Below are 247004 nucleotides of genomic sequence, written 5' to 3'. Positions count from 1 at the left end.
TTACACAGGAGCGCTTGAGAGAGAAAAGTCAAACATTACCCATTCTTCAAGGGTCTTTCTGTCTCTTCCCAACTACCCCACCACCCAGCCTGCATCTCTGAGGTCTCAAAGCTTGGCTCTGCACTCATCTGCTCCAAAAACTGCAATGATAACAGGCTTCAGAGGGACAAGGTGGCATAAGATGACACATTTGATAGCTGTCTTCCTCCTATCTAGTTTCTGGCTAGACTGGACACACAAGAAGGAAACAGCATTCAGCATATTCTGTGTCACCTAGATATCCTCAAACTGTGTCCCTGTCACTGCTTAGTTTGCTAGTACAGAAGTAGTGTGGTCCTATTACAGACATCCCCAGAAGAACAGCACTAGCAAACAAAGCTTTCAGTTTTGGCTGGACATTGTGCTTCTCCTCCACAGAGATGCAGCCACCTCCACAGTCCTGCCTGCTTGCTCTGGAGGAGGGAAAAATACTTTCCAGGCCATTTAGAAATGCATGCAGCCTGCCAGAGCTGGCAATGTGGAACGGCACCATCTCTGACAGAAAACAAACTTGGCTCTCCCATGTCTGAGATTAAAAAGTCTTCATGGGTTTCTCCTGGAAGAATACCAGAGGATGGTTTTGGCAGGGGGGCTGTGCCTTCAAACAGACTATGAGCTCCTTCTGCACTGAGGGTGAAAACCAGAAACAGGCCTTGAGGTGCTGCAGGGAGCATGGTGAACTTGTTCTGTCCTTAGGGCTTTCTCACCATAGTTGTGTGTTGTTCTAACCACATTAACTGGCTGAGCTGCTCGGACTGAATGGCTCAAAGGCAAAATACACATTTATTTTAGGAGTTTTCTGAGAAAGGTATACCCAGGAAAGTTTCATCTGATGTTGTGAAGCTTTTCAGACCTGTGTCAGTCAAAGCCAACCATCCAATTCCAGATTTCTGAGTTTTCTATGGTGGTCTGAGAGCAGGAGTCCTCATGTTAAGCTGCTTTGGGAATACTACAGGGAGCGCAGGACTGACATTCTTTGGGTGCTGGTTGCAAGGGTCTAAATTTGCCCAAGGTCTTTGTGAGGAAAATGAAAATTATTTGTCCTGGGTATGAGCAATGGGAACTGGCTTTTGTTGGGTAGCAAACATTTTGTTTCAGATTGGTTGGACTGCCCAAAGTATTGCCTTCTCCTGACTTCACCTATGTCAGCCAAAGAGATGCACCCTATACTCTCCTGCAGCTCTTCTGAATCTGGAGCAACCAAAAGGAGGGGGTCATGCAGGCATTCTGACAAAAGCCAGAGACTCAGGGAAGCACATGGCTCATTGTGGGATAAGGTGAGGTGGAAGAAAGGTCCTATCCCATGGCATGTTTGCATGGATGTGCTGGTACACATTAAAATTGGGCAGCTGGTAATAAAGTTCTGCATAAAAAGAGGTAACAAAAAGGAAGTTGTTTCTTATTTCTTTGCAATTTTCAAAAAAATACATTTAAATATTTTAGGACTTTTGTGGCATTTTTTTGTTTCTTCCTGTGATATTTCATACTTCAGATCTACTTCTGGTCAGGAGAAGAGAACAACTGCATGGAGACAGTTGTGTGTCTGTTTAGGAAAGTGTCTGTGTCTGACTATGTAAGAATATGACCAACTCATGCTTTTGATTGCATTCTCTGGCTAGCATAGAAATGCATCTATGTAATCAGAAAAATCTGCTTATAATAGAAATGAAAAGGTTAATTATTCTGGTCCCTATGCAGATGTTATTGATAATGCCTTTCATGTGAAACATGAACAAAACAGACCTCTGACCTTCAAAGAGACAAAAGAAAGGAAAAAGCCTAATACTGTGCCAAATTTTAAAAAGAGAAATGCTTCAGGGAAAGAAAAATAAAAAGTTTGAGAGTATAGAGTAAAAAAAGCAAATATTAAAAACTATGAAAGCAATCTTGTCATTACCACATTCATTAGAGAAAAAATCTATTCTGAGTATCCTTTGAAAAATATCAAATCTTCAAATCCCAGCAGAAAACAGGGCAGATAAATTACATCAGGAGGGTTGACTTACATTATATATTACTTCAGTTAAGTGTTCAGATACTTGCATTGTCAGCCTGTACCTACAGGGACTCTCGAAGATCTCTTTTATAGGATCAGAGGAGTAGAAACGTTTAAACCAGATCGTGGCTAAACCCAGTAATAAATATCTTGGGTTTGAAAAGTCATCATCCTGTTTGACATCTTACCTTCTGACTCCTCCATGGTTGTTCTGGTTTGCTTGTGGTGCTGCTTGGGGCAGCAACTTGAAGAAGGTTTTGTGTGAGGAGTGAATGAAGGAAGATATGGGCTTAATGATTGGTTGAAGGAAAGTTGCGGAAGGGCAGGGAGGGAGGCGGGAGGGAGGAGAAGGATGAAGGCCTGAAGTGCGGCCGGAAGGTAAGTGTCGGAAGACGATGAAGAAGGAAGGAAGGACATCCGTCTTCATGCCTGCGTCAAGGATGACGGAAGGACGGAAGGAAGGACATGGCAAGGGCAAGACGGAAGTACTGCAGACGTACGATGAAGGACCGGTGAAGATTGATGTCGTACCTGCCGGCAGCCGTCCTTACCTGCTGGCCTGCGGCAGGCCGAAGGCCGGCCTGCCGGCCTGCAGGCTCTGCCGTGCCGGCCGCCGTGCGGCCGCCGGAAGTGGCGGCCGGACTGCAGTGTGCGGAGGTAATGCTGAAGGAAGGAAGTTGGCGGCATGCAGGAATGAAGGAAGTGGCGGAAGGAAAGGACCATGCGGCCAGCAGCATGACTGCCTGCCGGAAGGAAGGAAGTAAGTGGAAATTAAGGAAGACGGACTTAGGAAGGAAGGAAGGAAGACGGAATTAATAAGGATGCGGAAGGACGTGGGCGGAAGACGGAAAGGCAGAAGTGGCGTATGAAGTTGCGGAAGGTGCGGAAGGAAGTGGCGGATGAAGGAAGGAAGTAATTGGGCGAAGGCATTAACGAAGGAAGGAGGCAGGAAGGCGTGATGTGAAAAGGAAGGAAGGAAGTAAGGAAGGACATGACGGCAGAAGTAAGGAAGGAAGAATTAAGGAAGGAAGGAAGGAAGGAAGAAGGAGGAAGGAAACTGCATTACGTTGCAAGGACAAGGAAGGAAAGAATGAGGAAATGAAGTCCGAATGAAGGAAAGGAAGGAAAGACGGAATAAGTAAGGAGGAAGATGCATGCCGTACTGTCCGTCTTCCTGCCTTACCTTCCTGACGGAAAAGAGAAGAGAAAATTCTTCATTGGTGGTTTCTTAACATACAAGGCAAAATGTCCAGTAATTTTTAATTAAAAAAATAGGAATTCTGGCAAGACAATTCATTTTAGGGTAACAGAATTCTGTAAAAAAATCCAAATTGACAATAACAGCAAAAGACAAATAGAAGAATATTAAATTTTTCTGTAAAAAAAAAAGGGTTTGATTCTTCAATCTGAAATCACTTGTTCAGTCTAGAATTTCTTTTAAGATTAAAAATGTAAAGAGTTCAGATTTACAGGCTTAATAAAAAGCTTTCTTCAACCTGAAATTACCTCTTCTATGAAATTACCATCAAATAATAATAAAAAAGTATCATTCACATACGTTCATCCATCCATCCATCCATCCATCCATCTAACTGCCAAAAGCACATCCTTTTTTTTCCACTTCCCTTACTGCTTTGACTCTCTATCATCTGATATTTATTATTATTTAATTGTGCTGCCATTCATCCAAGTCAGGGCTGAACTGTGCTAGTTGCTGCATGATTAGGTAGCAAAACCTTTAAAATAACAGTTTCACTAAAGAAATCTTTTAGATTAGAAACATAAATAAAAAGGTTTTAATCGAATACTTATCCAGTGCAGTCAACCAGGAAAAAATGGTTGCCATGGCAGCTAGTATTTCCCTGTATAAATGTTAGGAGCTGTGATTCACTGGTCAAGCAACAAAGTTAGGAACCACTGTTTCTTCCTTGGCTGTAGAAATGTATCATCAGCCTCTCTCTCTGACTTCTTTATTTGATCAGCTGCCAACAAATTTAGGTGTGAGTTTTTTGTGTTGCTAAAGTCTACTACGGAATATAAACTTTTTGTCCCTCTGTATCGATCCCTTGTTGTCATTTATACAAATTATATCCATCCTAAATGTATTTTGCAAATGATGCTTTTAGCAACCTGTCCCATTAGGGAGCTAAGGATGTGCTTAGCATAAGCATTTGGCTTTATGGCTGTCACAGGTCTCAGCCAGAAGCAAAACTTTAAGCTTCTCTACTGATTGATTACTGTAAGGAAGCAGAGACCAATATGCAGATTTGTCTCACCTTGGCGTTTGTGGCATTAGACTATATTATATCACCACTACATTACTGTGTGATTTCTTCCCTTGTGGCAAAGACAATGAGAATTACAGTTCCATGTTTCTTTTGTAAGGTTGCCACACCTTAGAGAGAAGTATGTTATCTCAAGTGGTGCCTAATTCACATAGAATGTAACCTATTTCACACAAAAGAGACAACATCACTTTATATCTCTGTACTCCCAGCAGCTTATTTCTTTCTGAATAATTCAGGGCTGCAGGGGTATTTGGGGATGTATGTCATATCTGGACTTACCTGAGGGGTTGTACAATGAATGGGAACAGACTTTGAAGCCCACTTGGGGGTCAGTAGGATGCTAGATGCATTTTGATTTCCAAAAGTCCTATTTACTCCTATTTACTTGTTTGGACGCTGTCAATCTAATTTATGTGCAGATATGTCCAAGGAAACAGCCAGTTTTACTGAGTCACTCCTGCTGTATAGAAACTCTGCAGGAGGAAGTGGAGAGCACTTACCCAGTCACCTACCTACAAATGTTCCAAAGCAGAACTTACTAATGCCATGGTTGTCTTACACTGGGTGGGCCTCCTTCCTTCAAACAATGACCTTCCTATAAGGAAATATCATTCTTACAAAATTACTTAAGGAAAATATTTTTTAAAATTTGGCAGGCTAAATGACTCATTCAAAAGGGTCATTATTTAAAGCTTAGAACAAAAGCTGGCAAAATTACTCTTATTCTTTTTCTGTGATAATGTAACTCCTGGGAATCCAGGTCCTGAAGCAGAAGCTCTATGCCAGTGCTGGACAATTAAATAATGAAAGTGATTGTCAATCCCCAAAGGAGCTCAGTTCTAATACATGAAAACAGTGCTTTATTTAATCCTCTTGAAACTCTGTATTATAAAGGTTACCAGGTAGGAAGATGAGGAAAATGACAGAGTTCACTGAGGTTTTTTTACTCTTCATTTTCTTCTGTTGAGAAGATCAGGCAGGAAAAGCCATCAGCACAGGTGACATTATTAGCAACATGGCAGGATTGTGGAAAACTGATTCTTGTTGTGAAAGGATAATCATGGTGCTGCCTGCACTGAGGAGGTGAAAAGCTTTTGAACATCCAGAGAGAGAGGGATGATACTTTTTTGCAACCCTTGGGCGGCTGGTCATCTCCTTTGAAGATGATCTGGAGAAGAAAGGAGCACACACAGTGGCACCAACTTTCTCTGGCAGGAGGGATGATGGTGTAATTTTGCTGCTTTGAAGTGTATTTTGAAGGGTAAGAAATGCATTTATTTACAGAAACAGAATTACAGCTATGACTTCTGATACATCCTAAAGCCATTCCGTGCATAGAGATATCACTTCATATGCACACAAATTTATTCCACCTATTCCTGCCTGCCCCTGGTCACAACTGGGGAGATTTGTAAAGAAGTTTTCTCTCACTTTGGTTTGTTGTCAGGTGTGAGGAATACATTTGGCTTGTTGGACAAAGCAGCCATTCCACACTTAACCATCTGCTGGTCATCTTAGTACCTCCTACAATCATCCTCCCTCCCTGACCCCCTTTCATGGTTAACCTCACCTCTCTCTTTTTTCTATTATGCTCAGTTTTCCATCCTTCTACCTAATTTTCCTTCCTTCTTGCTTTGGCCCCATCTTGGATAATACCTTCCTTCAGTACCTTCTCAATCTCTATGGTTCATGTAGCAGTCCTTACTGCCACAGCACTTCTTACACTGCCTTTTCTAACTTTGTGGTTGTTTCTCCTCCCTGTGCTATTGTCTGGAACCACCCTCTTCTGAAAACATCTGCAGCCTTTTTATAACTCTCTGACAGAGAGTATAAAGGTTGAAAGACCATCAGAGTGAATTTGCAGGCCAGAGATTTAATGAGGAAGCAGGTAGGTGCTAACAAAGAAAAAGATTAAAATGTAACAAATGCAAATATGGCCACAGGATTCCCAGGAATGCTTTGCAGCTTCAAAGCAAGAGGAAGGAGTGGGTATGTATTGGTTTACATCTGGCCAGTACAAGTCATGGCATGGAAGTGCTCCTGAATTTTTCACCAATGCTCAAAGTTTTGTGTATTTGTGCAAATGTAAGTAGCCCTTTCTCTTATCTCCCACAGAACAGGCAACTGTGTCTTAGTTTGGTGGTTCATGTATCTGAGGCCATGATATTTTTTTTTTCCCTTTTTACACTTACACACCTGCCTGTTCCCTCAGGACTTTACACACTCTTTGCACTTAGACATGAAGCCTGCAGCCCACAGGAAATACAATGAATTGCAGAATACAGAGTGCACATCCCTGAGGTAACACGGAGTACTGTAAACACATCTGCTTTTTATTCTCTTCCATGTCTTCCATAAACTATTGTTGAATGCAAGATCTCAGTTCTTGCCCTCCAAGTGCACTGTTGCATCTTCTCAGAGATCTAAATAAATGCCACAGCAACCAATGTAAACATCTTCCCACGACAGAGGAAATAGAGTGTCCCTCTGTAAGAGTTAGCCTCCTTCTGTGGGACACAAAATTTTCCACCTTGGTTTGTCTGAGGCTGAGAAACAATCATGGAATGGGAGCACTAAGGAAGACTTCACTGCCTTCTCCCCTAACAGCAATATACATTACACCAACCTTTTTTCTCTAACATAAACACAGCTGTGAGCATATTAGCCTGAAGCAGAACAAACCAAAACAGATTAAGAGCAAGAATAAACATGACATTTAACATGTTGCTAGAAGATACCTAGATGCAACAGTGATTAAGGTGTTGTAAGACTCTACATGCAGGAAAACATATACATGGTGCCTGTGAGTCAGTATTTATAAGCATTTGAGTCACAGGAGCATTGAATTGCTGAGGTTGGCAAAGACCTTTAAGATCACTGAGTCCAGCTACTACCCAACCCTGCCAAGGCCATCACTAACCATGTCCCCAGGTGCCACGTCTACATGACTTTTAAATACCTCCAGGCATCATGACTCAACCACACCCCTGGTTCCAGTGTTTGACAACTCTTTTGGTAAAGAATTTTTTTCCTAATATCCAAAATAAACCTCTCCTGGTGCAACATGGGGTCATTTCCTCTTGTCCTATCCCTTGGGAGGAGAGACTGACCTCCACCTTGCTGCAGCCTTCTGTCAGGTAGCAGTGGAGAGCTATAAGGTCTCCCCTAAGCCTTCTTTTCTTCAGAGAAAGCACTTCATAGTGTTTGGGCTTAAATTTACCAGATAAAGGAAGATTTTAGCATCAATTATTATATAAGAAATCTTGTAAAACTCTGACTCACAAAATGCATTCCTGGTACCTAGCCCACCTATGCTTGAAACACCCCAGAGAAGTGTCAGGCTGCCAAGAAATAATTAAGGAATAAGGGCCACGCCCAGTGGTGTGTGGATAGGATTGAGGAGGCCAAGGATATGTGGACAAAAAAATTGCCTTTTGGGAGTTCTGTGCTGGCAGGTAATTGGTGTTCTGCTGACAGCTGCGCCCAGAAGTGTCAGAGAAACTTTTGTTACTTTTCAAACTGTGGTTGCCCCAGGAAAAGTGGGAACTCTGTGTGACCCAGCCAAAAAGTCACACCTTGGACCTATGTGTGCTAGTCCCTGGTGAAACAGCCAAGAGCTAAGGAAGGCCAAGTGATAACAGTGTTGACAGACTGCTGGTCAGAGCTGAGAGTAACTATGTTTGAAGTAATTTTACACGGTTTGTGTTCTGATTCCATGGTCTACATTTGCTGGTAAGCACCTCACACCCCGGTGTGAGGTGCTTACCAGCTTTCCAGGAAAGTATTGAAAATTGAGTAAACTATCTTCTCCTTTGTCAGCAGAAAAATAAAGAAAAAATTGCAAATTTTTGAAATTATAATTTTTTAAAAATTTTTCTTTTTTTTCACACTTTCCTGTCCTTAGCATCCTGTTAGAATGTCTGGTCACTTTCTATGCCTTCTGTTTCCAAAGCTAATGGTGTACATACATACAGACTTGCATTTCACTTTGCCTTGTAAGGATCCTATCAAAGTTAGAAATCAAGTGTGCAGTGTGTTTCATTTCCTATTGAAACTTATGTGATTTTATGATCTCTAAATATTACTCAATTAGCAGTATTCTAGCTTTTTTCCATCTTCATCCAGGATGCTGGATGACATCAGGCTTTCATTTAGTCCATTGGTGGCAGCAAATACTCCCAAGGCACCTCAGAAAAGGTGAAAAAACAGTTATCATATATTTTAGGTTCATTCATATTTGAAGACAGTGTATAGACTGAGGATCTCTACTGACAGCATATACAGTTTCTATTGTGAGGTCAGAAGACTTACCTTATAACAAGAGAAGATACTTTAGTCATGTCCAAAATCCCATCATAGTTGGTAACCCCCAACAGGGAAAAAGCCACTGAATTTAAGAGGAAGCCACTCAATTTACTAGGGAAAATTGCCACTCAATTTAAGTAAGGTTTTCTGTGGCTCTGTATTACAGAAAGAAAAAAGGTCTATGTAGTAATTTATGATGTTTTTCTGTGTTGTCTTCTGTCCCCTTGCTATCGCCAAAACTAATTTTATTAAACTTCAGTCTGGCAGTGACAAATGAAATACAATCAGGATCCAGATTATCTTGACAGTGATGTTTCATTCTGAAAAGTGATCTACATGTCTCTCCCTCTGGAGCTTGTTGCTTACCCATGCTATTGCTAGGAGGGAAAAGAATTCTTCTGAAAAGACACTTTTGTTTTGTTTGACCATCTGTACAATGTCTTTTTTTCTGATTTTAGCATGTAAGTAGAGTGGCTTCAAGAAAAAACAGAAATATCTGGGCTGTAATGGTGGAGCTGCTGATTGGTTTGCTCTGTAGCTTATAAATTTGTGAGTGCTCACTATTTGCCTTTTCCTTCTTAAGATAAAGGAGAACACACATGCTTCCACTTCTGACGTCTCTCCTTTCTCTTTTGCCCATTTAGGTTAACAACAAATGAAAGAGAACATGCAATGGAAAATGCATTTATATAAATAAACAAGGAAAATGCAAAAGGACATTGTAATCGAGAAAAACATTGAGAGAAGCACAGATGTTACTAACTCAAGTCAAAGAATGTTATTTGCTAGTAGTTTCTCACATGTCTTCATAGTCACTTCTGAAAATAGAGTTTTCTTATCAAAGCATTTGAATTCTATGTTTTACAAGTGTTCTGTGTCCCAAATTTTTCTTTAGAAAATCAAGACAAAACTCTTAGGCATAAGATCCTCATCCATAGAGCAAGAGCACAGTATTGCTGGAATCAGATCTACATGAACTGAAATAAACCATTCACCTCCAGGCTGAGATGTGGTTTTAAAAAGGAGCTTTCCCCTCCATTTTCTGGACATCATGGTAACACCCTGGCAATCTTGCCCAGTCAAGAGGGTCCACAGACAATGGCATTCACAGAAAGCACAGAAGTCAGACGGTCAGCCAATCCACTCCCTACTCTCTGACTAGGTTGCCGAGGCTGAGCAAACATCATGACAGAGATTATAGAATCCCTGAATCATAGAATATCTCAAGCTGGAAGGAACCCACAAGATAATTGAGGGTCCCTGCTCCTTGCAGAAGCAATCTTGTTTTTAAAAGTCAGGGATGGGAAGTCTTCATTTCCCTAGGCCATCAGTCACAGTCTGCACAATAATTGCAGCAGGTTGGTTTTTGTTTGCTGACTCACCTTTGCCCTGGAACTACTTGAATTTTTTTTTTTTTTTTTTTGTTACTGTAATTCACTGTTGCTTGGGGATTATCCCTGTCTGTGTGCATTATTATTAAGCCAGAAAACGGAGAGATCAGGATAGGAAGGAGGCAAATAAAGGGCAAGATTTGCTGTAACATATAATAGAGAATGTAAAGAAAGACTTTGGTCTTCAGAAACTGTATTATCAATATTATAAATGTGGTTCAAAAAACAGAAGACTTGCAAATGTAATGAATAGAAGCAGGAAGATTAATGTCTGTTACCTGGTGAGAGCAGAAGAGTGAAATGAGCTTTTAGCTGCTAACAGAGAAGAGAGGGCTGTGTAGCTCAGGACAGCAATATTGTAAATACCTAAGTCTGTGTTTTCACTAATAGCACAGGGAGCTGCTGCTGCTGAAGGCTGCTGCAACCTCATCCAAGTCATCCTACAAAAATATCAGTCTCTAAGTGCATGAAGTACAAGAGATGAAATTGTTAGGGGAAACTGAACAGCTGGTAGGTGAGTCAAGTTTAGTTTCAGATACTTTTCTACAGCATCAAATATTCAATTTAATTGAAAGTAACTGGTCTGAATCTTATCTTGGCAGATAATCAACAGAAACTATTTGCTATAGAGAAATGATTTTAACTCAGTTTTGTGTAAGGGAAATAAGTATATCTGCAACTACAGTCAACTATAAGGCATCAGAGACATCACCATGGGATTGGCAGGTAAAGCACCATTAAAGGAATGCTGAACACTTCTGCAGTGGTAACTTGTGGCTGCATGGAATATCCTACTGTGTCTAAAATGTAAGTGGGCACCTACGTGTAGGCACCTGATTTGCACCATAATTTAAGGAGAATGAATTAGCACAATTAGCACAAATTGGCATGTAGAAGATGGATATGAGGATTTAGAAAAAGATATAGGGAAAATAGAAATGGCTAGTGTGGTAACAAGAAGAAATAGGAAAGGCATCCAAGGAAGACTGTTGACATTACAGGCTGATGATGAGGCTGAAATAGCAGAATTACAGCTTGGTTCTGCTGCACTGCCATTTCCACTCTGCAGCTGAAGGAGAACAGGCCAATATGTCTGTACTGCAGAAGCACAAACACCATTCCCCAGTGGATACATCAGCCAGATGATGAGTCAGGCCACTGGGTAGTGACAAGCTGGGCTGGCAGCCAGTGGGACAGCCTGCTTCCCTGCCAGCAGCGTGGTGGGATACAACGCTGCCTGTTTGGGCTGTCAGGCAGGCATATGGTCTTGCCCTTCTGCCTGGCTTCAGTCAAAAACATTAAACTCAAACTATGCAAAGCCTTCTCATTCTGCTATCATAGCTTGCCTTTGGAACATGAATCCCTCCAACATCTTTCAAACAGCTTTGAATTTGATTCTGTCCCTAATACTGCCTCAGAAATACCATGTAGTGCTCAGCAAATCTTTTATATAGACTTCAAACACACTCATCCACAACTTCTTGGTTTTAGCACAACTAAGTGCTCATCTCAAGGCACTGGGATATGATTCTCAAGGCACTGGGATATGATAAGGAAAAATTCTTCAGCCCAGAAATCAATGGTTGCTTGCTTGAAAGAGAAAGGTTATAGTGCTACATCCCCCAAAAGACAAAGCTTTAGGTTCCTTTTGCATAACAGGCATCAGTGCCTACATTTCACCTCAAGATCCATGTTTTATTTGCCATCTGGATATCAGTGGAAAGTAGTGCCCAGTAATCTTCTAAGGGTTTTGAGAGAAGTGGATGTCTATGAACTCCCTGATGGTAAGTGCCCTAAAAATGCAGATGGAGAAACTTATTAATCTGATTGTTTTCAAAGTGAAAAGACAGTAAAGAAGGCGTAAGGCCACACATGATAAAAAGCTTACTTAGTGATTACTGTCTTTCTTGTGCACTGAATGAAGAGTGATACTCATGTGTTTGCACATTTGTGACATCCCCTGTGATCTGAATTTATCTCCCCAGAACAATGTATATGCATAACAAGTTTAACTCAGTTGTCACTGCTTTAATTTGGCTATTGCCCTTTTTGAATAGTTGGCTTTGCTAGATCATTTTCCATATGGCTACGATAATTTAGATTTACTAAGTCACACTTTCATTAGTTTGCTACATATCTTGTTCTCTCCACATGAAAATAGTGTTGCCATAGCAAAATGTTCAATGCATAAATTGGCAGTTGCTTTTTCTGACTCCTAAAATAGAAAAAGGATTATTAAATTCATTACTGCGCTATTTTCCCTTCCCTTTCCTCTCCATGGGCAGTCTCAGGTTTTTGTGGGCACTTCTTTGCCCAATTTTTTCACACTTTTTTATTACTACATTAGCTTCTAATTGCACACTTGGCAGTTAGAATTACCAATTAATCTGGCTTTCAGGGTTTATTTTATTTAATGTTATTTTCCCTTTCCATTTTAGTTTTTTCTTCTCCAAAACTTCTTTGGAAGTGTTTTGTTTTGGATTTAGGAGTAAGCACTAATATGTATTTCAAAATTAAGTGGTGTCAGCATTCATCAGTCATAATGATGGCAACTGAACAATTTATTTCTTGAGGATTGTTTTTTGTCCTTTTCCCATCATCACAATAATACCGGAAAAAAGTTATTTTAATATTTTGCTTTAATACTTTTACCTGCATTCTGAAAATTAATTACTTGTTCATGAATAGTCTACTACTTCCTTCCCCAAACTAAGAAGTGTTTGGGTAATCTTTCATTGCACAACTACTTCACAAAGCTGAAGTCAGCTCTAAGATTTACATTTTCCTTTCTCCCTCTCCCTGACCCAATCTTTATTGACATTTTGGGATTTGCACTATGCTTTCCTACTTTTTAATTCACTCATGAGTATCGAGTTAGACAAATTTTTCTCACAGAAACCTAAACCTGTCAAATTTTGCTGATGGGCAGAACTTTTCTTCACAAATTTTGTGAAGTTCTTTAAATTTATTATCCAGGTTCTAGAATATATAGGGACAATTTTGCTAAAGCCTGCCCTTTCAAACCACTGCACCCTTTCCACAAGTTTTTCCCCTTGTTTTTATCTGGGAGGATCTAGAGAAAGCTGTTGACAGGTGAACTACTTACTGTTCATGAAATTCTGTGGCACACCATCTATGCACAAGCAGTGCAGGCCGTTTCCAGCTCCATCAGTGCTCACTGACAGCAAGCTCAAGCTGGATTTGTCTGACACATGGTTATGACATTCCTTCAAGCATGAACTGATGCTATTTATTCAATAATGTAGTATTTATTCAGTAACCCTCTTTTATCTCAGCATGTCAACTCTGATGTGTATAATTAAAGTCAGATGCCACGCCTGTCAATAGTTTCACTGTCAATACATTTAAGCAGGAAGAGATAGGGTTGGTTGCTCCTGGGGACAAGAAATGAATACACAGACCATAAGAATCGTGTTTGTTTTGTGGCTGGCTCAGAGTGGGCAGGAGTCTAGGAGATCAGGGTTGTGATTAGTTGTCAAAATCGAGTTGGAAGTCAGTAACTAGTGGTGTACATCAGCTGTTAACATTAGGTCCAAAACTATCTGACACCTTCATAAATGATCTGTATGAAGCAGAGGGCTGCCTCAGCAAGCTTACTGATGATCACAGAATCACAGATCCATTAAGCTGGAAAAGATCTTTGAGATAACTGAGTCCAACCTATGGCCTAACACTACTTTGTCAACTAGGAGTGGCATCAAGTGCCACATCCAGTCTTTCCTTAAAGACCACCAGGGACGGTGACACATTACTGGGAGGAGTGGCTGATCAGTGACAGATAACACTCCACAGACTTGTGCTGCCATCCAGAGGGACCTCAACAGGCTGGAGAAATGGGCTGACAGGAACCTCATGAAGTTCGAAAAACTAAGTGCCAAGTCCTGCACCCAAGGAGAAACAATCCCAGGCATCAGTATGGGCTGGGGGCCACCCCAGCTTGGGGTCCTGGTGGACACCAAGCTGAACATAAGCCAGCAATGTGTCCTTGTGGCAAAGAAGACTAATGATATGCTAGGATGCATTAGAATGAGTATTTACCAGCAGGTCGAGGGAGGTGATCTTTCCTCTCTACTCAGAAGTGAGGCCACCCCTGGAGACCTGGATTCAGTTCTGGGCTCCTGAGTCCAAGAGGGACATGGACATACTGGAGAGACTGAAAGGTCTCAAGGATGATGAAGGGACTCTAGTTACCTTTCCTATGAGGAAAGGCTGAGACAGCTGTTCAGGCTGAGAGGGAGAAGACCAGGCTGTTCAGCCTGGAGAAGAAAAGGCTCAGAGGGGTCTCATTAGTGTGTACACTGATGAAAAGAGGACAGAGCCAGGTTTTGCTCTGTAGTGCCCAGCGACAGGACCAGAAGCAATAGGCACAAGCTGAAACACAGCAGGTTCCATCTGAACACCAGGAAACACTTCTACATTGTGGGGGTGACTGAGCACTAGCAGAGGTTGCCAAGACAGGCTGCAGAGTCTCCGTCCTTGGAGATGCTCAGAAGCTGCCTGGGCATGGCACTTAAGAAGCAGGGGTTGGACCAGCTGACCTCCAGAGGTCTCTTGCAACCTCAGCCATCCTGGATTTTAGAGACTGCAGAGAAATAACAGCATGGCAGGGAATCATTCTCCCACAGAGATTAACAGTTCTTTGGTTACTTCAGGCACATGTCCTGTACTTTCTGTTTTCGTTGCAGTTTTCACTACTCCTTTTCATCACGGTCCCTTTGGCAGGTCATTGCTGACATGACTGGAGAGGAGTTTGGTGATCACTTGCTGAACCTTTGAGAACTGCCAATTTCATTGCAGTGCATCACCACGTCCTGAAATGTATTAGCTCCTTTATTATGTATCGCCAACCCCTCCTAAACATTGTTCTTTTGGTTTGATTTTTCGATTTCTAATAGAAGAATATGCAACATCTGGGAAGAAGCGCTGACAGCAAGCGTTCTGACGGCGTTTGGTCCCGCTAAGCCTGACTTGACTCTGACTCGCGACCGATTTTTCTGCCCAAAAAAGCCGGGTGGGCACCTCGCTTGGGGCTGCACCGAGGAGATGATTTCCATCAGCAAGGGGCACACACAGGCGCGAAACGGGGCCGAGCGGAGCAGAGCGCTCCGGCGGAGGCTCGGCCCGCGCTGAGCCAGCCCCAGCGCAGCGGCTCCCGGCGCTGCCCGGCACCTCTCAGACTCCGCGGGGAAGCCGGGCCGGCAGGAGGCGTCTTGCGGCGGCCGGCAGGAGGAGGAGGAAGAGGAGGAGGAGGAGGGCCGAGGCGGGGGTGCCGGCTTTCCCGGAAACAGCGCCGGCCGGCGGCAGAGCGGCGGTGTCTGCCAGCCGTGGAAGTCGCTCGTGGTCCTGCTCCCTCGCCGCACGCCGGGCGGGTCGGGGCGGCATGGCGGGCGGCATGGAGCCGGTGCCCCGCGAGGAGAAGCCTAACCCGCTGCAGGATGCCAACCTGTGCTCCCGGCTCTTTTTCTGGTGAGCGCCCGGGGGAGGGCAGGGGGAAGGGCAGCGCCGGAGGCACGGCGCCGGGCTGCCCGCCGGCGAGGAAGGCGCCGGGCACAGCGCCGCTGGCTTCACATCGCACGGCCGCTCAGGAGTGCCGAGCCCCGGCTCGCACTTGAAGCGCGGCTCCCGGAGCGTCCGGGTGCGCCGGCGGCGGGCGGGAGGGAGGCAGCGAGCGAGGAAGGGAAGCGGCGGCCGGCGCTGCCCCGCTGCGCCGTCGGCTACCGGCAGTGACTGTGCAGGCGCGGGTCGGGCGCGACCTGCCGCCCGGCCCCGGCTGTCAGCGCTGCCGGCCGGGGCTGCCCCGGCTCGCAGGAGGGCTGAGGTCTCCTGGGGTGAACCCGACAGCCCGCGATAATCCCCGGCGGCGGTCTGGGCACGGCGCAGCCGGGGGCCTGCCTTTCTCGGGCACGGCAGCGCTCAGCCGAGCGGGCGGCGCCGAGCGCGGCCCCGTCGCCCCCCCGAGCACGTGTTCGGTTCCCTCGGTAGCTGCGGGCAGGACGGGAGCGTGTTCTGCTTCCTGGCCCGGGTAGCCGTGCCCGGGACTGGGTGCAGGGCTGCAATGCTCTCAGGCATTGTTCTGCTTCCCCGTTTGAATAACGGGTCGCGGGCAGGGATTGCTCATCCCGGCGAGGCGTGAGGCTTTGCCCTGCAGCAGTGAGGTGGTTTGTGACCCGCATGGCTGCCTGGGAACTCCCCGGCGTAAGGGATGGCTGGGCAGCATCCTGGCTGTTCTCCCGCGCACATCTGCTGCCGCCGCTCCGCAGGGGTTGGGGTCTCACGGAGCGAAGGCTGGCGGTGTTGCCACAAAACTTTACGGCTACCAGTCCAGAGTTAGAGCTTGGTCTCTTACTAGTGGGGACCTCGGCGTGGGTATATATCTGTACGCAGAGGTGGGGAATTGCAGCTCAGCATTTTAGTTGCTTTGAGCTGTAGTAGGAAAATATGTGCAAAGTAAAACGAGAGAGCGCCGAGCCTGTTTGTCCTAGCAGATCCCATTTGGAAGAGCACTTCCAGAGAAAACTCTTATCCTGCTTCACCTGCTGCAGCCTGAACCAGGGTGCACATGTTGTGTGGTGGAGGAGGGGGAAGGAAGGGAGGGCATGGCAGGTGAAGCTCTTTTTTTGGAAGCCTCTGAAATACAAATAAAAAACTCTCTGATTCTATAAGCAGCTCTGAGCAGGTGCAGAAGTCCCCTTTGGAAGGTAGGGGGATTTTAAAAACCCTGACAAATTTTAATGAAACATGTTTTTCAGTCAAGGATGTGTCCTCAGAGGTACTATGTGCAAGAAGAAAGAAAATAAATAAGTAATAATAAAAAGGAAGCTTGTATGCTTGTGCAGAACTCCCTGTGTTCAGCATTTTGACTTTTACTTTAATGCCAGGGATGCCTATGTTGGAAACAGCTTTGTTGTGAAATCCAAGCAGAATGGGATGAACCTAAGTTGGCCATGTAGCATTCCAGGACTGCTTTTGGTCTGTTCCCTTTCCCTTGCTGGAATCTTGTGGTGTTACTGGTAGTTCTGCCAAAACCAACCCAGCAAGATGTGAAAAAGAAGTGTGCAGTGCTCATAGCCAGCTTTCTGAACTGCTTGTACCATTGTTTTTTTAGGCCTTCTGTATCACTCTGCATGTATTGCAGAGAAGCGTTCAACAGCAACAGTGAAGTGCCTTAAATTTCCCTAGTTTTAGGCAGGCACCTGAAAGGCTCCTTTTACCCCAGAGGTGCTTTTAGGTTCTTACTTTGCAAATGGAAAAGTAGGTGGAAGGCTGTGCTTGGGGATGACAGGTCTGCCCAAAGTCCAGACATCGTCTGGGACTTGAGACTTCACAGTTAGATGGTGGTGTACAGCCACAGGGCTTCTGATTTGGAAAAGGGTTTAGTGGAGCATGTAAAGCTTTAGAATTTGCCCAGTGTCCTGTTTCTCAGGCTTTTCTGGCAGTGTAATTCACAGCTGTGAAAATAGCCTTCTGAAGTCTCGTCTCTTACCTGTTGTGCATGTGATCACAACTAACATCGGTAAATTAGTCAACAAGCATTAGTGTTTTCTAGGTGTAAATTTCAGCTGAAATGATAACTTCACTGTTCTCCACTGTTCAGCCTGGAAAAGACAAGGCTCAAAGTTGAGCCTTGTGGGTAAAATTGAATAAGCAGGGGCTGTCAGTTTTTTGCAAGTTAATACAGTTCTGCATAAAATCCAGGAAGTGTTCAAACACCCTCTCATTTAGCTATAAAACTAAGGGTAACTCTAAGAATTACTCTCCCTTTCTACAATGACCGTAGCATCTCTCAGCTGTGTGAGCCCTTCTTCATTTTAGCTGATGTCTCACACAGGACATTGTGAGATGTTTTCACCTGGAGAGCTGGGGGAGCAGTGCCTGAGGAAGGCCATCCTGTGAGTAGTAGCAGCCCCCTCCCTGTGGTTGTGTGCCTGCTCTGCTCTCCACATTTCAGGTATTGGCTGCTTGTTGTCAATAAGGGTAAAAATACAGCATTGCAAGCAGCTGGGCAAAGGTCCTTCTTATTTTTATTTATTTTGTATTTTTCTCCAGAAGTTCAGTTTTGCCATTGTGAGGAACCACCCTCCCGTTTGTTGCCAGTGGTACAAAATAAAAGCCTACATGATTGCCTGGTGCAAACAGGATCAAACTCATGGGAAAAAAAAAGTCATGTTTTCATTGAGTTATAAATCTCAGGTAATGAGTGTGTAGGCTGAACAGACATTCTTCTTCCATTGTTTGAAGCTTGTCTTCTTGATTTTGGGTTGTGACTTCAGCAAGTATGAGCTTGATGAACGTTAAATGCTCCAGCAGTACATTCATGGGAAAGAGGAGCATCTGGATTCTGTGTTAATATTGTTACTTTTATAATGCATCCCTTGTGCAATGTTACAAGAATGAAAACTATTCATGACAGAAGTGTGAAGATCGGGGCAGTTGCAAAATATTCTTGTTTTCTGTGTCTATCACTGAATTAGCTATATTAACAGAGGTTTATCAAAGCCCAAATTTGCCCTCTGGATGTTTCAGGTATTATTGTACTCCTGACTTTCAAGAGTCACAATTTCCATGCCCACCAAACTTTTTAAAGCCCTGGCTGGTATTTCATTTATAGTTTGAAATGCTTGTATTTCTGATTTACTTCATCTGTGTTGTTAGGTTGTTGGTTTTTTTACTGCTGGCTCAGTTTGCTGGTGAGAGTGAGGACTCTGAAGGGTAGATAGGAGGGTGTGCTTTCTTTTTAAGGTTTGTCCAAGGAAGAGAGAATTCAGCTGTGTTTTTCATGTTTAAACAGCTATTCAGTTGTAGAAAGCTTAGGAATTGAAAAAGCCTTATAGGCCCCCATGCAGTTGAGAATAGCACTTTTTGCATCTTTTTTTTTCTGATGTGAGTGGTGGAGATTATTAAATTAATAATTTAAGAGAGTAAGAATATTTCTAATTTCTGGCTATTAACCCATCCTTGATCTTGCATGTTCATTAAGTAGGAAGCATATCTTTATTTGCTCAGAGCACTTGTTCCCTTGAGTTACTAAATATGTTTTTTCTATATAGCAGTTGAATTTTTATGCTGTTTGGACATCAAATCCACTTCAGTGGAAAGTTACCAAACACAGGGTATGATTAAATTTTTGAGAGACTCAATAACTTTTATGCTGTTAACAATATGAGAAGGAGGGCAAGCTGAAACACCCTGGAAAGAGTATCCAGCATTTTTTGTGCAGAGAAGTAAAAGAAGTTAAAGTTCTTTTAGATTTCATACAAAATTTTAACTTCATTTTAATAATAACAGTAATTACTTATCTGTCACAGACTCACCATGACTTTGACTAGTCTTTGAGTGTTTTGGAGCACCGAACACTGTCATCATCCTCAGGCTAGATGCCTTTTCACATCATGACTTGACATGTGGCAATTGTCATTATAACAGCATTAAAATGTAATCTGAAGACTTGCAGCAAGGCATCTACAGCATTGTTACTCCAAGGAATAAGTCAGTGACTGGTTTAGCATTACCTGTTAGTGTCTGGCAGCACTGTTTTTACTTACTACATGTATACTTTGGGGAGGAGAATGACAAAACCACTAAGTCTTCTTCATGGGTGTGATGTGAAGTGCAGTGGGTGAGAAGAGTAAAAAAGCAATCCTAATTTTTGGGTTTAAGTGTGAATTGAATGGGGTAAGACATGTGAGTCCCAGGATTTTGAGTGAGGACTGTGCAGTATGTAGCTGCTTGCCTGACTAAATGTAGTCATGTCACAGATTTCTCTTGTAGAAGTGTAAATAGCTACAGACCTTATTTAACTTCCTCCTCCTCCTCTCCCCCTGTGGTTTAGAATTGGAAAGGCCACTGACTGATTTCACTAGATTTCTGAGGCAGCCTAAGTATTGCCTGCTTATCTGTCTTCAAGTGTTTCTTGCCTCACATTGAAAGAAGTTATGGAAAGAATTCATCTTTGTTCTTGGATATTTCAATTGGACTCCAGCGGGGCCACAAATAAAATTGGTTCGTGTCCTTTACTGTGTCAGTGAACAGATTTGGCTGTGAGGATTTTACATTTACTTAACATGAAAATATCAGGCTTTGTGACTTGCCTGGGATCTTGCCTGATATTTAGTGAATTCCCATGGTCAATGCCTGAAATTGTATGGTAATGCCACTTTATAAAGACCTCTGAGGTAGCTAAGTTCATTTATTTACCTGCTGGTGCAGGACTGTTGTGGTACTGTAAGAAACTTTGAAGAAATATGTAAGCATTTTCAGTTTAAATAAACAGAAACCACATTTTCTGTACCCTGAGATGGAAATCACATTTGCTTCTCTTTCTTCTGGATGAAGAAAGACTGAGGATCATACATACAACTTTTTTTGAAAGATAATGTCTTGTTTGTTAATTTATCAGTTATTTAGTGTCCTGCTGTCAAATTTGAATCATTTGTTCTCCTGAGCTACTGCATTAATTTTTAAGTTTTGCTTGTTTATTTGTGAGATGTCTGTATTATGCAAAAGAAAATACTTGAAAATTATTGTTTATGAACTAGTAAAGTTAAAATATGTGGATAAAGAGTGCTAAATAGATTATATGGATTACAACAAGTGTGTATAAACTGTTGAAGTGTTAGCATTTGCTGTCTAGTGTAAATATCTGTGCTTAGATATGCAGTTAGATGAACTGTTATAGTATAATGAAATACAGACTATTTGCCTTTGGAATGCTTCTGTAAAGCCTGCTGTATCATTTATGAGAGAAAACGTCTTCTAATTCCTGCAAAACTTCAAAATTAAGATTATGTCATGGTGGTTTTTTTTGTCTTCTTTTCCAAAAATAATTTCCCTATCCTGCTTCTAGAAAACTAGGCCATATATAAAGTGGAGGAGGGAGATAACCCAGTTAGATATTGGGAGTGGAAGGTTTTCCACTCCCAAAAAAAGACCAGTCATCTATTTTATGTTATTTGTTTTGTATCCGTGGCGCCGTACCACTTCTAATAACAGTGGGAACTCACTGGGCATTTTAATTCTCCCTATTTCCATTGCTTGTCAGAAAGGATGTTAATACAGAAATTCCCACCATTAGCTCCTTCTTTAATGAGTAACTGAAAAATAAACTGAAGTTTATTTTTATAAGTCACAATCTTCAGACCTTTACATCAAATCTTTCGTACTTTGGTATTTTTCTCCACAGTGGTTGCTGGGTTTGGAATTGCTATTTTAATTATAGTCTTTGAAATGCCACAGGTACAGGTGATGCCACTCCTCTCTTCCCTGCTTCTAGGCCTGCAGAAAATGTTTGTTTGCAGTATGCTCCCCCATTCTTCTTGCTATGTCTGTGCTTCTTCTTGCTGTCTGAAATTCTGGGAAGTGTGTTAGATTAATAAGGTAATGCCGTACCTGGCTGATAAACAGTATGAAAAGAGCCTGCAATAAATGTAGTCAAATACCAGTTGTGTTACTGTCACCATCAGAGGGTGTTTAGCAGCTCAGCTGCTCACACTGTGCTGTGGAAAAAGCAGCAGCTTGGAAGATGAGATGGAGCTGGGTATCAGAGGTTAATACAGTTGGTATTGAAGCTGGAAGCCTGAAGGGCGTTTTTGACTTAATATGGCTTTGAAGTAATTTAATTGTATTCCTGTTTTTTCCTTCTGTAAGCAATGAGAAAAGCTGCTCTTTAATCCACTTTAAACTGGGGAGGGAAGTTGCAACCAAAACACAGTTGAAAAGCATCTGAAGAAATACCAGACTTTACTCTGTTTACTTTGTTACTTGTGGATGACTGCCTTTGTAATGGGAAGTGGGAGAAGGCAGCTTACTAATGAGAATGGATGAACATATGAAATGGAGAGGTTAAAAAAAAAAAATCACATGATGACTACAAACTGTTGCTAGGGTATCTATGAGTTCTTGTAGAATAACTCTGGAGACTCTCAGTGTGTGTGTCCTTCTTTCTGTATATCCAGAAAGCCAGCAGTGATCCTCTGGACTGAGGAAACCCCAGATAAAACAAATGGGGTTTCCTCTGTGAAGAAACTCCATTTGTTTTATCAAAAAAAGCCATCACCAAAGTAGGTGATTAAAGAAAAAACAAAAAAAGTGTTACTTTGCAGCTTAGTTGTTGAAGTAGTGCTTCCAAGCTGCTCAAGGGAGACAAAATCCTAGTGTTACAGAAGAATTTCAGTAAACAAAGACTCTCCTGTGCAACTGTTGAAAAATAACTGGACAGAGTGTAAACAGGTGATGCTTGTAATGTAATGTACAGTAAGCTTAAGAGGAATGGGGAGAATGCAATTTGTAAACCACCTCTTAAAGGAATTAGTTGATGAGAGCCTACTGAATGTGGCTTTGACTGGGTACTGTAAAATTATCCAGAAATTACACTCCTGCTTATTATTACAAATAAAGAAAACATTTTCCTAATCAGGCAAGCAGTTCGTGTAGTCTGATTTTTCTGACTTCTCCTGTGATAAAGCAGAAGCTCTTGTGAAACTGATGAGGAAGAAATCTCGCACTTCTGCAGAGGAAGGTACTGTAATATGCAAGTGATTGACTGTGGGGTGATTGTTGTGGGGCTGGTCAAGGCAGTTGAGACTTGTGGGTGCACCCAGGGCCCTTACAGACACATCCTTTGATCTTAGGACATTTTTTATTTGTCTCAGCTTTGTAATGTAATTGCAAATGCTTCTTGGCTGATGTTTTTTGACAGATTTTATCAGTTAATGAAGAACTTGCATGCTTGGGTTTCTAGGAAGCTCTGCAAGCCTGCTCTGCAGTGTGAGAATGGTACTTTTTGAGTATTTACAAGCAGGACATGATACAACCCCAGAGGTACAGCAGGTCCCATCCCTGTGTTAATGAACCATTTGAGCTGGATGCTGCTATTAGTTTCATATACCTATCTGTAATGTATTTCTTCTGTGGCTGATAGGAAATTATTTTGGGATGATAGGAAATTGATTTACAAGCTTTCTTGTTTAGGAAATTTTATTTCATGTATGAAGCAGAATAGCATGACTAGCCTTAATGATGCTGCCTTTTGGATAGCAGGGCCTGTTTCTCTTTCATGCTGTCTTTGAAGAAGGGGCTGACTTCTCTTAGGAGGGTAAGCAAACACTGTCTTAGCTTTTTCTGCAATCTTAAAGGCTTTCCAATATCTTGGTGGAGTTGCTCTCATAACAGTTGGTAAAAATTGGGCTTTTCCTAAGCAACCAAGTAAATTGTGGCTGGTTGACTGTGTTGTAATCTTAAAGGGTGTGTAATGTCAGGGCCCAAGAGTAGGGAAATGCAGGAAGTGAATGTTTATATTGTGGTCTTTGTGTATCTGCTGGTTCAGAAATGAATCACTTTCTTTTTTTATCAGAGCCCAAGGTACTGCTGCCGAGGTGAAAAGCCTTTTGGGGTCAGAACTGTGATTTACTGTTTTGCAGCGGGCTGTCTCTGGGTTTGCACCAGGTTATAGGCTGATTTTTTAATTTATTTTTTTAATCTTTATTCCAAGTGACATCAGTATTCTGGCAGTACCAGGGACTTACTCTGGGCATGGTTCCAGACTGATGTCTTTGATCAGCTAATCGTTTTGATAGAACAGAGGCATTCCCAGCAGAACACAAGGTACTCAGGATTCTTACAGATACTCACATTTTTATGCGTAGGTCACGCTAGGAAGAATTTGGGCTAAGCTCTTTGAAAGGCATCATGTGAACTTTGTGTTCTGAAAGAGTAACTAAAATGAAGCAATATGTAGGGAAAAAAAAATTTCAAAATTCCTAGCGAATTTTGAAATAAAGACATTTACTAAGGAGTCCTGTTTTTATTTAAGTTGAATAGCTTCTTCTGAAAGATATACAGAAAGACACTGTGAGTCTTACTTCCTCTTTTTCTTCCAGTAAAATAGATTGATATTGAGCCCATCAATGAGGTGAGAGGAGGGGTTCGCATGACTGCCTATATATTTCCTCCATTTCTTTAATTTAGGTTATTATTTTAGCTTTCTTATTAAAGAATAATGTAATTTGCACAGGTTCTGTTTTCATAACAAATGCTGATTTTTTTGTGAGCTGTTTTTAATACTCTTTGAAGAGATCTGTGTTAGCTGATCTCTGTTCTGACAAAAGACATACCTCTCTAATGAGTAGTTTTCCTTTTTGGCTGTGTTGGGGTTTCAGGGATGTTCTTTATGTAGGCTTTTGCTTTATTTGTCAGCCTCCTCTAGCAGCCCTGTGACAGCATTCTAATTTAACTGAGCCTTCAGGCAAGAGAAGGGCTTGGTTGGTTTTTGTGTGTTACAAATGTGTGACTTGACTAACAGCGGGCTGTGTGAAATAGGTTGGTCTCAGTTCTGCTGTGAGTGCAGAGAATTCCACAGGGCATAATCTGCATGTGGCATTCAGGTGGAAACTTTTACTTTAATGACTCAATAGGAGCATGTGCTAAGTTGTCTGTCTGGAAGTAAACCTTCCAGCATGAAGTTCAGGATACATCAGTGAAATGGTGATGCTCAAACTCTTCTTGGTGTACTTAGGGTTTGCAGAAGACCTCATTCTTGGGATAAAAGCCCTTCAAGGACTCACCATCATTTGAAAAGAAAAATGTTTAACCTTCTTCTAAAGGTCTTTAACTATATTCTGCTAATACAGCATACTGTTAAAAGGTTTTTTACTCCTGAGATCTTCATAGCAGTAGCTCTTGAAGATAGGTGTTGTGGGGGACACTAGTCAGAAAGTTCAACAATTGGTGATTTTTAAATTTTTTTTGAGTTTTTGTACAATTTTTTTCTCTAACCTTACAGAAATGTGGGCTTGTGCTGAGTCTTTGCCATGTGTCCATTGTAATAAATTAGTCACAAAATGAATTACTGCAGTTTTCTGCTTACTCTGGATTGGTTTTCCTTGCATTCTTTCATGTTAACATAGGTTGTAGTGCAATATATTACTCTTTTCAGTGTTATGGTTTTAACTGATGGAAAAAAGGGAGAAGCCCTCAAGTTGCACTAGGTCTCACTGGAGCTCATAGCCTTGAGACTTCTGGCAGTTTTTACCCTGCACTACCATCTCTCTGCTCCTTAAATCTTTTTCAAATTCACTCACACTGTAGGTACAGTGTGGAGATGGGCGGGACAAGGGATTTACTGCACGCTGTAAGAATTCCTCAGTGGAGATGGGCATATCATCAGTAAGTTGTTTTGGGTGTTTAAGGATCAAGGACAAACTGGATGGCTCTTACAGTCCTGTACACTTGAGAGTGTTGTCTTTCAGTGGGTTACTTTGCACTGGACTGCACATCTGTGCTCGGCACGTGCTGCTCTTGGCTGTAGTGTGGAATCAAATGCCATCAGGATTGAGCAATTGCCTTCAGCAGGAGGCATTATTCTTCCTGTTGCCTGCCTGTGGTTTTTTGAACAGTGTAAGTAGAGGAATGGTGTTCTACTGAGTAAAATTAAAAGCGTTGTTTTTGTTTTTTAAGACTATATATTTGAGTCTGTTTCTAAAGTCTCTTTTGTTTTCCTCTGTGTGCTCTGCTGCATGCAGACAGTATTCTATTCAGCACTGCTGGGGCCACAGTTGGACCCTAAATCCAGTTCTGGGGTCCCCAGTGCAAGAGAGACATGGACACGCTGGAAAGAACACAGCAAAGGGTCACAACAATGATTAAGGGTTCGGAACATCTCTTCTGGGAGGAAAGGCTGAGGGAGCTGGAACTGTTCATCCTGGAGAGGAGAAGATATGGGGAGTATCATCAGTGTGAATAAAAATTTGAGGGGAGGGTAGAAGGTGGGCAGAGCCAGGCTCTTCTCAGTGGTGTCCAGGAGTAGGTTCAGAGGCAGTGGGGCCACAAACTGAGTAACAGGATGTTCCCCTTGAGCATCAGGAAACACTTCTTTGCTATGAGAAATGTCAGAGGCATTTCTCTGACTGAGAACTGTCGTAGGCTGCTTGAAGAGGTTATGAGGTCTTCGTGCAGATCTTCAGAGCTCTCGGGACATTGTCCTGGACAACCAGCTCTAGGTGGCCCTGCTTGAGCAGAAGGATTTGGACCAGCTGACCTCCAGATGTCCCTTCTGACACAACCCCAGCCTTTCTGTGATTCTGTAATAAATATCCTATTTATGTTCCGTGTTAAATGTCAGAACCGGTTTTCTTTTCACCACCTTGGCAGCAGTAGCCAGTGAAATCTCAAAACCATTTCCGTAGGTGGGAGGAGGATTTAGCCTTTGTATTTTCCTCAAAAGGGCTGCCTCATCCTGATTCTCATGTTAGGGGAAAGGTAACTTTAGCCTGTGTCTGAAAGGAGACCTGTGACTTGTTCGTGGATGCATCCTAGGCCAATACTGATGTTTCAAGAGAAGGAACACTGGGTATTGACCTCAGGAGTCAGCTGAAGTCTGCAGATCTTTCCCTGCTTGTCCTGGAGCAAACAGAGGCTATCTTCTCCAGCAGGCAGAAATTATTTGAATGGCTTTGAGGTTATTTGCCTCTTACCTGCTTTCCACCTGTGGTCTGCAAGAACTGAGGCCAAAGAAGAAATGTTTCAATGGAGCAGGTTCCTTGTGTCAAACCAGGCAGAACACAGGCAGAAGTTCTGCCGCTGGTTGGAGCAGTTGGTGTTTGAGACCTTTTGTTAGGACCTTTTGTGGGGAAGCTGTGGTAGTGATTTGGGCCCTGATGCTATTTAGCCATAAAGTCCCAGCAACAGACTTGTCTGACAAGTCCTTTCTGTTTCTAATTGTACCTGTAACATACATTTAGGAATTAACAGCTCACATGAACAGATCTTCAGTACTTGCTCCAAGGGTTTGAAAAGGGCTGTTAGGCATCAAAGGTGCTACTCTAAGGATAGAGACTTAATTTTTTTAATGAGTCACGAAAACACTGTGCTAACATGCTAAGTAGTTTAGGAACAACACTATATAATCCCATTTGTTACTTGCAGTTGTGCCATGGAGCCTGGGAAAAAGGTTTTTACAACAGTGCTATCTTTGAAGAAACTCTGAGCCTCCTCTCTAGGGTTCTGCCTGCCCATCCACCCTCTCTAAAACTAGCCAACAACCTTCTTGTAAGCCAGTGTAGACAAAGTTTAGTTAGAACATGCCTGAGCAAGAAATGTAGAGCAAGTTGATGAGTATTCATAAGCACTCTTGTGGTTGTGAATAAATAAATACCCTCACTGTAAACCACCCCAGTTTTGAAATCTCACATGTAGGTCTTGCAGAAAATAACACGCTTCACCTAGCACACCACACGTTCTTTTAAGAGCTGTGTTGGTGAAGCTGGGGAGTAAATAAGTATCATAAACTAAGCAGCAGTTAAAGAACTTTCCCAGGCAGTTGAGATCAGACAGACAGCTTCCCTTGAGTGCAAGGGTATTTTTTCCAAAACAGATCCATGACTTCTTGATTTTGATGGTGTTAACCAGTTGAGAAGGTACTTGTAGGAAAAGCCTTACAGCCAAGTTACATGTCTCCTGGAAACAAAATATCACAAATTCAGCAGGGAGACAAACTAAATGGAAAACTGCAAGTTCCCTAACTCCATTGTTCCTGCTAAGCCATGCCTGTTTTGCATGTGTCATTCCTTTTCTCTCCATCTCATGGACAACTTGGTCACTTTTGTGCTTTGTGCCATACAATCCTTGCTCTGTGGAGGACAGCTGAAACTGTTTGTAGTTCCCTGATGTGGGAACTACAAACAGTTTCAGGCTGAAGGATCCAGGTGCATAAAAAATCTAGTCTTGCTTTTCCCTGAGAGTTGACCTATTTGATCTAACAAAATACTGTGTTTTTCAACAAATCTACAGTACTGCTGTTAAAATTTATCTTCAAAGTGTTCTCGTAAAATAGTGAGCTTTTAATAATCTTTCCACTAAGGAAACTGAGCTGTTAGGCATTATTTTCCTTTTTTGAACCTACACACTGTGTCAGTGTGCTTCTGTTTGTATTTCCATGCATGAGTAAGGTACATAATAATCCATTGTTTTCCCATTTTGAGATTTCAGTGATTGTCTTTAAATTACTGACCTTTAATACTTGTCAAGATGTCAATTGAACAGCAGCTACTTTTCTCCTCAAGTAAATGTTACAAAAAATGTCTTTTAGTGTGCATTCCAATTTTATTTACAGCTCTCAATATTTTAATGGTTGGATTAAGTTCTGGCTTTTCCCTTCATATTTAAAGGAATGCTATTTTTCCTTGAGTGTAAGGAAGCACTGTGAGAAAACAATTCCCTTAGGGCCAAGAAGGGTTGTTATGCTGGCTGTCTGGATGCCTGGGAGGAAGGTGTTATGGGCATAAAGAGATTTAGGAAGTGGGAAGTACTTTCCCATTTGCAAGATAGGGGTTGACTTAATTCTTAGATAAAAGTGCAGTGAAATGTGTAGATGTTGAATGATTCAGGAGGGGGAAAGAAGGTGATAAAAAAATTACTATGTAAAGAAATTACTCTTTTTGGTCTGCTGGCCAGTTCACTAATAATTTGTATTTAACTAGGTGGTTGAATCCCTTATTTATTATCGGCCATAAACGGAAGCTTGAAGAAGATGATATGTATAAAGTGATGCCAGAAGATTCCTCAGAGAAGCTTGGAGAGGAATTGCAGTGGTAAGGAGAAAAATAGTAGAATACTTTGGGTTCGAAGGCACAGTTCTCTTTTCTTGTATTAATGCTGGAGAAGGTAAAAATCTTATTTCTATTCTAAAATTAAAAGATGTTATTGTAAAGTTTAACAAGGTTTAAAATGCTGAAGAATTTAGAGCAATAAGAACTAAGAAAACTTATTTACCATAGAGACTTTTTAGATTTTTTAAAGTTATACATAATGGAATTGCATTAGAGTAATTCCATTATGTCATTTATAATTAATTTGACACTTTGCAGAATTGCTTGCAAAAGACAACTTTTCATCAACTGTAATGGTAGTAATCCTTAATAAATATGTGAGTCTTCTGGCCTGTGGTAAAACAGCTGTGGAAGCTTCAAATTGCTCTGCATAAAAGTGGAGAAAAAAGTTTTCTATTTTATTTCTTTTTGTTTCTTTGTTTGTTTGTTTAGAGTGAAAACTGAATTAAGTGACCCTTTAAATATATGTGTATATATAAATATATGCATGTTGAAAATCTGCCACTCACTGGTAGAGTGGGCAAGATGCCTTGGACAGCTAAAAGCATGTGTCTAGGAAGTGTTTTTATTTGGATTTAAGTACTTTTTCATGGACTGTGTTACGGACTCAGGTGGATCTATATTTTAGTAGGAAAATCTCTTCAGATAACTACTATTTATATAAATTGTCATGAACCTTCCAACAGAGAGAATTTTTGTCTTCAAATAATCTGCTAAATGTAGTTAGAGGAGAAGATGCCTCCTAGTGAAAGGTGGCTTCTGTATTAAGAAAGTGTGTCCTTGCTGTTTCTTGCCGTTACACCGAAGGCAGAGCCCATGGACTTTCCTGATAGTTTGGTTGGGATGAGAGACTCCTCAAGAAGCAAAAAGAATCCAGAAACTAAAGGTTATGACCAGGTCTGACATCATCCTGCTCTGGATAAGTTAATTGAGGAAAGAGGGCTGGTGATAAGCTCGTAGGAGTTGCTGCTTTTAATGTCTTTGTAGCTGGAGAGCTTTGCCAAATTCCATGGTTGTGTCTTCAAGCAGTTCAGGGGTTTGGCTGTAGGGAAGATGGATTTTTTTCCAATTATTTTTTATAGTAAAAGAACACACTTGCATGAGTCAGGAAATGGTAGAAGAAAAAAAAAAGAGTGGTTTTTATTCTTCAGTGTTCTTGACCAAGAAGCAGAGAATATAATTCATAAATAGCTGCCTACGGAAGTCTTCTTTTCTCTTGAGCCAAGAAACCCCACAGAACCTACATAGTTTCTGTTTTCAAAACATGTAGACAATAACTCTGTAATTCTTGTAACAAAAAAAGAGGGTAAAAATAATTTTTAAAAAAAGTGTTCTTATCTGTATGCTTTGAACTTTCGTGCTTTGTTGCAAAATAATTGGCTTTCATGCCTAATACTCATTTCACCCTTCAAACTATCAAGGTCAGAGGTTTGGCAGAAAAACACTTAGTCTTCAGAAAAAAGGGGGAGGTTTCTCTGTGACAGCAGTGTGTTTTAAGAAGTCTGCTTAAGTTGTGATACTTTCTTGTTAAAATCGTGCTTGCTATTGCTGTCTTTGGTTTTTATGTGAACAGATTGTGTCCTGCTTGTGGGCAGACACGTGGTGATGGTAAGGTCTTTGCCACTCTGCTGGTGAATCCTCGCTTTCAGAGAGATGTGTGAAGTTGCTGGGTGACAGAATCCTCAGCAAAGCATGTGGCAGAAAAAAGACAGGGCCAGACATGAGAAAGGGTTGGATGTCACAACCTCTCTGGGCAAGCACGGGGCATATGGATAGATAAAGACACTGTGCTGCCTCAGTTTAGTCCATGGTCAGGACATCATAGAATAGGAGGCCCTTAATTAAGGTGAGTGGTGACTGCCTGAACTGAGAGGAGAAGAGATACAGGAAGGGTTCCTCATCAGCAAATATGATAATATTGTGATAATAGTCAATAGTGGTGAATTGTTTGTGATTAACCAGGAGCAAATAGGCCTGTAATATTAAGTACCAAGTGTTTATGTGACTGAGAAGACATGATTAATTCCTTTTGTTTGATTGGATTTTATTAAGGTGATCAGGGCAATCTGGCTGTTAGTCTGAAAGTATTTTTTCTAGGTAATTGCCTTGTGATTTTACTTCTGTCCTCCAATATATTTGCACTTTGTTTGTCAGGTACTGGGATAAAGAGGTGCAAAAAGCGAAAAAGAGAGGGAAAACACCACATTTAACAAAAGCCATTATTCTGTGTTACTGGAAATCCTATTTAGTTTTTGGAATTTTCACAATGATTGAGGTAAGTGCTGTAAAATGTCCCAGGACCTACTTCTTGGCTAACAGCAAGGTGAAACTTGTCCACTTAGACTGCATGACATGTACTGGTGACTTTGTCCTCTACTGCTCAGAGAGCCTGGTAATGTTCTCAGAAAGGTAAAACAGAGCTGTAGCCCTGCAGAGACTGAAAAACTGAGTCATAACTGCAGGATTATGGAAGTGGAGCAGAGAGCTCATTTCAGTGCATTATTTTTGAGACATTGCAAACCGCTGCCTTGCTTTCTAAGGCTCATCTTATTTTATGTATCTGAGCCTCATCTGTATTTTATGTATCTGAGTGGGGTGCCCAGTAGAAAGGGATCTTTTTGCTCTAAGTGACTCCAGAGGACACATGGCATTTAAAAAATGGAAGTGTAATACATACGCATGCAATTTTTACAACATCAGAGCGAGTTTTTTGGTAATTGAGAGAGTTCTCCTTGAAGTTCCTGCTAAATTTTAATGTGGAACATGTTTCTTTTGGATTTTGTGTTGATAAAAATCGGCTTGACATTTTAGAGCACAATAAAGACAAAATAATAAAGGATATGGCTTGCAGCAGTACTTGGCTTCTGTTTGCCTGTGTACAGACTTGGTTAGCACGGGGTGATAGGAAATGACTAATACTTCTAATACTTTCCCCCCTTCTTTCTCTTTCAGGAAACCCTCAAAATAATTCAACCAATTTTTTTGGGAAAAATTATTAATTATTTTGAAGAATACGATGCCTCAGATGAGGTAGCTTTGAATTTTGCATATTGCTACGCTGGTGCTCTGTCTGTGTGCACCCTTATTCTGGCTATCATGCACCACCTATACTTCTACCATGTGCAGAGGGCTGGCATGAAGCTGAGGGTGGCCATGTGTCACATGATTTATCGGAAGGTAAGCAAACCTGTTCACAGCTGTGTTTTGTATTTGACAGCTGTTCTGTTAGAGGAGTTTAAAAATGCAGTATGGAGGGGCTTGCCAGCTGGCCTGCAAGCAAAGCTGAGTTTATAGAAGAAATAACAATTGATGATTTTCCAGTGTGTCCATAGCAAAGAAGAAGACAAGGCTGTCAGCATAGAAACAGATTAGAGGGGATACATGAAAATTTTTGTAAGCCAGACTACATGCATAAGTACATGTGTATATGTACCTTATTAAATTTCTGTAAAACTTTTGCCAGTTATATTAACTCTAATTGCTTTGCACCAATGAATATAATAAGCTATTGTGATGTAGTTAATGACTTAAGATCATGCTTTGTTAAGAGTATATAAGCTAGAAAACATGCAGAATAAAAACTTTTTTCTTCTTAAACCCTAATCACGTGTGTGTATGTCACATCCCACCTGGTGGTGACAATGCAGTTATTTGTTATGCCCATGATTGTAATTCCATTGAAGTGACTCATTAGCAGAGACCTAGTGCATGGGGAGTGTGTCAAGCCTTAGATGTGTGCATGTGGCTTTGCTTTCTCTTTGGTGCTGAGGTTTCTGAATGACAGCTTCAGGCTTGCTTAGTGAAGGTGGTGAGTTAAATAGCCCTAAAGTCTTGGAAGAGCTGCTTTTTTTGACTCCTGCTGCTGTTGGAGAGGAGCCCCCTCCCCATTGCTCTTGGAAGTGTTGTGTGCTCGATCTGTAAGAAGTGTCAGCATAGAGCAGGAGAGGGACAGAGCTCCCAGGGAATGCTGGCAGCTACTCAGCCTTGCAGCTTGATCCCAGGGGCTGACATGGTGTTTGGATGTCACCATCTGCTGCAGCACGCTCAGTCTCCTGGGAATTGCTTTGCTGTCTAGGTTTCCCCCCACCCCTGTTGTAGTTAATGGTGGGATTTTCAGTGATGTAGATAGAACTAGCAGGTTGTCTCCTTTGCAGATCAGAGGCTGCTCCCCTCCCTTGGGGCATCCATCTGGTTTCCTTGGGGAGTGGCAGCAGTTCTGTGGAACTGCTCCTTCCCCCTCCAGGCAGGCAGGGATGCTTGGCATCTTCTCCTTTATCCCTTCTGTTTAAGGGGCAAGAGAGAGAGGAGTAGGCAGAGGAGACACAGTTCAGAACCAAGTGGAATCCTGAAGGGAAGGAGTTATTACCATTTACTGGTTTTATTGTGGGAATACTGCAGCCCTCCACTAAAACCAGTGAAATGTGAGAAGGGATGTGGTTCAGGGAGCTGTGGTTTCTTTTGCTGTCTCTGTGTCCTGATCAAGAAATAGCTGTCATGAACTACAGATGGAGATGAGGCTGCAGTCAGAGGAAAAGTGGAGCAAGAGAAGTTGAGTTTTACTTACAGGAAGGAGCTGAGCAACATCCAGGACAAAATGCTGTTTCCCAGTTGAAAATGTCTGCTTCACTCTTCTGAAGCTGTTGGCAATACCCAAACTGTGAGCCTGTCTGCTTGCTAGCAGGAAATCTCTGCTGAGAATGCTGGAAGGGAAAATGCCCCATCTTTCTATCTTCAGTGCTGCTGGAATAGTGACCTGCAACTTCAGACCTCAGCAAAGAAGTTTAACTGAAAAATCAGGACTGCAAAGTTTCTTTGGAATGCAAAGAAATGCACATAATTTTAACCATTAAACATAGGTACCATTAACGTAACACAAATGGTGTAGGTCATGTGAAGTTTTTGGACAAGGCAGTAAAGTGAGGAGAGTAAAAATGTCCCCATTTGAAGTGGTGATGACTTTTCATGTACACATTTATTCTCTTCCTCTTTTGATACCTTGGAAAGGATCCTCTGGGAACTTGGCTCTAGCATGGCACAATGCTTTCTTGTACATAAACATCTCTGTAAGGTATTAATTTACCAAACTGATTATCAAAATGGAATTAATGGAAAATGTATATAGTGGTGGTGTTTGTTGCTGAGTTGATAGTGGCTTAGAAGCTTGGAAAAGCAATATTTGTAATATGCACCCTCATTTCTACAGATGGGATTAAATAGAAAATTATTCAGCCCTCATTTTTACTTCTGTGGTGGAGGGTTGAGGTAACAGCAGAACATTGACAAACCTTTCTATAATTTGTCTTCATTATGTGCTGCTTATAAATAGGTCATAGTTTCTCTTTAACCTCATATAGGCTTTTGAAAGAAACTGGGGTGTTTATTTACCAGCACTTTAGCAGAGTTTGTTAATTGCTGTAGGAAATAAAATCTTGGATTTCTAAGGATAAATAGATTGGATAAGAGAGCATTCTTAATAGAGAACCTCAAATGTTCATAATTCTTAAGTTTTAGACCATTTTTCATTTCGTGGAAAGTTCAAATCTAATTTATAAAACCCCTGTATTCAAACACTTAAGAAGGTTTGTTACCAGTAAGAAGTATTAGTGATACACATAGAAAACTCCTAACAGAAATGAAAGTGAAATCCTTCTCATGATGACTCAGAATCTTATGTTTTGAAATCAAAGGCTACTTTTGGGAAACTGGTTTTTGTTGGTTTTATTTTTTAAGACTTAGCTTTTAGAAGTTCTTTGAGGTCAGTGTACTGACTTTAGCTGGGATGGAATTCGTTTTCCTCAGCTCATATGGGGCTATGTATCAGATGTAGTAAAAAGAGGAAGGTACCAAAACAGGACTTTTAGATAAAAAATTGGTTATGGAAGTAAAACTTTGCAGTCGAGACATATCCATTCAGCCAGGAAAATGCAAGGCTTATTTCACTTAAAAAAAAAAATTAAAAAAATCAAAACCAAGGGGGAATTGAGGAAATACTGGAACTGCATTGCCACACGATGGGAATGGCTGCCTCTTCCCTGAGCAGACAAATCAGTCACAGATGAGCACCCTCCTTTTGATGCTTGTGTGGTTCCTTCTGAGACTGTCTTGGTCAAAGTGAACTGGACTCATAGAATGATTTTAAAACTGGTTTTGTTGCTTGTGTGGAAGTAGCTTGGAAGAAGTCAGGAAGGTGACTGTGTGGCAGATCTGAGACAGACCCAGGCCATGGGCCACTAGCAAGACACCACCGTGGTCTTCTGATGGATCAGGTGAACCTCAGGCAGCAAATACCCTGTAAACATCCTGATGGGAAACTTCCCCAAACATGCATCCTGTGAACTCCTATTGCTATGATCTGTGGGTTTCTAACAGCTTTTCTCAGAGCTTACCAGCCTTAGTGTGTGGTGTGGAGCAAACGTGGTAGCAGCAGGCAGCTACCTGGGGGATTTCAGGGGCATGAGAGACAGGTGGCTTAAGACAGGGAATGAAGCAATAATTTTCTCAAATAACTAAATCTGATCTTTCATATACTCAGTATCCTAGATTTATTTTTTGGAATGTCAGAGGAATTTCATAGTGGAGTTTTAAAAGCTTCTGCCTTTCAGTGTTTGTTCTGGTTTCAATGAAGTTAGGGTTGGGATTCTCTCTGTGATTGTGTCTTTCTAATACAAACGTGAGGTGCAAGAAATGTAAGGAGCCTTGTTTGAAATTATGCTTTGAGTAGTACTTTGATGGCTGATGTTCTTCTACTTGTTTCAAAATACTAGAACAGTATCTTTGAAACAATCAGTGCTTTTCATGTTTGGTTATTGGTCAAAAAGGAGCCGTAATAGTGTTTGGAGAGGGAGAAGTAGATATGCACTGCCTAAAAATGTGAAGTGTTTTTGAGGAGTGAACTATTTCTGTGCAGAAAAACATGCAACATGCTTTGTATGTTTTTTAAACTTGTGCTACAAACCTGTCTTTTCTCTCTAGCAGGAAGAAGCAGGATGTGTTATTGGTATTCATGAGCAATTTCAGTTTGGACCTTTGCAGTAAGGTTCAGACTGCATATTTCCAGATGGGATTTTTTGGAGAGGGGCGTATTTTATAAACACATTTTATTTTCTATTGACTAAATTTTTTACTAATGTGTAAAAATACTTGATATTTACTCTTCTTGTTTTTCATAGTATGTGCTAAACTGCATTTTACATAATTTAGAAATGTTACAATTTTTCTAGAGTAGGTGATTTGTAAATGGATACTCTGATTAGCAAAGACAGTCTGAGATTAATAATTTGTGGGGTTTTTGCCTTCTGTCTGATAACATGTTCAAAACAGAATTGTTTCAATTGTACTGTTCTGACTTTAATCTAGCCTTCAGGTGGAGTTTTCTGTTCCTGTTTTGTACAGAGGCTCATAGTAAGGAGGAGAACAATGCACATGGAAAGTTACAGCTCTTTTGCTTGGTGGCTCGCTGTGTTGGTATTTTCCTATTTTTAATCACTTCAGACATGAAGATATGCCATTTTTATTCTCACAGTCCTTCCCTTGACCTTTTTTTTTTAATACTTTTTTCTTTGCGACTTTATTTAGGATATTTAGTCTAGTCCTCATTTTATTTAAGGCTCCAATACTCTCAGGCAAAGATAAGTGCCTTCAGCTTTAGCCATGGTACTGTTTTTATGTATCTTGTGTGTATAGCTGTACTGTGCTCTGCAAGCTGTGATAGTTTGAACTGTTCTGACTTTTTTAGGCTCTTCGTCTCAGTAACGTAGCTATGGCGAAAACTACCACTGGTCAGATAGTAAACCTGCTGTCAAACGATGTGAACAAATTTGATCAAGTAAGGAGTATTTCACAGATCTTTCCAAGGGGCTGAAGAAATTGTGGGGTTGGAGTTAAGAAAGTTTTGTTTAAAACTGCTGATTAAATGATTCTAATCAACATTTCTTCTAGTTGTTTCTTAAACATTGAATGTTTTGTGTTGGAAGGGACCTTAAAGACCGTCTTGTTCCAGCTCCCTGCCATGGGCAGGGGCACCTTCTGCTAGCAGCTTGCTCATAGCCCCATCCAACCTGGCCTTGCCACAGGCAGAAGTACTTCCTAAATGTTACTAGGGGTTGGATTTGTTAGCTAAGAGCAAAAGTTTATTTTTGATTCTTAACTATTTGTTTAGGTAACAATTTTCTTGCACTTCTTGTGGGCTGGACCACTTCAAGCCATAGCAGTAACAGTACTTCTCTGGATGGAAATAGGCCCGTCATGTCTGGCAGGAATGGCAGTTCTGATTATTCTTCTTCCTGTGCAGACCTGCATTGGGAGGCTTTTTTCTTCCCTCAGGTAAGGCTGCATGTTTTGGGGTTGTAGCTATTTTCTGTGCTGGGTTTTAAAATGTGCATATTGGGTGGAGGCAGAGTATCAGCTTGTGTCTGGTGATATTTTTTGCAGTGTCTCTTGTCTTTGCTAATGTTTATTACAGCTGCTAATGTGAGAGATCTGGATTCCAGATTATGAACTTGAAGTGGTCTGTCATCCAAACATGTTGAAAATGTTATCCAGTGCATTAGAAGAGTCTGACTGTTTCTGTAGCTATCTTGCTGTGGATGGTGGCATAGAATTGTGGAACTTGAGCTTTGCCTTCCTGCAGTAATTCTTGGTAGTGGTTACTCCACAGGGGATGTAGTCAGCCCTTCTCTGTGTGACTTACTGGGGTAACACAGGCGTTGCAGCAGAAGGCTCTGGAAGTTTCTTGTTCAAAGATCTTGCACTCTCTCCTCAGTGACTAAGATGCAGAGAGAAAAAAGGGGAAGGAACTGAGAGAGAAGGGAAGAAATATTTATCATGGTGGTTTTGATACCAGCTATGAGGTTTCCAGCTGCAAGGTTCTAGGCTGTGGAGATAAGAATGAGGAGTAATTTTCCACTGTCAGACAAATTTAATTTGTTTTTCTGTAACTTTATCCTAAAAACCCCAAGCACCACTTGCCTCTGTTGGGATTGTTGAGGCAAGTTCTTGCATCCAGGTTTTGCGTTTCTTGTGTAATTAGCCATGCGAGGCTTACATTATGAATTTATAAAAGGCTTTTACACCTAACTGGAAATATTTTTGTGTTCCTTTGCTCTGTACACGTATGCTTAGGTGTGTTAGGCATCTTTCTTTACATCTTTTTGTTGAATGGGTTCCTTTTAGCTCTTTGGGTAAGTAAAATTTCTGTAAGTGAGTTACTGGGTTTTTTTTCAAGTTGTATTTCAAGACAAATATTCTAGGCAAACTTAGCCTGGCATTACCATTGCATGGCCAGGTATGAAGAGAGGGATGAGAACTAAAAAATGAAAACAAGTTGTGGACCTCTTCATTTGTAACCAGTGTGGTAGACTTCAGTCATTACATTCACGTGCTGTTTCTCAAATAATGTTCAAGATCTATTTCTCAAATAATGATCCATTCCCTGTCAAATTCAAAGGGCTTTTCTTTTTATGATAAAGCCTGGTTGTAGAACACTTACCATATGTTCTTAAATGTGTATTTTCACTGCGTGTGCTATATGCATGCAGAAGTATCAAGCTGCTTCATTGCTGTTTTTTATTAGTTCTAAGTTTTTGAGGCTTGAGTCAATAATTGAAATACCTAGTGCTTATCTAGTGCTTTACCTGTGGTGGCAGGCTTTAATATCCCCATTTTACAGATGGGAAACTGAGGCATAAAGAGATAAATTTAATTTTCCAGGGTCAGAAAATAGGGTGACAAAAATCTCTTCCTTGAAGGTATGTATTTCAAAAATGAATCAGTAGCAATGTAACAGTGGGGTTTTTTACCCATTCAGTAACAGCCACTTGTTTGGATGCAGTGCAAGGGAAAGAATTGGTTAACCAGGAAAGCTGCTTGTCTCCATGTGCACAGATCTTTTTCTTTGTGAACAGAAATGTGCAATGAACAGAAGGAGTTAATGGTAAAACTGGAATAGATTTTAGCTCTGTGTGAGCTGATGAGTGTGTTCACATGGCATTTGCTGGGAATCTGCATGGATTTTAGGAAGGCAGCCTATGAAGAAGTAATTTAAGGATTAAAGCTTTTGCTAAAATCCAGGCATGCTCGGTGTGGCTGTTAATTTGTGCTATTATTCAGCATTGTTCCTGTGACTCAGTTGTGTCAACATGCATGAACACCAGTTCATGGTGCAGCCTCTGGCCTCAGTGCTCTGGGAGTTTGCAGATATGGATTTGGTATCCTGTGGAATGGTATCCATCTGCAGGCTTGCTTTTACTTGCACAAGTACGAGAAGTTGTGCAAAATACACATGACCCAATATATTATTTGAGAAGCTGTTCAATTGTTGGACTGAAGACCATTTTATATGTATTTTATTCACAACAGCTGGACGCTTTCACTGCTTAGTCATGCAACTGTAGTATTGTTATTTAAAGTCCTTCTTCTTGAAGATAAAAACTGTGTCTAACTGCTGTGTTAATTAAAACCCCCCAAATATGCCTTGTGAAAGCAAAAAGGAATTTTGTAGCTAGCTTAATTTAGAATGGTTTTTAGTATCATAGAGGGGTCGTCTCAGACAAATTTTCAGGTCCTTTCTTACTGCACTTTCTTATTGACATGCTATGTGAGCATGTATTGGACTGGTCTGTTTGTACTCTAAACTTAATATTTTTGAAACCAGGGACATGTCTTTCTCTGCTGTAATTTACCATCAGTGCAGTGGATGTCTGTATGCTTAGTAAGCCATTATACAACATCACTGAGCCTGTGGCTTCTGGTATGTATGTACAAAATATGCTTATTGCAAAGTAGGGGAGTCTAACTTTAAAATGTTTTTAAAAAGACTACTCCCCCAACCTCCTGAGCATTTTAAGGCAATTTGAAACAGGATGGTTACTATGATGACATTTCAGCAGGAAAACTGAAAAATTGGTTTATGAGAACTACAGTCACACCATTTAAAAAAAATAAACCTCTGTTAACTTTATGATTTATTCTATCACCTACAACTTTCTGTTATGTGGAGACCAAGCCTGGAAGTTGGGTGACTTTCAGGGTTGTAGGTGAGAGTTGTTTGCTGCTGCAGAGCCATGAACAACACTTGCTAATTTTGTATTTTCCAGTGGTGGTGTGTGTATGGGGAAGAAATGAGGAGCTGTTACGTTATTTTAGCAATTGTTTTTCTGTTACTGTTTCTTTTTGAAAAAGGGGAAGGATGAAGTAGCAAAGACAATCTCATTCCATGCTGATGTGGTTGGTTTAGTCTAAGATGTTTTACTCAGTGTTATTAAGAATCCATGATTGCACTAGGGCTAAGTTTCTAAATGCCTTTTGTTAGTTCCCTTGTATAAATATTTTTTAATACCCTGCTTCAGCCATCCTAACATTTATGGAATGCTGGTGCTGAGAAGTTTTTTAAAATGAAGAGTAGGTGCTTGAAATTCTTTCAACTTGCCTTCTTTAATTATGGTGATTTCTTCCAGTATATCAGAGAAATCTTTCAGGGGACAGGTTAAGCTGAGAAAACCCAGTCATGCCTTCTAAAAAGGCATTAATTTGAATTTTTTTTAATGATCTCTGAATCTTAAATTTCATTGTTATATGTAAAAATAAGTAATTTAGCAGGTAAAGGTATGTTTTATCAAAATAAGGTCTACCATAGCTCTCTGTGTGCAGAGTGTTTGTCTACATGAATGAATTCAGAATTGTAATAGGATCTATTAGCATGATTTATGCATTTATTATGTGGCTTCTAGCTTTCAATGGTTTTTTCCTAATTAAAACTGTGACTTTATTATTTAATTATATATATTTTTCTTCTTTTTCTATCAGTGCAAACATAATGTGGGACTAAAAAGGGATACAGTTAAATTAGTGTTAATTACAATTAATGCTTAAATAATATTTTTTTTAAAGAAACCATATCTAGATTATCAATTAATTATGGTTCATGTACTAAGTAATCTCTGCTTCAACTACAGTTAATCCTAAAAAGTCACAAATGAGGCCAGCTTCTTTAGCAACAACAGAAGAACTTTATGACAAGGGTGGTTGTTTTGGCATTTTGAAATCTTTTTAAAGTAATTTTCTGATTTTTGCTTAGTTCTAAATGCAATAAACAACGATATGCTGTTTAATGAATACTGCATGTTTGCACAAACTGACATATAATCCTGAGCATTGAATCAGCTCTCAGTTCCCTGAGAAATAGGAGTACAAGCATACCAAGTGTGTCTGCTGCGTGTCAGCTTTAAGACACTGGTCTTCAGGAAAACCCTTTAATGCAATTACGGTTTTATGAATCGTCTTTACAAATAAAAGCAGAAACTTCATCCATATGTTATGTGCTCATAAATAGTCTTCTTTAGGGAATCTGAGGATTTTTCCTTTGTCCTATTTTCAGAAGCAAGACAGCTGCCTTAACAGATGTCAGGATTAGGACCATGAATGAAGTGATCAGTGGTATGAAGATAATAAAGATGTACGCTTGGGAAAAATCATTTGCGGAACTTGTGAATGGTTTAAGAAGGTAATCCTGGAAAGATACAGCTTGATGTATGATCAATGTCACTTTCCATTCTTTACATGTCAATAAGTGCTTTATTTTGTGCTTTAAAATGCAGTTTTCATCCACTTTTTGAGCTTTTTTTTTTAATTTTCATATAGCAACAGTGGAGGAATGAAGATACATTCTAAGGGAATAAAAAATTTAAAAATCCTCCAGACTTCAATAATCAGGATTTTTTAAGCTTCCTCTAACAGTTGTGTTCAAAATGAGCAACTATTAAGCTGTAGCAGTTGTAATGCAGCAATTTCACCCTCCTTTTATGCATTTTATTACTCGAGCCACCTGGGAAAGGTAGAAGGGAGAAAGACAGCAGATCAGAAATTCCATTGTTACTCAGCTGGCAAGGCCAGCTGAGTTTGGTGTCTTAAGACATTTCATTTTAGAGGTTCTTTGACATCAGATTAAAACATATCAATACATTTGATTTTCAGTCAGTATTTGCCCTTTTACTTGACACTGTAACAGCATTCTGTACTAAAGGTTAACTGTAGGAGTTTGGGTGCATATTTCTTATAAACTGATTTTCATGTCATGTACCCCTCCAGCATATGAATAGAAGGTTGGTATCCTGCTGCAGATTATCTGACTTTTTTAGTTTTAAATGTTTAAGTTTGGAAATCCTTTTCTTGAAAGGAATTTTTTTTCCTTTACATCCATGTGCAGGCTTGCAGACTTGCAAATGTTCTCTGAGACGTTCCTTCGCATGCACATAATTGTTTCCTCTGTTGAATTATAGGATCTTGTGCTGATTGAATGTTCATGACTGATGGAAACCTTTACTGTCTTGCATGGAGCCAGAGAGAATATTTCTTTATTGAAAGCTTCCTCAGTGGGTTGTATTCGCATCACTAAATTTTAGATTTGCAAGTTCAACACCTCATTAGGATTAGAGGCTTCCTTTTTAATGTTGGAAAGAAATGAGATCTTCCAGAACACACCTTGAGCCTTCTTTCTTTTCTTGAGCTGTGTTGTGGAAAACTGTAACTAAAACTCTTAAATTTAGTCAGATGCTTTATTGTCCAGTATTTCCACATTGGCCCTTGACAGTGGCTGAGATGCCATCTGAACTCCTCCATTGCTCTTTTTTTCTTGTGTCTGTCTGTGTTAGTTTCCTTTTATGTAAGTTTGTGCCTCAAGACAGTGTGATACATTTTATGCAGCTTGCAGGTAGGCTGCAATTTATCTGGTATTTATGGAGAGTAGCACAAAAAACTTGCCGGTTATTCACAGATAATGAGAGGATTATTAAGGATTATTAAAGGGTGGGAAAAGAGTTTCATCCAGGGTTTTAAAAGTAATTTAATTAGACCCAATTCAAATAGTTTACATACAAATGTTCCTTCTCCGTACTCTGGAGGAGATTAGAGATGGTGAACCCTTAAGCTGAAAAAAGAAGTCTTTGAAACTCTTTAAAAGACTGTCAGTTCAGCCAATTTGGCAAATATAGTGGGAAAGTTGTTTAACTATTTTTCCAGTAGTGCATACTGCATCCTTTTCTTCTTTAAGTGGTTACTTAATTTACTTCAAATTGTATTATCACACCTTGAGTTTCTAATCTGAATGTATAGTTCCAAGTGGAAGGCAATCAAAATTATTAAGATTTTCCCTAAGAATTGACAGAATATGTGGAAAGAGAAATTAGGACTTGTTTGGGGAGTTTATATTTGATCATATTAAGTAGACAAAAAGTAGAATATATGAGGAAAGAGTAGGTTGTTTTGGCTGTCTTGATAAAGGAAAATGATTATGTAAATAAGGAGGTAAGTGATAGCATCCACATTGTAGTAGATGATAGTGCAGTAACATTTTGAAGATTGGACTTGTTGAGTCATTTAGAAGTGGAAACTGCAATTAAATGAAATGGAAATTGAGAACAAATGCATCAACAGCTTTTGAGTTGCTGGAGGGAGACTTATGTGTCTGTGTAATGGTTCAGTCACTATTTAGCTTGGGCAATGACTGGCAGAACAGTTGGCCTCATAGGTCAGTGTTTTCTCAATTTATGAACCAGAATTCCTAGAGCAAAAGAAGCCAAGAGCAGGGTCCAAATTGGGAAGGATCTAGACTGAGATGAGAGGAAGTACTCTTAAGTCCTGTGATATAGCTTGAGGAGCAGCAGCTTAATAATGGCAGATACTTGGGCCATGGGCAAACTCTTGATCTTCTGGAAATTGCCCTGTTTTTTTTGATTGCAGAGTGTGTGTTGGTCTTGTCATGAGTTTTGTGACTGAACTCCAGTGGATTTTGATATTGGAAGGGTAGGGAGTTTATGAGTGCTTGTCCTTTATACAGGCTTTTTCTCCTCTTTGCTATTGCATGCAGCCCAAAAATATTTGAAGCAGATTAGTATCTGAATTAAAATACTAGTTTGACTAGAGAAGAAAAAAAATGGTACGTTAGTTTTCTGACTTGGAAAAATAATTGATTTCTATAGCTATTAAGATATTAAATATAATGAATTTCTCCTTTGAATTTCCAAGCCCTTAAATTCTGGTTGATTTTTTTTTGGTTTTTTTGTGGTTTTTTTTTAGGTTTGTTTGGTTGATTTTGTTTTGTTATTTACCAAATAATATGTTTTCTTCACCGTTGTTTGCATATGAGTTGGGGCAGTGCAAGGGGAGGAGAAATGATGTGAAAGTAGAATCCTGATGGGGGTTTCCCTCATGTGTTGTTGAGGGTAGCAGTAATGGGAGAGATTGATGTGATTTGTTTATGTTTTGCATTTTTAGGAAGGAGATTGCCATGGTTATGAAAAGCTCTTACCTTCGAGGACTGAACTTAGCCTCGTTCTTTGTGGCAAGCAAAATTACAGTGTTCATGACTTTCATGGCTTATGTACTGCTTGGGAATGCCATCTCTGCCAGCAGGGTGTTTGTGGCAGTGTCCCTCTATGGAGCAGTGAGACTCACAGTGACCCTGTTCTTCCCTTCGGCCGTGGAGAGAGTGTCCGAGTCAGTGATCAGCATCCGGCGGATCAAGGTAGCATTACTGACTGGGAGGGGTCTGCATCCCTGCTCTTACTCTACCTTTGTTCCTTCTCTTACTCTGCCTTTGTCTCTTACTCTGCATTTGTCACTGACAAATGCAGCCTTATTATGGTTTTGCAGTTTGGGATCTGTGATGAAATAACCTGTTTTGGAAACGGAATGTGTCTCTGGGTAGGGAGGATGTTGAGGTGCTTGAGCACATCCAGAGGAGGGCAGCAAGGCTGGTGAGGGGCTTGGAACACAAGCCCTGTGAGGAATTGCTGAGGGAGTTAGGGTTGTTTAATCTGGAGAAAAGGAGACTCAGAGGTGACCTTGTCACTCTCTGCAGCTTCCTGAAAGGTGGCTGTAGTCATGTGGGGTTGGTCTGTTTAGCAGGCAGCAACTGACAGAACCAGCGCACACAGACTCAATCTGCTTTAAGGGAAATATAGGCTGGATATTAGGAAAAAGTTTTTTACAGAAAGAGTGATAAAGTTCTGAAATGGTCTGCCTGTGGAGGTGATGGAGTCACCATCCCGGGATATGTTTCAAAAAGACTGGATGTGGCACTCAGTGCCGTGGTTTAGTTGAGGAGTTGGGGCATGGGATTGACTCGATGATCTTGAAGGTCTCTTCCAACCCAGTGATTCTGTGAATTCTGTGAATTCTGTATGCAGATACAAAAAACATGATACGTGCTGTAGGGTGGGCTGAGATGTAGGAGAAAAGTGTGCATGGCGAAGAGGTGTTGTAGACATTTCTGAAGTGAGAGGAACGTGTGTACAGATATGCAGGCATGCTGGGATTGGGGTTTGAAGAACAAAGCAGGCAGATGGGAGCTCTAGGATTCGTATTTCACGCAGCAGTACCCTGTCATCTGTGGAGGACAGGCGTGAACCCCAGCTTCTCTCTTGTGGCTGCTTTCAGTGCTGGAGTGAAGAATCAAATTCAGTTAGAATGAGCATTGGTAGTGCTGATGCTGGTCTAACAGAACCAGCACCGTGTTCTGATGCTCTTTGGTGTTGACAGGAGTGTGTTGTACACCATGGACTGCTGTGTTAAAATGTTTGGCTTCTCACTGGAGTCTAAACCTCTGTGCCTGGAAAGCCTAGCAGTAATCTCTGCCCTCCAATGGTTCCTGACAACCTCTTCCTGCTTCCTCTTAGTTACTGCTTTCTGCAAGTCTTCAGCAGCTATCTCACATCTGCAAGCTCTTACCTGAGGACTGGTTAACTAGTCTTGGCTGCTACGATCAAGATGTTTCTTCTCTTCCCAAAATATTGTCTGCTGCTGCCTATTTAAGGTCCTTAGACTCTGTGAGTCAAAGGATAAAAGAATTTGTTTTTAGGTTTTGTTATAAAACTGTGGCAGCTGTTAACCTTAAAAGTTATCTGTGGAAGTAGCCCCTTTCCTTTCTAGATGTGTTTGGGCTATTGAAAACCTAGCATCAGGCAAGGTGTGGCAGAAGTGTGGCTATGGTACATGCTAATGCAGATTGAAGGAAGAGTTTGCTGGCTGGGATGTAGTGTAGAATAGAAGTGCAGTAGTGAAAGCGAAATGAGCCAGCTTTGCAGATGTAAGCAAGTTTCTTTTTTGGTTCATGTCCTGGACTTGAAAATGAGGAAATGTTCAGAGAGTGTTCTGTCTTCTGTTGACCACTTGAAGAATGCTTAATAGAGACAGTGGACGGCTGCTTATTGTGTCCTCATTATTCTTCCAATTAAATAACATAAACCTTTGCCAGCAGTGGAATGAGAAGGTGTTGCAGTGAGGGTTTCAGCCCTTCTCCATGGAAAGAGGGAGTTAAACAATTTTAAAAGTTGTTAGTAATTCAAGGGAAAGACAGGACAGGTTCTTAAGATCCATTTGCTTCTGGAATTCTTTATTGAGCAGGTGGTTGTTAGAGTCTTCTCCTATTAAGTCTGCAGGTTTTTGGGAGGGAGAGCTGGCTAGTTACAGGTACACTGCTATAGTTGTGCATTGCCGTGGAAATGAAATTCTTTGATCAGTTTGTGGTTGTTTTTTCCAGCCCTTAATTAATGTTGTGTATGCTGCCTTCAAAAAATGTGTTCCTTTCCCATTCTCACTTTAGGCAATATCCTCTGCTTTTCTTTTATTGCAGAACTTTCTGATGCTTGATGAGGTCTCACACTTCAAGCCACAACTGCATGGCAGTAATGAAAATATCATTCTTCATGTTCAGGATTTGACTTGCTTTTGGGATAAGGTAAATTTACTTTCGTATTGAGTATATTGATGTTGCCGGCATTTAAAGTCTAAAATGCAGTGTGTGTGTGTATGGATGTGTGGTGTGCTGATACCTTGTATTCCATCCTTTGTGTTTGAGAATCCTTTCAGTATGTTGAGCTAACTCTGTAGAATTGTACTGAAGACACTATCAAGTGCATCTTAAAAGCAGCTATTTCTCAATACAATACTAAATGAAAAACTTTGTGTTTCTTGGGGAAAACATCTCTTTTTATTAAGCAGCACTACATTGTGGCTGAGGTACTTCCATTGGAATTAAGGACAGACAGCACAGCAAGGTCAGCCTTGTAGTGTGAGGTTTTTTTTCTGTGAACTGAATGCTTGATCAGTCCATTAGCCTAGAACCAGTACAATATTATACTTAGCACAACAGGTTTGAGAGCTTTAGAAATGAGTCAGCACATATTTATTGCTCTGTATTTTGAGACTGATCAGCTGCACATTTTTTCTGCTTAAAATGCACCAAACTCACCAAATGGCTAGAAAAAGGGACAATAAACATGTGATTAATTTATTATATATCTCTCTTATGTAATAAAGGCAAGGGTTGACTGTTTGTTTTAAAACTTTAATTGCTATGATAAGCAGCAATTTGTGAGGAATTGTTGGTGCTATTGCAGCCTGGCAGTATCCTCACACAGGAGAGACTTTACAAGTGCTGGAAGCTCTAAAAATGACTTTTGCATATAAATGTAATGCAAATAAGACATCCCATATTTCCCTTTCTAAGCCCTGTTCCCCTACCTGTGTTGTGTCCCAAGGAAGATCAGGTGTGAAAACATATGAAGTGAGGATCTGCCTACTTGTAGCTATGTAGCTGCCAAAGAAAATTGCTATTTTATTCTGCTTTACTTTCTCAGACTTCTCTGTGGCATCAGTATTTCTGAGGCATTGACCAAGCTTTTAAAAATTAATAGATATGAAAGAGTTGATTGTGAATACATTCTAATGCAAAATGCAGTGTATTGCTTAATCTTTGTTTTCTTCTGAAACTGACTTTGGTACCACCATTAACAATTTACAGGAAATGGTTGCATAAAGTACCCATAAAACACTTTTTTTTCATTAGTTGTTTATATTGCATAAAGCAGGGTAGCATGACTGGAATTACTGGTTTTCTTTCAGTTAAAACCAAACCCCAAACCAAGCCATCGACAAAACTGTTAATATAACTTCCATTTTGATATTTAATTGCAGTGTGCATGGGAGGAGAACATTTCTCTCAGAACTGTTAAGATCTGCTTAGAAAGTTTCTACTATATGCTCTTAAAATGATGCAAAATGATTTTATAGACTTGCTCACTGGAAAAACATGGTTAGTTCTGATAGAGACAGGTTATGAAAGGAGTACTATAAACATGTATCCTTTGTCAAGCAGTGGGCTTTGCTTGCTACCCTGAGTTTCTCAAGACACTTTGGATGTCTGTAGAGACACTCTACAGCAGGAGAATAATTGTTTTTTATTTTTTAGAGATTGTGTGCCAAAAGCGATACTAAAAACACCAACCAAGAAGCAACCCATGAATCCAAAATCACTTGATGTAAAAAATGGATTATTATCTACACTTCTAGGAAAACAGCCTAACATGGTGTATTACAGTTTCTCAAAAGATAAACAAAACCAATTAATTCCTGGTCACACTCTTGTTTTCCTTAGACAAGTGTTATCTGAGTACCACAGGCTAGTCTGATACCAGCGTGGAACTAGGGATTCTTCACTACAGCTTTTTACTGATGTTCCTTGAATTTACAGAACAGTCTGTCTGCTCAACTGAGCAACTTCAGATTTAAAGTCTCAGCATTTGAGCAGAGGCCAAATTTATCCCTTGTGATTTTAGTCCTTACATGAGAAGCCTAAGTAGTGTAGTACTTTCATGCACTATTTGATCTCTGTGTCCCTTAGGTGGGCAGAATTATTTCATTTTCTTGTGTGTAGGATGTGTAAGGTCTGCCCAAGCTCACCTAAGGAGTTGTGCCCCCAAAGGGATCATTCTTGTGTCCTCTTGTCCTTCCTTGCATTCTCTGTCTGTTGCCTCCCTTATGCTGGTTGTTAATGCTGGTTTGTGTGACCTTGTGGTGAAGCAGCTCAGAGGGATAAAGCAATAGAAAAGGAATCACTTTTAATGTGATCAGTTTGCTGATAGCTGAGTCCCATAAACCACACATGCAAGGTTAGGCAGAAGGAGGAAAGTTAGAGACACAGCAAGCTGACAGGGCACAGGTGAGCTGGCACATTTCTGGTAATGTGCTGTCAGGTGTACTTAGCTGCAATATTAGTCTGTGCTCTAATTTAAGTGCCTCGGTTTAGTGCCTCAAAATAGGTGTGGTGAATTCAGGACAAATTGTCTTTAATTATAAGGAATGCTATTTTGGAAAAATATTGTGTTTCTTAGGTGTGCATGTGTGGCTGTGCTGTTTGCTTGAATTACTACTTTTGTGTAGGCTCTATGATAACTTCCAGTATTGCTTTAAAGTATATTATGGCAATAATAGTTTAAAAACTTTTAAAACATCTTTCTGTATTGTTTTTTGGTTCTTACATTATATTTTTTTAAAGTTTTTGATGTGGGCAGAAATGTCTTTGCCCTTCTGTGAATACAGAAGAAGGGCCTGTGTGTCTGAAAGCTTATTTATTTTTTCCATATAGTCATTGATTTAGGAAGAGATACGTTCTATTCCTACAAACTCTGTGTTAAAAAAAGAAAATCTTTGGCAGTCATAAATTTGCTTGCTACCCTAAGGTTAGTTCTCCTGACCTTAGCACTCAGGTGAGCACCTGAGCTGCACCTGAGCTGCGTGCTCTGGGCAGAGGAATCAACTTGGAGGTCGGTCAGGAGCTGCTGCTTGGGGCCGGTGGTGGGGTTGTGCAGAGGAAAGGAAAGAAATCCCGTTGGTGCCACCTTGTGGAAATGTATAATGGCAGCAGAAGTGGCTCAGCAGAGCTGCACAAGGAGCCCGAGTTCAGCTCCTGGCAGCCTGAGGATCTCCTGCGAGCCCTGCAGTGTGTCCCACAGCTCTGGCAGCGGGGCTGCCTGCCAGCCTTTCTCCTGGCACGAGTGAGCACATGTGTGCCATCCCAGCCATCCCAGATGTGGATGGATACTGGATTTCTGTTTCTTCCCAAGTAATTGGAAATGAATTGCAGGCTTCCTCCTTTGCAGTCCCTGAACGTTTTTGGGCTTGTGCCATCTTTTGTATGGAGCTATGGTGGTGGCCTTTTCAGCCCCTTGAACTTCAAAAGGTGGCTGGAGATTTTAAGGTATTCTTAACCTTGCTCTTCTGTTTTTGGAGCTTAAGGCTGAGTTTTTGTTTAGTCCTTTAATCAAAGTACTTTTGGGGGTTTTTAATGCATACATTTTACTGTTTGTATTTTAGTGTCAGTCATGCTTAGTGTGGGTGAAGATGCAAGTGAAGGAAGATTGTATTACAAAGGTGTTTTACTTTAATGAGAGGGAGCTGCACCAGGTCCTCAGAAATTGCTGTTTAGCATAGCTGTTAAAGATGTGAGCATCCTTTCTTTCCACAGCTAGACATTTTTGGAACCTTGAGAGGAGAGGTACAACATACGTTGGGACATAAGCTCATCCATAACTTAAAGGATAGGCATACTAGAAAGGAATATTAAACAGACACTCCTAGGATAGTAAGAAAGAATATCCAGTATATAAGATGAAGTTGTGTAAAATCAAATGGCATTTCTATGGTTTTACTTTGGGTAGAGGCTTGGCTAGAGCAAACACAGCCCTGGCTTTTCTGAGCCTCAGCTCTCCATTTATCTGTGTGCTCAGAGTGGCTGAGTGTGTTGTGCTGGGGCTGGGAATGCTGGTGTGGTGGCCATGCTTGTGTTCCTGAGGCTGCCACCCAGATATGTGGGCTCTGAGGAAGCCCTGCTTCTGCTGCCTTTGGCCTCCTTATTCCTTGAATGCTGATTTAGCTGGGTTGTGTGTTCGTGGTGAAGGATGAGGGTCTTTCAAAAGTATTTGTGAATTACTGAAGAGGCAAAAATCATATGCCTGAAAATATGGTGGGCATAGGGACTGGTAGGTTATAGTGATGTATGCACATTGTTTTCTGTTTCTAAGTACTTATTTTGATGGTTTATATTTCATTGCTGAGAGATCCTGACTTTTTTCTCAAATCCCCAGAGTTTAGAAACCCCAACACTTCAACAGATATCCTTTACTGTCAGACGAGGGGAGTTACTGGCTGTGATTGGTCCTGTAGGAGCTGGAAAAGTAAGTCTTAATATTTACACCATCTCATGAGGTTTTTGAGTCTATTAAATGTGAAAACTAGAAACCTGAAAATATACAATTCCTGTGTATAATGTGTATAATCACACATTCTGCATCAGGACACTGGCATTCAAGATAAGCCCATGTCCTTCTGGGTGGGCAGAAGGTCATGTGGAGCCTAACAGTATTTTGTGTGTTGCTTCGTGGCTGCATGAAAAGGGTACTAGTGCTTTTCTACTGTTAGCAGTAGTTTGAGACATGAGGTGAAATAGGCCATCATGGTAATAAACACTGCCCAGTCTCTGTGACGTCTTTAGTGCAACCAAACTCTTAAATTTTTACTTTATTTTTTTTTTTTTTAATATTTTCCAGTCTTCTCTCTTAAGTGCCATACTTGGTGAGCTGCCTAAAGACAAGGGTTCGATAAATGTCACTGGAAGAATTGCCTATGTTTCACAGCAGCCTTGGGTGTTTTCTGGCACTGTAAGAAGTAATATACTGTTTGACAAGGAATATGAGAAAGAAAAATACGAAAATGTTTTAAAAGTCTGTGCTCTTAAAAAGGTGAGGCTTTCTCTTTGTGTATTTTCTTTCCACTGTTATTTTCATTGTAGTGTTCTTTCAGGCCTGTGGTACAGGCTGCAATGTACAATATATGGAATTGTTATAAGTAGCAAACTCCCATTGCTCATCAGAAATGTGTAATTATTTTTGCTATCCTTGTGTAAGGGATCCTCTTCTAATTCCCAAAACTTACACTAGGGGGAGGTATAGCATGTGTGAAACTGACAAATTTGGGAAAAGCTGTTCCCTATTATTTTGTTTCATAATTACATTTTAGCCATTTTTAACGTGTATTATGGTAGGGGTGTGTGCAAATGCAGAGGCAGAAAACAAATGATCAAGCTAGCACTCTTTGTGACTTTTGTTTCATAAATATCCTATATGCTTTCCTTTGAAAGAAATGTTGTGTTTGCTGTATATTATGCATTGCAAACAGCTATCAGAAGAACCTTAGGGCTACGTGCTGGAGAACTTGCTGAACCCAAGTAGTTTTAAGAAAAAATATATTTGAAAGGTTTGTGTGCAAAGGAGTTTATGACATGAGATACAGAAGAGGATTAAGCCAGATTTGTCAAGAAACAGACATTTTGCTTGGCAGCTAAAAAGGTTTTGTGCAGCATGTTATGATATTTCTGTCAGCAGCGACACAGGTGAAAAGCAGATGGTTACTGTAGTGAACATTTTCTGCAAGATTTTTACACTTAGCAGATAGACTTTAGTGTCTCCTGCTGATATTCAGTCATGCTGTTGTCTAAACTTAAGGCTTTAATGACTTTAAAAGACAGCAAACAGCATTTAAAAAATCCCCACTTCATATTGATGGTAGATTTGCTTTCATAGTTTTCTTGCAAATTTATGTGTCTTATAAAAGCTCTGAATAAGCTTTCAGACTATATTTGGTAGCTTAATGTAAAACTTCTGTATTTCCTGAATAGGAAATATGATAATGTGACATAGAACACTGTGTAATTTTGTTGTCTTATCCACAGTCCTGAAGTCCCAAATTAACCAAATCTGTGTGATGAATGATGTAGTTATTTTTCCTGAATACATTGCAGTAAGAATAAAAACAATGCAATTTTTAGGGATAGTGGCAAGATAATTTACTGATAATAGTCAGTGCAGTTTTTATTTTTTGTGACAGCTAATTTTGTTAAGATTAAAAAGTAATAAATTTACTGTTAGACTTTTTAGTATTTTATTTGATTTTCTGAACCACCAATAAATACTCCTTGTAAGACTAGTGATAGCAGTGCACTTTCCTCTGGCACAGCTGTAGAAAAAGTGAACTTTAGGATCTCATCTATTTTTTCTTCTTTCTTAATTACCTTGTGCTGAAAGTATAGAGTCAAAAAGTAACTGCAGATATTACATTTAGTATGAACTCTTATATTTTAATGTGTTACATTGATACTTTTCAAATAAGAAATGTTACATTGAAACAGCTTTGTCAGTGTTTGAAGTTAAAATGATGTAAAAAATATTTTTATCTGTTCTTTCACCTTTGCAGGACTTGGAATTACTGACGAATGGTGACCTAACAGTGATAGGAGATCGTGGAGCTACTCTGAGTGGGGGACAGAAGGCCCGTGTAAATCTGGCCAGGCTAGTGGTTTTTGCTGTTTCTAAAATTTATAAACTGTCAGATTCCAGTGACTAAAGTAAACTAATGTGAGACTTTGCTGTATTGGCATTTCTTTAACCCTTTTAGAGCCGTGTATCAAGATGCGGACATCTACCTTTTGGATGACCCACTGAGTGCAGTAGATGCTGAAGTTGGAAGACATTTGTTTGAAAAGTATGTTACTGCTTTATTTTAATAGAAAATGCAACTTATATATTGTAATTCCTTATCAAAAAACTTGAGAAGGCATTTCTGAGGAGATGGATTTCTTCACAAAACTTTGTACATTCACTTTCTGATTTGTTTTTTCTCCTATTTTATGTAATTGGAAGATATTTTTCTTCTCCTCTGTGTTTTGTTGATTTTGTTCTTTATTTTTGAAAGCCCTGTAAAAATCTGTTTTGAAGATATTATAAATAGAAATATTCTTAAAGGCATATGTGCCATTTTCTTAAGGAAAATGTCATGTTTCATACATGAGTCCTGTAATCTCATGGGGTTTATGAATAATGGAGTTTATAAATATTAGTACTGAGTGAAGAATAAAATGGGGTGGAATCTTAAACCTCTTCTTAGTTTGCTACAACTTTACTTGCTAATAAGTAATAAGCACTTAATTCAGCTGACTAAAGGAGAGGACAGAACTGTCTTAAACTGTTGAATAATTCTTAATTTTAACTCTTGAAATTTCTCTTGGGTAGGTGAAACAGGGCATGTGGCCTGCAGAGTAGACAGCAGAGAGCAGAAATAGAGGGAAAGAGAATGTACAAGTTTACTATGTAAGAGAGGGATACTGGACCTTCCCCCATTTCCAAAGAAACAGGAGAGTGTTCATTAAAAGTCAGGTTCCCTTTTCAGTGACTATCTTCTCCTCCATCCCTCTAAAACTGTGTAATCTAAGGCACATAGGTGAGTGTCAGAATAATTTTGTTAGTCCCAACCAGTGTTTTGTCCTTACTTCTTCACAGCTTGCAGCTCTATGTTAAAAGGCATAATCTGGAATTTACTAGAAGGAAGAGGTTCTGTTGATGAAATTCAGTGGTCTTTGGTTGAGGCCTTTAGTAAATGTGTTTTGTTTAGCATACTTGCATCCTTTGAATTCCATGCTCCAAATACATGAATTAATTTGGTTTTACTATTGTTATCTCCTGTTTGCCCCTAGATAATAATAAAAACTAGCAGAAATGGTCATAGAAATTGCACTGAGTAGCAGTTGCCTGAATGGGTTTTTTTTCCCCATACGGGGAAGATTTTAGGATCTAAATTTGAAAGTTGCACATCCTGTTGATGTTTGCAGTTTCAATCTGGACCCTCTGAAACCCCTTTAACATGTGGCTTTATTTTACTGATGTTTTCAAAAGGCCATTGTTTGTTCCTGTCTGCTAGTATGGAGTAAGAGTTTTAGGATGCGTGGGCTTTACTTTCATTTTTCAGCTGCCACGACTGATAGATGGAGTTCATCACCTCTGTACTTCATGTGTGCTGTCAAATTCCTTTAATGCCTGTTGAAGCTTTCTGGGCTTCAGCTGCTGCTTTTCTGTTTCTGCACAAGATCTCTCTGCACCTCCAGCATCTGACTGTATCAGTGCCTGGGTTCTGAAAGTGCACCCACCTGAGCTGTTAACCTGTCTCTCCCTGAAGTCTTAAGGTCTCTTCATGAAGAGGGAGATGAGAAAGTACCACGGTGCCTTCTGAAGGAGGTCAGGCTGCCTCTTCAGCTTGCTCTGCTTTTCATGTGAGCTGTGACACTGGCAGCATCTACATTCTACTGCAGACCTGGAAGGGTGGATTTTTGCATGTGCAAAACCATAAAGGAGATAGAAGCCATTGCACAGTGTTTTGCTGATAAGCGTGTGAAGATGAGGAGGAATTAGGAGGTTATCTCAGAGAATTTGAAACTCAGACAAGTAGCTGGGGTTCTTTCTGTACTTTCATTTTTTTCTCCACAACTCCAGATCAGGTTGAGCAAAACACAAAGAAGTAGAATGAAAGCATTTTTTAGAAAATGGGCTGGTGGAGTAGTACTGGGAAGGAAAACCAAGCAATGACTCCCTACACATTTTTTAGGGGGGGTTTTTACAAACAGAAGTTGTCTTCTGAGGCTTTCAAGGAACCTGTAAAGGTACTGGGGGTAGTGAGGAGAGTGTTATGTTCAGTGAGTTGCTTTGAGAAACAAGGCAAGGCATGTACTTTAGTGCTTCCTGAATAGTGCTAGAAATGTGGAGAAGACAGAGAGCACTTGGGCAAGAATGAGTTCTTAGAACATGGTGCTGAGGAATGTCCAAAACACCACTTCAGGCAGGCTGCTCCCCCAGGAGTCCAAACCACGAGGCTTAAAACAATGGATGAGATGGAAGAAACAGGGGATTTTTTAATGAGAATCTGAAGTGGATATTGTTCAGTTCACTAGTTCTTTTTTTTTTTTTTTTTTCCTTGCAGTTTTGTGTTAAAGTTGTTTATTTTTTTTTTACAAGTGTCTAGTCTAGGTGTTTGTTTACAAAGATAGGTATGTTCCTAGTAATTCCCCAAAGCTATGGCTGGTTCATTGCATTTGCTGCTTTTCTGTGTTCTATTCAGCTACTGCAGTAAGTAGTTTAAAATATATAACTACTTTCAAATGAGAAAGAATGCAAGTAGCACAGCTCCAATGGGAAAACAGACCATGATTTTATTAATAAAGGACTTTGGCTCTTAAGAATTTCTTTGTGATTCAGACAAGTTGTTCTGTGGATGATGGAGTAGATAAAGGCAGTTTTTCAATTAATTCCTCTTTCCTGGTCAGATTCCTTGGAAGATATTTTCTGAAGATTTTCTGTTTTTGTGTTCTTTGTTGCCTTTTTTCCTGTGAGTTCTCAATAGTTAATAGTAGGCATGCTTCAGCCTTTTTCCAGTGGGGGATAACCAGTAGAGTTATATGTTTTTTTACATATTTGTATTTGGATATGAAAAGATGCCTTTGTTTTATATTTATTTAAATAAATAAAGTTTTTAATTCACTTTTAAGAAAGCTGATATTTTGAGACCTCTGGTTTCAAAATGAGGGACAGCCATCACAGATCCCATAGCACATTTCTTTGTATGGTGAAGTTTGGAGCAGATGGGGATTTCTAAGAAAATCCTTCAATTGCACTTGGATCTCAAGGAATTTCCTACTCTCCCTTTTTATCTAGAGATTATATAGTTTCAGATCACCTTTAGATAGAGATAAAATTGTGTCCCACCAGTCATGTTTTTAAGAGTGAGATTTATATTTCATCAGTCTATTGGGGCATGCCTTTCTCTAGGTATTGTTACTTCCCATGTATCTTTTTCGGTGAGAGGAGCTGTGTGCCAGTCTCGGTAGATGATAAGCCTGGTTTCTTTCTCTTTCTCCTCTGTGCTTGTGAGAGTAGACAGAGTTGCAGGACAGTTTAGGAATCTTTTTAAGTAAGACCTAAAGGACCTAAAGTTGTGATGGTTCCTGGGAGTGGTATGTGCATAATTCCTAGTGTCGGACAGAATTCACATAAAAAAAGTTCACAGACACCGGGATCTCTGGCTCAGAAAGTTCCTTAGATATGGACTCTGGAAGCTGGAAATGGGTGCCATAGGAAGCATCTCCCTGTGTACTTTATCCAGCCATCCAGTGCTACCTGGTGCCTGGAATAGGTCAGTGGTTTCTGTGGACCAGTTGTATTTATGCATGACTGGGACTTGTCGTGGGATGGAGATAAATGATTGTCAAGGTAGGCATAGAAGCAGAATAAGCGGAGTAGAAAAATAGACAGCAGAGTAGAATGTGTAGGGTGTGTGGGTTTTTTGTCTCTGTCAATCATAACACACTTCTTTTTTAAATTTTGTAAATTTTGAAATGTACAAAACTAACTGGGGGATCATTCTCTCTAAACTGCTTAAATTTAAACAGAAGGAAGACGAAAACAAATATAGGAAGTAAGTTAATGTAACAAAGGGTTTATGCCTGTGAGCACATCTGCATGTGCTTTAATTTCATTTCAGTGGTTATTTTCATTGAAACAAATATAAGTATTAACTAGAGTAAAGTTAAACTTGCATGTGAACTTCCTAAAAGGAGAGGGAGAAAGAGTGGTAAGGAAGAAAGTAGAATCATTAAAGAAGAGACATTTTGCAGAGGTGAAAGAAAGCTGGTTCTTGGAGATAAAAAAAGATTGAAGAAAAACTTGTCTCAAAGAACTGATAGGGAAGGAAGAACAAATGAGGATTTGTATGCACGGGGTGCAAAGACTCTGCCTTTGTACAGGGGAGCACTGTGTTATTGTAGGCCCCTTTCTCAGAGTCTCCTGCTTCATGCTCTGCACTATCAAAGCTCAAGCTAATTATTTTTTAATTCTGTAGCAGTTTGCTGTCAAAGTGCAGTGGGTTTTTCAAATGGATTATAGTATCCTGTTATTTAAGTTTGTTAACTTAAAATACTCTTTGCTTTTTTTTGTTGAATCAGAAGGGTGTAATTTCTAGAGAGGTCTGTCCTGATTCTGGTATTTCTGATGATGTATGAAGGTCATTGATGGTACATTTTTAGGTGATGGAAAACCAGGCAACACTAAAGGCAGTTCTGGAAACAGATATTTGTGAAGTTTTGGCTATGGGATGTGAATTATTAGGTGCATGCAGCTGGGTAAAGTGCCAGGTGTTGAGTCCATGAAGGTACAATGAGCAGGGATCAGCAGTGTGGAAAAGGAGGTGTAGAGTGTTGTAGATGACAAACCCAGTATGACTCAGTAATGTCATGCTCTTGTTAAGGAAATGGCACCTTGGGATTTATGACTAGTACTATATGTGGCAGTACAAGTAAAATAATACTCCTGTTATGGTTTGTTACATGTAAGGTCTCAGCTGAAATAATGCTTCAATTTTGTGCCTTCAAAAAATGTGTAGACCAGCTTCATACTCCAGTATAGGTAGTCAGGAACATTCAGGTGTCCAGGGCAGGGAGGCAAAATAGAAAGCTATCTGCAACTTGAAAGAAAAGTTTATTTGGGAGACTTCTTTATTACTTTTATTTATTTTTCTTTCATGTCTGGAGGACTTTAGGTATGAAGGGACCTTGTACACAGGAATGAACTGGTCTAGGGGCCCTTGGGGATGTAATGGATTGAAATTGCACCAAAGGACATAAACTTGAACTTCAGAGAAAAAATATTATAATGGCAAGGGTAGCTTGTCCCTGGAATACATTTTCAAGGGTGTTGAAATTTCTGTTTAGCTTAAACATGGAGAAGAACCCATTTAACTTTTGCCAGGAACATTTTACGTTTAAATTGATTCTCAATTGGGGAAGAGGATAAAACTTTCACAGTCCCTTCATCTTGCTTTTTCTTGTACTCAAGAGAGGCTGAAGAACCTTTGGGTGTTCTCTCTTGGGATCTGGTGTGACTGTGTGCACAGGTGTGTGTGTGCTTGTGCATGTGATAAATGGGACAGTGGTGACTGGAGTTGGTGCAGCAGTTTGTCCTGTTGTCATGCATGAAGTGTGCCCACAGTCTAACAAAGTGTGCCCCTGAAGAGTAGTGGACAGTCCCAGGGAAGGTGAACTATCTGGGTTTGAAAAGGCAGGTAAAAAGGCAGGTAAAAAGGTTGTGGCAGTGCTGGGCTGGCTCCAGCAGATGTCTGAACTCTTGGACCAGTTACATGCCCTGCTGAGAAGGCTTTCCTTTGGTTCTCTGTATCATCAGTGAGAAAGGGACACACTATCAGATAGTGATTCACTTAGAACTGGGCTTTTCACCTTGTTGTTGTTCTTCAGTTATACAGAGCAGTGCTTCTAAAAGTAGATGGATGATGAAACTAAGCCTTAGTGAAGCAGTTGGAAAAAGAAACACTCAGGGACTATTTTGGAATGTTTTGGGGTTTTTTTTCTTAAATCAGTAGTACTGTGTAATTCTCCAGAAGAGTCTCTGTGGCTCAGTGTTACAGCTGGTCTGAAAGCTTCTTTCAAAGAAGAGATAATTTTATTGGCTGTATTTCTCCATAATTTTCTACATTATCTTGCCCTCCTTTCTCTTTCCTTTAGAATATCTTTTTAAATACTCTCTTTGCAATTCAGCTTATGACATGTACATTTGTTGCAAGAATGTTTAAGACAACTTTAATGAAATGTCTTATTGCCTCCTCTTTTTTTGCAGACCAGAAGTAATTATATCTTTTCCCTGCCTTGAAAACTTTAGAAATTTAATGAGGAGCATGTTTTGTTAAGGTTTTATATCGTTTTTGTAAATCTAGTAAGCATGGTCCTCTTATTATTTTGAAAACTGAGAAATTGAATAGAAGAGGTTTTCCAGAAATAAGTTAAGTCTTTTAGGACATTTAATTTTAATTAATCTTTCAATCTCTTTGCAGATGTATTTGTCAGGCCTTAAATCAGAAGATTTCTGTTTTGGTCACTCACCAGTTGCAATATCTCCGTGCTGCACATCAGATTCTAATTTTAAAGGATGTAAGTGATTTCAGTGTCTATACTTACACTTTTAAATTATCCTTTTTAATATAAGAATGAAAAAAAAAAAAGTCAGATTTTAATTTTTAGTTTGTAAATATATTTTCTGTTTACTTATGACTACATATGGATTTTAAGTTTTACAGTTATTAATAAGTTGGTTTTTCTTGGAGTACCTTCCCTGAAAAATCTGTTTCTGAATTATATCATGCATGTAAATAATCTTGCCTTAATAATACTTATTTCTTCAAACCTTTTGTCTGGTTTGGAAATAAAGTTTTAGCCTTCCCTTGCATCAAATTTAATATACTCTGAGACTGTGTTAATGTTTTGCTTTTGTTCTTGTTTCTTACACTTCCGTGTGAATGAAGAACTGTGTTAATTTTGCAACAAATCAATTTTTAAATTGAGGCTGAGAAACAGTCTCAGATGCTCATTTGAGAATGAGCATGCCTTCAGTACAGCTGGTCCCTTCCCATCTTCGTTGTACCAGATACCGAGAGGCAGAGGGGGAAAGCAAGGACTGCAGTTGGGGCTTTTTTTCCTGTTTTTTTTTTTAAGGCTGAGTAGTGAAATATTTGAAATTACTTTTGATGCATCACAATGGTGCAAAAAAGGGCACTGTCCTTCTTTTTCTTTCCATTCAGATTGCTTTAAAAGTTTCAGTAGCTCTTGGGAAATGAGTTTGTGGTAGAGCTGAAAGAAATGTGGACATGGTCAGTGTTGCTCCTTGTAAGGTTCTGTGAGGATCAGAAAATGGAGATGGTGTTTACCCCTGGGATGGAGCAATATAAAAAGACTGATGGTTGTGTGTGTGGTTTAACAGGTTGTCCTAAAGCTGCATGGTTTGGCATGCCCCACAGCTTCTCCAGGGAAGTGATTCTTCCCTGGCTGTAACTGGGGCTGTTCTCATCCTCTTTGTTTGTTGGCCCTGTTAGCTGCTACAGGGTGACTGGTCAGAGCTTAAAGAGCTTGTTTCTGCTCCTCTAAGTGAGGAACTCATAGAGGCTTCAGCTCAGGTACTGCAGTGGGATGTGTGCCCAGCAGCTGCAGAACCCCAGAGGTAGCGAGGACAGGTAAGAAAAATTGCCCTTTATGGAAAGTATATAATGAAGGCACTAAAAGTTTATATTGATTGTAGGGTAAAATGGTGGGGAAAGGTACCTATGCAGAGTTCCTGAGATCTGGCATCGACTTTGCTTCCCTTTTGAAAAAAGATGAGGAGGTGGTAGAACAGCTGTCAGTTCCAGGAACCCCCAACCTGAAGTCTGCTCGGAACCGAACCTTCTCGGAGTCCTCTGCCTTGTCCCAGGATTCGTCCGTCCACTCGCAGAAAGATGGAGCCGTGGAACAGCCACCTGTGAGTGCCCAGAGAGAGGTGTCTTGATTCTTGTCTGGCTGGTTTTTAACTTAAATTTTGATATGGGCTTTCCCTGCAGTGTTGGGATTTCAGGGATTACTGAATTGCATTATCAGGTGAGAGCTCGCCTGTGGAGAACCTGCCCAGCTGTGCTTGGCTGGCAGCTCACAGCTCAGCGTGGTGCTGTTCAAGCCCAGCAGAGTCAGTCTGTGCAGTTCAGCATCAGTTCTGCTGGGTGCTGGAAGCATTCCTTGTGTGAGTCCAGAGCCACCACACTGTGCTTCTCTCAGCCTGTCCTCTGACAGCAGTGCTTTAAAGGGCCAGTCCCACTGTATTGGGTGTGTTTGTGCAGTGTTGAACTGAAATGAACACTTTCCCTGAAGTCCTGAGCTCTGGGAAGTGCATGTAGGAGCTGTGGCTTTATGCAAAGTCTGTGTTTGCATAGCTGGCATCAACATACCATAAACATACCCACATGATCTTGAGCTGGCCCTGCGGGGGTGATCCTGGGACACTGCTGCCTTGCTCTCTCCAGCCCTTTTGTTGGTGAAAACAGAAGGCTTTGTATGGTGCCAGTGTGACTTCCAGGTGCCTCCTTATCTCTTGGCCTGAAGTTTCTGTCTAGAGGTTGCCTTCTGCTGGTGTGTTTGCATTTACACCAAACAGTGCAGGCTCCCTGTAACCCTGCTGGGCTTGTGCTAGCACTGCATCCATGGAACAAGCATTCCCTGTATGTCCCTGATGATTGTCACCCCTATGCTGTGGGTATATGTTATCTCTGTTTCTTCTCTATGATGAAAAGCAGTGAGATTAAAAAAAAAAAACCAGAAAAGCTACAGACTTTTTAATGCCTTTTTGAGGAATGGTTTTATGCTCCAGAGCAGTAAACTTACATTATTAATGCCCCAGTGGCAATTCCAGTCTTAAATTCTGTTAAATTTGTGGAGGTGTACCAAACTTCTTAGCAGCCTTAAGACTGTTGGATGGCAATGGGGAGAAGTGGGAAGGTGTGGTGGCTGGAGAAACAAAAAGCAAAGACAGGCTTCTCCCCTTTTATGGATTAGTAGCTTGGATCTCTCTTTTCATGTCAGGTCTCTTGATTCCACTGCTCTTGTACAGCCATGCCTTGTGGCAACAAAATCAGCTGTTACATATCTACTGAACTGACACTAGTTTTTATATTGCATATACTGTAAAAATAATAAAAAAACCCCCTGATTTTATTAGTTTGTATAGTTCTTTTAACTTCTTTATGCCTGTATCATTTTTTTCCTTCTCTGTTTTTTAGTGTTCCCCATCCATTGTTTGCTTACTATGACTTCCCATTTGTCATTTTACTTATTTTCCCTATTAACAGATGCTTTGTTTGTATTTACAAGGAGATGATTAGAACTTTATTGATAATTTGTATCTTGGGTATATATTGGTTGATTATGGTAGATACTTCTAGAAGAGTATTTAATTTAAATGCTTTTCTGGAAAGGAAAAGTTGCCCATATTTGCTTTCTGAAAACAGAGTCTTCCCTGAGTAAAGGCCTTAATTTCTGGAGCTGTTATAAGTGAATGTGGTACATAAGAAAAGAAGAACCCACACAGGGGTAAGAGTAAACATTTCTGGATATTTATGAATTTGTGGTATATTTGGTGAGCCAATGCAAATAAAATTCTTGAAGTGTTGCTTTGCAGAGTGGATTTTTCAGTATTAGTGCACTGCGACGAATTTTTTTTGGTCATAGCTATAGTTCGATATTTAAAAGTTTTTATATGCATAATCACTTTATCTCCTTGTTTAATTGTTTGCTAATTCTGAACCATGACTTTCAACCATGGCTTAGTCTGAATCTGTAACTACAAGGTTGATGGGGTTTAATCTGTGGACTTTCTTTCAGGGTGAAAATGCCCTGGCTGCAGTGCCGGAGGAGAGTCGCCATGAGGGAAAAATAAACTTTAAAGTTTACAGAAAATACTTCACTGCAGGAGCAAACTACTTTGTGATTTTTATACTCTTATTATTGAATATTTTGGCACAGGTACGTTGTTGGAGCCACAAATAATATTGAATGTATTTTGGGTTTGTGAGATCTTTTTCCCCTCTATTTTTTTTTTTAAATACAGTGCCTGCTTGGTGCTGTAATGTTTAGTCTAAAATGTTTGGGTGTTCTTTAATAATTTTGTAGCGTACCCAAGTGTCAGCATGGAATTTTTGGTACAGCATTGAGAGGTCTTGGCACTGATCCTTATTCCAACAATTTTAATACCTCACTAAAATAATTATTTTGGTGACAACATGGCATGAAAATTATAAGCCAGTGTACTCTGTTTAGAAAGAGAAGAAAATCATAAGGTAAATAAAAGTGGTGTTATAAAACAGTCAGAGTGTTTCCAGTTGAGGAGGGTAAAGAGATGTACTGTGTGTGGGAGGAAGCCTGACAGAAGTGTTCAAGGAGCAGCTCACCTGTTGGTAAGAGCAGATCATGTGAAAAGTTTAGGTGGAGGGTCACTGTTTAGCAGAGTGAGAAAGAAAGGAAGAGCATAGGCAAATATTTTGTGTGATGCAGACTGTAGCAGGTATGTAAATGATTTTTTAAACAAAGTTATTTACAAACTTACTGAAAGCAATGATGAGCTGAGGAAGCTGAGTGAGGATACCTTTCGTGAACCTTTTTCTCTGTTTTTTGCTGAGAAAGCTCAAATTCATTTCATGGAAATTATTTTTCTTGGCTGTAAAAAAATAGTCTATATATTTTAACATCTTACTTCTTGCTTGTCCTTGAATTGAGTCTGTTGGAAAGATAGCTAAGCAAGATCAGATCTCTGTAGTAGACTGCCCACAACTTCAAATTCATGTGAACAGAAGTGTATTTTGAGATAATAACCCTGTTACATGTTTATAGTCACCTTTTGTCACAGAAGGAAGGTGGCAGAAGGAGTTTTTCCCTCCCTCTCCTCTCTCATCCTCCTTCAACCCTGTTTCTGGTAATTATCTCCTGTAAACACAAATTTCTGGACTGGTAACATCAGAAAGTTTGTTAATCAAAAAGCATTTTGGAATATCTCTTGTAGCAAATTTAGGAACTGAGAAAATGAGTTCTTTAATGTTCAATTAACATACATTAGGAAGAGCTACTATATTTTGTTTGCTAAAGTGTATTGCTTTCCTTTAGTTTGCTAACATGTAAGGTAATTTAAGGTAACTTCTTTCTTTGTAGAGCACCTTCTAATGTGCTTGGCAAATTGCTGCTGGTCTTGAAAGACTGGATGGCATACTTTTCTGAATATGTGATGTTTTCCCAGAGAGCTTGAAAGAATAGCAAGGAAATTTAATTTTCCAATTTTTTTTTTTTTAATTTTGTGAGATGATTCTTGTATTTTCTTCTTTTGCTCAAGGTGGCCTATGTGCTTCAGGACTGGTGGCTTTCTTTTTGGTAAGTTGGTGATAAAAAGTGGCTGGTTGTTTCTGCCTTTTCAGTCAAGTGCTGTTTGTTTAGTTGAAAAGGAATGGAACCTGCTCTAGAAAAGTTCAGATCTTCCACTTCTTTTTTGGGGGAAAAAATTTAAACCTCATGCTAAGTGTAGACTGTAGTTGCATCTATTCATGTTGAGATGCATGACAGCATCAATACATGAGATCTTTTCAACTAAAGAGTTGACTCTAGAAACAGCTAAATGCACTTATTTGCTGATGGTTATCTTCTGTGTGCATTTCCACAGGGCAAATCATCAAGAAAAGTTGAATCTCACAACAAATGGAAATAATGGAACAAATGAGCCTGATCATCTGGACCTTAACTTTTATTTGGGAATTTATGCAGGTAATTGCACATGCACATGTGTGTGTGTGTGTGTGTGTGTGTGTGTCTAAGAACTATTTATTATCTGAAAGAGATTTTTGAGAGGTGCAAAGCAATGTGTGGAGAAATGTGATTTCTAGCAGTAACTGAGCAATGTCTTAACAGATTAAAAGCCTGAGTCTTGTTTTCTGATTAAATAGATTGCAATAAATAAAATAAATCTGACAGAAGAAATAGGTTGAATGCAGAGTCTTTAATTGCTTTGGCTGGATTTTGGAAAGTAAATCAGGAATTGAGTATCTGAAAAGTCAGTCACATTAAGGTTGTGGTTATTGTCTATATATTAGTAAGTAATTGAGCTAAGTCTTCAGTCATTATATGGATGGCAAGAGGGATTAGAAATGGATCTTTGTTCTGTGCTGTTCCAAAACTTGGCATGGCTGCATTTCTTCTGAAGTGCCATAGCAAAAGAACAAGCTTTTAAAAGGCATCCTAGATGGGTATGCAAAGCAGGTTGTTAAAAAACATTTCAATATATTTCAATAGGTAGCATTATGCTTCTGAATATTCAGAAAAGGGCGTTGATCCTTGCATTCAGGCATCCAAACATCTTGAAAAACTGCTCTGAGACGTAGTAAAAATTGCCACAGAAGAATCATGTGCATGCTCTCAGATTCTGCTATTTAACACTCCTAGTGATGTATGGTTTTGTATGGCATGGTAATTTCTTCATGGAGATGTAAATGACTGGTGTGAGAAAACAGGTGGAATGCCAGAAGAATATGCATTGAATGTATTCAGAAACATCTCCATGGGTGAGAGAATAGGTGCAGGATTTTTTGTTTAGTTTGTTTTCTGGAACCCACGTGATCTAAGTGGCTGACAGAAAACATTGTGTTTGGCCTGGAAAGCAACAATTTAGGAGCCAGATGAACTTGGCTCTTATTTTCTCTGTGTAATGTTTTATTTCCTGAACTGTTCCAGTGGACTGCACAGTGTGATTAAATGTGGCAAATTTCACTTTCTCTGACCAGGTAGCCTAAAGCACATTAGTGAAAATTTTATCCTTTAAGGAATATTTTGCTCTAGATAGCAGAACAACAAAAGCTACCTTTATATTAAAACATTTAGATGACTTAGGGAGATATTTGCACTGGTTGAACAGACAGCATTGACTTACCTACACAAAATTCTAAGTGAGGTTGACAAAATTATAAAAAGGTAGTACACTTTACATGAAATACATAATCATCCAACTTACCTTTTCTATAATCTCTTAAACAGTATAAAACAATTTATTATTTTTATTTCTGATTGTCAGTGTTTGAAAAAACAAACCTGCTGTCTGATTTCCTTCTTAGTCCTTGTTGCTTCTGTGAAATAAAGATTTTGAGGAGTAAAATTTTTGTTAATAGGGAACACTGCTGGCCAGAGCTGAGGTACCAATTCCACAGCTCTTCTGTAAGGCAAACATGCAAAGAGCTCTTGTCTCTCTCATACTGAAGTTCTGAGCTCATGGACAGGGAAGGCAAAGAGGCAGACCAGGTGAAGGACTTGGAAGCATGTCTTGTTTCTCCCTCTTGAGCCATTCGGTCTGTTCAGGTGTTTTGTTCTGGGAGGGTCATACCAACAGCTTCCAGCTGCTTCCAGGCCCAAGTAAAGTTGTGCAGAAATGTGGAGTTTCCAGGATGTGGTCCCTCTCCTCATGTTGCTCCCAGAGACTGCTGTTAGGAATGGGCTGTGCCACAGCCTCCTGCTTTGTGCCTCTCTGGCTCCCTTTTCGCATGACCCAGCTTTCCTGTTTGGATATGTGCAGTTATTGTGGGAAAGCTTGTCTTCTCCTACCTGGCCTGGAATACAGCAGCTGGGACAAGGCAAAAAAACTCTCATCCCAGCCACCATCCTTTTTCTTAAAAGCAGCACCTCACAGAATGTGAGCAATAAACTGTGAGAAGACAAATGAAATAGTGATGATAGCTTTATTTACTCCCTGGGAGGATACAGAAGGAAGCAGGATGGAATAGCTTAACCATGTCACATAATTTAAAACCTCCCTCTTACCCACTTTTACTGTAGCTGTTCCTGAATTGTGTATGATTTTAACCTGCCCTGAGAGTAGGCAAAGTTTTCTGCTGATAGTTTGAGCAGCCACATTGGAGATTATGCACAGCAAACAGAGCAGCAGCAATCTCATTATTTATTTCAGTTTTTTGCCCTGTAGTACCCTTGCCTTGTAAGCAGAGCTCTGCCCAGGGTTGTACACACCAGTTCCCTAGAAGGACTGTTTCTTCTGGTGGCATAAGGAATGCATCTTACATAGTGTGAAAGACATACAATTTAAATGATTTGGTGTGTTTTACAAGGGGAAGAATGGCATGAGGGGTTTGGGCTGATTGGGAATAACTCAAGGTTGTGATTAAATAGCCATGTATATATTACTTGTTTAATACCTGCTGGAAGTGTTGAATCTTCACAGTGACCTGTGCAAGCCACAATTATACATGGCACTGCAAAATGAATTTTTTAGTAACACTGTTATGCAGAAAGTTTCAATATGCATTTATCTCATGGGTTAACAGACATTTCCTACATTTCTATGAAGTACCAGTTCTTTCAGACAGAAAAAGAGAAATGGATTAAATTGATTCTGTGATAATAACTGAAGCTAGTGACAAATGTATCTGTGTTCTGCACTCAGTCTGAATCCCCCTAGGCTTAAGTTTGGATTCTTGCTATATGCAGAAGTCCAGAGAATTTGGTTTTAGTGCAATTTTATTTTTAACTTATTTTTCTTCTGAAAGATCCATATATTTTTGGAGGCTCTATTCATGTTTTGGGTTTTTTTCATTTCAGGTTTAACAGTGGCTACAATACTATTTGGCATAATAAGGAGTCTTCTGGTGTTTCAAGTTCTTGTCAATTCTGGTCAGAATTTGCACAACAAAATGTTTCAATCCATTTTGAAAGCCCCTGTCTTGTTTTTTGACAGAAATCCTATAGGTAAGTTTATTGTAAAAAAAGAAAAAAAAAAACCTCAGTATTTAATGTATCTCCTTGATTGCACAAATTACACCATTTCTGGACAATTACAATTTGATGGTATTTTTGCACTTCTGTTGGGTTCTTTTGCTTCTTTTACTTAGACTTTCTAAGTCTAAATTTTTACTTAAGCACTTCAAATTTAACAGTGTAGTCCTTTTCAATTTCAAACTCAGACTGCTTATTGATGGTTCACCTTACTGTCTTTAAATGCAGCTTACAGAACAATGAATTAGCTGTAGCTTTGGTGTTGTACATGGATCTGTATTTGCACTGCTGTTCAGATGAATTTCACAGAGAGTCTCCCATATGCTGAATGTGTGTGAATGCATTTTGTAAAACTGTCATCCAGATCCTTCTGTTCTTCAAAAGAAAGGAGAGAGAAGCTGGAGCAGAGTGAAGAGAGTGGGAAAGTGGGTAGTACTGATTGACTAGCTAAAGGTTTGTCTTTTACATGAGAACCAAAAACCTGATGGTCTTCACTCCCTTGGAAAAAAATGGACGTGTTCTCATTGCCCCAGGAGGGATTTAATTGTAAGGATATAAGGATGGCTTTATTGTTTCAGAGAAAGTAGTAGTATTTTCAGGAAATAGATACTTATGTGGAGAAAAGGTTCATGCCCATGATATGATGAATGAAAGGTGGACAATTTAATCTTAAGGAACACCCCTACCACTGCAGAAAGTTAGGGCCGTGTTACATAGCCTGCTTGGAAATGTAAATTCAAGGCCACTGCAAAGGTTTAGAAGGGAAGCTCAGGAAATGGGAGCTAGTGAGAGCACATGCATGAGAAGAAATCCTAGTGCTGATGAGTCTGGGGTTTTCCTCTTCTCTCTGCTGTATGTGTGTGCAGCAAACGCAGTAACTTCATTTCTGAGGGAATACATAGTGATCTTGTAAGAATGCCAATAAATCTGGTTCATAGTAACAAACCAAGAACTAGAGAGAGAACATCAGCAACAATGTAGAGTAACGCCAGTTTGCTTTGTAACACTGTGAAGCTTTAATTAGTGGTGCATTGTAAAACTGACATTCTTTAAATCTGCTTGTTGCTGGTATTTGCACAGTGTTGTGACTTGGATGTGTGTTTCTGTTAATCAACAGATATTTTATAATAGAGGATTAACTTCAGGATGCATGTGTTTCTTTCCCTTCATCTTTCTTTTGGTCAGGGTGGCATGCAAAAGTACTGCTGTTCTGATCTCTGCATTACTTGAAAAAGGAAAAAAAGAGAAGAAAAAAGATGACACGGGAGACAATGTTCTCCTTCAGAATTGCAGCATGCAGCAGTTCTGAAATCTGTTTGTAATATCTGTATTTCAATGTTTGATTTACATGGATTTTTTACTGTTTATTTATCTTTTAGAACTTCACATGCTATTTCTTGCATTGAGGTGGGATGGTTTTTTTTCCCTATCTTTTTTTTTTAATATGCCTATGAAAGACATACTAAAAAGAAATTGAAGTTACTAAATGTGCTTTTTTTCTGGCTTGTGATTGTAATAGCTAAACCAAACTATTAGTTATCATATCCCTTATTAGCAAAACTGATATTGCAATGTCAGATATGACATTTAAGCATCCAGCATGTTCTCACTGTTAGCGTGAGATCTCTAAGACCTCAGCAGAAGCAGTTGCTGAACTGAATTTTGCTGTTTTATTTATCAAAAAAGAATCAGTAATTAAGAAATGCCACAGCTAGTATTTTTAACACATGGTGATCTGTGTTCCAGAGTTGAGTTGGTAACTTAAATAAACAGACATCCCAAGCCCTTGGTAGTTCTTACTGGGGAAGCAGAGTAACGAGGAGCATCGGGGAGTCGACATTAGGAAATGGAAATGCGTGGTGAATCATGACATGTCTGTCAGCTCCCAACACTGTAGATCCAATCAGTCTTGGTGAATAAATGAGATGACTTATTTCTGAAAAAACTGTGCTTTGTGAATCAGTTTAGGCACAAGCCCAAGATCTCTCTTTACAGATTGCATTAGCAATATATGGGGAGGGGTAGGTTGTAAAGGGAATAGTAACTAGCATTTTATCCAGGTGATAGAAGAATGTCAGTGTATTTTTGGAACCTGGATTGCATAGCAGAGAGAGAAAAGGAATAAAAGGACCCCTCTCCCATCTCCCTTTCCTGCCAAAAATATTTGTATGTACACAGATTTCACCTTTCAATTCAGCATAGGTCTAAAAAGAGTTAAACATTACTGCATGTTTTGCACTGGAAGGACCTTACTAATAAATTACTGTCTCTCTCTTTCCTTCTGAAATGTTTAGCCTAACCATTCTGAGCTGATAATCCTAAGTGACCAAAGTGCATTGTTTTACCCAATGTACAGAAAAAATTGCCATTTATTTATGACTGAAATTCTAATTTATCAGCAGGTATCTCTACTGCATCACTTACACAGGTGTTGTGAAAGCCAGATGGGTAGCTGAAGTGTTAGTATTTTGGATTTTGTTGCATCTGACTTGTCTGCATTTGTTCATAGAAGTTGTTTTTTTTTTCATGTGTAGAATTTTGCTCTCTGGAAACTTCCTTTGCTCTTCTACCCATATCCCAGTAAGGGAATGACATGAATGTCAAAGTATCTGTAAAGTAGGAAGATGTGGACATTTTCTATTTCATAGTGAATGCTTTATATATTGCTCTTCACATGTCACTTGCAGGAATAAAAAAGGGGTTGATTCCTGTGCATGTCTGGCACAAGAGGGCAGCATGATCTGTTTTATCCCAGTCGAGCATTACAGAGGCTTCTTAGAAGGATAACAAAATTCATCTGTTGTGTTTTTAGAGATGATATTTGAGGAGTAAATTTTCAGCCTCTCCACTGAGCAATAGTACTGTGGTTCCATTCAGTTGTCTTAATTGTCTGCAAGAATAGTATTTTCTCCTGATCTTTTACACAATAAGCTTTTCAGCTTCATGTAGTGCTGAGTTCAGGAACTTTTTTCCTTTTGGAAAGAGTGGCAAAAAAGTCAGATAACCCTCTAGAGTCAGAAGACTCCCACCAGGGCGACCTTCTTTAGCCATTATTCCTTTTAATTTTTTTTCCAAGATGTTTGTAACACTTCAAAACAGATTTGTTATAAAGCTATGTGAAAGGGACCTGGACTTCAGCAGCAAAGACTTGATTTGGGACTTGCCTCTTTTGAAATGAGTTTCTTATTGAATAGTTCAGATGATCTTACTTTTGACAAGCTTCAGGATTTGATTCAAGATTACTTGCTTAGCTTGTAAATGAATTGTTCTTTTCTGGGATTTAGGGACAGAGATTAGAGAAGCGATGCTAATGTGTAACTGCATAATTTTCAGTTATGGTGGTTCCAGTGTAAATTCTCTGTAATTTTGAATTGCATTGAATTTAGGAAGCTGAAACCTGCTGCTGCTTTGCTGATGGGTGCTGTAAGAAGGAATGGATTATATGCATTAATTTGTTCAGATAAAATAGAAGTCTCTTCCCCTTCTAGAGAATCTGCCTGAAATTTAAATTGAACCAGAATCACTACAGAAGTGCAGCTTTTTTCTTTTTTTCTCAAATTGTATCTCCCCAAACTCTTGGCTCTGACAGTTATAGGGGGGAAAGAAATATTTTGGCAGACTTTGCAGCATTTCTGGCCTTCTTAGAAATGGGAGGCACTGAATTGTATGATGTTTGTCCTCGATGTGTTAAATTAACAGATTCCCCCCCACCCCCCAAATGCATTGTGGAAGCATTAAATAAACATTGATCCCTTTGGGTACTTTCTTAGACTTTGAGATTTGACCAGGTTGTAGAGAGAAATACTCTTTTTTGGTTTTGGCAGCCAGAAATGATATGCTGAACTGATAGCTAATAGCAGCACATGAAAGCAAACTCCAAATATAAAAAGATTAAAATGTGAAACAAAGCTGTTGTTATAATGAACTTTGTTTTTCTTTAAGGCATAAGGATTTTAATTATGGTGTTCATAAGTCAACTGCTGAAATGCTTATAATTTGACAGAGAAAGTTTCTTTATAGGATTAAAAGCATGTTCATCAATGCACAAATGCCTATCTGCTTTTATCTGACAGAAGTGTCAAATGGGCAATGTTGTTACAGTGTTTCAACCATATAATATTTGCAACGAATATGGTATTTCAGCAGTCTGAAAATTACAATGCTGATAATGAGGTTGTTAAATTATACTTTATCAGATGGATAGTGAAACTGCTCTAGTTAGTGTACATTAATGTCTGCTTGTTCACACAAGTGATTCTGCTGAACAAGTAGCATGTTTAAACAAGAAATACTGGTCTTAAACTGTGTGATTTACAGTAGGTGGTGTTTTGGCATATCATGCCGTTAACAAGGCAAAGCTTCATGTTAAGATACTTCGTTTGTATTCTCATTCGTCAGTGATATAAATATTCAGTAGCAATGCCAGGAAATGTATTGTATTCCTATTTGACTCAATGACTCAATTGCTTTCTTTATTTCTTTCTTTTTTTTAATTTGGAAACAAGATCTGTCCTATCTTTCTGATGCAGTTTTCAGATATATCCTTGTGGTCAAGATGAATTCTGCAGGGTTGTGAAAAACCGTACCAGCTCTTTTTGACAGCTTTCATGTTCTCTTAGGCTAATACAAAAAAATACATTGTCCTTAAAGCAGCAGAGGCTTTGTTTTAGACTCTCTGTGCCAAGCTCTAAAGGGCATTCACATGTGCACAGGTTTGTTAGTTTATGTTGAAAAAGAAGTCCCTATAGGACAGCCTTTTGTTGTAAAATAAAAACACAGATTCTCTCTTCCGTGTTGGTAATCACTTGCATTTGTTGTTATTAAGATGGCAACACAATGGGCTCCATCAATCATCAAGATCCTTAACAACCACACAACGTTGTAAATATTATGTTTGGGTGTTTGAGTGGAACAGCTCGTCACTGAAGTAGGTGTGGTAATTAAAACCTGTTAGGTTGCTACATGTGTTAAAGAAAAAACCCTTTAATGTTTTTTTTCATATAACAATGGCGATATGTACTTTAAATCTTATCAGGGTGTGATTATTAAATGATATTTTATGGGAGTTGCTCATTTACTGTTAGTATTATCATGGCTTTGTTAAGAGTTTAAATAGTCTTATGCTTCCATGTGTTTTATCACCATTATGATTCTGTCAAGAGCTGTACGAAGGTGATTGCTATAGGAGTAGTCTTTAAAGTCAGTAAATGGCACTCTGGAGTTATGTTTACATTTATTATCTATTGGTGTAACTCGATTCAACTCTACCCTGTTCCTTTCTGCAATAATAATTGAATGAAACTTGGCCATAAACCGATGAGACAAGCCCATTACGTTTTCAGTTCACCGAGTCAGAGCTCACCCCATTTATGCCTACTAAGGGAGATAAAATTAAAAGCTTTACGGAAAAGCTGTTTGTAGGAGGGGATGAGGCATTATTTGACAGGGAAATAGCGTGAAGCTTGCACTGACAGCCACTTCCAAGTGCAGCCTCTTGCTTCCCTGGCACAAGGTTCCGCGTCCCTTCGTAGGGATTTTCGATCTTCTTCACATTAAGATCCCCTGGTGGGGAAAACAGCCTGCTGTGAAACTCATTTCTGCCCATATGCTGACCTGCCCAGATACTGCAAAGTCCAGTGTTTTCATTTACTGAAGCAGCTACAGAGAGAGCTGCTCTCGCCCCACCTCAGCCGAGCAAAAAGGAGGCATGGAATGTCGAGCAAGACAGGGAAGCCTAATTAAAAATACTGGCTTTAGAAGACTGCACAGAAGCTGTTCAGCGACATCCCTTTCCTGCAAGTGTAGCTGGAAAATAAAAACGAAATTTTGTTTTAGTCTTGCATAGCTGGCATGCTGTTTCGGGGAGATTTGTGGCAATGGGGAACTAAATGTTGGTTGGAGACACTTGAAAACAGAGGGAGAGACTGCTGTAATATTGATGAAAAACTGCAAGGGGCTTAAAAAGAGGGCCCAACTGAGGTGATGCAGCTACAAATAAGCTTTTAGAGATAATCCAAAACAGAGATTTTTTTGTTTTTTTTTTTTAATTTTTGCTTTGATAATAACTATTTTAAATATGTAACCCTTTTTTGCTATTTTTAATCTGTTTATAAATTGTGGAATGCTACTCCGACTGCTGTGGATAGTGGGGACTGGAGGTGCCACATGGATAGAATGTCCACTCTTGCTGTTCATGGATGCCTATTTGGATGGGAAATGAACATCTCTGAGAAATGAGGAAAAACTTATCAAAACTCACTGCATTCAACCTTGGAACAAAGCATTTCCAAAAATAAATTACTTTGGAGAAGAGCTGGGCAGGGATGATGAATAGCCAGGTGGTGAGAACACCTATAGGGAATATGGAAAAGGCAGTCCAGCTCTTCTCTCCTGCTGGTTCAGTGTGAGCTTTGAAGATGTGGATCCCCCACCCCGGGTGAGCCATGCACACTGGGCTCTTGGCTATGCCATAGCCTTCCACTGCTGTCCCTTATGGACACACAGACACAGTTAGACCACTCTGGTGTAACTAGTCTGCTTTCATGGGGTGTTTTGGGTTGTTTTTTTTTTTTTTTTTTGTTTAATCTGAGTAGCTGGAAATTAAAATGAAACAAACACTATCACAGTGCAAACTCATTTCATTAGCACTGTTCTGCTTTATGCTGCACAGAATTCTTTCTCCCAGACGGTCCTAGGTAATCTGCACTGCAGCATCTGGGTGAATTAATTAGTTGAGGTTTCTTTCTTTTTTTTCTTTTTTTTCAGATTGCCAGCATCTTGCAGATTATGCAACAAGTGAAGATTAGTTTGTGCCTGTGGTGATCTTGTAGAGTGTTTGGAAACAAAAGGCACTTCTCGATCCAAAATTAAAATTTTAGTGTAGAAAAGAATGGCTGTTGTATGTGAATCTGCCTGTTTTGGCAATCCAGACTAAAGCCTGAAGAATAGAAATAGCAGCAGAAGCAGAGGTATTGAATCGAACTTGACTTCAGTGTGTTGTTCCGTTTAAAAAATACTTAAAGTAATTTAAAGTAATTTAAAAATAGCAAAATACAGCATTGCTTGCTGTCTTACACCCTGTCTAACCCAGATAATTTTTTTTTTCCTTCATCAAAACCATTAGGGACTTTGTCTGGGGCTTTTTGTTATGTATTCAGGTGAACGCATATGCAAAACCTCCTTCAGGTTTTGATTTTTGATGTCATTTTATGGAAGATAATGTTACATTTGGAGAGGGCAACATTATTCCAGGCTGTATATGTTGATAGCTACCAGCCTTAGGAGAGCTTTTCAAAGTGTTCTAATGTAGCATCAAGCATATGAAGAACATTTTTTTGTTTGTTTGTTTTATTAGTTAGTGGACAATAGTCCTGTAATTAGAGTGGTAGTAAGTAATGGACGTTAATTATTGCTTGTGGCTATACCGACCTTGAGGCAGGTAGCTTGAAACTGGAAACTGCATGTTCATTTTTGTTTGGGGTTTGTTTCAATGTTCATTTAAATTTGGGCTCTTGTTGAACATTTTCTTAGGTGATTCTTATTTGCATACTTAGTTGCCCTAGCTTTTGACTCCGGCTTGAGCAGAATATTTAGTTGTGGTGGTCCCAAAGAGAGGCTGTAGAGTGAGGAGGTTTCTGAAAAGTCTGTCTAGGCTGGGGCTGCCTTAACTATGACTCACCTAATGCTGGGTAGGAAGTTGTATTCACAGAGCCAGCAGGCAAAGCAAGCTGCTGGATGGCAGAAAGGTGGCAGAGTCTTCATTCTCAGCTGTTTGATTCAGAGTGGAGTGCCTTCTGTGCTCAGGAGATGGTTTTGGTTTTGTGTTTGTCATTGCATTGTTGTAAAAGACTTACAAATGGCTTTTGACCTGTTTGTCTTCTAGTTGTAGGATCCCCTCATCCTTTCTCATTTACCAGTTAAAAAAAGACCATAAAGGTCACTAATGTTTCTCAAACTTGAGCTTTTATCATGTGCTACTTGTGCAACATTTATGACATTTGAAAATTTGGAGGAAGTTTAGAGTTCAGCTTTTCATAAGGTCAAGGTTTCTCTGTCCACTGACATGGTTCTGGTCAGTTTTCATCCACTGTGTACTGAATTCACCCTCTGTTTTGTCCAGGAATGCTACTTTTCCTGCCCTCTTTCAAGCATAAGTCTTCACTAGCTTGATTTAGTGTTGGGTCAGAGAGTGCAGAATAATCTGAAGGTGTGTGGTTATCTGAGAAGTTGAAGATTTGGAACTTGGACATCCTTGCTAGCAGTTATAAGGAATAATAGATGGAAGAGAGATGGTCTAACTCTTCCTCAGTTCTTTTTATCAGATGTGATGAGATTTCTGTGTGTGTGTGGTAAACCTTTTTTTTCTCAATGAAGTTACTGTCTGTTTAATATGTAAATGATGTAATGCAGAATATTGCTAATTCGTGTGTAGGCAGGAAAAAACACTCTGCTTTGTGGTAAACTTCCCTTCAGTGGGAATACAAGCTTCTTTGTCCCTGTGTGTATTCATTTCTCAGCATAATTTTGTGTTCATGAGTTTGAATGTTCACAACCCAAAATAAAGAGTTTAGTCTACATTTTAGGCAAAATTCCTACATGTGTTCTTAAGATGTCATAATTAACTTCTCATACAGGAATTCTGTTCCTGCCCATCCTTTCTAGGACATGCCAGGAGGGCAGTAAGTGATTGCATGCCAGGGGCATTTGCTCAGTGTTGGGTTTTTCCCCACTCTCTCCTTTTCAATGTGGATATTTAAGCTGTAAACTTTACGCTCTCTTGTTCCTCTCTTCTTCAAGAGTACTTTTTCTTTCTTTTTTCTTTTGTTTAGAATCTGTCATGCTTATCTTTATAGAAGAGGTGGTGTCTGTCTTAACTTAAAGAGTTAAGTCCCTGTGCTTAAGGATGGGTAACTAGGATTATTTGGAAAGTGTCACTTAGAAATTAACCATATTTTTAACATATATTTTTTTAAAAATATATGTTTATGTAAAGGCCCATATGCTTTCCTTGAGGTTGGTACAATACTTCTTTCTTTTCTCCCTTCATTCCTTAATTCCCCAGTTCCCTTTTAGAAGAACAGTTCTCCTCTCTCCTGTCTGAACAACCAGCCAAAAGTAAACAATTGGCTTTCCAGAATATTTCTGGTATTCCCTGACTAAAAAATGTTGAAATGGCTTAAGGAAGAGTTGGTAGTTCTTACCTTTAGTCAGCTAATATTCCCTTACCATTGGAAAAAAAACCCCAGTTGTTTGGTGCTCCTTTGAGACAGAGGATACCTGCAGAAACCTCTGCAAATTTAAAGCCTCAGAACCATGAAATGTAGGTGGTTTTAGCTTTAGAAGTGTCATCTTTTTTTCTATTAAACTAACAATATAGACTTTTTTTTCATCAGTATTTTTGACAGAAAACTAGTTATTCTAGACTTATTCTAATATTAAGAAATCTTATCTAAGGAGCGCTTTCAAAATAAAGCCAAATTTGAGAGAAAAAAGTGCCTTGAGGTTTTTATAAAGCTGACAAGTTCTAATATTCCAAATACATAGTGACAATGATCTTCTTTTATAATTAGGCTACAAGTATGATTTAATATTGAATTCAAAGCCATTCACTGAATGCTGCTTATATTTAAACCCCCAAAAATCCCCAAGAGAAAAAATGGAAAAAACAATCCCAACATATTTTTTTTAATTCAGATAAGAAAAAATAAACTCTGCTGCGCCTCAATTTAATAACCAATGTTGCTCAGCTACTACCAAAGGCTTAAGGACAGTGTTTAGAAGTGATTGTTCAAAAATAAGTGTTTCTCTAAGATTATGAGGGCTTATACAGATGATTTTGTTCACCTGCTGAGTGTTCAAGAGTGGAAATGTCCAATCTGACTCTTTCCAGAAGTGTTTGTTTGCTTGAAAAAATAGAAACACTCCTGTGGAAAAATAGGATTTAATTAATTTTTGTCCCTTCTTAGCCACATACTAAAGCAATTTTATTATGAAATTTTAATAGAGACACAAATGTTTAGTGGAATGCAAAATCCCAGGTTTCTGAAATGAGGTGTTTTTAGCTTGAAATGTAGTGCTGTGAGCACTGCTTAATTTGTTAATACCTTCCTGCTATTCCTCTGTTGTTTGTGCTTCTCCTGGGATGCAAGATGTTAAAATGCTTGTTGAGTACCTGTTACTAATTTTAAAAAGGGCATAAAAGTGTTTTGAATAGAAATCTTACATATTGTTCAATTAAATGGGCAGAAAGAGAACAAGTTAGTACAACTGAAAGACAGTACATTTATATTAGCTATTAAGAAAAAATTCTTTGCTGTGAGGGTAGTGAGGCACTGGCACAGGTTGTCCAAACAAGCCTGTCCATGCCTTATCCTTGGAAGTGTTCAAGCCACATTGGATGGGGCTCTGAGCAGCCTGGTCTTGTGGAAGGTGTCACTGCCCACTGAAGGGGGGATGGAACTAGGTGGTCTTTAAGGTCCCTTCCAACCCAGGCCCCATTCTGTGTTTCTTTGATTTTATGGGTCTTGGAAAACCAGAAGGTTACGTTCATTCTTTGTCTCCCTGAGAAGGAGGTGCAAAGATACTCTTCCAGATAGTGACCTGCAGCACTTTGGTAGCTTTGGGTTGTATGTGAATTACCACAAAGTAAAGGTGATGGGGGAAAAAGTTTCAGCATGGAAGAAGAGGGCTTTAAAGACCTTTCATACCTCTCTCAGATTTGGTGCAAAGCAGAGATTAATACTTTCACTTCCATCTCATCTTTAAAGGGGCTGTGGTTCTTCGTAGTGGAACCTGAGCAGCAGGATGGGCAGAGAATGCTGTTGGTGTTAGGGGAGGTGTGACAGGTATAACATTTGCTCCTTAGACCAGTTTTTTCTCTTGCTGTATGCCTTTGTGCTGTGATACCAAAGCAATTCAAGAGAGGAAACAGAGCAACGAAGGCAGTTACTTTAATTAGAGAATTTTATCCTCAAAGGCTTTTCGATCTAATTTGGTCTTCTGATTTTCTGTTGATTCTTCCAAATGCTTCAGACTTAGTCAGACAAAAGCCTTTTTCTTCACAATTGTCAAATTTCATTGAATCTCGAGTCTTGGTGATAGAGCTTAATTGTCAGCAAAATAAGTCTTGGTTTCTCTAAATTGTTTGATCCTCAATTGGTTTAGAAGTGACAATATACTTCCATTTACAGGGTTCAGATACTGTTTTCATGTGGCATGTGGAGCAAAGTTGGACCAACCAAAAACATTATTTCAGTTGTTTTCTGTCAGGGAGGCTTAGACAAAGAGCTTAGTCTCAGATCCTTTAAAGTTCAAGCATCTGCCACTAGGGGCAAAAATTATTTTCCTGTAGGCATTCATCTTTTATTGTAGATTTACTGTGTGGCTTCACTTGGTTGATAATCTAATTTAAACCTCAGAGATGATTCATACCTCCTCAAGGGGATTCACAGCTAGTTTAAATTGTGTGATGTCAGAACTTTTCAGTTCTTCTAGGATCTCTTTTTTGAACATAATGGTCCTTTGGGTGTTTGAATGCACTGAGGAGTAAAGAATGTAACCCATGCAAATGGTAACACTTGAGAGATACCATTTTACGACATGCCTCGGATTTTTTTCGGATATTTATTTGGATTTTTAGTTCAGGTAACTTGTGCTGTCTTGACTTAATTTAGATCCTAATCATGCCAGGTAGTCTATTGTGGACAAACTTCTGCAGTTATGAGTGTGGTACCTGTTGAAGTAAGGAACTTTCTGGAAGGTAGAATAGACCATGTGCTGTGCTAGAGACTTTTGTTTCATAATCCCAGCATTTTGTACACCTGTAATGTGACAGTTTTCCAGAAAAACAGTGGATTATGAAAGGTTACAAAACCTTGATGTCAAGAGGCATTTTCGATTTCCATTCTCAGGAAACCAAAAGAAACAAAGAAACACAACCCCAATTGTCCAGAAGGTCCTAAAAGGTTTTACAGTCATCCAAAGACTTAAACTTGTTTGTGACCCCTTCCTGAAAGCATGACCACTGTATAGTTGACCACTAAAAAGGTTAGGAATTGAATGTTATGATTAGTTTCATATTATATTCATGTGTGAACTGGTATTTGAGAAGTTCTTCTCTAGAGTCAGGCAAGGACAAAACAGACATTCAGAAAATTGAGAGGTGTTGTGTATACCGTTCAGCTGTGATGAAAGGTTTATTGAATGCTTTTCACATGCATTCTAAAGTTAAGCTACATTTTGAAAACTATCAGAGCCAACATTAGTTCTCCAAATATTCTAATTAAATAAACTACTATGCTAAGTTGTTACTAATAATACTCTGTAATTTTAATAGTGGTTGGTTTCTTAACACAGTTTTGCCTTTTGTGGTTTTTTTGCTTGGAGGTATAGTTTTGTTTCATAGGTTTTAACGATGAACCCACAAATTGATCCCGAATCAAGTTCTGTGCTCATGCTGTTTTGCAAAGAGGGAAACAAAAACACAGGATATTTTTCTGTCATTTGCTTTCATTGTTATATGTGTATTTTTCCATTTTATTCATGCTTTACTGGCATTTGATGTCTTTTTCAATGCAGAATAATGGCAAAGCTGTTGTTTTGAAAGAACCTTTCCCAAACTGTCTGGGGTCAGATTATGATCAGTTATTATTTGCAAAAATTTTAATGCATATTACAAAATAGAACTTGTGCTTCAGGTCCATGAGAGGATTTAATAGTGGTTTATGTATTGGATGTGGATACTTGAGTGATAGATAGTTTTGTCATAGTCTTTACATTGCTCCTCTAGTTGTCCAGTTTGTTACAGTCCTGGAACTTGTTTCATCCTAATGTGTTTGATGTATTTTCAGCAGAAAAGCTGCTGGTTTGAAAAATTGACAAAACCAAATTGTGGTGAAAAAGGATGTCAGGAAAACAAAATCAATGTGTAAGTAAGAGAGCTGTTAAAATCCAATAACAGACATGTTTTGAAGAAAGAAAGAAAGCTCTTACTGATAATTCCTTTACCTGAAATCTTAATTGGCCTTGTGAAGTCTTAAGACCTTGTGTGAAAGAAATTAAGCAAACTAATCAGAGTATACTCTAAAGACTAATGAGACACAACCATCTGTTTTCCCTGCAGTTCTATAGTTAGCAGAGTGAAATACGCTCCTTTAAGAGCAGTTTAAAGCAAGAAGTAACTGAAATCCTCTGAATTGTTTTCTAAAGACATCTCTTTCAATAGAAATAAGTCTTCCCTCGTCTGTCAGAGTATAACCTTGTGAATTGTCTGTATGTGAGCAGTGCCTATGGTTATGCAGGATGTCCTGGATGTGCTTTGCTATCTTCCTTCAGGTGACACTGACACTGGCTTTTTGACTTCCACAGTTCTAGTTTGGGAACTGTTTCAGAACCTGATTTCTCCCTTGCTTGTATTTCCCCTGTTTTTCAGTGTAAAACACCATTCCTGTTGCCTTTAAGGCTTATGTGTTATTCCTCTATCTGGCTCTTTTTGTCAGTCTGCATTTCCAAAACATCAGTTCAGGCACTTTTCTGGTTTTAAGTGTTGCAATCACCTTGTGTTCACCTTCTGTTCTCAGCTGCTGTGTCCCCAACTCTTCCACACTTCCTAGCCTGTGTGTTGCTGTGTTGGGCTTTGTGCCTTGGCCGTGTGTGGGATGACATTTGTACCTAGAGCTTGTGTCGTGCCATGGTGAAGGAGAATGGAAGAACCACGGTTGAAGGAGGAGAGAGAAGAGGAAATGGGGAGTGGGTGTTCAGTGTGTGAAGCTGAGGGTGAAGCAGAGGACACATGCAAGCAAGGCAGAAATTCAAGTCAGTATGTACACAAAACTCTCTCAATATCCAAACAGCCCAGGTTTGGTGAGGTCTGGGACTGGGACTGCCAGCTTGTCTCTTGACAATTCTGTCTGGCAGCTGCTCCCTGGGGCCAGGTGGAGGGAAGATCTTTTCTTAGTCTTACAGCCCCAATATATTGTGAAGGAGTCTAACAGGAATTGTTAAGAGGAGTATGACTTGGTTTGCACATTAGCCTTCCCCCCATGCTAGGTTTTTACTATTTCTGCACCTGGTAAATGGAGCAGTTGGCACATTACAGTATTTTTAATTCCCTCCCTTATAATTTTGCTTGTTTCTCTTTCATGCTTACATCTTTGTAACTTCCTGCTCCCTGTGCACTAAAGTTCATCCACAAGCTGGCACTTTTTCATCTTGAAATCATCTCTCAAGATGCACCCGTAGCATTGTAACCGCAGCACACTGACAGCAGTTAAACGTATGGGTGGGGAAAACTCATTAATTCCGTGACCCCTTTGTGTTCCTCTACTTTAAAACACAATCTTGTCCTGCAACTTTCTGTTCCAGCTTGCTGCTCCATCTTCCCCTAGCTCCTTCTTCCTTCTGTAGTCAATTTTGCTGGTTTCTCTTAACTGGCACAACAAACTCTTCAGGGCAGGGCATGCTGCTGGCTACGTGCTGGTCCACCCTGCATTCCAGTGAGGCTCTGCCTCCTGCCTCAGGTCCACTAATCCTCTTCTGGCTGTTTCTGACATGCAAACAACAAATGGCAACGTTCTCAGGAGTCCCTTGTTGTGAGCAGCACTCCTCTCTTTTAGCCTGTTTATTTATTTAGGAATTCATACTGCTGGACAGCTGTAAATCAGAGCTTCACAGTGAAGTCTGTCTCTGATCTTAACAAAACCAAAAGGGTTTGTAATTTGTATTCACTTCTGCTTGAATGATGGTTCAGTCAAGTAATTTTTTTTCTCCTTGATGTGTGTGATTTTTTTTCTGTGTTCATAGAGACGTGAAAAAATGTTGCTGTTAATATATTTATCATTCTGAGCTTCTTATTTACAAGCCATAGAAAAGAGGAAATTATAGGATTTTTTTCTTTAATTTTAAGCAACACATGTAATGTGTAATAAGTATGTAATATTTAAGGTATATTTATACATAAACATTAAAGGTTCCTTGGTTTTGATATATGCACAATTAATGTTTTAGTGTGGTCAGCAGCTATTTCTCATTTGTAGCTGCTTATTTCTAGTATATTTTCCTTTTTTGTTTCTGAGATGAAGCTTTCTAATAGTCACCCAGTAGAGGAGCACAGTAGAGTCAAAGACAGTGCAGTATAGCTTTTCAAAATGCTTATCATTTAATAATGGAATTATTAAAATGTCTTTCTTTCAATGTAATGAATAAAATACACAGTAGAGCAGAGGTCATATTTGGGGTTTTTTCTCATTTTTTTCTCATTCTCATTGATTTCATTTAAGTTAATTATAGTTTAGTCTGTAAGGAAGTTTACTTTATAGCAAAATTTTTTTCCCCAGAAGCCAATGGCCCAAGGAAATGCATTGTCAGACTATAGGTGTATTCTCTTGGACATCACTTCTGGAATAAAACTCTTGGGTGGTGATTGCCTTCAGCTTTTCTGAGAAAAAAGACTTTTGTTTGTTTCTCAGGCAAGATTTGCAAGTGGAATTTGGTGCCAGCCACAAAACAGAAGAGTAGGTGAAGTCCCAGATTGAAGCAAAATATTTCTTTTCATGGGGCATGAGGGTGTGGGGTGTGTCTTCTTCAACACAGGGCAAATATTCCAAGGGAATGCTTTGATTATTTGCACAGCACAATAAGTGAGCTTTCTGACAGCTATACCAGAATATCTCTTGAGTTTATCTAATGACTTTCCATGTGAGGCAGGAGAAAACCCAGTGAAAATTATCTGGTGTCATCCATTGAGCATTCTGGATAGCCAAACCCATGTGGTTTTTTAATAATTTTTTTTTTTATTCCTGGTGCCTTTTTTTTAATAGTAGGAATAGTTAAAAAGGGAAATGTGTTTTAGGAATCATTACATGGGTATCTAATGAATGACCTTTAGAGAGAATCCCTCCTTTCCAAACAATCACATATTCCAGAAGAAGAGAGAAAGAAAAATAAACTGAAGCTAAAGAAAAATGAATAATCAAGCTGAAGGAAGATGCCAAGCAAAAAAGAACAGTTTACAGTCAGATGGAGATGTGAAATGCTTCTGCTATTTGGCCTGTCCAGAGGCTTTATCCTCAGAATGGGTGGGCTAGGTAGAGGCCAGAAGTCTTGGCTGTCCCAAGACAGCCTCTATAGAATTCAGTCCCTATACACTTCTAAACAGAAGAAACAGTTCCTGTAGAATTTTCTTTTATGGTTCCAAAAAAAGGAAGAAGATGAGTGGGGATCTGAATATATAAGATTGGTAAAAAATGGCACATTATTTGTTTTTGGAATGATACCATATAGCAGTGATAACCAGATAGCAGTTTCAACTAAGATTTCAGGAGTCAAATGCTTCATGTTCAGTAATGTCCTATTTCTCCACTGTTATTTTAGACTGGATTGATGATTGAGCCCCTCTAGCTTCAACACCAATTAAAAATAAGAGAGGGAGAGGAGAAAAGCATTGGAACATTAGAAATTAAGGTTCTTATTATGAGAATTATTATTAGGAGATAGAATGTGAAAAGCAACAAATATGAGCAGATTTGCAAGAGCTGTGTGAGGTCCACCTCAATATTTTCTGAAATGCAGTATTTAAAGCCTGTTCTGAATCATGTCTTAATAGTATGAATAACATAGGAGAACTCCTTTTTGTTGTTGGAAAAACCTCATCTGGAAGGTGACATGTATTTCCATTTTTATTTTAATTCTTGCATTGATGTATATTTTCATATATGTAGCTCCCAAATATAAAAATAGCTCTAATAGCATAAAGTCCTTTGGGTGTTTGAATGCACTGAGGAGGAAAGGAAAGAATGTAACCTCCTCTCATGTAAGTATTCCAGTAGCAAAATACTCTTCAGATACTTCAGTCCATCCTGTTTGTAGTATTCTGTTTAAATTTTCTAAGTCCCTTTTCCAGCAAAACAGCACTGGGGACATATTTCCAGCCCAAGTTGGGTTTGTAGCAGAAAGAAATAAGCTACACAAGTGCTCTTTTAGAAGTGGGTGCATTTGTGGTTAAATATTTTAGCCAAGAATTAAATTCATAATTATGCTAGTAGAAAGCCATTATAAGACTACATTTTGTAGGTAATGTTATGTGTTTCTGTTACACAGATGCTTTGCATTGTGGTGAGAAGTTGAAGTAGGTAACTTAATACATGAAAAAGGAGGTAGAGAAAAATCAATGGAGAACTTAGTCAGTAGTGTATAACTTGACATCTTTTTAAAAGCCAATTGATAAGAAGTTGCAAATGGTTACTTTTTTGTTTGTTTGGTTGGTTTTTTGTGGTTTGTTTTTTGTTCAGTTGGACTGTGTCTCTTAAAAATGGAACTTAAAAGTCATGCTGCTTACGTTGAAGCATACAGCAGAAATTAAGTTCTGCTGTGTTTTGGCAGTTCATTAGATGTGGTGGTGCCATTTTAGATTGTGAGGTTTTTTTGTTTCAGTATGTTTAACTTCAGAATTTTTTCATTAAACTGAGGATAACTTAAAATAGCTTCAGTGTATTAGTTTAAAAGAAAACAGAGGGGATATCCAGAGTTTAACTTCTAGAATGGTTAGAACTCTGTTCTGGCAATCTTCATCACAGAATTGCATATTAGAAGTTTGATATTACTCCAGGGATTGGGGGGGGTTGCAGGTGTCTGCTTCCATTGTCATTCTAATTATGGAGCAGAGATGTAGTTTTGTACTCATGTTCTAGCATAAGACTTTTATATGTTGCCAGGAGTTTGTACTTTTAAATGATTTTGAATCTTCCTTTCACAATCAATTACAGGGTATGATTGCAGGGATCAATAATTAGAAAATTCCTGATGGCTGTACTATCCCAACTCTAGCATACTTTTTTTAATGGGATCACTTTGTTAGCAAGTATAATACAGCACCAAAGTTAAATTCTGTTTTATAAATTCTGTTACATCTGGAATTGTAACCAACTTAGTTAATGGGTAATGAGATACAATCAGAAAGGCAGTTAGAATGCAGAAGGTATTTTGAGATTTGCCAAGAAAGCAGTTTCAGAAAGAAGGAAAGTTACACTTCCCCCTCTTCCTCCACATAATCAAGGTTTTTCCTTTGTGTGCTTCTGTTTTTAGTGGAGACTTTAGATGTAATTTATGCATTGTATCTTATGTGAGGAGGCTTTGGCTGGTGATAACAGATGTTAATACACATGCTCTTCTGAGTACACCCAGGAAAAAGGACAATTCAACTGCACCATATAAATTACCAAAGAGAGAAAAAAAATTGTATATAGCATTGACTTATTTTGGTTTGCCACAGCAGGGTAATTCCAATCAATGGTATGTATGGACTAGAAAGCTCCAGAAACAACTGTACATTTGGGATCAGTGTATTCGTACTAGGTAATGTAGATGTCTCCATCAGCAGTAAAAATAAAAATTCATTTCCAAAGAAGCCTGTTTCCCATTCTTATCTTTATCATAGTTATTCTTCTTCCCTTAAATCCTACACTTAAAAATAAGATCAAACACAGTGTTCGCGTTTTCTTCTCATTTCCTAACTGTTTTCTTGTTTGACAGCATTTGTGTAAAAAGTCCTTTTCAAGTAGTAAATTAATTTGGATAGAAGGCTTCCCACCTGAATTCATTACATGCTGGCAGTTTAGATAAATGGATATTATGGTCTCAGCATATTTCGGCCCAGCACCACTGTGCCTATTTGCAAATGTCTAAGAAAGTGATAATATTCCTATCAGTTTCAGACTGCTAAAGAAAAAAATGGGGTAGAATTTCTTATTTATATTTATAGGATGCCTGTGGGGAAGACAGCAATGCTGTATATGGCAGTTTGTGTGGACATGTGGTGCTAAACATATATTAAAAAAAGATAACAGACCTTCTGACGTTTCTTTGTAGAAATATGGAAGAAAAGCCAGAGTAGATCAGTAATTGACAATTATGCAGGAGATGCATTTCCAGATTTCTTTCTGAAGAAATATTTCACAAACTTACAATTCCTTTCAAAGTCGGTAATCCATCTTTAATTATTTTGTTGATTTCACAGTTGTATTTTACAAGGTTGATGTAATGTCTGCTTCCTGCCAACATTTGATACGGACAATCCACTTTGTCATTGCTTTGATGAAACGGCAGGCTGCTTGTAGTTGCAGCACTTTTTTTTTTCGGGGTGTGTGTGTTTGTCTCTGTGAACTGAGCATGGGTAAAGGCTTATCAGTTGCTGAGTGCCACAGCTTAGCAGTGAGATCTGTGGGGAGCTGCCAGTTTGTAGCACGGACAGAATGGGAAGCATGTTCAGTGCAGTTCAGTGGATGGGTGTTTACACCTACCCAGTTCTGTACAGCTGTTTCTTATATTTGTATTTTCTGAGTGTCCCTTTATTGCCACACATACACTTGAGAGCATTATTTTGCTACCAGGTGTCCATTTGAAAGGGCTTTGGTGTTCCAAGCTGTAATTGGGACTGCTGGAGTGCACGATTCCTCTCTTTGGGGTCAGGAAGCCCATGCTGCACCATGGCTGTTGCAGTGGTGGCACCCAGCCACCCTGGTGTCAAGGGGGTGGGGGACACGAGGGGCTTCTGCTCACTCAGCAAAGTCAGTGGTTGCACAGGATGTGCGTTGGGATTGTCTGACATGGATCCATCCAAAGGTTACCTCCTTTGCTAGCATCTCATTGGCGTGACATACCTTCAAGCAAGTATGCAATCCTAGCTGGGGTTGTTTAGGTTTAGTTACACATAAATGACTAAGTACCTTCTTGAATCTATTCTTAGCACTGCAGGCTGGCGTTAGACAGTTTCCTGTGAGTTTACAGCAAGGAGAGGAAGAGAATATAACTTCTTCTCCATGGAGGCTGGGCAGTGAGGGTGTTCTGGCTTCAGAGTAGCTTAAGAGATTTTGAATGTTTTTTTCCCCCTGGTGAATGCAGTACATGGATAGGGATATTTAGGCCAATTGCAATGGAGGAGTTTAGGTTACTATGCAAAGCAGTATTTATTAATGACATTTGCATATTGGAATAAAAAGTGTGATGCAATTAAAATTGCCTGCATTGAGGATTAGCCTGATCTCTGAGGGGAAAAACATTCCAAGACTGCGCACCCATGCACACACGTGCACACACAAGTGGCAAAATCTTTCTATCTGTAGAGGGCTCTTTTCTTAAACCCTTCTTCTTTTCCCAAGGGGCGAGTCAGTGAAGTAGAGAAGTAGTGACAAAGTATTTCTGCAATGTGTGATGAAGCAAGTGGGTATAAAGGTTTTGTAAACTCATTGCAAGGTATAGAAAATCAATGTGCCTACTCTATTGTATTACACAGAAGTATTTCAGTGAATGCCCTGGCCAGCAAAGTATACTAGAAGTGCCAAATACGTTTAGAAATAATGTACTCTTGCTCTTAGGGTCGTTGGAATTTAGGTTGCACAACATTGAATACTATCAATGGCATTTGGCTATTCCAGTGGAGGATCCTAGTTTCTTGTTTAAAAAAAAAATCCTTTTCTGGTGTTTACATCTTGAGTGTTGATTCAGTTTGGATTATATTTCTTTCATGATAAAGTATGTATAAACATTTTAAAAAGGTGTGGCACAGTCAAGTATTTTCATTATTTATATGATAGGTTTGAACATCTATTCCAAAGTATCAGTAGGCACCTGCAGAGGCAAAGTGGGTTTGTAGCACCTGAACACATTCCGATTCGTGCAATTAAAGCAGTTTACAGAGCAAGGAAGAAAAGAATATCACATACTGAGGTTTGATGTCTTTTTCACTGGGGACAAAAGAGTTTTGATTCTTTCACTTCAAGTTTAGCCTAACTATTGTGTAGGGGAGGAGGTTTAATGAATCATTGTTTAACTTTGATACTGCCAAGTATTTGACCATTAAATAGTCTGAAATGTGTACATAGCACTTTGGTGACAGACCCTTATTTAACAGTGATTAATTGGCATTGAATAGTTATTTAATTACTTCGGAAGAAATCTAGCAACAGTGTGTGTTCTGATTAAGTTATTTGATGTAAAAACAAACATAAGACTGCTGAAGAGAGCACGTCCCCTTTTGCAGCTTGCTTCTAACACTACACACTGCATGGAAGCCTGAGTGATTGAAATAGCAGATACTATTCACCAGTTTGGATGCTGTTGTAACATTGGCATACTCAATCCTTGATTTCTTAAAAGACTTTTTTTTGTTTGTGGTTTGGTGAAATTTGACTTAGAAGTTTTAGATGTAGTATTTTCTTTTTGCTTTTGTAGCCCCTTACTGGGATAAGTAAAGGATGTAGGTATTAAGGGAGCTTAAAATTTTTTGTGAATTGGACATAGTGGACTGATCTAAGAGTTGTTGTTTCTTGGCATGTATATGTATCTCAGAGATGCTTACTTCAGGAGTTTGGGGTTTTTGGAAATATGAACTATGGTGGCAAGGTTATGTTGATGGTCTAAGTTTAGTAGAGAAGGATTTAGAGGTTTTGGAGAGAAAATGTAATTTTCAGGGTGAGGGGGCAGGTAAGTTGTGCAGCTCCTGCCCTTCTTGAATAGCAGGTACAACAGTTTTCATAGTCTGAAGAAGCATTCTCAAAAGTTAGGTTTGCACATTCTGGAGAAAGCTGTAGTCATAACTCTCTAAGCATTTTGAGTCCTGACCCCAAATAGGTACTTTAAATCTGGAATGTTTTCTCTTTACTGCTTAATTATGCATAAGCAAGTCACTGATTTACTGTGCTTCCAGTAAGTGGAAATAGTAGTTTCTTCATACCTTGTGAAATAGACCTTTTGTACTTGTAGACATCCTTATAAATGAAGCAATTGCTTTGAATGCAATACTGTAATGGCTGTGGGGCATCTGGTGGGTATTTCCAAAGTATAACACTTGTGCTTGAAGGTGCATTGCTGTCCCTGCCACACGATGAAGGAGCTTGCTTTAGTGAGTTACTGTGCCTTCCTTCTGTGTAGGACATGCTGTGTAAAATGCCAGTTCAGTTACATCCATGTGAGCAGGATCTGAAATGCATCTCCAGACTTGTATTTTCTCTTCTCCTGTCTCTGAGGTAGTAGAATTGCAGAACAGCAATGACAAAAATAAAGCTTAGGCTTGTGGGTTTGTCGCTTGCCTTTAGCTGTAGAAAAGCATTAATGGTCACCAGATAAACAGTACTGGAGGGAGATACAGACCTCTTAGCAATAAGCAAAATGTTTTCCTGGTCTTAATGACTTCAGGTGTCATTTTCCAGATTTTCTATGTGCAAACACTAAATAGACTAATTTTTCGTTAATTTGAGAATTCAGAAACAGTGAAGTTCTGCTATCAGAGATTCAAATTAATGTTTATTTGGGAAGCAACTGATTCATGTTGCCACTGTTTAATTGTATTAGGTGGACTGTGAAGGGTTCCAGTTTTCAAGGTTTGTCTTTTTCATATACCATTTCTTTTGCTCACTCAAATTTTAGTCAGTGTCATTTTACAGAATCGCCGTATTTACATTTTAAAGAGGATTAGGCAGATTAAAAGATGTTTTCATGTTTATTGATAACATCAGATTAATTTCCACTTTCCTAGTGGCAGCTCACAGAACTGTCAAAACAGAGGCTGTAGAAACATTGTTATACTTAACAATTCCATAAGGCAGTTGCAAAAAAATGCAGTTTTGGCAATTAGCAGCGTGATTGCCTCTGGGAACTGGAGTGGTTGGTGGTAACATGGAAGAGACAGTGATACCAGGGATTTCTGGGGACAGCCTGGCTGAGCTGACTTTTCTGTCATGACCACGTTGCTCGGAGAACTTCCCAGGAAGAGGAGGAGAGCCACAGTCACTCTAAATGTGCAGCCTTTGCTCCGTGGCTGGAGGTGCCAGCATGGGGCTGACCTGGCTGTGGCCATGGAAGAGCAGCCAGCCTGAGTGACCCTGCTGCCTCCTGGCAGCGTCACATGGGATGGCCTTTGCGCAATGGCTTCTTGTATAACCCTGAAACCACTACAGATGAAACTTACTTGGGGTTAAAAGGCAAGGAGGTGATTCTTAGGCTGAATTAAGGTGGGGTTTGCTCGCTAGAGGAATAATCCTTTGCCCTTGTGTGCAGCTGGTCATTGGTGGTTCTCACAGCTTTTCATGGAGGGGCTTAGCACTGTCACCTCTCCTTGCTCTGCTCCTTGCTCTGTAAAATAAAGTGAAGTCACTCAAAAAACAAGTGACAAAGCTGTGAACAGATTTGTAATACCCTGAGCCCAGTCTGTTATTCCACCTAGTTTTCCTTATCTGCCCTTCCTGGACATACTGCTAATGAAACCTCTATCAACAGGAAGCATTTAACCTCTTCAAATTTTATTTTCTTTTTGCCAGTGAAATCTTGGTTAATTTGAAAATAACCTAGAATGTGATATTTAAGGATATTAAGAAGCCTTAGTGACAGTGTGTATGAAGGATGTGCTTGATCACTCTTCTGTGACCATTCTCCATGAAAGAAAGTCATGACAAAAAGCAAGTTTTTTTAAAAATTGCCTTGGACTTTCTTCTGATGTGTCTACCCTGATATAAGTAAAAGGGAACATCCCCACATGATATTCCTAGTAGAAAAAGATGAAAGAGATTTTTCTGAGTCTTGGGCTGCTGTACACCCTTCCTCTCTGTGTGCAGAGCCTAAAAACAGGATCAATTCAGCTGTTGGCTGCCTGAAGCAACTGCCTTGGGTAGTGCAGTAATGCAGAACAAACTCTTTGCCACCAGTATCTCTCTTCAGAGTCATGTCCCAGATCTGAGGAGAAGGAAGATGTTTTCTGTATCGTTTGGTGTGCAACAGAAATTCCCTTAAAAAGGAATGAATGAAAAAGAGCTGTGAGCAGAGCACTAGCATGATGGTTGCTACAGAAGTTCCTTCAGTATCTCTTATCTCTAAATTACGTCGCCAGTGCACTGTGTGGAAACTTTAAACTTGCTTTCAGTTTAATGAGTTCCTTTGAAAGGAGGAAAAAAAAGTCTTTTGTTGCCAGTGCAGTGAATATGTTTGTACCAGTTAAAAGTATAATTGAATCAAGATATATGCAGATAACAAAGCAATGTGAATGCATGTATGGGCATCACACACCTTAGAAATAGCCAGATTCCCACCCCTGGTTTCGTTTCTTTCCTGGTGAGTAGAGATACTGATTAATAGAGAAAGATACTAATCCACTTATGGGTGGCAGTGCTGTGACTTTAATTATGAAAGAAGTCTTGATGTAACTGACTTTTTTCAGTCAAGTAGAACTTGGGAAAATAGAGAAATGTAAATGCTTCACTGACAGCAGATTAAAAATCGTTTTATTAGCTTTAATAAAGATCAGTATTGTCAAGGTTTTCAATAAGTATAAAGGTAAGGCTGCATGAATGCAAATCTATCTCAGATTTTATTTTAGAAACGCCTGCAATTTAAGTCCATGTATAATGTCGAGGGGTGAGAACAGAAGTGCTAAAAAAGATCAGTTAGATCAGCTATGATCTATCTGAGACATGCATGCACTAGTGAGTTTCAGTCAAGGATAGGAGCAGATTCCAGCTGATGTTGCTTGATGAAACTTGCATTAGGTTGTCTGACCTGTAAACCTTTACCTGCCCATGTTAAGCATATAAAAGCATGTGTGTTTCACCTGCTAAATTCTGTTGAAATATTATCTTCAAAGCCCATTTAAATTTTTTCCTCTAGCTGTTTAAGTGAAGGTTTTATATTTGGGTAGAAAGCAGTTGTAAAAAAATTATTCTTCTTCAAAATATATTGCAGTGGTTGTAAGAGGCTCCCTTCATGGGGGTTTCCAGAATTTTCTTTTCAATTTTTAAAGTCCAGCTGTTTCCTTTTAATTGTTTTTGAAGTGGTAAACCATGGATCTTTTCCAGAATTATATTTACTTCCCTTTTGTTTTTCTTCTCGACACTGTTTCTATAGGAAGAATCCTAAATCGTTTCTCCAAAGATATTGGCCACTTGGATGACTTGCTTCCTTTGACGTTCTTGGACTTCGTGCAGGTAATTCAGTTGCTGCTGTCAGAGACTTCTGCACTGCATTGTGCATTTGGATTCCTGTGTGCTTTGCTGAGGATCAGCTATTTGTCACAGATGTAGCTGAGTCGAAGGAAAGTACTTGTTTGTGAAAGAAAGGTGCGGTTGAAATTTAGCGTGTCAGTAAAAAGCTAACATGAGTAATAACTGGTAGGTGGGAGTGGCTACATACAGCTTGCTATTATGTCAAGATTTCAGCTCATAGCAGCTACATGCTTGGTAAATTGCTCCTGATTTGCCTCCAAGCAATCTGGCAAGCGTATTGCTGTTATAAGAAATATGTCCATAGTAAAGAAACAATCAGCTCACATGAAAAGATAGCACAGATTAACCTAATTACATGTCTACTTCCACAAAGAATCAAATGCTTACCACACCATTTCGGATTAAAATAGGTGTGGCTATTTACAAAGAAAAGATTAGTAGTAATAGGGTGAATATAATAGCCTTAATAGGAACAAGTGAAATAAGTTGCTGCAGAAAAGAAAGATGGACAAAGCATTGAGATTTTGATAATGATGAAATGATAAAGGATTATATATGACATCAAGGTAATTTTTCTGTTGCAGTTGCTATTAATCTTTCTCGTAAAAAATTGAAGGAGGGCAAATCTGGAAAAGAGTGATCATACTGTATGAAAATAACATGAATCATAGAAGACACAGAATTGTGGAGCTAGATAAAAAAAGACTTAGTGGATTATCTGGATCCATTTAGTGGATCACACCTGTCATGCTGAGGTCAGAAATTGCTAGCTTTGTTTTGTGTCTTAAAGATAACTTATTCAGTATCTAAACCCTGTTTTGACTTATTTAAAAATTAACCAAAGACATTTCAGGTTTAACAGTTTAATCATATTGTTCTAGCTGAACTCTTGAAAATAGGAAAAAAAAAATATTCCAAGGAGTAGAAATGCCTACTAAGATAAAGTGATTTTTGTAGTTTAGTGAAGTAACTGAAATTGAAGTGTATTTTTTGTTTTTCACATTTTTACAGTGCCACTTTAAAGTGTCATTTTGGGGAAGAAAGGAACGTCGTGTGTTTTACCTGTCAATTACAGTAATTGGGTTTTTTTCCCGAGTTAGGGAGTTGCTTACAGTGAATATTAGGATTTTTAATTCATGGTCAATTTAATTTAATTAAATTTAAATTCTTCTTGAAAGTGCAATATGGCTTTTCTATAAAAACAATTTTTTGCTGTTTGCACAGATTCTAAGTCTTCTTCAGTCTCGGTAACTGTCTTATTAGACAAAATATCTTTATTTCAGCTGTCTTGAAACTATTCATATGTGCCTTTCTTTTTGACTGGAAATTCAGTTTGTCCTGCAATCCTTATCCTCTCTTAGCATACGGTTTGCCATCCACAAAGTCAAACCCATCTGTCCTGCACTGTGTGTGTGTTCACACTATGTACTGCTCATGGCCAGAGCATCCTCTGTTTCCTGTGGTCCTGAGATAAAATAATTAACCATTTTCTTTAGTTCTGTGCCTTTGCAATAGTAATGTGAGGGTTGTGTATTGCAAGACAACATGGTGGTTTTACAGCAAGAAACTGAGTGGGTGTTTTGCACGCCCTGGCATGTGGTTTAAAGGCATGTGGGGTTGTCTGAGGATGCAGAATTTGCTGGGAAAATGTTACAGAAGTCTGCAAAAGCAGAGGGAGCCACATTGGTGTGATCCTGTCCATACTTCCTTTTGGGAGCAGACCCTGAAGCAAACTGTCTTGAGAATTGCACTGTCTTACTTTTGACAGAACAAATGGATCTCTGCTTCAAAAGAAGGCTGAGTGTCTACCCTGTGTGCATGGCACAGAGAGTACAGAGAGAATCTTCTACCAGCACACTGGAAAAGCTAGTCAGTGACCAGTGTATAGATCCTTTAGGCAGTGTGTGCTTTCCAAAACTGAGCTGGTCTGGAATGAAAGATCAAGGCTGCTTCACTAGATGTGATTGTTTTCTTCTTTCAAGCTCCTACTGTAAACCACATTTAGTAAACATTTCCTTCATCTTGATTGATTTATGTGGGTTTTTTTAAATTGGCTATTGAATTATTTGTCATATTCTGGAGTTTGTTTTTTAAGTGAAAAGTTTTTGCTTTCCAAAAAAAAAGTAGATTTTACAAGTCCAGTAGAGTATTTAAAAGACACTGTGGTTCAAAGCTTGCCTTCTCTATTTGGCATCAGAAAAGAAAATTCAGGATCTTACTGTTGATTAATAATGCACTGCTATCCATAAGAAAAAAACCCTTTTTTCTTGGCATTTTTTCTAAAATTTACTCTTCTCGATCAGCAGGCTTCTTGCTTAGTGGATGCTTTTGTAATTCAAGAGCAAATATATATTTATTTTGGATGAAGCAGAGATTTTCACAAAGGATAACTGTTATCAATAATGATAGAGATCTTTTGTCACTTGTTTTGTTTGCAGGTGTCTTTTATAACACTTCTTATAATCCCTTCAGGAAGAAATATTTTCTCCTTTCTAAAAACAGTATTAGCTGGATATAAAAGCCCTGATCCCAGCCATTATTGTTGATTCTTTGAGAGACATTTCCCAACATTCATTGTTTAAATGGTTGTCAGGAGGAATCAAGTGAAACTTAATAAACAATGCAGTAACTGGTTCATCTTACTTTGTGTGTAGAAGCTTTGCTTGAGCAGATTTGCATTGAAGAAGTGGTCGTTTTTCAGAGTTATTGCTAGGATCACTGTGGAGCATTCCACCCTTTTACTGTATTGGCAAGTGAGTGTGTAATTTCAGCACAAATAAATACAATGTGATTGGACACTCAAAAGCTACAGCATGAGTCAATTTAAATGCCAATAAATAAATAATTAAATGCCACCTTCTAGTTTCAAGAATTTTGTAATTATACAAAATACAGATGTTTTAAGCAATGCTAAAAATTTATAACATTCTTTTTGGAGTGATTAATAAGATTTATACACTGCACTACAGCCATAGTGAGCATTATTAGTTTGGACAGCTAAACTGGATGAAAATTAATTCTTTGAACAGAAAGAGTTTAATTTTTTACATCTTCCGTTGAATTAAGGAAAATAAAGATTTTCAAGTCAGTGGATAGTCTCTGTACACTTTCTAGTTAATGCAAAGATGAAAGGTATGGGACAAGCACAAAAATCCATCCTGAACCTTGTGCTTTCTTTTGAAAATCTGGTTAGATTTCACAAAACCGTGGCTTTGCAATATCTCCCAAAGTAGCTACTCGCATTGCATTTAAAGTTTTATGCCATATTTTCATTCTTTGGTTTCAAGTGCACCAAAATATAGCACACCTGTCTTGAGAGGTTGAAGGGAAGAGAAGCAGTCCTCACTGGAAGGCAATAATGTTTTTCTTATGAATTTTAACAGCATATGAGGCATCTCATGTTAGTGCAGCTGACTGTGTTTTGTGGAAATTACAGCTGTATCCACAAGGTTTATGAATTAAAAATAAGTTTCTTTTATGAGAACATGTTTATGGCTATGTTTGACTACATGGCTGGAACAGAACGCTGTGGGTAGATGTGAAGAAGAAAAATTGAGAAGAAAGCAAAGATTAAGTTAGGTGCTTCAGCTAAGATATTTTTAATGTTTAGAGTCCAGATTGAAGCTCATTTAAATGAAAAAAACCCTTCAAAATCTGCAGTCTAAGCCTGAGTCTTATCTTCTGTAATGAATTCTGGCTGACCATAAGGTTCTGTACCAGTTCTCCTAAAAAAGTAAACTAGAAAGCAATGCTATGTTCAGCATGACACTTGTTATTTCTACTAAATATGGCATTAAATTTATTTGTAAAATCGAGTAGTAATCAATGTTTGTAGGTTGACTAAAATCATCAAAAAGCTGAATTAACTTGTTTGGTGATGAAGGCGGGGTTTTGGCTTTTTTTTTTTTTTTTTTTTTTTGTGAACTTACGTATTTTTAAATATTGTTAGCCTCCTTAGCCTCTGTCTGCATCTTGTTCTCTTTTTCTTGACTGGAGTTATGTGGTTTTGGCATCTGTTCTCCAGCTAAGTTACAATCTCATCAGGTAAAGGACAACTTGTGTGGAGGCCGATACAGTGCTTTAAAACTTTCTAAGAGGATTTAAACACCTACTTTATTTAGATATAAATGTCCTGCCTTGACCTCTGTGGGAGTATAAGGTCCTGAGGACGTGGACTTCACTGGTAGGTGCGGGGTCTGTTGTGTAAAATCACAGGCTCACAGGATGCTTTGGGTTGGAGAGGAGCTCAAAGTCTATTTAGTTCCAAATCCCCTGCCAGGGACAGGGACACCTTTTACTAGACCAGGCTGATCAAAGCCTCATCCAATCTAGCCTTGGACACTTCCAAGGATGGGGCATCCACAGCTTCTCTGGGCAATGTTTACTTCAATGCAGCACTAATAAAACACAATGCACTAATTGGTGAAAAGGTCAGCCAAGAAATAGAATAAAATTTCGAGAGGATACTTTGATCTCAGACTTTGCCAGATGAGTACCCAAACTGATAAACTGCTGCTTGGAAATAATGTCTGTAAACTGATTGAGTACATAGGACGGTCTGAAATATATTTCAGACTTCCTGTTGGTTTTGTAAATTACTCTGGTAAGTTTTAAAGGGGTGATTTTCTCTGTAGTTTTTTGTAATTTTTTGTATTTTTTCAGTGATCTTATTATTTGTTAATAGAGTTGATTTTCTGCTTTAGTTTCAAGTGAATTTGAGTGATTAATGTGATGGCCCCTTCATTTTGATTTCTTACCCTATGTTAGATTGAGGGGAGGAGTAAAAAAATCATGATCTGTTTTGTTTCTGGAGAACACTGAGAACATGTGAACTATCTGCAGCTGCCCTTGAAAAAGGGCAGTGATTTATTGAGGAAAACTGAATTGCAAAACCTTTTTCCTCCCCAAAATCAACAGCTTGACTGAGTTTAAATAACTGACTTTTCTTATCCTTTCATCACACACAAAGACCTAATCCTGAGACTACTTGAGCCACCAATGTAGGCTGTGGCTGAGACCACCACTGAATGTGCCATTCCCTTCTCTCTACGCACAAAACACATTGACTGCAGCTTTATGGAGTGAAAATAGTGAAGAAAAGGAAAATGTGAAGGAGGTGTCCACAGTCATTTCTTTAAAAAAAAAAAAAGAGAAAGGGGGGGAAAAAAGCTGCTGCATCTGGATATTAGGAACAAAAAGTGCCTCAGACTGGAATAATAGCTTGGGTCACTTGCTTTCGTGTGTGCACAAGGGTGGAACTGCCGTTCCTTGTTTCAGTACCACTGACCCCTGCATTTCATTGTGTGAGGATGTCAGGGAAAGTGTGTAGAAGGAATTTGAGGATCTTTTAGTTTAACAATGACGTTGTTATTTTGTGCTTTCTGTGAGAGGTGGGATTCCTGAGGCGTTTGTTGCATTGTTTTTTCCAGTTTAGCTGAGTTTAGTCTGTATGCATGTGTGAGTTTTGAGAGGTATTTTTATTCATTAAAGAAGAACTCTTTCTCTGTGTGTTTGCATGTGTGTATTCAAAATATGATCAGCAGTGTATTGTCCCCTCAGCAGTGGGATCTGTGTTAAATGTCAGTATAGTCTGTTGAGCCTGTGGCAGTCCTGTGAATACCTTGGATACTTTTAGCTTCCCTTCTGCTGAATCATGGTAGTTTTGCTGTGCTGAGGTTTAAATGAAAAATAAATAAATTATTGAAACACAAAAGAGTTGCCTGGTAACACTTGACAACTGAAACCTTACAGGACTTTTTCTTGCTGTACCTTCCCAAGATGCATATTAAGGGCATCTCGCTATTGCACAATGAAGGACTAGTTAAAACCTAAAAAAAGTAATAGGGGTGTATATTTTTTCATTGGTAACTTTTGAGCTCTAGTTTCAGAAAAGGTTAAATTATCATTGCAATAAGATCCTAATTTTTGCTGTGATCATGCAGTATTTGCATGTGCTTTCAGTTTTTGGTCTTTTTTTTTTTTAGGTAACCTCACTCACTTGTTAAAAACAAGCAAGCAAACAAAAGGGGTGGGAAGTAGTGGAGAAAGAGGAGGCTTGGGTTGCATTTGTGTCTCCAAGGCTAACATGCAGAAGCTGTGAGTTTAGCACAGACACTTGTCTAAATAATGCAGTTTTTTATTGACCTTTTTTTTCTCTGTCCTTGAATGTCTTGATTGTTAAATCTCAGTAGCCAATTAGTCTTGTTGATGGTGACCAGCAGTGGGAGATAATCTATGCCAAAGCTATTGTTGTTCTTTATTTTGTACCTGTCATCACATTCATTTGAATGGAAGGGTGAGTATCTTGCATCCTACAGACTGAATATTTACTCAGATTGGTAGTTTGTGTACAGGATAAAATGTATAAAGTCTGGAGTCACTGCTAATGGGTGAATTCCTGTTTATATATGGACCTCAGCTTTCCAGGGAAGGCTATGGTCTGTTCTCACTACAGTGGCTACGTATCCCCAGCCTAAGCCTTTGCCTCACCCCCTTTTTTTTTTTAAATTCTTTTTCTATTTATGTTAATTTGTAGAATTTTTTTAAGACTAGGTATGCATGCAATTGTCCACACATTAGTGTAAAGGCAGCAGAGATCACTACTTGTAACAAAGCTAATTTGTGTAGGAACGTAATGTAAATGCTTTAATATTTTAGGGTGTTTATTTACTTGGTGTTATTAAAATTTAAAGATGCAACACTTTATCTGAAATGGGAAAGAAGGTAAAATAATACTGAAAATGTGGTGTCATTACCTTCTTGTCCTCTTGCCTCCTTTACTGCTTTTCTTTTTTTCCTTTTAGTTTTTGCACTTCTGCATTTATGTGGTAAAAGTAGGGTGTAGGTTTGTACTGGGCTCCTTTCATTTTCTCATTGTGGAATACAGGTGGTTTGAATATAGTGCTTTGAAAAATAAAGCTAGTTTTCAATTAGTGGAATTCTGTCTTTTTCTAGAGCGTATGAGCATTGTGAGGGTCAGTCTTTATCCTAATTTCTCTAACATTTTAGCAGATTGAGGTTTAATGGTGCTGGTTCTTGCAGTATTTTGATAGGTGGATCCTGTAAATACAAAATTACAGTCAGGTGTAAATAATTTCTTCTCCGAATGGACTTTTCTGTTTTCTTTATCAGATTACTTTCAATTTATTTTAGATAATAGAAAGCAGGATAGTGGTATGGAAGTCCAGTGATGTTCCTTCCCCCTGTTCTGTGTGGTTTGGAAATTTCCCCACATTGGTTAAGGTGGAATTTGTAAAAGTTCCAGAAAGAGATTCTGTTCATTTGGGGCTGTTCATATCTGTTTGAAGGTATTTTCTCATTTGCTTTTCTTTTTGTGAAAGAACGCCAAAAAATATTCTCTAAGTGTATTTATGTATGCAAGTGAACCTGTTTTCTGTTGTTTTTTCTTTTTCTTTTTGGTCTTTGTTTGTATATATACTACTGCTGTTTTTAGAGCTAGAGTGGGAATTTTTATTATTATTTTATAGGTATTTTATAGGTTATAGGTTTTTATAGGTTCATTAGTATTTCCCTGACTTTGTAAGCATTATCACAACCTATCATATCTGTGTCTCAGAGTAGTGATAAGTTTTAAGACTTCTGAAAATCATTAACATTTCTAACACTTTACTGTAGCCAGAAATATTATAATTCTGCTGTCACTCACAGAGTGTAACAATCCTGTTCCAAATGATGATAAGTACAAATCTTCTAGATTGCCTTTAACTACTGATACACTATAGATAGGGCAATGTCTGCTTACAAACAAATTAGGATTTCACTGTTCGGCAAAAGGATTGGAGATTTCACTTTTGATTCAAAAAGGAAGGAGAAACTTGGAGATAATTTGAATTACTGAGCCATGTTGCTGCCATTTGTGTGTTTGTGTGTGTTTGTGTGTGTGTTTGTGTGTTTGTGTGTGTGTGTGTGTTAAATCATTATGGATATTTATGCCCAAAACAAACATGTGGGACAAGGAATTATCTTTAGCAAAAATAAAGACTTCATCTCACAGAAATGTTCTGCCAGGGTTGTGCCTGCATCTGCACAATAAGGGAACTTTTTTCTTGCTGAAGCTGGTACTGTGGCAATTTGGTGAACTCTGCAGCTGATTTGAAAATTCCAGATGAGTTTGTTTGTCAAAAGGTAGAGGAGGCTGCAGTGTGGGCAGTTCTGTATGACAAAATATGAGAGTTCAGCTGGTAACTGAATGTCATATGTCTTTTTATTACATCTTTTTGTTACATCTACATTAAAGGACATCTTTGTACTGTTTAAAATAAATTGATTCATTTGGATTGTACTCCTGAAATACAAAAGTCTGTGTATTTATGCATTTTCAAGGGCTTAATAATATCTGTTCCTGCCCAGTGGAAGAATAGGATGCTGAGTTATTTCATTTTCTTTCGCAATCACATCCCTAAATAATTTTCCTAATGGTTTTTGAAATCAGTCTAATGTTAAATAAGCAGAGCTCTCTTGCTATGAATGTCACTTGTATGCTAAAGTAAAGGGATTAGGTCTTCTTATAAAACTGCTGGGTTTGGTAATTGGTTCAGCTGTCCACCCTTCTGTCAAACTCAACATAACACTTTGAAAAACAGTTTTTCAGTTTTCCCACTAATAGTCTGGATTTTGGGATCAGATCAAACTTAGCTATCAGTTACTTTCGTAAGTGTGCCTTTGTTGATGGTTTGTGATAAATAAAGCTTCTGAAGAATCTTCCTGATGGTTTGCTGCAAATTTGTAACACATAAAGAATGAGCACACACTTATGACAGTAAATGATGTTTGTTCCTAACACTTTACAGTAGCCAGAAATATTATAAATCAGCTGGAATTTTCTCTTTACTCACTGGGTTCTGGACATGCACAGGGCAGCTGAGCTGGGTGAAACCTGCTGCTGGTGGAGTGAGGCTGGTGCAAATTAGTTTAAATATGCTGAAAGCATCAGACCGCTGTTCAACTCTTTGGAGGTGAGTGATCACTAGATCTCATGTAGTACTGAAAAGTTATGAGTCAGGAGTTTATTTTGAACAGGAAAGTAGTATTTTATAGCCCTATCCAAGTGGCAAAGCTTTGGGGAAGTTAAGGGGAAAATGTCAGGGACAGGTTAGAAAGCATTTTTTGCATGTATCCTGTGAACGCGTGTGACCTGAAGGAAAAAACAGGTAGTTTTATTTCTTAGGATAGCTGATGCTGTAGTCCTTAAATATTTTTCATAGTTTTCATTTAGCTGGGGCAGAGAGGCTGTTGTGGTATTTACAGAAATAGGAGCAGTTCTTCATTCCACCTAAAAATAAATACATGAGTAGTGTATTTCTAAATAGGAAGAACAACAGTAAAATGCTTAAAAGCTTGTAGTTGCTGTAAGGCACAAGAGCTGTGTTACTGAGGAATTGATACTCTTTTTAAGAGAAAAGCACACAGTTTGAATGTAGCACAAAGCTTTTAAAGTTGTTGAAAGACCCAGAATTAACTTCTGGTGAAAGTTAGACTTGGCTGAGCAGAAAAGGTCATGCAGTTGAAAATGTGAGGTATTCTTGAGGAGGGTGCACAGCTGCTCTGGCATTATGGCCATGAGGGACAAGAGACCTCAGGCAGGAAAGTACAGGGCTCAAAGACAAAGTTTGCAAAACTGTGACATGTGGGGTGGCAGTGTCTGTGGTAAGCAGAGTTTTCCTAAACATTTTAAAGAACTGGAAAAAAAAAAAAGTGCATAATGTGGGTGAAAAGGTGATAACATCATTGTTAGCTCAGAGGAATTCCTCTCAGGAAGAGGGGACAGTATTTCAGCAAGTAAGTTAATGGGCTAGACCATAAGAACATGAACTAATGCCATCAGTGGTCTGTCTGGGTCAGTGGTTTTTCTCCAGCAGTGGCAATAGGAGATGCTGTTCGTGGAGGGCATGATCTGCTTTCTGTGATCCTTTCCCTGTTTAGTACCCCAGCACTCACAGTTTGTATTCATGGTGTCAAACAGCCTAACTTTTCCCAGCCTAACTTTTCCCAGTCCTTTTACTATGCATTTTTTGCATCATTTTATATTGGCCTGTAAGATCTGCCTCCTGCATCCTAATAGCCTGAAAGCAGTGAGATTTCTGTGGGGTTTTTTGTTTTCATTCTATGTATATGTTCTCCATAATTTTCACTGAAATACCATGAGCTTTCAAAAGGGGTTTTTGAGTGGGATAAGACTAAGACAAAGATCAGTGAATCTGCCTCTGCTGGTAAAGTGCTAAACATGTGAATAAAGGACAAAATGGAAAATACACCACTTGTAGCAGTACTAAGGAGTAAAATAGCCATTGTTGAATCAGATGTTTTGATTTCATAAGGCTCTGTGCTCACTAGGGCTGTCTTGGCTTATATAGCTGGGGAAACATTGTGGAAATTACATCTAAGAGGCAGGAGGAGAGCAAAGATTGTCAAGCCATTCTTCATTTTCCTTTAAAACTGTCAATTAATCAACAGCAAGTACTGACAGAGGAGATACAAAAATGCCTTTTTCTGGGAATCCTGAAGCAAGGGCAGCAGCCAACAAAGCAGCCCCACTTGGCAAGGGGGGTGGATATTGGAGGCACAAACCCTCTAAATTAACATGATGGAAATGAGATGCTTTCTGCTACCTGAGGAGTAACTCTGGGAATGTTGGATAATGCCAGACATTTTTCTGTAGTGTTTCAGGCAGGTTCTGGCAAGAGCTGTCGAGAAAGCAAAGCATGTATGTGTGCATGTGCTGCACTCGCTGATTAATGCTGTTTCCTCAAGCTACCATGTAAAGTTGTGCTCAGCATCTGAGGTGTTCCACAGGAAGATAAAATGTGGTTTTTATGCTACAAAGACCACTGTAGTTTATGTGAATAGTTCTTGTGTGTGCACTTTTTTTCCCTTGGGAAAAGAACAATATAAGAATATAGCCAAGGCCTATTCACAGGAGAAGGGACAAACAGCACTGTTGAACAGCAGAAGCATATTAACTCTTTATATTGTTCATATGGGGAAATCACAATAAAGTTAGAACTAACTCCTGTGACTTCAGGAAGACCTCTCACTTTTCTATAGATCCTCAGTGCAGAGTTGTGACTTGCTGCCCAAATCATTGAAAACACTCCTGTGCAGATGTGCTTAGGGGGCACAAGGTGCAATAAACAAGGAGCACTTCAGAAAATCAAAGATCCTGTTCAAGATTCTGCTGCTTATAAATACAAAAATATGTTGTCCACAGCTGTTTGCAAGAATGGCTATTGGCACTGTCATTTTGTGTATGACAGTATTGGTTTCCCTGTACAGGGGGTATGAGCTGGAGCTGTGTGCCCAAGTAGAGGCTGTAGCTTTGGCTCTGATAAAAGCTTTTTTTTCCATGGAAAACCTGTATTAGCTGGAAGTAACTTGCTACCATGTCCAAAGAGCCCTGGCAAAAAAACTTCTTACATGAGTGAAGATAGTGTATTATTAGAAAGAAGATAACCTGTGTATGTTGTAGGAATATAGTGCAGAGTTTTAAGGGATGAGTGTTTCAAGGGTCTGTCAGAATCACCAAGTCCAGAGCTGGTTATGTGTCTGTTTCTAAAGCATCATATCTGGAAGTCTCAGACAACATACGGACTGTGATTTCTGAAAACTGCTGTTACAGTCAACTTCTGCAGGAGACAGTAAAGCCTCTTGGCCCAGGGTGCCCAGAGAACCTATTTCTATCTTATTTCTTGTAGGGTAAGAGATTACTGATGATAGGATACTGTTTGAATATGAGAGTGGTGGTGGTGCCAATGCATTAAAGAAAACACCCTTTTTATTATAAGGTCACTTGTTAAAGAACAATTGCACACAGTTTGCTGTGACCTCAAACAAATATTAAGGCTTCTCACTTAATGACAAAATGCATGCCAAGTCAAATGAATGAGCATGTTGGTGGCACAGAAAACATTTGCCCTGAGGAGCTGAGTATATGCTTGTTCACTTGGAACAACAGTGATCCAGAAGGACTGTCTTGTAGAGACAAAAACAAATAGGAGGTGCTAGCGTTAAGGATGTGATTGGAAATTTTGAATACATTTCTGGCAGATATATTCAGCCCATTTGCAGTGACATATTGATTTAGTTCAGTAACCCCTTGTTGACTAATTGCAAATAGGATTGAGAGGAGATGAGAGCATCTCGCAGGACCTAAGATGAACTTGCTCTTTTTGAAGCTTTAAGAGCTGGCAGTATTTAGTTCTTACTTTCTTCATTCAATTTATCTGAAATTATAATTTTCATTTCTTATCTTGCTGTGTATTTTTCCCCCTTTCAGTCCATTAGTTGTCATGGTCTTTAAATTCCATATTTTCTCGTGGATGCACATTTTCCTAAAGCTGAATTAACTCTGATTGAGAGCTGTCATTCCTGTCAAAGATTGCTGTCCTTGGTTGCTTTAGAAAAGGACATTGTCAGAGACACCACTTAAATATTGTATATCCCATGTGTTCTGTACTCATAAATCTTCATTGCATTTTTGCTGAAGACGAATGTATTCCTGACAGTTTGATGCAAGCAATAGTATAAACAACCATATATAGTTATTTTTAACCTGTTCCAAAACAAAACCCATAAATTTTATTTAAAAAGTAGTTTGAAGACAAGACTGCTCACCTCAATTCAGCTGCTATAAGTGAGTAAAATGAAATAGAATTATTTAGGTGACAGTTTCTCTTTGGATATTTCCTGTGGCTTTTTGTAATAAAGGGGAAAAATGCAGAAAATCTACACTGTGGTTCTGGGTGGAGCTGGCTTGAGTAGAGTGTTTATCACTCTGATCTTCTCATTGCAATGTCATCTTCCCAGGGAAACTTGTCTTCTGGTGTCCCAGCGTAACCAGCCACTTGTGCAGTTTTTCTTTAGTAGAGATGCAGGTCAGTCAGTCCAGACAGTCTGGTTTGAAAAAGTCTGTTTGAAGGGGAAAAAAAAAGCATTCAAGGATAAAGAAAATGTCAAAACTGGATTAAGGATTGATTGTACATGCAGTTATTTGGCAGAGTCAACAAGGAAATAATTTCTGTCAGGGGTAGGGGAGAAGGAGGAGGAAGGGTGATGCCAAGCAAGTATGAACAGAGTGGGGTTTTGTAGTTTCTTGACATGGCTTTACTTCAGACAGCACAGCCTGACTGAGAGTGCCTAAAGTTAATGCAGTGAAGGTTCAAACTGAAATCGAGGACATGTGCCTTTGCTACTATTAAATTAGTATGGCTTTGTGGCAGTTCCATGGGCTAATACAATCCTTGGGAATGTATACTGGGGCCCAGGGAATAGCATTTGAGAATTGGGGCTGAGTAGGTGTACTTGGCTTCTGCTTAAGTATTGGTAAAACCAATCCTGGAATGCTGCAGTTATTCTTACATGGGATCTGACTGTAAATTCAGTCATCAAAATTTAGCCTTGATGGGCTTTAGATGTCTCCTTTGCTGTAGTCAAAGTAAATACCAAGTAAATACAGTTAGTGGACTGTAGCAAAATACTAAAGCACAGGGTCATTAGGTATGCACTTAAAGGTTAGATGAAGTTACTACCATCCTTGGACATGTTTAAAAGATGCACAGACCATGCTTAAGGACATGGTGTAGTGGGGGACTTGGCAGTGCTGCATTAAGGGTTGGACTCTAGGATCTTAGTGTCTTTTCCAATCTAAACAAGTTTACTATTCTATTCATCACTTCTAAGCTGTTAAACTGGGACAGGAGTTTCACCATGTAAGCCACATCTGGACTCTTGAATCCCATCCCCTGGGCTCCTCACACTGATGGGAGGTCCTACCAGGTCAATGTCTGCAAGTCCAGAACAGTGTGGTTCCTGTGGTAGTAGGTCCTATACCGTGTTTTTCTGTTCTGTGATTGTGATACAGAAATACCTGTTACTCCTAGATCAAGACCTGTTTGAGACAGAAACTCCAGAATACCACTCACAGCAAGAATAATGGAGAAGTAGGTCATCAGATGGTGAAGGGAAAGCATGTTTCACAAGTGAACATGCTGATCAGAGCTTTCATTTGCCCAGAGGGTTATCACTGGGTATGCCTGCACAAGTAAAAGAGGAGATTTTTAAGGGAAAAAAAGCCACAGTAAATGGAATGACTGATCAGATCATGAGGGAAATCTCTCAGGACTCTTGTAAGCAAGAGGATAACTCCCAATAGAAGCACAACATGTGCTTCTCTGTACTCTAGGGATAGAATGTGTGCTGGCTGTGTGTGGGGGATACACCTTTCTCCAGGGAAATTGAAGCAAGTTTGAAGGTGGACATTGGTTACCATGTCTCCATTTGGAAGCCATGGTCTTTTCCTGAAACTATCCAGGTCTTTTTTTGTCTTGGTAGCCAGTGCATCTGTTGTCTTTTGCGCAAGGTGGCCTTGTTTCAAATACTGTACACATAGCTGTAAAATGTAATTCTTCAGCTACTATGTTTTTGTTTTGGTTGCTTTTCTTCTCTTTTTTTCAGTTTAACTGTTTCTTTTTAGGCAGTCATTACATTTTGAAAGGTAAAATTAAGAAATACATTGAAATGGTGCTTGGTTTGTAGACCATATTTCTTTTATGTAGGAAAATCTTGGATTTTTGATGCAACTTTCCACTGTAAGCTGATTCTTCCATGAGAAGTCTAGGTACCCAGTCCTGAGCGTTTCTTGCTGTTTGTCTCCAGAGAGGAGAGTCACCAGACACTCATGTTACCATTATTGTCACCCTGCTGATTATCTTGGGTCCTGCAGCTTGCACACAGTGAAGCTGGTAGAAGCTGGGGCGGTCTCCAGCTGCAAAGGTTGGTTGTCTCTTATGAAATTCAGGAGCTAGAACCTTTGCCTTACCTCACGCAGTGACTACATGATTACAGTCTGCAAATGGTTGTGTCTGGCTTTCAGACTACTTCATTAAGAGTTAATTTATATGCAAGTTTGGTTTTCAAAAAAAGAACACACATGACTGATCCACCCTATCATAAATTTTTATAATGATAAGGTGGTGCAGGCTCATCTAAAATTCCTTCCAAAGGCGGTGTCAGATTTTTACTTTAGTCATCCTAACCATCTTTTCCTTCCCTGTATTTCTGCCATAGCAAGGCTTTGTTTACATGAGCTGGATCTTAATAGTTTTACTCCCACTCCCACCCCCACTGGCACTTTGCAACATATTCTAGATTATCATCACCAAACTTCAGTTTGGCTTCTTTGTTTTTTTATTAAGAAGCATTTGTTTTCCTCAGAATCCTTTTCCTTGAAGCAGCTCTCCTCAACATTTGACTTGAGATTTGTGGCTGACGTTACAAGGAGACTGTGTACTTCAGAAACAGCTTTTTTGTGACTGTCTAGGAAGGGACAGAGGGAGAAGGCAGCAGATGTAGCGAGCAGATCAGGAGTGAGTTTGGAACAGGAAGGAAGGAGTGGACTTCAGTCTCTGCTGATAAGGATGGAGGTGAGGGAACCTTTAGAAACTGGCCAGCGTGTGGATGGCTGGCAGGCTTGGCAGAGATAATGGGCATTACTGAGGAAAGCAGAGATCTAGAGCGGGAGAAAATTTGTAGGAGGTCAGGAGTCTTTATGTCCTTTCTCCTCACCCCACAAGAAAAAATAAATACGTTTACAGGGCTCTAAGGAATGCCAGAGAAGTAGAAGGTAGAGAAGGGCTGATGGCAGTGCTGGTGAGGAGCCCAGGGTGCTTTGTTTTGCTTTGTGCTGACACAGCCATGTGCATAATTGATCCAGGTGACACACCGTGCACTCTCATTGCCACCTTGCCTCCTCCTGATGAAATCTAGGTAAAACGTCTGTGATCTGCTGTGTGAATCTAGAAGGTCAAACAACATGATGCTATCAACACCTTAGCCTACAGATGAGCAGTTGTAATGCAGCTTCCTCCAGAGCTCCTTTCCCATGCCTACCTTTTAGCAATTTTCTTTAATAGGCTTTTAAGCCCCTAAAATGTGCTTTCAGGATCTATGAGATGGAGGGCTGTAACACTGATAAATCTTCTTTCATGAGCTAAGACCTCTAAGCCTACAGCTGACTCATGCAGTCGTAATGTGTAAGGGGTGTGCGTTTGCTCTCTGGTCAGGTCAAATTAGGGTAAAGTCAGAGAAGCCTGAAGGGGAAAAAAAAGCAATTTTAGGGGTAAAGGTTGTACTTATTTTTGGCCTTGGACTGCTTCCAGAAATGCAGCAGGAAATGCAGTGTGTCATAGACACTTCCACTGAAAGTGTTTGAAAACCCAGGTAACTCTCTGGTACCTGCCTTAGCTGATGTGTTGCTTATAGGAGCACTGAGTTGGAAAAGTTGAAGGGATGGAAGCATTTTTGCTCCAAGACATGCATTTCTGGCACCCAGTGGTGACTAATTCATTTTTGGAATCTAAAAATCAGGCAGCCACAAAATTTAGCTGGAATCCACTTCTGTGTTATATGAGGTGATGAAGAAGGTGGCTGTTGTACAGGCCATAAAACGAAAAATCTTTAGAAAATACTGTCATTGCTAAAGAATATATTACTGAGAATAACACAGGAATTTCATGTTGAGCTAGGATTTCAGTTGTCTGGTTTTGGTACCGTATGGGTTTATTTTTGTACGGGTTGGGTTTTTCCCTCCTTTTTAAGGAACTAATGGGCACATCCTAATTATAGTATACCAGGACTCCTGCCATACATTCATTCATGTACATCTGAGTTCTGCAAGAAGTTTGTGTGCAGATGATGGTTTTGACTGTGTATTCCAACTGAAAGTTTGTTTTACTTCAGGGTCTGAAGGAAATGGAGGATTTGATTCAGAAAGTTGGGCCAGGATCCTCTGTCCTAAGCAGCAGAGCTTTCCTCATTATATCTAGTTTTCTAAGAGTAAAGTCAGGTTTACCTCACCTGTTACATTACACTCTGGTAAACCTGGTGAAACAAGCCTTTTATGATGCTTCTTGCAGTGTGTAACACTTTGTTCTTATTTGTAGCATTTCACAATGCAGTCCTTTGAGAAGAGAAAGCCCACTTTCTCCTGACCTGGTTTTTCTTTCTAAATGGGACAGTATTGTGTTTAGGAAAACACAACATTGCAAGCCTATGTTCAGAGTCTCTCTTCTGAGTGTCAAGTCTTTTAACTCAAGTTGAAAGCCAGTTTTTCACCAGTTTCTTCTTAGCAAGAGTGAAAAAACATATTCTTGATTCACCAAATAGCTAGGGTTCATTAAAGATTAGTTGTCCATTACATTGATCATTTATTACTTTATTATGGCAGTCACAAAATAGTCTATCAAGACACTAATTTTCAGTCAACCAGCTTTGTAAAGACTGATTTTAAAGAACAAATAATGTGGAAGAAAACCATAAACTGGAAAAATAGTCAGTTTAAATATTACTGTAAATTTTCCAAGTTGCTTAAAAATAGATGTTGCTCAAATGTTATACAATGCATCCAGTCTTAAATGTGGTAGTTATGTTTAAATATTTAAGTGTTTCAATAGTGTTAAATAGTTTTATACTTGTTCTAAATTAAATTCTTCTGGCAAAGAGTTTTTTATTTTGTTTCTATTGTGCTCCAGACTCTCCTACAGATTTGTGGTGTGGTGGCTGTGGCTGTGGCAGTGATTCCTTGGATGCTCATCCCCTTAATTCCACTATTTATTCTTTTCATTTTTCTTCGACGATATTTCTTAGACACTTCAAGAGATATTAAACGTCTGGAATCCACAAGTATGTAGTTTGGTGGGACTTGATGTTAGTTTGAACCCTACTTATTATTATGTGAAATGCTAGTATTTTGTAGACAATCCATCAAAGAATTTTTTTTTTCTTTTGCTATGCAAATAACTTCCTTATTGCCTTGGTTCTCAACTAGTGAATTACATGCTTAACTCCTGTTTTGCATAATGATAAACCTAGGGTATGCCAGTTAACTCTCTGTAAATAAAGCCACTTAAGAATATGCTAAGCTGCTGGTCTTTGGGACGTTGCATGCATATACTAATGGTATTTCTGACCTTATCTGACTCCTGTGCCTGACTTTAGCTTGACTATGATATGGAATATTAAGCATTATGAATAACAAACATGGGTGCCTAATGTCATTAATAAAGCCCAAAGAATTTCTACAGTGACAGCTATTGTTAAAAATGTAAGACATTTTTGTATAAATTAATCTGCCTGGTTGTCTGACTGATTCTAATTGAGTAAGAGAACATTAGTTAAAGATATTGCATATTTATTCTAAAAAGATGCAGTAGAGTAGTTTGTATGCTTAAATATAAAGTGGTAGGATTAAAGATTAGTGTGGTACAGAAAGAATTAAATGTTGTCCTTTATCTATTGTTAAGTTAACTCAACTCTCATTTCCCTTTGTAGCTCGAAGTCCAGTGTTCTCCCACTTGTCGTCATCCCTCCAGGGGCTTTGGACGATTCGGGCTTTGAAAGCTGAGGAAAGATTTCAAAAATTATTTGATGCACACCAAGACCTCCACTCAGGTTTGTGATGAATTGATGTGAAAAATCAAATACTTTGCACGGTAGGAGGGAAATATCTTATGCCCTCAGCGACATGTATATAATGTGCATTAAAATCAGTAGGAGCTGTGCATTTGTCTCTTTAGGGTAAAAATCCTGTATTAGAACAAAAACATTATCTCTCTAGATTTAGAGAGTTTACTTTGGGCTGTAATATCATTTAGAATATCCATGCATATGTTTTAACAATGTACAAGATAAACATTTGAAAGTATGCCTGATAAGAATACTTAAAGAATAATTTTTAACATTTCCTGGGTTCCATCTTTAAGAAAAGGAAAGGTAGGGGGAGGGTGGAGAGAGATGTGGAGGGAATAAGCTATTTTATGAAGCTTTTGATACTAAGTAGTGTGCTAGGAATGGGCAACTATTACTAGTATAAATAATTTTGGAAAAGTTTCATAAATCTAACTTATTTTTTACTTTGATCAGCTTTCAGGGCTTAAATCTAAAATATGGAATTAACATAATTGGTATTCTGAAAGCATAAGTAATATAATTCAGGTTTGCACTGTGATTCTTTGACTTCTGATATTTAAATGTTCTCTGTTACAATGTTCTTCAAGATATAGCAGAATGCAAGTTTTCAGTTTTGTGTTTCTTAAGTAAGATTGTGACTTTCCTCTGTTGTAAAACATAAAAGTATATTTGATTGCTGTTTTGTAATTTATAGATTTACAAGGTTTCAGGCAAGACCAGCTGATCCTTTCTGAAGTACAGCTTATCACAGGTTGTAGCATCATACACACTGACCATGTTGAGCCCAGTGACTTGTGACTGGTGTAGTGCATCTTCCAGGGAGGCACCTCTAGCTTTGTATTTCCCTTTTTTAATATTTTGTAGTTGCTAGTTATCTGACCAAATCAAAATTACCACACCTGATAGCGAAGGAAGACAAAGTTGTGGTTTAATTTTATATTAAAATAAATCTTTAGGCAATAAACTGTGTATAGAGGTTTCACTATACAAAGAGGACCAAGACATTTAAACAAAATACTTTTCTGTATTTTAAGGTCAGATTCAGGGAACATAAAAACACTTCCATTTTTCAGTCAGTTTTGTGCATCTCCCTAACAAAACTGTCAATAATACCCTTTATGGGCAGATCATGAACCTGTTTTTGAGGTCAAGCTTCAGTGCTTATAGTCACACTCTTCTGTGTACCTACACACTTCATCTTGGTGTCTTTCCCCCCCAAGCCTTTGGGGTACACCAGCTGGCTTAAAGTGTGTGTGGTGTTTGGTCCTCCCAGGGAATATGTGCCTGGACAGCAAAGGAAGCAACCTCCTCAGGCTGTATTAACAGGAGCATAGCCAGGGGAAGGAGGGAAGTGGTTGTCTCCCTCCACACTTGTTAGGCACACTGGGAGAACTGCATCCAGTTGTGGACTGCCAGCTCTGGGAAACGTTCTAACAAACTGGAATGAGATCCCTGGAGGGGCCATGAAGATAGTTAGGGTATTACCAGGAGAGACTTCCTTGTGGGGAGGGTACTGGGCTTGTTCAGTTCACAGAATACAGAGGATTTAATAGCTGCCTTCCAGTGCCTGCAAGGATGTTGCCATAAATACATGTTCCTCACCATGGTTAAGTGGTAGGAGCACTGACTTGGGTGTAAGTTGTAACAAGAGATTTTTAACCTGAATTCAAGGAGAAGCTATTTCAGTGTGAGCACAGTCAAGCAGAGGCAAGGATTGCCCAGAGGTGCAGGCTTCATCTTACAGATTTTCAAGACTCAGACTGCATAAAGCATGGAGCAACATGGTCTGACCTCTGACCTGACTGTGCTCGAGCAGAAGGATGAACTAGGGATTTCCTGAAGTTGTTTTCACCCTGGATAGTTCTTTGATAGTAAATGTGAACAAGCAGTAGCTGATGTAAGAGAATAGCAGCTCACAAAGTTGTAGTCCTGGGTTTTTAAGTCTCCTAAAGAGTTTTAAATTCTTTCCTGCATTGCAGAAGGCTCTCCCAATGGTGATGGTTTTGTTTAGCACTTTTGGCTGGAGTGGTATCTTCCTCTCTGTTTAGGTCTGAGCCTAGGACTGAGGACACGTGCTTTGAACCCCTTTGAGGGATGCCTAAAAATAAAAAAATTAAATAAATTTTAGATTAAAAAACGTCTAAAAGGCAGGCTGGCATTTGACCAAACCCAAGTTTCCTTCCTACCAGTGCCCATCTTTATAGGCAAGCCCATGAGCTGTCAGACCATGATGAGTCTTTATTAGTTCCTATGACTGTCAGATTCCTTTCTTTATGCACAGTGACCCCTGTTGCACAGAGAGGTCTCAAAATTACTCATCTCAAGCTGGCAGTGTAACACACCTCCATGGACAATTTGGATCAATGGAGCAAAAGCTCCATAATCTGGCTATTGATGATCAGGCTTAAAACCAGACTTAGCTCCTCTCAATCTTACAGAAGGAAGAGTTTTTTTAATCTGGATTTTTCCCAGCACTAGGCTAAGGAGCATTGAACAGTAGAAACTGCAGTGATCTTTAATAGGGAGTAATGGCAAGCAAGGCAGAAGGGGTTGGAATGGTAACTTTCTGCTGTGACTTAGTAGCAGCTGGAGCAATTCCTCTGAATTGCAATAAACAGTGCCACACTTTTTTATGGCCACTTTGCTTCTGGTTTTGGCCTTGGATGCAAACACTTTGCCTTCTGTATTGCTGTGTCTTTTTGTGCTGTCTCTTGCCCCTTGTACTGTAGCCTGTCTACCTGGGATGGAACTTAGCACCAAATTGTCAACACCTGAGTGTGAGTGCAGAGTGGAGATGTCCACCTGTGAACTCCCCCAAAAGTAAAAATGTGCATCTAATCATCTGAATACCTCTGTATAGCTGCCCTGGCTGTATTGAGTAGCTCCTACAGGAGCTTAACCAGCTGCAGCTGCCTTCTGAAAACTGAGCTCTGACAGTTGTGTTGTGATACGTTCTAGCTGCAAGCCTGTAGACTCTAGTCCAGCTGCAGTGAATGCAGTTGTACTTCTGCTTTTTGTGTAAGACTCTTGAGTCTGCTAGAGTTGAGAAGAGGCTTCCACTGTGAATAAGTGCACCATGCTTCGAGCCTTGACTGTTTTTCTTTCTCTTCCTATTGTGGTTGCTACTGGTGTGAAAACTAAATTAGACAATTTCAGGAAAACTGGTCAGTAGCCTGATCATGGAGACATGCACTTGAAGATGGCAACGTTGGGGTTTTTTGACAATTTGTATTATTAACATGAATAAATTTAGTAATAATTATGCAGCTTAGTTTTCTAATAATCCATTGGTTTTATGTCTTTGTTAAATACACTTTAGAGGCCTGGTTTCTCTTCTTGACAACCTCAAGGTGGTTTGCTGTGCGTCTGGATGCCATCTGTGCCATTTTTGTTGTAGTGGTTGCTTTTGGTTCCCTGCTTCTCTCCAGCAGTAAGTACAGATGTTAGAAAAAGTTCACCCAGTAATTACCATGTATAGTAATGCCTAATTCTTTTTCATAACTTGCTGTTTCTAATTGTTTAAAGGCTGTAATTAAGTTAAATATTTCTTTCTAGATCATGATCTCTTCCTTAGTCTAGGGCATTGGGGCTGTATCTGCTTTCCTGCAAATCCTGGAGGCAGTTCAGACATCTTCTGGGCTGAGGCATACATCTGTCATCCTCCCCAAGTGTACAAACAAACGTGCTCTTCTGTAGTCTTCACTTTTGTGATTCTGGCTTTCAGAGCAATAACAAGAAATAAATCTTCTTCTTTTTCCCTATCTTTGTCTTTCTCTTTTGGGCCTACAGGGCTTTGCTTTTTACATTGAAACACCCACGGAGCTGCCTCTTAACAATGTTTTTCCTTTCTGCACGTGGCACAGTAGGTCAAAAGGCAAGCTAAAGTTCCTAGGGATACTCTTCTTGTATCTTGGAGCAGTGGGATAGGCCAGTTCCAGAAAGAAAATTGCCTCATAATAATACATTTTATGTTCACTGTCACTCATGAACTGTCATTAGTGTATGCATCATCCAGGATGTAATTGGGTTAGATGTGCTAGAATGCGATAGTCATCTTAAACATGAAGGAAGAAGTAATTATCTTGGACATGAAAATTAGTGCTAATTTGCTGGTTTTGTTTCTTTTCTTTTTTCTTTGGATAAGTTTTGTACGTGCACGTGTATTTTAAAATTTGAACACTCTGTGCTGCACAACTCCACAAATTTTCAGCTAGATTTGATGTTACTAGAATGCAAAAAGACAAGCCAAAACAATGGTCCTGAATCCTTCCTTGCCTCCGAATAAAGAATAGTTCTCTGTAAGTCAATGGGACTATGTTAGGATAAAGTTAAAGTAAGTCAGAGGACAATCGTGCTTAATACTGGGGCAGGCAGAATACATTCATTTTGTGAGAGTAGACTCACTGAACACAGTAAATGCTTCTATAAACAGGGGAAGAAATATTCTGTCCTTTTACTTTATCTGATTGTTTATAAGAGTACAAAGTTGATGTAAATTTCATAACTAATTTTAAAATAATTTTACGCAAACTTTTTTGCTTAGGTTTAGGGCCTTATCTGATTTGCATTGAAAAAAAAGTGAAGCGTTAACTAATGCTCAGCCAGACAGGGATGACCCTGAAAATCTATGTAAGTTTGGTCTTGAGACTGACTCTCAGTTTTTAGATGAACACCAGGCCAAGGAGAATTTGGATTATCTTGTCAAAATGTGTCCAAACTGTACCCCAAAAATGCAGCAAGCAGCTGTTCTGCCTGGAGCTGCTCATTGCACAGATAGCAAGTAGCGCATAACCAAATAAAATTCTGGCTGTGATGGTTCCATCATGTGAGTAACCTCATGAAAGAGAACTTCACTGAGATTTTGTGTAATTACAATGTACCTATTTGAGTCTCATTTTCCTTTCTTCTGCAGCTCTGAATGCGGGGCAGGTTGGTTTGGCGCTCTCCTATGCAATCACCCTCATGGGAACCTTCCAGTGGGGTGTTAGACAAAGTGCTGAAGTTGAAAACCTGGTAATGTTTATTTCTTCCTTTTCCCCTCTTGTTTCCTTTCATGCTTGTGACATGAAGCCTTAAGGATGAGATTCTTCTTAAATAACTTAGGATATTAATACCTTAGCAAGCAATTGAGGCACCACTCTGCAGTAATAAAGAAAAATGACTTCTTTTAGGTAATGATTTGTCTGACTGGTTTTGAGTGTTTGATGAAATGAGCTGTGTCTGGGGATTGTCCTGCATTCATAGTAAGGGGGTTTTACAATCTCCCTTTACAGCAGAAAGGAGACTGTCTAGTTACAGTGTAGACAATTGCATTGCAACTTGCTAAAGTTGCAATAAATTAATCCCTTTCTATAAGGAAGATTTTAAATAATTTTTTTTTATATTTGGTATTTATAATTTATTGTTATTTATTATTGCATTTTAAAATTTTCTTTATATCCCTTATGGCATTTTTAGAGTCCTGTTATTCCTTTGCAAAAGATTATAACTTTTTAGTTCATTCTCAGTTAACACAAATGTGAAAGTATTTGTCTATATTCAGCTGACAAGGTTGTGTGTTTTTCAGAATATATCATATAAAATACCTTTGACCAATTCACAGTATTTACTGGCATGTTCTAATTTGCCTGTCTACTTTCTTAAGATAATACATAAGAAAAATAGATTGTAGAAAAAACATGCTAAACATAAACCTGGGATATTTTTTTTGTTGTGTTGACAGCTGAAGTTACTTGTAATTATAGTTTGCTGTACATAGTATAGGAAATAGGTGTAGTCCTTTCGTAGAAGTTACAAAGCCATGCTTAATTATAGTATTATAATGATAATAACAATAATGATAATAACAAAATTAGAAATTTTTTTTGCTACCACATTGCTTTTTCAGTGCATTTTTCACCCACAAGTTAACTGGTGGTGACAGATTTTCTGAGAAATGGGAAGAAGGCTTTCAGTTTATTTCATACCATTTGGGATGTTTGGAAGTGTCTGGGAGTGTCACGTGTACTCAGTGGCTTTCTTGGAGGCTCTGACTCAGAAATACCTTGGAAGAGAAAGAAAGGCCATTCACTAACCTGGCTTTGGTGTGAAATGCTGATCATTTTATGGAACTATGATTAGCATCAACTTCTTTGATAGGTGGACATCCACCAAAAATCCCTTGTTATTAAAGGGTGACTACACCTGGGGGAGGAAGGAACATTTCATCTCCATTCTGTTGCTAGCTGGTCAAGGACAGTGACTGTCACACTCTGCTCAGTGGTGGTGCCCCCTTGTTTTCAGTCCTGTGTGCAGTTTTGGGCAGCACAATACAAAATGAAGCTGCTGGAGTGTGTCCAAAGGAGGGTCATGAGGATGGTGAAGGATCTAGAGGGAAAGTCCTTATCAGGAGTGGCTGAGGTCACTTGGGCTGTTCAGCCTGGACAAGAGGAGACTGAAGGGAGACCTCATTGTGGTCTACAACTTCCTTGTAAGGGAAAGAAGAGGGGCAGACACTGATCTGTTCTCTGTGGTGACCATTGACAGGACGGAGGGAATGGCCTGAAGTTGTGTCAGGGGAGGTTTAGGTTGGATGCTAGGAAAAGATTCTTCACCCAGCGGGTGGTTGGGCAGTGGAACAGGCTCCCCAGGGAAGTGGACTTGGCATCAAGTCTGCCAGAGTTCAGAAAGCATTTGGACAATGGTCTCAGGCACATGGTATGGGGTTTTTTTGGGTTGTGCTATGCAGGGCAAGGAGTCAAACTCATTCACGTGTCTGCCTGCAGTTCATTTGGCAGTTTCATTTCTAGCTTTTTCTTTCTAACACACAATGGATTGGTGTCATCTTAGTCAAGACTGGCAGACAACCCTCTTAGCTTAATTTTCTTAAAACTTATGCACGTATTTAGGTTTGTAATTAATCCTACTGATGAGAAATGGTTATGAATGGCTTTATGTATCATGATAGATCTGGATCTGTAGTAGGACATGAGATGCATTCTTTCCACTTTTTTAGTTGCATAAATAAAGCCTAGAATGGCACCAAATACTCTTTCCTGTGTTAAAAAAAAAACATGGAGTAATTTGCATTGAATCTCTATGGTAAAAATATTTATATGCAAGCAGTATTTGCAGTGCATGCCATAGGATGAAGCTCATGTATCTATGCCTTCTTTCTTCCCCTTAGATGATTTCAGTAGAAAGAGTGATGGAGTACACAGAACTTGAAAAAGAAGCTCCTTGGGAGACCAACAAACATCCACCACCAGAATGGCCTAACCAAGGAATGATAGCATTTGAGAATGTTAACTTCACTTACAGTCTAGATGGACCATTGGTTTTAAGACATTTGTCTGTTGTGATTAAACCAAAAGAAAAGGTATGTATGTGGCTGTCCTTGGATATTCACAGAAATTAAGCAAAGATGATTAGTAGACAAGAAGCTGCGTGCTAGAAATGCATTATAAAATACGTGGATGTTAGGAAAATAGTAAGTGTTCTTTTGAAGAATAAGCTTTGGTTATATTTAATAGCCTAAACAGCCTATTTATTTCCCGTAAGTGTAGCATAAATTTGTCTGGGAACATGATATTTCAGTCTGTCAAAACAAAGGATTAAACATACCCCACAGATTCCCTTAAAAAGAGACTGAGATTTTTCAGAAAGTAGCAGACATGGAAAATACCAGCCAAGCCAAGAATGTTTGTTCAAATCCAAAGAAAATGGAGCTGCATTAGGAAATTGGGGATTCAACAGAGGGAACATAATTGGAATTGAGTATGTCAACAGACAAGGTGAGCAAAACCAATAGAAAATAAGGAATGTACATGCCCTTGCACTGAGCCCAAAATGGAAGATAGAAGAAAGAAATACAAATCAGTTGCATAATTTGGGATTTTATTTCAGTTCCTTTTGGCAACCAATGCAATTAACTGTTGTCATTAATTAGATTGGTAGCCAAAAGAAACATAGAAATAAAACTCTTGCTCCTCTGCAAATTTGACTCCTCCTCCCCAATTTTGATGCCATCCCTTTTGAAAGAGTGCTGCAGGGAAGGTCTCCCCCACAGACAAAATTAAATTAGAGCCCTGAAGTGTTAATTTTTGCTTTGCTGTATTTCAAATGCAGGTGTAATTTTTTGATTAGGAGGATGGTTCAACTCTACAATCCTTGCCTATGCCTCCTTTTTAACATGCTTTTCCACTCAATTCCAAACCCTTTCATTTCCTCAAGTGGACCTTTTAATAACATTCATGTTCCAAAAATTCAACCGGACTTTGCTGCATGGAGGTGATTTCCTGGAATTAGCTGTGAATGAGTTAAAATGGTCTCTTGAGAAGAAGAGCCATGTGAGCTGTCTCCTTAGCTGTTACAAGTCTCTCCGATATAGACAAGAAATCCTATATTTCTCAGTGAGAGACAGGAATAAAATTAAAAACGGAAGCAAGAGATACTAGCAATGCATGACTCAGTGCTTGATGGGGGGATGACTGGGGGTATTTATTTTTGCTGAGCACTTATGCTGTGGTTTCATCATCTGAATTTGCCCAGCTTGAAACTATTGCCAAGACCTTCGTGTTTCCTCTCTATGATGTTTTGCACAATACTGCAGTAAGCTGCCACTGTGTAAAATAAATCTCCCAAGCATCTCTGCTCCTCACATTGGTTTTAATTATGGAGAAGCAAGTTCTTCAGAACCAAGTTTCTAGATCTGTTGGGCATTCTGCCCATACTGTTGTCAATGGGAGCTCTTATGCCTGTTCAGACCCCTGGCTTTTAGAGACTTCTGGTGGCTGCAGTGCCACTGGCAGCAGGAATGAGTTTAAGCTTCTGCTGTGCTTGTATTTTTTCTTGTAGCCATGCCAGGGCCCAGTTTGGGAAGCTGTGGGTATGGTAAGAGTGAGGGAGGTGATTGTTGGCAAATCACTCACTCCAGGTCTCTTTTGATCTGTTTGTCTCAGCATTCAGTATTTCCCTACAGTCAAAGCAGGCTTGGAGGCACCCTGTGTTTTAAACATCTTTGCTGAAGTAGTGTGGTCTTACAGAAACAGACCAGGGAGACACAAACTGCTGTGCCAGTAGCTGGCAGGGATGAACCTCCTCTGCTACTACAGCTGCAGCAGGGGAAGGTTAGCATGTGTAGTGTTGGGCTTTACACACCATCTTTGTTTCAGGGAGCTCATGAATGCTTATTGGCTAACAAATTGTTAAATGCACCCTTTCCTGACAGCTCCTGGATCTGCGGGCTACATGAAAAAGTCAGGAAGGTGCATGTGTAGATTTATGGCATGGCAGCTGTGCTCCCATGACGAAAGGGAGGTTGCCTGAGGGATAACAAAGACATGGGCAGTCTCAGTGGAGTGGCTGACATGCTGTAAATCTCACATTTTTTGTGCAGCTCTGCTGTGAAGTACAAGTGACACTTGAGTAACGATGAGCCCAGCGCAGCAGGTGTACTCCTGTGTGTGCACTGGGCTTGTATCAGGCAGCACAGTCCTGGCCCTGTGATTCCTGATAGGTGGCACTTGCATTTGCAGGCTGGTGCTGTATTTGCACTGGCTGTGAGTGAGTGTGGGCCTGTGAAGAATAAAATGTATTCAAAAAATGGATAATGTGTATACTGAGAGCTCTTTCAAATTCCTGTCAGTTTTCAGCAGCCTGTAGTCAATTGGACCAAAGATGCAAATAGATTCTTCTAAATGTTGAAGAGCATAGTCCTTTCATTTGATGCCAAACGAAAAGTGGGATTTTGACAATATGCAGAGCAGCTGCATTTTTATTTTAAGTATCAATGTATTTTTTATGGCTTTTTTCTTTATATCTTTGATACAATACTTTATATTGACATTTGCAGAGGAACAATTGAACTTTCATTTTCACAGCTCTTATTGTCTGTGTTCTCTATTCAGCACTTTCTTTCTGAGCTGTAGTTTATCTATTCAGAACTGTTTTTCTGTTTCACTGATACAGTTTAGAGTACTAAACATTTGATCATTTATTGTAACAGATTTGCTTAAATTAGTCTGTTTAATAAAAAGCATTGTAGAAATGTAATTAGTTTATATACAGTAGTACAATAAGGAATTGTTGGATGAAATTGTTAAATCAGAATGTAGAAGGAGAAAATATCTTTTAGATTATGCAGCATAAGTTGCTCTTTGAAGTGTACTTTTTTAGTGTGTTGTGCATTTTTTATCAAATATGGGCACTCTGTTTTGTCTGAAGTTAGTGTCTCTGACTGAAAGTTTCTCCTTGCACTTTGGTGCAGTTTCCTGTGCTGAATTTCATTTCAGCAGGCATTGCTGCATACATGTGAGTCTCAGCCAGTGGCTAATTGCCCTCTGGTGTCTGTATATACACTCATGAAGGTTTTTATCTTTCTTCCTCCTTTCTGCACCCCAATCACTTCACCAAGCCTTACTATACATATTTAATCCTCATAAATCCTTCCCCATCAAATCAGGATCTCCAACCTGTGTTAATTTTGTGTTGCACTGCTCTGAACTTTTTTAAGTGTGCTGATTTATTTTTTCTTTTAATGGAGGGATTAGAACAGAATGCAGGAAATAACAAATTATGCCAGATCAGATTTGTGTAGAGGGTTACACCCATTATCTTCTTTGATACAGTTGATTACTATAAACTGTTTTTCTCTTAGAATCCTTTACCTGAATACAACATTTAAAAAATTAGAAGAAATATTTCTTGATCTTAGCCCCTTGTCATTAAAGCTATCAATCCCATATTTTCCATTGTCTCTTTTTTTCTGAGAACTATTTTTTTTTCACACTGTGTATGTCTTCCAGTTTTCCTTTGGGAGCAAAAAGAACCCTGAATCTCTGTGGTTTTATTATTTGCTGTTTCTTCTGTTTGAAAAGGAATTTCAGCTTGATGTCATGGCCTTGTAGTTGCAATGCTTGCTGAAGATGTCTGAAGTATGGATACAGTTTATAATGATGCCACTTTAAAGTACTTCACCTTAACCATAACTAACCAAAATCAGTCTCAGTTATTTAAATTGGGAGTACATTGTTCCCAGAGTGCTTTATGGGAGACCATTTTGGGGTTGAGTAGTAGATGCATGCATGAAATGATTTTCCTAACATCACCCAGCAAACCAGGTTCAATATAAAAATTAGCAGCCTTTACTCACATTACTGTATGCACTGAGCCACTTCATCCTGTTTACACAATAAGACACCACACATTAGGGGGAAATCATTCACCTTTGAATATGATCCAAGAAATTGTCATGTATACAAATGTCACCTGAATCCAAACTGATTTAAGGGGAGAGGATTTTTCCTCTTGGAAGAATGTTAATTACAAAGAAGTTTTATTTGGTGCATGTTCTACTGCAAATCCTGTGATGCTGTAAAAATGTTGCTTGACATATTAATTTCTCCTGAAAAGCTCACAGTTTAATGGTACAGGCTTGGCTTGCTCCGTAGGTTGGAATAGTGGGAAGAACCGGAGCTGGGAAAAGCTCTCTGATAGCAGCCCTCTTTCGCTTGGCAGAACCTGAAGGAAGGATTTGGATTGATAAGTACTTGACATCAGAGCTGGGACTCCACGACTTGCGGAAGAAAATTTCAATTATACCTCAAGTAAGAGAGTGACTTGGTTTGCCATGGATGTTTTGAATATAATTCCGTAGTGTTTAAAGTGCTTTGCTGGGATGTGTTCCCCCTGCACCTCTGAATGCAGTAGGTACAAGAACTGTAGCTAGGCATTATTCTTACTTGAGGAAGGTCTTGATTATTTTAAGATAAACTTTTGGGGGAATCAGTTTTGGGGACTGGAGCATTTTTTTTCCTAGTTTTGTACCCTGTCTGTTCCTTTGGAATATCTGTGTGTTAGCTGTATGCTGTCCTCCCATAGTCTGTGGAAAAACAGAGAAAATCTGGGAAGTGTATACCAGTCTTCAGCAGTCCTCTTGAAGTCCCTTGATCCTTTGGCAGCAGTTCCTGCCTGATGCTTCCTTAGTAAGGGATTTTCCAAGACCACTTTCACCTCTCTAGTCATCCCTGTACAAACTGACTGGTGCTAGATTTAGAAGGAGCAAATGTGCTGCCTAGAAGTGAGTTATCAGCTTTTGCTTTATTTGGAGAAGGTTGGACAGGAGAAGACCAGAGGAACAGACTAAAGAGTTGGTCATTATAACCTGTAATAAATAAAACTTGATGAATTTTAGAAGCTGAATGCAAGAAAGGCCACAGTACAGGGAAAAAAACCAGTGGAGCAGTGTTAGAAATAGCCTCATCTCTCATGCTGGGGTGGAAGAAAGGCTGTTCAAAGAAATCCAGTAGGTCACTCACCAGTCTTCTCTCTTAGAGTCTTACTTTCATGAGAAGTTGTATCAGAGAAGGGTGATGTGTAACCTTAAAACTTAAGAGGCAAAGTTTGTGCATGTAACAGTTTTGTGAGAGCTCTGGTCTCTTCCCTGGGCATTTGCTCTCCACTGAAGAGGGAGGAAGAGTGCAGCTCGGATGCTGCAAATGTGAAGTCATGTTTTGGAAAGTAGTTCATCTGCGCTGTTCTGGCAGGTAGAGTGAAGGGTAGACTGTAAACCAGAGGAATTTTTTTGCCATGTTTTGCATTATTTCTCAGATCTCTCTATGTTATAACAGAATCTGTATTTAGAGTTATGCCTGGATGTGTGCTAGTCTGTTGGCAGGGTGGCAATCAGAGTGTAATAATTTCTTTAAGTTAAGAATCTAATACAAATGGTAATGAGGCTTTTTTTTTTTTCTCAAAGAATAGGAGTCAAAAAGAAACAGGTATGCTATTGAAAAAAAATTTTAAAATAGGTACTTCCCCAGCAATTGGATTGTTGCCTAATGCAGGATGTCTTTTGTTTCTGCATGCTGCAGGCTTTGTTATTGCAGTACTCACTGGAACTAGTCATCTTTTGTATGTAAAGAGAAGTTTATATGGATTTAAATTCCTTTTTTTTTGTGTGTGTGTAGCGTTCCTTTCTCATGAAGGCAGATGATCATCAGTTCATTCAAGGTCTACAGCTTTTTGAAAGCCTTGCCCATAGCTGTTGTGGGTGATTTTTTAATTTTGAAGAATTCAGCCCAGTTGAACAAAATAGGATACTGAGACAGGAAAACTGAAGGTTATATACAGTTTCTACATGTGAGTGACACAGATGCTCAAAGTTCACCACATTCAATTCTACATGTGAGGCTTTTTTCATACACAGGTCTATTGACATAGTTTTAAAACTGTTTTAATCCAGTGGAACTCGGTGATTTTTGTCAAATTTATATAAGATTTCATCATAGTCACAAAAGTTTTGAGTGCCCAAAGGCTAGCAGGTAGTTTGTTTTTTTGGGGTTTTTTTGGGTTTTTTTTGTTTTTTTTTGTTTTTTTTTTTTTGGTGTGTAAGGGAAGGCTGTTTCTACTTACGAGATGCAAAACTATCGAGTGGTGGTATAAAGAAGAAGAGGAAGGAGGGTTTGGAATCAGGGTTCTGCTATGGTAAACTGTGTGATAGGCATTGTCTGGTACTGTGCTAATAGTAGTGTCAATAATAGCAGTGTAACATCAGGTAGTTATTTTGCAGCAAATATCTTCATAATTATGTGGGCAGCTGAAAAACCAGAGAGAGAGATGCTTATTAGAATTGCAACATAAAACATGCTAAACAGAACCATTCCTAGAGAGTGATGAGGCAAGGCTGAAGTTTTCTTGTGTGTTTAAATACCTACCTGGAGAAATAAAAATGTGCTTAGGCTTCTAATTGCTTGCTTGGATGGAGCTGTGTAAAGGTTGTGTTTGTAAATCTTTTCTATGCAAATGTTGTCTGCCTCTCTGACTGCAAGCATTTTTACAACAATTATTTACAGGTTAGTCTTATTGCTTTCCTCTCATAAACCAGACTGTTTTAAATAATAATCTGTGTCAGAAATGGTAATTAAAAAATATCCTTATCTTCTGTTGCAGTGCATGTCTCTTGTTAGGACTTCTATAATAGTTGTGAACACTTTATAGGTTCAGCCTCTTCGTTGCCAACCAATAAAAATGGATTGAAAAGGAAAATAAATGTAACAATACCTTCAAAATGCATCAAATGGTGTACTAAAATGTGTGTTGTTAAACAAATTAGTTTTAGGTGTTTTTGAAGAAAATTGTTTTTTGGCTTGGAAATGTTTTGTGTTAAACCCTTTTGCTCATTCAGCAAGTTTTTAATGACATTTCTATTGCAGCAGATACTTTCAAATAATTGGCATGTTGTATCAGGAAATGTATATCTTCTTTTATATCACTTATGCAGTGTTCTGTCTTTTTAAATTCTTTTATAGCACTCAGATGGTTTAGAAATTTAAAGACAATAAAAAGGTTAAGGTCTGAATTCTCTTCTGGTTTGCTGCAGCCTTTGGAGCTGAGCATCACTAGGGTTAGATGGGGAGAAAGTCATGACAGGTTAATCTCAGAGTAAGCTGAAGTTACCCAGTGTAAGTTAGATTTTATTTCCTAGGGGAGAAAGAAAAAAAAAATTCATTTTGCCTAAAATTTCCCCAATTTAAAGAGGACTGACAATGTGATGAATGGTCTCCATTTATGATTAGCACTGTTACAGCTTTTGACTTGTTTTTGTCTTTATGTGTGGTATTAAGATGAGTTTAGCCCTAAAGTCGTGTCAGTGCATGACTCTGACGTCTGGCAACTCGCATAACTGAGTACTGATCTTCTGCTTAAGGAGTTCTGAACCAAAAATCCTCTTCCCCATTCTTAAACAGTACATGTTTCAGTGTGATTTGATATGTGCCAGTTTGATGAATTATCTGTTATTGCTCTGACTGGGAACTGAAGTAGAACAAAACTTGCTTCGACCACAGGTAAACCCACATTGGTACCTGAATGGGAGAAGGTACTCATTTGACTCCCTGGTGTGTTTTGAGTGAGAGCTTTGCCCAGCAGTGCTCCAGTTCTAAGTAAGTTTGCTTTGGTGCTGTGGCAGTATAGATGTGTTTAGGTTTTAAATGGTGAAAGTTGTTCCTGCTTAGCCCTGATGGTAAAGTGGAAGGGCTTTTATGGCATGAAATGAAAAGAAAAAAAACAAACCCACAGCCAAACACAGAAGGAAAACCAGAAAGGCATTGTAAGCTCTTTGATTCCTCTCTGGTTTATGTACTTCAAAAGCAGGTTTTCAGAACTGCCCAAAAGTAATTTAGGAGTGTGAGCTCATTGACAGTGCTAGTTGTTGGTTTTCATTAACAATACCATGAGGATAGCAACGATTTCATGTAAGTGTATTTATAGCTTGTGGCATCGGAACAGTGGCATGTAAATGCCCGTTTACGTACCGACATAACTGTGTACAGCAATTTGCAAACAGACCTGTCCTGTTTGGTAAATTATCTTCTTACAGAGTAGTTCAACATTTGCCTCCCCCCCAACACGTCCCTCTTAAGCATGCAGTTGTAATGTACACCTTTGCATTTCAAAAATTATAGCTTCTTGTTGGATATGTCTGTGCTATTGTTGATATAGGTTAGCTGTGATTATCATTAAATTACCTATTGCATTATAAAACCTGTATTTATAGTGGAATGCTGATTTTACTGGGTTTCAGGAGCCTGTTTTATTCACTGGAACTATGAGGAAAAACTTAGATCCTTTCAATGAACACACTGATGAAGAGCTGTGGAACGCCTTGGAAGAGGTGACTTAATCTAATAATGTAAATCTGGTATTTAAAATTTGTGTGACAACAACATTACAGTGCTTGTGTGTGTTAGGGTTTGGATGTTTTCATCAGGTTTGATAGAGGCAGAGCTGTTGATAGAAAAAGGTACACTATCATATGTGTATTTGTGTATGTGTGTGTGCATGTGTGTGCAGGCATGTATATTGTTATATAAGTCTTTTATGAAAAAATTATCCTTTGGGATGATGCCTTGGTTTTAGTTTGATTCATATCTTGGTTTTAATGAACATTAATAGATTCTTAACAACGTGCTTTAATGTTTTTAGAATTCTAATAACTGACACACACTGTAATCCAACTTGGCACTCACTCATTTTGTGTCAGAATATAAAAGGCAAACCTTGCCTACTTATTGTTGTGTCATCAGACACACAATGCCTGATTTAAAAGAGAGTTACTCATCCTACAATATGTTGACATGTCAACAGGTGCAACTGAAGGAGGTTGTGGAAGATCTACCCAACAAAATGGAGACACAGCTGGCAGAATCTGGATCTAATTTTAGTGTTGGTCAGAGACAGCTGGTGTGTCTTGCCAGAGCAGTTCTAAAAAAAAATCGTATTCTTATCATTGATGAAGCAACAGCAAATGTGGATCCAAGGTAAAAACAAAATCTGTCTTATGAAAATGAGCTGGTTTCTCTTCTAATACGTTTGTCTCTGCTGTAGAGATGAATGTAAATGCTTTATATTTCATGTACTTTGTATTGCTGTTTTATGTTTTTGATGATACCATCATCTATTCAAAATGGGGCGATTGAGCTTTGGCTATGGAGCAGATGATATAAACTAAGCACTCCAAAAATCCCTAATTTCAGTGCATTCCATAGAGTAGGGAAATTAATATGCAAAGTTTATTTGTCCTGCAGCCATAGATTAGAAGACAAGAACGTTCTTGAAAATGCATCGCTGCATTTTCATCAGAATAGCCAGGAAACAAGTTGAGTTCTGTTGACTTATGGAAGAAATGTTTGTTGGAAATAAATAAATACAAAAGATTTAATTCATCTCACTCCCAAAACCCCCTAAAACTATAAAGGTGAAAAATGACTGTAAGCAAAACCAGATACTTCTGGTTGTGAGATGCTGTCCTTTCAGATGGCTCAGATGCTGGTGTTGTAAGGTGGAGATAAAGTAGGGGCAGGGGCAGAAGGTAAGCTGTCCTAAACACCACAGGAATTGCAGAGCAGATTTGGAGGTGTTTAAGTCTACAGGATGGACTCACTAATTCATTATTCTGTCTTGTATAACTCAGGCCAGCAGAACTTTCCTGAATTCATTTCTGTTTGAACTAGAGTGTACTTCTGGAAGAACATCCAACCTCAATAGCAAAAAAATTCAATGACAACCCCTGTTAAATTGTTCCAATAGCTAAGTACCCCCACTGCTAATTTTTGAAACATTTGAAGCACTGGTGGAAATATTTGGGAAACAATACTGCAAACGTACTGCATCAATTAGTCTGAGCTGAATATATAGTTCCAACAAACTATGGCTGGAGGGAGAACTCAAAGTCCAAAGAGGACAATAACACAGCAAGTCCCTCAAACAGATGTATTAAGGATTTTGTATGTCATCTGGGCGTGACTCATTTTTCTAACATCTTCTTAGGGGAGAAGTGGTGCCACTACTGGTGTAGCTTTACAGTTCAGCTGACAGTGTATTTCTAAAACCTGTAGAGAAGTGCATTCCCTTCCCAGAGGTTCTCTTTTTTTCTTTTTTTTTTTTTTCTTTTTTTACTCTTAGTTTATTTTTGGCTGAGCTCTGATAGATTAACTGTGATTAATCATAGGTGTAGAAATTTAATACCATCTTACTCATCCTCCCTATTTTGGCATCTCACATGTGTGTTCTCAGCTTGCACTATCCATTTAATTGATCTTGATTAATGTGTGCTGCAATATATATTATAATAAGGTAAATGTTTGTTTGTATCAACTCTAGGCATAACAATACAAATAATAACTTGGAACTTCTTCTTTGAATTCAGTTTGCATTACAGTCATTATTACCTTTTCCTTAATGTGTTGGTATAACTAGAGCCAAGTATTTTTTAGCTCTGCAATCTGATAGGATGATCATCAGGAAATGCTGATGTGGGTTGCTTAACTGAGCAGTTAGGGAGGCATTTTTGGTGTGTAAGGAAAACCTCCTGCTCCTCTGATGCACAACCCCCATACCTGGCACCCTTGTCTCTCACCTGGTGGCAAGCACACATCATATCGAGCACCTGAGATGGGAGACCATGGCGAGCTGCCTCTGCCTCTGGAGATACTTCTCTTTTTTTTGTTTGTTTTTCTGGCTCTTGATCTCTCTCTCTCGGCAGCCTCAACTGCTGCTGCCACCATGTCCCTTCTGCAGTTCAGCCTGGAAGCAGGTGTGAGAAGGCAGGAGTTAGGGGTGGCAGGAAGAGAAGGAAGGGTGAGGTGACGTGAGGCAGTGTGGTGGGCACTGTACCTTCCCCAGGGGACTGAGGGGACTCCCCACCACATTTCAGCTCAGCTAGGCCATTCTTATCTGCTGCTGGACTGAAGGGAAGGAATTTGAAGTTCATCTTCTCCCCCCTCATATGTTCTGGCTTGCCTGCGTACCCACATTTTCTCCCTTGCTCCTCACAGATGCCACCTGCTCTGCATGTGGCAGAGGTGTGAGTGCTTTTTGGGGGGAAGGAGGAGCTTGCCATAAAGAAGGTTGCCCTAAGTCAGACTACCTGCCTGATTTATGTGATGACTGACAGACATTTAATTTGATTTTATCTTCTTGGTCCATTCTCACCCTGAAGAATAGTCTGGTTTTAAAGCAGTTAAACTGTTCTGGAAAATTGTGCGAAATCTGGAGCAGAAGAGCTGAAAATCTTCATGTAGTTGCTTTGATGATACACAGAAACAAATCCATTAGTAACAGAGACTTTTTAAAAATATTGGATTTGTTTTAATTGTGTTAACTCATATTTTTGCTTATAGAGAACAAAAGATTTGGTGAGCAAACCACTGACATATTTTACATTGGTTGTTTATTAATGGAGTCTGGTAAAACCAGCCATTGCACATAGTTCAGTTCATTAGCCATCTTAAACTTGTCAGATTTAACCTTTTATTACATCTAACTACTAACTGTAACTCTTTTGGAGAAATTTTGTAAGCCTCTCAGGAATTGTGTGGTGTGAGATACGCTTTCAGGACAATCCCAGTGGGACATTAGACAGAAGATAATGACTTACCCAGTTTTCCTTTCAGCAGCTTGCTTGCTTCTCATTCAGATCATATTTATTCTTCCTCTTCAGATAGTTTTCTTTTTACACAGTCAACTAGTTCAGGTTACACCAGATCTTGGGTTGCTGGGAAACTTGGTGTGAGATCCTCAACCTGTGGTGCCTGTGGCAGAGCTACACCACCATTTTGTGCTTTCCTATTGTATGGTTCCTTGCAGTAGGGGTATGGTGGTTCCCATTTTTATGTAATCAGATTAGGACTGAGTTTTTGTCATCCAGCAGCCCAGATTTTGGTATTCAGGTTGCGTCTTTGGTTTTTAATGTGCCTGAAAGATGCTGGGTTGATCTACTGAGGCAGGTGATGAAATCACTGGGCACTGTCCTAGACACTTGCTCACTGTGGATAGACATCACTAAGAGTCCATTTATGCCCTGAAAAATGGACAGAAATTATGCTTCCTTTGGTACTTTTCTAACTCTAACTGGTATGTGATACAGTCTCTACACTCTGTCAGCACATAATTCTGCATACAGATGCTTTTCTCGGTCTTTTTAGATTGTCTTGCTTTCCCTAGCTTCTTCCTGAGGTTCTCTTGGAGGTTACTGATGGTGCTTCTGCCTGCTGTCCAAAAGCTACACTCCAAGATCTACCATGAACCTTGGAGAGGTCTAGCCAAGTGTCAGTCAGCAGACACGTTTGCATGAGATCTTGTACTGTGATATTTGAAGATGGAGCTGTTAAGTCTGTTCCTGATTACTCTGAAGTCTCATTTTAGAACATTTGTCACGCCCACAATATGGACAGCAGTTCCTTGTTAGTGATAAGCTTGTGTTCTAGAAATACCTGTTTAAGATAATAGTTTGATAGTATCTCTCTAAGAATGAGTGGCTTTTTTCTTGTAAATGTAGGAAGAGGTAGTGCTATAAAGAGGACATGTAATAAAAGAAGATAATATAAATAAATGCAGAGGACAGGGGTATTCAAGGCTGAGGCATTTTTGGAAAACAGTAGGAATAACTTGAGTTACAAATAATTTTAAGCCCTTTGTTAAGGTTTTCCCAAGTTCCCGAGCCAGCTACGATTCTCATGTTCTGTAGTAGCTTTGCAGAAAACTTGACCTTGAGCTTGACAAGAAGGAAAGAAAAAGGCTTTCTTCACACAGTTCTAGGGAATATTGAATATTGAATATTTTCTGGTTTGCTATTTCAGCCATTGCAGAGATCACATCCTGCTGTCTGTTTAAGACTCTTCCATAGTGAGCGTTTTCATGGATGTCCCTGCTTTTTTTTTCCTTTTGGAGGTAAGAGTAGTCAGGTTATTGAGGTGTTGGTGAGAAGAGAGCAAACAAATATACATGCATTAACACTGGGGTGAAAGGCCTGGCATAGCTGTGATGTGGAACATGATGAACAACTTCCTCTTCTTAAGGAGATAACAAAGAACTAAAGAGCCTGCCCCTCTCCTGACTTCTCTTCCTGTCTCTTGCCCTGATTGCCTACTGGCCTTTGTTCAAAAGGAGTTGAGGAACACCTGCTTCCCACTTTGTTTTTGAGCTTCTCTTAGGAAGTAGGAGCAGAAGGATCAAGTCTCTCAGACTGTGGTCCAGAACTCAGTTCTCTTAAGCTCATGAGAGAAATGTTTCTGTCACCAGATGAAGGTAACAGTTAGAATGCATGGAATTCTTACTTAACTGTTTATGTCTTCCTTCTCTCTGATGATTCTTCCTGTCATCAGCAAGGATCTGTCTTCTTTGTCATGCTGATTGCTTCAGCTTAGCTTGTAGCAGAAGCTATGTTCGTCCTTCAGAGCATGAACTCATACTTTCTTCTGTAGAAACATAATAGTTACCTCATTCCTTTAAGTCATCCTGTTCTTCCAAAGTTGTCTGTCCACTTTTTATTGCTGGTGCCTCCTGGCATGATGGCCTCGGAACAATTCTCTTTGCATAATTCATGAAGTGATACCAGATACTCATCATGTGCAAACAGATTCAGTGTGGAGTACTACTTCTGTCTAAAAAAATACTACTTAATCAGAGGAAGATATGTTTCATGTATTTTTATGTTTTTTATTTTATTTTCCCATTACTTCTAAAAATTTGAAGAATTTAAATTTTGCAAGCAACTGATTGCATCCAACATATCTGCCTAAATATTCTAGTTTATTCAGAAATCTCCTTTGTCTTTTTTAAACCTAATCTGCACATTTTATTATTCTCCAGTCATCATATATACAAAATAACAAATTCATGTTTTAATATAAGTCCTGGAAATGAGGCCCCTGCCTTCAAGTGCCTGACTTCTTGGCTGGAGCTTCCTTGGTTCAAGGAACGCCAGTATAACGCCAGTATATTTTGAATTCTTTACATCATCCTTCTGTCTTGGTTGAGAATTTTGGTTTGTGTTCCTTTTTCTCCATTGTCTTTTGGGCCTTTTTTGAATGCTGGTGAGCAATATGTGAGTATTCACAAGGCCTGGCTGGTGGGACCCAAGGCTGCCTGTGCAGTGTGGGCTGTCAGGTGCCTCTAGAGGGCATTCATCACCGGATGGCTGCCTAATCCAGGTCCTTGGATTCTCCTTCCAGCCGTGCCTCTTCCCTTTCAATGACTTAAGAGATCTCAACATGTAAGCCTGACTGGTGTCCTCTAAGTTAGGTGGTGTCAGTGCTTCTCTTGTACAGTTAGTTACTTCAATAAGCTCCAGTTCCATGAGTTGCCTTACTGCTTGTTTACATGGCTAAAGAACTAGTTCTAACTACCTATCAGTATAATTTTATTTCCTTTTCACAGTTCTCAGCTTTATTTGTGACAGTTTTCACTTCAGCCCTGTACTTCAGTGCTGTGCTCTGGCTTAGTTAGTTTTCATTCTTTACAAGTCTTATGTTTCCTTCTGCTGTCCTTTACTTAGGTGGCGGTTAATTCAGACCATAGGCTCACCCTTAACTTGAAATCTTCTATCTCTTTCTTTGGGTTGTACATTCCAGTTAATGCTTTTGATTTACAGGGTATGTCAAGTTTTGGGTTTTTTCAGTATTCAAGTTCCTGAGCTATTGCAGTTCTCTTTTAGTTTACCAACAATCTCGTCTTATTAATCTTCTTTTGCATTTGAAATCAAGAACCTTAGTTCTAGGCTGCCTTGTGTTTGTTCTTCAGATGATTTGCAATGAGAGATATGTGCTTTGACCAACTTTCTTCACTGCTTGCATGAACTAATTCTTGAAAGAGAACAGCAATGATTTTTTTGGTGTAGAAATCAGTAGAACTATCTGAATCTAGAATTTTCCCTTTTCTTTAATTGAAGTCTGAGAAATTAGTCTCCTGAAATGAAACCTTTTGCTCTACTCACAAGAAACCTTTTCCTCATGAGGTGTGAAAGGGTAAATTTTGGAGTATGTTTCATGATACGCCTCCAAGTCATCTGGTATAACAAGAGGAAGAAGCACTCTGATAACTTTAGAAGTGTATTTCCTTCTATCCAGTCATGTTTGATGAAGTCATAAAACCTGCCTGCCATTTGGTTATCCATGCAAACATCTTATTTTTGTCTGCATTGCTCTTGCTGTGTTTCAGAACAGATGAGTTCATTCAAAAGACGATCCGTGAGACCTTTGCTCACTGCACAGTGCTGACCATTGCACACCGCTTGAACACCATTATTGACAGTGATAGGATCATGGTAAGACAGTTAACTGCTTCACTGTTGTTTTTTTTCTTTCCTGAAGAATGGTGTTATTGACTCTTCTTCATTTTGATCCAAAAGTGGGTAGGTGTGTAAGTCATATGTTAGGCTTATCCAAGTGAACCTTATTATCCTAGCTACTGTAACTCACAGCTCATAAAATTGTAATGACCTGGAAAGAATTCGTGCTTTCTCTGGCCTTGTGCTTTCCATCCCACAAGGCACGAACCCACTGCAGGTGAGGCGCAGCAGGAGACCTGAGCAAATTAGCTCTGCCCATACTGGGAGCCTGTGAAGTCGCACCCATGAGGTTCTGGACAGTCAGCTGGGTTCAGCCAGGTGTAGTAATGCAGTCTCAGTGGGCCGAGGGAGGCAGTGACAGTCCTTGGTGTGGGGTGTGTAAGGAGGAGGTAGTGGAGGTTCGGGGGCAGCAGACACGGAGGTAAGGCGACAGCAGCTGCCCTGGGGCAAAGGTAGTGATGGGAGAAGCAGGACTAGACTGGTGAGGTGATGAACATGGTCAGCTTTCCAAAGCAAGGTTCAAACAGAGAAGATGGAGCACTACCAATGCATCAGCCTCTGCCATCTTTGCTCCCAGTAGAGGAATGTTACACCATATCTGCCACCTTCTCTGCCCCAGAGTGCGTTGTGCATGCATAGAAATTAGGAAATACTTGCTGATTATTTTCATAAAGGCAGTGGTGTTCCCTGGACTCTCAGGAAATCCACCTGGTTTGTGTCCTTGACATAATGTGCAGCCTGCAGTTTTACAATTTCATGCAATAAGAACACAAGCCCTTTGCAAACATCTTCTTCACAGCTGGTTAATGAAATAACTGGCATAGAGGGCAAACTGTGTTCATAGGTGGAACTCAAATTTTAACTGGACTTCTAGCAGAAATCAACCTTCACCTCTTGGTGGTAACCTTAAAAAATACCTCTCAATTTCTGTCTTGTGAAAATGAAGCATAATTAACATAAGTGTTGCCTTTTTTTTTTTTTCCCAACTGGATGCTCAAAACATTTTAAAATTTTTGATTGAGTTACAGTGGTTGCCTGAAGTACACAAAATTAGACAATTCCATCTGCTGAGGTGAGTGGTGTTCTGAGGAATAGGATAGATTGTGAGCTCAGTGATTATAGTTTACTTACAAGAGAGAAACCAGCAGAACTGCCATAAGTAGTCACGTAATTGCAAGCATTTAACGTATAATAAATAAATATTTTCTTCTCTGGTGAATACCTCCCCACAGGTCTAATGGATATGTTGGTGTTTTCTACAACTGAAATGAACAAAAGATTTGTGAGGAAACAACTGTGACCTAATTAATAGCTGTGTGTGTTTGTTAGCTGTCCAAAGGGATTTCTGTGGGTTTTGGTTCATTAACTACCATTAACATGTTAGGCACAGAATGCTCTCTCCACAAAGATGTTTTCCTAGCTTACCTTTAATGTCATGAAGCTGCAGTGAAAATGAAATGTTTTATTTACTTTTTATGCCAAAAATTATTGGAGCAAAGCATAAAAACCACCCTTTCCCCCAAACTTCTCAGGATAATTGCCAACTACATAGCTGCTCTATTGCATTTTAAGTGTCCATACATTATTCTTACCCTTATGTTGTTTCAGTTTAGTCACTATTAAGATTTCTAGTTTCCTAATTGTCTCATAGTCTTTAATGCTTTTGGCCTCTTTAGAGTATTAAGAAAGATTTGCAAGATGTGTCTTTGAGTCTGCAGTCAGTAGTAACCTCTAAGTATTTTTCATCTTTTTGCATTGCTCCATTTTGATCTTACAGATTTCTGTAAACTGGGGGAAAAAAAGGAGGAAACTGACATGTAGCTTCATAACAATCTTGTTTTCTGGACATCCTTACTCAGTTATTGATTCTGTTTAAGAGCAAATCAGAATCATCTTCTCATATTTAGAATGATCAGAGTTTTGGCAGGTGTGCTTCTGTAGCACTTAATTACTTGGTTTCCCCAGCCTGTAACTCCTAGTAGGAATAAAGCAGAATTTTGGAAGAAAAACATGTTAAAAATGCCAAGAATAACAATATTCCTCTAGAAGACTGACTATTCATTAATAATGGTTATTATTAAAATCAGCATTTATGGAAAATTAATTATTTACTCCAATATTACAAAAATTGAGAAGACTTAGCTAAAGAAAGCTTTTAGTGTGTTCTTTAATTTGCTTAGCCAGTGGTACATTTTGGTAATTCACAAATTTAACTTGATGCAGATTATTTTTCAAGGGGTAGAAATGCACAAAGAATGTACCTGGTATTCTTAAAAATCCTGGTTTTGTGTCTCTTTTGATTGAGACCTCTAGATGCAATAATTCCTTATTTATAAGCCATCCCAAATCTCTGTTGTTTGCTATCATGGTAAGCTTTTTAGAAAGTGAAGGAAGAAGAACAAAGATAGAACCTGGCAGTTAAAATATTAACAATTATCTTTTGACAAATAATGAGTAATTTATTTTTCAAGCAAATTTTGGGCACACTTGTTCAGCTCTCTAAAATCTCACAAATGTTCAAGCCCACTCCTGAGCAAGTGGACATCACGTAGGGCTTTCCTCCCTTCCCATTGAGTCAGATTGAAAGGAACCTCTTGCTCTAGGCAGGGGCAGCACTAATTTCACATCAGGTTGCTCAGGACTTTTTCCATTTGAGTCTTGAAAACTTTGAGAAGTGGAGATTCCACAGTCTCTGGGGTACCTGCTCCAATGCTTAATTATCTTAATTGTTAAATCTTTTTTCTTCTTATATTCCAGTGAAAGCCTTTCTTCCTTTTATGGCAATTGTTTCTTGTTTTCCCACTGTGTATCTCACTAAAGAGCCTTCTGTCTTCTCAGTAACTTCTTTGTAGATATGGGAAGGTTGCTGTTAAGTCCCCTGGAGCCATCAGTTCTCCAGGGTGAACACGCCCTGCTTCATCAGCCTCTCCTCTTAGGTGTTCCAGTTCACTGGCCACCCTGCTAACCCTATTACAAGCTTGCTCAAATTTATCTTGCTTTTTCTTGTACTGGGGGGTCAAAACTGGTCATCATGTCTTAAGTCTGTTGGCTGCAGTCTCCAGCTTGGCATTGTCTGTGAGTTTTTTATTTAATTCTGTTTGATTACTGGTTAAAGCAGAACTTTCCAAAAAGAAACTGTTCGCCTTTAGGGTTAATCCAGACATTAAAAAAAAAAAAAATTAGAACAGAAAATAATTTTGAGAAAGTCATGAGAAAATGTCAAGTTGGATGAGTATGGAAATAGGAACTGAACGTGAACTGTTGCATGTCTGCTCACACCTGTCGTAATAACCGGTTCTATTTTAGAAGAGAAGAAAAGCCTACTCAGGGAGGGAAAAAAGGAAGAACAGAATATATTTTATACAACTGTAGACAAATCTGGCCTCAGGAGTTGTTTTAAATCTCGTTTGTTCCATTCCCAAAACCATACCTCTGCTTTCATAATCCAGGTCACGCCTTAAGAGTATTTCCATTATATCTGTCTTGGTGATAAACACATTTTATCAGAACTTCAAACGCTTGAAATCATTGAGGGAAGAGCTGTATTGTGTAACGTGATACTCTCTAACCCAATCGCCTCAATGAGTAATACTACATTGCACTTGCATAGGACCTTTCATCTGGAAATTGTAACGCTCTTTATAAACATTAATTAATTAAACTTCAAACACCTGGGTGAGATAGGGAAGTATCCATACAATCTTTGGAAACAAAGTTGGAAAGACTTGTTAAGTCAGCCCATCAAATAATACTACCATAAAATTATAATCCAGCGGTTTTCAAGCTCCTTTTTTTTTTCCTTCCCTCTGTGCTGCTCCAGCATCTCATAGGGCACTTTCTCATTCCTTTTCCTTCATTACTTTGAGAAGCCAAGTTGTAACTCTTCCCATCAGGTACTAGCAGTACCCGTTTTAGCTCTCTGGCACAGGTAGGCACTCTGCTGCCTGGCAGAAGGGGAGGGTAGGATGAAAGCTGCAGTTACCCCTTCTGTAATGGCAAATGCTGGCAGAAGCTCAGCTCAGGCTTGCCTCACTGGCCTCTCATTCCTTGTAGCTTCCCCACCACCTCAATAGTTCATTCTCCTGTCCTCACCATAGAGGGCAAAGGCCCTTATGTAAACATCTGAAGTTTGTGGCAGCCAGTGGGCACCACTCCCAAGACTTCCAGGGGGATCTTATAAAATCCCTGTCCCCCATTCCTCCCCCTCGTTTCTGCTTCCTTCTCCAGGTGGAGAAATGCTTTTTAGAAACTCTCTTTTTACAGAGGGGAAACCAGAAGCATACAGAAATTGAGGCTCACCCAGGGACGTAGTGGTTCAGTAGCAAATAAAGTATATGCATCTGGCAAGAACCTGATGGAGTTGTTTGCTGTATATACTATGCTGTGGCCTCTCCAGAGGAAAGCCACAGAGTCAAACTTGTGCATTTTTCAATGACAAGGATGTTTCTCCAGAGAGTTTTCATATCAGTGCAATACTTCTTTGAAATGGAAACTCTTTATGCAAGCAGAACTTGATCTAGTAATTAAAAACTGTCATTCAAATAGGAAGTTTTTGATGAGAGAATCATGGGAAGAGATTTGATTTATTTATGGGAAAACCTGTTGTGGTTACATTCTGAAATGACTAATATGCAGGATAACAACACAATGCACTTCACAGCCAGACCTGAGTTGTTTTTTTTTTGGTCAATAGAAAATGACTTCCCACGTCTTTCCGGTACGCCTCCCTCATTCGGTTATTCTCATTTTTCTGATCTTGTGTTTGCCATGGTGGAACATCTGGGCCTCATAAATCAGGAACTGTGTTTCCTCTGCTGTAGATATCTAACTTCAGCAGAGCAATCAGTCCACCAAGAGTAAGTATAAACATCTTGGAATCAAAGAGAGAGTGAGATCCGGGCGGTGTGGTGTGTGGTGGAAAGGCCGTCACCTACAGCTATGTAGAAAATGCTGAGCAGCAGACAAGGTCTGAGCCCTTGTCTCTCTCTGGAGTTCTGATACCTGACCCAGCATTGCACATTAATATCCTTCATCCATCCAGGTGGAGATGAGACAGTGGAGATAGACATCTCAGTGAATATGGTGGTGATGGCCATGCCGCCCTCCCTTACCATGGGGATGACATCATTCTTCCAGAAAGTACAGAAATCTCTGCTCAGTCTAAAGAGGTCTGGATGCAATGCTCCCCATTCCCAGAAAAATGTCGTGTCCTCTTGTGTACCCAGGGCAGCCAGGTACACAAGAAGAATTTCATTGCCAGAAGAGCAAGAGTCATCAGAGCATAGCAAAAGGGAGTCTGAATCTGCAGCCCAGTGAGAGGCAGAGCTCTTGTAGCAGTGGGGAAGCCCCATCTGTCCTACTGATACCTTCATGTCAGCTTCCACTGCAGTGGCCCAGCTTCAGATGGAGATGTGGAGAACACAGGAAAGTAGTGGTGATACACTTAAATTAGTAATACTGAGTTAGTCAGAAAAGCTGTGGTCTGTTGACTCTTCTCAAGGTAGCTTTCTTTTCCACTTACTTAAATATCTCTGCTGGAAAATGAACGTGTTTTACAGCAAATCTCAACATTCTGTTTAGGGGGTATTATGTTAAGTCACCAGGCACAGAGCATGCAATCCTGCTTGTAGAACAGTTCTTTTTGAAAGCTGTGTCCCACCATTGGTGTTGACTTTCTGGTCCTCAGTGTGTCTTTGTCAGAGTGTTTCCTTGCTGGAGAGCTGCCCACTGTCAGACACTGGCCCTCGAGTGCTCAGGATGTCTAAGAGAGGCCAATTGATGAGACCATAAATATTCCTGGAGCCTGGGATGATAGAATGTGAAAATTTATGAAAATAAGAATTTTATGACTTCCTTCAAAATTCTAAAGCAGGACAACTGGATGGGTATAAAATGGGTATTTTTTTTTTTTCTAATTCTGAAAAAATGCAAGGTGTAAGCAGAATTGACCTTCTGTGAGCCCAGCATCTGGAGTGTGGTGAAATATTATTGGGTATTAAGCTTGTGCTATTGAAGTCTGTTCTGTTAAAGAATGTAAAAGGAGCTTAATGGATTATAGTAGATGGCTAGAATGAATGCCAAATTTTTGCAAGTAAGCGTCTAATTTTTCATAAAAGCCTTAAAGTACCTTGTGGGTCTGAATCCAGTAATCTGCAGTAAAATTGCTACATTCACACTGGTGCACCTGCTGTCATTATTCAGAAGGAACAAACACTAATAAAGCTCTTTTTTTGACTCAGCCTCTGTCTTGAAAATATGGACTAAGGAATATTAGAACTAAATTCATTCTTGTTTTTATTCAACCCAAGAAAGATTCCCACTGAGTTCTGAGTCTCTTGAGTAAGGAAATGTGAAGACAAGAATATGAAGGGTACTCATAGAAGGGGACCTGCATGGAGAGCAGAAGGCCTGGAAACCATTAGGTTTCTCCTTTCTTCGGTTAACTCAAGACTTCCAGAGTTTCTGTAAGAGCTAAGAATTTAGCAAATAATTTTTCAGAAATGGTCCATTTTGATTCTGAACAAAGGCAAATTTCCAGTGTTCCCAGATCTTCTGAAACTGGGTTGATGTTTACCAAACCAGAAGAGAAAACAAAATCCTTCCATTTTCTTTCTTGGAATTTATTGAATTCCACAAATATCAGCAGTGAAAACATTGCTTTCAAAGCTGAATAATATATGCATCTTTACCATTAAGAGAAGATTCTATATTGGTGTTTAGGCCAGGTTTTGCATGAGATACTGAGCTATGTGCCATGGTCCTGTATCAGAGCAAGTCTTGCCAGCTGAAATGGAGTGTCTGTGACAGTTGTGAATGTCACACCTGGCCTATCTGCCTCTAAAATCAAGTCAAAATCCCAAAGAGCTTGAAAATACACTAGAGTTCTCGATTCTCTTTGCCAGTTTTAAGCCACACTTCTCTAAAACATTGGTATCTTCAGTTCTTAAAAGCTGCTTCCATTTCAAGAGGGCTGCCCAACAAGATTCTTCTTTTGCCTAAATAAAACAAGTAATTATTGAGGCAGTACTTCACATTCAAACAAAGAATTTGAATTTGAATTTCTGCAGGAAGTGAAGCCAGTGTTTGATGAACTTTGATCTCTCATTCTGTCAGGCATTTGTGTGTGAATGTGTTTCCATCAGTGTAAGAACAGGATGGTCGAAACATGCTTCTTTAAAGACAATGGTGTGGAATCTAGACTGTATTAGAAATATGAACACATCTTTAGAGAATGATTTTTGCTTGCTCAGAAATACTCTATTACTGTTTAAAAGCAAATTAGCACAGGTCATGCTGGTGGCTGGTGCCCTGAGCAGAGAGTTTCTGGTAAGGTGAAACTGCATGGCAGCTGAGCCACAAGTTCATTGTCATCAGAAACTGATAAAACTAGGAGACATGCTCAGTCATCTGCAGCAATATTCCTTAACCTCTTGAAAAGTATAATATCCTTGTAGCTTATCTACCTTTCTAAGACCCTCAAACCCTTATTGAAGAGTGGGATTTTTTAAACTGAAGTATCTCTCATATCACTTCAGGGCCACATTTGAGCCATTCTGCAATCCCAGTTGAGAAGTGTGGTTTTACAGTGGTGGAAGCAGTCATTACTGACTGACCAAGGGGGAGTTTTGTCAGCATGCAGGTGTTTTTGTCAGCTGCTGGTAAGCACTGGCACGAGGCCCCTTCATACCCTCTGAAGCAAGGCTTGGACTTACACCGGTATATCAGGTGTTTGCAGGTGAGGAAGCTCTGCCATACAAGAGACGTTTGCAGTGTGTGGTTAAAAGAGTTCTTCAGTGAGACACAGAAGGAGTTATATCGAGTGATCATCACTAGAATAAGTCTCATTACTACCTATGTCATTGGTATTTTGTCCCCATGACATTCCATCCAGCTTGCAGTGGCATGCCATCAGTTGGAGGAAAAGAAGGTAGATTTTTTTAATCTCTGCAGAAAGCCTAAAGAAAACCTGTGTGAACCACTTTACCAGGCAGTACTGCATGCTCAATTTCCCCTAAGTTGCAGCCAAAGAATAATTGCAGTTTAGAGAAACCCACTTTTCCTGATTACAGAACAAGTTGCCTTTTCTGTGAAGCAGGGGATAAGGTGGTACATGTCAAATCCCAATGACCAGTGGCGAGTCTGGCATTGTTAAGGAAAAGTTAAACTCTGCTGAGGTGAGTTACTTGGAAAATCTGAAAATAATACTTCAGATTATAAAAAGGTGAATTCCCAGGTCTGCTCTGTTAATGTACATGATACATGAAAAATACATTATTTCACACCAAATTTATCTGGAGTTACTGGTAGAATAATCTGTATAGGAGCCCTGAAGGAGCATGGAGAATGCTTTGAATAAACCTGAAGGCTTAAGAAAAATCAAAACAAAAAAAACAGAAAATAACCAACCAAAGCTCCACCACCAAAAGTAAAAAAAAAAAAAAAAAGAGAGAGAGGAAACTTTCAAAAGAAAAGAAAAGAAAAAAACCCTTTAAAATGGTTTCTGAGTTGTATTTGCAATCTTCTGAATGTGCTTCGATGTTCACAAACATGTTTAGATAGGTTGATATTTATAAATGATTCCTCAGAGAAGTATGTGCATGTTTCTGATCTGTTTTGACAAACCATGATGAGACAGAAGAGACAGAACATGCTTGCATCTGAACTTAATGCCAACTGGAGTACAGGCTGTTGACTCTTTCCCACAAAGCTATGTATTGTCTTGGGTGAATATATTTCTTATAATATGATGTAACCAGAAGCATCTCCTGAATATTCTCCTCTTCCCAGGACTTTATTGAAGATCATCTTGATGTATGCTCTCTGAGGAAAACATTGTTCAAAGTTGTACTCCTAGCAGAGTTTTGAACTTTAATAATGATTTTTTTGTTTGGTGATGTCTTCTCCAAGTCTAAATTAAATCAGATGTATTCCCAAGGAGATAATTTCCTTGAATTATTTTCCTTTTGAATAGGAAATAAAAACATTTATGATCAACTCTTAAATGTCCCATTTCCCCTCTAGCTTAATGGTGAATATGAACGTGAATAAGAATACTAGTCATTCCTCAATAATAATTGAAATAAATTCCCATGCCCCCCTCCTCTGTTGCTGAACACTTCCAACCTTGGATTGTGTTTTTTCTCAGAATGTTTTATAACTATTGTTCTCTTGGTTTGTCTGCTTTTGTTGCTGAAAGTTAGAAAACACAGGATTTAGAACTTTGGTTTTTGTGTCTATGGATGCAAGTACATGGTGTTTGTTACAGCGTTTTAGAAGGCCCTTGTTCTTTCTCTCTCTGTGGCCAATGACACTTCTTTTACATATATTAATCTGCAAAGAAGATTGTAAAATTCACTTACAAAATGAGTGTTGGCTTCTGCAAGGTCGTGTGCAACAGAACAATATGGATTATTTGAGGAATCATCAAGGAGAAAATGTGTTCTCCTGGCTCTGCTGCCTAGGTGTCTGCTGGAAACTCAACTATCTTGACGTACTATCCTCATTGTCTATTGTTTTATTTTTCTCTTTTCATGGTGAAATGGATTTCCTGACTCCTTTTTCACTATTTTATGTTTTACTTTTTGTCTTCCTTCCCCTGCTTTTTTGTCTTGGTTAATACATTACATTAGGAAGCTATGGGATGGAAATTCTGCAAAGCTTGGGGGTTTAGGGTGGGACCTAGGCAAAGTGGGGATAGATCCCCTGGTAGGTTACAGCTGAGGCAAAATGTAGTGCTCAAATCTTACCCAAATTTAGTTCAGCAACATTTTTGTGGCATAGGCAAATACTCTTGTGCTAGTTAGAGTTAACATAAACACATTTAAATGGCTAATAATCTTCTGATGTTTGATATTGCAGGTCAAGATCAAACACTTCTTTTCTGTTTCTCTGTCCTTCACTGTCATATTTTAATCATCCCCTTTCTGTGTTATTCTGTGCCCCAAAATTCAAAGAAAGTGCTGTGCAAAACTATGTTGTCTTCTACCAAGATGGTTCTTAACCTTCTGGAAAGATCAGAGCTCAGATGGACAGTCACTGCCCCAGACTGTTCAACCAGGATGAAACATTAGGTAAACTAGAGAATTAGATGGCAAGTGAGGATTTTACTCAAGAGTAATACATCATTTTAGCCCTGTTTGAACTTAACATGTCTCCGTATTGCTGCTTTAGTAATGCTGATTTGGATAGCTATAAGTGAAAATGTTTTCACCATTCTCAGGGAGGTGAGCAAATTCCATTGAACAGCAATTTTCCTGCATGTTTTCTTTTGTATGATTGCCAGCAGCCAATTTTGTAAATTTTGTACTGTTGGAATTACTCTTTCATATGAGAAAATCCTGTTGAAACCATAAAGGTGGTTCTACAAAGGCAAGAACAGTGCAGGCAAGGTAAAAGAAGCTGCCAGTACAAGAGGGTGGGGAATCTGGCCCTGGTTTACATATGACCACTTTGGGTTTATATAACTCTTTTGTGTTTGTTTTTATTTCACTCTGGGCTGTCTATTTCACAGGCAGTTAGCTCCCACAGAATGATCAAATCTTTATTTCGTGTATTTTACAAAGAGTCAGAGCGAGGAGCTGAAAAGTTGAGTGATTTGCACAAAACCCCTCTCTCAATATCTGTACTGCAGTCTGTGATGAAATTCAAGTCTGATTCAGAGTCAAGTGCTCCTGTGTGTGTCCTCCACAATCTCCCTGCCGATCTGATTTCGCCAGTACGAGCTTCTCTGGCTCTTCTGTATCAAGTTCCACTGGTACAACTGCCTTGGGACGCATCTGGGTTCGATTCTCTTGTCTTGTGCAGTGATAAGCGCTGCAAGTTGATCGGAAAATATGTGGCTGGTAAACACCAGATTCCACCTTTCCTGAATGATTAGCTGGCTTTTTGAAGTCCTAATGATTTTAATTTGGCTTGGAGTCAGTGAGTAAGAGTATGCAAAGCCTTAGCCAAAGTACCTATTTATTTATGTAAATCTTATCAGCACACATTTCTTCAAAGAAGAGTACCTATCTCTTTGTCTAAGTGCTTTTTAATAAATATATAAATATATATATGTATAACTACCAAGTAAACCAGCTTAAATTTTCTCCATTGTCTCAGGGATGACAGCACTTAGTAGAAAGTGGTTTTCCATGGTGAACAGGGTTTATAGTGTTGCTGACTTGTAGGAATGATATTGTCTGTTTGGTTTCATTCTTTCTTTTTCATTTCAGGTTTTTTTTAAAAAAGTAACACAGCTTATATTTCTATGGCTGTTTTATCTATCTTTATAACACAAGTTTGGGTTTTATTCCCAAAGAAAGGCTATGAGTAGGTTAATGATTTGTTTAAAATGTGGATGGAGTTTCTCTGGACAGAATTGCTCACTCTATCCATTCATCTTCTGGACTTGACTGTTTAAAACTTGGCAAGGAAGACTCATTTTTTCCCTTTCCCCAGGTTCTCTGGAGGGGAAGGATTGTCTATGCTTGTGGTTGTTTCAGGTATTTGCAAAATGAATATTAAGATTGCAATACTGCACTAATATAATTTTTTTAAACCCTCTACTTGTCTATTGCAGTTCTTTACTAGTAAGTGACACATTTAATGAAGATGCTTTTTGTTTCCTTTCTTAAGAAGTGCTTGCATAATCTAGTGCTATGCTGAGAAAAGCTTTACTTAAAGGCGACAGAGATGCTCTATGCCGTGGCATCCTGATTTAAATGTTGAATTGTGTACGATGATTTATTGCATTTTTAAGGAAGCTGTCCTTAACTGTGACATGCAATGGCTTAAAAATGGTTGTGATAAAAATTGTATTTATAATTAATCATTAAATGTTCAGAGTAAATCAGGATTAAGTACACTGAAAAGTCAGCATGTGTGCAAGTACAGTAGGTGAAATATTGCATGTATTAAATGACTGGATGTTGTGCTGTGCAATATTACTAGTATTTAAGATTTTTCTATGAGCACTTTCTTCAGCTGCAATTCCAAACCATACTGGAAATCACTTGCAAAAGAAAATTCATAATATAGGCTGGGTTCTCTAAGTTAAGAGCTTTTGAAAATAGCAAATATCTTCTTGTAGGTTTCTGTGCATACAGTTTATAAAATTAGGTGTAATTATGCAGCTGTTTGTTGTCTGAGTTATTTTCCATTCAAATGCCATGCTCTTAATTGAACCGGAAGGGAAGGAGTGGGTCCCTTTTCCCTGGTGCTGGGTCTCTGGTGTCAAACAAGTCGACAGTGATCTTGGCACTGCAGGATTCTCACACTGGTGCAGGCAAAGGGGTCTGCTTAGCTGTGCCCCTTCCCTGTGGGCTTTGTCATTTACTGGGGTCCAGGCTGCTTGGAGATCTGCCAGGCCCTTGGCCGTGAGGATGTTTGGTTTTAAGGGGGTTCATAGGCAAAGGACACGTTTGAAAGTTTCCTTACAGGACTCTGAATTTATCTGCAGGCTTGTTGGAGATTCTTCTTTCAAACAGAAATGTGCACACTATTTTTGTTACTTTGGATGTTGTCCTCACAATACCTTTTATTAATTTCTTTCCTCAAATCAACAGCTTCATTTTTTTAGATCTTTCTTTTTTTTCTCACAAGTATGTACACCACAATTGTGGCTTGAGTTATGAGTCCTTGAAGTCCTTTTGTTGTGGCAATATCTTTGTCAATAGCACGCCTGTGCATTCAGGTTTTTTATTTATATAAGAGCAAAAATATTTTCTGAATTGTTTTCTCACATGAATTCTTACCCTTTTTTTTTAAACTCCATTACTCCTACTCATGATGTAAAGTACCAAATTTGTAGACTAAAACCCAAATCTCTTTCTTGAGTCAATACCATTAATTTATAAGCCAGTTAAGTATTTGAGTGCATTGCATTTGTCAATATTGGCTTTTCCCTGCTATTGTGTTTCTCATTCTCCTGGGTTAGTTAGGTGTATCTGAACCCCTGGTCTATTCTTATCTGCCCATTTTTGTGTCATTTGCAGGTTTGTCGCTTCTCTGACACCTCCTTTTTCTGATGATTAACATAAGTACCTACCACCTCTGCCAGAACAATATGGTTCCCACCAGTTCCTACCTGTTCAGCTTTCTACAAAGCTGCACTGTTTAATTCAAATCTCTTGTTTTCTGTCCAGGTTTTTTAAAAGCTTTGTTCTTTGTAGCATGGTTATTTAGTTACACCAGGTATCTTTCTGGAAATCCATATAAACCATTTTTCCTTTAGTTTTCTTCTGGTGCATTAAAAATTGTATCAGAGTTGTGATTGCTGAAACTGTGGAGAACGAATTCTACCTGTGATCCCTGTGTTTTCTTTCATTTTAATGACTGTTTCAATTAATTTGGTGTCTTGCATTAAAATATATATGCTAATCTAAAATTTCCTTGAATTAATCCTGTAAAGGCTTTTAAAAATGTAAGTTCAATGTTTGCTGCCATGCAGTCCTTAAATGAAGTCACTAGTCTGAGAACAGTTTCATAGAGGTTCAATCAGCTTATTCTGAATTTTTTCCTATATTTTTGATTGTGTATATTCTCCGTGGATTATTGATTTAATGCTTATTTAATTTGTTGTTCTTTCTTTCTCCCTTCCTCTCTTTTTGGGTACGTGTGTCCACGGTGGCATCTGATCTTTTCTTTATGTGGAAAGAATAGGGTCAGGTTTAAATATCTTTCTAATCCATAGTTGGCAAAAACTGATGCAAGAAATTGTTTATCTTTTCAGCAACACCCTCATTTTCTTTAATTACACCTTCACCTCTAATTCAAAAGACCTACTTATTCTCCCTAACCGTCTTGGTGGTTATTGCGTGGTTTTTACCCACAGCTGTTTACTTCAGAGCCCATTTTGGACCTCTTTGTTTCCTTCTTACACAATGAATCTTATAATCTGCTTTGTTGGCTGCACAAACATTGTATTTCCATATTCTGCATAACTTCATGTTGGATTCCTATGGGTGGAATGGCTGTAGGGCACTCTAAAATTGTACAACAGGTCTGTAAACTGAGAGAGTGCTATGCTAGTTTGAGGAGGACAGAATTCATTTTCAGAGTACAAAATTCATCTTAGCACTAAAAATGCATACATTTCACCCTTGCCTATAGTCGCCTACATTTGGTTTCTAGTCTCTAACATTTAGTTTTTAATTTTCTTATGTTAATACATTGGTTTCTGCTGATTTAACAGGTTTTAGATGCGGGAAGACTGAAAGAATACGGCGAGCCTTACATTTTGCTGCAAGAACAAGACAGCTTGTTTTACAAAATGGTGCAACAAGTGGGCAAGACTGAAGCGGCTTCTCTGATTGAAACAGCAAAACGGGTAATTTTAAAAGAAGAGATAATTAAGTTTGTCTCTGCAGTTTGTTTATCTCACGTTAGCATATTCAGTGTTGCAGTAAGCCTTCCACTAAAGGATCTGTCAGTTTTGCAAGGCAAAGCCATAATTTTCAGTGGGATATACGCAGACTTCCAAATGATACATGTATTTATATACCCCAAGTTGAAAGACTGGATTTCTTGCATCCTTTTGTGTGTACACAAAACAGTAAGTGTAAATAATATAGAACATACTCACTTGTGCTGGGCATTGATCTTAACTTGCCGTGAAAAACACATTAGGGCTGCAGAATCAAACATTTATATGTTATGTCTCTATTTTTTAAAGGGTCCATCACATTTTAATTGGGGCTCAGTGCCTGTGACCATGCTGTGATCCCTGAGGGTTTGATCACATTCCTTCTGTTGTGCCTTCCCTTACTTCGTTCTTGTACCCTGGCTCTCTGTTCTGCACCAAAGATGAGCAGGGCTCAGCTAAGAAACAGCTGTTGAATGTTTTGTCACCTCCTTGTTCCCTGCAAGGCTCTGTGCCTGATTTTGAACTGTTCAAATCCTACTCAGAGTACAGAATTACTAATGTAATTGTGGGCATTCCTCTGGCAATCAAAGTGTTTAAGAGACATCAATGGATTCGTTTTCACAATATGCCTGTGAGGTGAGGCTATATCATCTCCACTTCTCAGGTGGAAAGCTGAAGCAGAGATAAGAAGATAAAAAAGAATGACCTGTAATTGAGGATCTCTTTGACTAGCTTTGGCTTGCTTTCTTTTTTTCTTGATAATTTACCACACAGGGTGTCCAGAGCAAGACTTAATTCCCTCAGTGCCAACAAAGTTTAAGCATTGCTCCGGCTGAGACTGGCAGTGCTCAGTTTGGCAGCAGCTTGCTTGGAACCCATGTAACTGTGCTTTCAAAGGCATGTGAGTAAGGCACTGGTATTAAGCAGGTAACAACCTAAGAGAGGCTTTTGCAGGAGAGAAGCAAAGCTCTTTAGCCTTTATGCTTTCCTTTCCTCAAGTTGCTGCATGTGTGGAGCAGAGCTAGAGGATCACAAAGTCTAAGCTGTTACCTGGGAAAACAAAAGACCAATAGACAGGGAACAGCACACAAAGACAGGAAACAAAATGGCAGGTGTTTGATTATTTTCCAGTGAAAAAATAGATGCATTTCCAGCAAGTTGGAAAAAAAAAAAAGAAAAGTAGTGTTGTCATGGAAGCTGTGTGCTCACGTCTGGATGCTATTTTGCTGGACTTTTTGAAGCTTAGGGAAGAGATTTCTGTGTCTGTTCATATTCTCAGATTTTATTTTTTACAGAGTTTTTCAAGTAAAGCACTGTAGCTAAGAGCATACACCATAAATTCTTGTGTGGCACAAATTGCAGAATTGAGGAAGGAGTTTTGTCTTGAACTAAGCTGTGTTACAGGTCCTGCTGTCTTCTTCCATTGCTGCAGTGTAGCTTTATTCATTTTCTTATTAGAAGGGAATGGGTTAGCCATGTTTTCTGTGTTATGTGCATGACAATCTGAAGGTTATATAAATGATATTTAAGAGGGTAGCTTCAAATTCATGTGACCATTGTTTGTCTGTAAAGTGAAGGCCAGCTTCCTAAGGCTTGCTCCTTGGAAAGACAAGAGGTGAGGCTGTCCAGCTGTCATCTGTAGAAATTTAGCTGTGTCATGCTGTCATTCCTTCCTTCCCTGGAGCCCTCCCCAATTGCACAATTGCATTCAAAGATGATTCAAAATGTATAAAAATAATTGCCTGATGTTACTTGCCCATATAGTCATCTGCAGTTACCACATCAATGTTATGTGATTTTGTACAGGAAGGGAAGAGATCCAGGAACCAGTCTCTGCTGAAATGTGGTTTGATGAAAAAGTTTGCTAACTCCCAAGCTAGAAGGCAGATACAAGCTTTAGCATCTGCCAAGAATGCAAAGCATGGTGCTTATCCACACTCGGACCAAAAATATGGGAATCAAGAGACTCCAGTCAGCAGCTACCCAGAAGCGGAGTTACAGCTCCTTCTGTTTGAAGGACTTGGACAGTTCAGGGGTTTTGTTATTGCTGTCCCTTGTGCTTCATGCATACTTTCAGAGAAGTCGCTTAGTCAGAGGAGCTGATTCCAATGGCTTTTCTTCTTACACTACGAGTCTGCTGCATGCATTGCTGTTGGTTTCCCACATTCCTGCTGTGGTTACTAAGAACTGTTTTTATGAAGAACAGCTTTCTTTCTGTTTTTGGAAAACAGCATGCTGCACATAAAAAGAAATGGTAACATGACATACATACATACTTTTCAAAAAGCATTGCAGTGGGTTGCTAAGGAAAACGGTTTGGAATGTGGCGATGCTTTGGCAATGATTATTTGATTTATTGGATTTTGGGCCTGAATTTTGATTCATTTCAGTTTGGACCTGTACAACACAAACTTGTACCAAGGTCTTCTTTCAGTAAGCTAAAACTTCAAATGCATTTTTCGGAAAGTACTGATTTTGCACATATCCTTTAAGTGCAGCTTAGGAGGTACTGCACATCTTAAATTGGGAAGACTAACTTGGACATATTTAAGAAACATAAGTTTTAAAAAAAATCTAATGGGCCTCTTAGCAAAGCATTGCAAGACTGAGCTATTGCTGGGACCTTAGCTCAGGCTTCCAGACTGATCCAGTTGCTATTGTATGGCTCGCTTGGTCACTCAGTATCCCCATTTTTTGTGCAAATGTCAAAGAGAACAACACAGGCACAACTCCAATTGGATACTGCTGAGTATGCATTAAACAGGCCATGAGCCTGATGGCAACTGAGTTATGCTTGACATCATGAGACTGTTTTTATCTTTTCTCAGTTTACAAGAAGCTATTAGGAGAAAATGCGGTGGGAAAGAGAAATAATCGTCAAGCAGTGAAAAAAAAATAAATAAAAGTGCTCATTTCTTCAGATAAACAGAAGTTGGTGTGTTCTTCCTGCTCTTGGCAGTGCTGAGAGAGGCTTTTCTGCAGGCTTTGGTGGCATCAGGATAGGGATGGGTTTCTGTCAGTCAGGTTTGAGTACTTTGAGGGAAAAATAAGTCTTGTTTTATTTTACTTTAAAGCTATGACAGATGTGTAAATATTAAAATACTAGGTGTTATCTCACCTCAGTGATTACTTTTAAAAAGGTTGCAGCTCTGTTGGCAGTGGAAGAAACTTGTATAAAGACTTGGGCATTTAATATCTTGAGGGATTGGGCTCAGGGGAAGAATTGCAATGAGAGAGTTGAAAAGCAGCTGCCATTTCATTACATCTCTAGTAATGTGCCAAGGTTTTCTATTAGCTTTCCATTAAAAAAAAATGGCATTCAAAAGCTGCATTAAAAGTATGCCAAAGTTTTGTGTTTTAAACCAGGAACGGGATGGGAATACTGAGGCTGCCGTCTGCAGCCTGTGTGCAGTCAGCAGCCTCATTAACTTCCCTCTGTTGCATCCGATTGTGACTGGTTACTGAGGAATGTCTCTTAACAGGACTCCCAATTCTTCTGTTGATTCAAGTCAGGCTTTAATATTCTTTGAAACTTGTAAAAATGCATATACCCTGCATTAGTGAGTGCACAAAAGATGACAGTGGTACTTACAGGGACATTTTTGTAGAATGACTGTTTCTTTTTTATCCCATGTGTCTTATACGTATATTCATGTATATGAAAAGGATGTTATTATCAAACAAACTGAACTTTGTTGACAGGACTCTTAAATATAAATTGCAGAAATGTTTCATAAGCTGTACTCAAAGCAGTCTGACTATGAGACCTAACTCGTGACACGTGTCAGCTTCAGAAAGATAGTGTATTTTCTGTTTTTAAAGAGTCAAACAAAACTTTTCACATTCTTCTTTGAAAAAAAAATTGCATTTGAAGTCCTTTTTCACCCAACACATTTTTAGATAAGAGCACACAAGTCTTGACATTATTTCATTTTGTTATGCGCATCTGTCAAGGAACAGAGATATGATACAGCTGCTAAAAACTGATGATTGTGGAACAGTGAAACTTGACAGCATTTCATTTCCTTTATGTTCTGATTATACATTTATCAGGAAACCTGTATCTCTTCTAGTTGAGCTAGAAATTGGTAGAATTCAGGAACTCAAAGGCTTGGCAAAGAACTGTCCTATTATTTGGTATCATCTTACGTTTTAGAGAAGTTGCTTGGTTGAGTCATTGTTAAAGCTTTTGCTTCTTCTTTCATTATTGTGGTTCACTATCCTGAGATCACATTTCTATAGGCCCTATAACTGCTCTGCAGCACAAATTAAAGGCTGGGATATTTCATACATATACTTCGAAGTTTCAATGGTTGTCAATCACAGTTTGTAAAATATAGGGATTACAACCTGATTTTAACATCCAAATCCATTGTGTTCATTTTATGTGTGAAAATGAGAAACCCTTGTGCAGACGCAAGATTTCACAGCTTCTTTGTCATCCTGTTTTTAATTTATCTCCATGTTTTGAGCTAGTGAAATGATTTTACTTATCAGTTTAATGTAAAGCGATAAAACATATCTATTCATCTGAATTAACAAAATTTGAGGGATCGACAGGTTGTGTGGGATTTTTCACACATTTTGTTTTAATATAAGTTCATATAGTAATTTTATTAATTTTTCAGTGCCGTACATTAAGTGAATGCCACTAACCTGAAGTTCCTGTTGTGATTCCTTAAGGATATATATTTACCTCTATTACATTTATCTCCAGAAATATTGTTTGAAGCTAAATGGACTTTGGTACGTAATTACTCATAGAATCTAATATTTTTCCTAGGTATACTTCAGTAAGAATTACCCAGAAGTTGTTCAGAATGGTCAGCTTGCCACAGACTCCTCCTTGGATCCTTCCTCAGGATTATGCATAACTGAAACTGCACTGTGATTCCTCATTGCCTTAACTGTTCTCTGCAGAATGTAAACCTGAGATCATCTAAACTCGACGGCGACGTTTGCAAGTGTCAGCGGGAGAGGAAAGGGAGGGGGGCAATTCTTTGCACTGGACATCCTTCCTATTTAATACTGAGAAGAAAATATATGTTGTCCCTGCTTCTTTCATTTCAGTGCAATATGTTTTTCTTTCCAGCTGATTATGTTTGTATTGCTAAGGAAATTAGGCAGATTCAGGTTTTATTTGAAAGTTATGTGGTAGAGATCTCTTTTATTTAAACAGGTGCAGGACACCTAACAGGTCTAGTATGCATATTTGGAGTTCAGTAAAATAATTGGAATGTGTCCTTCTTTTCTCTTTTAAAATTATTTTGAGAGCAAGCAAAACCAAATTTTTTTCAGTGTCTCTTTGGTATGACAGCTCTGTCTGAACATCAGATTTGGTAGTGTGCAACTCACTTGTCTAGAGGAACTGTCTTTCTGCCTGTCACAAGTACCTATGCAGGCTGGTAGGAAAAAAACTTGAAGAAGTCAAAAACACTTTTTCATTTTGATAGAAAAGTACTATATACTTTTTTTTTAATAAGCAGTTCAAATAATGCTGTTCAAGATGAATGTAAATATTAGTTTTATTTTGCTAAAATCCAAATGCTGAAAAATCAATCTCAATCTTCTGTACTTCAGAAGAAAATTACCACTTTGCACTGAAGAAATATTTAAATAATTTAACATACATTCCTCTTTTTACCCAGGTTATCAAAGAAAAAAAGGTATTCAAATAACTTGAGGAAATGTTTGAATGACATGTCATTATACCTAAATTCTGTGTAGTACAAAGTTATCTTCAACACAGCACATTGAAATGTATATATTATTTGCATTTATTGTGCCTTAATATTTGTGCCTTCAAGCCAAAGCTGTAACTGCAGGGTACACAACAAATTCATTAGATATATGTTAAAAATATGTAACTTTAGTTTTGCATCAGGGATTCTGTTGAACTTCAGCTGTATGAAGTTACCATCCTGCCAGAATAAGTAGGAAAATACAACCTGTAGTTTCAAATGGCAGTTGCTGATAGAGAGGAATGCAGTGAGAGAGGGGTTCAATATTCATAAGTTTTGTCTTGATTCAGCAAAGCACTTCAACACAAAGGCACTATTCCCATGTTTGAAAAATAAACCAAGCAAGTGCTGTGCTGCTGCAGATTTTTTCAAATCTGAAAAAAATTTCAGCTATTCTTTGAGGTCCGGTAGAAAATACATCTATTCATCTTGCTGTTTAAAGGCCACAGGAGAGACTAAAAGGCAACAGATTTCTTCAGGAAATGGAAAATACTGTGCTTTTTTAAAAATACTGAAGATGCTTGCTATTACCTTTGCAATGCCGAACAAGTGTTATTTACACAGTGTTCATCCAGTGGTCTAAAAGTAAGGCAAACACGAATGTTTCTCATTTCGGGCAGTTCTACCAGAAGGCAATTTAGTCAGATACAAAGCTTCTTCTTACTGAGAAGTGAATTGAGGCCAAAGCCTGTGCCTCAGCACAACCACTCATCTTGGCATCTTCCTGCTCGGAGCCAGCCTGATGGTGAGAGGCAGAGTCCCTGTTCCCCTGTTACAGCATCCTCCCTGGACTGGGGCTTGCTGTCCTGCTGTGAGATCCCATGAGACAGGGGATTGTGTCTGCAGTGCCACCAGCCAGCTTTCTGAGGGAACAGGGGCTTTTGGAGCTTGTGGAACAAACATCAGGCATCTGTGCTTGCTGGTAACATCCTCTTAACATGCTTAAAAGTCATTAGGGGGGAGTTACAAAATGAGATGCTTTTGCCCCTAGCCTTTTTTTGTCAAGTCCTGACACTTCTCCTGCAGTGTGTAGCACCTTACACTGTAACAAGTTCCACTGAGACCAGTGGAACTGAACTTCACACAGTGATGTGCAGCAGGAGGCTTGTGCTACATCTGATGATAAAATACCAGCCAGCCAGGGGCAGACACCGGTCACCAAGCCACGTGGCACAAAGGTGCTCGTGTGTGCAGTGCTTAGGGCAGATCCTTCTGAGAAAACACCAGCCACATCCACTTTCTGTATTGCTTGGCCCTTCTCTGAGCTGCTGCAGTCCACTTACACGGTGTCCTAGCACACAGTTATCATCCTGTGTGTTCTGTGGCTGTTTTCTTTTTCATCAAAGTTGTCTGAAGTAAGGATAGGGCTGTTTTGCAGCTGAGTGAGAGTAGTGGCTGCATTGCACAGGTATGTGAAGGTGTAAAGATTCAATGTGTAAAGTCATGTTAGATAATTCTGGGGGACTGTGTAGCATAAAGAAAGTTCAACCTCATGGCCTTGTCCACAGCTGCCTTTTTGACAAGGATCCATGGATCCATGTCCAAACTCTGCTCAAGCTTTGCCGTGGAAAACCTCATTGGAGTGGTGCAAAAGACACCTATGGTGAGCTGATCAGGAAGGCAGTGCACTTCATTGAGTTGGGAGTTTGAGCTGCTGTGTTTATCTTCTTTTTTGAGAAGTGTGAATATATTCAGAGTCCGTGTTCTGCAATATGGAATTCTTATTATTTTTAAACAGTTCTTATAGAAGAAGAAATGTGATGTATAATACAGAGACTTTTAAATACTGTAAGAGAATAGTAAGTTCTCCTGGCCATACATACCTTAGTTTATATTTTTTTATCAGACTCAAGGAGATCTGCACGCGTAAACCAAGGGTATAATTACAGTTTTAGTTCATTTCAGCTCTGAAATGAATCTGTGGTAAGTTATATTTCAGAGCAGAACTCCAAAACGCTGGCTGCTGCAGACTCACTCGGATGAGACCCTGACTGATCTAGCTATCAGTCTATAAGCTAGAATTAATTTGATCCTGTAGCTTTTTGAATGTGCACAAAAATGTTAGGTATCTCTAAAAATGCTGATTCTGCTTCTCTGCGTGTTTTGGCAGGACACTACTTGCTGTAGGTATCAAATATCAATATAAGACAAAACAAATTTCTTACAAAATCACACTTGAAACCCATAAATTGCTGAGTAGAACAACTGATAGCAAGTCATTCATGTCTGTCATTGGCATTATTTCATCTTTTTGGTTTAAAGCAAGAAAAATATTTTATTCAGGAAACTGGTTTTGCTGGTATTGTTGATAGCTGTTTTGTTCAGATGTTAATTAAGACCGACTGACCATTTCATTTTAGTTGGGTAAAGAAGATGCAGTGTACCTGAATGGCAGAATTCAAATCAGGAAAAGAAAAGGGCCTTCATGTTGTGAAAGTCTTGGTCTGTTAAATGAATACATTATCTTTCCAACAAGGTATTTTATGTTTACAAAGAAAAATTTAAATAGTTTTAAGCTTCCATTTTGAAAAATGTTGTGCTTTAGTTGAAAATAGCAGAGCAGGTTACTCTAAGTTGCATACCTTTCTGGGGATCTTGGAAAAAGAACTCAGTCTCTTGAGTTATTCAAGCCTTTAAAATATTTCTTTGCCATGAGGTGCCTTGAAGTATTCTGGAGTCTTATTTCTAATAAATATAATTTTATACAGTAATCCTGAAAATCGTCGGTTACAAAACTCTTGTTTCTTAGGTGTAAAAATCTAGGAACAGCCTCTACTTCTGATCCAGAGAATTGTTTTTCACATAATTGTTTTGGTATGTCTTTGTTCCACCCCTTCTCCTAAGACCACTGTGAGCCGACAGAGCATGTTGGCATTTCCAAAGCCACAGTTTGCCAGGACAGACTATTTAATGTTTTACCTATTTGTTTGTTTTAAGGACAAAAATTCTCTTTAGTAAACTGCACCATTTGCCAGATGGGCATAATCATCTGTGTGACCATTTGTACTGCCCTTTAGAAGAGGGAGGACTTTCTGGCCAGCCTCAGAATTGCTGTTTGCTTAAGTAATGTTGATGGTTTCTTTTAGCCTTCCCAATATATGTGTCAAATAAGATTATAAAAAGAATCAGCAGAAATGCTGCTCTTTTTTTTATTGTCTAATGGACCCTTTGAAATATCTCACTTCAAAATTTGCCTTGGTTTTTTTTTTTTTTGGAGGGGGAAAGAAGGAATTGAAATCACTTGTTCCTTGTGATGGTGATGACCATGACAGTTTTGCAGAAGATGTGGCTTTCTGTGTATGTTTTACACTGTGTAACAGCGCACTGCTTTTTCATAATTTTAACTCTGGTTTTGTTTTAGTTTGGTTCGTGCATTTGTTGTAATAATTTGATTTTGGCATTACTATGGAATGATTTCTTTTGTGGACGTTCACGTGACAACTGCTGTCGTACAATAAAAGGCATTTCTCAGAAGCCTGTCTTATGTCTGTTGTCATTGCAAATATGTGGCTGAAGGCAGAAGTTATGGGCTGAGCTAAGTCAGGACACGTCTGACATCTCAAAACACCTCTCGGTGGCATCAGTAGCCCCAAGAACTGAAAATGCACTTGGAGGTAGAAAACACAGTAATACATGCCACCTTGGTTTTACCAGTTTTCTCCAGTGTGAGATCTCTCAGATCACATTACCAAGATTTTAGCTTCAATTGCTGAAAAGTATTGCAAATAGATTTTTAAAAACGGTGATGGAAGAACCACTGGAGTTGCACCAGTGCAAACATGGTATGGTCTCTGCCCGAAGCAGCTGGCAAGCTCACTTGGGTTGGACAGTGGAAATGTGAAAGGTCAGTGGGATTAACAGCATAACTCCAAAATCTGGTGTTACCTCTCAGTCCTGTGCTCCTGTGCTTCTGTCTGATGAGCTTGTTGCTTAATTTAGCAAGACGCTCTGAAACTGCTCATTTCTGAAAACCATGCAAAACTCCTTCCTATGTCTTCCAACTGTCTCAAGTACTTCACTCTGCTATTTTCATGCGGGATTTTTAGTACTGGATGAATTGTGCATTTGTCAATAATCCCTCAGTGCAGCAAGTTGCAGGACCTGGTACAACAAGAATTGTCATCTCTCCTCTTCTACCATGGAATATGCGTTAAGAATTTCTCATATTTCTACCAAAAGTCTACCTCACAACCACCATGCAGTTGTCCTAGTTGCCTCTAAGTGAATTTGGCTTGGGTTGTCACAGCACAAGTCGCCTGTGGGATGTGCAATATCCATCTGGAGCTATATCCTCCCAGAGCAAGCACTTGCCAAATGTGCGTGCTCCTGTGTTAATACAGCAGTTCTCTTTTAGAAGAGGAGGGGGATTTGTTCCCTTGCCTGAAAGAGAGCTGCTGATAAGCAACGAAGCCAAAGATGATTTTTAGGAATCTGCTCACAAAACAAACATGAATTTCATAAACTTCGTGTTTAAAGCTGGTTCATAGAACTGGAGCAATATTAATGTACAGAGAATCGGGACCATACTCTGATGTCTGAAATCGGGTTTCCACTGTCTTCACCTTGGCACCACTTAACTCCCAAACTGACCTGGAATCAATAGCTTCAACTTTTTGAGATACAAAATTCCCTGTTGATCTTAGACACGAATCCAGCACATGCTGAAAAGTACAATTACCTTGACAAGAAACTGGAGGTAGTCCCACTGCCATTCAGGAGCCAGGGCGCATCTGGCTTTTATGTTGCTGGGCTCAACATGGATGCTGGGATCATACTTGCTTTCTTCAAACTCATGAGTTAAAAGCTGCACTGGAGCTCTTGTCCCTCTCCTGCATGGGATACCTTGGTCTTTTAGAGTGTACTTTTGGGTGCTGTAGGTTTTCCTTAGGCTGAGCTGCTTGGATCTTCCCATCAAGTGCATAACCAAAGCATAATGTTAAGGATCTTTATGGGAATGTTCACCATGAGTGAACAACATAGGGCATTGTTTACACCAGGACAAAGGAGAAGCCTAGATTCAAGTCCAAATTCCAGGGAGTATTTATGCATTTTATTTGTCTGTAGAAACACCAGGAGAAGCTGAGGCTTCTACTTCATTATGTCAGCATAGCTGAGATGTTGTTGGGCAGCAGGATCCATTTGCTCATGTTCACTCCTGCTCTCTGGTCCCAGTGGGGTGGTGGTGGCCCAGGCTGCAGCTGCCATCACACAGGTCTGACAGGTCTGCCCTTTGCAGTCAGGGCTTCAGCTGTTGGGCAGCTCTGCCATGGCAAACTTGCCTCTCCTGCCTCCCCAAGGATGCTGTTGCCCTGAGCGCCATCGCTACCATGTGGAGCTCTGCTCCAAGATGAGATGTTCTCTGTGCCCAGCTGTTCCTACTGCAGCTGCTGCTCCTCCAATATACGGGCAGTGAAGTCTCCCTATAGACCAAGCTGTTCTTAGAAGCAATAAAGCTCCTAACAGAAGGGCTCTGGAATACTAGCTGAAGTTTCTGCATTCACTGTACCCAGAGAAAAAGCTCCCAGTTTATGCAGAGTAAATCACTGTGTTGCATCCAAGGGGATGTGTATCTTCTGCTCACGGTAACATCTGAATGTGGTGTCTGAAGTATGGCTGATGGATTGTGGTCATGCTGGTCAGGCACGTGAGACTCACAAAGAGCTATGGTGCTTTTTTCTTTTTTTCCCCTCTCTTTCTGCCTTTCTATTTTTCGGTTCTGGATATGCTATGGGGAATTAAAGTGTGGTGAAACAGTGAAAAATAGTTCCCTTTGTTTAATTCCAGTAAGTCTTGTACCTCACTGTTCAAGCACAGCTAACAAGTGAAGGAAGGAGTGATTTATCCTGAGTACTCTGAAGAAAGTCAGTCTTGCTAGAGTTCATGCCAGCTGACCTTCTTCATGGAGCTCTCTGTTTTCCAGGAAAGGACCATAATTATCTTATGGCATTAAATTGAGTTGGGTGGGAAGTGCAGCCTCAGATTTATTAGTCAAAGTTTCACTGTCAACAAGAGCTTGTTCTTGAATATTACAGGCCTGGATTTTCTTTTCAATGTAAGCGCCAAGCATGAATAGGGCAAGTGAGCGCTGTTGAACTGTTTCTTGAAAACATTGCCAGGATAGCAAAAGAGAGGATTTCTCCCCCTCCCAGCCCAGCTGAGAGGATTTTTCCTCATTCTGTACCAGCAGGAAGGCAGCATTGTACCAAGAATATGGACCGCTCTGTGTTTTGGTTGATTTAACATGTATGCACTTTTGCAGAGTAGTGATTTCCTTGAGTGGAGTTATGCAAGTAATTCACCGTGAGTCATTCATGCAGTGAATTAAGTGCCTCTTCCCACAAGCAGGTTGTCTTCTGACAATCTTTTTTTTTTTTTTTTCCTGGAATTACTCAACAAATCCTTTTGCAATTACTTTTAAGCATTCTGTGTAGATCACGCATTTATGTGTGTGGTTAATGTTCGTTGATTTTTTTGAGTCATATTCATAATACATCAGAGAAAATACAGAGTGTTTTCTCTGTATCGGTTGGTATAAATGTCCAAACCTGCAAATAAAAATTTTGTTTTCATCTGGTTTCAGGAGAGCAAGTGCCTGTTCATTTCTGTATGAATCCCTGTCCATAAAACTAGATTTACTTGAATGGTGCATCACATTATGCATACACATCAACACAGAAGGGAAAGGAATCTGCATTTTTCAAATAGTTTATGGAAAAGTCCCTGCTGCTTTTTCTAGCAGCAAGTGATAGAGACCATCACAGGCTTGGGGGAGCAGGAAGATGCCTCTGCACACGCCAAAGAATGTAGAGAACAGCAAGATGCCTGCAGTCTGGGGGGATGAGCAGGGCTAGAAGGAGTCTCCTGGCACAGGTTTTACCTGCCTAGGTCCTTTGTGCATATATGTGCGTGTGAGAAGTTGCAACAGAGTCTGTGCAGAACCAGTTCAAGTTGCTGAAAGCAGAAAGTGAAAGGCCAAGTGCTGCTGGTAAGGAAGAGCAGGTGTTTACCCTGTGCCAGGCATGGCTGAAGCTTGTGCCCCTCAGATGTCCTTGCAAGTGCACTGGCTGACTGTCCCTCTGCCCCATGGGAGTAATTTGACATATTTTGGAGGAGAAGGAGCCCTCCAGAAAGGAGAAATTTTTAGGGAGAGCTTCCTAGAGCATGAAGGAATCAACAGTGAGGTCTCCCTCTTGCAGGAAAATACCTGTTCTTTTCTGATTTTCAGGACGTGTGCTGGACCCTGCAAGGCTCCTGGGTGCTCTGTAAGGAAGGTGTAACAGCCCACCGTGCTTAGGAGGACCTCTTAATGGGCTGGTTAAGTGGCTAATGGGGATGCCTTTGCTCCAGCCAACTGGATTACTTAATAGAGTCATGTAGATCTTTGGGAGATGACTGGGCTGCCAAAAGGAACGGGCAACAAACCAGTTGGAGCTGCTGATGCTGTTGTCACAGATTTACCAGAAAATCTGCTTTTCCTTCCAGCTGCTTTTTTTTTTTTTTTTTTTTTGGTAAAGTGATTATCTGTTCAACCTTTCCCTGGAACTGATACTGAGGCAAACTTCTATCAGATATTGCTAACTGTAATGTGCCTTTTCATGACTTCTTGGCTCATGATGGCTGCCAAGCTCACAGGATATTTTGGCCCTGTTACCGAAACTGTGGCTACTGTTGTTCGTAGCTGTTCAGGACTTCCATCTGCCCATCCTGAGAGAAGTGTAAAAAGGACTGGACCCTGCAGTTAAATTGTTTGCATAATTCATTTTTTCTTTTTTTTTTTAATTTTTTCTAATTTTTAACTGGGAAAGTTGATCTTAGACTGGAAAAAGTATCGGCAATGCTAGAGTTTTGACATGAAATCATCGTATCTGAGTGATTCAAGATGAGTGTGTCCCTCTTCTCTCATCCGTTGCCTTGAAGTTGAGGAAAGTGCTTAATTTTCCCACTTTGATTTCTCTGGACAACTCTTAATCCCAAATTTTAGTGAGGAGCTGATTTATTGTCTAGCATCAGGGAGGGGACATTAATTCTGTCTGCCACCCAGTGTGCCTGCTTGGAAAGAAAGAAACCTCCTCTGCTGTAGGTAAGATCAAAACCAAAGGATATAAACTGGGTTGAAATCCATGTGTTCAGGCAGCTTGTCTGGAAAACACGACTCTGCTGCTACTTAACCCTGCAGCTGCCTGGAAACCCTTGAAACACCTGACTCTTTACCTTGAAGCTCCCCCAGGTGCCCAGAACCACCCTCCTTGGGGTCTCCAGAGTGGCCAAAACTTGCAGCTTAGTGCCTCGTGCCTGCTGGAGCCTCTCTGTCATGGAGAAAACAAGGATTTTACTTGTATAGGGACTCGCCCTGGTAGCTTGTCCCCAGACAGTGCCATGGCAGCTCCAGCTCCAAACATCTGCTCCAACAGAGGTGTAAGAACCCTTGGAGCAAGTGGGAGAGAGGCAAAGGAGGCCCCTGCCTGCTGTCTCCCCGGAAGGTGCGCTCAGGTGCAAGGATGCAGTGCCCCCTTGCTAAAAGCCTTTCCTAGAGTCACGATGCCAAGGAGAGAGGAGGAATTTGGATGCCAGAACCTGCAGTCAGCATGTAAACCTCCCAGGATAGGAGCTGCCAGGGCAGTGAGGAGGCAGCCCGGGGCTCCCCACTCCCTGGTGGCAGCCCCGGAGTGAGGTTTCGGCATTAGGCACACGCTCCCTCCTTGCTCTCCCTCGCAGCCCCCTCCGCCCTCCCGAGTCAGAGATTCCTGGCTGCGGAGTGTGGCAGTTTCAAAGCAGGGGTGGAGGAGGCTCCTCCGCCCAAGGTAGCCTCCAGCCTGGTTGTTGGGGCACTCTCATGGGATGTGGGAGATGTGGGTTTGGGCCCCTCGGGCTGGGGCGGGAGAGGAACCCGGGCCTCCCACTTCCTCAGCATATACTTTGAATACCAAGGCATTATATAATAAAAGCTATCACCACCTTTTCTTCTTCCTGCTTTGTTTTTTAAAGACTGATCTGTGTGGAGTCTTTTGAAATAAAGGGCGTAGGTACCAATCTCCAGGAGAAGATTCCAGACAATGGATCCCAGGCAGACAGGGTTGCCTCACTCCAGCCTCAAGGGGCTTTTAGTGCAAGAGAGAATTGCAGATACACCCTTGTCCTCCACTTTTCCTGTTGCTTCAATGTCAGCAGCTGCATGCTCCCTTTGAGAAGATCCCACTGTAGCCTGCCAGCTCTGTTGTGTTCAAGTCTTGAAGCACCCAAATTCCGCCATCAAGCCCACAGGGATTCTGAGCCCACAGGTGTGGCTCGTGAAATGCTGGAGGCCAGATCATCTAAAAGTCAGTGCCCAAACCTCTCCTGAATTTAACCTTAAATTCTCTACTTAGATTAGCTTGTCCAATCCAGATGAAACGATTTGCCTCTTTGAAAAATACTGGGGATAGAGGCCAGATGAAGAAGTACATCCTTACATAATCACATAAACAGGTAAAAATATTTTTGCTGCTTTGAAAATGTTAGAGGTCTTTAGACTAGGAAAAATGTCCACAAGTAGTCTTAATCATTGCACTCCGTGAGTACTCATTTGATTGAAATAGTCTTGGCAATCAATTCTGATGTAGCTCTTTGGCTGGAAAATCCCAGACAGTCCCAGATGTCTCTTTGATGCAGGATCACACAAAGATTCAAGTTTCCATTGCTCTGGTGAAGCAAGATGTCCCTTGCCCTGACTGAGGGGGAAGAAGTCCTTGTGTCCCAAAATATAAATGTGTTGCACATGGTGCCTATTAATCAATGGAGTCAAGTCTGGAGCAACATCAGCTCTTACAACTTGCACTCAGTGGCGCGATTATACAAATCCATGTGTCTCTTCATATATCCACATAGCTTTCCATGGTATTTGAAAAATTATGGTAGCTGGGGGAAGTCCCTGGGGACTGGAAGTAGGAAAATACTGCACTCATTTTTTAAAAGGGTAGGAAGGAGCAGCCTGGGAAGTACCAACCTCTCAGCCTCTATGCCTGGGAAAGTCATGTAGCAGATCCTTCTAGCTGTGCGGAGGCACATGGAGGGCAGGGAGGTGATTTGTGACAGCAACCCCCAGGATAAATACGGTCTAGAAGACAAAGAGATCAAGAGCAGCCCTGCCAAGAAAGATTTGGGGGTGCTGGTGGATGAGAGTCCTGACATGTCCTGTGCTCACAGCCATGAAGGCCAGCCATATCCTGGGCTGTATCCAAAGGGGCAAGGACAGCAGGGTGAGGGAGGAGATTCTCTCCTTCTACTCCTCTTTGGTGAGACCCCTCCCGACATACTGTGCCCAGCTCTGAGGCCTCCAATATCAGAAGGTCATGGACCTGCTGAAGTCAGTGCAGAGGAAGGCCACGAGGATGATCGGTGGTCTGGATGGAGCACTTCTTCTGTGAAGAAGTTGGGGTTATTCCATTTGGAGAAGAGAAGGCCCCAGGGAGAACTTACTGTGATTTTTGGAACTTCAGTGAGGTTTATAAGAAAGACAGGGACAAACATTTTGGTAGGGTATGTTGCAACAGGACAAGATATAATGGTTTTAAACTGAAACAAGGTAGATTTACACTAGACAGAAGGAAGAAATTTTGTACAATGAGAGTGATGAAGCACTGGAACAGGTTTCCCAGAGAGGGCAGTGGTTTCCATCCTTGGAAACATTCAAGGCCAGATTGGATGGGGCTCTGAGTAAGCTGATCTGGTTGAAGATGTCTCTATTTCTTTGCAGGGATGTTGAGCTAGATAGGCTGTAAGGTTCACTTACAACTCAAACTGTTCTGTGATTGTGTGTAACCTGTTTTTGAAACATTCCATCTATGGAACTCTTATTATTTGCCCTCTTGTTCTTGGCAGAAATCTCACTCCAGAGGGATGAAGGCCAGTTTATCTGTGGGTCTTCAGGGAAGATGAAAATCTTTGGTTGTTTGTGATAGATATTACAAATCAAAGGAGAGCAGCAACCAAAATGAAGAAAGGATGTCACCAGTCACCCTTTCATCAAGAGAATTCCCAAAAGGATGACAAGGGCTCTCTGCAGACCCTTCACTCAGATCTTCATGATCATAAATTGCCAGTGGAGCAACTATTGCAAGGGACACCAACTCTGGTAGAGAGGACTGGGGCTTTGTCCCTTCTTTGAGACTGTCGAGAAAGCTGAAAGGCATGAAATAGAAACCTTCCCCAGGATGTCCTGAAAGTCTAAGTGTACACTTGAGGAAGTCCAACCATAGGAGAAATGGCTGGTTACCCTGGGCCTGGACTGACTGGACAGATATCATGCTTCATGGACCCTCAGGTAGTTTTTGCCAGGTGCTGTGATTAGGTGCAGCTCTGATACCATCAGGAGATGCTCATGGCAGAGAAATAAAAGACAGAAGGTACTATAGAGGATCATTTCAATACCTGACACTCTTACACTTGGCTAATTGTATTTGTTCATTAAGATAAGGATCAGCATTCAGCTTCTTCTACATTTAGGTCAGCCTTCCAGTACATTTGCACTTGCAAGAGAGAGCTGCTTTAATGAGGGATAATGAAACTTGCTTCACATTGCATCATAACTTCTGTGTTAATATCATTTACACATGATAAAATGCAAATAGTATTGACCATCAATGCACAACCATGCTTAATCCTCTAAGCCCACACACACGCGCGCATGTGCTAAAGCTAATATCCCTAACAGTAAACAAAATATACATCTGTGCCTCTCTCTGTCCTCCTGAGAACATTTGTTTTCCCTAAACTATGAGGTGCATCAGCTCTACCCACACAGCCAAACAAACAGATTGCCACTTGCTCCTGTAGGTACCTTTATTCCCTGTTTGCACTTCACAAAACTGTGACAATGCAGTGAAACCTCTCTGCAAACAACCCTGCCTTAAACAGACCCACACTCTGCATTACAGGCATTCAAAGGGCATTTCTAATGCATAACTCTGGTTGACTTTCCCAATCCATTGTGGGTGTCCAAGACCTGCTTGTCCATCTTCCGTAGTCACCCTGAATTCTGAAACAGGCATCTCAGCTAAATGATAGGGGGTAGAGATGCTCAAACTCTTTTTCATTTGGGATTTGTGCTGGTAGAAGGTTACCAGCATACTCTTTTACATCTGGGTTTTGTATTTAGAAGGTAGCACAAAAGGCAAGGTATTAAACTGAAGTGGGATCAGTTAGTGACTAGCCATCTTCAGTGAATAAATGTTCCCTGAAGGTTAAATGGGTCCACATGAATTTCAAGAAATGTAGATTAAGCACAGAGTGAAAGGTAAATGTATTTAATTATAATTCTGTCGGGGGAAGTTCAGCTTCTTTTTCTTTGGAAATTTCTCACCCACCTTATGAAACACAGCATTGCAGCAACTGCTTGCTGTTTCCATTTCTCAGTGCCATTGGCATAGTGCTGCCTTGGGTTTTAATGATGCAGAAAAATGCAACAGACAGCAGTTGTCTGGGGAAACCATACATTTGTGCAGGACATGATCCTTGGGGAGGCATCCCGCTGGTAAGGAAACTCTGAGGAGCAGCTGAACAAGCTCAGCGCCTTTGAAGGGCACTCTGCTCCTTTGATTGCACAGGCTCTTAATTCAAGAGGGCTGCTTCATGAAGCTAGTAAAATTTAGCTTCACTATGCCTACTGGCCAAGTCTCACCATGAACAAAGACTGAGTAAATGAGGTTTGCCTTCCAGAGAAGGGAAGTGTCCCAACTTTTGTCACCAGCTGAGTCTGATGTTCACAGAGCTTGTTGGAGTGCTCAGTGTTGAACACGGGTTTACCCTTTAGACACCTCTTGGCCCATTCAAAGCTTTGCACTATATTTTTGTGCCTACCTGAAATCACTTTGTCCCCCCCAGCAGTCATAAAGTCAAAACTTTTTTTTTTATTTAATACCAATGAAGCAGAAATTATTCAGCACTTACTATGCTTTCAGTGCCTGAGCAGCTGGAAAGACAAGTGTGTGCCAGAAGTGTGTGTTAGAAAACACAGCCTGTACATTTAAGATATAAAAGAGTGCAGGTTCAGGGGCAGCATCTCCTCCAAGCAGACCAGGCAGCCCATGGACCATGTCAGAGGACCTTGAGACACAAGCTCCTCAGAGCAGCTGGATGCAGACTCCTCTCAACCGGACATGCACTCAGTTTGAGGATTATGTATGTTAGATCCTGGCTTTGATACCTGCACTTACGCAAAGCCTTGGCTCTATCAGTTCCAGCATAGTCAAACTTGGGTGAATCAGCCTCCCTCAAACCATGCAGCCTGATTCACACGCTAGGAATCCAGCCTCTCCTTGCTGCAGACTAATCAGTGGCAGCTCCAGCAGTGGAGCTGCATTTAGTATCAGCTCTGTGAGCATTTTTGTACGCAAACCTCAGGAGTTTTTTGAACCCTGGCTGTTGCGTGTGTTCCTGGATTGTTCCAGCTGACTGGATTTGTAGAAGTAGGGCTGTGTACATGGAGAGTGAGCTTGTGCTCCTAAAGAAAAGAAGTGAGTGTTGCCTATAACCTGTAACTTAGAGGGTGTGAACTCTGTGCTGCAACCAGCCACACTTTTTGGTGTGTGTTCCCCAGCATTGCTTTAGCCCATGAGGCCTAACATCCTCCTAGGTACTGCAGGTGTAGCACACATCAGACTGATCTTCATGGACCACATGGATGAGGCCAAGTGTTTTGGATGGGAAAGTATGTTTACTCATGCATCTGCAAGTTGTGCATGTCATAAAAAGGATTTGCCATCTGGGTACTAGAGACGTCTTTCACTGCTGGTAGTGTGCGTGCAAACATTAGACTGTGAAGTATGGGCATATGAGACATATGTGCATGTATATACATAGATATGTGTATTTATATACATGCACACGCATCCACTGCATTTTTATGCAATAACCAAGTTTAATGCTATAACTACCTGTACTGCAGACTAAGAATCGTGTCCTCTTGTTCTGTTTCTTAAATTGGAGGTCAAACCATGCTAATTTTAACAGGTCTCCCCTTCTGAGCACCAGTGGGCTTCAATGCCCCCAGCACAACACTGTGGTGAGCTGGTTTTTGTCCCTGAAGGGTGATGGAACTGGGTTAAATAATCACAGTGCTGCAGCCCTTCTGCATTTTCTGCCCCGAGTGATGTTGTTGAAGTCTAGCTCCAGCTTCCCTCCCATCATTGTACCATTATGTCTGAGGTGCCTGATTTTGTTACCTGCCTTTTGTGTGATTCTCTGGACTCCTCTATAGTCAAGACTCACTTACAGGCAAAGAATGCTAACATACTATTTGCCGAAATTCTCATGGATGAGAAAATTAACATCCCCCCCGCTTCCTTTTTGTTGTTGCCATGGTCACAGGAAAGGAATTAAAGCATCAAAGCTTTCCATTTCCCGATGATGGATTAAGGAAATTATTAATTTGTCTTATAGAAAGGCAGGTTGTGTCTCTGCAATTAATGTTAGAAGGCTCTTCATGAGGGGAATTTCAGCCTCCTGGGCGGAGAGAGCTAAAGCATCTGCTTGTTCACTAGCTTAGATAGATGGGACGACTATGGGGGTCTGTGCCATAATTCCTGCCTTTATTAGTCACTCCAGATAGTATTTGGCTGTCTAGGCAGTGGTTTCCTTGGGGCACAGTATTAAAAATTCAAGCCCACCTACAAATTAAGTCCTCTCCTTTATCCACTTTTTTATGCTCCGTCCATGATCTCAGTTTTTTTTCCATTGCAGGGTAAGAAAGAGAAAACCCAGGGAAAAATCCTACTTGCATGTAATTGTCTTTGATATGCTCCTACTCATCTCTTGCCCTGCTTTCCTGGCTCCCTGGTGCCTAGCATCTACCTACTGGTGAGGCAGCTGTTTATACTGGAACACTTTACAAAAATTAGCTTCACAGTGGGATGTGTTCTCCCAGGGAGCTGCAGGCTTGGCCATGGCCACCAGAATTGACCCAGCATGGGACATAAAGACGCAGTCCTATAGAGACTTTCTGATGGATCTGGGACTCTTTTACCAGCTACATCTTGCAATGTTTCTTGGTGACCTGTCCCAGCTGGAGCTGCCTAGGCTTACAGGAAAAAATGGGGAGGAAAATATCTTACCCTGTCTGCTTCTGGTGTCAAAAATTCTTTCTTTTCTTCACCTTTTTTCTCCATTTTTTATTCTAAACAATAGCAGAAAATACAGTTTTTAATTGCAGCATTTGTCTTCAAAATTGGGAGACAAAAACCACCAATACCAAAACATGGTAATTTTGGTCTTGATACTCATGAAAATTGTCTTGCTTCACAGAGGGTCACATTGTCCCAGGCTTGTTTTCAGCACCTTGTTTGTGCTTAAAGGTGCTGCTTTGGCCTCCCACTTCCAGCAGCAGTGTTGTGTGATGACAGAACACTGCACACCACGCAGACTCTTTTAAATTCATCCCTTCATATTTCTTCTTGGTGCATTCAGGTAATTTGTCCTCTTTATTTACTTGATCCCTTTTTCTTCTTGCTGAAAGAGAGTGTCTCAGTGCTTCCCACTGAAACCCATGGAGGTAAATTGTAGGAAGATAATCCCCGGTGAGCAAGCGCGACTGGGGCAGAGGTGGCTGAGCAGCTTGTGACACAGAGCGGTGCCGCATGCGAACCTCGTGGCTCGTCCATTTGTTATGGTGTCTGTCAGGCTCTGTGCTTTGCCTACCTCTCTGTGGGAAAGGAGGGAACTTGTTTGTCACTTTTTCCTGTGCTGACGGGGCACAAAGAAGGGAAGGATCTTTCCTCTGAGTGCTAAGCTCCTATTTCCCTTTGATCTGCTTTATGGGAGTACCTTTCCTCTATGAATGAGAAAAATGCCCAGACTACTTCGTGGAAAAGCTGAATGCAATTTGGAAACTCAACAGGAGTTTGCATACCTGCCATATTCCTATGAATAATACAGTGCTGCTCTCCCAGCCACCACACTCAACTCAGATATCTTTCTTGAAGACACTGCAGCAGTCAGGAAGACTCCTTCAGCTGATTGAAAGATATGAAACCCTTGTTCCTGGGTCTGTAATTAAGAGCTTTAAAACCAATGTTGTAACACCATGAGGGACATTTGTTTGGTGCTAAATGTGTCAAATGACCTACTGCTCTCAGGTGCTGAGCTATAACCCTTAAGGTCTCAGTTGTTGGGGAGAAAATCCATATTTATGTCTTCATTTGTGCAATAGTCATGGGGCTGGTGATATTGGTGTCACAATAACACTTCAACATGCAAATAGATGGATTTGCAAATACAACATAAACCTGCAATGTCTAAAAAAGTAAAATGTTTTGCCAGGTGTACCCTGGATGTATTTATATAATAGTTAATCTCACTTTGAACTGTTCCACGGTATACCAACACCATTTATTTTTCCCTCTGGTCAACAATGGGTATACAATATGCAGAGTTTAAAGTAGGTGCCAAATGAGTTTACCTTCTCCACAGACAACCTTTGAGGACTCAAAAACACAGATGCCCTCTTCTGTGCTATGCCTTTTCTCTCCAGCTGAGCTGAGTAATTGAGCTGGTAGCCCAGGTGGCACCTCAACACCTCCACTGCCCTTGATACCGAGTTTCTTTTGGCCAGCCGGCAGCAAGTACGCATTGTGCTCTCCGGTTGATCCTTATTTTCTCTGTATTCAATACCAGAAGGCCATAATGCCACCATAATCTCTCCTTATGCTGATGTGAGTGTCCAAATGCCAGTGGCCACATGCAGATATATCTTGTTGTTCACCATCAAGGGTGTGGGGAGAGGAAGATTTATCTACCTAAAGAGAGGGAAGAAGGAGATGCAGACAGCATGCAAAAACCCTTTACTCACACCACAGTTTACATTCTGTTGTGAGAAAGAATTAAACTTACATGTAACTCCCTTTAAACTGAAACATCCACTGTCTAATTCAGAAAGAAAAAAATTATAAATCTTATCTGTCTTCCTTTTTCCATCCTTCCAGACTCTACAGGGACCCACCACAAGTCCACAAGGGAATTTTGCAAATGTCTTCTGCTCTATGGCAGTCCTGCTGTTAGCAGGGCTGCTGTTAGCAACACATGCTTTTTAGGGAATGTGGAGATGCACCAGATAAACTTTTCTTTTTCTCTTTTACTTTCTCTCCTGAACTCCAGTGTGAAGATTTCCAGGTCATGCCATGACAGCCTGCTCCACAAGATAAATGAAGCTGAGAGCAGACACTTCAGTCATGGAGTGAGTCCAGCTGTCTTTGACTCCTCAGCTGATGTTGATGGAGGCACACAAACAGGCAAGTATGCCTGTACAGACCTGGTCATCCATTTCCAGTGGGATATGCATCACCTTTTGTAAACATGTGGAAACCAGAAGGAGAGTTATGTTGCTAAACTTAGGCTGTGGAAAACTCAGTAAGACACGAGTTTCTTCCTCAAATGCTATGAAATGCTCAGGATAGAAATCATGACAAGACAGCCTTATTTCCAGGTAGCCAAAGGAGAGGTGCATGCTCTTTGCTTTGGAGCTTGAAGAGCAGCTCACTTGGAAAGGTGAGGCGGAAGGAAGGAAGGAAGGAAGGAAGGAAGGAAGGAAGGAAGGAAGGAAGGAAGGAAGGAAGGAAGACGGAAGGAAGGAAGGAAGGAAGGAAAGGAAGGAAGGAAGGAAGGAAGGGAAGGAAGGAAGGAAGGAAGGAAGGAAGGAAGGAAGGAAGGAGGAAGGAAGGAAGGAAGGAAGGAAGGAAGGAAGGAAGGAAAGGAAGGAAGGAAGGAAGGAAGGAAGGAAGGAAGGAAGGAAGTGACAGGAAGGAAGGAAGGAACGGAGAAGGAAGGAAGGAAGGAAGGAAGGAAGGAAGGAAGGAAGGACGGAAGGAAAGGAAGGAAGGAAGGAAGGAAGGAAGGACAGGAAGGAAGGAAGGAAGGAAGGAAGGAAGGAAGGAAGGAAGGAAGGAAGGAAGGAAGGAAGGAAGGAAGGTTGTTTTAGGTGCATGACTTAGAAATTGGTTGGTTAGATCAAGAGAAAGATGGATTACATGGCAAAAAACAGTTGGTATATTGAGAAAAGATGATTTCTTTATTTTGTAGACACAACAGCTAGAATATTTTTTTAAAGCCCACAAAAAATACCAAAAAAGTGTTGCAGCCTGATTAAATGGGTTAAATATATTAGAGGGAGAAAAGATGCAACTTCCTGCTCAATTTGCTACTAAGAAGCCAGCTGGCAAAACAGTGGCAAAAACTATAAAACTGCAGAAAACTTCCTGTGGCGCATGGGATGTCACTACTGAGGCACACTAGGCTTTCAGTAACAGGAGGGTGAAAGTGGTTCCTCTCCTGCACCATGGCAACATGCAGGACATTATCAGAAAGCTGCTGCTTTTGTGATGTCTTGAGCAGGACAGGATAGAGGCATAGCTCATGTTTCATCAAGCCCCTGATGCTGCTGTTCCTGTGAAAAGGCAATGGGGCTGGTGGGAGGGGGTTTTCTCCATGCTAAGGCAGAGGGTGTGTGCATAAAATAATTGTGGCACCAAGAGATGAACAAAAGAGTTGTAAGCAGGCACCAGCTGAGGGGAGGTCCCCCTTGTCCACCTGCACACAGATTTAAAGGCCAATGTTTGAGAAGGTGTACTAGGAAAGAATACCTTTAGAAAGGTTGCTGCTTAGGGGAAGGTAAAGAAAAGTCACTCCTGAAGGATGGGAGACTAAATAAAAATATTCATGCTGTGGACACAGATAGAGCTGCAGACTGTAAAGACTGGGATAGCCAGTTTAGAAATATTCATCTTGCGCAAGATGGATAGAAATATAATCTGGTTAACACCCTGGGTGGTGGGGAGAGACTGGAGATGAAGCTGCATGTAGGATCATAACACAGTGGCTGTCATCCTGCTTTGGCAGTATTAAAAAATCCTTCCACAACATTGCACTAATGCAGACACCAGTGTTGCCGAAGATTTAAACCTCCAGACAGATTGGAAAAGCTAGGACAGGGGCTGGGAATCTGTACAGTACTGGAGGAAGATATCAAGCACTGCAAGAGCAGAAAAGGCCAGTGAAATTTAACTGGATTGAAGCAGGAGTAGCACTTCCCTGCCTCTGCCCAGCACCTGAGTGTGTGGCCCAGCTCAGGTCAGGTGCATTCCTACACTAGGACGCTTCTTGAAGGAGCTTTTCCACCCCAGGTGCCTTTGGTGGGGAGAGAGCCGTGCTCCTCAAATTAGGCAGGTTGACTAGGGATTCAGCTATGTAAAATATTCAAGGAGAGGATCTCTGGATCCCGAGGAACGTGAGTCACCCTTTCATATTTGGCACTCTAGGTCCCACCACAAGAGCATGCTTCAGCACATAGCAGAGAAACTTTCATGTCTCGGGATGTGGCAGGGTGTTGCAAAAGACTGTCATGGATATTATCTCAATAGCAATTTGTGGCCACACCAAAGTGGTTGGTTTTTTAAAAATGGTTATGATAATAGTTTACCAGGTTACTAATTAGCCTATTAATTTTGAAATGGTTCAGAACAAGGTTGAAAAATGATGATTCATATGTATTGTTTATCAGGAATGATTTCAGAGAGGACAAGTATTTATTACAAGTATATCACATTATGAAATGAATAGAAGAAGAAAAAATAAAAAGCCCTCAGAAAGTAATAAAAACCCTGAAGAACACCATTCATCTACCAGGATAAGACAAAACAGATCCCACTATATGCTCAGAAAGTTAATATTAATAATCTGAAAATAAAGTACAGACATAGCATTCACTAAGTGTTGTAAGAAGAAATAATCTTATGCCTCTCATCTTCTGCTCTTACCATCAATTACATTTTTTTGTCTCCCGGTGCAAGAGTATACAAAATTGCCTTTAAAAAAGGGTCATCTCCCTGATTTTTTAGCCTCTAATCCTAGTCCTGTGTTCAGATGTAATGTCATTTCTCAGTCAGATTTCTCAGTCATTAGAGTCCCTGCCCAGAGATTGTTCATTGACAAACTCCAGGAATTAGGGCAATAGGAAGACTTCCACTTTGGTCCCAGTAAGGTGTAGGAGTATTGTTGCTGGAAAGCTGAACTTGAGGTTCTTTTTTACAGCCCCGATGTACTTTTATGACAGAATCACAGGGTCAGGTTGGAAAGGATCAGAGTGGCCCAACCTCCCTGCTCAAGCAGGGTATTCTTAGAACACACTGCATAGGATTGCATCAAGGCAAGGCCCTTCCTACAGCCCCTGTTGCTGGAAAATGCCCGCTTTGCTTGCCATGTGGAACAACAAGGGCGGACGCCCTCCCCGGATGGAGAACCTGACTCCCAGCCCAGGTTTCCCTGCCTGGTAAGTACACTCTAATTTACATTCCTCCTGAGTTAGTAAGCTCGAGCCTAGCCTTGAATCCTTCTTGAAAATCCTGGACTGATTCATTTTCCCCCTGAAGAAGCTCCTCATAAACTCTGGCTCACCCCACACACATACATTTCATTTTAATTAAAAAATACCTTGCTGGCATGACAAGCTATACAAGTTTCACTAAAATATTAAATAATAAAAAAAAACCCCTCTGAACCCTCAGGTCTCTGTCACAGAGAGATACAATACATCAAACATCTGTCCAGAACAGAACTGAGGATAGTCATAGCATTTTGGAGGCTTAACTTCTTTCCATTTATCATTGTGACGTGTTTCGGATTTGGAGGTAAGTTCCTTTGCAGCCTGATCATAGGTCACTTTTTCTTTTCCCCCACAGCTGTATGAAAGTTTTCCTCAATTTCTCTTTTAATGGAAAGTCTTTTACTACTTTAAAATATTATTTAAAAAAAAAAAGAAAAACTCCTCCTCACATTTCCACCTGTTTTGGGCACAGAAATAGGATGCTTTTCTCCATTTCAATTCCTCTCCTATCACATTAGTTGTGCAGTGATTTCTTTTTAGTTCTGCACTGTGCTTTGCCTCTTCCAATTTCAACTCCTCGTTTACAGTCATTGATTCTTCATATGCTGAGGATCTACTCCAGGCTGGCACATTTCAGCCTGTGAAGCTATCCATTAGTCTCAAAGCGCTATTTAAAACTCTTCAGCAACTCCATCTTTGGGACTTTAATATATCTGTGACAGTGACCTGTATATAGTTTTGTGGTAGGGTTAGGTCTGGGGGTGGAGACATCCTCCTTCTCCACTTTGTCCAAAGTCCCAGGCTCCCTGTCCCGGTGCTGGGGGAGGAAATATAATCCACAGGAAGTTGTGTTATGCACTGAGAGCTGTGTAAGCAAGTCCATAGCAATAGAAAGCAATGAGGTGGAGTGCAGGTACCACCTCTGGTATGTGGGCAGGCACATCCAGCTGCTGGGGTTCCCAGCCAGCAGCTTTTTGGGTGTTGGGAGGGAGCAACTGAGAGCAAGCAGCCAGGGAAAGGCACACTGTAATGTAAACCAGCACAGGGACACTGCTGAGTGAGTGCTACCGAGGGTGTTGGGATGTTGCTCCAGCTGGACAATTGGCCTGATGTTGTAAGCCCTCTCTGAAGAGGTTACTGGGGCATCTTGGCATTGTGCTGTGCCAGCACTTCAGCTGCAGCCCACAGTCTGAGAGTCCAGACACCCAGCAGAGCCATAAGGGACCTGGGTGAATTCCTAGGCAGCTATTGCTGCTGCCTAGAGAGTACTTAATTGCAAGGTGCTGGGTGCACCTGGGACTGGAGCACCTTCCTACCTTCCTGGGTAAGGTGAGCTACTGTGCAGACAAGCTGCCCAGTTATGTTCAGAGACCAGGGAGGTGGTGGACAAGTGCTAAAGGCAGAATATGCAGTGTGCAAGCCACTGTTTTTGTCAGGTGTTGGAGTGCTGCTTTTGTTAAGTGTGGATCCTCAGTTGTGATGGCTTTCTTCTGCTGGGCCAGGGCTTGGCTGCACCACATGTTGCAGCTGCTGGTGTGCAGGACATTCAGGGCTGAAACTAGGAGCAGCACAGTGAAATCAGTGCAAAGCTGTGTTTCAGTGGCTCAGCCAGCCTTGCTGACAGAGCTATGCCACTCAGAGCTCCACTACTACTTTATTTTCTGCTTACATAAAGATCTTCCCACTGTACTTCAGTTCAAAGCCTAGGCACTCCTAGAAGTGTCCCCAGGGAATTTATCTTTGTGCCAGGGTGCATGTTGATATAATTTCTTATCATCCAAAGTAATGTTTTCATCTGCTTTTGAATGTGTCTTTCAGTGACAGTCCTCTGGAGTGCATTTCTTGGCCATATAAATTCCTTTCCTGTTCATCCATGCCCTTAATTTCAAGAGCAAGCCACCTTCATGGCAGAAGTGTTCCAATTGAGAGCCATTTTGCTGAGGTTTCTAAAAGTGTGGTCTTGTAGATTTAATATTTATTGTTATTTGTAAGGCATTTAATACTTTTCTATTGCCTGTATAGTAATAAATGTATTTGAGGCTTCCTGTAGCTCCAGAAAACAATGTCCAGCTAGATAGCATTAACAGACTGCATACAAGAAGAGGAAGAGAAAAAGCAGTAAAGAAATGTCATAAAATTGATCTTTCTAACATATTTTTGTAGTGGAAAAATACAGAGAAAGAGCAACTGCAGGTAGCCTTACCCAGGGTCTGAAGTCCTAAGGAGCACTGTATATGGTGTGGTAGGTGAGAAAGTGCATTGTGGAGAATTGCAGTGTTTATTGCTAAGGGCAATTTGCCATTGTTGAGTTAGAAAAATGATATGGGCTGTATGTGACTGGCAGTGGGGCCATGACTTTCTTGGTTTCTCCCTTCTGCACCAAGACCTTAGTTCAGCATCCTGTACTCCCTCAGCCCCCTTCAATGACCTTGACCATAAAGAGCTCATGTGGTGCCTAGAGAAGAGATGAGATGAGGTTCTTGCAAAGCTGATGCCTTAGACTAGAGCAGGCAGCTGCCAAGCAGCCATCCAAAGGCATGAATCCATGTAGATATGTTTGACCCATGCCTTTGCAGAGATCCTCTACACCAGCCTGCCTTGCTGTTTGAGGCAGCAGCCCTGAGTCCTCCTCGCAGGCTTCTGCAAGGACAGGACATGGACATAATGTCAAATAAATGTTTTAAATTTTTCTTTGTGCAACTAGTCTCCTTGTGTTGGAAGCTATCCTGGGTTTTATTCCAGCTAATGTATCACAATTCTCAATATCCATATAAACACTGGTCCATTTTAAAACCTTCTTTTTCTAACCTCAGTACTATCTGTGGCTTAAGGTCTCACACTTTAATTACATGTTGTGTAATAAAGCATTTCCTTAGCAGCTCCTTAATTTACACAGCAGAAAATATCTACTAGGTAGCATTTCATCTGCTTTGCCTGTGTTTCCTATTATTAATTTACTCTCAATACTGGCATCCCAATTTTCCTGTCAAGCATTTCTCTCCCTGTCAAGTGCTCTCCCTTACCTATTTTGAAGTCAGAGAACATCCCCCAGCACAACAGCCCTTTCAGTGGGTGCTTTACCTCATAGTTTCAATGTTATTTCCTAAATAGTTTTGAGACAACCTTGAGATGCTTCAGAACTCTGTGGACTCCTGGTGTTCCTGCTCCCTGTCCCTCTCAGGTCTGCCGTGGACCTTCCTCTCCCTGTCCCTCTGGGGTATCCTATACCAAATACTGTGCAGAAAGTCTTGCATTTTTTTCTTCTGAGGCCTCTTAAATTGCTTCAAAAATGACAATTCTCTATGACACCCATAGTCTTGCCATTTTTGAAGAAACTGACAGGAAAATCAGAGATTCCTCTGGAAAAGGGATGAAGAAAGCACACCCAAGATTTGAAGAGGTTTATTGAGCAGTGGTTTCATCCCACTTTCGAAGCTCTGGAGTTTATGTAATGATGAAGAGTTTCAAAACTTCTGTTTCATTTCATTATTAGAAAAACCTTTTCAAAGACAGTGGTAAACACGTGCTTGTCACTTTTTTCCTAGGGAAGGTGCAAGGAATTTGCCCCATTTCCCACCATGCACTCCTGTTCAGAGACAGAAAACTTTACACTATGACCAATGAAGTGGTAAGCAATGAGAGGTACTGATGAATTTTTTAGGCTCAGAAGAGTTTCTGTGCTGCACTCATGGTAACATTCTCCTCCACACTGCATGGGCTTGGCTGACAACGTGGCACACCCAGGAATTCAGCTACCTATATAAACCTTTGCAAAAAATTACAGTCTGATGATGTTTTCTTCTGTGGTATGATTTTCATTCTTTTGCCTTTAAATTTCTGTAGGTGTTTCCAAATAAATCAGTTTTGCAGAGAGTTAAGATAGCCACAAAAATGTTCTAAGTGTGCATATATTGAAGCTGTGAGGTTCTGATCCAGATGGAATTTTTAAAAGTGAAATTTTGCTCAACTACAGTGCAGGATCTTTTTTCCTGGTTTTTCTTCATGTTGAGAAATTTGAGTCTGTGATTCTCTGTAAGTGCCTGTGTGTCTGTGTGTGTATTGTGTGTGTGTACATGTGCATCTGTGGTCTCTGCTATTTCAAAAACTATAATATTGAGAAAGTGTAACCTTTTTATAGACCAAAGTTCAGAGTTTTTTTCTTTATCTCCCTTTATCAATTTTATTTATATGTATGATTTTAAAAGCTTCACCCCTAGCTGTAAATAAATAGATACATAAACAAGCAAGTGCTGGGGTTTAGCATAGTGGGAGGCGTGGACTGAAACTGGATTTGTGTGGCTGAGGATCTATGTACTGAGCTGAACGTAATTGCCTCTAGTTCCTGTGCACAACATCTAATTTGTGGATTTAAAAGTCCATAAGTGCTCATTGCCATGATGGATCATAACAGCTTTTGAGGCAGTTTTTCAGCACCAACGTGGCAAAAGATATTAATTTAAAATTACTCTGCATACATGCATTTTTCTGCATCTGTGACAGACCATCAGTACTGACCGCTGTAATGAAGGGGGTCCATTATGGACTCTCCTGTGTTCCCAGAGGAGAAATCATGAAGGACAAATAAAGGGAACTGTGTGCACACACAAACAAGTTTACCTATTGTGCTGATTGGCTTGAGCTGAAATAAGACAGGAATAAGGTAACCTCTTTCAGGCTAGGAGGTTAAAGTGTGGGAGCTTTAACCCAAACTGGTGCTGTGTGCCAACTCCACCAGTCCAATTTCAGGCTGTGGGAGGCAGAGGTGCAGAGGGGTTTTGTGAGCCTGCCCTTATTCACCACATCTTTGCCTAGGTACTGCAGATAGTAGAAACTTCCATCAGGGGTCTCTGGCTAGCAGATGATCTTTACACATCACACAAGCTATGCACGGAAATTCAGAGAAGTCTGAGGAGGGAGTTGGAGCTTTCTCACTCTGTTTCTATAAAGGGAAAACCTTCCAGACGGGGACAGAGGCCTTTGGCCACAGTGCAAATGTGCCAGCACAGTGAGCCCTTGCATGGGACATCCCAACTACCCCATAGTGCTAAGCTCCCTGGAATTATCCTGCACGTGTGTGTGGAGTGTAAAAGAACCACATAAAAACAAAAAAACCCATCACAATCTGGTGTCTGGGGCTACACTTTTAGCCAAGCTGCTGTAAGTCATGGCTGCTGGATGCTGTGAAAATTACAGGATCATGTCTGGAAGATGCATGTGAGAGGTGGCAGGTAGTGCCCTTCCCAGTGTCTGTTCTCACAGAAAGTGTGTGTGTAGGATTGAGAGGGTGAGTGCATGTGTGCTGGTGGGAGACCAAAAAAGCACATGCAAAACTGCAGGGGGCTGCTGCTGGTAAGAGCTCCCAGTTTAAAAGGGGCTTTGCTCAGAGAATCTCAGCTGCTTCTCGACTAGATAAGCTTTGGTGAGTCAGATGAGGAACAAATACACCTGAAAAGCACAAATCTAATACCTTGGGTTTGGGCTTGCTTTTCAGATTATGAAATGTGGAAGTGGGAGAGGTGAGGAAAGGGGTCCTGAGGAGGCAAAAAATCCAAGTGACAAAACACCAAGAGCTGCTTCAAGAAGGATCTGTCTTCTGCTGTGCACAAGGACAAAGAATCATGAAGAGATATGGAGGCTTGAGGGGATGGTTTAGCAACATTCTTCTTTCTGCCAGAGATCAGGTCCTCTCCTCAGGTGGCAAAAGCTGCAGACAGCCCCCTCCTTGTCTGCATGGGGATCATTTCTTAGAACGATCTAAGAAACGAGTGAAATGAGGGGGAGGGAGAACATAATTTTCTCTTCACAGCAATAATTTCAGCTTTCAGTAAATACCCAGGGTATGTGTACAAAATATGTTCAATGTATGTAGCAGCAGTTGAATGTGTAGTCAGAAGGTACTGTGACACCCTAGAGAGAAAATAGGCACATACACCTTATTTGTAGTATGTGTTGCACAGTTCAATGTGTCTCTCTCATGGATACATACAGTATATTATCTGTACATTTACCATGTGCATGCATGCTTACATACCTACCTATTTTATCTTTCTGTAGAAAGAAGACCAATTTTTAAAATTCTGCAACATGGGTAAATTATACAGTAAGTACAGATTAGATGACTGTTTTCATAATTTCATCATTTTGGGGATTAAATTAGAAAAATGGAAATTGCCTAGAGCCTGAGGAGCCTAAGTCTCATATTCAGAAGTAATTTAGGAAGGAAGTCTCCATCACATAAATGAACTTTGTACTGGCTTTTCTGAACTGAACTTGACTTTATAAGTATGTAAGTATTGCAAAATGCTTGTATATGTTCTCTGTCTGAATGTAATGATTTGAATTTTTGAGACACACAGATAACAGCTCTATTGGGACCTCAGTCCCACTGTTAGAAAAATTTCCTAAAAAGGTACTCTTGGCAACCGTTGTACCAAACTGCTCAGAATTCAGCTTAAATCTTAAGTGTCACGTGCCTAAGATTTTGTGGCAGTGTTTGTGATGGAACAATGAGGCTCTTCAAGGCCTGTGTGCTGTCAGGCAGACCTGCATTGTGCACAGGCTTCCAGTAGGGCTGGGTTTCCATGAAATACTTTCTGTGTGGTATCATTTTTTTCAATCCTGCTTTGGGTCATGAGACATGGGTTACTGCATCCTTTCCCAAACAAGTGCCAGCAAAACCTTTATGCTCTGCCCCAACATGGACTATTCTGTAAATGCTACCTTTTATTAAAGAAATATTTTGGAACAATCGCAGAGGGTTTTTAATAACCTTATTGGCACTCCAGCCTTCTGCCTCTAAAGCCAGATGGCTTGGGGCTCTGTAAACACAGGCAACACTCTCTTCATGTCAGTAGCCTTAATGATTTCAACTCTGTACAGTACCTGTAGCAAAACCGAGAGTGCACCTCAACCACATGAATAGGAGGTTTTTTCCCCCTTTAAAACTTTTCACCACAGATCATTGTTGTCATAATTTTATGTTATAGAAAAGCTCAGGAATTTCCAGGATGATGAGCAAGCATCCCACAGGAAAGGAAAAATTCTCCCCTCGCTTGGTGGAAACCTCTCCGCTCTCAATTTACCTCACAGAAAATCTTCAAGCTGGTTCCAAGCAAGTCCTACACTGAGCCTTGGTTACAGCAGTCCTACAGAAGTCAGTAGGACTAACACAAAGATGGGCAGGTTTCACTGAAATTTCAGTAGCTTTTTGTATAGGATTCCCAATCTAATGCCTGCTGCAGTCAGGAGGTGGATGTTGTCTGGTGGCAAGAGACATGGTGATGGTGCCGATAGTGGTTGTCGCTTGGGCTTGCTGAGGCCCTGAAGTACTGCAGCCCTATAACCACCTGCAGAATTAGGGAATTTGTGGGAAAGGAGGGAATTTTTACCCAGAGGTTTGAATTAAAAAAGAAATAAATGGAAGCTGGTTTCAGCTGGTTTGTGCCGGGGAATAAGGACAGCAAAGCCAACAGAAGGGTATGAGAGGGGACAGAAAATGCAGGTGACTATGTCTGGAAGGCATGAAAAGGTAATTTAATCACCTTTGTGATTTATCACATACCGATCCCCCTGCATGTGTGGTGACGAGCGTGTGTGAGGGCGGAGCATGCTGGGGGCGTGTGGTTACACGCGAACCCGTGAGCGCACAGCGGGGCCACCACACAGGGTACCTGCTGTGGTACCCTGAGCGCCACCACTGCCACCACCCCCACCACCATCCCTTTGGGGCTGCAGGCAGCCTGATGCTCCGGGAGGTTTTACACCAGCCCAGGGGCAGGAGCAGTGTATTTTCCTGTGCGGCTGTCAGCTGGTTTTGTTCTCCTGAGCAGAGCAGCCCAGCGGGTGCTGGCTTTTCCCACTCACAGAGGTGCAGGTGCTGTGGGAGCAAGCCACCCCAGAACCTACCTCACTGCATCCAGCTCCCCCTGTGCAGCACTGGGCAGGAAGAGCCTGCCCTTCCCCTTTCTCAATGTGCTGCTGTTGCTGTAGAGAAAAGAGATGTTGCCAATCCCTCTGACCTGGCAGGGTCCCCTTGGCATCTCTGCATCTCCATCTGAAAGCAGTGGGGCCATGTGGATTTGGGGGCATCTGCAGGGGGATGGCAGGGCAAACCGGCACCTTCTGGCTGGTGACACCCAAAAAGCCCTTAGTCCCCACGTGTTTTAGCCCAATCTATTTTGCAGAGCAAGAGCCAAGAGCAGCACTGAATGTGGGGACTGCCTTCAAGCTTGTTGCTATGGCTGTCCACACAGCTCTCTTAGTGGGAAATGCATTTTGGAGTGTGCTGCTTTGCACCTCCCCTGGCTGCACTGTGAGGGAGACAGCATCCTGCATCCCACATCCCGTACCCCACTCCCCATATCCTGCAACTTGCATCCCTCACCCTGTGTCCTATGTCTTGCATCTCACACCTGCACCCCGCATCCTTCATCCCATGTGGTACCCAGGGGAGAGAGGGCTGGGATCACTGCCTGGTAGCACTGGGTGCACTCTCTTGGCGCCGGGAAAATTAGAGAGTTTCCAAGGTGCTTTAATATCAGGATGCCCTGCGTGATCAGCAAAGTCACAACAAAAGGCATGGCCACTAGTGTCAAGGGAAGGACTCTGTGGTGGCACAGCCTGCAGCTGAGCTACTTTGTGCCAGCTCTGAGGAAAAGCCCTGAGTGGGTGGAGGGGGCAGCATCCATGAAGTGCATCCTGCTTGGCCCAGCGAGGCCAGGACTGGGACGTGCCTTCTTCACGGCTGGGCTGTAAACAAGCACCTGAGTGTGTGTCTGGCCTGAGTCAGCCCCTGGCTTCCCTCCCTGCCGCCGAGGCTGCGGGAAATTTGGGCAGCAAAGTCCCTCCCATGACTGCCAGTCTCTTTGTTGGGAGCTGGGAAGAAAACCCGTCAAAGTTGAGGAGGAGGAAAGGTGCGCCAAAAACTGAATTGCAAAGTAGAAAGGCAATTTCGACTTAGCCAAAGAGTCTTGAATTTCTTAGTCTGGAAAATAAAAAGCAGAGTGTGAATCTGCAGCTTAAGAGCCTTCCTAAAAGTGTCAATAATTTCCATATACAAAGAATTTATTTTAGCCTTGGATTTCAATGTAAAGTGATTCAACTACGGAAAGTAGGACCACTTTATTGCTGTTCACAAATTCACATGCATTTATTCTGCTGAAAATTTGATATAGGGCATTTTTTGTATTCCCATTTATCGCTTGCCAAGAAATAATTAAGAATAGGAGCTAGAAGATTAATTTTAAATAAAAAATCTTCTCAAATGAAAATGTCAGGTCATAAAAATTCCTTTTAAATCATAACAGCATATAAATCTTTGAAATTAACCATGTAATTACAATGTCTATCAACTTTTACCTTGAGCTTTGAGCCTCTCTTTTTAATCTCCCATTCTTTTTTAATGAATAGCTATTTTGAAATTAAAAAGTACTGTTCATTACACATGCCCCACTATAATAGGGTTTTTATCATATTTGCTCTATTTAAAAATACTTGCTACTTTGTAATTATTCACACGCCGATCCCTTCCTATATTGAGTAGAAAATAAAAAATGAAATAGAAGTCAAAGGTGCTTTAGAGCTGAATGATTTACACAATTCATTAAGGACGGTGATTTTTCAGTTAGCATCAGATTAAATGGTTACTTACTCTCAAATAGCCCTTGGGGAGTTGAATTGCTGGGTAGCAAACAGATTAAAGTTTGCATTGAAAGAAAAATTGAATTCAGAGGTAATCAATAGCATAATAGGGGCAGTGAGTGGTGCCTGCTGCCTGAAATGAAATTACCATATTTTTAATCTTAATTTTCCACTCTGTTTATCTGACAGTGTGGATGTGCAATCCAAACAGATAATGAGAGAGTGGGATATTGACACTGCTGTCCTCTGGAGTGCTTGTTTTCAGTGATTAAATGCTGTGATCTGTGATTACTTTGTGCAAGGATGTCAGAGCTGCTGGCCAGGACTATGGGAGGGACACTAGCTCAGCAGCTGTAGCTCTCTGGTCTCTCAGGTCCTAATGTCTGAAATTCATTTTCTGCTGGCTTTACGGGGAGGGGGGAAATTGCCTCTTTATGTATATACTTCTGCTGCACAAATTACAATAATTAATCCCATTACTATTGTTGTCCTGATTCAGAAACGTTTAATTAGATCAATATGTAGTGCACCCTCTCTGTGAGCGCTGTATTAAGGAGCCGCCAAACTTGTGAGGGACAGCAAGACATGAGTTATTATACAAAGCATGACTAGCAAAGTTTGGAGGTAAAGTGAATTATCTTTGTAGCAGAAGAAGATGGATAATGGGAAAGCATGATTGTACCAGAGATCCAGCAAAGCCAGTTGGTGCAGATATATGGAAATCTGAAATGTAAATAATGCCCATTGTAAGGATAACATCCGCAGTCTTTTAAAATGCAAATGTAATGATAGAGATGTTTTTGTAAAAAACATAGAAGGACTTGGGAACAAAACATGATTTAAAAATTGTAATACATTAACATAGATAACACAACTGGAATGCAAAAAAATATAATGATGCAACCCTTTTTTGACAAACAACCTCGAAGATTTCTCAATTCTATGAGTATGAAATCTCAAAATATTCCTGGTGTTTGTTGCTTAACCCAATTTGCATTTTGATTAGAACCAATGAGATAGTATGTTCAGTATCAGGGTCTGATCCTGCCTGATAATGGGATTACTGGCATGTAGCAAGGTTGTTTGTGTTCCTCAGTCTTTCAGGGATCAGGCCCTGGAAACAGAATTTAGGAATCCTTGAAGTGTGCGTGTATGTGTGATGGATGGGTGGGTTACTTGAACCAGAGTATGTCAGGCCTTGGCAGTGTATTTATCGGCGACAGCTATCATGTTCTCTGGAGAATTAGCATCTCTCTAGAATACAGGTTCCACATTTGATTACAGCCTGAATTGAACTTCTCACTTTTCTTACATCACCACTGGGAGACACCTTGTGTGTCTTCCCAAACCTTTGTATCAAAGATTGCTCTGGTCTAAGAGAGGTTATTATTTCAACCAGTCATTAGAAATTTAGCCATTTTCAGGTATTTTATTTGCATTCTTTTTTAGGATTTGTTTCTTTAGGTGGGTTTTTTATTTTTTACTACACTGCAACACAGAAGGCAAGATTTTGTTTTCACAAGTGCTAGATTCTCAGAGCTACTGTCACAGTCATTACTATCTGCAAGATTTCTCTCCTCCCAAGAAGGAGATGCAGTATGAAGAGCTGAAGGACTCCTGAGTGTAGCTCCGAGCCGTAAGGGCAGCCCTCAGTGTCCGTGTCTTCAAGGAGGTCACATTTCTTGAGCTCTGCTTTGATAAAGGATAAGGAGGATACACCTCACAGCAGGTACTTCAGGAATGCCCAAAAGTCAGATCCATCCTTCCTTGTGTGTGTGGATGTAAACATGCATGTGCAAGATTGATTTCCATGGATGAAAGCTGTAGTCCACAAGCATCCTCAAAGTTTGTCCCTCTGTAGTCATTTCTACAGGCTGGAGCAGGGACAAGGTGCATGAGCTAAAATAGAGGTGCTGCCTGGTCAGGTGTTCTTCACCAGACAGGGCTGTCTTTGCCCTCTCCCTTACAACTAATTCAAAGAGATGTCATAACATGCTGAGTCATTCTTAATTTTACCTTCCCCTCTCTTTGAACACAGATGGAAGGTGATGCTCAGGTGGAAACAATGCAAAAGAGCTTTTTTAACTAGAGAAACCAAACCTTGGGAACTCTGTAACATCAAATCCCTGAAGGCTCAGAGAAAGCCTTGCTTTACTCATAGGGAGCAAAATTAGTAAAACAGCTGCTACTACAAGAATTAATATAGAAAGTGGAAACTGCCACAAAACTACCACCCCACTCTCAAAAACTGAAACCTGGTAAAGTCACGAAATTTCCTCCATTGCCTTCCTTAAAGAAGTACTTTATTCTATGGGAAACTCATTCCTACTCCAGATAAAACCAATAGTAAAAGGGACTTCAAAGGGAAATTAAAAAGGAAGGTGAGTCAGAAAAATACTTTGGCACATGTGTGTGTCCCCTGTATGGGTGCTGAATTACAACCTGTGCAATGTCCAAAGGTGCAGATCTGAAATATTTCCATGCAGTTTCTGCATGTAATAAGAATTTTGAGGTTGATACAAAGAAATATAATGTAGTAAAATGCGTGTTAACTGAGATATCTGCAGGTATTTGTTAGTCCCTGTCAATGTTTTTCTCTCAGTAAATAATAACTGGCCATGTATCTTGCATGGTGCTATTCCTTCTTTACTTAATGTTCATGAGGATGAAGGTTCTGATGCAGCACTGTTGAAATCTATGGAAGTTTTATCACTGACTTCTGTGAGAATGAGACCAGGATTAAAAAGCACATGGAGGTTTCTCCAGTCTTAGTTCCCTGTTTGTGACTGACCTAATGAGAATTTGGGACAGAACCATGAAACCAGTTGGTTTTTAAGGGCACTCCTAATTTTTGTTGTTTTGTGTTTGTTGGTTTTTTTTTTTTTTTCCAATTTCAAACCTTGCTGTTGGCTCAAATGAAGTAACTATACCAGTATTTCTACCACAAATTGTCATGAATGCTAAAATATAATGCCTTTTAAAAGGAATACTTAAATATATTACCTAGAAATTTGCTGCTTTTTTGGTTTTGCTTGGTTTTGGTTTTTTGGGTGTTTTTTTTTCAAATAGCAGTAAAATTGAAATATACTGCAGTGCTTGGAAAGTGAGTGCAAAAGAGGTGTGAGTGAGGCAGAAGCAACTCCAGTTAAATGTCTGATCAAACATTCATGACAGTATTCACCCACCTTCAGTAAGAAGACAGTATCCAAAATATTCACATAATTACAACCTGCCTTCAGCAGACATTCAAGATGACATTATTCTCATATTAATCTTTGAACAGTGCATTGAGGTGATACTTTGTCACTTCCATATGGTCAATGACGTGAGTTCCCCTCAGAATTGCCAATATCTCACTGAGTCACTTGCTTTACCATATTTCTTTGAAACTGTTTTCTCCTGAAATTATTATATCTGCTGTGTTTGTCACATCCATTAATATAAAATACAATGAATTTGTATTAGCAATATTTTTAAAAATTGCTAAAAAATCCTGACATAAGAAACTCCTTTGATTCATGATGTGGGGTTCAGGTTTGCTCTTCTTATTCCACAAACTACTTTAGATAAAGATGACAGAATGAGAAGTGTTTTCCACAGTTATTCAGAATTTTCAAACCTGCTGAAGGTGAGGGATTTGCTTGAGCTTAGTGAAGTAAGAAACTGTCTAGAAGAGATAGAAACAATAGTTGCTGTTGTTTCCCACATATTAACACTCAGTTACCATTTATGGAAAATTATAAACTCACATGTGAGCAAGACTTAGTCCTCCAAGCTTTCTTTTGAACAGGGACATCCATAGTCATTACTGCTCTTTGCACTGCGTTATCTGTGTGTGCATCAAACTCCTTATCAGCACTTTAAAATGCCATCTCTGGGACTCAGTGATATTGCTAATAAACACCCATTGAAATGGAAAGTGGCTAAAAAACTGTTTGAACTTCTTTCCTGTTGTCTGACTATAGAGGTATAGTCCCAGAAAACGCTGGGGTTTATAAGAGCACAAAAGCTTTCTTCTGCCCATGTACCTGCAGTCACCACTCTAAGTATATTGAGCTTTAGAGCACACAAAAGAGAGGCAGAAAATCCAAACCAATCTCTTCCCTTTCACTCCTTAAATCCTGACATGCTCCATCACCTCCTCAAAATAGTGAGCTGCCCTTCCCCAAAATGGAGAAAAGAAACAAAATCAAATGCAAAACAATGAAGGAGGGATAATCTGATCTTTAAATAAGGAGACATGTTGCTTGGGGCTTAAGCAGGGTAAAGTTTCACAATGATGTCACCTTCTTCTGAGAACGTGACCCCCGTGAGAGGTGAAGGGTGAAATATAAATACCGCTAATCCATTGTGTTTGTATATCTCTTAAATATGTGCCAAGTTTGGCATGGCTGACTCCACCAACTGTCTGGCAAACTAGGAAGTCTTCACTACAGGCTTTGAATGAGCAGTATTCATGGAAATCAAACGGCTGCTCTTTTTTTTTTCTGACGGAAGTACACCTCATTGATGTATTTTCTTTTAAAATAGACCTATTTTTCTGTCTCATTTCTGACCAAACTGTCTGATTTTTTCAGACAAAAGCAGAGGAGCCGTTGCTTTTCATGAAGACAGAATATCCTCCACATACAATGGTTTTCACAATCCTAAGTCAAGTGTGTGAGGTTCACTGTTTGCTTCTTTATTTGTTTGTTTGTTTTAAAAATCTGCTCCAATCCAAACATGAATGCATTCAGGGAAGTCACATTGTCCATGTGAGAGAGGCTGTTGGAGTGGGTGACTGACAACAGGTCTCTCCTTGCATGGCTGTCTATGTGTTGGCAAAGGTGAAAAGGATAGCAGAGATTTCTATTTTTATGAGATGTTCATGAAATATACTGAGAAAAGAAAAGTTTAAGATTTTTAAGGATGTCAGTGATTCACCTTTTTTTGTTGTTGGAATGCCCTGGGAGAAATCTCTGTGTCAGTGTAGTGGGAGCAGAAATGGAAACCGATTGAGAGACCACTCTCCAAGCTCTTTTTATAGGCCTTGTGATACCTGTCCACTTTTAAGACCAGCAACATAGGAAGCACAAAGACAGATTTCATTTTAATAATATTTTTATTTGAAAGCACAAATGTTCATAGGCATAACAGCTGGTAAGAGGCTCATCTCAAAGAACAGGAGCAAAATCTGTGCCCTACCACTTGGTCCAGGGAATTGGTTTAATCCAACATTTGTCTGCAGAGAAGTTTCCTGTGAGGGACAGAGAGACAAGGAAGATGAGGAAAAAAGGGGAAATACTTACTTATTTTCAAGAGGAAGGCAATGTTTGGCACAAATATTGTATCCCAGAAGGCACAGCTTATCCAGGTAGATCCTGCAAAATGCTTTTCCCTGAACTTGAGAAACGCTTTATTTGCCCTGCTCCCATCTAGCCAGATCTACAGGAATTTTTGTTTCTCTGTGACTCACTCTCTCCTTTTTACTACACAGAAAATGTTTGCTTTCACTGGTAAGTACTTTCACAATCTGTTGTCGTCCAAATTTTCATCTTTATTTTAAGTAGATCCCCACTGGTTTTGACTGGGCAAAATATTTGTCTTTTCCATGTTAAATTTGTACACAGGTACTCCCAGATTTTTTGCAGTGCCTCAAAGTGTTGTGGATGACAATCTCAAGATTATCAGTCAACACTGATTCCATTTATATCTCCAAGTTCTGCCTTTTCCTTGGAGCAAAGACATTGCTAGTTTCTGTGCTAATGTGCACAATAGTGGCCACAACCACGTCCTAACCCAAGGCTGAGGTGCCTGGTTGGTCCCATAGTACCAATTCAATAATTCCTAGAGCATGAAAGGCTGAATATTTGCACATCACTTTGATCCTGTTGCCATGTTCATGCATGTACCAGCCTTCACTGCTGAGACTCTGAAGAGCAGGAACTGTCTTTTATAGTCCCTGTGTGCAGGGAGATGGATGAAATCACCCACTGATTCTACTCAGGTGAGTCTACAGTCATTTCAGGAGTCTTAGAAGGTCAAAGACATCCCAGTGGGCTAGGAAGTATGGCACAGGACCTACAGGACCTAGCCAAGAGGACCTGGCCACAGGACCTACAGGAGAGGCCAGGGTGGCCAGGTCAGACACTCCAAAGCAGGTAACATGACCCTGTGCACCTCTCAGCTGGTGAGCCCCACCAGAGGGACTGCCCGTGAGCTGTGCTAGGCGGCTGTCTGAGCCTGGAGGTTGTCTGTGCTTGGGTAGCCCTCCACAGGCCAGGAAAGCTGCCAGCAAACAGCCAAAGTACTCGAGGAACATTAAAGTTCCAGCCTAACTTTTATTTAGCTGTTAATTAAGCCACTGGCTGTGTCTAGACTGGAGGACCTGGGCGTGCTGCCAGGCTCCCGTGCACGGCGTGCGTGTACCCACCCTGCTGCATCCTGGCTCCAGCCCGGAGCGTGGTGCCCGTGTTTGCTGCCCACAGTGCCCAGCCCTGCCAGGAGCCCCTGCCTACGCTCAGCACCTCTGAATTTGGGTGTCTGGGACCACCTGTGGGAGCCTCACAACACACAGCCAAAGGTTAGTGAGGACACGACCTCTGTCACAGAAATAGAAGATAACTTTATTTTCCAAATAAAGTCCCCTCAAATGCTAGGTTGAAAATGTTGAAAAAGAGTCTTCTAGACATGCTAATGAAACACTAATAAAATAATGCAGCCAAGTGCCACTAGCTTTGAGAAAGCAAGCAGGCAGTTGAATTCAGCCTATAGTAAAATGAAGTGATATTTAGTGATTTTGGACAGACACCAGTTATCTGAATTCTTCCTTATTAGCAGCCAAAAGTTGTTACCCTGTGTGCTGAACCGAAGAAATGGATCAAGCAATCAAATGCATGGGCTCCTCATTAGGCAGAGCAAAGAGGTTGGTTCACTACTTAAAAGACAACAGTGTTCATTTGCTCACTCAAGCTGCAGATCTAACTTAGTACAAAAATCATGTTTTCAGTCTTGTTTTAGATCAATATATATTTAAAGATATCTCCTGTGGTGGTATCAACATCTGAAGTACACTCTAGATAATTTCATGGCACAGTTCACTGTACATGGACTAATTCAAGAAAACAGTGAAGAAGAGAAAGGAAACCTTGTCTGGGAAGCAACAGGAAATACGAGAGCTGGTAGCAGGGTTTGATGGCAGTTTAAGGACAAGGACAGAGCAAGTGGAAAAAGCAAAAACCTTGTGCTGCTTGAGTAAATCAGCTCATGTCACAGCACTTTTCCTGGCTGGTGTATGGGTCTCAATTTAGAAGTGGATGACAAAAACTGCGCATGTTCATAAGGCCAGAGTCACATTTCTCTGAAACTTATGTGCCAGGTAGAGGTGGCATTTACCCAGACACTGATGAGAAATAAGAATCTGGTTAAAAGATTTGTCTGATCACAAAACATACACCTAAATGAACATTTCTCTAAAAAGTGTGCATTTTTCCCCCTTGACTGAGATGAGATTTCTCATGTGGTCTCATGTGCAGCCATCTACAGGTCAGGAAAGAGAAAGCTGGTGCAGATATTTGCTGCCAAGCAGAAGGAAACTGCCTATAATCTTTTCCCTCTTCTCCTCACATTCAGGTCTAGGCACTGTGCAAAAGCCATGTACCACACCGAGCTCTCTGCTTCCTGAGCACATCCAAACAGGAGCCCTGCACCTGACACCCTTGTTGGGGCAGCAGGTCCAGCACCTGTGTTTGTTTTGAGGAGCAGAGCCTGCCACGTGCTGGGAAAACCACTGAGACAGAAGAGACAAAAGGATGTCCAGTCATTCTTTTGTGGTTAGTGGTGTGATAACATCAGCCTGGGGCTCTGCAGGGCAGCCTCCAGAGAAGACCAAATCAGCCACACCATCTCAAGACACGCCAAGCACAACCCATCTGCCTCTGGTTCTGGGTAGGCAAGAAAGTGTCTGTAAGAATCACCACCCAATTTCCAGAACTGGGGAGTAGCTCTACTTCAGAAATGGACCTATTTTGGAGATGAAAGGAGGAAGAAAATTCCCTTGTTGTTCATACAGCTGTTCTACCTAAACCTTATATATACCTAAAGAGTTTATAATACAGTATTTATTGGTAAGACAGATTTTTATATCCTGGAGTAAAATCTTGCTATCAATCTAAGAAAAACAATCTGGAATTCAGACACCTGCCATAATATTATTTTCATTTGATACCGTATTTCATTTGAGCTTGACTTTAAAAGGACATATGTGCCTGGGTGTGTTAGAAAAACCAAAGATTTAAGTGTGGAAAGTGGAGTCAGCAGTCATGAAAACTTTCACCATGTGACAAATATATAATATCCCTGTAACACCAGACCATAATATATACTATATAGCTGGGAACTGAGCAGAAAGGAGAAAATCAGTCATTTACAAGTAGTCCCTTGTGTCTTACCTTTATTGCAGAAGGGCTTTGCATAAAGTCTGTCTTGCCAGCTTTAGTGTGCCACTCTGCAAATGAAAGGGAGGAAGATTGCCAGGCAGTGAGCTTGCTGGACACAGGTTATAATTTCTCTCTCTGTTAATGGTGAGTCCTTTGAAAACAAAAATTATTCACCCAGTGTGAGGCACGTAACCTACTGTAGGTGTAGGTTAGCAGTGATATAGAGGCCTGATGATGGCAAATAAGGAGTTAGAACAACTAACCTGGATGGCTGCAGGTCTTACAGGTACCACTCACATATGGATCAATATGTAACAGCAATTCACATGCATTTACTGGACCAGGATCTGTAGCATGCTACTGACTGTGGCTGCACAGATATAAGGGATAATTCTTCTAGTTGTTGGCAGTGGTAATAAATATTTGTATTTATATTATGGTGATGTCCAAAAGAACCAGTAGGGGACCATTATGCATAGGACTATATAAGAAAGAAAATATATAATGCCTTCCCCATGGAGTTAACCATCTAGGGGACACAAATAAAAGGCAGAAGAATGGGAATAAAATGTAGATGCAAATGAGCATAGCAATGAATTGGGGTAGCTTTGTGAGTTGTATGACTTTTTTTTGTTATTTTTCTAAGGAAGAGAAAAACATGCACAATGGTTGCTATCAAGTCCCTGAGACATTCTAGGGATCTGGAGTTAATTTCTGTTATAGAAAAGTGGATTTATGAAATTTTTTAGTTTTTTGGGAGGGGTTGTTTAGTTGGTTGTGTGTTTATATGGTTGTTTGTTTGTTTAAATAGAGGAAGAGGGAAAAGTTAAGTCATAGCAAGTTCTGTTTCTTTGGCTATGTAAACTCTTGACTAGGATTTTATCCATTTTAATATGCTAAAAAATGAGCAGTAATTTGCAAGTCATGTATATGACTTTCAAGACACATTCAAAGAGATCCAGTTGTTGGTCACTGTCACATCTGGTTTTAGTGTGGGTCTCACAGGAACAGCACAGCAGCAGCATCCACCCCTCTCCTCGTGGGGCTGTGAGGAAAGCACACATCCCAAAAGTGGACACACACACCTGATGAGCAGTTCCTGTTCCCTTTAAGAAAAAGACACCAAAATCAAGGCTAAGTTATGCCTCTCCCCTTTCCAAATGCTGGTGGAAGAGAGGGAGGAGGAGGAAGGTCACCCTGGGGAGGCTGTAGGGCTGATTGACACTGCTCCTGGACTGCCACCTCTGTGCCAGGGGGAGCTGCCCCACTCCCAGACCTGTCCCTGCTGCCTGTGGGAGCAGCTCTGGTGGCAAGTGACCCTTAGTAGGAAAGAAGAGCATTCAGATTTCATATTTAGCTCCTGAGCTTCTCTCCCTGAATTGTTGATTGTTTACCAGCTAAAGTGAAGTTCTTAGGGTGGATATTAGCAAAGAAGGAACTAATTAGGCAACTTCTGTAATCCTGTCAACACTGTTCTGGCTTGCTTGTGCAGGCTGAGGCATTTTCGCATTTTTTTCTTCTTTATTCTAAGCATTTCCCAGGTAACAAGGAAGGTAAAGAAAATTATCACCTTTTAAAACTGCCTCCTTGCAACTTACCTTGACAGAGAGATGAAACTGCTTTTTCTCATGGTTTCCTGGCATAATCCTTTCCCTCTTTTATCCTTCATTTCATGGCGACCTGTGATCCTGGAACTGATCTAAAGAGGTCGTGTTTTGCCTGTATCTGTGTCTTACAAAATGTTTTTTTCATCACTCTTCAGGAAAAAAAGTTGTCCTAGGACACTGGGAGCAAAGCAGGGCTTCAAGCAACACAGTAACAGTTTCATTGTTTAACTTAAATAATGAAGGCTTTGGGATTCTGGTTTTTATTTTTAAATGCTGGAAGTGAAATATGGTAGGGATGTTTGAGTTATGAACAATGTCACTAATTCTTTTACTGCTTCAGAGTCAATGTTATAGCAGTCTTCTGGGCTACAGTGCTCTTAGCTGTGGGCAATATTGGTTAGATGGATTTAAGGCATAAATAGGTAGAAAAAAGGGATGGCAAGGAACACTAATGCAGGATTGTGTGCTACTTTCTGGAAAACTTGTTTCTTGTTTATTGTAGCTTGTCCTTTTTCAACATGACAGGAGTAAGAGTTGATTAAAGAAACAAAGAACATGCACAAGCATAATATAAAGTTGGCAACTTAGATTTGCATAACTTAAATTCTTAGTTTAAGAGACATAAATAAAGAAAGAAATTCCCTCCAGGAATTCAAACAAAACTTCTTTGGATTTTGTATTTTCCACATTATAAACAAAATCCTCATTGCCCAAAAGCAGAAGAAACTTAAAAGACTATAGCTGGAGGAAAGGGAAGAAGGAGATTTAAGTTTCTGAGACATATTAGAAATTCATTCTAAGATCAGAAGGACAGACATTTTTATCTGTTCTGACCCTAAATGGCTTTGTCTGATTGTTTGTTTCTTTTGTGATGATGCAGAGAGCTGCTCCCTTGGAGGAGGCTGTTTAGCAGCTACCAGTGGCTCTTCCTAAATTACTGACAAGGACAGTCAGGTTAGAAATGGATCCCCTCATCATTCCCTCTGTGGATGTTCTTTTTGTTTCTCTGCTTATGGCATGAATCCCAACTCTTCCCCGTGCAAGATTTTCATTACATATGGGTTTGGTACTATATTTTTTAAGTTCCTTTTTGTTTTTTTCTCTCAAAGTTTCTTGTTTAGTCTGTGAGCACAAACAATAACACCTCACAAGGTATTGCACTGAACCAAAGAGCTGTCTGTTTTCCAGCTCAGAAATAAAATACTACAGGTGTGTCTGCAAGTGTCAAATGAGAAAAATAAAAAACAAAACACAACAAGACAACATGGAAATAGTAAAAACAGTAGCAGCATTAGAAGGGTTTGATTATTCACATGATAATGGGCAGCTTTAATGTGAACTTTTTACGTAGTCGAGCCAGTGAGATCAATTTAATCCGGGTGGGTTATTCTTCTCCTGATGTAAAAGACCATTGATTCCTTCTATTGGCTCAGTGAGGGAGCTCTTCAGCACAGTGGCACACTGAGGAAGCTGGTTGAAAGCCACTGAAATCAGCAGGGGCTTTTTAATTGACTCTGAATCAGGTCCCAACACTGCACATAACTGCTGTCCTTTCACAAAACTTTGTTTCTTGAATACAATTGGATTACCTAAATAAAACTTGGGTTTTGCTGTTAAATATTCGGTGTGAATCAATTCTTTATGGGAGAAAATATTTTGCCTGTGATACATTTGCTGTGTGTTTAAAGTCTGAAAGCGTTGCCAGTGATAATTGCTTCATCATCTTTTGTTCAGGTGACTAATTATAATAAAATATATTTTATGCATAAACCAGTATGAGACTCGTTTTTATACATTTCATTTAATTACTTTTTACTGTGACAAATCACATTGTTAGAAATGTACTAACAGATGGGGTGGATTTTAAAGTCAGTATAAATTATGACTCCTTAATTTTTGCAAGTGTTGAAGAATTTAATTGTCTCCATTCAGATTTTTGGCTTAACTCCTGTGGTTTGACTTGTTAGGATTCCAGACATGCAACACAAGGAGCAGAGAATTTCTGGACTGTGCAGTGTCTTTTTGGGGGGAAAAATAAAAGAAAAAAAGTGTCCTAAGAAGGAAAGGAAGTTAGGACAAAAGGAAGGTCTGAACAGAAGTGCTCAAAATGGCCTGTCCCAGAGTGAGGGTTAGGAAGGGCTCTCTTTGAATAGCCCTGCTTGTTAGGGGCAGTAGAAGCAGTGCTCTTCTGTGTTGTCCACATACCAGCTGCAATGAAATAAAGGCTCTGAGTGTGACCCCAGGCCAGGAGTGGGGGAAACTCTTACCCAAGTATAAAATCAGAGCATTGGTAGCTGCAGCTAGCAGTGAAACGCTGTTTCAGAAAGCCTTTTCCCTTCCTTTCCCTTATTTTGGGATGCAGAAATTCTTTCAGCTTCAGTAATTTTAAATTCAGATGTTCCTGTTGAGACTTCTCTGGAATTAGCTGCCTTCTCCCCAGTCCTTCAGTCTGCTCCACTGTTGTGAAGTGCACTCCTGACACTTCACCCTCCCTCCCTTCCTCATACGGAGCAGATTTTCCTCTGGCAAGCCTGGGCAGGTGGGCCACCATGGGCAAAGCCACATTTCTCACCCACTGCTCCAAACCTGCCACTGCTCTTGTTAATCCCTCCCACGCCCATCCTTTGATATATCACTCACCTGCAGCTCTTTGTGGTGCTCCCCATGGTCTTCACCCTGAGCTGCCTGAGTAGCTCACTTCATCAGGCAAGCACCAGGACTTGTTGAGAAAGGTCTCCTTGATCAGGTGATGATTATAAACTGTGTCAATGGGAGGCAAACAATCAGCTAGGTTTCCCAGAGGACCAAACTGAGCATGACAGACCCAACGTGTCACACTGGGCCCTCAAGTAATGATCTGCAACATTCTCTTTCCTGCTAGATCTGTGCTTGGCACATTCATTCCCCTTTTGGATCCAAAATTCCCTTGTAGTGCTTTCCAGATGCTTGCTCAGGCTCTCACCTGAATAAAGGCTTGTGCTCATATTCTCCAGTGAGTGGAAGACTTAGACATGTTCCCAAAATGATTTAGAGATACTATTTACACTGGCACTTGTTGTTTTCTCTGTCACTAATATCTGCCCATGAGGCCTCATTCATACATGGAGTACACAATTCAGGTGTGTCAAATAAATTCCACCAAGTGTGCCATTCTATGTCTGAAGATAAAAAACCACATTAAATTAATGAGGAAAGTCATCAAGTCCTAGGAAGTGATTAAACTCAAAGATCTGTGGCTATAAGGCTGTGGTGTTGACTAGCAGGGTGTTGTTTTTCCATGCCTGCCAGTTTTGAACTGGTATTGTAGAATTTGGAAACCCTGGATTTAGAGTTTGGTTTTGAAAGTTCAGCTGATTCAGAGATTAGGAAGGACTAATGCAGCATCTGTACCCATTATCTCATTATTTAAATGTTCTCTGTTTTACACCAGCTAATGATTTAAGTGCCATTAGATATCTCTGTATGACATCCAATATGAAATAATCAACTAGCTTAGCGTAACACTGGTCCCATCAATCAAACTCCCTGTTCCTCCCACAGCATTGTTAATGAAATGTTGGTAAGAAAACCAACAGACCCGACTATGGCATTAGAATCATTAGAATTAAGGGGTGAAAGGTGACATTTCATTACTCAATTTTCTTTTTTTCTTTTTTTTTTGTCTTGGAGTCCATTTCAACAGAGAGTCCAGAAGGGACATTTGCTCAGAAAATGTTTTATAACTCCTAAGATATCTGTCCTAACTACTATTTGTGTTTAAGCTGATTATATAATCTAGCAACATTAAATGGAGGGAAAAAGTCATCATAGCCTCTAAAACATACCTGATGCTGGGGCTTGACATGGTTTCTTTGAGAGGGAGTCCTGGCAGGTCTTTGTATCTTTGTGGTCTTCATGGTGAGACGGCTGTCAGCTCAGACGTGGTAGTTTCAGTGGAGACAAAAGAGAAGGTTGTTCCTTGTGTGCTTGCCTGACTGATTTGTAGGTGAGGGTTAAAATGTGAGGATAAAATGGTGGAACATTGTGGTGTGCAGGACCACAGAGCTGCTGTCAGTCCTTCCAGGGGACCCCTCATTAAAATATAACATACCAGTAAGTTAAAAACAAACCCACCCTCACTGTACACTGTCCTAGTAGAGGGCTGAACAAGGAGGAAGCGAAAGGCATGGCAGGGACCTGGACCATTTTGTCACCTTTTCCTCCATCATCTGAAGCCTCCAGATGATCACAGAGTTCTTCTTCCTACATGGGAACTGAACAGGCAATATGGAGAGACCTCTGGAGGGAGAAAGAAGGAGGACCTGGGGCAGAGGAAGGCCCAGCAAACAAGCAGTCAAGAAGGGACTGGTGATTGTAGTGTGGAGTTATGTTCTGTGAACTTAATAATAAAGATGAATCCAGGAAAGTTGGAAAGCAAGCCTGTCTGCATCTCTTCTGTTCAAAGCAGAGCGGGGACTCCAACAGCTTGGAGAGTCACCTTTCTTTGAAGCAATTTTGAGGTGAAAATCTCAGGCCTTTGTGCAAAGAATTAAAGCTTTTCTAATTCCCCTTTAATTTGGGAGTACTCAGAAGGCTCTCAGCACTTCACTTCTGCAGGTAACTTCAAGGCTCATTCCCTAACGAGCTTTTTTTTATAATTTTTTTTCCTGAGACACCAGGTTTGAATTATTGTAACATACATGGAAGAGAGACATTAATTAATTTCAAGGAAAAGATTATTTTTTAGCCTATTCTTATAATTATCATCTAAAGTACATAAACTCTCATCTGGGACTGGTTTCTTTTAGGGCTGTTTCAGATCATCATGAAGTCTTTTTCAATTGGGCACAAACTCCATTCAGTGAAAAAAGTCAATGTTTCTGCTCTACTGCTTTGTCCCACTACTGTACTAGGGAGAAGCCAGCTGTAATGGAAAGGCTTGAGATTGCTGGTTTTCTCCTCTTTGAAGATTTATATGGTATTAAATAGGGAAGAAATGTGTCCTTCTGCTTGTGAAAAGAAGGACACTTCAATAGGTTCAGACTTTTTGTTTTTTTGTGGAGGAGTGAAAATGTGACACTGAATTCTGAAAAGTGTTTAATTAACAGCTTGGTTTTGCCAGACTTTTCTAGTGAAGAACTAACTTAGCTTATGGACTATAACTCCAAAAAAGAACTATTGATATGTTAATTGTATATGATTATGAATGGTTATTTATGGCATTGGATCCCTCTGCTAAACCAATTATGCTCTATTTGTGAGATTTGCATTATACTGCATCCATGGCATTTAATTAAACTTCTATTTCTCTTCTTTCTTTCTTTTTGTTTTCCTTTTCCAGCCTTACATATACGATAAACTACAAGAAGTCACTCAGTGGTTAAAGCTAAATCAGCTATTCATTTGATCACCCCTCATTCACATCCTACTCTGTTTGGCCCAGAAAATCTTAGCTGTGCCCCCTTAAACATTAACTACCCAACTCACCAGCTCAAGTTCAATGAATTTTTATAATTGTATTTATTGTACTTACAGAGTTTGTACCAATATGTACCAACAGAGTTTGAGTCACTCAAACTCTATTGGTGAATACCATCTTCTCTATTTTAATGTATATTTAAATATATTTATATAAACATAAAAGAGATGTTTAAAAACAGTGTAATGGCACAGCATGCTATAATCTGAGTTTCTTTTGGTCTCCCTCTGCCAGTTAATAAACAGCATGTAAAGTCAACTGCATAACCAATGCTCTAATTCAGAACATATCAAAAGGTTTGCGTGGGTGAGGTAAATTGGGCTGATAGTGAGTCAGGAGCTGGCTGGATCCCTCATTTGTTCATTCAGAGCATTTTTTATGTAGAACTAATTTTCAAGTAGTTGAATTTCTGAAAAGAAAATGAAATCCTTAAGGGGGCAATTTAGCTGGAATCCTCTGAAACACAGTTCAACATGGATTGCCTTTTCACAGCTGTCTTGTGTGGAAAAGGATCTTAGGTTTTCAGTCCCTCAACACCTGCTTACTGCTTCTTTTCTGGAAGAGTTTTACAGTCCACCTAGTGAATGAGCTTTTATGATTCAGTGGAGAAAGGGGTTAAATCACTATATGGGATATACTTTGTTACTGGAAACATGCCTTGCCTCCAATTCATAGCATCAGTGCCAAAAAATTTTGGTTTGGGGATTTCAGTGGTTAAAGTGTCTAACAGTGAGAGTAAAGAGAACTGTATCCATCCTCCCTGCAGCCCCTTGTGTGTACTGCTTGCTGTATTATTGGGGCAGGGTGCAGAGAAATTGGGAATTCGGGAGCTGATCTTCCAGTGCACATGTATACACAGACATGCACAGATCTATCTGTCCACTGTCCCTGCCCAGGCAGTGGCAAACAGCACAGAGCCTGTTCTTTGGTTTCAGAGCATAATAATATCTTCTTCCCAGCCACAATGCTATTCATCACAGCCTTTTGCCAAATAACAGGCCTAAGTGGCCTGGAGGTCTTTCTGTGGACACTGTTCCAGATTCAGTCTCCCAAAGAATATTTTAAAACATACCAGTCCTAAAATATTTTCAGTCTTACTCAGGAAAACTCTCACTAACTAAATTCTCCTCTTGGATCTTTGTTCTCTAAGAACCTGAGTCCCTTCTGTCTCAGTTGAAGTCTCAACAGAAAGGAGTTTTAGCATCTTGCTTGCATCTTAAGTGCATAATTTAAAAGGTTGGCTACACAAAGCAAGAACAATTGGAAGCTTTCTTCTGTGTATGATCACAGGGATGGGAGAACATCGTTGGAATAATTGTATCAGAAGGGAACCTTTTTAATTATGTTTCATCCACCCTAACACATAAGCAAATAAAGTGGGACCACTGCAAAAGCATTTATTTAGCTTGGTTGTAAGGGCAAACACAGAAGTGTTTATCATCTTGATATTACCAAGGCAGCCATTGCTAGACTATAGCTTGAAATAGCTGAAGAAAAAAATGTAGCTCTTATTTCAATTGGGGCAATTTGCAAATATCCAAATCTTCTATTGTCTGAAGGGTTTATTTTGCGACACAGAACCTATAGTTACTGCACCCCAAAAGTTCTTTTTTTTTGATTAGCTGAAGCACAGACAAATCATGAAAAGACAATTGTACACTTTCTTGTGTGGCTTTATGGGCTTTAAGTGCCTACAAAAAAGGATTCCTTATGCTTTAATTTCTCTTTATTTTTTTGACTGTAAAGACCCATGGGGTAAATGCCAGTCCCACAATCCTGCAGTTATATGGTTACTGTCAGCCTGCTCAAATGATGCTTCCTGTTCATTAGGCATCCTTTCATCTGACAACAATGTACTGGCTTTGCTGCAATTCTTAGTCAACGCCCATCTCTTCAATAGCCTGTGAATAGTATTAAATAGTGTTTATGCTAGCTATTGTTGCCTTTTGTGTGGTTTGTCTAATTCACAGAGAAAAGTCTGCTTTTGTGGTCTAAGGCTGGCTACGTCATGGCACGCCATGTGCCTTCTGATGGGATCCATTCCTGCTGAGTGATAACATTACAGGTCTCAACTCCTTTGCAATACAATCCAGCATTCTTAACACAGTCAATACACTCACAGGCAATCTAGTTTACTCTTTATATTAAGAGGTTTAGGGAGACAAAGCTCATCTAAATACCTGCTCGTGAAACAAGCAAGATGAATTCAACCGATTTGAGAATTACTTCCCAGCTCCCACACAACTACACAATGAGCACCATAAATCAAAATTAAAAAAAAAAAAAAAAAAGAAGCTGAGCAGGGAATGCCCAAATATCCCAGGTAGACTCATTCTGCATACAAACATGGCACATTTTAGCATATAGGGTAGCATTAGTGCTCCTAGTTAAGATGAGGCTTACTATTAGAGTCAAAGCGGCCGCTTTTCTTTGCTGAGACTACTCACAAAAGAGAAGGGATATTGTAGGGATCATTACATTATCCCGTAGCTCAGGAGCCTTGGCAGGGCAGGTATGTTGCTGTGCCTTGAAAGGGCTTTTGATGTAAGCAGATCATTAGAGGCTCAGTGTGTAACTGATCCCCGGCTGTCTCTGGCTTTTGCCGTATATGGGTTATTCTTATCTAACCGTATGCTCCCTGTTCTAGGTATCTAAAATCTTGTTGTTCTCCTTCCCTCCCTCCCTCCCTCCCTCCCTCCCTCCCTCCCTCCAACCTTGTCGCTATACAGCTGAAGTTGATTTCCAGCTTTGCCTTGGGAAGTGTACAAGTACAAACACAAATGCAGCTGGAAAGTGAGGCTTACACTCCTCAATAATGCCATTTGTTTGTCCCAGGAGTTGTTATCCTCCATGCGTCACGCTTTGAACAAGATCAAGAGTGGCTTCTAAAAAATATGGCAATGAAAAGAATGCACACAAATAGTAATTATTGCTCTGTAGCTGCTCAAGCTATAATACCCTCCATGGCCAGAAGGGGAGGCAGGGGACTGGGTGGGGCTGGGAGTAGGTGGAGGCTGAGCTTTGTTCTCTGAGCATCACAGGAGAGCAGCCAGATTGCCCTTCTGATCTGCATACCCATATCCACACTTCTCCTGGTGTTGTGGGCCACATCCACAATGGCATTCAGGACTGCAAAGCTCATGGCAAACAAGGGGCATTGGGGTGAATACCCACAAACAGCCTGAAGGTAGAATTCTCTACCTAAAGTGGACACTCTTTTGAGTCAATTGGAAGAGACTACTTACTTCATCCTGGTGTTGACCTCTGACATTGTTCTGTTGAAGTACACAGCTTTTTTTTTCTGCTGCTAATGAGCATAGAAATAACCACCAGAGATACCTAAAGTCTGGAAATAGAAGTCCTACCCAAACGTACTTCATACCAGGTTCTGCTGTCTTTAGAATAAAATCTGTTTTACCCAGACAAATAGTATAGAAAAGTCATTATGTCCTCATTATCTTTTTTTATTTTTTAAGCTTCTGAGTGCCTCCAAGCTACACAGAAGACAGTCGTTCTTTCCACCTAAGAATGAAAAAATGAATACAAAAATCTGTCATAAAAACATGAAAGCATTTCCTGAATGACAACCCTGACTGCTGAATGAGTGTGCTCACCTAAAATGAGTCAGTACAAGTGCAAAGTCTGTTGCCAAAAAACAGGGAGGAACCTGACAGTCTGGAGCAGTTGCTAGATAAGAGCTTTTCCCTGTATTCAGATCACCTTCTTATGGAAACAAGTTGTGCAAATGCTCACCAGAGTCAGTAAATGAAAGAGAGTCCATGTCCTGCAGAAATACATTAGCTTATTCTGCTCCTGAAAATGAATGAGGTGGGCTTTGACTAACGCTTTCAGCAGCAGGCATTGGGAATGAACTAGGGTTGTCAGGAAAGATCATTGATTTTGCAGGACCCATCCAAATTATAGGATACAGTTTGGAGAAAGAGCACTCCCTGTTCAAAAGATAATTTTTCAATGTACTGCCCATGTTTGTGCTTTTGTGCAAGCAATAATGGTTTAATAAATGTTTTATATGATTGGGGTTTAGCCATACCTGGGAAGTTGGCAATTCTGACTAGATTTTACAGGTACTAACTTTTTTTTTACCATTAATACTTTTTTTTCCCTTTCTGTTTATGTTCCCAGATTGATTTCCAATAGTTAAAATTTAAACAATAAAGGCAACTTCAGTTTTCAAATCTGCAAATAAGACAGACAATGTATGCAACCTCCTCATTGATTGACTCTTCTGTTTTTATAGATTCACCCTCTTGAAAGAGTCATTAAACACCAGAGAAAATGATTTGTTGCCATTGATTACATGACATACTGCTCTGACATACACAGTTTTTATATCTAAGTTATTAATTATGTTGTTAATGTAATTTGCAGACCACAAGATAAATCATTCAGCTTCTGACTGGATATTACTGGATATATCGCATATATAAATACATCTCTGGGTGTGAAGGTAACTGTTACCAAGAGTAATAGATTGGAAGGCTTCTACTTTGCCTTATAAATCATAATGAGCTAAGGAAAACTTCCTCTGCCCATTTATTTTATTAACTTGGAAATGCTGAGTTTCTCAACATCTCTGCCATTTATGTGCTACAGTGATGCACATTATCACTTCATTTCAATACAGAGGAAACATTTGCAATTGTTGTGTTCATGCTCTATCCTCATTTTCTCAAGAATTTCACAGTTTAAGATTAATAAGCTACAGGACATAAAAAGTCAAGCCTAATTTGTGTCCTCCCAAAGGCTTCACTAAACAATTTTTTTCCCTCTTCTGGTGTTGGATACCTTGTGCTAGCTTCATTCTCTTTAACTTTCTTTTCCTAGCAACAATTGCCAAGGAATTAATTATGACAGCCAATGTCACAAATGTGTGCCACAGTAGTCTGAAGCCACTGGTGACAGACTCGTGTGTTTCAAAGTGGAAGTCTCTGCATTTGTACCAACAAATTACTTTTAAAAGTTCCTCCTGTTTTGTAATTCATTTCAACAGGTCTGGGTCTTTCCTTAATTTCAGAAGGGTTTAGCAGCAACTATTCAGCAGTTACCCTGGGAGCACACTGCAGATTATGCATGCTTGCCTGACATTTGACAGATGCCCTTAAAAGGCTCGGTTTCCTTTTCATAGAGGCCATGGGGTTGAGGAGGGTGGAGGGCTAGAAACATTTTTGAAGTGAGTGACATATGTTTAAATGTCAAGGTGGTCTTACTGAATCGCTAAGCACAACCCTTGTACACTGAAGCAGTGGGAAATGTCCTTTTTAGCTAGAGCTAAAAATTCACATTTTTTAATATTCCTGATCCCAGAGATGACATAGTCCTTTATTTGGGGAGGAAGCTGAATGCTGAAGACTAAATTTTGTTGCCAGCATATGCCAAGACTCCTCTGAAAGTTTCACCACATGTGAAGAGTGAATAAAACATGTTTTGTAAGAGGCATTGCTGAAAGTGTGAAACTCAAGGAGGTAAATTATTTTCCCTCCCTGCTCAGCTCTGTCTGTGCAGAGGTTGACATTGAATGTTAGTACAGTAATGATAAACAAAGCCACAACTGCACCTGGAAAAAGGCCTGAGTAAAAGGAGGAGAATTACTCATCTTTAACAGGTTTCTTGGCTTCAGAAGTGCTCAGCATCTTGATACAAGGGTCTTCAACATCATGGTTGTTATTTAAGGAGTGTTAGTGTCACAGTCATTCCCAGATTGAAACAGCAAGTTGGTCTCAAAGAAGGGAGGTGGTCTTGAGTTTGGATATGGGTGTACATCCTGGAGAAGTCATGTCCACAGAAGGAGCCACACACCTCTCACTTCTTCCCTTTCCTTTGGCTCAGGGCCCACCAAAATGCAAGGTGTAGGCTCAAACTATGTGCAAGTCTAAATTCAATTGTATCTTCAAATCCCCCATGCAGACGATTAGTGAGCCCCAGTTGGGAGCATCCTCCTACATGTTTCAGCGGGTGAAATGCAGAGACATTGAAAGTTGCATTTGAAAATGTGTTTCTTAAATATAGCAGTTATTGGGTCTAGAGATCCCTTTTAAAACCAACAGAAGTTATTTCTGCTGTCAATGAGGATGCAGGTTTAAACCTCTCCAGCAGACGTCATATCTGTTTTTAATGAATTAGTTATTTCGAGTAGTGTATAGAAATTGCATGCTCCTATCAACCAGCAATACTAGTCGGAGTAAGGAATGGTGCAAGCAGCCCTGGTGCAAGCAGCCCTGGTTCAAGGTTCAGTGCCCAACAGCTCTTATCAATCTTGGACTTGATTTGTCCTGAGAAGATATTGCCAATTATGTCATGGTAGCTGAGGTAGATAGATATCTCCTTGGGAGGAAAATAATGGCCAGCATCATTTTGACTTCCCATCTAAATTGAATTTGAACTCAACTCTCTAGAGAAGCACAAGCACTGCATTAAACAAGTGACGGAATTAATGCTCTCATTGATCCTGTTCATCATTACAGATGTGTGTGCTCCCATCTGCATCCAACCTCCCCATCTTAGGGAGCCAAACTCTGGCCCTGACTGGGCAGAATGTGCTGGCATTTCCTAATGTGCAAAACAGCACCAGCCCTGCTGCTGGGTTGAACTGGACTCACAGTTCTTCTGCGTTCACACTGATATGAATAAGAGGAAGTAGAGATTGTGTGATGGATGAGATGCAGAGGTGATTTCCCCTTGTTTTCTTCAGTGCCTCCTTTTAAATGCAAGCAGAAAGTGGAAAATAAAAACAACCACGTCAGTTAACACTGATGAGTAAGTTTAAAATTTAAGTTTATGTTATAAAACACATATCAGCAAATTTGTTTTGCTATTCATTTTTATGAGACATAATTTCTAAGAAGAGTATCTATAATATGGAAACAGTTCCTGTCTATCAGATGAAGATTGAATGTTTAACAGGGCCCACAGGTACAGTATAGTAGAAGATACAGTCAAGTATTCAGTGGTTACATCTAGACTTTCCCACTTGGACACTCTGGAATAAAGGCCTTTAATTACTTTATGCTGCATCTATTCCAAAAAGAATTATTATGGGTTTATTTCTGGAGAGTTTTGTTAAAGGCCATTTGGAGACAGAAGATGAAATATACAGCACTTCAGGGATATCACATTTTTATTCTTGATGCTTTGAAATTTCAGAAGGTTTTTTGAAAGTTCTTTACGGTCTGACCAATAACTTATATATATATATGTAAAAGATTTAGCTGCTAAAGATTTCTTTTACGCTTTTGTTTATTTCCCCTTATCCAGAATAGCAGATAAATTTTTAAGGGGATTAATCAAAGTAGACATTGAATAAAATGTGTGAAAAGAAATTTTCATAAAAATAAAAGGATCCCTTTTGCTCTATCAGTTTATTCACACAAATTGACTTAGTGATCAATAAGGAAGGCAAGAGGTAGAGGATCAGAAAGGAAAGAACAGCAGCCTTGGAGTAATGACAAACAGTGCTGGAAACAGTGCAGATTGTCAGCACAATGCAGGAAGGAAGTGGAGGACAGCATGCCGATACCCTTTCCTGCATGCAGCTTGTGTGAGGGCCCTGATGGATTGAGGAATGAGGCTAAGAAGATACAATACTGACAATCTCTAAAGAGGGGAGCTGGATCACCTAATAATCCCAGGAGTGTGAGGGAGAGAGACCGTGTCACGGAACCACGAAGTGGCTTGTGTTGGAAGGGTCCTTTAAAGGTTACCTTGTCCAACCCCCTTGTCATGGGCAGGGACACCTTCCACTAGACCAGGTTCAAAGTTCCATCCAGTCCTCTGATAATCTTCTTGTCCCTACTTTGGACTCACTCCAACAGGTTTACGTCCTTTTTATAGTGAGAAATTTCTCTGTATTCCTCACAGGTTATCAGTCCTTGCTTTCGTCTTCTGTAGGCTTCTTTTTTGTGTTTGAGATTGTCCAGGAGCTCCTTTTTTATCCTTGCAGGTCTTCTGCCATTTTCACCCAACTTCCTTTTTGTTAGAATTCATTGCTCTTGAGCTTGGAGGAGGCGATCCTTGAATATTAAGCACCTTTCTTGGGCTGCTCTTCCCTCCAGGGCTTTATCTCATGATTCTCTATACACAACCTTGAAAAGGACAAAATCTGCTCTCCTTAAAGCCCGGGGTAGTGAGCTTGCTGTGTGATTTCCTCCCTGCCCTAAGCAGTGACCACTTCATGGTCCCTATAGCCCAGGCTTCCTTTCAGCTGCCCAGTCCCCACCAGTCTCATCTTGTCAGTGAGAACAAAGTCCAGCATAGCACGTCTCTTCATTGGCTCCTCTGTCACTTGGAGAAGGAAATTAGCATTGATGAATTCCAGTAACCTCCAGGATTGCTTATGTCCTGCTGTGTTGTCCCTCCAAAAGATGCCAGGGTGGTTGAAGTCCCCCATGAGGACCAGGTATTGCGAATGTGATGTTGTTCCCATCTGTCTGTAGAGGGCCACCTTGACACTTCCTGGACAGGTAGCCTGCAGCAGACCACCCACTAGAGTGTCACCTCTCCCTGCCCTCCCTTTAATCCTGACCCATAAGCTCTGGCTTGGCTCCTCACCCATCCCCAGCTGGAGCTCCATGCACTCCAGCTGGTCACTGGTATAGAGGGAGCACCACCTCCTCAGCTCCCCTGCCTGTCATTCCTAAAGAGCCTGCATCCATCCATTCCAATACTCCAGTCGTCACAGCCTTCCCACCATGTCACTGTGATGCCAGTAAGGTCCTAGCCCTGCAGGTATGTGCACATCTCTAACTCCTCCTGGTTTTTTCCTCCTGTGCTATGTGCAAAGACACATTTAAGATGGGTCCTGATGTAGCTGATTTGCTGGTTGGAGTAGCTGGAATTCTTTTGTGCTGTTCTCCAGGTGCTCTCCTGCTGACCTGCTATCACTCTCTACTCTGGGCATCTACTGATGGCCCTGTCATCAAATTGGTAGGAGTGGGATGGATTGGGTTCCCCAGCCCCAGCAACATAATTTTTCCCTCTCTATCAACTTGGTAGAAGCTCCTGTCTCTCTCTGACATATGGACTCCATGAACCCCCAGTAGAATGTTTAAGTCCAACATCATTTAGCACTAGTATTGTTTAAGTCCTTAAAACTAGTTAATTTGTTTATTCTTATTCTTTTTTCTTATTAGATTATTTCAGTCTTCCTTCTGAGGCTGCAAAACTTACTTTTAACATTTGGGGAAAATCTATTCATATGCTATTTTCTAATAGACTTTCATTATAAGAAATTAAATGATCCTCCAAACCTCCTATAGACTCCTCTTTCCTCAAAATACACTTCTCACTGAGGAAGTGGCATGGCAAACATAGTGTTGTCTGTTAATAAAATGCACATAGATAAAAGACATAAAATTAACATATCACAAGATTATAAAATCACAAATTCTGTTCAGTCTCTGTTCCACTTGCCTTCCTGTCAGTTATTAATTTGACCTCTGCAAATACTCTTTGCAGTACATCACATGGTTATAAATCAGCAAAGCTTTCAAAATTGCAGTCAAATCTTCCCAAATACTAGAACAGCCTTAGAGTGCAAAGTCAAACATTCAGCTGCTGGTAATGCAATTAAAAGTTTATTGGTATCCACAGGCTAAGAGAGTAGAATTTTGCAGACGACTGCATGGCAAGCATGGAGTGCAGCTGGAGCAGGATGCAGTTTACACAACCCAGAGGTTTCCCAGCTCTAGAGACACCTTCTATCTTCTTGCCACTTGTCGCCACATTTTCTTTCTTTCCTGATTTATAACTTCAATCTTGTTTATGGCAGCATTTGTAAATTTTGAGCAAGTCAAACAAAGGGATAGGTGATATATTCCTTGGCACAGGAAATCTGTTGGAGAGAGGCAAAAGGAGGATCACAGAGGTGATTAGAGGGCTGAACCACCTCTGCTATGAGGACAGGCTGAGGGACATGGGGTTGTCCAGCCTGGAGAAGATAAGGTTCCAGGGAGATCTTACAGCAGCCTTCCAGCACCTGAAGAGGACCTGTAGGAAAGATGGGGATAAACTTTCTAGCTGTGTCTGTTGTAATAGGACAAGGGATAAAGGTTTTAAACTAAAAGAGAGTAGATTTAGATTAGATAGAAGATTTTTACAGTGAGGGTGGTGAAACACTGGAACAGGTTGCCCAGAGAGATAGTAGATGCAACATCAAGGTCAGGTTGAATGGGGGTCTGAGCAACCTGTTCATTGACAGGGGACTGGACTAGGTGACCTTTAAAACTCCCTTTCATCCCATATCATTCTATGATTTTTAAGTTCTGTATAGCTTACTGTTTATAGACTGTCCTATCCACAAAAGAGACCATTAGTATTTTAACTGGAAAGTAAGTGGCAGAAGTAAGAAGTAATTGCTCTTCTTTATCACCCATACGAGAAGAAAGAGTGAAAAACTTCAGCTGGTAGTATCTGCCATCTACTCTCTAAACCATGGAGGAGCCATGGAAATACCACCTGTGGGTGTTATTTGTGACTCTATGGGTGTCACAGAGTCCAGCGGACAACAGGCAGAAGTGATGTTCATTTGGCATGCCTGTGCTGAAAAGCAGTGATAGGGAGCAGTCAGGTCTTGGATTCAGTTCCAGTTTCAGTTCCTTGCAATCTGATGTCCACTAGTCCATGAACACCACCAACAATTTACCACAGTTTAACCATTTGCTGCTTCTCGAGTGAACCAGCATAAATGACCTGGGACATGCCCTCAGCCTGCAGCAGGAACAAGATGGGGTGCTCCTGGGAAAACCCATACAAAAGGATACTGCTTATCAAGCAGATTGTTAAACCTAGTGAGTAAATCCCATTCCAGCACCTGCCCTTGGACAGCCCTTTATGACAAAAGAAAAGTCTCTGCCAAGTCCTCAGGATCCACACAAAACTCAGCTTCACTTCTCACCTTGCCAATCAGTCCTAGTGTCCTCTTCTTACACTTCTGCTAAATCCAAAAATGGGGGGGTATAAAGCTGTAGATAGGCACCTGCAGGTGCTGATATGCCTCTCCCAATCTGCCTGGAGGCTCTCTGCCTAGATGCTGTTACCAGCATCCCTCTTTGCCAGCACATTTTCCCATTCATCTTCCTTTAAAAAGTGTTGCAGAGCAGTTAACCACTTCAAGAGGAGCTGTTGTCGTTACTAATGTTTAGGGATTAGAAAATGCTAGTTCCGTGCAAATTATACTTAATTAGTGTTGTAAGATAATAATTATTTTTCATTAATAGAGTCCTAAATCTTTGAAAGCCTTAACAGTATATCTTATTATGCTACACAGTACAAAACTAGTGAAACCCTTTCATTAATACATTAATGATTAGTTGGAAAAGCAATATGACAGATTATTTTACATGTTACCAAGTACTATTAGTACACTCACATACACAGCTTAATTTAGAACTTTAATATTAGAGTTTTATTTCTTCAACCATGGAAATTGAGTAGAAAATTACTATGAAGATAAATTTTCATTTGATTTTTTTTTCAGCCACACTTTCTACCATTTACTCCTCCTTTTTTACAATCCACACAATATGAAAAAAATCAAATATGTCTTTAACATGGAGGACTACTTTTTTTAAAAAAAAAGCTAGGTATCACTTAGATAATGGATGTCCAGTTATGCAAAATGTCCAAATCAGCACCACCATATTTTTGGAAGCAGTGAATCCTCTCTCAGCTTAGCTGAGAAACCAGGCAGAAGTGCTTAAGCAACTAAATCAGACCTTTAGTTATGAACTTCTACACTTTCCCAAGGCAAAAACACCAGAAAAAAATGAGGTTGAGTTTCAACAAAGGAAGTTAGCAAACATCATCTCTTTAGAGAGAGAAAGGGAGAATGAAAGAAAGCGTGAGTCTTGTTCTCTTCACACTTTTGTCTCCAGAGGAGACAAGGAGGAGTACCTAGAAGCTGTTTGGGATGGGCAGGCAGACAGTACCTTAAAAGCAGCACCTTTATCACCCTGTGAGTATTCCCTGCAGATCTGCACCTCACTCACAGACCCTTGTTTGGAGAGGAGAGCCACAGCCACCGTGCTGCGTGTGAGCGCTCCCAAAGCCAGGCTCTGACTCTGTTGCCCCTGTGCATGATCAGATTATTCAGGCCACTGGGTCTAATTTAACTGGAGTTATCACTGCACATAAAAAGTAGATGACTGAAGAAAAAGTCACACATATTTCTGCCTGAATGCACTCTAGCAGCAAAGCAAGCCAAGATAACATGCACAGGCACTGCTGCTCTATTTTTGTGAACCGCACATAAAATATGGAGAAAATGTCTTTGAATGACGGCTTTGGAAATGTCTGTTGGCAAAGGAGATGTTTTGCAGGACATTCTGCAGTAACTTCTTGCCTAGTGTATAGGACTCTTGTTCTACTTTTAAAATGGAAGGAGAAATTCACAGATCAACTCCTCTGCTTAAATAGATGCTCGGGGAGAAAGCACAGAAGGGTATCTGTCAGCCACCAGGTATTTCCTTCATTTCTTATCCCTTCAAGGTTTTGGGTGGTCTTTGGTGGTTTCAGACCTCTACTCAGGTGTACCTACACTAAATGGGGAGCTCAAGCTTTCCATAAAATCCTTGTCAGAACATAGGCTTTCTCATTCACAAGGATCCTTTCACATCCTTTTGAAATGTGCTTTGATCACACTGCAGTATCAAGTCAGGGAGCTGGTATTATATGTGTGTCAAATAAAAAAAACAATCAACCAATCAGCCAAAAAGCCCTCAACAACTTTAAAATAACATTACATTATAATTTACACAATTTAACTATTCATTCTAATATTTTCTAATGCTCTATTCCATAAATTTTAATACAGGGATTCACAGAAAAAATTAAATGAGGGCTTGGTGGTGTAAACAAGAAGTTTCAACCCTTTTGCATGGAAAACTCTGTCAAAGTTGTGTGCCTGCAAAAAATTTGCAAATTCCTCAAGTCTGCTGTCCAGTACAAAGGTCTTCCATCAGAAATGTTTTGTATTCATGAATTTACTCAGAACAAGCAGTTTCACATGCTCTAATGAGCTGTATGTGAAGACAGTAGACATGCACTTAACCAACAAACAATGTTTTTCCCCACCCCATACTCAGCAGAATGCAAAATAAATTCCATTATTTGCTTCATTTGCGTCTTTTGAGGACAGTAATATATTGTAAACGTTATTAGTGCTTTACATTGACATCTGTCTGTGGAAGGACTCAGAAGTTAGTCTTACCACAGGGTGTAAATTATCACTGACCCTCTGGAAAGAAAGTCCCAGACTGCGGCTGGGAAGACCAGGAGTGGGGATGTCCCTGCAGGCCAGCCAGTCTTTGAGAATCTTTTTTTAATGCTCATTGTAAATCCTGAAGATGTACAGAAAACTTTAGTTTCTGTGATGCTTTCTAAACCACAGGAATATATTTAACACATTAATGAAAGGGAAAAAAAAGCCAAATAAACCCTAGGAACAATCCAGCTCCTGTCATCTCTCTTGATTTTTCACTTAGTAGACTTCTTTATGGATTAAAAAACTTTTTTTTCTCCTTCTTCTTGTAAAGAGTGTTCATTGAAGCTTGGCCAATAGATGGTATCACCCTTTCCAAAGTCTATGCTATGGGAGGCCTATGGAAGCATATCTGCTCAAGGCATTCATGCAAATTATTACTTACTGCCCTATATGCTCATAAATTAATAGCTTCTCTGTGGATGAAAAACAGAAATTAGACAACCATTAAGGTTGAACAATGTATAAAGAATATTAAATATTAATATATGAAATGAAAAAATATTGCAAGAGATATGAATAGATATGCCAGAAGCATAACAAGCCAAACCTAGGAATGTAAATAATAAAAACATGTTTTCAGCTAGATATTCTGGATGGTTTAGTATTCAAATTAAAGTTTGTTTTCCCATTCAATAAAAACAAAACAAAAAGTATTTACCGTTGTTGCCTTATTTGCATGAGAGTTCATTTTCCTCCTGTGAACAGAGGCAGATCTTTAAGCGGAGGCGAATCAGGATGGGAAGGCCACTTTCCCATCGGTGCGTTTTTCCAGGAGTGTTTCAGTGAGGTGTGGATGGCAGCTCTGCAAGTTCAGGAGCAAGAATACCCCCTACAATTTAAAGTGTTATTTGAATGAATAATTGCAAAGCTAGCTTGTGCATTTTAATGGCTTGTGTCGGCAGCAACGATAAAATTGAAATGGAAATTGGATGAAGTGTTTACTTAATAGTAGGATAAGGCTGCCTGTTGCTGAAGCATTGTGGCTGACTGCATGTGTCACTTGTCTCTGGCAATGATGCTTTTCCTTGGAGCCCTGTCAGAGCTACAGGACCTATCATTTCACACAGCTCAACTGTGAAAAAAATCATGTTAAAAATACCGGATTTCTCTGTGAATCCAAGTTCATTTTTAATATATATTACACCCTGGCCAGCTTCAGCTCATTTCTGCTAATTCTGAATTAAATGCTACTCTTCCCTGTCCCTGGGAGAATTATTGCAAAAGCACTCTGTATGGATTTTGACCTTAACCATGGTTTGCTTCAGCCAGACCTTGATTCAGCCTCCTGAGAGGCCCATAGGAGTGACAAGTGCACCCATTTTAAACACACATTTAGTGAAACATCAGATGGAGAATGTCCTTGCTCCCATACTCAGTTTTATACCATTTCATTTAGCCAGATGTTCACTTCCCAGAGCTTCGTCCGGACTGTCTCACAGGGTGCTTTCCAAAAACTCTAGATCCACTCCTGGCTAAAGCCTTGTGTGAATCCGACCAAGATTAAACAGCCTCACTTTTAAATTGAGTGCACAGAGCTGCACAGGCTCCGCTTTAGTTAGGGGACTAAATCTGGGCTGTTCCCATGCTGGGGGCTGTTTTGTGGGATTCCTAGGAATGAGCAAACAGTAAGAAGGAATCTGGTATATTTGTAGTAGGCAGAAAATGTTTTTCAGGATAGTCCCGAGACAGTCTAATGAACATAGATATCTAAAGATTTCAGATCCAGATGCTTGGTTTAATCCACACACACATACACACACAGAGTACATGCTGGCTCGGAAAACTGACTAATTACTAAAGCTTTTGAATAAATAAAAAAGGCATGGAAAACCCCCAACATTTGTTTTAGGAAGGAATGCTTTTCTTTCTGCTTGTAGTTTGAAAAAAAATTTGACTCCTGACTGTTTCTCAATCCTGATTGGAAAAATGTTTCAAAATAACTGCTGTGCTTTTATAAAACACAATCACCACACAAGGCAAAGTACCAATCCTTCTAAAGGCACATGATGGAAAAGCCTAGCCTTCAAAGTAGTTGGGGCTGTGTCCAACACTGAGAAAATCCAAAATAACACTGCACAACTGTACTATCAGGCAGAGGGTCAATCAGGTTCAGCTCCAAAGGAGGTGGCATCTGTTACCTACCTCATGTTTTAGTAAATAGTCTGTTTTTTATGTGACAAGTGCAAACAGAGATACAAATTAATGGGAAAAGAAAAGCCCCATTTGTCCATTTGTGTCACATTGCAAACTGCTGGGTGAAAAACAGCCCAGCATCATTTAATCATCCTGTTTTCCCTCTCCTTTTTCACTCATTACATTCATTACTGGTCACAAAAGACTGCTCACAAAACAGCTAGTGATTTTAATTTAATGCATCCTTTCTAAAACCTGCAGGGAAATTAAAGGAGGGAGCAACCTGGGGAGGGCTGGGGAGCAGAAGGGGGAAATGGCACATCTGAAGCTTTAAATGCTAATAGTCAAACATTTCCCAAATAGATCTGAGCTGACCCTAAACACATTGGGAGGGCTTAACTCATTAGTTTGCAAATTGAGTCAAATTGACACAAGGAGTTTCCTTGCAGTGCCTTTAAATCTCTGATGGAGGCTGGCGAGTGACCTCTCAATCTGACAGGCCAACAGTTGCCAAACCATCTCAATATCACAAAATCCAATAAAACAAGCTACCCAGGCAGATCACCAAGGGCTGGTGCAAGTTTGTTTTTTTTCCTCTACATTATGCAAAAGGCTGTTGTTGCCACCTCCAGCTAAATACAGGGGCATCATTGCTTTACAAAGGGATAACTAAATAAAAGAGCAGTAATCAACCAATCTAATCAGTACAGGGTGTAATATTAGGGAAGCATGACAATATTTGGTTGGAGCTGTAGAGGGCCTGTGTAGCACAGCTCACCTGGGGGGCATTGCTCTAGAAAATGGCACCCTTCCAAATTGTTCCATTGGAAGCTGGAGTGGGGGCTTTGATGGTAGATTTGCTCTTTCAAGTCCTGTCTCCTCATCCACTGAAATCAATAGGAAGACACCCATTGACACCAGAAAGGTGAGAAGAGGGAAATATGCACTGTGAGAGAGGCAAGAAGGGGCTGTGCTGGCATGAGCATGACCTGTGACAAGGCACAGGTCACCACAGCTGCAGCAATGGGATTTATCTCCTCAGAAAGGTGTTTATATTGGGGTGTCTGCCCACAAGCTAGGTGCTTACACGGGCAGAGGTGCTTGCCCCTCCCTGAGGGCCCCCAGTCCCTTGGACCAGATCTCCAGCAGCTATTCCACGGGAGCCTCAGCACTCAGCTCAGCCCATGCTCATTTGCCTGAACCCTGGCATCCTGGGGGGTAGCGCCACCCTTCTGCTCTCCAGCCCCTACTGTGCACTGTTGGCCTCCTCCTGTAGAAGATACTGCCATCTCTAGCCACCTGCTTCTGACTGGAAGAAATGCAGGAAAAAAGCCCTGCTCCTGTGGACACACTCCAAAAGACCTTAATGGCTCCATTATTTAACACTGGGGAAAGCTCTTTGAGCCTGATTTTGACAGCAGGTTGACAAGGATGCATCACAACAAAAGTAGAAGATTTCTACTTTATTTTTAGAAATAGTATCACAGTGATTTGGGGGAAAATATTGCAGAGTCTGAAAGAGCTGTTTAAATATAAGTTTAATAAGGTTAATATGCCTAAACTATACAGAGCCAAAGTCCTCCAACCCACTATTGTATGCATCTTCTTTGGGATGCAATCCAAAGTCTGTTGGTCTTGACTTGACTTCCAAGGCACTTGACGTGGAAATTGTTCTCAGTGTTATTTTTATGTTTTTCATATGGGTTCTGGTATTTTACTCAAGGCTCTCCAAAATATTTCATGTGTAGTCTCACCCTTTCTAGTCACACAGAAACACGTGTGCTGTGATGCCCCCAGTGAAGTAACTCACAAGTTACCAGTTGAATGCACACTTGTAAAGATGATCCTTGGGAGACCAATTAAGCCACGTGGTTCTTTTGACAGATCATGTCCTAAAGTACAGCCTTTTGAACACAAATGGCAAGTATATGTCCTTCAGAAATATTCCTGTGCTCAGGATATGAACATGGGAATTAATTGCTGCTGTGTTTAATTGCTCCTCTCCCCACAATGAATTCTCTCTCCAGCCTGCCTGTTACCCTTTATTTACTTACTGAGGAGGAAACCCTCCCTCACATATCCCATGATCAGAACTGGTGCAATGGCTGTGACTTCAGGGCAAGTCAAGCCATTGACTTACACCAAGTTCACACCTTCTCCTCCCCCAGTAACTTGTTTGTATGACCATCCCATAAACCTATAAAATAATTTTGCACTGAAAATAGAGGTAGTGAGCTAAGGTGATACAGCATTTCATCACTTCCATGCCTATCTGCCTGCCCTGTGCTGAGAACACAGTTCAGAGACCTAGGAGTCCAAAATCTCAGCTCAGTGTCACCACAGCATCCAACAGCAACCACTAGGGCTTGGCCTTTTCTTAGCTCAGTATTGCCTTGTGGGAGACTGCAAGTCATTCCTTCTGTGTTGTAGCATGAAATGCATCCCCTTTAGCTTGACTCTTTACCCAAAAGAATTATTTTGCAATGCCAGCTGGTCTTGTAATCCTGGGTGGAGTTCCTGTTTCTTCCTAATAATTGATTCTTATAAATAATTGGCTGCAATTTACCTCTTTTTATTTGAAGAGGAAAAGGAGAGAGGCACAGTAAATGAGATTTTGGACACTTGAGTCTGATCTCCATCATTGCTTATTTGTTCTCTTTTGCCTTTTACTGATGAGTGCTATACCTCCCTTTATTCTCCTTTTATTTCTGTTTTGTTGTACTTCTTTTGGTTGTCTCCTACGCCCCTTGCTAATTGAAATACACTTTATATCTTAGCTTTTTTTTATTTTATCTTTGTCATATAACCCTCTATTTGGTGGGAGAATTTTAACAAGGGGGTTTCCAAGAGACTTTGCAGCTTCTCCTGCCAATGCAGCAAACCATTGTGTTGTAAACACATCCAGCCTGCCTGACGGTTGTGGGCTATTGTGCTCCTCATACTAATTACCCTCTACAGGGAGATAGTGTGCAGAAACATTGTGAAAACCTTGTCTTCTCTTCCTCCAGCTTTTTGTTCCATTCTTACATCCTTGGCATCCAGCTTTTCGCCACTCCTCAGCATCTCAGGCGTTTCATGTTCCTTTTTCTCTGCCTCCTCTTTTGCAACAAATGAAGAGCCTCTTTTCTTAAACTCCCTTCCCTGCCGAAACACCTGAGCACCTCTGTTGCTTTTTCTACTACTCCAATGCCCATCTTGTAAAGCAGCACCTGGTATAAACACAACACTTCGGGTGTGGTCTTACACTTTTCCATCTGCTGCCAAGAAAGAACTTTATTTCCAAGTTCAAAACTGCTCAGTTCTTGTCTTGGATCATACTCAGAAGTGCAACAAGTCCACTGAGATCTTCATCCTGGTCATCCAAGAAAAATCATCTTGTCTGTGCAAATGTGCTCGGTCACAATTTACAACGAGGTACCCTTTGCACACAGTTATTTCTGTTTCCCCTTGCAGACTCGAGGCATGCTAGGATAAGAACTATTCACTTGGCCTTCCTGCAGTAAGATCTGTCAGACTTTGTCTAATGTCATAAAATATAATAATAGCTTTAACCCGTGCGTGCCTGAGCTAGGAGAGCTGGCTTACCTGCTTGGCTGAGAGAAGCTCTCTTGGTGTTTGAAAATCCATTTTTTCACATGGACAAAATGAAACCTGTGGAAAGAAGCTTTTGTACCAACTTTTTAGACCTCTGAGACAAATTAAGGGCTCAGCCTTGAATTCTCTTTTAGAGATCATCCCACCACTAACTGGACAAAAGAATAACCCATACGAAGGGCACAGAATGAAACCCCAACTAGTTTTTAATGTCTTCCTCAGTCTCCAGGAGAATCCTCCTGTCCCCAGGTACAGCAACATGTCCGGGTCTTGGCCTTGTGCCACCCCAGGTGAGATCTGGCCATTTCTCCCCATTTACCCCCCTTCTTTCCTTGTCTCCGGCTCCAGGGAAGGGCCTCTGTGACACCCACTGCAGCAAAGAGCCAGCACAGCTGGGACGAGTCAGTGCCTGGAGCCTTTATTTGAAGGAGAAGGAGCACCAATGCAATTTTTGGCTCACTAGCCTGGCTCCTGATGCCTGGGAGCATGTGGGTTTCTTTTCTGCCTCACTGAACAGCAGTCATGTTCATCAAGTGTTTGAATGATGGCAGTTGGAGGTAAAACACCCTGATGAATAGTGACAAGGATACCTGATTTTTAATCCTTTTAAGATGTAGGAGAGTGGAAATTGAGACTATAACATGCAGGAAAACCTTCTGCATTTCATTATTTGTGGCATGTATTTAAAAATTAATAAAACTTTCAGAAAAATCTGTACACATTTAACATCTGTTATCTCTTTTCTAATCCTTTAAATCCCTTCATTTACTCCAAAGTTGCTTAAACTGTTATCAACCTCTTTTGAGGGCTCTACATCTTAATCACAACTGTATGACAAATATTTGATGATACAGTACGCACTTGGCAGATACTTAGGACTCAAATGATAATACCAAAATAGAGGTTTCATATGATTACAGAGACTAAGGGATTAGAAACCAGATTTAAATGGGTCCAAGGGGCAAATTCAAAGACTTCAATCATCTTTTTAAAAACAAGATGCCATGGTATGTGAAAAAATTCTAAAACGAATTTGCCAATGATCTCTCCTCCAGAAATATTCTATCACTTCATCAAACTTACTTATTTATTTAAATTGCCTTTGAAGCTCTTTTATTTCAAGCGGAAAAAGACCCTGAGTTCAACTGCATACATTTCACAAGGGGAAAAATAACACTTATGTAAAACCTCGGTGGGAAATTTCCCTTCTCCTCTTCTGTGAAGAGCAGACATTTCCCCAGAGCTGCTTTCGAGTTTCGTGGTAAATCGAGCCTCCAGGTAAATCCTTCTGAGTGGGAGTGAAGCACTGAGAAATGGCACACAGTGACAAGCTGGGGTTTGTTCTCCGTGTCCATGCAGGGAGCTGGAGGCAGATCCGATGGAGCATCCACACAGTGACCGGGTCTGGGTGGCTGCTGATCCCCATGGAGGTGGATTGCTCGGCACAGCTGCCCACACAGAGGTGAGTGGTGCTGTCCAAAGTGTCCTGCAAGCACAGCAGATCCCCACAGGGCTGGATACTACGTGGCACTTCAGGGACACCCGTGCCCTGGCATAGCCCTGGCTGGCAGCTGGTGCAGTTTGGGGTTACAGATGTGACCTCCCTGCCACCCCGGGCTGGGGCACTGTGCTGGTGTCACCATAGCACTGTCATTTCCAGAGCTGCTCTCCTGGACCTGGCTTGAGCCCCCCTGAATCATGCTGGGAGAAACAACTGCTCACTTTGAAAATTCAAAAAGGTTTATTAAACCTTGACAAAAATACAACTAAAGGACTATATAAAGAAAAATTCGCAGTGCTGGGAATTGCTTTCGTGGATATTACATGGTTGGTTCATCCTCAAGATGGATGCTCAGTTTTTTGTACCCCTGGGGGTTGCCTCAGCCAGCCCTGGCCCCTCCCAAGGTCTGTCAGTCAGATCTTTGCCATTTATCAGTGGAGTCAGCTTTCTTGGGACTTGATTGGAGATCAGGTGTTGCCATGCTTCACCCCTGAGCACCAAGCTTTTCCATTCCCAGCTGCCCCAGGTAAGGGACACGTGCACACCTTCTTTTATCTGTCCTAGACAGCCCAGGCTGTCTGATGGTCACAATACAGGGGGGAAAAGGGAACTATGGGGAGAACAGAGGACATCTAAAGTACAATAACATAACCATACATCACTAAAGCTTCTCTTAATATTCACACAATAGTCATCCCTTATCCATCTGTAACAATGCTGAAGGATGCACTGAGGATTCACTGAGCAGGGGAATCACTATTACAAGCTAGCATATCTCCTTCCCATCTCCCTTTCTTCCAGAATGAGATAAGGTTGGGTCTATATTCATAAGGTGCCCATTATCTTGAAGAACTGCTCAACAAATTTAGGATCAGAATCTGCAAAACTTTTAAGCTTTCAGTCATTATTTTTTCAAATCCCAAATTAACTTTTTGCTAGTTTCATGCCTGGAGCTGGCTTGTTAGAGGTTTGCATGAGTATTGGTACAGGAAGAAAAGAGAGTAAAGAAATGTGCAGCCCAGAGTGGAGACAGAGGGTGGAGTAAGTCACCCTGCAGGAGCACCCTCTGAGGCTGAGGTGCAAAACATCCTCCAGATAATCTTTAGCATTATCAGTACTCAAGACTAAAGACATTAATTTTTCTTCTTACTGTTAATTTCATTTTACAACACTGATCCTCTAACCAAACAAAGTGAGCTGTGATGCAAGCTCCACTCTTCCTTTCCTGCAAAGAATCCAAATAGGGAAAAGGTGACTAGAAAACCTTCTGGGACATAGAGGCAGAGAGCACCATTGCTTTATTCCTTTGGGAAGAGAACTGGTGGCCTAACAGGAGCAAAACCCATGTCCTCAGGATGCAATGAAGACAGAAGGACTAATGCTGAGATCTGAAGGATGCAGCTGATGTGCTGGGCCTCAGCATTGGTGCCTGCTCTTCCTCCTGGCTGCATGTCTCACTGTGCAGCCATTAGCTCCAAAACTGTATTAGTGAGCAATACTCAAGGATTCCAGGCCCACCACAAATCCTGAAGAAGGTGCAGAAGCGTCCAAGGAGAGGGATTTGCATGCCAGGTGGTTTCTGCTTGGAGTGGAACTAGAGGGGTGTATGGCCTATGACCCAGCTCTTCCTGCTGTGCCTTATTGATGCATTGTACACAGGGGTCTTAGGGTGAGGGAAGAGATGAGAAAGTCGACTCTATGTTCAGAAAGCTTGGTTTATTTTTTTATTATATATATTATGTTAAAAACTATACTAAAAGAATAGAAGAAAATATTTCATCAGAAGGCTTAGCAAAGAATAGAAAAGGAATGACTAACAAAGGTTTGTCTCTCACCAAGACAGTCTGGACAGGTGGACTGTGCTTGGCCATTAATTAGAAACAACCAGATGAGACCAATCCCAGATCCACCTATTGCATTCCACAGCAGCAGATAATCATTGTTTACATTTTGTTCCTGAGGCCTCTCAGCAAATCAAGAGGGAAAAATCTTTAAAAAAAGATTTTTCATAGAACATGTCGGTGACACCTCATTTCACATGAAAACCTGGTAATGTAATCCTCACTTAAAGACATTTTCATACTGGGTTGCTGCTACTCACTTGGACTTTTAATGGTTTTTTTATATCCTTTTCTGTTTCATTTCCCTGTAAGAAACCTTGAAATGGAGAGTCATCACATGTATCAAGAACACAAGAAATACTATTGCTTGTAGATGAAGTAGCACTTAGTACAGCAGTGATCTGAAAGAGTATATATTGCATTTTACCAGCATTGAAATTTCTATCTTACAAAAGGGAGAAAACAGTCTTTGCTGGGTGTGTGCTCTGAATGGAAAAGTCAGTTTATGGATTCAAGTGGCTCTTTCGGTGATGCTTTGGCCAATGCTTAGAACACTATAATAAAAGAAAAATCTTGTGAGCAAAAGACAGGCTTTGGCTTTCATTTCTGCTAACACATTTTCCAACATCTCCAAACAAACTCTGCTCAGGTGTCTTGGGCTACTGTAAACTTTGGAGGCAAAGTTTAAGAAGCAAGATGAATTCAAAAGAGTTTGTGTTGTCAGCTACAAGAGTAAAAAAATGTTATCAGCTGCTTAAGCACTGCTGACTAATGTATATTCAAAAGCAAATCAACACAGTTGCACCCACTCTTCAAGCATCAAGGAAACCAGATGAGACCAGTGTCTCAGAGATATGGTGTCAAAGGATTTGGTGTGTGGCTTTTTTTTTTTTTTTTAGACAGTAGATGGAAGGGGAGAATTGCATTAAAATGTAATGTTTGTCAATGGCAGTGATAAAAAAAGAAAACTTCCCTGGCCGTTGCTGGCTGCCGCATGCAGCAAATCTGAATACATTGGTAATGTGAGGGACTGATTAGTCCTGTAAGGCTGCCTACAGGTTAGCAGGCCTCATTTCAAATCTCTGACAGCAATATGTGTCGTTTCATGCTTCATCCTCATTCCCCATGTTCAACACAAACCGGGGTCACTCTATATATGGAAATCACTGTCTTCAGGGCAAAAAAATTAAAAAAGGTGAGATTGCCGCTTTAACCTCACTGGCCTCAGAAAATATGTTTTAGTCTGATACATTATACTAGTAGGAATTATTTATCAAGAAGATACAAGCTCGATATTTCAGAAATAATGAGATGTTCTGGTTTTGCAGCTGAAATTTTATGGTCCAGAGAGCATCAGCTATGAATTCAGAGAATGAAGTAAACTTGCAATGAATGATACACAGCATGCAGCTGAAGTAAAATGGCTGTGCAAAGGGTAATATGAAAGTTATAACACAGTGCAAAGCTCACTATGTCTTAAGTGCCTTTGTTGCCAAACAGACGGACGTTTCAAAGACAGTGCAGGCAACAGATGCTTGCAGTATTTATTGAGGGAAGTTCTGCTTGGGAAAGGAGTTGCCCAATGAGAAAGTTTAGTTGCCAACCCTCAAATCCCACAGCTTAGAAGACCTACTGAAATATTCAGGCCAAGATAATCTGAGAGCAGAAATGCAATGTTCAAGTAGTCTGTGTGGAAACGTTACTTAGGCTGCAGCAAGGGCTAGAGGTTTTCTCCCAATAAGGGGTGGATTTCATTCATACCTTGTTTTGCTAGAACAAAAGCAGTGTATAAATCCATGAGTGTTGTTTTACACCACTGTTCCTAGCAAACGTTATTTTAATAATATGATGAGGGAGCAATGTACGAGCTCAATACACTCTCTGATTTTGTTTAGTTTGCTCTCTTGTCTGGTCAAGCAAGCTGAGTGAAGAACTTGCATTTCCTCTAATATCAGTCTTGGGTTAGGGTTCAGCAGAAGTATTTAAATGTCATACACAGAATCAGTTACCAAATGTACAGTGTTGTCCAAAATAATTAATTTGTTTGACATGGCTTGTGGGAATTCTAAATGTTCACTCTATGACGTGAACAGAAGCACAGCCACGAGGAGCGATAGCCAGCCCTTGTGGCTGCTCACACCCCTACAAGACAGACCAACATGCAGGTGCTTAGTAATTACCAGAGGAAAAGGAGGTCAGACCAGGGACTCAGCCCACAGCAGTGCCATAGAGCCTTATCCTTGCACCACTCAGCCTTCTACAACTCCTTCTCTTTCTGCTGACACAGGCTGGGTGGCAGTTTATGGTCTCCTTATGGGCTACTGTTTTGACATCTGTAAAATAAAAAAAAACAAAAAGCAGCCAGACAATTTAATAAGTTGGGACCTACGACTGTTCAAGTTCAAGTTAGTTTTTACCTGACAATGATGGTTTTTACCTTACAGCTGATCAAAAAAATGAAAAGAAGTATCAAACTAAAACCAAGATTTTTGCAGTCTGCACCCAGTGATCTTTAGAAACGAGCACAGTGAGTGGCTCATCTCTTTCTTTTCCAATTTCAGCTTGTTCAAGATCATTTCCAGGCAGCACTTGGGTGCAGGAAAACACTATTCCTTCCTCTGGAGTTGGTAGAATAAATCAGTCTCTGTGCACCTGAGACCAACTCAGTCCCCAGCAGGTTTGCACTGCTGAGTCCACATGGCACAGGCTGGTGAATCCCAGGAGCAGCACTGCCTGTGCAGCACATCTCCCTCCCAACAGCAGGGTTGGCCTCATGGAACTCAGGGTAAGGCTCACCACAGCTGTCTGTGGAGAGGGTGGTGATGGAGAGGATGGTGAGGAGAGGGTGGTGATAGAGATGATGGTGGGCATCGATGCTGCTCAAAACTTAGATTTCATCTAAATGGCTATCATCAGCACAAAAAGAAAAAATGTAGTAAGAGGGACCTAATTAAGAAAGAAACAATAAAAAAAATACTTACATTGTTTGTGCTGAAAACCATGCAATTTTAACTGGTCTAACCTCCCAGGAATCTCTTTGGCTGATACAGGACAGGCACATAATACAGCACTGAAAAGGATCTGGCACTCAGGTGTGTAGCAGCAGTGGAGTCACCTTGGGCACCAAGAAGCATCCCAGCTGACCTTCAGCTGTGTCTCCCAAAATGCATGGGTCTCTAGGCCAGTGGAATCTCCTCCAGCCCATTCAGAAGTGTGGGATACTCAGTGTATTTTACAGGCACTTAATCCTTCATTGAAGAACGTGTGTGTGTGTGTGTGTGTGTGTACTATTTCAAACCCTCTTATATTTTCAGGTCTGTTTATTCAACATAAATACTTAGGAGCTCTTCAAGTTGTGCAAGGACTGCACACAACAGAATGAGGCCCCTGTAAATGAGATGTGGCATTTTAAGCCATGAGTTACAGTTTGCATCCTGCTCAGGTCTGTGCTTGTGCTACAGCTGCTCTATCTAGAGTGATCCCACATGTATTCCCAGCTTCTGACATCCACTTCTGCACTCCTGTCTTTGGACACGCTCAACATCTACAGTGCCTCCAGGCCACGTTCCTCTTCACAGAACCCCAGAAATCAGAGCAGCCAGGTCTGGATGCTCAGAGGCAGTTTTATAAGAGAGTTTCTGCTGCTTAGGCTGAGACCTTTCAAAAAAGGAGCCATTCTTAAAGTTTACCTGTATTTTATGTATCACCAGAGGAACAAGAGTCCTTGGAGATATTCTGATAGATCTTCACATCAGCATAGATCTCAGACTGAGAGCTGAGAAAGAGCAGAGCTCAGTCTAAGATAAATTTATTGTAAATTATGATTCAAAGGTGCTCTGTGTGACTTCATCCAGGGTAAAATAAATCAGGAAGGCACCTCCACTTTGTTTCCACTGTCAGTACACTCATAGCAAGCATCAGTGTAAATTCTGGGTGAATGTTGAAACTCCAAGTCTACAAGGTGGGTTCAGAACACACTTTTGAATAGTGATCAAGAAGAACCTGCATCCTTTCTTGCTCACTGGCTATGATGAACTCCATTTTATCCTGTATAAATTATTGGGTTGAAGAGCAGGCCAGTGTCATTCAATTTGATAAGCCACTGTAGACCTCTGAATTATGATAATGCACAGAATCCTCCACAAGCTGCCCCAGCTCTGGAAAGAAGTTTTGTTATCTCCCTGGCTTTCACAGCAGTGACTCAAAGATTCTTCAATGATTCTGTGTTGAACTGTTGTTCTTCTCAATAAAGAGTTTCATGTCTCAGGTCTGGGAGACTTAGACCTGAAAGACCTTAAAGACTTAAAAAGTAGCCTTGCACACTGATAATGAAGCATCCATTGTTTTGGACTTACTGCATTTCTTATTTCTAAATGTGTATCCTCTGTGCAGAGTTGGAATCACTTCCTGAGTATAATCATGTAAATTGAGCACTCAGTCTTTGCATCACTTATGATTGCATACCCAGCTGAGATGCTGGGAGTGCAAGGAAGGACTAAACATTAAACATTTGAAATGGATATACCTCTTTCAGAACCACCTGGCCTCATTTTAGGCCACCCAGCAGTTCACCCAATTCAGTATTCCAAACGTGGTGGCATTTTAACATAATCAAAGGGTGGGAGGAGACACTTCCAGAAAGGAGGTTCAACCTGTTCAGCATTCTGTCCTGGCTGTCTCCATCTGGGGGGTGGCCTTAGGTGATGTGACAGCCTGACAGTGGCTGACAGACTGTCAGTGACCACAGAGTGGCCTGTTGGTTCTATCCTAGTCTTCAGCTGGGTGTTCAAACACATCCAGCCATGAGCAGTGCCAGGGTGATGCCACCTGCAAGTATAAACAGAGAAAACACATGGCTCTGAAAAGAAATTTCTTTGTATTACCATCACATGCTTGTCCAGCTGCAGTCAGTGGCAGTGTTCTCATTGCTGGTAAGTACTTTGGGATTTGGCCCTAATCATTGACACAAATAGGCACAAAGTTGATCTTGACACTGAAAGGAGAAGGAGGAGAAAGGATAACTATGTACAAAGTCATTGCAAGAGAAAGGCAAACAGAGGAAAAGTTCATCTGAAGGTGACTGAATGCTATTTTAGGGCTGTTAGTTGTTCTTTGGATCAAACTTGTGTTTAGTTAATGACTCATTTTCCTTTTTCTTTACATTTTCTTCTTGACTCTGAATTCGGTGCAGCATCTCTGCACAGAAAAAAATGCATTTGTAGAATGCTGATTTTCTGCAATTAGTTTCTGATTTTTCAGATTTGTCCTTCACTCCAAGGCTTTTGAGCCTCCATCAAGCAGCATTTTTGAGAGACTATGGGAAAAAAAATCCTTACAAAACAAAAACAGTATTTTCAGAATTCCACTCTACTGCTTTCAGACTATTTCCATCAACCCTCTTATTCATTTTGATTTATTTCCATCCATAAGCAGACTAACGCTTTTCTATGCTTTTATTGTTCTTCAAGAATAGGCCTTCTATTGGAGAAAAATAATGTCTCTACGACCACCACTTTGCTCAATGCAGATCTTCATTAATCTGCAGCCACAGTACAGGCTTTTAGCAGCAAGCACTTTTGATGGGAATTGAATTTGATACTGCATTATGGTTGTAGGGCTTCTCACAATAGACTGTGTTCTTTTCTGTGTCTGTGCACAATCAGAGAGACCCAATTAAATAATTTGGTGCAATAATGGAGAACAAAAGAGTATGAGGGCTTAAAGTGAGGGCTTCAGCATTTGTATTCTCCCTTTTCTGTATCATGTTAATTAATTTGCCTGAAAACCAAAAGAAAGAACATAATGTGAAAAGCATAGCTCATCTACAACATGGAGGCACTTTAAATGCAGATACCAGACCAAATCAACATGTAACAAAGGAACATTCATTACATTTCCATAAGAAAAAAAAAGTTGCCAGCTAATGTTGAGTGGGCCTAGTCATGGCCACTGGAGCTAAGGGTAGCTATGTGGTGGGGGGGAAAGCCCTCCAAATGTTAAGGGCAGGATAATACCTTGTGCCCCTGCGATAACACCTACAAATAAATATACACTTTGGAACCTAATTGGCAGGTGGAAAAGAACCGGATGCACCAGACATCTCAGACTTTCTGGCCTTTAACTTGCTTTTTTTTTTTTTTTTTTCTAAGCTTCTGGGCTCGATTCTATTCTCTTCTATTCTTCCCACAATAGCTCTAAGCAGACACTTCCAGAGAAGTGAAGCCCCAGTTCTCTGTTTGGTTTAGAAACTTCAACAGTATTTCAGTGGGCACTAGGGCAGCCTCTGCTCCACCGTTATTCCTGTCTGCAACTGAGTTTATCCAGCAGAAAAGATCCATTTACTCCCTGCTGGAATAAATAGTGTGAATGTGCAGCCCTTATTGGCTCCATGGAGCCTGGCAGTGGAGGTCAGGGAGCTGAGCTGATTTGCAGCTCTGATGACAGGAGCTGCCCTGCACGCTGCAGTGCCATCCCTGTACAGCCCTCCCGGAGGGTGGGCCACCGAGAGCTCCAAAACTGGCAGTCACACATCTCTCCTGTAATAAATCCTTTACGCTATTAATTGTTTGAAGTCCTAAAAAATGCAAACCCAAGGATTACTCTATTGTCTCTTGTTCATTAGCAAGTGGGAAAAGAATATCTGCAGAGCTGTGATCCAATTGCATTCATTACTGCTACCTGTTAAATAGTACTTTAGGGATATTAGTGGCAATAATTTACATAAAGGTTATGAATCTTATTTCACAGTATATTAATAAAAAGCATCTCATCTGGGTAAAAAATATAATCACAAATTGAGATTTTAATCCAGTTTGGAAATTTACACAATTATGTCTTTGTGAAATAGAAAGAAATATGAATATGTCTTAGCTAGTTACAACTAATATCTTTCTATCAGGAAATGGCATTTAGTTTTGGGTTTGAGCTGTACAGAAGCTTCATAACTGCAGCTGTCAGGCTACCTGCATATCACTCATCCTATTAAAAGTACTAAGAATGATCACCTCATCACCTCTCATCAAGGTGAATTACATACCTTTGCTGCTACGATAGTGTACTTCCCAGCAGAGGTGTCTTTTTATATCAACATTCCTCTGAATATTACTTGTGTTGACAAGTTACTAGGTTGAAACTTGGGTGGGAGGATCTGGAGGTATCACAAATGGCTAAGATATTTGTGGCTTTTAATCATTGCAATTATCTGTGCATTTCCAAACAACTTTTTTTTTAAAAGATGCTAGGGGTCTTATCTTCCTCCCCTCTCCTTAAACTCACTAAATATATCACAACAGCAGTTTGTTGACCACCATAGACTCACATGATCATCTTTTCTGGGAAACACCACCACTAGCAATCCTGGCTCAACTACAGCATGGGAGGCTGCAGCCCTGCTTATCAGCCTGTTTGGGATATGTGTGAGCTATCATGACAAGTGCTGTTCATTACGGTAGGTCTTCAGTCCATAATTAAAATATATGAGGCTTACAGTTGTTATGTCTCTACTTCCAGCATGGGGACATGAAAACTGATTGTCCTCCTTGAGTCTTAGCAAGTTACATTCTGATCCAGCATTAAAAAAAAAAAAAAAAAAAAGAAGGCATTTCTTCATATTCTCAGTTAATTCAGTCTAAAAGTGTCACACTTATTCAGCAGCAGTTAAAATAGTCTGTGATGAGAGCATGACAATTTCCAGCTAAACTAGAGGATAATTAGAAATGCCCCATAGCAGGCAAGTCAGTGCTTCAATTTATTTGCTGTTTATTACCAAGTCCCTGCCCCTTGGGTGTAATGACTGTAAAGCAGCACCTGCAGCTTCCCAGTGTTTGATTTAGTGCTGTAAATGGTGCTCAGAGAGTAGATTAAGCTGGAATGTGATCAAACCTTATTTGCAATCCGATTATACAAACTGCTCCTTGCACTGACCAGATTGAAGTAATTTCCCTATAGAAACGTTACACTCACTTTGGTGTAAAAATGATTAACATGTGCTGACTGTAGGTCAGCCTTTCACTTTCAGTGTAATTCTTTATCAGGCAGGATGCCCATCTTTTTCTTGTGTTTGCCACATTTGTGTACCATGCGGTATTTAACCAATGGATATAATCAACCTCCTTTTTTCAGGTCTTCTTGATGAATGATTGTAATAAATAAGCACTCCAGCATAAGCAGATTAAACCATTTTCCCCCTGTTTGATTGTTCAGCAGTATTGACATGCTTAATGATCTAACAGAGAACAGCTACAGAACGAAGGAATTTCCATATTTTACTGAAAACGGCTATTGAGGTATTTCTAAACAGCCAATACAAACGTGGTGCTCTAACTTCAGTGATGGGCAGGATCACTGGGCACCCACATAATCCAAGAACTAACCTACATTTCTTTCAAAAAGTGCCTAAATACTCACTGCCACTTCTAATCCTTTCACTCTTAAATAATCAGCAACATAAGGCTTCTTGGTTCTCAGTAGCCTTTCTCTGGTTTGGTTTTTTTTTTTTTACAGTATCAGGAATGCTGGATGTGAAAACTGTTTCTCAGACAATTAGCCTCTGGTAATGAAATGCAACCAAATATATTCTGCACACTGAAAGCAAACACTTGGCTCTCCGTATATTTCTGTGACAATCAAAGAAATATTTTAGCCTGAAATGCATTATCAAGCCTGACTCAAATACCAGCAATAACATGTTTTGTTGTATAACATTTTAAAGCTGATTTTCTACAGACATTTTAGTTGTAACCCTTTAGAGACCACAGTCCTGAAGGTTTCACTGAACACCGTGTTCACACCCAGCCTCCTGAGCTGTGAACTGGGAAAATATGGCTCTTGTCCCAGTCAACCTCCTTCAGAAGGGGATTCCTGAAGTGGTTTGCAATATGTATTGGGTGCAGTCATGCAAGCACCATCCAGAAATCCCCAAATACGTCATGCAGTCTTTTGCTGTCAAATAGATATGCCTGCCTAGTGACAGCCAGCAGTTTGCTCCCACTCGGCTCCCGTGCCAGGGCTGCACTGAGGCAGCACCACATTCATCCCAGCACAGCTTGGAAGGGCTGCACACATGCTTGTCTGACATAAATATCTTCTGGCTGCTTTTTATGACACCTGAAAGATTAGAATTGACTCAGGGCAAAAATACCTGTTTAACTTCGGTGTTTTTAAGCTTCCTGTACAACAAGTGTTGAGGAAAGTTACATCTGCAAGACAGCAGGCTGAGTTTTGAGTTTATTTATATGCCTTTAATTTTACTACCTGATTGGAAATGGAGAAAATTGGGTCTTGATGGATGTCATTGTCAAAGTCAATTTTACACCAATCCCACTGGAAAAAAAAGTCAGATCCTTCCCAACACAAAGGGAATAGATCAGCCCTTACAAAAGGAGGTTTCTTCTTGCCTTCCTTTCTGAAGACCACCTATAGCAGAATACAAGAGCTGAGAATCATAAGAACAACTGGCCACAACACAGCAACTTGTAACACAAGTTTTCTTTGGTTTTCCAGCAGCAGTGCACTTGCTTTTGGACAGTGCCACGGACATAAAATAATGGGAGTGAGGTGTGGGTGTTTTGGGATCACTGTGCCAACTACTTGATTCATAAAAATAGCTTCTCATGGTAAAGCAGAGAACTCCTCATGGTAGAGCTGAGGAGAAGCATTTTGGTGGCTCCAACACAAAATTACATTGCTTAGTGTTTCACAAATTAAGCCCCTTTCCTCCTGGTTCTGTGCAACGTCAAAAAGAAATAAGGACTAGTTGCTCTTGGAGTCTTAGAGGGACAAAACCAGAGACCCAATGACATCCTGATTCCTTGAGTCTTACTGAATGGGCAGGGAATGAAAAGCTTATCCATATGGAAAGCAGGGCTGAGGTGACAGGGCTCTTATGTGGAGCAGCACAATAGGTCCAGTATCAGAGGAAGCAGAGGATGGCTTGGCATGTAAGTGACTAGCAACAATGCAGAGCTGTGCAACATACACCTTCTTGTAGCTCATATAGGTTCAAAACACGTATTTCAAGGGACTTCTGCAGAAGTCATTCATAGGTTGAATGACTTCTTAAGCATAGGAGATGCATTTTCTGCTTTTGCTGTTTCTTTATCATAATTCGTTCTCTGAACTTTAATTTCAGTCAGTAAAACAACATCACTCCTTTCTTTTTCTTGCTGTGATGCACACACTGTTTTGAGTCAATGTCAATGGGAAGTTTGGACTGGATTCAAAAATGATCATGCTGGAAGCTGTTTGATGTCAATAAGTATTTGTGTGTCTGTGTGGGGATGGGAGGCAAGACCACAAGCACCTGGACCTGGCAGCCTTTGATCATGGAAAACGGGGCTTCTGTTTTGGTGAGAATAGGCCTGAAAAAAATTTCAGATATTGTCCCTGATTCTGGCAAAATAATTTCTTTAAGTGAGAAAAGGGGGAGGCAGACTAACTTTGGGCTAGTTTTCCTTAAATTTGACATGGAAAAGATCTTGTGCTTAAGTAGCATGGCAGCCCAGAGTGCCATGTTACATTTTCCCATTGTGTTTTTTTCCATGTTGTATCAACTGTCTTCCAACATCCCATTCTTACACTCTGCATTTTCTGAGTGTTTTGTCTTAATTTATTTGAGCCTGCAAGAGACTTTGCAGTACTAAGAACAATCCCCAGGGCCTGCTGAGGAAAGGTTTCTCTGTAATTTGTGCTCACACTCCTGAGAGGGCTCAGGAAAGGCTCTGGAGGTTATGTTGGGCGAGGGAACTGCTTTTCCCAGGGGACTGCTTCTTCCATTACCCTCTTGCTTACTCCAGCAGCCAGCAAGGGTGGAAATGGAGGACAGTGCAAGTGCTCCTGCAATGATTTCACGTAAGACCACAATCTGTTGTTTCTTCAGGAACAAGTGGAATACACCAAGCTGTATGTTTAACAGGATGGTTATTTGTACACCAGCTATTGTTAATGACTGCGATGGTTCTCTCTTCATTGCCTCTGTTCTTTCCAAGCTAATAGGAGGCTTTCCTGTGTTTACAGAGGAGCATACTGTGAACGATGAGGTATTTAAATACTTCAGATAAATGAAGACGAATGTCCAGGTGAGGGTTTTTTCACATGGCTGGAAGCTGAAGAGATTGCCCTGGTGATGTGCTAGCCTTCTATCTTCCAAAAATTGGTCCTATGTGAAGCTATTCACATCAGGCACCTTGAAACCAGTTTTGGCAGATCAAATCAAATTTGACTTTCAGAAATTAATACTCTGTATTAGTTAGGTTACCATGAACACCACTAAGCTTTACTGGCCCTGGTGGGACCCCCAAACCCCCATCCTCGGGGGTGGCGTGGGCCCCCTGCAGCACCCCTGCACCTTGTCCCTACTTTGTGGGGCAGTCCTGCTCCTCCTGTGCCCTGGCAGTGTGTTCAGGCACCCAAGGGTGGATGGGTGGGTGACCCAGGGGATCTCCATACCGTGGGCACTCTCAGAGACCCAATAACACCAACACCTCACATAGGACTTTTGCTGACAGCTACTTCCACCATAAGAGGATTCCACATCTTCTGTTAGATTTTGCTGTCTGTACCTTCTGCTTGTGGAGGGTTAGGAAGTCCAGGTAAGGACAAAATAGTATTGGCTCACATGTGCAGACTTGCCTACAAACACTGCTTTTCCAAACTGGCTGTGCTTTCCCAGAGTGTTCAAACTGGCTGTTCTTTCCCAAGGTAGTCCTCATTCATTCCCAAACTTGCTGTACACTTTGGCATGTACAACATACAGAGCAGTTCTCGTGGTGTGAAAGCAGGAGATGGGCACTGCCAATTTAATTTTTGATTCTTGTTTAAGCCAAGATTTGAATGTGATGGCCAGAGATTTCAAAATATTATTAAATTTAACATCACTTCTAGTGGAAATATTCTTTACATGCATTAAGGCCAACATTATTTGACTGAGAAGGTCACTGGCTATTTTAACTTTTGTACTTCCCTCTCACAGCCAACATTTTGGATAATAATGGCTACAAATGGTCATGGGTGATGAGTAATCACCTGATCCCATGACAAAAATTAAAGCCCTTTAGTCCAGGCTGATGGCAATGTCACAGCTGCTGACAACTCAGATGCTGCAATCCCTCCCTGTCACTCCACTCATATAAACAAGCAGTTTTGTATCAGCCTACTTCATTACTGCAAGCCAGCTTGAGTCCAAGGGCTGGCTGAGAGATGGTTATCAGTTGCTAATAAAGTACTTGGAGTTGCAGCCTGCTATAGATTACTTGCAGGGGGATCTGCAGAGGCTATGTCTCCCTGCAAAATCCAACAGGAGCTTCGGGAGAATGAAAAGCTGCCTTATAATTCCCTGCTAACACAGAGAACCTGGCCCTCTGCATCTGATCATAGCTTTATGTACTAAAGCCTCTCCCACCCTCCTTTGGAAAAGGAGGGAATGCAACAGTGGTTCTAGCAAGTTGCTTAGTTTTGCTTTCCTTTAAATCCAGGACTGAGCTTTCCAGCTCTCTGAGCCCTGGGACCTAGAGGAAGAGGAAACACGTGCGCTGGGGAGCAGCTAGACCTTCAAGGAAGGCTGACATACTTCCTCCTCATCTTTCTCCCTTCTTCCTAGGGCAGATCCAGCTTGCCACATGCAGCCAGCAATGCAAAATGCAGAAAATATTAATCTTGAAGGAAATAAATTATTGAAGAGATGACATCATCTCAACACCATCAGAAGCTAATTGTGGGCCTCATTAGACAACACCATCAATACTCAGAGATGAATAGGATATCCTGCAAAACAAAATGGGTATACTGGCTCAGAATTCTGATGAAGAATGCAATACAAAATGCAATGGAGGGAGCTGGAGGGATTGCTCATAGGAATTTCTGCTGACAGCTTGGAGATTCCCCCTTGGAAGAAAGTGCAGAGTAGAAAGACTTGGGTATGTCTGTTGGTCAGAGCTTCTGTCTGAGTTGCCAGTTGTGAAGCAGCCAAGAAATACACATGGAAATAATAAAATCAAATTCTTTTAAAAATCACAAACCAAAAAAAAAAAAAAAACCAAACCCAAGAAAAAAGCTCAAAATCAGCTAAGGTATTGCAAATAAATGCAGGGAAATACTAGTGCCAGACCAGTTAAAGAGTAAGGAAAAAGGGCCAAGTTGACACAAATAAGCCTATGAGGCTGCAGCTGCTGCCATCGTTGCCATGCAGGCACTGGGACTGTGGTCACCTGGACAGTGGTCAGAGGGTCTAGGGGGAAGGGGGCACCACATTCTGTAATGAGTATAGAGGAGGGTTCCTCAGATGGCTGGGATAGTGTAGATCCTCTTTGAAAAGAAGATATTACAAGTGTTTGTGATGCTTGGCTCAGCAAAACACTGAGGTGGCATGCAGAAGGGCATGAGAATGCACAGGGCAGGAGAAGAGCAACTGGAAGGATAATAATAAATAGTGGTAAGCTCATCCTTGATATCTTTCAGCTGAAAGTCAAAGTATTTTGAGTTATGAAGTTCTGGAACAGCAATCAGATGTGGGGGAAATGAGTCCCTTCCTAAGAAGGAGCAGAATACTGTTGTGATATGTTAAGCAATGCTTATGGAAGAGGAAATTCCTGTACCCCTCATTTCCAAGGTACCCCCATGCTGTGTATCTAAGGGACCCTGACACTCAGAGCTGGGAGTCTGGCAGCCCCTTGCTTTCCCTCCTTGCCATGTGTGAGCCCAAACACACTCTGGTGAGCCCCTGAGGAGCCTTGTCCAAGCAGGGCAACAGTGGAGCCTGGCAGGGGACAGATGAGGATCAGTATCCTCCAGCTAGAGAAAACGTCTGGAAAGGAGAATGAGGCTTCCTTTTCTTCATGTATTGCTCAGCAAGGTGGTTTCTGGGCAGTAACTTCCATGTGGAGGCTTAAGTGTGCAGTAACGTGGATTTCCACGCTGCAAGTTGAAGAGGAGCAACTATCAGCAGTTATGCTTCAGAGGGCTGGAAAGCCCTCGTGTCTGAGGCAGACACAAACTGCAGCCTTATGGATTCTTCCACTACCTCATTATTCTCCTGCACTGCCAGAGTCCTGTCCCAGCACGTGTGGCACACAACTGGGGAAGCATGGACTGGGAACTACCTGTTTTCCCAATGTTTCCTAGTGGTAGTCAGCAATCTGGAGGTGTTTCCCTCTATGACACAGTGTTATCGAGCCCAGAGTGAAAGGTTGCACTGTCATAAATAATAAAAATGAGAAAAGGTGAAGCAGAAGATTCATTTGTAGTAGGTACAATGCTAAATTATTACTTGCCCAGCCCATTTGAGATTTTAAGTGCTAGATAAATCATTTTACTTTGACACTTTAAAAAAATGCATCTTCTAGCCTCATCCAGGCAAGTTTATAGAGACTAAAGCAATCCCAGTTTGGGTAAGGTTACAGTTTAAGAAACTGCTGTTAAAACCAGCTAATTATAATGAATGTATTAAGCAAATTTCTCAGTAGCATTCACACATGTTGTTTGATCTCTAACCTATTGCCCTCAGAGATTGTTGTCCCTGCAAATCCATAAAGACTCCGTCCCAAGCCCAGTTTTAAATGGCTCTCAATGTGCTCTCAGTATGGTTTCAATAACCATCATCATGTCTTTTCCCCATGAGAACACTGAAATGGCTTCAAGGTGGAAAAGACACGGAGTATCATACCCACTCCAAGGAAAGGACGACCTCTGAGCACCCCGGTGGCTTTCAACAAGTGCCAGAAAAAGACTCTCGCATCAGATTCCAGAATGTGAAACCCTTCGCCAAAAGTCATTGGAGTTGTCCATGCTGTTACTCTACTTTCTCAAATTAAGCCTGCCTCCTATCAGAGCTCTCACTCCTGATGGCCACCTCAGTCTTGTGCATGGCAATAGCTCATCTGTGCAACATCCAGGATGCAGCACAAGGACAGGTAACATTCCCAGGGTGTTTCATAAGAATGGACTTTCAGGACACACTTGACAGAGGAGAGGGATAGAAAGGCACTACAAACTCTAGCTGAAAAGAGAGACACTGATGTGTGGGGGAGAAAACAATGAAGGGACTAGCAAGGCTGGTACTGCTGGGGTGAAGGACATGGAGAGGAACGTGGTAGGGATAAAAAGCCTAAGATTCAGTAAGGTCAGTGTGAAAATTTTCCACTCGGTTTTGTTAGAAGCTGGGGTCAAACAAAAAGATTTGGTGAAAGGCATGAAATCATCTGTCCAAGGGAAGGGACCCCTTTTTAATGGCAGCAGAGCTCAGATAGAACTGATATAATGTAGGTGTCACAGAACAATTCAGACATTATGAAGGATTTAAAAACTGTATATATTCCTTGGATGCTGGAAACAATCCTAAGTGTGTTATTAAAATGAAAAACAATCAAACAAGGAGATAGTGCAGGTATAGCAGGAGGCAGAGAGGGAAAATTAAGGAAGTCTCCCATGGCACTGTGTCTGAACAAAGAAACAGAAGGGGGTATTTTCAATAAAAAGGGAGCAAGTGCTGTACTACGAAAAAAAGGTTACAAGTGGGGACTGGTCATGTTAGCTGGGAACTGCTGCACAATGCAGTGTTAGTGCTTCAGTGTGGTGGGGAAGCACAATAGATTGAAAAGAGGCAAGGTTCCTGTATGCTCAGTAGTGTCTGGATCCATGGAAGTGGAAGGCATTGCTCAGCATGATGTCTCTGGCATGCAATAAGGACTCTTGCAGATACCATTGCCCCATACCATTGACCCTACTGAGTAGTGGTGGATTCAGCTCCATAAAATTAGGTAACCAGAGTAGCCTCTGTCCAGCTGCTCTTCCAGTACCCACTAATTCTCGTCAGATCTGCCAGCCCCATTAAGATATCTTGGACACCTTAGGACAGATTCAAAGGAGAGAAAAAATATTTAGGCATCTGCAGTGACATCTCAGTCATTGTCTCCTTAACCTCAATTGAGACCTGACACACTCACATTAGGCATCTACACTGTAGACTTTTAAATTTGAATGCCCATGAATCTGGAGTTGATTTTCACTTTACAGAGTTGTAATAAACTGACATGATGGGTTTGAGCAGAGCTACCTTCCACATGTAGAACTGTAAAGATGATTGCTTTCAAATCTTCTTTAAAAATGTGAAATTGGATGAAAAAGGATAAGTGTGTAAGTGTGTTCAATTTTCTATTTTTTTTTTTTTAGAAAAACAGAGACCAGTTTGGAATTGGATTGATGTTTGGCCAACCTGTTCCCTTTCATCTCCAACTCATAATATTATTATCTGAAACCAACTATAATGTATGCCTTTTCAAATCCTGATTTATGAATTTCACAGTTTGAAGCAAGTATGACAACTCTGGCATGTACACACAAATAAGATACTGTAGGATTTGCAGTTTGTGGGCCATTTGAGGATTGTTGCTATCTGTGCAATTCCTATTTGATAGGTGTCTAGAGCATAAATGTTAAGTGGCAACTTGATTGTTTTATCTCTCCTGATTCAGGTGAGCCTTCACTGCCTATAATGAATACAGCTGACTAAATCTAGATAGGGACATGTCTTCCACACTGTGCCCCTACAAGAGACAGAAAAAGGGGGCACTTAAAGTACCTTCCACTGATCAAATGCAGTGTGTAGCTATTTGCAATGCCATGGCTTCCTGCAGAACATTGCTTAGTCAGAAGTCTGCTTAGTCAGATCCCTGGGCTCTGACAAACCATATATCATTTATGAGCATTTCTTTGTTTCTCCTCTAAAGTCCTTATCTTCTTATAAGAAAGAGTGAAAAAAGGCAAGGAGGAAATAAATCAAGGAAACCAGGAACAAGGAAGATGACAGAATATCCCCAGGAATACAGGACCAGCAGGGACCTATTATTCAGTTCAGTCATCTATTATTGCAAGCCACATGATGTATTTAGAAAGCTCACAGAGTTCTCTCTCTAGCGCTGTGAGCATTTTTTTCTTTCTTTTCCAAATAAAAGGTTGATCCAAACCTTCTGCCTTCTGACAGCAGAGAACCCCCTTTCCCAGGCAAAGTTTACCCATGGCCAGTTCACATCTTTTGGCTCTTTTGCCAACATACTCCTTAGATGAACAACTCTGGTCTGTAAATATGTCAGAGGAGTAAACATCAGTAGTGATCAGATGTGATTACATCTGATTTTAAGCAGCTAATGAAGCCAGTAGCTTCTAGATCCTTATGTGAGAACAGACTCACTTTTTCTACTAATTATTCTCTGAATGTATGGGATTGAATTTTCATGGTTGCTACGCCTAAAACTGTACATTCAAAATAAGGTGTTACTGGAGTCCTGTACAATGGTACAAACACTTTTTTTTTCTCACTTCTAGAAATACCTTGGCTTATTCCACACTGCTAGCAGGCAAGCTGGTTTTGGAGTCTGGAGCTAAAGATCTAGGAAACCTGAAGCTAAAATCATCTGCAAGTCTTTCTTGTACAGGGTTCTCCAACAAAATGCATCTTGTACAATCGCTCTCTTTTTGCGTTCTTTTGGCTGTCTTCCTCCAGGATGTGCCTCCAATATCAGGTCCCATGAAACACCCATCATTTAGCTGAAGGGAATTTGCATTCAAGACAGTGAAGAGACAACATATGAAGGCAAGAGAGACATGTTATGGAACATGTCACACCTACTGTATCATCAGCAAATGTTTCTGAAACTGAAGAGTCATCTGCTTTACACCATGTGAAAGTCAGGATACCTTACAAGCTGGTGTCTTATTAAAGACCCATATATGTTTCAGACAAATATTGTGGCCTTACTTACTCCCCACCTGACTCCTCTTATTCATCAGTTTAAAAACGGAGGCAGGCCTTCATTTAAGTAGAAATTAGAATAGTGTCTCTTTTCTTAAGTGCAGTCCTGTAATTTTACACCTCCTTGGTGAGTGACCCTTAAAACTCTAATGAAAATCCTGAGTATATATGTAGAGACACAGGCCATTGATTTGAGGAACATTCAAAGCAAAGTTATAGAAATTCATTACACAAAGAGACCAGTCATGTCTTTTTCTCAGCAGCAACCTCCTGAATTAAAAGGGAAAGATAGGCCATCTAAAAATACAGATAACTGAGAAAAACAGAGGGTACTGCAACTACCTTTTCTAACAAAACACATCTTACAGACATTGGTCTTTCAAAATTAAAGACCAGTTAAAATATGCTAAGTTGGGGTTTTTTTCCCTATATCAAGAGACAGACATTTCTTCACTTACAAACATATGGATTGGCAATACAAAAAACCAAAAAATTGTCAGTCATAGACCAGGAGGAGAGAATAACTTTTATAATCTGTTGTTCACAAAAGGAACAAAATGCTTCCTGGGACATGTACATTAGCCAGCCTTTATAAATGTTCTTCACTCTTCCTAGATGGGGAGCTGTTAATTTTCATGGGTTAAGACCAGTTTCACCTCCCTGGATTTGGCTATATGCTATGATGACAAATACTGGGCTTCTCAGTGTTTATGTTTTTTAACACTTACTGTGTTTATGTCTTCTGGTAAATTTGCACAAGAGAGTACAAAAATAGATTCTATATGACAGAAATTGCCAGACTGCAATACATGAACATAAAAATACATTCTTCCAGGAGTATGCATTTCATGCTCCTAATTGTCAAAATGTTTTCCCTGTGAGACTTTGATAGTAAATATCTCAGCCTATCCATATACTGTATGACAGTCCAGCTCCTTTGTTGTTTGTCTCCGTAGCTCACTTCTTGAGAAGTAGAACAGGCTATGCTTCTAATAGGTTTCATTCATAAAAATGGTTTAAGATAGAGGAAAGTAGAAGAGGGATAGAGGAATTTAGCGGGATGATGGATGAATATGGAGCAATTTGATTTCCATGAAATGAATAGCCACCATTCAGGCACAAATTTCATGGTGCAATTAAGTACATTAAGGTTAGATGACATCTCACCAGTTTTTTGTTAGTTTTACACACCCTTGGCTGTGGCATCCTAAAGTATTCCTTTTCCTATTCCTATTCCTCCCTTTTCAAATATTTAAAACACCATCTCCCAGCATGGTAACAGGCAACCCAAAACTGTCACACTGGACCTGCTCCAAGCTTCACCCTGTCCAGCAGAACGTCTCTAACAGCAGGCATTCAAAACCCCAAAGATGCGTCAAAAAGTTCCCAGTGGGCAAATACAGAATAAAGTCTTTTGCATTGTCTTGTTGCCTCCTTTAATAGTTAGAGATTGGCTTAAGACCCAAAGCATGACATTTAAGTCAATTAAGTATTAAACAAAAAGTGGAAGTGCAAGCTCTGAATATTATTTTTGTTTCTTGGAGAACACCCAGCGCACAGACACATGGAAAGGGCTGATCCCAGGGCCATTCGTACAAGCAAAAGTCTTTCCATTTGCTGTCCATGGGCTCAGGACCAGGTTTGACAATAATGTTTTGGACATAAAGAGCAGACCCAGGCCACTGCACAAGCAAGGGGGATTTCGTGCCAGAGCTCTTCTTCTGTGTGTGTTTGTGAAATGCCTCCGAGGTGTGCTGTAAATGTTAATTAGTGCAGCTGACCAATTATTTAAGGAACCATAAGTGATGGAAAAAGAAAATTTATTAGTAGGTACAAATTCAGATCCCTCCTCTCTGTTGGATTTATACTCAGAAGAGCCTGGACAGCTACTGGACAATGTGTTTTCTTTCCTCTGTGTGAGGTATTTAGGACATATTTACAGTAGCCTCTCATAGCTCATGAGCTTTTTTTCTTTGCAAACTTTAATTTAATAACTCCTAATATCTTCAGTCGCTTTCACACACAGTGGGCTTACTGAACTAATGCCTTATATTTCCTTCTGAATAGAAACCACTCCTGCCCAGACCTTGTGCAGCAAGGGATTTGAGTGCAGGAGACAATTTCAAAGACTGCTCTTTCTATTTAACAATCAGTGCATTAGGCTAAAATATTCACACAGATGCACTAGCAATTGAAAGGGTGTGCGGTGTAGTGACAAGGTCCTTCTGTTACCTGGACTGTAGAATGATGAATGAGCATTAGTGGAATATTCTTTTGGCCTTTAGGTTTACCTTGATCTTCTCACAGAATGCAAATTGACACTATACCCACATTTCTATAGTATTTATTACTGTGGTCATGATGTGAGGGCTTTTTTCAATATGAATAGTGTAAAAGGGGAAACATATTACTGCAAAGAGGCATTATTGTGCTGGGAATGTATAAACAGCTGAGAAGAATAGAGCGACATGCTCATAATGGAAACTGAAAGCTCTTCATTTTGTCCTGATTGTCTACCCTTCCTTTTTAAACAACCTCCCTTTTTCCTAGCTATCAATACAAAGTTCTTTTTGGTAAAATGAAGTGCATTCATGCTGCCTGAAAGAAGCTTTTAAAGTTGATCTGTGCCCACACAAAAGGGAGGCAGTGTTTGAGCACATCAAGTTGAGGAAGCAAACTTGGTCAATGTTCATTATTCATGGCTTGACACTCTGAGCCTCCATATCATTTTGTAAAGAATCAGATAAACTTTCCTTGTGATAAACAACTGAAATAATTTTTCTTAGCTGTCAAGTCCTTTTCTCCCATTTCCAGCCTGTTCTCACACTCTTCCCAGCTTGTAAAAGCAACTGAGCACAGCTCTTTGGACTGATAAATGGGCTCCTTTCAATTGGTGGCAGGCTTCAGGAAAAAGAGATAATCCTGGATAATGTGGACACAGTTTTCATTTCATGTCACCCAATTAAACTGCAATTATCCGGAGTGCAACAGCAGAAAAACTGGAAAGAATGGTTGGAGAATGAGGAGCCCTGGCTCCCTGGGACTCTTTATACTACACACATTAGCCTAGATTTGTTCTATTCTGATAATAAAGTGCCAGTCTAAGCACTTAGCAGCACACAGTGAGAGACAGACCAGCTGCAACCTGTAGCTCAGAATGAAATACTATTGCAAGTGCTCTGGGAAATATCACTTCGATCCAGTGTAACTTTCTGAGATATTATTTGCATCAGGAATCCAAAGCCCTGTGCTGTGGTTAATTACAACCAGAGCAATATGGTCAGGAGGTGCTCTGAACAATGCAACCAGGTTCAGATTACAGGTAAAACAAGGACAAAAAAGCCTTTTCTTAGCATGACTCACAGTAGCACTGCAAGCCAAAATAGAGCAGATATCAACCATTTTATTATGAAGACAAACTGCATTAATGTCTCTTATCTCTTCAGCATTTTGGCTGAGATCTAGGGCAGGATGAATTTTATATGGTAATATGTCTTATTAAGTTACCACTCTTGCAGTAAAATAAACTGGATAATCTAACAGATCTATTTTATCTCTAATTACAATGATCCTGGTAAACTGCAATTAAATAAACAGATGGAGTTTTTAAGCTTGTGGCCTGGTGTATGGGAGCATTTTAGTAATTGAAATGCATGTATTTGTTATTACTGCTTTATTTCTTTTGCCCAGCCATGTGAGTGCATGGTGTCTGTCCCATAGGCATGGGGTGTAAGCACAAGGGTAACAGATCATGTATCTCCTGCAGCTTTGCTCCTGGAAATCTGTATTCTTGGACCTCAAATCTCTTTTCATTTACTCCTACACGAAGGACCAGCTGGGGCTACCCCAGGCTCTGAGGCAAATCAAGCAATTCAGCCAACATTCCCTTTCCTGAGAGGAAAGATGGGCTCTAAGGTGCTACACTACCAGATATTGTGAACATGCAGACAATCATTTTTGCCTGGGCTCTCTTTGCATGCTGGGGGGCAGCAGCAAAACAGAGAACCACCGTTTTCAGTGGCCACACCTGAGGCTGTGTGCAAGTTCCATGCCAGGTGGTTTGGGTGCCTCTGCCCCATATAATTGTGCAAAGGGAGCAACAAGGGCCAGAAGCTTCTAGGTCAGACTCAGAGCTCTCCACCATGACTGTGGGAGGTATCACTTTAGTCCTCATCAGGTACCAGAGTTCATGAGTTTTGTGTAAGTCAATATCAAATGATAAACTATTTTTGCAATATTTTTTGTTAGCAAGCCCTGTAACAGAAAAACACTTATGCAGGAAAGACAAAGCAAATCTGAAACTTCATGTGCAGTGATGAAGGACAACCAATTCCCAAAGGAAGCACAGCTATTTCATTAGCAGTTAGTTTTTGGACTGGAAATATTCTGGTTTACCTGAATTTTTCAGTTTGGCCCTATATCCAGATTTTTATCCAACGGAAAAATGCACTTCCCCATCCCACCTGGGAAAATCCCAGGTGCAGAAAGATTTGGATTCTTCAGAGATGTTAATAAAATTGGGATTTCCCTGTTTCCAAAATAATACCATTCCTCCCACGCTCTTTATTCCATCTCTTCACATTCCTACCTGAAGCAGGTTCTGGGCTGCTTTGAAGATTGCCTTTCTGTTTAAGACTTTAAAGCTACCTTGTTCCTCATGGAGCATGTTAAAATAGCAAAAATCTGCACCTTAATGAGAGAAGGAGCAGTACAGAGGAAATAGGGGCTGTGGCAGAGGTTGGGTCACTTTTAACCCTTTTGTGGTCTCAAGGAGCCTTTAAGCAACCGTCCTACAAAGAAGGGCAGTCTAAAGCCCTAACTGGGGGTTGGTTTACCAGCAGCAGCAAAGATAGCATGATTTTTAAGGAACAAATACATTTTATTTTTGGCAGCTCTGTCTCGGGGACAAGGTCAGATGGCCAGTGATTTGCTTCTATTTGAAGCTGCCAACTTTTTTCAAAGCCAATCCCAGCATTCCAAAGATGATCAGGACTGAAGAAGTGAGGGGAACCTATAGAAGGCTGATGTGCCTGTGTAGGTAAAAAAAGGTGATTGTATCTGATTTAAGGAACAAAGTTCGGGCAATAAAGCAAAATAAATCAATCTCTGATGGTTCTAGGAAGGAAAAGGTCAGATGGTTGAGCAATGTTAATCACTTGTCATGCTGAGATCTGTCCTGGTGAGCATGTCAAGGCATTGATCTGATTAAGTGGCATTTATGTAAGTAAAACCAGAAATTAGGTCTTGTATAACACAGTATAGTGCTTTAGTCTTTTAGCAGAGTACACAGAGTGCAGAGGATGAATTAACATTGTGTGTTAACAACAAATAGTGCAATGCAATGGAGAATGATGGTGCATGGACCCATTACACCCCTCCTGCCAGGCAGTGTGCATGTACTCAGCCCCTTCCCAAGCAGATCTGTAGTCCAAACAGGCAAGAGAGACAAACTCAGGCAAAACATCTTGACTTGCCGGGCACCGAACCTGGGCTTTCCAGCATTTAGCTCAGTTACCTCCCAAGAACTAGACAGTGATGGGTAGGAGATCTGCATATCAGCCACATAACTGTTTTATCACCTATTTTCTTATCTTGGAAATAGAACAAGAATGTAGGATTATCCAAGCCAGATGCTGACTTCATTTACAGGTAGGGAGCAAGGGGAGTCACACCTTCATAAATGTTTCTATTTCCTCATTTCTTTCTCCAAAGGGAAAAGCTATCATGTACTAATCTTCAAGAGAGGTTACTAGATTATGTTTTTAAACCCCTTTTAAAATATATGTATATCATATAAATACATATATGTTTAAAAATATATATGATACCTTATATGATTTTTCATTCCTGTGTGGAAAAGGCAGTTGAGCATTATAAGGGACTAGATTTTAAAGGATTGTAATCTCCATGTGATCCTTCTCTCTATTTCTGTCTATTTGCAACTTGTTAGGAAGAAACAGAAACTCTGGGATGGCTGCAATTTACCTCCTGTGCCTCGTAAGTTTTTCTGGAAGGAGAAATACTAACTTCTCAGGATGTAGCTTTACCAAAATATCAACATGTATTTTTCATAAGAGCTTCGTTAGCTGATGGCATTTTGCTTGATTACCAGCAGTCATTGTTCCTCTCAGAAAGGAGAAGTGTCAGATAATTTCACCCCCTGCTTTCTCTTTGGTTGCACAGTGGCCAGAAACAGGAATTAGAGACCCCCCAAACCAAGCGGAGGCCAGGGCTCTGAATGGAGCGGCTCTGTCTGAATCTCATGCTAATGAGATCAGGAAGGGAGGAAATGTTGAACTCCAACCCCGGGCTGCCAAGCAGCTTGCCCTGCCTCGGCAGTGGGCAGAGCCAGCTGGGAGCAGGGAGGGTCCTGAAGTACCCAGGGGATCAGGATGCTACTCAGCTGGCAGGAAAGGGAGCAAGAGTTTCGCTTATCTTAATAGCTCCTTTTGTTCAGGAATCACAGTAGCAGCCCTTATTTGCAAACTTGGATAAGTATAATGCACTCTGAGCTCTTGCACAGGTGCTGGGCACTGGGGATTTTTCTCCCTGCCTGCACAATGCCTGCTTTTTTTTCTGGGGCTGCAGGAAGGAACTGGAAAGACTCAGTCAGACAAAAGTGTTGGCTGCACATTTGGCCAAAGTGCTGACTGGCTTTTGTTGCTGTGTACATGGTGCCATCCATGAGCCCAGCAATGATGACCTAGAAGGTGATCTGACAATGAGTGTTTCTTTTGGAGACTGTGTCAACTATTGTAGAAGCCTGCACATTCGTAATGAGACTGACTGGTTCCAGCAGATAATTGCCTGGCAGTCTGTCTTGATAGCTTTGTAGATAAACAGCATATTTGCTCCCTTCCCTCAAAAACATAAGAAAGGAAGCAAAAATAGGACTTGGAATGTCTGTGGAGATTAAATAAAATGAGCAAATTATAGTAAGATAGAGAACTTTAGAAAAGGAACACACTCTTGTTGAGCCATTTTTATAAGAAGTTACACCCAGTGAGGAGCTGTCTTACTGAACTTACATGGGTTTATACCACCTCAAAGCAACTTTTCTGACTTGCTTTCTTTGAGAATCTGGTGTTCAACTGTTTCCTTCTTCAGTAAAGGTTGCTTGCCATATGATGTTTTCCTTCTCTTTTCTTTCTTTCTTTTCTTTTTTTTCCCCCTTCTGTTGTGGTTTACAGCTTGCCTAAATCCACAAGAGGAGGTGATTGATGTTGCCATATGTTGGCTACTGGATGTAATACTGTCCAGTTCATGGACAACATCCTTTTCTTCCTAAAGATCTGCTGTCCCCCAAGTTCACTAGTTGCTGAGGGACTGCGAAGATTAGTAAGTTGAATATCTGAGAATGGAGAGAGACTTATAGTATTCAACTCTTGAAAATGGCAAGGGAACTTGCAGATTAAGAGTTTGAGGAACCTCAGAACTTGTGGCTTTGTAAGATGCTGGTGCTTCTACACAGGTTTTTCTTTTTTTCCTGTGTTCGCCTCTACTGCAATTTAGGAGATGGAGCAGCCCACCACACGCCATGTAGGATGAAGTTAGTTAGCCCAGCATTGGGGTACTTGAAACTAAATCCAACCTCACACACCAATGTAGTCCCTCCTGTTAAGCCTACTAGAAAGCTAACAAGATGCTTGGAGCAAAATCAGTCCTCGTTGTTACTAAGCAGGTCTTTTCAAGCAAGGAAGGAAGAAGGATACAAAATATCCTTACATTTTTTGCTGTCTGCTTTGTTATGGTTAGTAACTTTCTTCTGGTAAAAGATGTTTCTTCCTTTGTCCACAAAGCCATTGTCATAACCACTCTCAAACATTTCTAATGTAGTAAA

At 40.3% G+C, this 247004-nt stretch overlaps 1 protein-coding gene and 1 long non-coding RNA gene across 6 annotated transcripts; one reads left to right on the top strand and one right to left on the bottom strand.

Annotated features, from left to right (window-relative positions):
* The first annotated feature begins 15323 nt into the window (after positions 1-15323).
* On the top strand, positions 15324-157088 carry ABCC4 (ATP binding cassette subfamily C member 4). Of its 3 annotated transcripts, XM_050971980.1 has the most exons (31): positions 15324-15506; positions 28511-28621; positions 30794-30914; positions 31592-31816; positions 36375-36464; positions 36798-36961; positions 41013-41138; positions 43907-44156; positions 46266-46370; positions 50557-50646; positions 51019-51210; positions 52721-52815; positions 52922-53008; positions 59189-59285; positions 60427-60645; positions 62535-62675; positions 64033-64070; positions 64357-64457; positions 67290-67436; positions 92346-92425; positions 109987-110137; positions 110786-110905; positions 114243-114353; positions 115836-115936; positions 118089-118280; positions 122353-122508; positions 126486-126575; positions 127049-127221; positions 133400-133505; positions 147703-147837; positions 152657-157088. In XM_050971980.1, the coding sequence occupies exons 1-31, from the start codon at positions 15421-15423 to the stop codon at positions 152762-152764; spliced, it is 4008 nt and encodes a 1335-aa protein (XP_050827937.1). In that variant the 5' UTR covers positions 15324-15420; the 3' UTR covers positions 152765-157088. The 3 variants fall into 3 exon arrangements, with proteins under 3 accessions (XP_050827937.1, XP_050827941.1, XP_050827943.1); XM_050971984.1 differs by lacking the exons at positions 133400-133505; positions 152657-157088 and having other exon boundaries at positions 147703-147826; XM_050971986.1 differs by lacking the exons at positions 126486-126575; positions 127049-127221; positions 133400-133505; positions 147703-147837; positions 152657-157088 and adding an exon at positions 125749-126454.
* A 31629-nt stretch (positions 157089-188717) lies between these two features.
* LOC108961392 (uncharacterized) lies at positions 188718-196384 on the bottom strand. 3 transcript variants are annotated; one of them, XR_007778881.1, is made up of 4 exons: positions 196262-196364; positions 193613-193713; positions 192027-192165; positions 188718-188833 (listed from the first exon to the last, which is right to left on the bottom strand). It is a non-coding gene; the product is annotated as an uncharacterized LOC108961392 (long non-coding RNA). The 3 variants fall into 3 exon arrangements; XR_001989684.1 differs by having other exon boundaries at positions 192027-192082; XR_001989685.2 differs by lacking the exon at positions 193613-193713 and having other exon boundaries at positions 196262-196384.
* Positions 196385-247004: the final 50620 nt, after the last annotated feature.

The sequence above is a fragment of the Serinus canaria genome, chromosome 1 (genome assembly GCF_022539315.1).
Source record: "Serinus canaria isolate serCan28SL12 chromosome 1, serCan2020, whole genome shotgun sequence".
Taxonomy (NCBI): domain Eukaryota; kingdom Metazoa; phylum Chordata; class Aves; order Passeriformes; family Fringillidae; genus Serinus; species Serinus canaria.
Note: the sequence above shows the minus strand (reverse complement) of the source record. Positions and strands in the feature narration are given on the sequence as shown.

Excerpts from the sequence above, each read along its gene's own strand:
- ABCC4 (XM_050971980.1), top strand. The coding sequence starts at position 15,421 with ATGGCGGGCGGCATGGAGCCGGTGCCCCGCGAGGAGAAGCCTAACCCG. Across the intron at positions 36,962-41,012 it reads AGGCTTTTTTCTTCCCTCAG|AAGCAAGACAGCTGCCTTAA; the intron begins GTAAGGCTGCAT and ends TCCTATTTTCAG. Across the intron at positions 59,286-60,426 it reads AGATTCTAATTTTAAAGGAT|GGTAAAATGGTGGGGAAAGG; the intron begins GTAAGTGATTTC and ends TATTGATTGTAG.